At 40.0% G+C, this 284,156-nt stretch overlaps 23 protein-coding genes and 1 long non-coding RNA gene across 38 annotated transcripts in view; 12 read left to right on the top strand and 12 right to left on the bottom strand.

Annotated features, from left to right (window-relative positions):
- Nucleotides 1-12,269, top strand: part of atf6 (activating transcription factor 6) — a 31,144-nt gene extending 18,875 nt beyond the window's left edge. Inside the window, exons 15-16 of the mRNA XM_068318689.1 lie at nt 2,452-2,536; nt 10,036-12,269. Of these exons, the coding sequence (XP_068174790.1) occupies nt 2,452-2,536; nt 10,036-10,232 (282 nt within the window). The 3' untranslated portion in view covers nt 10,233-12,269. The remainder of the gene's footprint in view (nt 1-2,451; nt 2,537-10,035) is intronic.
- Nucleotides 12,270-12,395: 126 nt separating this feature from the next.
- olfml2ba (olfactomedin-like 2Ba) lies at nt 12,396-20,341 on the bottom strand. 2 transcript variants are annotated; one of them, XM_068318687.1, is made up of 8 exons: nt 19,838-20,341; nt 19,456-19,719; nt 19,039-19,146; nt 17,784-17,948; nt 16,063-16,291; nt 14,666-15,673; nt 13,519-13,695; nt 12,396-13,424 (listed from the first exon to the last, which is right to left on the bottom strand). In XM_068318687.1, the coding sequence occupies exons 1-8, from the start codon at nt 20,000-20,002 to the stop codon at nt 12,811-12,813; spliced, it is 2,730 nt and encodes a 909-aa protein (XP_068174788.1). In that variant the 5' UTR covers nt 20,003-20,341; the 3' UTR covers nt 12,396-12,810. The 2 variants fall into 2 exon arrangements, with proteins under 2 accessions (XP_068174788.1, XP_068174789.1); XM_068318688.1 differs by having other exon boundaries at nt 17,784-17,945; nt 19,838-20,340.
- Nucleotides 20,342-20,564: 223 nt separating this feature from the next.
- Nucleotides 20,565-24,840, bottom strand: LOC137598484 (torsin-1A-interacting protein 2-like). 2 transcript variants are annotated; one of them, XM_068318690.1, is made up of 9 exons: nt 24,773-24,840; nt 24,477-24,516; nt 24,161-24,237; nt 23,957-24,064; nt 23,708-23,761; nt 23,118-23,345; nt 22,560-22,706; nt 22,192-22,368; nt 20,565-21,986 (listed from the first exon to the last, which is right to left on the bottom strand). In XM_068318690.1, exons 3-9 carry the CDS (start codon nt 24,192-24,194, stop codon nt 21,217-21,219), a joined length of 1,518 nt encoding a protein of 505 aa, XP_068174791.1. In that variant the 5' UTR covers nt 24,195-24,237; nt 24,477-24,516; nt 24,773-24,840; the 3' UTR covers nt 20,565-21,216. The 2 variants fall into 2 exon arrangements, with proteins under 2 accessions (XP_068174791.1, XP_068174792.1); XM_068318691.1 differs by having other exon boundaries at nt 24,738-24,780.
- Nucleotides 24,841-25,192: 352 nt separating this feature from the next.
- On the top strand, nt 25,193-29,142 carry LOC137599028 (torsin-1A-interacting protein 2-like). 2 transcript variants are annotated; one of them, XM_068319667.1, is made up of 8 exons: nt 25,193-25,351; nt 25,553-25,684; nt 25,783-25,944; nt 26,536-26,622; nt 26,710-26,853; nt 26,974-27,105; nt 27,191-27,241; nt 27,322-29,142. In XM_068319667.1, exons 1-8 carry the CDS (start codon nt 25,285-25,287, stop codon nt 28,101-28,103), a joined length of 1,557 nt encoding a protein of 518 aa, XP_068175768.1. In that variant the 5' UTR covers nt 25,193-25,284; the 3' UTR covers nt 28,104-29,142. The 2 variants fall into 2 exon arrangements, with proteins under 2 accessions (XP_068175768.1, XP_068175767.1); XM_068319666.1 differs by having other exon boundaries at nt 25,193-25,357.
- A 1,800-nt stretch (nt 29,143-30,942) lies between these two features.
- On the top strand, nt 30,943-49,881 carry fyco1a (FYVE and coiled-coil domain autophagy adaptor 1a). Of its 3 annotated transcripts, none has more exons than XM_068319212.1 (18): nt 30,943-31,013; nt 32,957-33,070; nt 33,603-33,709; nt 34,000-34,125; nt 34,339-34,445; nt 35,012-35,155; nt 36,405-36,492; nt 36,605-39,109; nt 39,620-39,712; nt 40,577-40,695; nt 40,786-40,953; nt 42,112-42,264; nt 42,353-42,582; nt 44,005-44,158; nt 44,843-44,935; nt 45,033-45,243; nt 47,492-47,601; nt 48,172-49,881. In XM_068319212.1, exons 2-18 carry the CDS (start codon nt 33,010-33,012, stop codon nt 48,245-48,247), a joined length of 4,545 nt encoding a protein of 1,514 aa, XP_068175313.1. In that variant the 5' UTR covers nt 30,943-31,013; nt 32,957-33,009; the 3' UTR covers nt 48,248-49,881. The 3 variants fall into 3 exon arrangements, with proteins under 3 accessions (XP_068175313.1, XP_068175314.1, XP_068175315.1); XM_068319213.1 differs by having other exon boundaries at nt 30,961-31,023; XM_068319214.1 differs by having other exon boundaries at nt 30,994-31,013; nt 32,960-33,070.
- A 2,528-nt stretch (nt 49,882-52,409) lies between these two features.
- On the top strand, nt 52,410-72,293 carry ghrhrl (growth hormone releasing hormone receptor, like). Its single transcript, XM_068319596.1, is given in 13 exon segments — nt 52,410-52,463; nt 59,672-59,777; nt 60,269-60,376; nt 61,931-62,022; nt 62,648-62,751; nt 63,418-63,581; nt 63,688-63,870; nt 64,600-64,660; nt 66,111-66,180; nt 66,479-66,570; nt 67,295-67,424; nt 68,674-68,715; nt 71,586-72,293. Coding segments are annotated over 13 exon segments (1,308 nt in total). The 3' UTR covers nt 71,688-72,293.
- Nucleotides 72,294-73,774: 1,481 nt separating this feature from the next.
- si:ch211-221n20.8 (uncharacterized protein LOC100034409 homolog) lies at nt 73,775-88,100 on the top strand. Of its 4 annotated transcripts, none has more exons than XM_068319593.1 (22): nt 73,775-74,185; nt 74,830-74,970; nt 75,391-75,454; nt 75,549-75,722; nt 76,027-76,152; nt 76,277-76,417; nt 76,629-76,754; nt 77,443-77,565; nt 77,711-77,833; nt 77,977-78,099; nt 78,239-78,361; nt 78,549-78,671; nt 79,537-79,662; nt 80,459-80,587; nt 80,727-80,819; nt 82,407-82,502; nt 82,630-82,725; nt 82,960-83,055; nt 84,024-84,125; nt 84,205-84,310; nt 84,432-84,548; nt 84,886-88,100. In XM_068319593.1, exons 1-22 carry the CDS (start codon nt 73,922-73,924, stop codon nt 84,968-84,970), a joined length of 2,697 nt encoding a protein of 898 aa, XP_068175694.1. In that variant the 5' UTR covers nt 73,775-73,921; the 3' UTR covers nt 84,971-88,100. The 4 variants fall into 4 exon arrangements, with proteins under 4 accessions (XP_068175694.1, XP_068175693.1, XP_068175695.1 ...); XM_068319592.1 differs by having other exon boundaries at nt 75,546-75,722; XM_068319594.1 differs by having other exon boundaries at nt 74,045-74,181; nt 75,546-75,722; nt 84,886-85,765.
- A 996-nt stretch (nt 88,101-89,096) lies between these two features.
- On the bottom strand, nt 89,097-94,947 carry LOC137598880 (cytochrome P450 2J2-like). Its single transcript, XM_068319411.1, has 9 exons — nt 94,608-94,947; nt 94,337-94,499; nt 92,878-93,027; nt 92,645-92,805; nt 91,608-91,784; nt 91,153-91,294; nt 90,767-90,954; nt 90,542-90,683; nt 89,097-89,538 (listed from the first exon to the last, which is right to left on the bottom strand). The coding sequence occupies exons 1-9, from the start codon at nt 94,809-94,811 to the stop codon at nt 89,363-89,365; spliced, it is 1,503 nt and encodes a 500-aa protein (XP_068175512.1). The 5' UTR covers nt 94,812-94,947; the 3' UTR covers nt 89,097-89,362.
- A 5,404-nt stretch (nt 94,948-100,351) lies between these two features.
- Nucleotides 100,352-109,909, bottom strand: LOC137599035 (cytochrome P450 2J6-like). The gene is made up of 9 exons (XM_068319682.1): nt 109,650-109,909; nt 109,376-109,538; nt 108,799-108,948; nt 108,551-108,711; nt 107,694-107,870; nt 106,573-106,714; nt 103,140-103,327; nt 101,775-101,916; nt 100,352-100,745 (listed from the first exon to the last, which is right to left on the bottom strand). Exons 1-9 carry the CDS (start codon nt 109,851-109,853, stop codon nt 100,570-100,572), a joined length of 1,503 nt encoding a protein of 500 aa, XP_068175783.1. The 5' UTR covers nt 109,854-109,909; the 3' UTR covers nt 100,352-100,569.
- A 3,235-nt stretch (nt 109,910-113,144) lies between these two features.
- LOC137599039 (cytochrome P450 2J6-like) lies at nt 113,145-122,581 on the top strand. The gene is made up of 9 exons (XM_068319687.1): nt 113,145-113,348; nt 117,769-117,931; nt 118,322-118,471; nt 118,549-118,709; nt 118,956-119,132; nt 119,562-119,700; nt 121,256-121,443; nt 121,518-121,659; nt 121,984-122,581. Exons 1-9 carry the CDS (start codon nt 113,145-113,147, stop codon nt 122,157-122,159), a joined length of 1,500 nt encoding a protein of 499 aa, XP_068175788.1. The 3' UTR covers nt 122,160-122,581.
- A 5,779-nt stretch (nt 122,582-128,360) lies between these two features.
- On the top strand, nt 128,361-135,408 carry LOC137599038 (cytochrome P450 2J6-like). Of its 2 annotated transcripts, XM_068319684.1 has the most exons (9): nt 128,361-128,638; nt 129,710-129,872; nt 131,471-131,620; nt 131,698-131,858; nt 132,108-132,284; nt 132,808-132,946; nt 133,327-133,514; nt 133,591-133,732; nt 134,023-135,408. In XM_068319684.1, exons 1-9 carry the CDS (start codon nt 128,435-128,437, stop codon nt 134,196-134,198), a joined length of 1,500 nt encoding a protein of 499 aa, XP_068175785.1. In that variant the 5' UTR covers nt 128,361-128,434; the 3' UTR covers nt 134,199-135,408. The 2 variants fall into 2 exon arrangements, with proteins under 2 accessions (XP_068175785.1, XP_068175786.1); XM_068319685.1 differs by lacking the exon at nt 133,591-133,732.
- An 8,897-nt stretch (nt 135,409-144,305) lies between these two features.
- LOC137599037 (cytochrome P450 2J6-like) lies at nt 144,306-151,089 on the top strand. The gene is made up of 9 exons (XM_068319683.1): nt 144,306-144,592; nt 144,983-145,145; nt 145,662-145,811; nt 145,889-146,049; nt 146,314-146,490; nt 148,014-148,152; nt 149,883-150,070; nt 150,146-150,287; nt 150,617-151,089. The coding sequence occupies exons 1-9, from the start codon at nt 144,389-144,391 to the stop codon at nt 150,790-150,792; spliced, it is 1,500 nt and encodes a 499-aa protein (XP_068175784.1). The 5' UTR covers nt 144,306-144,388; the 3' UTR covers nt 150,793-151,089.
- A 5,503-nt stretch (nt 151,090-156,592) lies between these two features.
- On the top strand, nt 156,593-166,896 carry LOC137599040 (cytochrome P450 2J6-like). Its single transcript, XM_068319688.1, has 9 exons — nt 156,593-157,067; nt 161,321-161,483; nt 161,806-161,949; nt 162,039-162,199; nt 162,452-162,628; nt 163,074-163,212; nt 165,714-165,901; nt 165,978-166,119; nt 166,462-166,896. The coding sequence occupies exons 1-9, from the start codon at nt 156,864-156,866 to the stop codon at nt 166,635-166,637; spliced, it is 1,494 nt and encodes a 497-aa protein (XP_068175789.1). The 5' UTR covers nt 156,593-156,863; the 3' UTR covers nt 166,638-166,896.
- On the bottom strand, nt 156,898-158,578 carry LOC137599041 (uncharacterized). Its single transcript, XR_011036744.1, has 3 exons — nt 158,419-158,578; nt 157,839-157,941; nt 156,898-157,029 (listed from the first exon to the last, which is right to left on the bottom strand). It is a non-coding gene; the product is annotated as an uncharacterized lncRNA (long non-coding RNA).
- Nucleotides 166,897-169,335: 2,439 nt separating the features above from the next.
- On the top strand, nt 169,336-172,418 carry uqcrh (ubiquinol-cytochrome c reductase hinge protein). Its single transcript, XM_068319925.1, has 4 exons — nt 169,336-169,477; nt 169,820-169,855; nt 171,053-171,214; nt 172,196-172,418. Exons 1-4 carry the CDS (start codon nt 169,433-169,435, stop codon nt 172,226-172,228), a joined length of 276 nt encoding a protein of 91 aa, XP_068176026.1. The 5' UTR covers nt 169,336-169,432; the 3' UTR covers nt 172,229-172,418.
- A 2,610-nt stretch (nt 172,419-175,028) lies between these two features.
- faah (fatty acid amide hydrolase) lies at nt 175,029-184,398 on the top strand. Its single transcript, XM_068319408.1, has 15 exons — nt 175,029-176,625; nt 177,376-177,489; nt 177,918-178,058; nt 178,217-178,350; nt 178,454-178,660; nt 178,752-178,792; nt 178,888-179,012; nt 180,627-180,752; nt 180,868-180,965; nt 181,612-181,711; nt 181,848-181,891; nt 182,182-182,221; nt 182,293-182,401; nt 182,856-183,001; nt 184,070-184,398. Exons 1-15 carry the CDS (start codon nt 176,410-176,412, stop codon nt 184,193-184,195), a joined length of 1,767 nt encoding a protein of 588 aa, XP_068175509.1. The 5' UTR covers nt 175,029-176,409; the 3' UTR covers nt 184,196-184,398.
- An 8,525-nt stretch (nt 184,399-192,923) lies between these two features.
- On the bottom strand, nt 192,924-195,122 carry LOC137598879 (diencephalon/mesencephalon homeobox protein 1-A-like). Its single transcript, XM_068319409.1, has 4 exons — nt 194,969-195,122; nt 194,565-194,743; nt 193,481-193,928; nt 192,924-193,342 (listed from the first exon to the last, which is right to left on the bottom strand). Exons 1-4 carry the CDS (start codon nt 195,120-195,122, stop codon nt 192,924-192,926), a joined length of 1,200 nt encoding a protein of 399 aa, XP_068175510.1.
- Nucleotides 195,123-230,221: 35,099 nt separating this feature from the next.
- On the bottom strand, nt 230,222-233,023 carry LOC137599247 (transmembrane protein 275-like). The gene is made up of 2 exons (XM_068320057.1): nt 232,823-233,023; nt 230,222-231,732 (listed from the first exon to the last, which is right to left on the bottom strand). The coding sequence occupies exon 2, from the start codon at nt 231,661-231,663 to the stop codon at nt 231,148-231,150; it is 516 nt and encodes a 171-aa protein (XP_068176158.1). The 5' UTR covers nt 231,664-231,732; nt 232,823-233,023; the 3' UTR covers nt 230,222-231,147.
- Nucleotides 233,024-233,164: 141 nt separating this feature from the next.
- Nucleotides 233,165-239,273, bottom strand: mknk1 (MAPK interacting serine/threonine kinase 1). Its single transcript, XM_068320056.1, has 14 exons — nt 238,970-239,273; nt 238,448-238,547; nt 237,895-237,997; nt 237,684-237,782; nt 237,500-237,597; nt 236,640-236,719; nt 236,489-236,562; nt 236,281-236,385; nt 236,134-236,189; nt 235,667-235,762; nt 235,380-235,574; nt 235,104-235,268; nt 234,959-235,002; nt 233,165-234,881 (listed from the first exon to the last, which is right to left on the bottom strand). Exons 2-14 carry the CDS (start codon nt 238,517-238,519, stop codon nt 234,662-234,664), a joined length of 1,407 nt encoding a protein of 468 aa, XP_068176157.1. The 5' UTR covers nt 238,520-238,547; nt 238,970-239,273; the 3' UTR covers nt 233,165-234,661.
- A 708-nt stretch (nt 239,274-239,981) lies between these two features.
- mob3c (MOB kinase activator 3C) lies at nt 239,982-245,349 on the bottom strand. The gene is made up of 4 exons (XM_068319018.1): nt 245,042-245,349; nt 242,927-243,529; nt 241,597-241,799; nt 239,982-240,862 (listed from the first exon to the last, which is right to left on the bottom strand). Exons 2-4 carry the CDS (start codon nt 243,342-243,344, stop codon nt 240,833-240,835), a joined length of 651 nt encoding a protein of 216 aa, XP_068175119.1. The 5' UTR covers nt 243,345-243,529; nt 245,042-245,349; the 3' UTR covers nt 239,982-240,832.
- A 3,702-nt stretch (nt 245,350-249,051) lies between these two features.
- On the top strand, nt 249,052-261,417 carry elovl1b (ELOVL fatty acid elongase 1b). Of its 5 annotated transcripts, XM_068319015.1 has the most exons (10): nt 249,128-249,194; nt 256,202-256,270; nt 257,272-257,372; nt 258,590-258,692; nt 258,763-258,953; nt 259,715-259,795; nt 259,900-259,956; nt 260,051-260,156; nt 260,398-260,534; nt 260,719-261,417. In XM_068319015.1, exons 4-10 carry the CDS (start codon nt 258,614-258,616, stop codon nt 261,037-261,039), a joined length of 972 nt encoding a protein of 323 aa, XP_068175116.1. In that variant the 5' UTR covers nt 249,128-249,194; nt 256,202-256,270; nt 257,272-257,372; nt 258,590-258,613; the 3' UTR covers nt 261,040-261,417. The 5 variants fall into 5 exon arrangements, with proteins under 5 accessions (XP_068175113.1, XP_068175116.1, XP_068175117.1 ...); XM_068319016.1 differs by lacking the exon at nt 256,202-256,270 and having other exon boundaries at nt 249,137-249,194; XM_068319014.1 differs by lacking the exon at nt 249,128-249,194 and having other exon boundaries at nt 256,123-256,270.
- A 944-nt stretch (nt 261,418-262,361) lies between these two features.
- Nucleotides 262,362-272,101, bottom strand: zfyve9b (zinc finger, FYVE domain containing 9b). 2 transcript variants are annotated; one of them, XM_068319620.1, is made up of 16 exons: nt 271,934-272,097; nt 269,567-270,369; nt 269,385-269,484; nt 269,104-269,303; nt 268,879-268,990; nt 268,153-268,275; nt 267,704-267,859; nt 267,314-267,538; nt 267,154-267,236; nt 266,966-267,070; nt 266,729-266,879; nt 266,199-266,279; nt 265,784-265,946; nt 265,127-265,232; nt 264,873-265,052; nt 262,362-263,013 (listed from the first exon to the last, which is right to left on the bottom strand). In XM_068319620.1, the coding sequence occupies exons 1-16, from the start codon at nt 271,995-271,997 to the stop codon at nt 262,852-262,854; spliced, it is 2,814 nt and encodes a 937-aa protein (XP_068175721.1). In that variant the 5' UTR covers nt 271,998-272,097; the 3' UTR covers nt 262,362-262,851. The 2 variants fall into 2 exon arrangements, 1 of the variants encoding a protein (XP_068175721.1); XR_011036743.1 differs by lacking the exons at nt 262,362-263,013; nt 264,873-265,052 and having other exon boundaries at nt 265,128-265,232; nt 265,784-266,043; nt 271,934-272,101.
- Nucleotides 272,102-272,379: 278 nt separating this feature from the next.
- btf3l4 (basic transcription factor 3-like 4) lies at nt 272,380-275,932 on the bottom strand. Its single transcript, XM_068319244.1, has 6 exons — nt 275,833-275,932; nt 275,340-275,401; nt 273,962-274,075; nt 273,628-273,829; nt 272,945-273,004; nt 272,380-272,680 (listed from the first exon to the last, which is right to left on the bottom strand). The coding sequence occupies exons 1-6, from the start codon at nt 275,903-275,905 to the stop codon at nt 272,634-272,636; spliced, it is 558 nt and encodes a 185-aa protein (XP_068175345.1). The 5' UTR covers nt 275,906-275,932; the 3' UTR covers nt 272,380-272,633.
- A 2,162-nt stretch (nt 275,933-278,094) lies between these two features.
- ptgfr (prostaglandin F receptor (FP)) lies at nt 278,095-280,873 on the bottom strand. The gene is made up of 3 exons (XM_068319267.1): nt 280,743-280,873; nt 279,199-280,007; nt 278,095-278,409 (listed from the first exon to the last, which is right to left on the bottom strand). Exons 2-3 carry the CDS (start codon nt 279,991-279,993, stop codon nt 278,095-278,097), a joined length of 1,110 nt encoding a protein of 369 aa, XP_068175368.1. The 5' UTR covers nt 279,994-280,007; nt 280,743-280,873.
- Nucleotides 280,874-284,156: the final 3,283 nt, after the last annotated feature.

The raw sequence follows: 284,156 nt of genomic DNA, 5'->3' as shown, positions 1-284,156 counted from the left end.
GAACAATAGTTACAATGGTGTACCCAAGTTGGGGGGTGGAAGAGGTCCTCCACAGGTCAAGTGCTGTCCTTCAGTCTCTATTGGATTTGTGTTGTGTTAGTGCTTAGGGTGTTACGCAGTACACGTAAATGAATCACAGTTAAACAAAATATTTCAAAGTATTTTTCATAAATGTTTCTGCAGAGATAATTTAGATGTAAGCATGTCTGGCTGTAACCAACTATTAACTTCTTGTTTGCTTTGTAAATATCATGTCTTTTCCTTATAGCACAAGGTAATCACTCTCTCTCTCTCTGATTGTTTGTTTAGCCCACTAAAATATGCATTTTCACTTTACATCAAGACTTCGACAAGAGAATGTTTCCAGCAGAAAACATAAAACCAGATTTAAACTTGTTGATTGATTTCTAATAGTTCTGACTTTGTCTTTATTCTCATATTTCGCTCACATCAAACAAATGAAAATATCACAAATCCCTGCTTAGGCCTTACATACTGAAGTGAATTTGTCCTGGTTTTAATAAGTGGGAAAGATTAGATTAATCAAAGATTAATAATTAAGTATGGCAGAGGTTTGGAAGACATAATAGATAGTGGAAGAGCACAGATTACAGGCCTGCTACTCAGTGTGACCTTTTTAATTTCTCTAGACCTTTGTCAGCTTTTCTCAGTTTATTTGCATGTATTTTGTTTCCTGGGTTTCAGGGTGTGTGTGTGTGTGTGCGTTTGCGTGTGCACGCGCGTGTGTGAGAGAGAGACAGGAAAAGGGCGTGCTTTCATTATTTTGTTGCAGTCGGTATGATCTTATTACAAGACTGCCAAAGCTCTGGATTAAATTTGGAATTTGTTTAGAGTTTAAAACCAATCCCTACCAAATTGGACTTTTGTTCCTCTAGGCAAAAATGTTTCTCTTCTGCCCTATATCACCCTCGGCTGAGGTCACTGTCTGTCGTTATGGCCGACCCAGAGATGGGTGTGATTAGGTTGACGTTACTTTAAGCTCTCATTACAAACTTCACCTCCAATGACTTGGAGTATGAAACGAGGTGAGATAATGGAAAACATTACAAAGCCAAAATATGAAACTGCTGTTACTCTTGTCATTTTGCGGTCTTGCTACATTTGGTGTTTTAACACCTGTGGCTTTCTGTAAGTGTGCATTGGGGTTGAAGTGATGGAAACACTGGCTGCTTTCATTATGGACAGTACCCCATAAGGTCTGAGGAACGTTCACTTGTTGTCATGGCAGCTGCAGCTGTTTTGTTACCAACTTGCTTGTTAAGCTGACACAATTGGTGTTTTCCTGCCACACTCCAAACAGTCAGTCAGATTCTTTCTTAGCATTTAATGATTTACAGGTTATATCACATCAAATCCTTGATGACAGTAAATGTGGTTTCCTCTTAACTTGCGCAAAATTCAATTGAAGACAATTAGAAGACAGTGACACATAAACTTCCCCCCATATGTGCTCTGTTTTTTATAACATCACATTTACATATCATCTAGTTATCTCACAATCCTGTAATGGCAGCTGCATAATATCTGTAATTAGTTTAAAAAAACAAAATAACTCTGAATGTTTTAAAAAGGTTACCTCAAATTGGAAAGTCTAACTTTCAAAATGAAAGTGTGGGGCTTCAGATAAGTGGGTGTTTAGGAGGCCTGGCAGTTTGAATGAAAGACACTTTTGAGTTGCATTATGGGAAATATTGGTTCTAGGATCTTGACATTCTTGACCTCAGTGCCTCCATTAGCTACTTAGATTTCCAGTCTTCATCACAGCGTCTTTAGGCTGCATGTCATTTCAATATTGCATTCCGATGACATTTGAACATAAGCAATATCTTCTACTGATTCATTCCATTCATGAAAATTTTAATGCAAGTATTAGAACGGGTAAATGATTTAATCAGAACCGGAGAAGCTTTTTATTGCCAAGTAAGTTTCAACATACAAGAAATTTGACTTGGTTTTTGGTGCTGAACAATAAACAAGCATTAGAATAACTTAAATTTGGCTTTTGAACTGTAGCTTAACAACCATTGTCTGGGTGCCTGTGCGTCACACTTGTCTTTGCATGTTAGCATTCCTCTCTACCACATCCCATTTTAGATGCTGTGCTCACATAAAAACCTGAGTCAGTGTTGTTCCTGAATGATTTTGTTACTTAATGTCGTTTTGATTTTGTCTTCTAGGCTAACAACTGTAATTTGGACCAAAGCTAATAGTCATGAAATTTTGATATTAAGTAATAAAATAGTCAAAGAAAAATATTGTTGGGAGTAGAAAGGCTTTTGTTAAAACCGTTATTTTTTAAGCATTTATGACATCAAGTTACTAATACAAGTTCTTTGATAGATCTCAGCTCTAGTTCTTCATCAAAAATTCCATTCATCCAACCATTTTGTCTCTTTCCAATTTTTTATTTTGGTTTCTTTTTTGTTTCAGGATCATCTTTTACTTCCTGCCACCCGCCACAACAAGGGAAGTCGGCCGAAAATGTCTGTGGTTTTGCCAGCCATGAATATAAATGGTATGTATGGAAGCACAGACACAACACAGGGAGTTTGGTCACTCAACATGATTTAACAGATGAGTGCCTAGCTTGATGCTCATTCAGAAATATTTTTTCTTACACAATTAGATTACTCGTGATCAAAGGCACTAGAAAAACTTCAAGGACCTAAAATGAACCCTTGTTGTGATTGGAGTCCCTTTTTCATTTTTTTGTTGGTATTTTGTTTTGCATAATCTACATTCTTACAACAGGAGTTTCTCTTAAACAAAAAACATGTTTTATTTTGGGAACTAAATATTATAATATATATATATAATATAATAATATATATAATATAATAATATAATAATAATAATAATATTATAATATAATAAAAAACTTTAGTTTCTTGTTAGTTGAGTGTTTGACTACTTTCTCAATCTGAGGCCTTTCATGTCCTTTAGCATCTGATTATGTCTGTAGCCTCTGAATGAACCACAAGAGCGTTCAAGAAATATCTTCTTCAAATTGTTCTTTTCTTTCTGGTTGTAGATTCTTTCCAAGGTTTGTTTTGGTAGATGAACAAAAATTTTATTTAAATTATGTTGTTTATTATTATAAATATAATAATTAACACCAACACGCTATAACATCTTGTGTTTTTGGTATTACATTTGTCTGCGGAGAGCAACTGTTTTCGTAAATGAGAAAAAGTAGTGTTTTTGTGCAAAGCACCCAATAAAAGAAACTTACCATGCAGAACCACAGGCAAGGGAAGTGCAAGTGTGTGGAAGTTTGAAGTCTGAAGACAAGCTACTTTTGCAATTCTAGAGTGTATAAAACATGGGTGTAGTCTCTGAAGGTACCCATGGGGTTTCTGAAGAACCGTTGTGAAGCTCAGTGTCTGATTCCTAACTGAGTTAATGAAATTAGTTATCAAGATTAAGTTTTTGGGCCAGGCCATAATCATTGTCATTTCTGCTGCAAAGTTGGATATTTGGAAATGCGGATTGGCTCTGTTTTAGTAACTGTTGGAGGAACTTCAGTTTTAGCCTGCATTGACTTCATTTTTTACTTGTGGAGATTGCTACTTGGCTGCAATTGCTCTCTGGGTGTTAATGCACTGTAAACCTGTTTATCATGTTCAGCATAAGTGTGTTCATAAATTAGATATGAGGTAGGGGGACATCTATGAAAAACTCACTGGTATCAAATTATTAATCCAGGTGTATGGGTTTTATGGTCTTAAAATGCCTTTGAAAAAAAGTTCTTTAGTTTGAGCAGACCACACAAAACATCTGCTGTAATGGTCACATGATCCTTTTTCATATTATGTAGCAGGGTTGTAGTTCATCTCCACGTCTTCATTTCCACCTAGTCTTGGTGGAGTGCTCCTGATGTGCTGTTAGGGGATGGTGTTTCCACCAACCAATCTGAGAGGCAATCACCTGTTTATTTGACCATTCGCCCTGAGAAACAAAAAAAGATGATGTAGCTGAGATACTCCTCAGTATCTCAACATTTGTCCTTTGGACATTCTTCGGCAAATTTGTTCCCATGTTTCTTTTTTGACAAATACTTTAAGTATACATGTTTTAAATTTCTGTGAGCTCATCATATCATTTCTCCATGGTCCTTAAATCTGTCTTGGGGATCATTGGGGATTTCAGTGAAAATAGTTTTCTGCCAACTCAATTATCACGTGGCTTTATTGTTCAGAAAGCCTGCAGGATAGCGAAATGAAAAGAAGCCTACTCAAATGGGATTGCGTTATGCAGGGTGTTGGCAAATACTTAGACAGTTTGTTGTTGTTGGCTGTGAACGCAACATTTTTACCCAATATTTTCATGTGTGTCTGTTATCTTTCCCAGTATTGTCTGTGACTAAAGACCAGCAGCAGATCTGATTAGTGTTTGAACCAAGACTGAGACGAGTGAGTCAGTGGAATATGAACCTCCTACTCAGCAGGGAAGGCATGGCCATAGGGAAATCTTTTTTTTTCTTTTTCTAAAGGGCGGTTTCGGAGAGGAAGATTGATGAAGATAAACATTGTTCTTGGTTGGTCTTGTCAGTGAGGAATGTGAGGGGTTGTGCCGGTCGGATGGACAACTGAAATTGCAGTAAATAATGTAATCCAAAACCTCCTTTTCAGGTAATTGTTGAAATGAGCACACAAAGGTTGCATTCAGGGAAAGATATTAGGTGTAGTCTGTTTAATAGAGGGGTCTTCAATTTTCATGATCCACAATGGATGACTGTATCTGCTAAACACATTCTACCACAAGTCTTTTTGTGCTTCTCCCAGAGCTTTGTATGCTTTACTCTTATTTTGTTGGAATAATAGGTGTCTTTTATCTGAATGTGTTAACACCAGTTTTATTGAACCACAGCTCTATATACAGGAGCTTTAGCCTCAGATGCCATAACTTTGTTGACCAGACAGCAAGGACTGGAGTTCTAAACCAAGCCAGCAGATCAAAAAGTCATTGGTGATGCTTCAATGGCACAACACCCACGTGGTCCTCCATCCTTCTACTTAAATCCCTGCATCACACACAAATGACAGGTTTCAGATAGCCTTTCAAATGTTTACTGTTCTACTTCGAAATATTGAAGTGATTAAGTGCAAGCATACATATTTAGCTGAGTGATACCCCCAAGAAAAGCAGAAACACTGTCCCTTTTATGAGGCAGGATTGCTCCAGTGGGGAGGATAATTCTTTCCAGCTCCCTGCTGCTGCTGTCCTTTAGGAATGTCTTCCCTCTCTTTTCACTAAATGGTTTTCATCTGGAGGAGATAGATCAACTCTATCAATCTACAATGAGAGTTTGGTCTGTCTTGGTCAATAGCTAAACATCAAAGATAGAGACTTAAATGGAAGCTGTCTACTGTTTCTGTCCCACTGTATGGTCATGGTTCGGGGGTGCTGGGGAAGTTACTTGACCTTGACAGCCTTGACTCTCTGAAATTGTATCTGGCTGTGCAGCGGCCCCTCATAAGGACTGGATTCCCTGTTTATTTAATAATCCTCTGATTTTAAAGTAGCACAGTGATCTAGTGGAAGTGGCAGAATTGGATGAGAGTAATGTTTTGGATATGACATCATTGGTGCCGCGACTGTAGGTCAGTCTATTTTTACTATGAGATTGTACCGTACAAGTGTACTGTAACTAACAGGCAGCTTTTGCTGGGGGTTCAGAACACAGCTCCAGTGGAGGAGTTTAGGGCTAAATTGTCCTGCTTTTTTAATATACTGTAAACAAACATCCTCGGTAGGACTCTTAAGGGTGTTTACTCTTGCCGACCTGAAGGTTTAATCCCTGCATCAATGTATTTTCAGGCATAGTGGCAAGAGCTGATGAAGATGAGTTGTGCTCACCAAATGTTGTTTATAAAATATTTAGTATTTATGAGTAAAAAGATCACAAGAAGAGAATGACTCAATCAACTATATTTATTGCACACCACCACACTTCACTGATTTTGTTACAGCAAATTAAAGAAATTTGTTGGTTACCTAAGACTACTTGGAAAATAATCAAGTCCACATGAAATGAACAGTTGTGCAAAGAATACACTTTGCATTTCATGAATACAGTGTGCACGGCTGATTGGTCTTCGGCCACTTTGGGTCCCAGAGGGTTTTATATATTTGCCGCTATCAACTGTCTCCACCTGCCCCAGTGATGTTTGACTTACTGGTTGTTCTCCAGCGCTTGCTGCACCCTCCACCTTCTGTTCCTTTCAGTTTTCCCCCATGTCTGCCGCTCCTTGTTTTCCTCCTGTACTTTGGTTTGGCTCCATGTTAGTTAATAGTCCATCACAATCAGGATCCCCAGAGGATTAATCCCAAATGTTTTTGGGATTAAACAAATGTTCTTCCTCCTGCCCTAAACTACAGACATCACTGGATTGTAAAACTGTAGTACCTGTCTCCCTTCAGCATTTAAAGCTTGAGTGTACATCACATCACAATACCTACAAACATCATGATAATCCATCCTGTGTCAGCTGTACTACTGATAATGGATAGAGGAAAAACACTTGTAATATTATCATTACGAGCATATGAGTAGACTTTCTTCAGGGTTTGCACCACAGTAGAGCTCACAGTGGTGTTACAGTAGCATTGAGGCTGTCCCTTTCACTGGTGCCTGTGAGACTTGATTACTTTTTATGGTAAAACATTATTTCTTGGCCTGTATGTTCTACTGTAGACGACAATATTTGCAGGAAATTCTTACTTAAACAACCTCAAAAAACTGGCTAGATTGTCAGGATATGAATGCTCCAACCTTTTTTGCGCCACAGACCACTTAAACTTCAGACAATATTTTCACAGACCGGCTTTTAAGATGTGGTGGATAAATACAACAATATAAAATGATATGACCAGCATAAAAACTGGTATTTTGCAGCTTCTTTAAAGAAAAAGAAAGCTGCAAAAATGCCAGTCGTAGGTCCTTCTGTCTCCTAACTCACTCTTTTATCCTATGCAAAGAAACTTTCCAAAGATGTTTGTTTTTTGTTCTTTTTGCTAACTTAGAAGTTTCAGTTTAGCGGTAATATATTCTGTGTTAATGGTTGGAGTGGCTCCTTTGAGAAGATAGCCATGTGACCGAGAGAAGCATCTTGACAAGCGTCAAGAGTGAGTCATGGAAAGATGTGGAGGAGAGAATTTGGTAGTTTTCCGAAATAAACCATCGTTCAGATTCAGATAATTAAAAAAAATAAAATAAATAAAGTCAGTTATGTATTCTTACTGTGTACCCTGTACTAATTGACCCAGGGACCAGTATTGGTCCGTGGCCCGAGGGTTGGGGACCACTGAACTAATGGACATCCTGCTACACCCACATTTATTTTCAAAATTATGTCTTGGAATTTTGTGATTATACCGGGAATGAATTGCTGCCTTTGTGATATTCACAAAAGCTCCTGTCATGAATATATCCTCAGAGTTTGTGCCAGTCTGGCAGCGGCCATCCTCCTGACGTGCATTCTCAGGTTTCCTCAGATGTGTGTTGTAAGACATGGAGGTTTTATCGGCACACGCCGGCTCACGGTGTCACAGAAACTGTCTGGAGGATCTCCAGATGGCACCAGTAAAAGGAGGATGGAAACCACGTGGACCATCCACTTCAAAGAGTTGCTGTTTGAAGCAGGGCCTTGTGGTTTCACGTTTTCTCTTTCACAGCAACTCAAGCTGGTGAAATAGAATTAGATGCTTTTGTAATTTTAGGGAAGGTGGCTGTAATCATTGTGCCTTTAGTTTAAATAATGGTTTAGATTTTGGCTCAAAATTGTAGTGTTATTATTTTGTAATTGTTGGTAACTTTGAAAATAATTATGAGGTATAATAATCTCATTATGGGATAACAGATGACCAACTCAAAATAAATTACTAGTAACTTAAGCGTACGCAAATCAGTTAAAAGCCACCTTTTCAAGGTCTTACAAACTCCGGCACCCATTCACCCAGAGGGAGATTTCACCAGCCAAGACTGCTGCATATCTGCTCCACTCAGGAGTTTCAATTTAGTGGTAATGTTCTATTGTATTTTGTAAGCACGGAAAAAGTACTGTTGTTGAGTTTGCTGGCTAGCTTCCTTTTGTTTAGCTTTCTTTGTACTTTTCATGTTTTGTTTCATAATGCTGCTGCACATTAACATCACAGTGTATCATCGCAAATCAAACAGACACACTTCCCCTTGACTCCTATGAGAATTTTGTGCACTCACTTAATATCTTGCGTTTCTTTGATCCCAACATTTATGGTCATCTCTTGCAACATTTTTTATTCATAATGTTGGAAAGAGCGTTTCTTAACGGAGTTTGCATGTTTCCCTCTTGTTTATTGATATCCTCCGGCTACCTTCCATCACTCCAAAAATTCTCTGTAGGCGTGAGTGTGAATGGATGTGTCTGTCTTTGAGAACATAAACCCTGACCTTTAACCCGCATGCAGATCAGAAAATCTTTAGTCCACGGGCCATATTCCATGATGTTTGCCGTGGGCTATTAAAAATGGGCTGCGAGCTGCTGTTGGGCCGCATACCGTAGTTTGGATACCTGTAGTCTGAGTGATGGTGATGTAAGAGCAATTTAATTGAACAGATTCCACAGGCTTGACTGTGCATTAAGGACAGGACCTTGAATCAAGAGGGAGCTTTGGAGCTGTGACCTCACCCACTTCTTTGGAGATCCACAGTGAATAACTTTTCCAGTTCTGCATCAGGCAGAAGCACAATTTGAGGCAGACATAATGTGGCAAAGGGCAAACTCTTAACCTGTAGGATCATTTCCAGAGATCTCTATTCAAACTCTGAAGCCATTTGAAAAATTCCAGTTTCACTGCAGGTGCAAAAGAAGAGATTTCATCATCAGATGAAGTCATACTTTAAGCATTGCGTCTACAATTGATTTAATAATATGAGCATCTGTGCAATTTTTCCGTTACAGAAGGAGGTTTTTTTTAACTGTGACCTGCATTCTGATAAACTCTTAACTGCCATGTATGGAAATGCAGCTGAAGAAGCTGATGTCTTGCACAGGTGTCAGGAAAAAGACTACAGCTTTTAAACAACTTACAGCACCCTCAGGCATTTTTAAGACATGTACAGCTCCATTTCTGGGTCATATACGAGAGCACTAAAAGTGATTGAGGAGTGTTTGACTTGTGTGCTCCATATGGGGAATGTTATCTTGACTCCTTCAGCTGCATATATAGGAAGTCCTGAGTTTTAAAGGTGTCTGTTAATGTAAATACACAAAGGATCCGTCAGCATGATGTTAAAAAGCCTTTTTCTAGCATAGAAGTTTACATGCGTGTTCACTTTAGAGGATGTTCTTCCCCTAGGCTGAGCAAATTTAGGCAGGCAGAGGCCAGAAGCCACGAACCACACCATTTGTCTCGAGTCCAGCATCTTGATCCAAGCTTGAACAGCCAAGATAAAGCCGGATTAATGACTTTGTTGGTCAGAATGTTTCTGATATTGAACTTTGCCTTTCTGATAGCGTACACCATCTGCACTGAGTTCAGTCTCTGAGGTCTGTCCACACACAATAGCCTGACTCATCAGCATCAATCACTTCCTGTCTCTTAATGTTTCCAAACATTCTTCTTCTCTTTTCTGAACTCACTGAGAGGCTTAAAAGATCGCTGTATCACTCGCTTGTAAGTTTACTTTATCGTGTCAGATTTGCATGTCCTGCTTTTGTTTTGAGCTGTTTTGCTCATCTCTATGTAGGAGAAATACAGTTTGTGACTCTCATCCAGACTCCACCTGTTATCTGACCTGATCCTACTCCCCTGATTGTCTTAAACACTACTCCTTTATACTGCCAAAACATAGTTACCATTTTATTCTGAAACAAATCTGACAGTGGTGTGTATCAATGATCATAAATTTTGTTTTTTAAGACCCATATGTGATAAAGGTTTGACACACCGTTCATACCTTGGCATTATAACACTTCATTTATGAATGCATTGACAACTGAAAACCTTCTACTTCCCCTCTTGTCTCTACAGAAAGCATCATAAGGGACAAAGACTATGAGGTGATGATGCAGATTGACTGTGAGGTAACGGATACCAGGATCCTCCACATCAGGTCCTCCACCATTCCACCTTTGCTCCGAGTCAATGACACCGACCAGTTCTACCAGCACTCGCAGACAGACAACCAGGCCACACCCCCAGTTGGCGTGCTAATGGGCTCTGCTTAATTTCACATGAAACAGCTGTATTTAGAACTTTAGACAAACAGACCTCATTTTTTTATGTGAAAATGCTTATTTAAAATCTGGTGTTCGTTGACTTCATATCTATGATTAAATTTGAATAAAACTGAGTCATTGCAACACTAAGGTAGTTCAAACTATCAGCGCTGGAGCTGATATATTAAGTTAGTCTTTAGCTCCTTGTGTTGCAGTCCTGACTTCTCCCTGTATCCCCAAACACTCCACAAAAGGGGTAATTGCTTAGTGACCGGGCCAGAGCATCGAACCCTGAGTCACCCCGTCATTACACAAATCTTTTACTCTCTCCCCATAACAGCTCTTTTCTAGTCTGCTGTTTTAAATTTAAGGATGAGCAGCGAGATTCCAAACAAATCAGCTTACATTAGTGACAGTAAGAGATGCCAGACAGATTCAATGCAGCTACAGAGACGACTCAGGAGATCTGTGAAGAAAACCACTATGTTGTTGACTGGTGTTATGTTAATTTAAAAATTTTGAATGTTTTCAGCTTTTTTGTGTTCTGCTTTTTAGGTTCGGATTCATATTTGTGTTATGTAACAGTAATGCATATATCTGTGGTGTCAGATATATGCATTATATCTCCCGCTTCTATCAAGATTTATTTAGTTTTTATTTCCATATCTGTCTGATTTGCTTTGTTGGCACCTTTTATGCTAATTGAATTCAGAAATTATATCTGAATATACAATAATAAAGAGAATATGGAATATTGGAAGGAAATATTTCACAAATTTGAGTGGTTTCGAGATTTATTTAGTGTCAATATACTGGGTGGAGCTTCTATCCCAGAATCATGTCTTTATCAGATGTAAAACCTGAACTTTTAATTAACTGTTGAACTAACAAGAATGTAACTACTGGTGAAAAACAGTTTCAGTCCTGACTTTTTCTTCCATTGGCTAAATTGTACTTTTATTTGGTGCGCTTAAGCCTATATTAAACTTTCAAATGATGGGACTTTTTAATTTTGTGGAAATTATCTACAACTAATTTGTTTTAGTAATATTTTGCACTATGAATACAGAATCTGTTCAAATCAGTTCTGGGTTTGAATGCCTTATACAGTAATGTGTAACTTTTTTTGAACAATATTGGGTAAATTATTAGTAAATCAGATGTTATGCATCATCAAATTGGGGTTTACATACAATATGGAATATTTGTTGAAACAACATGTAATACTCCTGTGTTTTTTAGTTTTGCAGTTGTCCGGGTGATAAAAGTTCAACACATCCCCATAAATGTTGGTCAGTAGTTTGCTAGTATTTTCTTAGAGCAGGTCATTTTGGTGTTGTTTCTTTATGTGTTTTCAAGAATGATTCATTCATTGCAATTTTGTCACTGCATACCAACAATTTTGACTGTAGGGACAATGTAGAAGGAGAATAAAAGTTTTTAGGCTTTGTTTGTATTCTATTGTGCATAAACCACAATAAACACTGGCTTCTCTGTAATTTTAACCATTTGTGTGCATCATTTGGGCTGTTGGGGGAAACCTCGTATCTGCACTCTTTTATTTTGTTGCCCCCCCCACTCTCTCTCTCTCTCACACACACACACACAAAAACACAATAACAAAATGTACATCCAATAACAGTAAATTAGAGGCTTTGGTCTTCTCTGATTTTTTTTTTCCCCCACTTCAGACAAAGTGAGGAGGGCGGATGCAGAACTCTGAGCCATCCATCCGTTGGACTTTTTTCTTTTCTGGAGCAAAACACAATCTTTTGAAGCTCATTCTGGTGTTTGGCTTTGTTAATGGAGCATAACTAAAAAACTGCTTCATGTTTTTCAGTGAGACTCATTAAACACAACAGTAACACACTTAAGTGATACCCTAATGAATAAGGAGTTGAATAGTTAAAATTAAATTTTCAGTATATATTTTCCATAGTGTAGAGGTTTCTTTTGTATTTGTGGAACTATGCATTTTATTTTTTTGAATTTTTACTTTTTCTCAGCATTAAAACTAATGAAACTTGTGATCATCTGAAGCCATTTTAACTGCTGCTAGTGGTTTCAAAATTCCTATAGTCTCTTCGTAATAGTCTGCTATGAGTTGAAACAGTCTAATATGAGTGATGAAAATCAACAACACTTTTGATGTTACCATGAAGAAGACCTGTATTACATGATGCAAAGGCAATTTTAATACAAAATAGTTAAAAAAACAAAACAAAACAGTAAAGTGTAATTTGGGCACTGGTTCAAAAAGAATGCTTCCTTATTCTTTTTGGTGAATTAGTAAAATGCTTTGACCACACCATAAATGTATTGTTTGTGTATTACTTTTCTCTCTTTTTTTAAACAGTTTTTAAATGTATACAGTATAAGTTGATGTGTGGACTAAGAATTCAGGCTCAGTATTTCATTTATTTTAGGTAAATTATGAAAAAATAAAAACTAAACAAGTCACAACATTTTTGAAATACATTTGTACATTGGCCCCCATTTATCTCCACACTGAAAACGACATGGACTGATCTACAATCCACTCAAACCATAGAAATACATTTTTAAAACACCTACTGCCAACCTTTGCTTAAGGGTCTACGTAGGCAAACTTAATATTGTATGTGACTTGATGGCCGTTGTCCCACGCATACAACACACCCTCTTTAGGATTGTAGTCAATCTGTGTGGTGTAGGTGTAATTGTTGGTGAAGGGCATTCTGGGAATCATCTGTGTGTTAGTGTGCGTGTCAAAGGCGTAGTTCAGGCTAGCCTCCTTGTTGTTATAGCTGTCAACAGCATACAGGACGCCGCATATGATGAAGCAGTTTCCATAGTGATTTCTCTTGAGTCCGGTTCTCCAGGTCGTCTCGGGCTGCATGCTGAGGTCCGAGGGATTCAGTCGTCTCAGAATAATCACTTCCTGTGAGAACCCCTCATCATCCATGGCTGGATAAATGATCCACAGGCCACTCTCATCCACAGCAAAGTTGACGCCTGAGTGGCTGCGCCATTCCCAAGGTGATGATGACTCGTCAATCAGAGCGTCATGCAGAGTGGTCCAGGCAGCCACGTAACGCAGACGCAGGTCATACTTGATGATGTCTCTGGATAAGGCCCGACTGTAGAAGAAAGCCCCATCATAGACTACATGACCTGTTCCGATCCAGTCGTAGGGAAGCTTGTATGAGTTCGTAAAACGGCCTAGAAGGGATGAAGAGGAATTACCAAAAGTGAGACTAATCTTTAACATATAACAGAAGGAAATTTACTGGTTATAGCGACTGCTGGCTCTTACCTGTTTTGAAAACTGCCAGGTTACGGAACTCAAGGAGTCTGTTTCCATAGAAGGAATTTGTGACGTAAATCTTGTCATTCCCAGACTTGGGATCCTTCATCCATGCTCCTTCACTCCTACCGTAAGTGTTGTGAGTTACTGGCTCTGAGATTGTAGCCAAAGTATCCATGCAGTCCACTGTGGGAAAGTCAGACAATTAGTTTGGAGTTTGAAGCAACTCACCATCGCCCTAACCCACATTTGAAAGTGTGAAAAACATTCTTCATTTTTATTTGGATCGTCTTGAGTCACAGAAAGGGTGAAGGGTCGAAGAAAGCAGTAGTAGAACAAAAGAACACCATTGCACAGTGTTAGAAGCTAATATATCAACCCCTAACCCTAAGTTATTATTTATTACTTATTGATATATTATTATTGACTTCCTTTCTAAAAATATTTAATTTTGTCACAGTGCTGTCAGTCAATTCTATTTGACATCCCAAGCTATTTATGGCTATTGATGGGACATTTTCTTTTTCTGTAATATTTAGTGAAAACCTACTGTAAGTGCTGGCGAAGGTGTTTTTTTTTTCTTTTTGGTGGTCTGTCATTCTGTCTGTTAGTCACTCGGACATCCAATCCACCACTGGCTAAATTATTTCTAGAATTACTTGATGAATTGCCATAAAATTTGGGCTTAAAGACACAAAACCTATCTGCTTGTTTTTCATCTGCAGCTATTGTTGGGTCAAAAATAATTGTAATGAACATTTCTGCTCATGAATAAATTTGTACAAGAAAACTTATCAACAGCTTCAAATGTGCTTTGCGTTATATGCTAATTATACTAGCATGTACATGCAAAAAATGGTGAACATGGAAACTTTACACCTGCTTAACATCAGCAACTTAGCTTACTGACTGTCCGTACACTGTGGAGACGTGCCGTCACAGGTCTCACAAAAACTGGTAGTTTACACAGCAATGGTAACTGATGTTTTTACAGTATTAGCCTCTGGAACCTGCTTTTTTAGGTTTTCATCATCAAAACTATACTGTCCACTAAACAAAAGCCAAAATCACAGGTTGGTGCTTTATGGAAAAAAAAATGTTTACAGCCTCACTGAGCTGACAGGTCACCTCATCTGAATAAAAAAACCCAACTTACTGGCTTTTTTTGAAGGAGATTCCTCCTGCCTTTGCATTGGCTCGTCTAAATCCCGGTGTCCCTCATCCTTCATGTCTTCCTCCCAGGTAATTTTGTATTTCCGTTTGGTGTGAGGAGACTGCCTGGTGGTGGTGGTGGTAGTGGCGGTGGTAGTGGTGGTGGTGGTAGTAGTTGTGGTGCTGGTGGTTGTTGGAGAAGAGGTAGGTATAGGTGTTGTCAAAGGCAGAGAAGTGTGGAGAGGCAAAGTGGTCGGTCTCTCTGTCGTAGGAGCCAAAGTTGAGCCTGAAAAGGAGCTTGACTCAGTTTCTTCTCCTGCTGTTGTGGCAGCAGACTGGATGACAGGTGCTGCTGTAGAGAATGATGCAGATTGATGTGTTGCTGAGGTCAGGGCAGAGTGGGGCGTGATGGTCCAAGTGGAAACTGGGTCGGTAGTTAGATCCTGTGTTTGATTTAATGGAAGTGTGTTTAAAAGAGTTGCAGTATCACGTGTGATTTGTAGTTGATCCTTCATCTCTGGAGTAGAGGTCGCTATCAGGGGGGTCGGTGTGTTTCTTGTTGTGGATGCTGGTAAGATTTCCTCTGTGGTCGTATTTTCAGTGGGTTGAGTCGTGATATTTGTAGTTTCTGTAATTTTCCCATAGGTAACCCTGGAAGTGGTGCTGTTAGGTTCAACCTGTGGCCACTTGGTGATTCCAACAGTGACTCTTTGAGTCGTCAGAGGAGCAGTATTTCTAACTGATGTGTCACTCTGCACGTCTGTAGATAAATCCCCTGATGTGGTGCCAATGGTGCTGATGAACTCATTTTGAGTTCCTGAGTTGGGCTTGGTTACTTTTGGGGTTTGGTATTGGCTGGTCTTCTTGGAACTGTACAAAGGAAATGTTAGCTTTGGTCGAAGTGATTTCAGTCTCGTCTTCATGCTTGGGCGAGGAGCCCTATGTTGGAGAAGGTTCTCCTCAATGAAGAGGTTTATGGGTCCATCACCACTGAATTCATGATACTCAAAAACTGAAAAAGAAAATATCTGGTTAAATAAACTTTGAAAAACTACAATCCAATATTACCAAAACTGTAAAAAAAAAAAAAAGGTAATCTCAAAAATAAAATAAAAACGAAGATAGTAAACAACAATAATCAAACACTTGTAATGAATGAAAGAGTAACTCCTTTATGTTCATGACAATTAACAATCGTTATTTCTTGATGTCAAGAAAAATAATATAATAATATATATAATATAATATCTTCTATTAATAACCAATATTTCTGATTTATGCTGGTAGTGAAGGCATGTTTTTTAAGTGTAGCTGTTAATGATCTCACTGCTGCAATTTGCAGATGTCAGACTTAAACAGGTTCGTGTGCTGCTGTCCTTAAAGCTGACTGTTTGCACTTACAGTTTTCTCCAGGTTCCCCGTCGTCGGCCACCATCAGCTCTGGATCTGATTTATAAAAAGTCATGCCTCTGATGATCATTCCACTGGAGCCCGTCTTTGACACTTGAGAAGACTCCTTGTTAGCCACATGTGTGGGAGTCACCGGAGGTTTGACCTCAATGATCTGAGCAGAACCATCTGTATATAGGGATGATGGATTTTCCCCTAAAACTTTGTCCTCATACTGTTCCTGTTAGTGGACAGATAGACACACAAAAGTTCTGTGAGAAAAAGGTGTAAATCATGCAGTACGAGACCAGTACACCTCTTTATGACTACACATATTAGAACATTTCATTCTGTCGTACTGTATTGGATTAGCTCTGGTCCATTGAGACAGAGATTTTACTGCACAATTTTAGAATCGCATGTCCTCTGAATGGTGCATCTACTGAATGCATAGCCTGCAAAACAATATGCATTACCATTCTCAAAAATCTGATCCTGGAAGCCAGTCTGTAAACTCGTCAAATTAAGTTTGCTTAACCTGGAGTATGTTTAGACTGATGTGCTTTTACAGTTTTTTTTTTGTAATGTCACATCCTTCACAGATTTCTGAATCTTAAATGGTAAGTCCTGATTGACATGATAATCAAAGTTGCGAAGATCAATTGAAGTTGTAATTAATATAAATTATCTTTCTAATTTGTCCCTTATTTTTGTTTTGATTTCTTTTTTAGTTTTCTTGTCTTATTTTGTGAGTCAATCAAGTTTATCTTTGTGTACACTACATTTACTTTTGCTCTTATCTTTTATCCCTGCTGTTTCCACTTGTCTGCCTTCATCCTCTCTGCATCTCTTCATTCTCTCTTCCTTGTTTATTAAAATAACTTGTCTGTCTTCCCTTTATTGTGTTATTCCTTAGATGTCTTGTTGTTGGACTGTTTTCCTTCCTGTGTTGTTATTTCCATGTGTGAATATGTATTTTTGTGCTCTCCTTTTGTAGTTTGTGTTGTGTTCAGTGACTGTGGTTTCCCTCATCTGGCCATTTCTCTTCATCTACTTTCTTAAGAATTGTCTTCATGGATTTTTCCTCAGTGTTTATATTTGTTACATGAGACAGTTTGGACTAAGTGTGTTACAGTCTTCTCCTTCTGGATTTTGTCAGCCTATTTAGACTTCAATCTGTTGAATACTAAGTTATATAACTTACTATGGATGGTGGATGCATTCCATCCATATTACTTAAAGCTTAATTACTGCTTCCTCTACCAGGTTCACCTTTACAGAAAATTTCAATGACATCCTTTTGAAATTTTCTGTGTCCAATATGTGGCATTAAGTAATTTAAAGTTACTGTTATAAATACTGTAGCATTACAAATACTTCCTGTTTTCAAATGATGGAAATATCAGTAGCTCTGTTGCATGAAATAGACTTCTTGACTTTATTGGGTTTAGTTGAAGATTTTTTTTCTAGATTGTGATATCATCCAACACTCTGAACACAACAGAGGCTGCTTTTTTACTCTTCCTGATGTCGCTGTAGTATCGGACCTATTCCTGTAAAGTCAATTCAGATCATGATATTGACCAACACTAAGTGTGTCAACTCTTGTTGATGGAGGTAAAAATGCACAAATGCTATACATAAAAATTCCTAGCCTAGCCCTTCACTCAACTTGTACCATATGTTAGGGCCCAGTTATCTCAGTGAAAACACTGATAAGACGTCACATGTACCTCCAGCTCTGGGTATTCCTCCCCACTGCTGACCTCACCAAGGCTCTTCTTATCCTGATGCTGGTCTGAAGGAGATCTGGGCAGGATTTCAGTCACATCTGCCTGGATAAGCGGGATCTCCTGGGGCTTCTCCACATTCATTACGTTTTTTGGAGACACCAACTTCTTGCAGTCATGGATAAATCCAAATATTATGAATGTAATAAAAATTGGTTACAATGATCATCATCAACAGAGAAAAAAGTAGAAAGCACTTTGACTCGTAAATACTTCTTTTTCACATCAGAGATTCTGTCTTGTCATGGGAAGCAGATAAACATGTGCTAATAATGACGACATGATAAATCTGTTCTATTTACACATCCCAGCAAGGCAGTGATGCAGTATGCACAAAACCTGGACCTGGAACCTGAAGCAGCCGCATTTAAGAAATTTCACCTGTGCTTTCCTTATTGTTGTGTCCAGTGAGGAAAAGGGCCCAATTTTATTGCATGAGTGAGTTCATTTCAGCTGTGTTTTTCATGCAGAATTGGCCCTGAGATTGTAAATTTTGCCCTAAGTCACTGTAAACCAAGTCATTCATCAGTGTTTTAAGTCCAGTTCACCAATGATTCAGAACTCATAAGGAGTGAATCTAGTATTTTCTAGGTTTTGGGATTACTTCTTATTTATGGTGGTGAATTAAAGCCCATAATAGTGTGGCACCACTGAAGTTCATCTTACCAAGACAATTCTGAATTAGTATTCAAAATAACTAATGTCCCATGCTGCACATTCACATACATTGTTACATTTGATAAGTAGACTGTCTGGGCATGGAACTCTGCAGTCAGTCGTGTTGCACCGGTTTGGGTGGGACAACTGTGATTAACGGTGTTCATGCTCTTTCAAGTTCTCATAAGTTGTTATAACAAATTTGCTGTTGAAAGGTAAATTGTTAATTACAGATCATTTCCTGTTTGGGTGGAGAAATATTCAATTATGCTTGATTTTAGCTGACACATCTCAGTAAAATGCTTCCATATGTTCTAATGAATAATTGGTTCAGGGTTTCATACTTAATCAATCTGTATTTTTCTGAAATCCTTCACTAATACAGACAAAGAAAATAAAAGGCCAAAGAAGGCATGTTTTTGAGACTATTCTAATTTGGAGAGCAGCTTTCTGAGAAAAGTTCAAGGTTTAACCATTAATACATTAAAAATTTCACTGGAACCACTAAATCCATATGCAATTCTCACATCTGTTCCTGTACCTTTTCAATGTGGTCAATACGATCCAGGAGCTTATTGGTAACAGAGTGCAGCTTCAGCAGATCCATGCCATAGAAGGAGCCCTCCAGCAAGTCGAGGACGGTGGACAGCTAGAATGATCAAGTGGATTCCATCAAAGGTGTTTACCAACTCAAAACACGCCATGCATGAAACAGGCCTATCCACAGCCCATCCAAACCACGGCTCTCCAGCTGAGGATAAAATGTGGGGCTATTTTTTTCCCCCTGTAATTGACAAAACGTGGCATCCACCCCCCCCCCCCCCCAATTGATCCAGGCTTCTCTCTACATAACCAAATGTGCGTAACAGCCGCCTTTAACCAACGGGCTTTGACCCACGTGGACCCGTGTTTTTGGGGGCTTCTCTATGAATAGACATCGGACAGGATGACACTTCACCTTGACATTTTCTTTTCCGGCTTCTCTAAGTTTTTTCAGCCTGAACTCTCCCTCACACGGGTTGACTGCTGATGGAGGAGCGATGCAGGCGCATTTGCAGTGCGGTCCAGATGTGATCGTCTCCACAGTGTAGAAGTCTTGCGCAGTGGCGCTCCCTTCCTCTATCCGCCGACAGGCGCTCCTGCTCAGGGGTCTGACAACACATTTACACCGACAGTCAGAGCCTTCCGAGAGGGATTTCACTTTGTCATAATCACCCAGCAGCTACAAAGAGAAGAGGACGGTTGTATTTTCGACCACACTCCAAATTTGTCTGTATGATTGAATGCATTGAAAGATCATAAATATATACAGCATAGTTTCTAAATGGAATATTTCCTACCTTGGACAGGATGGACTCCTGCTCATCCGTCTCATGCAGCCAGTCGTTTTGCGCTTTGTCGCTCCCAAGTTTTGACCTGCTGTCTGCGCCCCAGGGTCTTGGAGCTGCAGAGCCTCTTTGAAAAAACGCACAGTACACCACGATGGCAACGCATACCTTCAACATGTTGTCTGTCACAGAGAGCCCAAAATAGAAATAAAGATTATTTCTATTTTTCTATTACTTCTATTTTTGGTAGACTGGCAGGCACAGCCTGTCACCAATTAGTTAAGCTGCCAAGAAAATATCATAACCTGCTCCTGGTTCCAAAATTGAAGTTGCCCGATGCAGATATTAACTTTTACAGCGCAATGTCGTATTTTACATTGTCACTGATCGCTGGATAATTTCGGGTGCAGGGAGCGCGCAGTCTGAGAGAGATCGGCCGGCGTCTGCAGCTGCAGCCGCGCACAGGAGGCGGATCTGACCCCACGAGCAAGGAGGGGTTGAACCGCTCCAGACTGTTCATCCACGACACAGATCAGTTGATATCAGACATGAGTTAAATACTCTTTCAAAGTTTGTTTAACCCTTAATTTTCTTGTAGGTTCAATTAGTAGTTTAAGGCGCATTTCTAATCCAGAGCAGCGGCCTATCGGATGCTATTGGAGTCCCTGGAGGTTCAGGTGAGAGCTTGACCTCTAGCGGCAGCACTGGGTACTAAAATGACAACAAGCAGAGCGTTGCAATTTATTTATTTACAATTTAAGGCACATTTAACTTTTAATTTCCATCGAAATTCTTCCTTATGTATATATATACACACACACGCACGCACGCACGCACACACACACACACACACACACACATACAAATTTATAAAGAAGAGGATATTAGGATCTCTTAAAGGCATGTTGTGCCATAGGGGTTTGAAAAACTGACATTTGAGCCTGTGATTGAATATCAAAATTATTCAGTATCCTTCTGTGATAATTCTCCACAGCAGAACAGCTTATTCATATAGAAAATAATTTACAGAATTTTCAGTAGTTGACATACAAATTGCACATACACTGAAAAAAGATTTCCAAATCTGAGCTGAATCATTTTTTTAATTTATCTGAAATATTTGATCACTGTAAAAACACAGTAGAGCACCACAGGCTTTATAATCAAACAATTTTTTCTTGACAAATATCCACATTTTCAATCTCCTAGAAGATAAGCTTTAGCTTTACTTCTACTTGATGCCACAAGTTGTAATTGGCTTCAATATATTCTGTGTCTGAAAAAAAGTAGTTAAAACCCCAACTCAAGACCTCTGAATGACCAGCCAACAACAGGTGAGAGGTGGATGGTGAAGTTTAGTGCACAGCCTAGAGGTTAGGGTAAAATGCCTATTAGTGTTCTTTGCATTCTTCATGTTTCATCCTCTCCTCTGAAGTCACAGGCAGGATGAGGTGAGAAATACGACTCCACAGTCCACCATATTTGTCAAGGTCCATCCTGTCAAAAGATACCGGACGCCCATCAGAGAGGAACTTCTTCTGTAGTTGGTCATCAACCATCTCCTCCACAGTACTTAAACGACTCTCAGCAGGTATCTCTTCTTCTTCCAGCAGTACTGTGAAGATCAGAAATGTCTTCTTGAAGGCGGCGTTCTCATGGTCGCAGTAGCGATAAAAAATGAGTGTAGATCCTGGAGGCAGCTCCTCGAAGCGGTGAATAACAGCAACAGGCTTGTCTCCTTCAAAAGCTCCCTGCAACTTGCTGTCAATATCTAGTTTGACCTGGTCGCTGTCCTGGCTGGCTACGGCAGCTCCATCAATGTGGAGAACAGAGGCATTGAGGGAGGAAGAGAAGGCGGAGGCAAGGCCCTGAGCAAGGCAGGACAACGTGGACTCTGCCATGACGCCTGAAGTCAGGATCAGACTGACCGGCTCTGTGGGCTGGGCTGTCTGGAGGTGTCTCAGCAGATGGATCCTGCTCCGAATCCAGAACTCAGGTCTCTGACTAGGAAACTGTGCCTTTAATTTTTCCATCTGCTTGAGGAAGATGTCTATTTGACAGGCATTTTCTTCCTGAGGTTGATACTCGGGTGTGGGGAGATGCTGCAGAAGAATGGCAACAACTATAACTACACCCACTGCCAGCAGGTACCCTCCGTTTCCTAGGGAGAAAAGTCACATGCTTTGTCTTGACCAACACTTTTAAAAGTATTTCAAATGTTATTTATAATTGTATGTCAAGTAATACACTACACAGAACATAAAGTACTGACTGTAAAGACTCATTAAGTGATGGACCTGACAATCACTGTGTCACTCAGAGAAAACAGGATGGAACAAAAAGAAACACAGTATTAACAACGCTACCTCCGATCTTCCCAATAAGCACCGAAACTGCAGGTTCAGGAGTCTCCTGACTGATAGGACCGATGGTTTCAACTTTCTTTCTTTCTTCATCTATGACCTCTTCATCTGACATTTTCTGTGGCGATCCAGTTTGCTGTGAGGTTGTGTCCTCCTGTATGTCATGTCTACTTTCATCATCTGATCAACGAAAGAGATAAAATAACATGTAAAACACACAAAACTCAGCAGTCAACTCAGACAATGAAAGCCAATAAGTCAACTATGCTGTACATTCACATTTATCCCCTGGCTTCCCACACTGAAGAATAGCAGAAAGCTTAAGGGCACAAAAATTTAGCAGTCACTACAATGTCTGAAAAGATATTCACCATCTGAATCATGAGGGTCTGTGTTGTCGATATCTGTGGGTTCCTTTTTATTCTTAGCACTGGTTCCATCTAGCTGGTCATTCCCTGGATTATTCAGGGAAACTGCGATACTTTTTGATGTTTTCTTCTCTCCAATGTGGTCATCTCCTGGTTATTTAAGATTAGATAGAGAACTGCTCAAAATGATGATACAGTTTAGCATCCACCTGGAAGCACCAAGATCTGACATAGATGTTCACATGGTGTCAGATGTTTACACAAGTTAAATAGATAGTACAGTATATATATATGCAAAAAATACAATCAATACAGTATATATATATATGCAAAAAATACAATCTTTAAGTGCCTAAGATGTCATCAGCTACTACATAAGACATCTTATCATAGTTGAATACATAAATTCAAAAAAACGTAGAATCTTTAAATGTTAAAAACATCTAAGAAATTACTAACACTAAAGGTCTGCTATAGGATGGTTGCAGGCATAGTATAGATAAACACACATAAAACACACACATGAAATTTGAAAAATATTAGTAAAAATTAAGAATCTACCTTGGCTTTGTAATATTTGTGGCATGTCTCCTGACAGCTGAACAGAGCCCTCATTGTAAATCTTATCCTTTGTGGTCAGCTTCACATCTCTCGCTGTCACATCTTTGTGATCACCATGACCATCGTAAGTTTGAGGTAAGGTGTTATCCTCTGTAATCAGTGGACTGGCCTCATTTGGAGAGGATAATGCTTCTTCAAAAGGTATTATCTTGTCAGCTGAATCAGCATCTATGGGAAAAAAAAAAAATCAAATTACTAATGAAACTATTTCTATTCGTGTTCCAGGTCAAAAAACTGGCCCTTAAATAAACACATTTTTTGGTAAAAATTTTTATTTTCAATATTTACAAAAATAATTGTAGATCAAGTAGTTCAATACAGCAAAGAAAACTGAAAGACTACAGGTGTAACAAAAATGTGAAATTTCCAGCAGAATTTAGAGACATGAGATCAAGTGCAGTTTAAAATTAAATCAAAACTTTTATGTGGGATTAACATCAGCATAAGAAAAGTGAATACTCAATGACTCCCCGTCATTTACTTTGGATTTGTCCTTTTGGAATTTAACAATCACATTACTCTTTACTTACTTCTAAACCCAACCTGCTCCCGGTCCTCACAATTTATATTGTAAGTGCTGTTGTCTGTGCATGCAGATGAAGAGGAAAGAAGAAGAAATCAAATTTACTAATGAAACTGATGATGATGCTGCTGAATACTTTAGGTGACACACAATCCATATCTGAATAGTGCAGTCAATGCAGATTTTGCACAATCTGAAGAAACAGATTTTAAATATTGTTCCGCTGGATTACAAACAGCTTTGGTTTTGCTTTTACCTTCAGAGTTGTTTACATTCAAAGCAACAGCAGTCCCTTGCAGCATGTTCTCGTCGCTAGAGGAGACATGATCCATATTTGGTAATGGTGTTTCCCCTTCCTTGACATCTAAAAAAAATTGTAAATAACATAATTGATAAATTGATGTGATTTATTGACAAATACTTTCTAATATTTCGTGTTTTGCTTGGGTGTTTCGTGTACCAGCCGTGTGGTGGTGGGTGTCTTTCTCTGCCATGTCCACGGAGGGGAGACTCCACTGAAGACGGTTCGTAAGGCGACTACATTACAAAAGCTTGAATCAGTTCCGTTTTACAAGCCTCCTCAGGTGGTCAAACAACTGATATAAAAGTGTTTCGCGTCATTTGGTGTTATCGGTAAACAGGGCCATGAAGGCTAAATTTTAAAATCTTTCATCACTGATCGAATGTCTTGCTTGTTTTCAGTAACAATAATTTGAAACCGATAACATGAACAGGTCTAGAGTTCGGGTGTTTATTAAATCGACAAGGAAACTTACCACTAAATTTGATTCGGACCCGCACACGCTGTCGCAGGACCTGCGAACAACATAAAATAAAGGTAACTAATTTTAAATGAGTAAAAAGGGCTGCTAGTCAGACTTGCTTTCCGTGAAAGAATCTAGCGGCACAGTGGACATTGGACTGATTGTTAGCTAACTAATATAGCTATCTCTGATGAATTAGCTGACATGACGAGACTAGACAGGCTTCATGTAAGGAAGTAAGTAGATAACTTTGATTTGAAACACCTGACTTACTGCTAAAGGTGTTCTTTTCAAAATGAAATTCTTACCGAACATACTTTCAATTTCCAGTTCATGGAATAAGAACTACACAAGATTTCCGGATTATTTGTCATACGTCACGTGTTTCCATATACTGACAGTTCATTGGGTGACACGTTCTTCTTCTTCCCGTACGAGATCTAAATGCTTTGTCAAATGGTCCTAACACTACACCACCACCACCTGCTGGACTGTTAGCGGAGCGAAGAAAGAGCGAGAAAACACAATAGTATAATTAGCAAAACATCATTTCCACACAATATTTACCCAATTTTTAGAATGTCGTCAATAGCTCACCACGTTCGGTAGTTCAATTCGCCAAGCCATCAGTTAATAATGTGGAACGTTTCAACACTGTCTGTTTCTCGTCGGACAACTGTAGGTGTAACTTAACTCCGGACATTGTCCCGTCGAATGTGTGTCCCCCGATGAGGAAGTAGGTGTTCGAGAGGATGTGATCACGATGCTTAGTCGTATTATTTAATTTTATTGGTGTATTTAAAATCATTAATTGTCTTAAATGGATTCTGAGACATCTGAAAATGCAGTTATTCGTCCCTTGAGACGATCGACGAGGCATTCATCAGGTAAAGGTGAGAAAATTAACTATAGACGATAGTTGGCCCTGCCGAAGAATGTTCTACTTTCGTTTTTACAGTTTAACAAACCGCTGAAATTCTTTCCTTCATGTTTACTGGTTTTATGTTGGCGATCCTCAGAGTTTCATACAAACGAGTGTCAACCTAACTACAAATACTTCACTCAGTTTCTCTCTGTTCCTCACGTAGTATTGCATTTCGAGGCAACCCCCAGGGGTCCACTGAAAAGGACCAAAAAGACTTTCGTGGACCGAGTTTCTGTTGCAGCCGCTAATGGCTCCAGAGATGCTGACAATGGCCCAGAGAAAGAGGAAGACGAAGGTAATGCTGTCCAGTTAGTAGTATTTGCCTGTTCACAAATACTCAGTTTGTTCTTACAGATTAGTGTGAAAATAACCTTTTATCCCCCTCCTCAACAGAGTCCCCTACCAAGAAGAGTAGACTGGAGGCTGGAGGACACAGCATCAGTGATGATGACAATAAGATGGATGTGCAGGAATCCTCTGAGGAGCTGGCAAAAAAGGAAGTCCAGGAAACGGATGTCATCCAGGATTCCTCTCATAAACAAACACCATGCCATGGTTTGGAAAATATTAAGATTGACATCATCTGTCAATTCATTCAGATTTTGTATTCATTCACAAGCTATCCCTCGTAATTTTTCTACTACCTTAGACTAATTTTTCTGCTTTGGCCTGAGTAAAATGATTGTTTTATGCAAATAAACAGACACTTGAGAATCTAGACTGAGTAAAAGCAAAGCATTTTTGTATATAGAGTACCTTAAAGTATTTTTAGAGTTCTTGATAAATTTTCTCATTCACAACTCATCAAATGATAATGTCAAACCTTAATAAAAAAACAAGTAAGAAAAGAAATAAATATAAGAACAATACCATCTTATGAATATCAAATTAATAGTGAAATTCATAAGATAATGTAGTGTGATTGTATTATCATCTTTCAGTTATGTACTGGCAGGAACATTTTGTTAGCATTAGTCCATCAAATGGATGTGGGTGTTATTTAAATCTTTAGGCATATGCTTTGCTGGTGTAGTTTTGATGTTTTACTTTGATATTAGTGATATTTGATTCATAAAAACATGATACCACTATCAGGTAGTTCAGCTGTTTCAGTATTTCATGAACCTTTCTCTTTGTTCCATTCAGGCCCCTTTGGAGACATGAATTTATTACCTTGTGTTGTGCTCGGTGAACGATGCAAATCCTTTCACGCTGTAAATGAAAACAAGAAAGGTACAGAAATTCTCTAGTTTCATTCCACATTATAAGATATTAAGGGAGAATGAAACATTTGCATTAATCTTGGTTATCTGTTCTCAGTAAAATCATCGACAACAGAACTTGCATCCTCCAAGTCTCTCATACAAAACAGGCCAGTAGTTACAAGACATGATGCAGTGATTCCAAAGATCTCCACCATGGACGAGTACAGGAAAACAATGGAGGCAAAAATCAAGAGCACTGGTATTGTATACATTTTTTTAAAACAGGTTGTGATCAAGAAAGTTGAGAAAAAAACACCTGCTCAATAAATCAGTTGTAAAATAATCAGATTGACATTCATAAATTTTGCTCATATATTAGCCAAACCCACAGTCAACCATCATGCTCCAAGCATGTGTCCCCCCTTGGAGAAATCTTACATAACAAGGCAACGGGTGAATAACATTCCAGCACAAAAAAAACCTGCAAAAGAACTTCAGGACAAAAAACAAGGTATTGTTGCTTCAACTAGGTATTACAATCCACAGTGGCATCCAATCCAAACATTTTATGTTAACAAAATTTTCTTTTTTAAAAGTCATAAAGAAAACTGCTGTGATCAAGAAAAGCTCTGCGCAATCCTCTAGAGGTAAATAATATTCATTTTAATAATAATATTTTTACACCTAAGAACGTTCTTGATATGAATATTCTCTTGTGTCTTTTCAGGATCTGTGTGGTGCTTCTGGGGTTTTTTTTTCTTGCTGCTCTGCTCTTTTATCTTCTTGGTAGCATACAAGATCATTCCTGTACAGATTATTGCACATGATGGAGAGTGGACCTCCAAACCTGTAAAAATCGAAAAGTTTGCAGATCAGTTGACTATTCTTAAGAGCCAGTTCCCCGGTCAGCGACCCGAGTTGTGGAAAAGGAGCAAGATCCACCTGGAGAAGCACCTCAAAACAAAGGCTCCCACAGAACCAGTTAGTCTGATCTTTACTGCAGGCCTCAGAGCTGAGAAGACGCTGCGTTGTCTGGCTCAGAGGATGGCCGCATCATTCTCTTTGGCCCGCAATGCTTCTGTTCTTTTAATCGACGGAGCCAGTAAAGCCAACCAGGACAGCGGTGAAGTGAAGCTCGAAATTGACACCCAGTTGCAAGCAGCTTTTGATGGAGACAAACCTGTAGCTGTCATTCATCGCTTCGAAGAGCTGCCTCCAAGCTCCACTCTAATTTTTTATCGCTACTGCGACCACGAGAATGCTGCATACAAGAACGTCTTCTTGTTGTTTACTGTTTTGCTGCCTCAAGATGAGGTGACTGTTGAGCAGAGTTTGAAGGAGGTGGAGGAGATGGTGCATGACTATGTCAAGGAAAGGCTGGTAGACTCAGATGATCTAACTGGTTTCAATAAGATGGACATTGACAAGTATGGTGGACTGTGGAGCCGTATCTCTCATCTTATCTTGCCTGTTGTGTCTGAGGTGGGAATAGAGCAGAAAGAATGCTGATAAAACAAGCAGGTATCAAAAATAGTCAGGATACCACTTGATCAGCCTGGTCATTGACAGCACTATATGAGGTTGCAACATAAAAATGTCAAGTATAATGTGTTTGTTGTTATATTTAAGATTTGAATCAGTACGTTTGGTTATATTAATCTTTCTCTGTCAGAAATTGGGCTTTTCTAAGCAAAGATTTAATGTTGATTTTGTTTAACTACTCTCCTGGATGACCAGCACTGAACTCTTACACATAAAGATGTAATTAATCTGTGTACAAAGTATGCCATAGAATCCACATCTAATGCATTTTTATTATATAAAATATTATTTGAGTCAAGTAATTTCTTGTATTCCCATACTGTTAATGAGAATCAAGACCACTGCTTTTCCCATTTATTAGGAGTCTGATGAGTGACCAGTATTTTTTTGTGGAAAGTTTTGCTTTAAGTGGAAATTCATATTTTTGTTGAGTATTAAATCTCCTGGACAGCTGCTGCCTTGCTGTTTATTTCCATTTCATGTGACATTTTTGTTGTTTTCTAATTAATCACCTTGTGTACACAGTTGGTTTATTGATTACTTTCCATCCCATCAAGAGTACTGGCTTTTATTGAGATATATATTTTATTATATTTTGTTTTTTTTTACTGCAAATTTATTGTCACTTTCCCAGATTGAACTATTTTTGATAACTTCATATATAAATATATATTGGATATGGAAAATATATGTGCATACTATGCTATCAGTTTATTAACAAGTTCTTGCAAATTGTGAATGTGTATTTGTAAAAACAGTTTGACTTAATTTTAGACAGCCATTCACAGAATGTGCCTAAACAGTCACATTGATGATAGAACATTAGAGGACTGAAATGTAGAAAAACACTCATCAGTATTTGAAACATCACAACTAATGAGTTGTTTAAAATGTAAATTTCAAATTACAGAAATTTTTTTTCAAACTGATTCCACTTTTCCTTTTATGTTATTCTAAGTAATTTTGCTTTGCTAATATTAACACTTGTGCATTTTCAATAAATAATATTTTGATAACTACATGTCTTCATTGTCTTCTGTAGTCCAGACTGATGTTTGAGTTTTGACACTACAGGAAAGCCATTTAGAATTTTTCTTCATGCAATATAAACAAGAGTACAAATACACAGTTGTACAACCATAAGCTGTGGAACCAGTTTATGAATAAGCATGAGCCTTTTTTTTAATTACTCATAGTCAGAGAATATAGGATGTAATTCCTCTTAACATCAAGGGGTGGTAGAGTTTGCCTTATTTGGTAAGATTTAAAATATTTTGTTTCTCATTTCGTATTGGCTCCGTAGCTTTAGGAAAACACATTTTGCAATCAAATGTAATAACCACAAGAACCATACGGTGACTGGTGGTGGAGACGATGGACAAAACTCCATGCACCAATCTCACTCCAGTCTTCTCTGGCAGACAAGAGGATACACTGCAAAGCAAAGCAAAGCTGCTACCAGTAGGGATACACATTCCCATACAAGTATTTGAACAATCTCTCACTAGTGTGAGTATTTGTGCACCATCCTACTTGCTGTGACTATTTGAATAGGATAATTTTAAACCAGCTTTACTGCATTAGAGTGGGCTGGTAGAAATAACAGGTTGGTGACTTGAATGATATATAATCTAGAGGTTAGAGAAGTGGACTATTAGCTTGAAAAGCACAATGGAATGAAAGCTCTCCCTAAAGCGAATATTTACAATTTGAGCATTCCCCAAAAATGTTTGTCCTTGAGAGGATTGAGACAAGAGAGCTGTGGAGCAGAGAGGGTAGAGCTGCTCCGATGCTGTCTGTCCACCATGTGATGGAAACACAAACCCCAGAGCTGGGTTACTGTGTGCCCGGACCAGAAAGCAGGTGGAACACAGCCATATATCTGCAGATGGTCATCGTGGTCAAGAAAAGAAAAGGGTGCTGCTGCAAAAGCCAGTGAAGGAGACAAAGGTCACGGCTTTGCAGAGGGACTTTGAGAGAAATCATCACCAGGTATGGTAAATTTCCCAGAAGGGAACGACTAGGTCAGAAATGGTCTGATTAACAATCAAAATGTTTGTTGAGAGACTTTAGATTGTCATACAAAGACAGGATGACAAAGATGAGGACGTTTCCTGAATGATGACAACAGAGAATAAAACAGTAACAGTAGTCACCCCAAAAATACCCCGTTTGCCCTTTTTACATCAGTGTCTTTTAGACTGTAACTACAAGAGATAGATATTTTTTGCTTTTCAGATGGATCCTACCAAAGAAAAATAGAATCAGTAAGAACATTGATGTTTTGCCTTTTCATCTCTGCATCATACAGGCCTCATCATTGGATGCAGTTTTCTTAGCTGTCATGGAGTTGAATAACATAACCTCCCATATCCTAATATGTATAAAGTCCGTATGGTTGAAAACAATTGTAACAGGGATTATTTCTCCAGAAGTAACCTCAGAAAATAACTCTAAAACAACAACTGGCCTGACTGTCAGTGACATGTTTCCAAAACAAAACACGCATGTGAAGTGGCACAAGGCAATTCAAAGTGCTTTACAAAGACAAGAAAACATAAGAACACTTCAAAGTTAATAGGGGATTAAAACAAGACAATACAATATCAATAAAAGAGCAATTAAAAGGAAAAAGTAAATTAAATAGGAGAATAATATATTTGTGTCGGCCAATAATCACATGACATCTGTTTACTCTGCTACGACAACCAAACCCCATTTTAAAAGTCCCGCCCACACACCTGGTTGTCATTGGTCGGATGGCGATACGTTGTTTTATCAGTGGCTGACACAATGTCAATCATTACATTTCTTCAATTTTACATGAACACTTCAGACGATCCGGATTATTATAAGACGTAAGCCGTATCTACCAAAGTATGTCAAAGTAATTATTCATCTTTGATTATTTCACCAATAACTATTTACAGTGCCAGAGATCAAAGTTTGCCGTTTGTTCGTGATGGCATGAGTGCTTTTCAGTCACAGTTTGCGTTAAATATGATATTCATAACATTCAACGCCTTAAAAACTCCAAAGTCTTGAAGACGACCTTCAAGTTGTGTTTTAGAATACAGTACTTACTTACGAGAAGAGTTACTTTTGTTACAAAAGCGATTTTGGTCCTCTTAAGATGACATTCAGGGATTTAAAGCTGTGTGTTTATCTGCTTCAGTAACTCCTCTCACGTTAACTCTGTTAGCTGTTAGCTTTCTGAGGTAACGCGAACTGAACGAATGGAAGGTTTAATGTTGTGATTTCTTAAACTCTCACCATGTGTTTGTGTGTTTACATGTAGACTGTGGCTGGTTCCAGAACGTGATTCACACCACCATCACCATCACTTTATTGCATTTTGTGCTTTGTTCCTTTAGTTTTCTAAGAAAGAAAGTGCAGGGGGTGGACAAAATAACTCTTTTACAACACACCCTTACAAATGAAACCTACAATAAATAGAATGTAAATGTGTAATAGTAATTTCTTCTTCAATTCAGAGTCCTTATTCAGCTTAATAGCCATAGTTGGTGTTTTATTCTTACGTTGCAGTTTATTGCGTTTTATAATGGCGTTCAAACATATTTCTCTCGACACGCACTAGATGTTGTGTACATTTTGTATTTAATGTGTCCTTACTGTGTTATTAGGGTGCAGGATTTATTCAAGATATTATAGATTCTATATAAAAATACAACACTATGTTGTATTTTTATGTCAGGTGCTTTGGAACAGTTTATTTCCACAACATCTCTACTGATAGCTTTGCAGGAAATACTCCAAATGACCCGTAAAGGGCAGGAATCGTGTGAATTCATTATTGTGCCTCCACTGCAGTGATATTCATACACATGATGTTGTCACATGTCCATCCGTCCTCAGCGTTTGAGGTCTCAGTGAAGCCCTGTGGGGATGTCTGCAGATTTGACAGATAACAACTTGGATGAAGTGGTTTGATTTTAGGCATCAGTGGTTGGTATGATCTCGTTACATGTGTTATAGCACATCTCAATAATATATTGGCTTATTATGACAACCTTTGATCCAGTTATCTAATAGAATTTTATGTCTAAAATGTCAAACACAAGTGCAGATGATCACTGTAATGCAAAAACACTTCAGTAGAAAACATTCAACACAATATCTCAGGAAATGAAAGTGAGATTCTGACTACATGTTACACTGGATCTAGCTGGTGAGAATAATCTTGGGTGCATATCTTGAAGCTGTGGTGGAAGTAAAATATTTTTGATGTTGACTATGAAATATCCATGTTCCAGAATTTCCATCGGTCGTCTACCACACACTCTTTGGTTTTGTTGCTGTTTACTGTCAGGTGATTGTTTTTTCACCACATGAAACTATCAGTTCAATATAGTTCTCTGTAAAATAGTCTTTAAGCAAAAGCAGTTTTCTTCCCACTGGAAATCATTCATTGGACTGATACATGTCATGTAGTGCTATTTTTTCAAACAGTAAAAGTTTTGCCTCATTCACTTCCAAATTCCCAAATCCGTTATTTTTACTATTTATATATCAGACTTGAACTATATATTGACAGGTCTATGGAAGCACACTGCCATGACAAGTATAGTTTGTGCATTTCACTGTAGAAATTATATATCAGATCAAATTTCATGTGTGATGAAATTACAAAACTTATAACCAATGTTTAGGATTGAGAGCCACACTTTGGGTGAAAAACAGGGCAATGTACTCACTTTAAGAATTGTGATCAATGTGGAGAACATTCGATAAGACAGTACATATATGGAAGCATTTAATTCAGTCTGTCATGTCTGGCTGCTTCTGATTGTCTGATGCAGCAGACTGGATGTGACCCTGTGACCCTGGTTGCCAGGGAGAGAGTGGTGAGACCATGGCTGCTGGGGCTACAGTTGGGGAGAGCCAGCTCCAGAGGATTATCAGAGATCTGCACGGTACGCCAGCTTTATGTTTGTTCTGTTGATTTGACTGTGTGTGGACAAATGAGCTGCAGCGGTTTTTGGCTGACATGGCATGACGAGGATGATGAGAAAATGAGACCGGGTTTACAGTGATGTCGTAAGAAACAGCTAAATCTAAGTGCAATCTGAAACAAGTGCAATCTTCCTACTAAGCCATTTGGGAAAGTATAGATCTGAACTCATGTCCTTTTACTGAGGGTGTGGTGGATGGTTCTGTCAGCATGCAACAGGAAAGTCACAGTGTACTACTGGTGCACCCAACACAAGTGTCTTTTCAGCTTTTGCGATGGATACGAGGCAAGTGGTTGGTTTTTAAACTTTGAAGGTCATTGAAGTGGAGATAGATTAGAAATGCTGTGTGTTTGTATGTGTGTGTGCGCTAGCATTTCTTTGATATACATTTTCTTCCCCTTTAAACAATTTTCAATGAAAATATGTGTTCTGTTTATGTAATGTAAATCTATTGGGTTAATCATGCTTGTCTTTTTAACTGCTTTGCTTTCAGAGGCTGTTGCAGAGATTGCAAAGGAGTACAGGGAACATGGGGAGCCAATCACTGATGACAGTACCAACCTGCACAAATTTTCCTACAAATTGGAATATCTCCTGCAGGTAGGCTTTTGCTTACCTTGTTGTACCTGAGCAAGGACACCTCAAGTACTTGGAGGAAATGATTGCAGGATTCTCAAAGAAGATACCCCTAGCTAGAGTTGGATGTCTGCTATTAAAAAGATTACAAAATAATCCTCAAAATGTAAATTTTGAATGTGTCATAATTAATTTACTATATACTGTAAATATCATCTTTTCCTTCCAATTTTACTTTTTAATACAGTGACACATGAGTCAAAATTAATGCGCTTTTGTAATTCCAATTTGATCTATAAATCTTTATTTTTCAGTTTGACCAGAAAGAAAAGACCACATTTCTTGGAACAAAGAAGGATTATTGGGATTTCTTCAGTGATTGTCTGGCCAAGATTAAAGGAGTCAATGATGGGATCCGCTTTGTGAAATCCATCACTGAGGTATGACGTTTGTTTTGCTGTTGCTTAGAGCGACAGCAATAATATAGCCTTGATTACACACACTGGTAATTAATTGTGGCAGATCCGGGGCAAATACATATCTGATTTATTTTCTTCCCACAATTATAATTAAAATTTTGATTGAGATTAATAATCATTTATGTGGTTCCTTAGAATGAACTCTGATTAAAAACTCTGTGAAACATTTCATAGTTGAAGACATCTCTGGGGAAAGGACGTGCTTTTATCCGTTATTGCCTAGTACATCAGCGACTAGCTGACACCCTGCAGCAGTGCCTTATGAACCAAAGAGTGACCAGGTAAACATATATATGTTATTATATATATGTTATTATATATATGTTATTATATATATATATATATATATATATATATATATATATAATTTTATATATATTTTTTGTGTATATTTTTGGGTTACAGTGGAGAACATGAAACACCTGTGTTAATGTCATTTCTATTTGTACTTTGAGAAACAGTGTAGATTTTCTGTTCTGATGTCCATTTGTGAAAAAATACATTTAGATAGTGATAATAATAGTCCAGCAATCTAAGAGTTAAATGACTATTGAATGACTTACCAAAGGTCAAAATGAGTGAATGCAGAGCCCTGTTTCTTACATAGATTTTATAAAGTTGAAGAATTTGTAACTACTAGCAAATGTGAATTTAAAGTGGAAAAAGCTGTTATTGTGGCTCTACACAGTCAATGATTTACTTTAGTTGTGGGACATGTTAACAGATCAGTTTCTTGTTGAGGATCAATTCATGAGACCAAACCTCCTTTGTAGCCACTTTTAATGCTTTGTATTTTTCAGCTACTTTATTTACTGCCATCACCTCTACCTCCTATTTCTTCCCATAGTGATTGGTATAATGCAAGAAGCCCCTTTTTGAAGCCACACCTGAGTGTTGACATAATCAATCACCTGTACGAACTTAATGAGGTCCAGTTTGATGTGGCTTCTAGAGGTCACGATCTTGATGCCTCCTGGCCTACATTTGCAAGGTAAGATATAAGACCATGAAAGAAACATTGAGCAAAGAAAATCAAGAGATTTTCACAGAAACTAGAAAGGCAAACAAGCATTTATAGGTGTTTTCGTTTATAGGTGTTTTCGTTTGCTTTTGCTCAGAACAAAACAGTATTTTCTCGCGGGTGCGAACTGACATACGCAAACTTTGTTGCATCGGAAGCTGTTGCAGCTTCTCCATCTTGCTCTGACTGGCTATCAGAGCAAGACCTGAAACCTTAGTTTTACTGACAAGCTCTGCCATACTGTCTCCCAGCTCTCCATGTTGAAAAATGTAATTGACGTCTATAGGTGTCATTGGCAGCCAGTGAGTTAATAAATATATATACTGTATATATATATATATGACATACAACTATCAGTTTAATCACCATATCACTGGATATATTTCCTAAATGATTGGTTATGTCAACTTATCGTTGTACAATGATTAAGTACTAGAATCACTTCAAAGTCATTGTCCATAAATAGTGAACAGAACTATGAAAACATTACAACATGATCACTATAATTTGTGTAAAAAGAAGGTGTTAGTTCGATCCATGGTCATGTCAACCACCCTTGTGATCACTGTTGCATATCTGTCACTCTGTTCTATCAGTGATGTGGATGTACAGTACAGCGCAAAGAGCTTTAGTTATATGTATTTGTTTGACACAGGGTTTGGGTTTTTGAATGCTGCACACTGTAAAGCTAGAACCAAGGCAGCCAGAGACTGCAACATCCTGTGACACCCCTGACCTGCTTTCATAGATCAAAGCACTAGCTTTGATCTATGGTCTTACTTACACTGGCTTTCTCCCTCGTCTTTCTATCTTATCTGGTTCCTCAGTGTACAAAAGTTGAAATTTGACCTTGACCTACATTTCTCAAAGTCAAGGTCATCATGTCATTTTCATCCCCCTGACGGTCTGAGTAATGTGCTTTTTGTTTCTTCTTTTTATCTGAAACGGTTGTGAAGATATTTGATGGACGAACACACAAACACTGACAATTACAGTACATCCCCTTCGCGGGTTGTAACAATTGGGAAATTTAGTTTTATTACGTGGGTCCGCTCTTTCTAAGCTTGATCATCACATTTTATTATTTTATTATTATATTATATTATTTTGACTACCTGTAGCACCTGAGCTCTCAGGAGGAAGGAGTTTTTGTATTTCTGTTGATTAAACAGGACACAGATTGTCCAAATATGAGTAATATGACTTTTCCTATCAACAGGAGAACTCTGGGAAACTCACCTGGCCACATGTGGAAACCACCTAGTCGCAGTTCTAGTATTAACAGTCTAGCCAGCACATACTCCCAGGTAACTGACATTTGCCTCAGATAGCATTTGTTTTTTCATTATAATTGTAATAAAGTTCTCTCTGTCTCTTCTCGGTTCTCTGCTTTGCCTAATATTACTTGCAACCAACCAGCAAGCACCTGAATTTCCATGTAGTCCTGACTGTAATCAGAGTCTATTGAATGACCTGAATGAGTCTCTGCCCGTCTGTAGAGAAAATTCCAGCACAGTTGAAGACCTTCAACTTGAGCTAGATCAGTCAGAGCTAAAGCAGCGAGAGCTCCTAGATAAGGTACAACAGCTGGCGGAGGAGACTGCTGAATATAGACAGGTAGTTGTGGAGCTCCAGAGGCAGTTGGATGTCTCACTTTCTGCTCAAGAGGAACAGCAAGGTTTGCAGGAACAACTCAAGGTTATGAAGGGGAGGGAAGAGGCCCTATCCAAGGAAATGGAAGAGCTCAGAAATTGGGAAAAAGCCAAGGGGGCTGAACAACAGCTCCTCAAGGAAAAGTTGGCAGCTGCTGAGGGTAAAAATACAGAGCTTCTAGCCAAGCTAGATGGGGTTCTGAATGAGAAGGGCCAACAAGCATCCAGTTACTTCGATTCAGCTCAAAAGATCCACGAGTTGTTGGATAGACTAAAAGAGGCAGAGAAAGAGAAGATGGAAGCTGTAGCTCTGGTAGAGGAGAAGAAAAGAGAGACAGGGAGGCTGCAGGAAGAGCTTCGACACAATGAGGCTGCTGCAAAGAATGATGATGCAAAATTAAGAGCATTAACTGCATCTGCATCTGAGGAGAAAAAAAAGTTGGAGGTGAAAGTGAAAGAGCAATGCAATGCCCTTGATAAGCTGCAAGGAGTCTTGACATTAAGAGAAAAGGAGACAAGTAACTTTCAAATGCAGCTGCAGGACCTCCAGAGACTTCTAGAAGAAAAGGAGGAAGAGTTAGAGGAAGTAAAGAGAACGGCGTACCAAGATGAAGAGGTAGTTCAGAAAAATGCTGGTGAGTTGAAAGAGTCTTTAGAGGCTGATATTACTGCCTTGATGGAACAACTAAAGAGGAAAGAGGCAGAGCTTACATCTACCTACAAAACACTACAAGAGCTAGAAGCCAAGAACAAAAGCCTAACCAAAGTAAAGGACAGTCTGACCACAAACATCATTGAGCTAGAGGGTAATGTCAAAGAACAAGCTTTGAAGATCAAAGACTACGAGGTACAGTGTGCAAAAGTCATGGAAATAAATGAAGAACTGCTGACCACAGAGAAGAGAAATGAAGAGTTGAAGAAGGAGATGGCAGAAAACAGAATGGTCCTTGAAACAGAATTAGCAGCTCTAAGGGCTTCTGAGAAACAGCTGCGAGGCCAGCTGGATGACAGCAGGGTGACAGTGGATGAAAAGGAGAAGCTGTTACGTGAGGAGAACCGCAAGCTAGAGGAGAATCTGCAGCTTGCCACTTTGGCAACAAAGCTATCTCATGCCACATCTCAGCGGCTGGAACAGGAGAACCAGACTCTGAGAGAGGAGCAAAACACAGTGAAAGCAGCTCTTAGTCGCATGCAAGCTGACCTGAAGAGTGTTCACGGGCAGATCGGTGATTTGGAAAAGAACTTAAGAGTTTCACGTAAGAGTGAACAAAGCCTCCAGGAACAGCTACAAGCCAAGGAGGAACTGTTAGATAGTCAAGAGAAGAACATTGTTGAGTTGCAGTCAAATTTGAAATCTCTGGAAGTAACAAAGAAGGAACTTGAGATGGCCAAAGCTGATGCAGAAGCAACCCATGCTAAACAGACAGAAATAATTGAAAGAGTTACTTCTGAGAGGCAAATGATAGAAAAATCTCAGCTGGAGAGGAGTCAGATCCAAGTGAAGAAAAGTCAGGAACTGGCAGGCAAACTAACTTTAGTTGAGAGCCAGTTTGACGTGAGCAGCAGAGATGTATCCAGGTTGCAGGCAGAGATTCTGGACCTCAGGGTCCTGGTAAAGAACTTTGAGGATGACAAATTAAGGTCACAAGCTCAGCTTGAGGTGACAGAGGCCCAAAGAAATGAGCTCAGGACTCTTACGGATCAGCTTAAAGACCAAATAGAGGCCCTCAATCAGAGACATATAACAGAGCTTGTGGAGTGTAAAAAGAAAGAAGAGACGTTGCTTGAACAGCATGACAGAGAAGTAGCTGCCTATGCAGAGTTGACTTTGTCTGTAGCTGCCATCCGAGAAGAGCTGTCTACCCTCAAGGCAGAAAATTCAAGACAAACCCAAGAGAACAATGACATACGTGACAGTCTACACAGGGCAAACACAGAAATGGCAGAGCTGGGGATGACAGTTTGTAAGCTAAGTGCTGAAAAAGAGGCGGTCACAGAGCGCTGGGAAGGGGACACTGCCAGGATCGAAGAGCTGGAGAAAGAAGTGGAGCGATTAGAACAGAGCATGGTAGAACTACAGTTTGAGAATACCAAACTAAGAGAGGAGCTGAAGCAGAAAGACAAACATGAAGAGACAATCTTAGACCTTCAGGAGCAGTTGGAAAAGGTCAAGAATCAAGTACAAAGTGCCACAGAATGTAGCAGAGAAGAGGCAGCAGCCATCAAGTTCCAGATGAGCTCAGAAAGCATGAATCATCAAGTCCATATTAAGGTGAGTTACTCAGAATTTGTGATTTTACTTGTTTAATTTCACTTTTACTTGTATGGCACTCAGCGTTTTTATTTTTGTCCTACTGATCATATGCTGTAGTTCTTTTATTAGTCCTATTTATGACTGGAATCAAAATTTGCTTAATATTTGGATCTTATTTCAAATCGAAATCCAACCATCTCTGGTGGTATGGCTCTGTTTCTGCAGCTGTTTCTGGAAGCTAGCAGTGAGCGTGTCAAATAACCCCAGTTAGTTAATTAATTGATCCCTTTATCTTTCCCATCGCACCACAAGTTGATTGTTTTTGACCTGCGGATTTAATGATTTCCCAGCAGCCTCAGGTGTGATTCATCAGTTTCAGCAAATGTTATATAAGTAGGTCATCATTCTAAATATTGTGATTTGATTTGCATCAGCACTTTAGTTTTGGCATGATAAGCATATTAACATTTAGCTCAAAGCATGGCTGCTGGCTTATTTCGTTTTTCATTCTTGTGTCTGACATTTCAGAGAATGAATGAGCAGCTGGACAAGATTAAAGCCCAGCTACAGGAGGAACTGAAAAATGTGGCCAACCTGCAGGCTGAAGTGTCTGAACTAAAGGTCTGTGTCATTTGAGCATCAAATAGTAATTCAGGACTTATTCACAGTAGGTCCGTTATCTTTGAAGAGTGCTTGCTTTATAGGAAACATGGCCATCATCGGAAAAAATGGACATTCTCACTTAACCAAGTTAAAACACATGATTCACAGAAAAGTGTAGGTACAGTATAATGAATTCACATTTCCAATAAAAGGCCCAAATCCTGTGTCATTAGTGGATTTGCAAAAGAGATGCAGAATACGATACTGTGTAACATGTAGGACACAATAATATGCAAATTTTTGAGATTGATTAGTTCTCATAAATGATGAGTGATTATATAGTACAACTGTGTGACTTTTCTAGACACATTGATTGCAAAACACTTTCCCTTGATTACAGAAGGTAGAAAAGATGTAAAACCTCAGCAATGCACAGATCCTCATCCAATCAGAGGCTTGCTAAAATTTTGTTGATATTTTTTTGTATGGAGTTTTTTGCATATAGATATTCATTATAGAATTGGGTTATGAGAAATGTTGTCACAATTTCAATGGAGCTCGGTAACACGAACATTGTAGTGTTTTCTAATGAGCTTTAGTCTGTGATGCAAAATATTTTCCTCATTAATAATATATTGTATTTATTCTTACTCTTTCTACTGTTACATTATTGCACTGTGAGGAATTGCCCAAATCTCATTATACCATGTATAGTGACAATAAAGGGTTTCTATTCTTTTCTAAATTCAACCATTTCTGTTAAACAGAACCAAGACCAATCTAATAGCAGAAAACAAGCAAACAATCATTTAGATTATTGGATGACAATGTTTGTACTGATGTGTCTGGGGTTTTTTTTTACATTTGTTTTTTTTGAAAAAGGCTATGAATGAACAGATTGGGCAGCTAAACTCAGAGAAAGATGCTCACATCATAAAGACCGAAACAACTCTCCACGAGAATGAGATTGCAATTCAGCAACTGAGGGATGCATCAGCCAGGTGTGTGTGTGTGTTTTTATGATTAATGAAAGGGAATGTCATCTTTTACTTGCAAAGAGAGCAACTCACTAATTTTCCAAGTTTCTTCAGTGCTGAAAAAGTTCATTTGACCACTCAAAAGGTCTGTGAGGAATTGAAGCAGAAGCTGAGTGCAACAGAAGCTGACCATCAAAACCAGTGGCTGAAGTTGACGTCAGAGATTGATGACCTCAACAGAACAAAGTTGAACCTGGAAGAGCGGCTAATTGAGCTCATAAGGTATGACCTGTTTCTGGAATGAGCCGTCATCACTGTCACAACATTGTCTTTTGCAACAGGTATAGGATTTTTTACTGATGAAAGGGTTACTTTAGTGTTGGGTAAGTTTATTTTCTCTTTGGATGTCTATAAACTTGTATATGTATGCATCCCACTGTTATCCAGTAAAAGCAGTCCTCTGATGTTTGACTTGATATTGATGTAGGAGCTCTGGGAGACTATTGAAAAGTCTCTCCACTTTTTTAGTGTTTTAGTGAATAGAGCTGCATATATTATATATAGGTCTTTGGTTGGTTGAGGAAGCAGCTTTGGCTCAAGAACATTCATGCACTTCAAGGGATTGAATTCAATTAGTATACTACCATGAGATAAGAGTTTAATTTCTTCTGTGACTGAGCTCATAAGTCAATTTTCTCACATCTCAAACAAATTTCCCCTATTTAAAAATGTTTCGTACCAGCCTTGTTGAAAAGCGACAGTTCCCCTAAATTATCAAAACAAAACAAAACATATTTTTATCAATTATGATGTGAACATTTTTTTCAGTGCAGAGTTAATAAGTTCCATAAAGAATGACAAGGTATGGAAAGAAACACAAAAGTCACAAGCACACACGAGTTACGTCTTTACGTCACGGACAACATGTCAAAAAAAAAGCGAGATGCGGTCTCAGCAAATGTTGTTTCCATCTGCCAAGTAGCGTTGGCGTCCCGAAGAACGACTTCCGTCTCCAGCAAAAATATGGACCGAGGAACAGCTCGTGTCTCAAAGTCATATGTGGAGTCACTCAAGGTACTGCTGTACGAAGATTCAGTAAACTTTTCAGTTTTGTGTCCGCTCGGTTTCAGCCTTTCATTCTTTTGTAAAACACTCACCCTTTACAGAAAGTTATTTCTGTTATCAGATTGATCCACCCAACATTTTACAATAAAAATGAGGTCAGTCTAAGAACATGACATGCCATATTGCTCAGTCTTCAAAGATCTTCAAGTTGGAATGAGATTATATAAACCATGAAGTTTGGGGAATTTATCTTGAACTATTGAACTATTAAGAGAACTAATTAGTTTTCAGTCCCAGGCATAGATTTGATGACAGTGTATTTCATGAATAACCATAACCAGTCATACATATGTCTTTTTTTGTGCATTCCATCAGGGACAAAGATGCTCTGTGGCAGAAGTCAGATGCTTTGGAATTCGAGCAGAAACTGCGAGCTGAGGAGCGATGGTGGTTAGTGGATAAGGAAGCTACACACTGTCTTGGTTGCCAGGGCCAGTTCACTTGGTGGCTGCGTAGACATCATTGCAGGTGGGCCTTTAGCAGGAACTGGATCTTTCTTAAAATATAAGATAAAAATGATCTGTTTGACACCTTTTTTTATTAATGAATTTGTTAGGCTTTGTGGTCGCATCTTCTGCTACTACTGCAGCAACAACTATGCGATGACGAAGCACAGTGGGAAGAAGGAGCGGTGCTGCAGGGACTGTTACTCACAACACAGTGGTGTGGTTGAGAGATTCACAGAAGCAGAGATAAGTCCTTCAGATTCTCAACCTCCTCCCCCCACAGCTGGACCTCAACCTCCTCCTGATCCAGCCCCATATCAACCTACTCCCAGGGTAACAGGTGAGAGGAAAAGCACAGGCTATCTTGGCAACTGCACATTTGACACAGAGGTTTAGTGACTTTAGTTCTCTGACCAGCGGACTTTGTTTAGCGTGAGGTACCTGGGAAACAAAACGAAAAAAAATCTTCATTTGTATGTAAGGGTTACAAGGACAGGAACCATTGCCACCTAATATTTATTTAATTTGAACAAAAGGAGAGAACATTTTATCTCAAGAGACAGGGTGTTAATATTCTTCATTGTACTTATATTTAATTAATGTACTGATGTATTGTAATTGTCAGTGTCCGTGTGTTTGTTCGTCCGTTAGACCACCAAATATCTTCGCAACCGTTGCAGACAGAAAAAAGAAACAAAAAGCACATTACTTGGGCGGCAAAAGGGATGAAATTGAGATGATGACCTTGAGCTGGAGAACTCGAGGTCAAGGTCAACTTTCAACTTTTGTATAATCAGGAACCACATAAGATAAAAAGACGAGGGAGTAGGCCAGTGTGAGTGAGACCGCAGATCAAAGCTACTACTTTGATCTATGAAAGTAGATTAGACCACTAGTTTTGATCTTTGACCTATGCAAGTAGGTCAGGGTAAAATTTTGAATTCAGGGGTGTTGCTGAATGTTGCAGTCAGTGACTGCCTTGGTTCTAGTTTATTTTTGTTATTGTATTTTTATTGTCAAGAAAATTAAGCTGTGTTAACTGACTGAATTGATTTTAGTGTTAAAATAAAGTTAAGGTCACTGTGAACGCACATTTCACAGTTTTTGTCACAACTCAAGAAAAAACACTCTATGACACAATGAGGCCCAAATATTCCATAGAAGGAAATCTCCAATTGTATATCCAGATGGTCAGAAGTCAACAACAATATGTTCTGTAAAAACACTTTTGGTTCCATTTTTCAATACATGACTCAAGAATAGAAGGGAAGCTGTAGTACTTTTATAGATCTTCATGTGTATCTGCCTTTTTTAAAACCCCTTTTATGTCTTTACTGTACAACCCCTGGCAAAAAGAATCACCAGTCTGAGAAGATGTTCATTCTGTTGTTTGATTTTGTAGAGAAAAAGCAAATCACAGATATGACACAAAGTTAGTCATTTGAAATGGCAAATTAGACCATAACTTTTTAGACCATTTTTTGCTAGGAATTGAATGATTCAATAATATTTTCCCTCTGCTTGGTCTATCACAGTAACTGCTTCTATCACAAGATTTATCTAATTTTCTTTTAGTGTTTCTTAAAGCCAGAAAGTGGCTATTTAAAAAAGACTTAAGTTTTGTGTCATGTCTGCGTTCTGCTTTTTTTCTACAAAATTAAGCAACTGAATGAACATCCTCTGAGACAGGGGGTCGTATACATTGGTTGATACAATTAAAAAAGGTATTGGTACAATGTTGTTGTGTTATTATTTCTTCAAGTTTCAGACCCCAGCGACAGATCTGAAGATGGAGCTTTTGACATCATCACAGAGGAGGAAGTGAATGGTGTCTATGACAGCGATACAACATCCCACACCCTAGAAGGCTCCATGGAGGGTGAACAAGACCAACAGCCTCCAGGACAACAGGAAATGTAAGCCCATGTTTTTGGGGCCAGCATACTGATGGGATTGAGACATGGTTTGGTTTGTAGTTTTCTGTGCAGCAGGTGCTTTGGTCACATTTCTCAAGTGAAGATCAAGCAGTGACTAGACAAGATACTACAGCACTGTAGTGCCAAACTTGTGAACTTGTGAGTTTAGACTCACACAACATCCTGGCCTTCAGTTGCTTCTCTCAGAAGTGTGGCAGCTCCATGTGGTCCATTTATGAACTGTACTAGTGGTGCACTGGCATGTTCTTCCTGTAGCACTAACCTACATCATCCAGTCTTATAAGTAGCATTGAGGTTTTAAAGGTATAATTACGCTCTGAATATATCATGGTATACAATATCGACGAGCACAGTCTTTCACTATTATAGTATTATAATTAGGAAGGAAAGGAAAAAGCTTTTTTAGTTATAGTAACTTTTTAATTGGTAATAAATTTATTGTTGTATTTGGTGTGTGTGTGATTAAAAAAATCTCCCTTTTGAAAATAAATCGTAAAGCATTTAACTATTTGAAGTGAAATTAGGAGAAAGAAAAGAACAGAATATTTGAAAACCATTGGAATGATGTAAAGCAAGTTTTAACTTGAGGCATTTGAGGAGTAGCAGAAATCTCTATTAGTCTTTTGTTTTAGAGTTGGCTGTCTGTCTGTGTGGATTTTGCAGAGGTACAGGAGATGTGAATCCTGATGACTCTGAAGAACATGTTCCCACTGTTCAGGATTCTGAAATCAACCTTCTCATATCTGGAGAAATCACGTGAGTCTTCCCCTAATGGGTGTTCATGTATTAGTGCTGAACTAATGAGTCACTGTGTATTAGTACCATTCTAAAAATGAGTCTGTTTTCATTGCAGGATGGCTGTTCCTTTCAGCATTGATGATGTTAGTCGGTTTGGCCATAGTTCAAGAGAACTCTTCATCAAGTCCAGCTGCTACAGTGTGATAACTATTGCTGTGGGCACCAGTGGGCCGACTATCAGCTGGATTTTTTCCTCAGAGCCTAAGAGCATCTCATTTAGTGTGGTTTACAGGGAGTCCGCTGATATTCAGGTGGAGCAGTCAAAGGTATGTGCTCTCTTGTGTGCACTTTGAATTAAGACAAACTCATATTAAAAATTTACGCCTTGATAATTTTTTACCTTGTGATTATATTTCAGAGATGGGTTTTTGCTTTATGTTTGAGAAAACAACTGTATAGAAATTGGAACATTTACAAAATTCAACTCAAAAGTTGTGGCAGACGACCGTACAGACTACTTTGGGATTGGGTTGTGACTCATTTAGCATTTTCTTTAAGACAAGCAAACAATATTTCACTTTGCTGTGGTAGGTGATTTCATAACACACATGAACAGCAACACACATGTTTTTGATGTGGTACAAATCAGGGGCAAGAAGAAATTATCCAGATAAGCAGCAATGATATTAAGCAGTGAGAAACAATCACATAAAATAATGTTTGGCCTCGCTGTATGCAGATCATGTTTACAGCAGCAGTGGCTCAGTCCACAGATACACCTCTTAGGGACCGGAGGGCAGATTATCAGCGTCGACCAAAGTATGGACTGTGTGAACTGCAAGCTAGAGAGGTGTCAGTTCATCTCCTAAGCAGTGTGGAGGTGCCCTTGAGCAAGGCATCGAACCAGATAAAATGCATCAAAAAGTACATGCATGCACAATACCATGAACTGAAATTGCATTTCTCTCTATAAACATAAAACTAAGAAAAAAAAATTACAATTAAACATGAGAGAAAAAACAGATGGACAACAGCAGCCCTAATCTACGTAGGGCAGATTATTGGCAGAATGTAGCTCATCGGGCATAGATCGAGTTATGTCTTAATTCGTAATAATCATCAACATGTTCAATCATCTTTTTTTAACAAATTTGTTTGAAAATCAATAAATATTAGGGCTGTCACTTTAACGCGTTAGTTAGATTAATTAATTACCCTGCAAAAAACACGCTATATAAATTAACGCAATTAATGGTGAGTGTCAAGTCAGTGCGCAAGCATTTTAAATTTGGCCCATTGAGGGACCCATAGGCTGCAGTGATGTCACTTCCTATCTGCGCCACTAGTCAAAAGCAGGGTGACTGACAACAGAGATGGACACGACACAGGAGAGCGAGGCAAGCCCACTCGGACCTATGGGCGGAAAGTTTATTTCTAAAAAGAACAAAGACGGGACTATCAACAAAAAGCAGTGATTCTGCGCTGCCAGCTGTAGACGCCTCCGTCAGTCTGCCCCAGGGCAGCTGTGGCTACACACGGAGCTTATCATCATGATGATAAGCTCAGTGTTCATCATGTGTTCATCCGTGTTCCTCATTCATACTTGGTGCACCAAGTATGAGGAGTGAATGAATAATGGATCCCATGTAAAGTGTCTTTGAGAAAGTGCTATATAAATCTAATACATTATTATTATTATTGTCATTATTATTGTCATTATTATTATTATTATTATTAATAATAATAATAATAATAATAATATCATTACTTGTACCTTTTGAAAAAGAGAATTTTCATATCACCGAAGCAGCTCCAGCCTAACGTATCATTTAAATGCGAAACATCTCAAGGACAGAGTTGAACCTTAGCTTACCCTTTTAAAGGAAAAGCCTGTTGGCATCTTGCTATTTTTTTTCCAATAGCATCTTGCTTTTGATGTTGCATGTCATACTATTCATTTTGAATTGCTGTATTGAGTCAGCTTTACTATTCATTTTGATTGAGAGTCTGCTTATGTGCCTATTTGAGACTCAGACTTTTTTTTATTTCTGAATTTTATTTATTTTATTTAACTGTATTCGTATTGCATTTTTGAGAAATGCACCTGGTCTAATTGGTTTGCTGATGTGCTTGGCTTTTTTTCTTTTGAATTTCATTTATAAAACACACTTAACCAATAAAAATGTGGATTTCAAATCTTCTCTTCTTGGTGTATTCTATTGATTAGTCATGCGCTACAATTTTGTAATGTCCTAGAATTCAAATTCTTTATTTGAGGGACTTTAGCAGGTATGAGATTAAAATGTGATTAATTAAATTAATTAATAACAAATCCTATCATTGATTAGATTATTTTTTTAAATTGCCTGACAGCACTAATAAATATATAAAATCAATTCAAGAACTGCACATGTGAGTGGGGAGATGGGGAGTCAGAGTGAGGAATTGACTGACTAAAATCTTATTGTACAAACGGGACTGGAACGTTATAGGCAGCCTGGGAGATTTAAAAGACTGCTTCTTCTACTTGTACGTCACATCTCACTTCAGACCATTGTTTCTGTGCTTCATCAGGTCCTGATTCCTCTGACTCGCTGCAATTCCCATCAAGAGACCATTCAGGGGCAGCTGAAGGTCCGTTTCCCTGGCCTCTATACACTCATCTTTGACAATTCCTTCTCACGGTATGGAGCTTCTAACATTCAGGTTCCTTTCATTTTTCTTCTTCTTCATTGGAGAAGCTTTTAATAATAGAAAAACATTACAGTATTTTTTATTGTTATGATCATTCTATTCCTGCTACACTTGAGTTTGTGTGAGATTTAATTAATTACAATAATTCCATTTGAGGGCGGCATGGTGGCACAGTGGGTAGCGCTGTCGCCGCACAGCAAGGCGGTTCCGGGTTCGAGTCCCACTCTGTGCAGAGTTTGCATGTTCTCCCCGGGTCTACGTGGGTTCTCTCCGAGTTCTCCAGCTTCCTCCCACCTCCACAAACATCAGGTTCAGCTTTAGGTTAATTGGCCGTTCCAAATTGCCAGTAGGTGTGAGTGTGTGCGTGTGTGTTTGTCTATGTCTCCGTGTGGCTCCACGGTGCACTTGCGTCGCTCCCAGAGTTTACCCCGCCTCACGCCCTAAGCCAGCTGGGATAGGCTCCAGCTCCCCGCGACCTGCGTAAGCGGATGGAGCGGTTAGAGAAAATGAATGATTTCTATTGGATTGCAATCCTTTGATCAGAAATCTTCTTCCGACAGATTTATTTCCAAGAAAGTATTCTACCATCTGACCATGGAGAAGGCCATCATTTATGATGGAAGCGACTTTCCCTGAAGCTGAACAAAGACCTCTGCACAGAAACATCGGCATGAAGTCACCCTGACAGCTCCAAGGAAGCTAAAGAGATTTCAATTAAACGGCTGTCTCACTTCAGTTCATAAGAGCTTTTTACTGTTTTTCCCAAAACCTGTTTTTACCCAAGTATTTTGTGTATTTTATAAATCATATTTAAAAAATTTTGTTTAAATGTGTTTGGGTACATGAAGTGGAGTCAACAAAATGAGTTAGATTTGACACAAGAAAGAAATGTTAGTGTTTTAGCCCGCCTTTTTTTTTTTCAAGTTCACACCTTTAGTCCAGAGGGTTTGAAATGATCGTTTTTTCTTACTGCAATTTTGATTTGTCTTATGTTTGTTTGACCCAGATATGCTGTTACATTAGGGATATCATTGCAAAACTATTTAACACTAGAAGCATATAATAAAATAAATGTATCTTGTCAGATTTCAAATAATCATCTGCTACAGTTGTCGTTAACACAAGAAATGTTTTTGATGCATAAAGTCATCGATGTGCAGCCATTTGGTTTACCTGTTGCCTGATTGTGAACTGATTTGCCTGAACTTGATATTTGCACTCTGTCTGTGAAGGAAGGGGGAAAAAAGCAAGAACAAGTATATGACCCTGAAAAATACAGTAACTGATAAAAGAAGCCTATGCACTTGGTGTTAATCTCAGGAAATTGACAAACTATTTTTTTTTAGTGCATATCACATATCTTCAAATTTTGCATATCTTAATGTTTTTGGAACACTACAGATAAAAGAAAAAATGCTATTTTATTTTCTCCCTAAGGAAAATTAGAGGGTTTTATGGAGTGTTTGAGGCTGACTGTGACATTACAGGGGCATTCAGTTAGCACACAGTATATCAATGTCACTGAGATGCTGTACTTTTAAAGTGCCTCTTTACTCTTAACTGCCAGGGATTCGTTTGCTTTTGTAACTGTATATTTTACTTTGTTTCTTTCACACAAAATAAGACTGTTAGTTTGGATTATAAATATTTTATAAAAACTTTTAATCATGACTTTTATATCACAATATGAAAAATATAATATACATGTAATATTTACTCCAGTTTTTCAGCCAAATTGATTTTTCCTTTTGGAAAACATTTGAATCATAACTGCACTACTCTCATTGATAAGACCGTTTGAAATACCATGTGTTGTATATTATTACTTTTTATTAATTAGAGAAAACCAATATAAAAAGGCAAGTATGGTCACCTTGGTATGCAACTATTCAGTACTTAATAAAACAATTAAGGGCAAATAAAAATGTCAAGATGCTTTTGCAATGATCTGTTTGCATTTCGCAATTACTTCTCTTATATTTTTGATGAGTATATTTTGGTGCAATTTGTATACAAAAACTCCTATTTTCTCTGCAGAGCTGCACTTTGTTAGGTATTTTATAGATTATTCCAAGCAACAGTCAAATCTGTTAGATTTACATGATATATGTCACAGAATTACAGCAGGGACTATTTTCCTTCTTTCTTGCTGTTTTATGAAAAGAATTTTGAAGCATTAAGTATGCCTGAGTCTGCTCCAATCACTGAGTTTCTCTAGAAATAGACCTGTTAGAGATCCTGCATGCATAAATAAAATGCCCTTGACGGTGCCTCTGTCATCTGTGTCTTTTGTTTTTTTTACAGTCAACAACAAAATCAACACAGACATGTATATTCAACACCTCGGCAGAACTGAAGATACCATCAGCACCAATCTTCTGCTTCTCCTAAATGTTTCCCCCCAAACATTAGCAACACTAGTTTGCTCACTAATGTCAACAAGAACTGCAACAATTGGCTGATTAATAAGTCGATTGACGCTGTTCTGTAGGAGAGAAAAGCTAAATAGTTCGTTTCTCTTGGTCAAATAACTAATTTGGACTGTCAATCACACAAAAGAGCTATTTGCAGATATTAGATTAATAGGTAGGGGGATGGATGGATAGATATATAGATAGCTAGATAGATAAATGTATCTAATATAGAAATAAAATAATAGTACTTGAAATGAAATCAGATTGAATGACAGTAACGGAAATAAATCCCTGAATCTTGTATGATCTGGTGATTTTTTAGTGTCACTGAAGAAAGTACTCTCAGTACTTCTCAGTACTCGAACAAAATTAGTGTTCAAATAATTCACAAGAAACTCAGAATACCAGTTGCATTAATGCTATACAGTCTACAATCTGAAATATAAGGAAATAAATACATAAAGGAAGCAGAAACAGCATTTCTCATGGTAAAATGGAGGTTCATTTTATGTAGAGGGAAAAGCTCTGATGTGTCAGCATACAGTCAAATAATATGGGACGCTTTCTTCTTGTTACTTACCATGTTTAGCAGGATGGTAAGTTCCAGAATTTTCTGTATCTCATTATTCAGTTATGCATTAGACTTACTTGTTTGCTCACTTATCTTTATGCAAATTTAAAAAAATCAGAGTGTATAGTTTACTGTCGAGTTTCCTCATGCAATATCTTCTGTGACGAAGTAGATACTGCATGTTGGTTTAATTGTGACTGTGGGTTTCACGAGACGACATCATCATTAGGTTGTGCAAGTCCATTACTGCTGTAGTCAATACTGATGAGGGACATGCTCATGACTGATTGTGTGAAATGTTAAATAGTTCAGTTGCGTATCTTGAGAAACGCATGGTACCTGTTATTGTTTGTCAATGACTAAAGTCAGGTCATCAAATGTTAATAATGTCAAAAATATTTACTATTATAACCAATATCATATTTGCTCGCAAATATAGATTTGCATTTTTTGTCCCCCGAGTGTACTATTGTTTAATCCACTGTAGGTTTACACACAACCTAAAATCATAGACTACTCCCTCCAAATTACATTCTGATAGTTCTATATGAAACCGAGTCGTAAAACAGTGTTATGTGCAAGATACACCTAACACTCTAGTAATTAGTTATAATTGAAATGAACTCATTCAAATCTTCTAGGAAAAACATTGTTACAGTAAATGGGCCAAATTCATAGAGGTCACATGGTTTTGATTTCAAACTTCCAAACTCAGACCGCAGAGCTGTTTGTGTATGCCATAGTCCACTCTCATCAATTAAATATTTTCTCTTGATAAATTAGTTCCTCAATCTAGATTCCAGCCCTCATCTGTGGTCATGAACTCTTGGTACTGACCAAAATAGATGTGATGAAGAGCTCAAGAATCCAGAGGGAAATCAGAGAAGACCTGCTTCAATGGATCAAAACAAGCCCGTTCAGGTGGTTCAAGCATCTGACAAGGTACATTCAAGTACATCCAAAAGGAAGGGGCCCCTGGGGTCAACCCAGACTGCAAGGGACTCACTTTTCATCCAGCCTGCTGGCATCCTCCCCTGGAGGAGTGAGACAGTGTTCCTGCTCCTGAGCCTGTTGACATAATGACACCACCCAGGATGGGATGGATGGATGGATGGATGGAATGGATGGATGGATGGATGGATGGATGGATGGATGGATGGATGGATGGAATGGATGGATGGATGGAATGGATGGATGGAGGAAATCAAATTAAATGAGATGTGTTATGGATATTACAAACTAACTTTTAATCTAAAAAAATAAAAAATAAAATAAGATATTGTCTTCTCTAATAACAAACCCAAAAACTCAAATCAAAATTAAGAAGATAAATCTGCGAGAGGATGAGGTTTTAGACGTTTGGCGGTCCATCCATGGACACCACAGGGTTGCAGTTTGTCTCCAGTTAAAAGAAGGAACTTCAGTCTCCCTTGAAAGGTTTGTCTTCCCCTTCAAAATAAAAACTGAAGGCAAGTCGATACCTGCTCTTCCTTGAGTAAAACAAAATTACATGTGTCAGGAGAAGTACATTCAATTCCATCGATAATATGTAAGCAACAACTATTATTTAATTGATCTTTAAGTGTGTTGTTGAAGGTAGATCTTCGCAAGGCTTTAAAAATATTTAACCTTTTTCTTATGGATATTTTATGAGTGATGCTTTTATTCTGAAAATAAATACAAGAAACGCTACATTGTATTTCTGTTGCTTGATAAATATTAAATCCAGTTCACACCTGGAGAAAAAGAGAGACGGACTGACACCCAGTGCTTCAGGAGTGTTGCGCGGAGGAAGATGAAAGATCCTGAAAACATGTCGCGTCTTCACCTCAGGGGGATTTTCCTCACTTTGTGTTTGGCTCCAGCTGTGAGTGATTTACTGTAATTATTCCCATTTAATAAGAAAAATAATTATTACTTTTGGGAGATAGATAACATTTCTCATCCAGATTAAGAGTTGTTTGAAACGCTAAACGATTATGACTATTCATGCGTAATTTACTACCTCAATGACAAGAAAGAAAAACTAGAAAAAAATGTTTCCAACTAAACCACTGCAACAGAAATCGTCACTTTGTACTACAGAGATTCTAAACTTAGTGAACTCATGAGTGGGTGGGCTGTGGAACTCTAACTACGACGCGGTAACGGATGTGCGCCAAATTGTAGAGCGCACTGCGTCTGTCCAGATGTTCCTGATGCGCAGTTGTTCTGTTATCCAGTCGTTCCAAAACCACTGTTTTGACATCATTACATCAAGACAGTCACAGTAGGAGTTTCTAAAACTGTTCTGGAAACACGATCTGTGTATTAAATTAATGTTTTGTATAGCTTGAACTTGAACTAGAATGTTGAACAGACACCTTAATGTTGTTCCGCGGACGTGTGCGTGTCTTCATAATCAATTCGTTGTACACTGACTGAGTGGAGGGTGTGTGTGCTGCATACATGGCATACAGTGTACAAATGAACAACTTAACACACTACCTTTCTACAAATAGTTGAAACTGACTGGTTCTTGCTTTTGCGTGCTGTGTTGACATTCTTGAAGGGTCCCGCTGCTTTTTAAGTCTCCTTCAGACCCTGGCTGAAGATCAAGTCCCCATAGTTGTTACCCAAGGTGAGCGGGTCTCTGAATCCTGGTGACTGACAGAGAACCAGCAGGCAGGACAACATCCCTCACTGACATGTCAGAATATGTGCTCTCCTTGAGATTTTTTCATTAAACGACTACAATGCATGTATGCACAAAAATATGCTACCTGTTTTGAATTTAAGAAAATAAACCTGACTGAATGACGACTCTTCATCTCCTATCTACAGTAAATGTAGTTCTTGCCCGTGTGAAGCAAGCCAAGCTGCAAACTATGTACATGCATGGGCATTCACACAACCCTCACAATAGGGGTTTATTTCAATCAACAGCTTTATATTATTTGCCGCCCCGCTAATTTTCACAATGTAATAGAGATGTGAGAAGCAGGCAAACAAGTTGTATGATGATCATCAAGACCGAGAGAAAATAGAAACAGGGCAGCCGCTCATCCCTGTGTACCACTTCATTCTTTTCTCTTTCACTGCTCTGGACTGCAGAGAATCATAATCAACAATTGGGTCTATAACACTCATGCTCACACACACACACACACACACACGCACGCACGCACGCACACACACACACACACACACACACACACACACACACACACACACATTTCAAACAGAATCACAGTCACAGAAACACGACTAACAGTAAATGTTCAAATATGAAATTTGTCAATTTGTGTTACCTGTGAGAAAAAGGAAAAGAAAGAATGGAATGATTTTACATTTCTTGGCTGCCTGTTTTCAAATGAGTCAGGAGAGCACAGGAGACCCATCCAGGGTGTAAAATTGGAATTGGAGACCCATCCAGGGTGTAAACCATCTTCAACCCAATGCCAAATGACATCTGAATCAGCAGTTTCAGCTACAGTTGGATGGTAGTCACAAGTCTGTGCTATCATAATTTATCTCACAGCATGGAACTTTCTGTGAACCTACAAATCTTTTGACTTTGATCAGAACGTTTTATGTAGCGTTCAGTTCCACAAATGATAAAGGAACAAGTGCTTCTGAAAAAACCTGGCATTTCGGCCATGTTTACTTAATATTGTTGTATACAAACTTACACATTCAGAACAATTTATGATTTAAAAAAAGTTGATAATGAAAGTACAGACCAGTCAGAACACTAAACAAATACTGCTGTCTACAATATAACAGAATCAGAATTGTTAAAAGTAAAGTAAAATTATGTAAGACCTGATGCGTTACTGGTTCATAAACTAAAAAAAAAGCAGCATGTTTAATTTGGAACACAGACCATTCTGTGACGGGTCCTGTTGCAAGATTAGTTTACATTCTATGTTACAATAGCACCCAACATGCTGGCAGCTTGGAAATGCAAATTCCCACCTGTGGAATAATTTTGTGAATTATTTGAAAAATAATATCATGAATACTACATTAATAAACTCTCATTTGAATTAATTATAACCTTATTTTGAAGTGTTGCTTAACCACATTAGAAAAAAAATCATCTTGATATTCGATGTTCACCAAATCGGCTGTACGTTACCCATGTATGAAGAAAGCATCACAAAACATGCCCTGGAAGCAGGGTTAGAAGGTTGCCATGGTTTTTCTTGATGAAACAACCAATCAAACCAAGGAAACCAAGGTCTAACGATAAATCCCATCCCAAAATGTTTCAGCCTTTGAGCATTTTCTTTTGTAAAGCTTTATCATCACACTACACACATGACTTGCCTTCATGGTCTCATCTAAATATGATAAGACACTACTATGTTAGGGTATGTTTAAATAGAGACAGGATCCACATGCAGAGCAAAATTAATCTGATTTTAGTACAAAAAAACCCCACACCATGTGGAGGAAAATACAAAAGTACAAAGTGAAAATCTCCACGAGGAGCAAAGTCTTGAAGAAACACAAAATCACCATGCAAAGAAAGAAACACACAATCGATTTCTCAATGAGTAAACTGGCGATGTAAGAGGTAGGAGATCAGCACCAGAGAATGGTAAAACACAAATCAAAAAAGGAACCATCTGGCGTTGGGGAAGCGTTGAGGCTGGATTAAGTAGCCATCTGATTGTTAATGAAGTGTAGGTGTGCCTCCTGATCCCGGCCGCTGTGGAGAGTTCCACGCCCACCTGGACTCGACCTGTAGATGAGGGAGAAAGAGAGAGAACAGCAAAATATACAAAAGCAGAACTATGACATGCTGAGGCTGTTTCACACGAATGTTGAACAACATACCCAATATCTGAACTGAAGAGGCTGTGTTGGTGCCTTATTTCTGATCTGGGATTCGCGTTATTTGCACAACAGCATTACTGCAGCTGCCACAAGTACGGCTCATTTCTTGTTGAAAACAGGAATCAGAAGCTACAAAGTGTGCCCAATCAAGTGGTCCTTTTAGTTGGTGGGTAATGCGCTTCACCTCTTAGAGGCCATTTATGCACCAAATCACATGTTAAATTTGCAGTGTGAAGAGGCCCGCAGCCGGACATTTAGCAAATATTATCTATGCTTATCTGAAGGATCTGTATTTCTGTCCCTTAAATGCAACATAATGTCTCACTTCCTGCTATTACGCAGTTGAAATGCATTAGCCCGACATGTCCCCTCATGCTCTACCATTGGTGCTCTCCTCTGGCTTTCAAAGCATCGTTCTTATTTAGAATAAAATGTCTCCACAGCCTCCTCTCGCATATATTCAGTGAAACAAGAGTTGTGGCAACTACAGAGGAATAAAGCTGATGAGCCATACAATGAAGTTATGGGAAAGAGTAGTGGAAGTTAGACTAAGGGCAGAAGTGAGCATTTGTGAGCAGCAGTATGGTTTCATGCCAAAAAAGAGTACTACAGATGCAGTATTCGCTTTGAGGATGCTGATAGAGAAGTACAGAGAAGGCCAGAGGGAACTGCATTGTGTTTTTGTAGATCTGGATAAAGCTTACGACAGGGTGCCCAGAGAGGAACTGTGGTGTTGTGTGAGGAAGTCTGGAGTGGCAGAGAAGTATGTTAGAGCGATGCAGGACATGTATGAGGACTGTAAGACGGTGGTGAGGTGTGCTGTAGGTGTGACAGAGGAGTTCAAGGTGGAGGTGGGACTGCATCAGGGATCAGCTCTGAGCCCCTTCTTGTTTGCTATGGTGATGGACAGGCTGACAGACGAGGTTAGACAGGAATCTCCATGGACTATGATGTTTGCAGATGACATTGTGATCTGCAGTGAGAGCAGGGAAGAGGTGGAGGAGAAGCTAGGGAGGTGGAGATTTGTCCTGGAAAGGAGACGAATGAAGGTTAGCCGCAGTAAGACAGAGTACATGTGTGTGAATGAGAGGGACCCAAGTGGAAGAGTGAGGTTACAGGGAGAAGAGATCAAGAAGGTGGAGGATTTTAAGTACTTAGGGTCAACAGTCCAGAGCAGCGGAGAGTGTGGAAAAGAGGTGAAGAAGCGTGTACAGGCAGGATGGAACGGGTGGAGAAAAGTGTCAGGTGTGATGTGTGATAGAAGAGTTTCAGCTAAAATGAAAGGAAAGGTGTACAAAACTGTGGTGAGACCAGTGATGTTTGGTCTAGAGACAGTGTCACTGAAGAAAAGACCGGAGACAGAGCTGGAGGTAGCAGAGATGAAGATGCTGAGGTTCTCTTTGGGAGTGACCAGGAAGGATAGGATCAGGAATGAGTACATCAGAGGGACAGCACATGTTAAAGGTTTTGGAGATAAAGTCAGAGAGGCCAGACTGAGATGGTTTGGACATGTCCAGAGGAGAGATAGTGAATATATTGGTAGAAGGATGCTGAGTTTTGAACTGCCAGGCAGGAGAACTAGAAGAAGACCAAAGAGGAGGTTTATGGATGTAGTGAAAGAGGACATGAAGATAGTTGGTGTGAGAGAAGAGGATGCAGAAGACAGGGTTAGATGGAGGCAATTCATTCGCTGTGGCGACCCCTGAAAGGAAAAGCTAAAGGGAAAAGAAGAAGAATAATGTTTGGTACACGTCTCCTCGTCTGACATGCAATGTACCATTTGTCCCATGTTTTTCTCTCTTCTTTGAATATAAATGCCTTAACTCGTTACATCATAACAAAATAACTAGACAACGAATTTCAACTACTATATGTGCATGCACACATCACCTTGAAACTGGCTGCACACTCCAGTTCTGTGAATTCAGTGTTTCTGCTGGATGTCGGTAAATCATTTTTTTCATGCATCCGTGTCTTGCCTTTGAACAGGAAGAGCTGTAATTGCTGACTAAATTGCACAACAGCACCTCTCATTAGATTATTAGCATTGCATTAGGAGCAAAGAGGACTGGTAACAATTTGCGCTGGCTTGAAACACATCTGTAGCTCACTGACAGAGCAGAGATAACACATCAGAGGTTTCTTATTGTACGGGAGGCATGTTACTTACGAGAAAGAGTCAAAGTCAATCTTGGACAAAGGGAAACAGGTTTCACCCATTAGTTTTTCTTAATATATCCTGATATATAGTATTTCTACTTGGACATGCATTAGTTTGGCTTTAAATTCTTAGTTGATCACCAGGCTTGAATTCCAGTAGTTTTCTAAGAATTTTTTCTCTCGTTTTTTGATAGTAAAAAGCTATATCTATTCAGAGCACACTCTGCCATGTAATTTCAAGAAATAACTCCAGGTGTTCTCCACTGGTGGTCCACAAGGTCTCTGTCACTCAACTCGAGTCAACTGTTTCTTCTGAAGTTTCTGCTGCTGAAGTATTTGGTTGTACTTGTTCCATTTGGATCTGTCAAAATGAAATGGATCTGTCCACCGCAAAGACAGAAGTCTGTATACTATGCCAATCAATTATAGAGATGATCTTCTGCAACCTGTCTCATTCAGTACCATCCAGATGAATCTTATAAAATCAGAGGACTCAGCTAAAACTTCAAAGCAATTCACCATCAGAAAATAAAGAGGGATGATGATTAATCATCTGTCAGTTGTGAACAACATGTTAGTGAATTTCATGTGTTCACTGGCCTATAAAGTAAAACCAAAACAAAAAAAATCAACTTATCAATTTATGGGTACTTTAAGAAAAACAGATAAATATTGTAATTCGGTAACATGGAAAACATTGTTTTGTATCAGGAAAAAGATGTGTGTTGCAATATTCAGATTTGAGTGTGCATGAGGTCATGGGGAGCATGACGGAAAAAATGACAAAGTACAACAAATTTTAACTGTATTTCTTCTGACTTAGGGAACTTCATTGTAATGTATATAAATATGAATCAAGACATTTTCACCATTATATTTTCACTGTGTACCCACCTTTATTGTTTTATAGTTTTAGAATCTTATTATTAGCTCCTTGCACATACTTGTGAATATTTGACATTTCTGTTTATTGTCTATTTTACTACTTTATATGCTTTCTATTGCTCCTTGGGGACAAATAAAGTTTTCCGAATTGAACTGAATTTTAAAAAGTTTAATATATCGATGCTGAACGCAGTCAGGCTGCACACCAGTGTCAAATGTTGTTGCTTTGACACAGTTCTGGCAGACAGTTTTCACACAAGCTGCGTTTATAACCTTAGTAGGGAATTCTTCCTTTTGATAATAATCAAAGCATTGAATGCCCATGTCTCTGCAGGTCTCACTGCCCACAGAAACATCTGGCTTGTTATATTCTGCCCTGGCACAATACAAGAATTCTTTCTAAGCTTGTTTTGATCGAATCTCTAACTTCTTTTGATAGGAAATCTTTACTTGCCCAGGCTGAGGAACAAGTTTATTATCACAGTGCCCTGACAGCCAAAGGAATAATTACCAGGAGTATGACAATCCCATACCTCCTATCCTTCCTCTATTACCCACCCTTCCACCTTCAACAGCAGTCCTTTCCTTGCTGAAAAACATGTCATGTGTTCAAATCTGAAATAAATGGCAGTCAAATGGAAAAATCCGGTAGTTCTGATTTTTTTTTTTTGACAGCAGGAAATGCATGAATGAGCAATGAAAAGAGACTCGAAGCAGCCATAGATGGAAGGAGTCCAGAACTGTCGGAAGCCAAAACAATCATCTGAGTCCTTATGGACTGACTTAGTCCATCAATATTCTAACCTTCCTGAGGGTGCATGGCAGTGTGGAAGATCAATTTATCCACTGCCACGGACAGAAATAGTTGGATTTTACCAAAGTATTACTTTTTGAGTTGGTAACCTGCAAAATAAGTTTATACTAACATGATTCTTTTTCAGACACAATATCGTAAATCATGTAAATATAAATGAGTTCCCTCTGTTTTATACAGTTGCATTATTTTACTGTACACTTATACTGTAACAGAGCATTCCTTCCTTCCTTCCTTCCTTCCTTCCTTCCTTCCTTCCTTCCTTCCTTCCTTCCTTCCTTCCTTCCTTCCTTCCTTCCTTCCTTCCTTCCTTCCTTCCTTCCTTCCTTCCTTCCTTCCTTCCTTCCTTCAATCCACTCGTCCTTCCATCCTTCTTTCCTTATCTATTCTAGGCTTTGTCAAGCCTGCACCCTGAATGTGAGTTGATATTTCAGCTGGAGGAAGAGGAGCGTGGCTGCCTTCAGTACATTTCAGAGCATGGGAACAGAAGCATGGAAGGTGTGTGAGTTCCGTTTTAATATCGCCAGCAGTAGCCCGGCTATAACTGTCAGATTAAATATATTGGTTATATGTACGGCAAGTATGGGTTTAAGTCAGAATGTTAGTCTCAATGGTGTCTCAACGGAACATCAGCTGGGTGGTCTACGATTGTGTTGAGCCTGTAGAAGAGAACATAAGTTAGGTTTTATGTATGGAATTGATAAAGAGGTTATTTGGGAATAGTAACTGCTTCCTAATTCCGATTATTTTCTATAACTGCTCATCCTTTGCTGTCCCAGTTCCCATATTTAAGAGACAGAGGTTACCAGCTCATTCGAGGGTTGTGCATGAGCTTAATACATCCCATTTACCTATAATGAACCTCCATGAGTACCCATTCATCTTACATTATGTGTACATGTTAGATGGCTATACGTACAAATACACTCTTTTGATTAACCACCTCAATAGACACATGCTTATTTTCATTTTACTTTCTACTAAAAAAGGTTGTCTGCCCTTCTGGGATGAGGTCACCTGCTGGCCTCACGGAGTCGTTGGAGAGACGATCCAGAGAGCTTGTCCTGCAATCTTCTCCATCTTCAAAAACAACACAGGTGATAAAAGAAGTGCCAAACGAAATACCAAGTGAAGTTATTGATCTGATGAAAGGAAATATTTTTGATCATGGTGGTTCGATATGATGGTGATTCTGTGCTTGTTTTTTATACTGATTCAGTCATTGGTTTCGAGATAGTCAAACCATGACTAACTTTTTTACAATAAAATTAGCAAACAGGAAATACTTTAGATAAGTTCTTTGTGAAGATTGACAGCATATCAATGATAAATGCATCTGAATCTGTAGTCATGGTGAAGCCATCCATCCATCCACCGCTTATCCGGGGCCAGGTCGCAGGGGCAACAGTCTCAGCAGGGATGCCTATACTTCCCTCTCCCCAGACACCTCCTCCAGCTCCTCGGGGGGGAGCCCGAGGCGTTCCCAGGCCAGCCGAGAGACATAGTCCCTCCAGCTTGTCCAAGGCCTTCCTCGAGGTGTCCTCCCGGTAGGACATGCCCGGAACAGCTCCCCAGAGGCGTCCAGGAGGCATCCGGAACAGATGCCCAAGCCACCTCAGCTGGCTCCACTCGAGGTGGAGGAGCAGCAGCTCTACTCCGAGCTCCTCCCTGGTGACTGAGCTCCTCACCCTATCTCTAAGGGTGCACCCAGCCACTCTACGGAGGAAACTCATTTCAGCCGCTTGTATCCGGGATCTTGTTCTTTCAGTCATGACCCAAAGCTCATGACCATAGGTGAGAGTAGGAACGTAGATTGGCTGGTAAAACGAGAGCTTCGTCTTGCGACTCAGCTCCTTATTCACCACGACAGATCTATACAGTGACTGCATTACTGCAGAACCTGCACCGATCGGTCTGTCAATCTCACGTTCCATCCTTCCCTCACTTGTGAACAAGACCCCAAGATACTTATACTCCTCCACTTGGGGCAAAGACTCTCCACCAACCAGAAGGGGGCACACCACCCTTTTCCAGTTGAGAACCATGGCCTCAGATTTAGAGGTGCTGATCCTCATCCCACTCGCGTCACACTCAGCTGCAAACCGTCTCAGTGCATGCTGAAGGTCCAGGTTTGATGAGGCCAACAGGACAACATCGTCTGCAAAAAGCAGAGATAAAATCCTTTGGGTGGTGAGTCCACCGGAGGTTGGTCTTTTCGGGCGGAGCCCGGCCGGGCCCCATTGGCAGAGGCCCAACCCTGGGTCTGGCTCCAGGGTGGGGCCCCGGTTGTGCCATACCAGGCGACATCACGGTCCTTTATTTTTTACTCGTCATAGGGTTTTTTATGCTGCCCTTCATTTGGCCCGTCACCCAGGACCTGTTTGCCAAGGGAGACCCTAGCAGGAGCATAAAGCCCCAGACAACTAGCTCGTGGGATCATTCGTGTACTCAAACTCCCCCACCACGATAAGGTGGCAGCTCTCGGATGGTGCATGGTGAAGCCATGTGACGCAAAGTGATGGTTTGCTCTGAATGTTAATTCTGTGTTTATGTTAAAATAGAATGGATGTGGGTGGGGTTGGGGGGCTGATAGATCACAGCTCCCTCTGTCACTCATAAGTCTTGCTTGACTTTTTGTTGTTTGATCTCAGGTTCAGTGAGCCGTAATTGCACCACCAGAGGATGGTCCAGACTGTCACTACCGTACCACGTTGCCTGTGGTGTAGATGATGATATTCCTGAGGTGAGAGTTGCTGAGTGTACAAAGTGACAAAAGGGAGAAGGACAAAGACAGCATGACAAATGAAGGAGATGGTTAGGGTAGAAATACCACATCACTAGCAGGTCAGATTTTAATGCAATTTCAACAGACTGTTTTGAAACAAAACTGTGACCCATACTTTCATTTTTAGATGTTTGAAATTATAATATAAATATAAATGTACCTCAGGTGAAAATCCGTTTGTAGTGTCATCACACAGGTAGTACATGTAATGTTCTCATCTCACAAAGAAAGAATGTTGCTACTGAACAATGTTTTTTGAGGGATCATTATCAGAAAATTACATTTTGGGCTAAAGAGAACATCTGCTGTCATGAGTTTAAAGCCAACCTTTAAGTCTTCAAACAGTAGGGATGGAAAGTCTTAATTAGAGGTTCTGCTAGAGCTGTACTTAAGCCTTTCTTTTTTTATACAAAACAGGAATTTGCTTGCGTCGTACTGCCATTGGACTCAACTTCAATATAAAGAAAAAGCTTTCCTGCTGTCAAGAATCAAGCTCTGCAGTTCGATTTCATTTTGAGACATTAAATTAGTATTGAACAATATCCTGAAAATCCTATACTCTTATCTCCCATATTGCTTTCAGATAGAGCAATCATACTTTGCCACAGTGAAGGTGATATACACCATCGGCTACAGCCTCTCTCTGGTGGTGCTGGCTGTTGCTGTGGTGATTCTGTTGCTCTTCAGGTAGGAACAATTTCAAAGTTTATTTGTCCAGCAAAATGACAGACATTTCATTTGGTAAACTCATTTCATTTGTCACATAAAGGCAAAATAAGAATGTTGATACATGCTAATTAAAAAAGGGAGCCCTGATCAGTTTTAGCATTCGTCAAAGTCCTTTGCTTGAAATGCAATACGAGTCACACCATATGAGATGTTTTACATTTACCTTATTAAAACCTCATTATATATGTGGTTTGGGAAATGTCCTTACATTTGTATTTAGTAGTTGAGTTAGACGATTGATTCCGCTCTCCATGTCTGTAAGCTGGTGATTAGCTCAGCAGTAACAGTATTAAAAAGAAAACAATTTTTTCATCTGTGATTCCTTAAGAGAGGGACGGCTACGTCCAGTTGGAGTGGAATGAACAGGTAAAATTGCCCATTGATCAACTGGTTCCTCATATATTCTCAGCCTCAGTTCACTAAGGATGAACAGATAGAAAAAAAAGATAATTCCTTCTTTTTACTCTGTCCAATGTGTCTGACATTAAATAATCACCTAGAAATAGACAGATCACAGGGTCAAAATCATTATTTTCTTTCTGTATGGTGTGATTTAAATGTTTAAATGTTTCATTAAAGACAGCAGTATATGAGTTGTGTTTATGTTTACTGATTTTTCAACAGGAGGCTGCATTGTGCCAGGAATTTTATTCATGTCCAGCTTTTCACCTCCTTTATCCTGAAAGCTGTTGCGGTATTCATAAAGGATGCTACTCTGTTCTCAAGTGACGACACCAACCACTGCACCCTCTCTACAGTAAGACGCCACTGAGATCACGAGGTTCCTAGTAATATCAAGAAAATTGTATGTGCAGAATTTCCTCTACCTATATTTATGCGATTCTCTCTTTGCATTCTCTTTCCTACTAATTTTGTCTTACTGATTCACTCTAGCTCCTTGTCTCACTTCCTGTTCTTTTCAGTTTGCTTGTAAGGCGTCTGTGGTCTTCTGCCACTACTGTGTAATGGCAAACTTTTTCTGGCTTCTGGTGGAGGCACTCTACCTCAATTCCCTACTTCTTTCATCCTTCTATCACAGTCGACGATGCCTCTGGGGCTTCAGCCTGCTGGGATGGGGTGAGAAATCTCTATGTGTAGCTTCCTCAAACTTCACAATGTTGAACAGCAGGATTTGTTTCCAATAAGAGATGTTCCAGTAGGAAAAAAAAAAGATTACAAAGAGTGGATCATTGATTAACATTATTAATCATATAAATATGATATATATATATATATATATATATATATATATATATATATATATATATATATATATATTTGCAAGCTGAGATGCTTAATTAGAGGAAAATAAAATAAAATGTAAAAATCTAAGGAACCTAAATCTAAAGGATGGAGCAGAAAAGCAATCAAAACTAATTGCCTGAAAATTTAAAAAGTGCACTCATACGTGTTAGCTTGTTTCTGCAGCCTGTACATCATGCACAGAATTGGTGTTTTTTTCTTTTCAGGAAGTGAACAATGGGCTTTATCACTGTCCATCTAATATAATGCATCAGAGACTGTTAGGATTCTTGGAGTTGATAAACACTCACACTGTGTGCCTTGCACTAATCAGTTCATCCAGCCCTGCTTGTGGTTTGGAAATCAAATTATATTGCAAACTACAATGAATATGGAAGATTCATAGCAGGAGCAGGAAGTCAAGATGTGTAGTGCATGAATCTTCAATTTCCTGCGTCTTTGTATTGAACAGATCAGTGCAGATATTAGAAATATAGATATTCAAATGTCAATTGTCTATTGTGTCCCACTGACAGTATAGTTTTTGTGTGGGTCTATCTACAGGTGTGCCTGTGCTCTTCATCATCCTATGGATTGCATCCAGGGTGTACTTTGAGGACACAGAGTATGCACATCCACTTCAATATTCATACGCACAATTACTATTGATATATTCAGTATTTACAGCACAAAGCAACTTGCTGACCAACATTGCAGTCAGATGTGCAGCAACGCAATAAATCCACAGTAGAGAACATAAAATTATTTCATAATATACAATGTAGAATATGTTTATAATTGCTTTTTAATGGGGAGTAGTTATGTAATTCTACCATGAGATTTATTTCACAGTTAAGAGTCATTTTACAACCCAAATCCAAAAATGTTTAGATGTGATATAAAATGGGTTAAAAGTATATTGTGATGATTTCGAAATCCTTTTTAACCTAAATCCAATATATTTCAGTAAAAGGCAAAAATATGTACGGTCAGACAAATAAACTTGATCATATTTATAAAAAAACAATCATTGTGCAATCTTTCATGTAGTTTGTATGGCTGATTTGATGCCTGCAACACATTTCAGTTTGGACAAGTTCATGTTAATGATAGTTTTATATTTCCTGTTTTTTTATACACATTTAAACATACACACATCAGGGAAGAGGGCACTGATTGATGAAGCTCTAAAAATGTTGTTCTTTCTTGAGTTGCTCAATACTCCAAGGTCTCTGTTGTTGCATTGATTCATAATGCTCCACACATTTTCAACCAGGGACAGGTCTGGTGTCCAAGCTGGCCGGTCTCAACTATTTCACTTTGAAAGAATTTTCTTTTATATTATGCAGAAAATGTTTTGGCATTTTCTTGCTAGAATCAGTATAGATTTCCCCGGAAAAGAGTTGCTTGAATGGCAGAAAATATTATTGCTAATCCTGTATGTCATAAATGAAAGCCATAAATGAAAACTGAGAAGATGTGCTGAATAATTTAATAATTTAATATGTCTGACAGAATCACACTGGTGATTCCTGGTCACAAGCTTTAATGTGTTGGTCTTCAACACATGAAAAGATTTCTCTTGATTCTAAAAGTTTCACTGCAGATGGTAAAAAAAAGTCAAATTATTTGCCCTTGAGCTTTGAGAAATGCTGTGGAGTTTTTTCCCATGCCATGGTAAATCTCATTCTATCTTGGCTGGTGAATGACTGAACCATTCAAAGATACTAATGAGCCTCTTCATTTGTGAAATGGTCCAATCAGGTGCATTTGAGCATCCCACATCTTTCCAAGTCTTTTGCTGTGACTATCTCAACTGCTTTTGAAATCTGATGCTTCAACTCAGAACAAGAATAACATATTAACAGAAATCAGTGAAGCTTATGAGGTATAACATATGAACTATGTACTTAAATTGAAGTCAGTGTCAAAAAGGATTACGAAATCACCACATTTGATTAAGTGGTGCTTTACAGAGCAGTCCTGGTTTTTTGGATTTGGTGTATTATATCATACACTAATAAAGCTTTTCCAGACTTATTAAAGTGCGTCTTTCTAAATATCCTCCTATACAGGTGCTGGGACATCAATGAGGACTCTCCCTATTGGTGGATCATCAAAGGACCAATTGTTGTGTCTATAGCAGTAAATATTCCCATGTGTTGAACACCACAAATGATGAGCTGTTAATTAAGCACAAACTGTTTTGACGAAAATTTGTTTGCCTTATTAATGATTCGGAGAAATCTTTTTTGTGCATCTCAGGATGGAAATGGAATGAAAATACAAAGATCCAAAGTACCAATTACACACTAGCCCATATCATTGTCATTGCATTCAAATATCACACAGTTGTGAGTGACCTTTGCTAGAGTAGCTGCAAAATTCTGTGTCATTAAAGTTCTTTTTTCTTCCCTACCTTTTTTGCTTTTTCTATCATCAGGTCAATTTTATGCTCTTCATGAACATCATCAGAATCCTGATACAGAAGCTCAATCCTCGGCTGATCCAGTTTAATAACTCTTCTCAGTACCGGTAATCCTTTAGCTGCAGGCGTAGTCTTGGACACAGTCTGAGTGACTGAGCTAATGCAGCATCTCCAACTTAAGCTGTTATTGCACTGAAAACCAGACACTCATACAGAAGAGCATTTTAAACAGAAGCTATGTCTAATCAAATTTTTACGTTTTTTTCCCCATCATTCACTGCAATGCTCTTTAACTGTCAATAGGATTCTTTTGAGTAAAATAATATGCCAGATGTGGAAACAGTTGATCCTCCATAATGAGCGATGCATAATTCATTGAGTCAATAAACAACCTCAAACTAGTTAGTCACATCTACTTAACCAAGAGGCTTTTCAGAATCAAAATTGAATTTCTGTTTTGCTTGAGGTCTTCAGGGACATGAAGGACATCTGAATTTTTATAGAACACATACCAAATGTAAATTAATAGATACCTGCTTCTATTGCATCACTTGATTAATATGAACTTCAACACACAAAAGAATAACCTCTACGCTCCTATTGTAATGCTGTCTTAATGAACGCTCCTGCTGCTATATTTCCCAAAAGCTGTGTACAAATAATTAATTTGTACACGTGTTTTGTGTTGGTGCATTAAAAAAAATATTACACCAACACAAGTGCACTTTTATTTGACCTGTGATGATTAGTGTGTCCTCATACAGGATGCTGTTAGGGGCATTATTCACTAAACCACCCCCTAAAGCCTTACCTCCTGCATCTTCTTTTCAGGCGCCTGACTAAGTCCACCCTCCTCCTTATCCCTTTGTTTGGTACTCACTACATGCTCTTCAATTTTCTTCCTGACTACTTCAGTGTTAACCTGCGTCTCTGTATCGAGCTCTGCATGGGATCCTTCCAGGTACGCACATTTAAATAATCAATAAATAAATAAATTGCTCCACTACCCTGAAAACTCTCTCTCTCTCTCTCTCTCTCTCTCTCTCTCTGACACACACACACACACACACACACACACACACACACACACACACACACACACACACACACACACACACACACACACACACACACACACACACACACACACACACACACACACACAGGCTGAATTCATTTTACCGTCTGTGCTTTAATATATTTGTAACCAGTTCTCAGTCATTTTAAGATGAAAGTCCCATTTCCCCCTTTAAGTTAAGTCTGTCATGTAAAGCTCTGTAGCCATTGGTTGAATAACTTGTGTCAGAACTATTCATTTAATTTAATTAGATGCTAAGGTGCATACCTTATGCCTGAGTATTCTAAATGTCACTAGTGGGAAATATATGACGGGATGGGGTGGGATCCTTTGCAGCCCAAATATGAGGTCCTCATTTGTGGAGCTTTTGAAAGCCAATAAATGTAATTGATCAATTAGATTTTTATGTATTATGATATTAACCAAAGGGATAATTGATAATTTTGTTAAAGGTTGATGATAAATGATAAAGTCAGAATCAGTAAAGTAAATAGGATTCGTCCTGAGGGACTGAACAAACAGCTGATAGCATGGTAAAAAAAAAAGTATATGTACTTACCAAGTAGTAATACAAATCCTATTTGTGTATGTGGTGATTTTGAATATACTGTATAATAATAATAATAATAATAATAATAATAATAATAATGGACTGTGGCGCACAGGCGTTGCTCCCGGAGTTTGCCCTGCCTTACGCCGTAAGATAGCTGGGATAGGCTCCAGCTCCCTGTGACCCGCTAAGGCGGACAAAGCAGTTCAGAAGATGAATGAATGAATAATAATGGATTAAATTTATATGTTGCTTTTTAGACACTTAAAGACTTTTTGTTTTTGTTTTTATACCCTGGATCCATTTTTCATTCACACCTCATTCATTCTTGGTAATGGTAAATTACATATGTATCCATAATATGTACATTATTCATGCTTTACAGCAGTGTATTTTTGAGATTCAATTTCAAACGAATAATTATTTTGTTCTTTTTGAGTGAATGTGTGAGTGGGACATACATTAGATTAAGATACCTTGAATTTTAATTTCTATGACAGTTCAACTATCTTCAAATGAATGACCTTTTTCATGAAGTGGGTTAATTCAAAATGTTAATGATGAAAACTGTGTCCCCTACAGGGGCTCATCGTTGCTGTTCTATATTGCTTCCTCAACCATGAGGTCAGTATAAACCCCAACACATTTAAATACTTGTCCAATGATATCACAGATATCAGAGATAAGACCCAGACACTTTGCAACTGTTTATTCTTTACTGTTATTTCTAAATCTTATGCAAATGTATAAAACTTATACTGTATTTCGAAATGTTCAGTATATATATTTTTTGTTGGTCCTTTACTCCAGGGTTGAAAAATTAGTTGGAGGGTTATGGTTCTTTTATATACTAACAAAATCAATGATGTGGGGATTCTTAAGGTCACTTGTAATATATACATATATATATATATATACACACATACATACATACACACACACACACACACATAATATTTATATATTTATATATTATAGATCTATAATAGTAATATATAAATATAATAGTTATTATACAGTATATGGACATATATATATACAGTATGTGTATATACTGAATATACATATATATACAAATGTATACACACACACACACGCACGCACACACACACACACACATACACACATACACACATGCATACCTATACATTCCCTGAATTCTTTTACAAGAAAGAGCATGAATCAAACTTGGATATCTCTTTTATTATTCTTTTAGGAGTCTTTGTTCACACTTTTTTTCCAGTCAGACCTATCACTCAAGCCCATAATAAAATCGGACACACTACCCTGAAGGAGAGCATGCAAAATGGAGGGGTCATACCCAGAGGGGCAATTGGGCCTTAAATTGTGTCCCAACTCCGGCTGCTTCCTTTGAAGGTTTATGATGGTCTTTCCTTTGTCAACCATCAACCATTAGCTAAGAAGAAGTGGGACACTGAGAGGACTGAGGAGAGTAGACTGGAGTACAGGGAGATGCAGCGTAAGGTGAAGGTAGAGGTAGCAAAGGCCAAACAAGAAGCTTATGATGACTTGTATGCTAGGTTGGACAGTAAGGAGGGAGAGACTGAACTATACAGGTTGGCAAGACAGAGAGATAGAGATGGGAAGGACGTGCAGCAGGTTAGGGCGATTAAGGATAGGGATGGAAGTCTATTGACAGGTGCCAGTAGTGTGATGGGAAGATGGAAAGAGTACTTTGAAAAGTTGATGAACGTGGAAAATGAGAGAGAACAAAGACTAGAAGAGGTGACTGTTGTGGACCAGGATGTAGCAAAGATTAGTCAGGATGAAGTGAGGAGGGCATTGAAGAGGATGAAGAGCGGAAAGGCAGTCGATCCTGATGATATACCTGTGGATGTATGAAAGTGTCTAGGAGAGGTGGCAGTAGAGTTTCTGACTGGGTTGTTCAACAGGATCTTAGATAGTGAGAAGATTCCCGAGGAATGGAGGGGAAGTGTGCTGGTGCCCATTTTTAAGAACAAGGGAGACGTGTAGAGTTGTGGTAAATACAGAAGAATAAAGCTGATGAGCCATACAATGAAGTTATGGGAAAGAGTAGTGGAAGCTAGACTAAGGGCAGAAGTGAGCATTTGTAAGCAGCAGTATGGTTTCATGCCAAAAAAGAGCACTACAGATGCAGTATTTGCTTTGAGGATGTTGATAGAGAAGTACAGAGAAGGCCAGAGGGATCTGCATTGTGTTTTTGTAGATCTGGAGAAAGCTTATGACAGGGTGCCCAGAGAGGAACTGTGGTATTGTGTGAGGAAGTCTGGAGTGGCAGAGAAGTATGTTAGAGCGGTGCAGGACATGTATGAGGACTGTAAGACAGTGGTGAGGTGTGCTGTAGGTGTGACAGAGGAGTTCAAGGTGGAGGTGGGACTGCATCAGGGATCAGCTCTGAGCCCCTTCTTGTTCGCTATGGTGATGGACAGGCTGACAGACGAGGTTAGACAGGAATCTTAATGGACTATGATGTTTGCAGATGACATTTTGATCTGCAGCGAGAGCAGGGAAGAGGTGGAGGAGAAGCTAGAGAGGTGGAGGCTTGTCCTGGAAAGGAGAGGAATGAAGGTTAGCCGCAGTAAGACAGAGTACATGTGTGTGAATGAGAGGGACCCAAGTGGAAGAGTGAGGTTACAGGGAGAAGAGATCAAGAAGGTGGAGGATTTTAAGTACTTAGGGTCAACAGTTCAGAGCAATGGAGAGTGTGGAAAAGAGGTGAAGAAGAGTGTACAGGCAGGATGGAATGGGTGGAGGAAAGTGTCAGGTGTGATGTGTGATAGAAGAGTTTCAGCTAAAATGAAAGGAAAGGTGTACAAAACTGTGGTGAGACCAGCGATGTTGTTTGGTCTAGAGACAGTGTCACTGAAGAAAAGACAGGAGACAGAGCTGGAGGTAGCAGAGATGAAGATGCTGAGGTTCTCTTTGGGAGTGACCAGGAAGGATAGGATCAGGAATGAGTACATCAGAGGGACAGCACATGTTAGAGGTTTTGGAGATAAAGTCAGAGAGGCCAGACTGAGATGGTTTGGACATGTCCAGAGGAGAGATAGTGAATATATTGGTAGAAGGATGCTGAGTTTTGAACTGCCAGGCAGGAGGCCTAGAGGAAGACCAAAGAGGAGGTTTATGGATGTAGTGAAAGAGGACATGAAGGTAGTTGGTCTGAGAGAAGAGGATGCAGAAGACAGGGTTAGATGGAGGCAATTGATTCGCTGTGGCGACCCCTGAAAGGAAAAGCCGAAAGGAAAAGAAGAAGACATTCAGGAACCGGATAAGATAGAAAGAAGGAGAATACCAGTGTGAGAAGGCCAGTGTGAGTAAGACCATAGATCAAAGCCAGTGCTTTGATTTGTAAAAGTAGGTTAGAGCACTAGCTTTGATCTTTGACCTATGCAAGTTGGTCAGGGTAAAATTTTGAATTCAGGGGTGTGGTGGGATGTTGCAGTCTGTGACTGCTTTGGTTTTAGTTTGCATTTGTGTGTGTTTGACAGGTCCAGAAAGAAGTGGGCCTTCATTGGTTCAGGTGGCAGGAGAGGAGTTACGGCGTGGGGACACCTGCTGCAAAGGGGAGCCAGATGGATACGCCACTCTAGTTGAGTCCTCATATACTTTTTCCCCTTCCTATAGGATTCCTGCTAAATGGTCTTTGTGCAGTGCTTGTCAGTCATGCCCTTTTGAGGTGAATGTCTATTAATGATTGACATGTTTAGGAGCTACAGTAGTCCAACCGAAATACCAGAGAACTTTCCACTGGAGAATATTTTTTCAATTCACTTTACTCACAGTCCAAGAAAGATTCTATCAGTTTCTGATGCATGGTACACTCAACCAGCTCACATTACTTGCAAATTAGTTTATTATGGCTTTCACATTATTATTATTAGATTATATAATTTAATCACATAATATTGGAAACACTGATCGACAAGGCATAATTCTGTAAGGTTTTTTTTTTTTTTCTGGGCCGATCCTGATTGAACTTCCTTGAACTGTTAGTCCTGAAATCATTAAGTTGTTTGCATAATGCATCAAGGCAAAAATTAAATGAACTGAGATGAGATTTCGTGGAGTGCAACATGATATCTTAATCCCATGCCAGTACTGACATTCGATTTGCCAGGATAGTTTACTAACAACTGTACCATATATTTTATAGGTTAGTACAGGCCTCCTTGTGACGTACGTCCTGCAGTAAAGATACAAATATATTGGGTGCAGTATATAACCAGAGAAAATCCTAACTGTTTCTGACTGTAAATGTTTTTTTGTCCATTTAGCAGTAGCAGTCAGTTTGTTCAGTAAGTTACACATGGACTGTTTTTGGCTCACAACCCCAATTGATGGGGCCATGAGGGACAGGTCTTAGGTTAACTGGGCTCGGTAACCTTCCACCAAAAACAGCTGGACACCACACTGGGAACAGTAACAGCTCCTGAGACCTGCAGACGCCAGATTAATGACAGCATGACAGTATGGAGGTGATTTACAGCATCTCTGATCCTGACTCCATCATTTAAGGAAGGACAAACTGGGATTAAGAGACTGAAAAGAGTTGGTGTTTTGGGCAGACATGAAATAAACCTCTGCATTTCACCAGAGGACTTAAAAACGTGGATTCAAATTCACATTCTGTGTTGTACCTGAGCAAACCATCAAACTACTACTTCAACATGGTAAAATATGAGAGACATTACTAGACTACCCAGTTCTGTGCCTCTCTTCTATGTAAATGAACCGCTTGCTTCAAACTGAATGTAAGACTTTTCAAGGTCAGAATGTTGTTTCTCCCTGTTGTTGCATTTGGATGTGTTTTTGTCTCTCTTGTGTCCTTTTTCTGTGATATTGTCATAGCTTTTGAAAAAGCTGGTATCTCCAAGTTAAAGTAGATCAACTTTCGCTCAGTGAACTTGTGTTTGTCTGTACTGTCTGTCATGTCTAAATCATCCTCATTGTTAGAGGTTGTTCCGGGTGTAGTGGTTGAACCACTGATGAAGAGAGTAGGTTAAAAAACCATCAGGAACACTGAAGCTGAGCTTTGTTTAGTTGTGTTTTCTTTCATTTATGCACTGGTTCATTTTACATAGCTTAAATGACACAGAACAATGTGTTACACCTATAGGAAACAATATTATTAGTTGTGCTATTGTTACAAATTTTAATATTCTTTTTTTGTTTTATGCACCTTATATCTTATACTGCAATAGGGTTGGCAAGTGTATTTTGTAGAGAGCGTGGTCCATGACCAGAAGCAACAGGCGTTGAGAAGAAAATAAACTTTAAGTGATGGGGTATGAGTCCTGATCAGATGTACAGTATATCTAGCAACATCTGTGCCTTAAACAACACTCAAATCCCTTGTCGTTCTTCCGGATTAACTGCTTATTCAGCTCGATGATAAACTGTGAAGGAGTGTTTGGCTTCCATTCCAATGGAGAGAATAACCATAACGTCAGAAGAAGAGTTTGAGAAAAGTTTGCAGTAACTTCATTTTAGAAATTGGCACAGACGACAAAAGATAATATGTTGATACATCTGAACATGAAGTGAGAATGGAATCACATCCCATGGCTGCTCATGAGTGGATTGCTGAGTAGTCTTGAGCAATTCAGTGGAATAGAATAGCAGTGAATTGAATTCTACACATAGCTCTGATCTAATCCTACAATTACTGACATCAAGGAGAAGCTGTTGCTATCATGTGGTCTGAGGAAACATTTCTTGATAAACTGTGAAGTTAAGTTTACTTCACCCCCCTCGTGGTGTTTCTCCAGCCATCCGTGTTTTCTGAGTGGTTTGTGACACCCGCGTCAGGGGTCGGTCCTGGGGCATGGTGACGCGTCCCGTCTGTTGTTCGTCTTTGTGGTGCTTTGGGATTTGTGGAATGGGAAGTGCAGACATCCCGTACAGGATGTGGAGAGACCCCCCCCCCCACATACACACACACCCTCGACCCCACACCGACACGGAGCTGGCTGGCTGGCGGCTGGATGAGTCTGCATCCGGAGAAGACAAGACGCTCATTCCGCCACCTGGATCCCTCTGCGTCTGCGTCTGCGTGCGTCTCCCGGTTCATCCAATCGATCCAAGGCAGGTAAATCGGCTGATGTCGTCACTTACTTCACTCTGACTTCACCACACGGAGGCTTTTCCCCATGTCAACCCGTGTGGTTTTTTAAGAATTGGTTTTCGTAAAGGTTTTCTTGAACTATTTGACCTTATCGAATCGCTTCAGCCAACATTCAGCGGACTTTATCTTTGAACAAGCAGGCGCGTCGCTGCTGCTTCAGGTCAGCAGGGTCTTTTGTTCTGTGCGTAATGGCAGAGTTTATAACTTAATAACAGGGTTCCTCCTCCGCCGGGTTGCCTGCTTGGACAGGACCGAATGGCTGCTGACACTACAGAGACAAGCCACATCAATATAATTCACTAACTATGAGCAGCAGCAGCAACAACAACAACAATAATTAAAATATTTGCATCCCATGTGCAATGCAGCTCAAATTACGAAAAGAAACTATTTGCTGAAGGGCTAAATAAGGGTATAGAACACAAAAACAGGAGTACAAAATTAATGTGAACTTGGTATCAATGGTGAAAGCAGGAATACATATAAACACAAGAAAAATCAGGGGGTGATGTAGGAACATGTTTTACAGTACTTTTCACATCTTATTAAAAACTTGGAACATAACTGATGTGTTGTTTGAGCAGTGAACACAACTCCTCTCCAAACAGGCTCTAGTGATGGGTCATTTCTGGACTCTCCTGGCAGCCCTGCTGTTTTCTGTTCTGTCTGTTGCTGAGCTTCTCAACAGACCTGAGAAAAATGAAAATGAAGTTCTGAAACACACCTACAGGCCACTCCTCAACAACCAGGCCAGTGACTTAGTGAATCCTCATATTATTTGACTAGTTTTTTGTGATCAGTCACAGGTGGTTGTTTGTCTGTTTACAAGATAGTCTTAACAGTTATTAAGAGATTTTAATTTAATTTTGTAAATGGCTACATGGTCATCTTGTCTACAAGAAAATGGATGGATAATAAATAAGTACCTGTAGTGGTCTTACCTTATGTGGCCCTAATGTACATGTATCTGAGTAAAACAGTCTCATAATGGTAATGCTTCTGACTTCACCAGAAGTCATACAGAACTTTGTCAAAAAGTGGAAACTATTTTTAAACTATTTTTTAACACACGTTAGAGAGAATAACGTTAGTAAAGACGTATACTTTCTCAATGCTGTTCAGTCGTTGGATGTGATGACTTGATCTGAACTCCTGGTTTTTCGTTTTAGACCCAGATCCCTGAGACCACTGAACATCTTGGAGAACCGACTCCTCATCACACACCTACTGCATGTGAATTTTATTTTGCTTTTTGTTTTCTTAACTTGTCTCTTGACTTTCTCTTCTGTTTCTCCTAAACCTGCCCTTTCCGTCCTTACGTCAGCAGCTTCCCCAACAACCCCAGTTACCCCAAGCTCTAGTCTTGCGCCTCCCTGTCCGGGGAATCAGGTGATGCTAGAGAATGGTACAGACTGTGGCTGTTCCTTTGGCATGGTGAAGGTTGGTGACAACTGTACCTGCCCTGTGGGCTTCACTCTGATAGACGCTGCACGATGTGAAGGTGAGAAGGGCCAGAATCAGAGAGTAGTGTCAGAATCAATGAGAGAACCAGTTTGTCTAAGATGCTTTGCAATATGCTGAACATCACTTCACCACTGCATTCAATCACATGTAATTATTTAATATTTTAAACTACTTTTTGCTTGTTTTCTTCAAATATACACCTTTTTGAAGAAAAAAAACTGCAAATAATGGGAATACTTGTCAGACCTATATTCTTATTCAAATTACACATCAACAAATCACATGTAGAACATTGTTATGTGTGATGTTACCTGTCAGCTTATCTTCTTTCTCTTTAACAGATGTTGATGAGTGTGATGGAGGTGGTCCCGGACCATGTGATGTCCACGCTAAATGCACTAATAGCCCTGGCTCATTCTCGTGTAGCTGTCTCCGTGGTTACCTAATGGGTGCTGGAGGGTGTCAGGGTTTGTCAGTATCTTTGTGTAACGGAGAGTGTGCAGTGTGTCTGAGGGCATGTGGGATTGAGAGTTTTCAAAAGTGACTGCATTTTAAATCTCGTGGTTATGATGCATGTGTGCCATTTTACAGATGTAGACGAGTGTGCTCTGGCTGCAGTGACTGGATTGCAGGCTTGTCAAGGTGGGGCTGAATGCCGCAACAGCCCTGGATCGTTCACCTGCTCCTGCCCTTCAGGATATAAAATGGCTTTAAATGAGCTTAGCTGTGTAGGTGAGGCGGATGTTGTGCTGCTTTGTTTGGCATGTGGACGCACGATTAAACAAGTTGAATGAAAAAAATGTTTTTAGAAGAATTTAATCTTGCATGTACACCTGATGCGGTATTGAGGGTTAAAACTCCTTCTCAAAGGACTCTGACACCGTGTGTTCTGCTGATTTAATGTACTTTTGTAACTATTGGCTCCCTTTTCTCTCCTATATAGATATAGATGAGTGCCGTTTTGAGGAGCTGTGTCGCCGTGAGCTGGGAAATGTGTGTGTCAACACTCCGGGCAGTTTTGTGTGTCAGTGCCAGCCTGGCTTCAGAACAGAGGCCCCCGCCTGTGTTGGTACGTCTGTCGATAAGATTTGCCCCTGCTGGATAACAATGTCCACATTTGTTTTGCTACTGATTGTTTCATATTTCCCTTGAGCTGCACCAAACTTAATTCCTGCTGATGGGAAGGATGACTTTGCAGGGAGAGAATTTAAATATGCTTTTCTCTGATTGTCTGTTTTCTCCTTCCTTCTGTTTATCACTCTCTCTCCTGTCTTTCTTTTACTTTAAAATCTAATTCCTTCTCTTGTATTCTTTCATAATCAGATGCTCTCTTGACCTTAGTTATTTTTCATCTCCGTTCTATTTTCGCTGTGAATCTTCTGCACGTCAGGCTCTAAGGTCCGGTGTGTCCACACTACCACATGTGTCCAGTTATGGATTAAACTTGTAGAGAGTAACCAAGTCAGATGTAAAGTTTGGAGAGTCTGGAAAAGGCCATCTTTAAGAGACTCCCATAATATATTGCTTACACAATTACTCCTGTTTCAGGAAAGAAATATGCTTGTGAATATTGTTGGAAATGTGAAGTGTTGGAGAATATTTATTTTGAGTAATTTGGCTTTCATTTTTGCAGATATTTATTATTGTTTAATCAATAATCACATGTTTTGTTTTATAAATTATGTCAGAGTGTAATTGAAATAGCATAAACTATTTATGGAGCCTTTTTTCCTGTCTGGTCCTCATATCTGTCCCAGATGTGGATGAATGTGCGGTGAATCCTGCCATATGTGATGGTCAGAGTGTGTGTGAGAACACCCTCGGGTCCTACAAGTGTGTTTGTCGACTGGGTTACCGGGGAAACGGCACACACTGTGAAGGTAAGCAATTAGTGCAGTAGGCAGTGACATCGTTCTTGTGTGCATGTTTTCATGATGTCCATTACAACTAGAGAGGCAGAATAAAGGTTACTGAATGGGAATGGACAGACTTTTTTTTTAATAAACTTATGTGCTCTCTTTCTAGATGAAAACGAGTGTCTGTCAGGTGGTCATGGGTGTGACCCTAACGCTCGATGTGGAAACATCATTGGCTCTTATTTTTGCCAGTGCTATCAGGGTTTCAATGGAGACGGTCACTCTTGTTTTGGTGGGTGTCTTTTCCACTAGTGGTGCTCAGTACAACTTATTGTCTGAGAGCGATACATGTCATCAATATGTGCTTGTGCCAACAGCACTTAGGCATACAGCACTCACTAGACACCAGTCCTTCAGGGTTGTTCATATTTGCAGATGTTGATGAGTGTGCTCTGAACAATGGCAACTGTGAACACAACTGCTCCAATGAGTTGGGAGGATACAGCTGTCTTTGTTCCTCAGGCTACCAGCTAGACAAGGACGGACACAACTGCACAGGTATGCAGTGGGAAAGTAGGGTGTGAATTCCCTGCAAGCAAAATTTGAAGCTGCAATTGGTGTTGGGATAGAATGAGAACGAGTTTTACATGTATGCACGTGTCCTCATGACAAGAGTCAAACGTCTCTGATCCCACAGATATAGATGAGTGCTCAGTACAGAATGGGAGCTGTGAGCACATCTGCGTCAACAGTGAGGGATCTTTCCACTGTTCCTGCAGCCCAGGCTACCAGCTACACATTGATGGTCTCACGTGTGTGGGTCAGTTACATTGACAGAGTCAACCTTCACTGTACCACCTGCTCGTATCAGTCTTTTAACAATCTGATTCAACCTCATACTGGAGTTAAAAACTGCTTTGTAGGTGTTATCTTACTGTGTGTGTGTGTGTGGTGTGTGTGTGTGTGTTTGTGTGTGTGTGTGTGTGTGTGTGTGTGTATTTATTTAGACATTGATGAATGCAAACTGCAGAATGGGGGCTGCTCTCACACCTGTAGCAACTCTCCAGGAGGACACACTTGCCACTGTCCACCTCCTCTGCTGCTCGACACAGACGACCTCACATGCAACTGTGAGTTTCTTTTTTACAGACTCACGCTGCGTTCCGTGAGTCTCGGAACGCAGGGCACAAACGGATGCTGTCAGCCAATAGCATGCATGTACGATATCATGTGACTAATTACTAAAAATCCAAGATTTAATGAAGCCGTGCAATATGTGAGGAATTACTGTATTACTTTTATTTAGACGTTTTTAAAAAGGGCATTTCACTGTAGTGCTGCTTAACCATCTAGATTGTGTTGGTGTAAGTTGCTGAGTTTTGAAGGTATCAGTTAGTGACGTTTGGCCTTTAGTTATTTTAATTGAACACCATTTTGACATTATTGAAGTGAACGATTTACAAATTTAGTCTACTTGAGCAGAGCTCTGCACATGTGTATGTTTGGAAATTGTCTGTTGGTAGCACCAGGTTGAATGAATGTTTACATTTCACTACACTTTTTAGTAAGTAAATTTCATACATGTGTGTGAGAAATGTATTCGTTTTTCATCTTCGTTCCCCCGCTGTTTAATCTCCAAAGCAACAAGACTGTCAAACTACATAGCATTTCTTTGCATCCATCGACTTCATTTTTTTCCCGACAACGTAACGATTCACGATCAGCATTGAGACATTCACCGCTTTAGTAATGTCCTGTCTTTTATGTCCAGTGTGTGTATTTAAAAGCTTAAGTATAATTGTTGCTGTAGCACTTTAATGGTAACCAATACAAACATGCATCACTACTAGTATGAAAATATAAATAGAAAATAGCTCTCATAAGTCAGACGAAAGACTTTGGCAGAAGTATTAATGAATCATCTCTGCTTTGCACACAGCATTGAGTTTGTAAGTACCGTAATAAATGTTGATATTCTTACTTTTTTCTCAACAGATGTGACATCTTGCAAGCTGAGAAATGGTGGCTGTGATCATATCTGCGCTGTGAATTCTGAAAGCCAGGTCCAGTGTAGATGCCAAGCAGGCTGGAGGTTAGATAAAGACCTGAGAAGCTGTGTGGGTGAGACTTGATTTTCATTCATTCCATTCCTTCAGTAAAGGTTTTTCACTGCTGCAGCCTGACGTATAAAAACAACAAAAAACAAACAGATTTAAATCTTTGATAGTTGTGCACACGGTTGATACCTGAAAAGAGGGGATGAACAGATAGTTTCACGCTGTATTGGAGATTACTTAGGGTACTTATACCCAGGAGTAGCAGCTCTAATTTTGCCAGGTGGTACAGCGGAATTCGTAGTGCACTAGTGTAGCTGGGAAAAGTGCAGTAGTTACAATAACAATTTATTAATATTAATATATTATTAATGTTATACATTTCCTTTTTGTAGCAACCATTAAAAATAGTGCATGGAAACTAGTTAGCAAATAACAAGAGGAGGTGAACTACACTGTAGTTACTGAAAAATAATTGATACATTATAAAAAAATAATAAATTAGGTAATGGATAAATGGTTCAAACTTTCATATTTGCGTCCATGTGGTAGTAGTAAGAGTAGAAACCTGACCTAACTGGACCTTACAGTAACAATTCAAATGTTTGAAAATTTTGTCACATCTATATCACATCCACTTTTACCTGGTTAATTTTACCATCCAGTTTGAAATGAATTGAAGTGGACGCATATGTAACAAATGGTGGTGTTGATGAAGCAGCACTTAAATTCATCAGACTGTGGGGCTAAATCTCATGTCTTATATCTCCTCCTGTTTTACAAAATAGAAGGCAAATGCTTCATGGCTACTACTGTTACATAGTCATGAAACATTTGCTTATAAAACTGTCTTCTATCTTAAGATGTAAATGAATGTGGGGACTTCACAAATGGAGGCTGTGAGCAGCTGTGTATGAACTATCCTGGTGGGTTCAACTGCACCTGCAGGGAAGGGTATAGAGTACGAACAGATGACCTCACCAAGTGCCACCGTGAGTCAGTTGTGAAACATCTAACCACGAGCATGATGAACATTACAGACAGCAGGATTAGCAAACACAGTTTCCATTTTGTGTTTCATATATGGGTTGAAGTATGAAACTATACTGAACAAGTTCCATTTCTTTCCAGCTGTCTGTGACCCACCCTGTTACAACTATGGAAAATGTGTGGCACCAAATAACTGTGAGTGTCCTCCTGGATACCCGGGACTTGGATGCTCAGGTACAAACATGAATTTTTTTTTTAATTATAAAAGTTTACAAATAGACTTTTTGTTATTAATTAGGTGCAAGAAGATATATAATGATAAACTTGTTTTTTTAATGGAAACTTATCATTAATGCAAAGTACATTATGTTAACATCAGTATTTGTGTCAACACGTCAGAGAAACTTCTGCCAAAACTCTCTTTAATGCCTGTAGATTTTGTTTTAGCATGTTGTCGGCTCAAAACCAGGTGTCATATCTTGAGAAACATTTGTCTAAAAATTGGTTATGTTATGTTTGGTTGTTTTAGTCTTTTAATTTTTATCAGTTTTTAGTTTTTTTGTAGAATTGTTTGCTATTTAACATTAACTACATCAGAGGGACAGCAAAAAGGTGTACAAAAAAAGGTGTACAAAAAAAGGTGTACAAAACTGTGGTGAGACCAGCGATATTTGGTCTAGAGACAGTGTCACTGAGGAAAAGACGGGAGACAGAGCTGGAGGTAGCAGAGATGAAGATGCTGAAGTTCTCTTTGGGAGTGACCAGGAAGGATAGGATCAGGAATGAGTACATCAGAGGGACAGCACATGTTAGAGGTTTTGGAGATAAAGTCAGAGAGGCCAGACTGAGATGGTTTGGACATGTCCAGAGGAGAGATAGTGAATATATTGGTAGAAGGATACTGAGTTTTGAACTGCCAGGCAGGAGGCCTAGAGGAAGACCAAAGAGGAGGTTTATGGATGTAGTGAGAGAGGACATGAAGGTAGTTGGTGTGAGAGAAGAGGATGCAGAAGACAGGGTTAGATGGAGGCAATTGATTCACCGTGGCGACCCCTGATGGGAAAAGCCGAAAGGAAAAGAAGAAGAGTGTGCTATTTAACTTTGGTTTTAGCATTGTCTGCTATTTATGTTCTTGATATACAGTATTTTTGCACTTTTTTCTGGTAAGAAATTTAATATCTGTTAATATCCATCCATCCATCCAGCTATTTATCTTCATTTAGTTCTCAACATAGGAACACAATTGGTTCCTAGATCTTGTTCATAAGTTGAATTGTTCGTAAATATAAATCTGTAATCACCATTTGAGGTCATTTAAATGCCATTACGTCTGTAAATACGAAAGTACTACTCCCTTACTTCGCTTAATAAAACATTTATAGGACATAAAAACAACACATAATAAATTAAAACACAAGTGCAGGCCGCTTTGAGTTAAGTCATTTCACTCCACATTACGTCTGTCTGCCACAAATATCAGAATCTTAAAATCACTAGAAAACCATAATAGCATGATAATGTGACATAATACACAATATTGTAATACCCTTGGTATTAATTATAACTGAAATAGAGACACAAACAGAGAACCAACTCCCGCTCACAGTGAACTCACAAACTCTTGTTCTATTTTCCCATGTCTTGCGAACTTGTCCACAGCACAACATGTGTGCAACCTACATTGCAGGGCAACATCACAGTGATAGGTTAACACAGGGTATTACAATATCATGTTACTGTACAATAAATAGGAATAAAAACATTTTTTTAGAATACATAACATCTATCTGTCTGACTATATGATTGATATTGGTGTTTCAGCCATGTGTTCCCCCCCTTGTGCCCATGGAGGGGTCTGTATGCGCTGGAATAAGTGTCTGTGTCCTCCTGGCTGGACCGGAGCAGGCTGCCACACAGGTACATCAACACATTGTGACAGAATAATTTGTATGAAAACTCAATTTTATTGAAACAACTCATCTGTATTTCACAACAAACCTTGCTTAAAATGAAATATCTTGATGTCCTTTCTGGGGTCTCTCAGCGGTGTGTGAGTGGCCCTGTGCTAATGGCGGTCGCTGCGTTGGACCCGATACCTGCCAGTGTTCGTCTGACTACAGTGGTCCCCAGTGCCTCTTGCGTGAGTAACAATACCACCCACAGGTCTGGATTCTGTTGAAAAAGGCATGGACACACATCTGGGGAGTAGCCCGATGACTTTATTCCTAATTCCCTGCTGTACTGCCTGGTAAAGTATGGGTCCTAACATTCTGTGAAACCTTGAGGCAAACACATCTTTAGATTATCCAATTCACTCTTATTTGTGGACTTGCCCCTATCAGTATGTGTTTGTGTGTGTGTGTGTGTTTTGCAGCCCTGTGCACTCCTGTCTGTCAAAACGGGGGACGATGTGTGGATGTCAACAAATGCACTTGTGTTAATGGATGGCAAGGAGCTCGTTGCCAGATAGGTGAGGTTAAACTTACTGTATTTGTGCATTGTTTACAAAACTGTAACCATCAGCATGCATTCCAGTTGATCCTTATCCTGTGCTTGTTGTAAGAGGGGGTGGGCTACACAGTGGAGAAGTCTCCAGTGCATCACAGAGCCACCACAGTTAAACACAAACAACCATTCACACTTATATTCACAACTGGGGACCATTTAAAGTCACCAGTTTACTCTATTGGGTGTTTTTGGACTGTTGGAGGAAGCAGGATTTAGAGATAACCGCAAGAACCTAGGATCTTCTTGATGTGAGGCAACAGTGCAAACTACGTATGCCGCCATGTTGTCCCAGTTTTCACATAAAGCAATGAAAAATCACAATTAAGTAAAGAATTATTTTACTATGATGAGTTGTTGAGTGTCCATTCACCATAGAAGGCATTAACTGATATGTAAGGTTGCACTCTTCCATTAACTATGGGGCATTTGATAACAATGACATTTTTCATTGTTAAAATCTTTTTATACACTGAGTCTTCCTGGTCCTCAGTGTCTTCCTTTCTTTGTTTTCTCTAGACCAGTTTAGTTAGCTACTTTCATTACTGGACATTTATGTACTGTACTTAACTGACTGAAGTTTGCAAGTGAAATTTTAGGTGGATATTATATACTTACATGAATAATAAATGTTCAATGCAACAGCAATTGTAAAGTCATACCCAAATAAATATGACCAGAAGTAACAATCAGTCGGTACCCTCTTTGGAGTCATTCCAATATAGTCCAATCTATAGTGCTGATGGTCTTCTTGACTAATTTTTAAGTAAAACTGATGTCAAATCCATTTTAGTTGCTGAAACAATAGAAAAGTAGTATTCATGAATGGTAAATGTTAACCTATCTATATATTATTTTGGGTTTACCAGATCTGTTGTATTAATTTCATTACTGTTGAATACATAACCTTTTTCTCTGTTCTACGTCCTTCAGAACCGGTTCAGTGTCAGAAATCCTGTGAGAATGGTGGCGTGTGTGTGGGCCTCAACAGGTGTCGCTGTTCCAAAGGATTTATCGGAAGTACATGTGAAACAGGTTAGCCTCTATTTGTGTGTTTGTGTGCACAAAGACTTTTTATGCATTGATTTTTCATTCACATGTCTTGTGTCTGCAGCGGTGATAACCCCCTGTGTACCGCCCTGCCAACATGGGGCCACCTGCAGTCCTCACAACACCTGTACCTGTCCAGAAGGCACTGCAGGCCTGCGCTGTGAGAAACTGTAAGTATGAAGCGTTTCAATGCTTCTCATCTGAAATCAGATGAAGCTATCTTACATGCTGCAGCTACACATCATGTGATCAAATCTGTTGTGATTGTTCATCCTCACGTGTTTGTCCTAGGACGTGTCCTGTGGTCACAACGGTGGTTAGCATGGCTCGATCCGTAAGGAAGGCGGTAAAGGAGAGTTATGTGGATCGCTGTGGACCCCTGGGTGTTCAGCTTTGCACCAAATACAGGTTACTACTCTCTTCTCACATTTAATACATTTGGAAGTATGATCTACCTAGAAGAGTAGATGGGTAGAATTTTATGACAGAACTGTGCAATGTCAGTCATATAAAAAATAGATTCACTGCCAATGACATTCCTGTCATGTACACTTATGTTTTGAATGATTTAATTGATTAAAAATGGCAAAGAAGAATAACTGTCTTTTTTAATCTGGTAGCATAAGGGGATATGTTATACTTTACGCAAATAAGATTCTGGACCATATATTTGACACATATAAAGTGTAAGTCAGATTTAGATTATTATAATAAGTTGTGTTTGCTTTTTTATGTGTGTTTCAAGGATAAACCAAGCACGTGTGTATCTGCAGGCCTACAGGGTGGGCTACAAAATCCATTGTCCAGAGAAGAAGGGCAGGATTGTATAAACGGTCCTGACTTAAGAAAACATCGTCAAGCAGACAGCACTTTTGGGACATTGACAAGAACTAAAAGAGATGAGCTGTAGAATGTAACAATAAATAAGGGAGTTGGTGAGAGGATCTGGTAACTTCTATAGGTGTGACTTAAACAAAATAAAAAGCGTCTTAATCAAAACCTCACTGTAAACATCAGAAGAGGACATGGCTATTTATTATGTATATTATGAAAGTATAATTAGAGACTCAATAACTTGTAAAATATGGAGCACTGTCATTATTTGTTATATTTCTGTGTGGCAGCTGGACATTGATAAATGTTATACTTTTTGTCTCTACAAAATTGTGTCCGATTGTGTGACAGACCTAATAATGACTGCGACTGTAAGGTTGCACTCAAAGACTTAATTTCAAGGACTATTACATACCTTAGAAATAAACAGTTACACATACACACTGAAATGTTTCTGAGCTTAATTCATTTCAAATTCTGATGATTTTAAACATGCACTATGCAGTTTCGGCCATTAGGGGGCTCACAAAACGCTCAAAGCAGTTGTTTAGTGTGGGATTACTGAACTGTTGTCTTAATCGTGAAACAACCCCATTAAATACGTCTGATGTGGCTCAGAATTGTCCACAGATTGTTTGTATTGTGACATTTTGTCTTCATTCACTCCTTTGTCTCTGACAGACAAACCAGTCACATGCACTGACAGCTTGATGGAAGTTCCACATTTCTCTCCTTAAACTCATTACTCATGTACAGTTCATAAAGAATAATTTGAACAGTCATAACAGAGCATAACTGTGTCACATTATTGTTTATTGATTTATTGTCCTGATAGCTGATTTCATTTTCAGGATACAGAGATTATATAATCTTATTTGTATTGCATTCTTGTTTAACTCCAGTCAGATAAAAGATTGACATGGTTTAGGTCACAGATTAATAAAAACTCCATGTGAATCGTAATTTGACTGGTCACCTCTAACAAATGTCTTGTCCATGTCAAACGTCCCAATGTCGGTCATAGTAATCTGACAAAATATTAATGTAACTTAAGACCAGAAGGAACCTAAAGGAAGATTGGACATTGGACTGACAGTTGTCAGGTGGCAAAAAAATTCAATTGAACCATGTGTGCCTGAAAATTATTTGAAACATCAGATATTATAGCATTTTATGACAGCTACTGATGGAAACTCCAATAAAAATCGATTTCCTTTCAGATCCAAGTACCCAAATAATTGGACTTTCCCTGTTCCCATAAACGGGGCGGAACAGTTCCCATCTTGCCCTATGAATTTCATTCAGTTCGTATATCCAGGCCAAACAAACCACAAATTGCAGTTAACAGTATTACTAACCACTGCTAACTATGTGTTAGCACAGGTGTGTCTTTTGTACCATTGTTTGAGTTGTAGAGCGTGTACCTGCACCAGATGTTGTGCAGTCTCACTTCACGTATGGAGTTGTGAACTCACCTCCACCTTTGTAAAGGGATACCTCTGTCTTAGGTCTATACACTATCTTCCTGTTCAGTTCTATCTTCACTAACCCTGTTTTAAAAACTGAATGCAAAGTTATTACTCAGTGGTAGGTATTGTAATTTCCAAAAGAAGAAAGAATGGGCGTTTTACTAAAACCTCAGCCAGTTAGTTTGTGTCTGGCATCACTAATCCTTTCTTCCCATGCTTTACAGTCTTTTGTGTCTTGTAGGGCCAGGGAGGCCCGGTGCCTCATTACAGAGCTGATGGTGTTAAGTCAAGTCATCTCTCTACCTCAAGGCTGCTCAGAACCCAGTGACAACCCATCAAAAGGCCTTAAATAAGCAATGCATGCAATCAAGTGCTGCTGTGTCTGTCATCTGTAAACTGGGGATGACCAATTTATATGGAATAAGTATGTGGCACAGAGAGATGATTTCCACACATTTAGAAATGACTTCCTTCCCTTCTCTCTTATACACCTGTGTCTTTTAACTCTTTCCTACCTGTAGATACCATGCAGTCAATTTGTATAATCTGATTATAATGTAGCCTATTTTCTTTCTCATGAGACTGAATATCATCTGGATACTCAAGAAAAAGAAAACGTCCAATTTTTATCTGAAGTCAACTCCTCACTGGAGTAAATATCGTGACTTACTGCGACATTGGTGCAGACTTTAATGGATATGTTGGTACAGGAAACAGGTGGTTAGGAGGTGATGGGCAGGTTTGTTATCCAGGAGAGGAATGCAGAAGGACAGATGGCGGTTGACTTGGCAAAAAGGATGGAAATGGCTATAGTGAATACTTTCTTCCAGTAGAGGTAGGAACATAAGGTGACCTATAAGAGTGTTGGTAGGAGCACACTGGTAGACTACATCTTGTGTAGACGATGTAATCTGAAGGAGATCAGTGACTGCAAAGTAGTGGTAAGCGACCGTGTAGCCAAACAGCATAGGATGGTGGTGTGTAGGACGACTGATGGTGAGGAAGATGAAGAGGGCAAAGGCAGAGCAGAAGATGAAATGGTGGAAGCTAAAAAAGGAAGAGTGTTGCATGACTTAGGTTGATTAAGGATAGGGATGGAAGTCTATTGACAGGTGCCAGTAGTGTGATGGGAAAAAAGTACTTTGAAGAGTTGATGAACAAGGAAAAAGAGAGAGAACAAAGATTAGAAGAGGTGGCTGTTGTGGACTAGGAAGTAGCAAAGGTTAGTCAGGATGAAGTGAGGAGGGCATTGAAGAGGATGACGAGTGGAAAAGCAGTCGGTCCTGATGATACACCTGTGGAGGTATGAAGGTGTCTAGGAGAGGTGGCAGTAGAGTTTCTGACTGGGTTGTTCAACAGGGTCTTAGATAGTGAGAAGATGCCTGAGAAATAGAGGTGAATTGTGCTGGTGCCCATTTTTAAGAACAAGGGAGATGTGCAGAGTTGTGGCAACTACAGAGGAATAAAGCTGATGAACCATACAATGAAGTTATGGGAAAGACTAGTTGAAGCTAGACTAAGGGCAGAAGTGAGCATCTGTGAGCAGTAGTATGGTTTCATGCGAAATTTAAAAAAAAAACAATACTACAGATGCAGCATTTGCTTTGAGGATGTTGATAGGGAACTAGAGAGAAGGCCAGAGGGAGCTGCATTGTGTTTTTGTAGATCTGGAGAAAGCTTATGACAGAGTGCCCAGAGAGGAACTGTGGTATTGTGTGAGGAAGTCTGGAGTGGCAGAGAAGTATGTTAGAGCAGTGCAGGACATGTATGAGGACTGTAAGACAGTGGTGAGGTGTGCTGTAGGTGTGACAGAGGAGTTCAAGGTGGAGGTGGGACTGCATCAGGGATCAGCTCTGAGCCCCTTCTTGTTCGCTACGGTGATGGACAGGCTGACAGACGAGGTTAGACAGGAATCTCCATGGACTATGATGTTTGCAGATGACATTGTGATCTGTAGTGAGAGCAGGGAACAGGTGGAGGAGGAGCTAGAGAGGTGGAGGTTTGTCCTGGAAAGGAGAGGAATGAAGGTTAGCCGCAGTAAGACAGAGTACATGTGTGTGAATGAGAGGGACCCAAGTGGAAGAGTGAGGTTACAGGGAGAAGAGATCAAGAAGGTGGAGGATTTTAAGTACTTAGGGTCAACAGTCCAGAGCAATGGAGAGTGTGGAAAAGAGGTGAAGAAGTGTGTACAGGCAGGATGGAACGGGTGGAGGAAAAGTGTCAGGTGTGATGTGTGATAGAAGAGTTTCAGCTAAAATGAAAGGAAAGGTGAAGAGACAGTGTCACTGAAGAAAAGACAGGAGACAGAGCTGGAGGTAGCAGAGAGGAAGATGCTGAGGTTCTCTCTGGGAGTGACCAGGAAGGATAGGATCAGGAATGAGTACATCAGAGGGACAGCACATGTTAGAGGTTTTGGAGATAAAGTCAGAGAGGCCAGACTGAGATGGTTTGGACATGTCCAGAGGAGAGACAGTGAATATATTGGTAGAAGGATGCTGAGTTTTGAACTGCAAGGCAAGAAGCCTAGAGGAAGACCAAAGAGGAGGTTTATGGATGTAGTGAAAGAGGACATGAAGGTAGTTGGTGTGAGAGAAGAGGATGCAGAAGACAGGGTTAGATGGAGGAAACTGATTCGCTGTGGCGATCCCTGAAGGGAAAAGTCGAAAGAAAAGAAGAAGACTGCGACATTTAACCATAAAAGAGCAAGAATTTTCTGTGGATATTGCATGGGACTGCTGATCACATTTGTCGTGCAGTGTTGGTATGTCTGACTTAGCCTCAACCCTCCAGTGTCTTGGTGTTGACACACTTAAGTTTTACTCATGAATTGGTCTGGGCTACACAAGTAAATATCTTTATTGTATAGTCTCTGAATCCTGGAACAGTGATCAAATAAGTGGGTAGAAGAGAAAAAAAACTCTAGCGGGACATCGCACAGATTTCATATGGTTGTGGTGCCAGAGTGACACCAAAGCGGTAGTCCATCACAGGCTTCACTCCAGCGGGCATTGAGAAAGTGAAGTTCTGTATGAAGGAGGAAAAGAAGAGGAAAAGCTCCATCCTGGCCAGATTCTCTCCGAGACAGAGCCGCTTACCTAAAACAAAAAAAAACAACCAAATATTTTTTTGGTTTTCAAGTAGCTTGTCAAATTAGTTTAAGAAAACAATAGTACTTCTGATTTTAGGCCCAGAGAAATGATCATAAGGTTCCAAAAAATTATAAGTCATCATCTTTGTTATGGCTTCCTGGTGCCTACAAGAAGGACCTAACTAATAAATATTAGCAAATTGTGATGTTTTAAATTTCCCACTTGGTCTATAGTGGACATAATCCAGAATTTTCCACTGATTCTCAAGTTATGTAGTTAGTTATGTTATGTAAATCTTTTTTTTTTTTTTTTGTGTATTTGAGTCTTGCTTTTGCTTTTTTTGCACTCTGCATTTGTATTCTTTATATATTTTGCACCAATCTTGTCCTTGTGATACTGCTACTCTAAATGCCTCTCAGTTGCCCCCAGGGGACAAATAAGGTTTTGGATTTGAATTGAAATTCCATGTCGCTAGAGCTATAGTCAGGGCCCCATTCTGACAACTACCACAAAAATCCACACAGTTTGCTTGGTGGGGTGGTGAGTCCACCGGAGGCTGCGCCCATGTCCTCCTTTCGGCCAGCCCGAAAGGAGCTCGGAGTAGAGCCACTGCTCCTCCACCTCAAGCGGAGCAAGCTGAGGTGGCTCGGGCATCTGGAACAGATGCCCGAGGAGGTGTTCCGGGCATGTCGTACCGGGAGGAGACCTCAGGGAAGACCTAGGACATGCTGGAGGAACTATGTCTCTCAGATAAACGGTTGAAGATGGATGGATGTATGGATGGATGAATTGAATTGAATCCAATTTACCTAAACAAAAACTAAATGTGTCGTCCTTGTATCATCCTTATAACCAGATGTTCTTCTGAAATCAGTGGTGTTGTTCCTTCATCAACATTAGAAAGAATTTAGATTGGTGGCTCATCAATATTAGCCTCACTTTTCAAACCAAAAATCATCATTATCCAATGCAATTAATTGTAGTTATAAAACACTACATAGATTCTCACCGGCAGAGAAAGGGATGAAAGCAGCTCGCTTCTCAAACTTTCCCTCTTTGTTCAGAAAGTGTCCTGGGTTGAAGGTAAAGGGTGTCTCCCACTCATTCTTGTCAAAGAGCACCGAGGTCAGATTAGGAATGATCATAACTCCCTGTTTATTTGAAACATAATTAAATTATTAAGGAACCGTCATTCTAGTGCATGCAAAATAAAAGTGACATATGTGAGAATGACCTTTGGGATTGTGTAGCCTCCCAGCTTGATGTCTTTGTTGGTAGCATGAGACAGACCAAGAGGAGCTATGTTGCCAATTCTCTGGATCTCATGGATGACAGCATTGGTGTAGGGCAGGTTTGCACGATCTTCCATTGTTGGCTTCCTGGACCGTCCAATCACTCTGTCTAATTCACTCTGGACTGTTTCTGTGCAACGTGGGGAAAAGACAGAGTAGATATGAGTGCACACTCATTAAAATTAGTAATGCGTCTTGATAAAAGATTGATAACCTGACAAAAGTGTGGTGATTCTGGCACCTACAAATTAGCATTAAGGAAATTGTTTCTTTGTCACTCATTATTGAATGGGATAAAAATCTTCATTAACTTGGTTAATGCTCTCACCCTGGATCTCAGGGTACTTTGCCATGTAGAGGAAAGCCCAGCGCAGAGTGTTGGATGTAGTCTCGGAGCCAGCCACAAACAGATCCATAACACAGGTGATCAGGTTTTCCTCATCAAAAGAACTGTTCGCCTGCCCTTCAGTCTAAAAATATATGCATAAAAATAAATGTCATTAGAAAGACACTTTCCGAAAAAATGAAACTTACTGTTTTCAACAGACAACCCACATTTCTGAGGTCAGTGGTAGTGATCCCACCTCACCTTGTCAGGAAGGGAAACTGCAACCATTATCATCATATAAAGAAAGTACATATGTACAGTTTAGTAATGGCAATTATGGTGTTATAATCAAAGACATTGCACATGTCATTGTGTACAATGATGTCTCATCTGTCTTGTGTAGAAAAAGGACACTGATCATTTTTTTTAACAGTTTCTTGAACAAATTCAGTCACCTTCTGAATCTCATTCAGATAGCAGTCAATGTAGTCTCTTGGGTCTGCAGGATCCAAGTTTTTTTTGTGCTTCTCAAGTTCTTCTTTTACGAAGTCTGTTATATCACTCCAGATACGCTTTACTGTCTGATGTGGTCCTGGTAAATGTCTCATCAACAGAGGGAATGAATTGTAAAGCTGTAGAGTGGAGCAGGTTGAAACAACAGGTTAATAAAATACCTCAAAATATTTTGTTTGATAGCATAAATCATTATTAATATCCAATTTCATATCAGCTCTAATAATTCTTTTTGCATTTCATGTTTGGAGCTTTAATAATAATAATAATCATAAATCTTTTTGTTCAATCTTCACTGGTTAAATGATTTCCACTGTGTGTTGAAGGCAGATTGAAAGGGATTTAAGTTCTACTGAGATCCAAGTGCTTGGATCGCGTATGAGACATACTGTATGAGACACGCTAACTAGCAAGTAGCATATGTTACCTTTTAGCTGAACTGATTAACACACGCAAGACTCTATTATCAACATACTCCCATGATGATGTTATTCCCAACTCTGGATCCTGGATTTCACTCATTTATTGAGGAATACAGTTGAGAGCTTGCAGAGATCTTTGTTTTTTGACAGGGTATGTGTCCAAACAAAACTTCAGAACAAGCTGACCTACATAACTAAGCAAGCCGTAGAGTCTCAATCATGGTGGATATATTGCTTGGATTAAAAAGTTAACAATATTTGAGCCACTAACCCTAGAAACCTGCAACATGTAAAACATTACCACAACATCACTGAAACATCACTTTTTTACTTGAACATTAACAGCCTCATGAGCATTTGCTCCCCAAACTCCTAAGTCTCTTTTGTCTTCCAGGTTGGTGCTGTGCATATTTAACACATCAAATATGAATTTGAGTATTTCACTGGTTCTATCTGGAGTAGAAATGTGTTGGTATCAATGGAGATGTAGTGTACTCTTTAGTTTTTCCCCCCAAAACAGATCAAAATCCACCTGTGAGTTGGACTAAAATGCATACCTGAGCCCAAATTGACGCATGAATCTGTACACTTTGCTCAAAAAGGGTTATCAGTCCTCCAAACTTCGCATCATTGTACTCAAATCGATGACCAAAAACCAGGGTGCAGATGATGTTGGAGACAACCTTGTTGATGATGAGGTGTGGAGCAAATGGTTTACCTACAACATTATAACAACATTGTATGTACATTTCTTATTTGTAATTATGCATCATTCTGCATAGCAATTTACCATTAAATCTTGCTAAGTATTTTGCACAATGTGAAAACTCATCCAAGATGACAGGTTCAAGAGATTTCTTGCCAAATCCCAAATATCTCAGGGATGAAAGCGTAAAACGCCTCTGCTGTCTCCACATGTTTCCATTACTGGAAATCAAACCTTAGAAAAGACATCAAAAGTAGAAAGAAAATGGAGGGCAGAAGTCAGACACTTAAAGAATAACCTTGCACTTTGAATATAAGTGACGATCCTAAACAAGCTGCAATGCAATGTCTATAAATATGGCAAGATGGAACCAATCAGATCCATTAAGTTTTGCATTAGTTAGGTAGTTACTTTTCTTTACTTCATTATTGCTTATCAGTTGATGTGGATTAATATTCAACAAAGTGATTCAGTTCGGCAATGAGGACTTTTTCTGCTCTGTTTTTGGAAAGCATATCTAAACTGAGAGGGAGGGTCGAATGCAGAAATTTATGAGTCATGGTAAGATATATTATGTTGGAAATCAAAAGGTGACTACAAACTGACTACTTTAATGTAAATTAAATTATGTAATGTAAGTAAAATTTTGAAATTGTGAATCCTAATGTCTATGCATGACACATCCTACTGCTTCTGTTTAGTTTGGTTAGACAATGACAATTACCATTAGCCCCATCTGTCTGTCTGTCTGTCTGTCTGTCTGTCTGTCTGTCTGTCTGTCTGTCTGTCTATCCATCAATCCATCCATCCATCCATCCATCCATCCATCCATCCATCCATCCATCCATCCATTTGCCTGTTTGTTGTCTGTCTGTCTATCTATCTATCATTAGGGGACATAATAATGCTGATTTTTTTTTTAACATGAACAGAATAAGTTTTTACATTAACACACAATCGAGGTTCTCATTTATTTGTGGGCGTTAAGTATCCTGTAATTTATCAATTCAAAATCAAACCATTAGTCCATCAAATTTATTTTAGTGTGACAGAAAGTACTTGGATAATAAAACGATAATCCCAATCCCTGTAATACACACACACACGCACACACACACACACACACACACACACACACACACACACACACACATACACACACACACACACACACACACACACACACACACACAGTACAGTACATAGTTCAATAGTCAGTATCTCAGTATAGATCAATGAAGCCAAGCCAGACTAAAAATTGAGGCCAAGAGTCAACGTTCCTGTCAAGGCTGTTTTAGCATTCACACTGCATCTCCACTATTTCTCCACCACTCACACTTTGAATCAAGTGAAACAGATAGTTCTATTTAATGACAAGACAGTTGTGATGCTGGACGAAGCAGGGTCTGTCTGGAAGAGAAAGGATCGCTTGGCATTATGCCTCTACTTCATACAGCCTGGGTAGTACCTGGACAACCAACCTTATGACCTAAACCAGTCAGAATCTATATCAGGTGTCTTTGTGTTTTTTTCATCCACTTACCAAGTCCATGGTCAATCTCCTTTAGCAGAGCTTGGGCTGGGCGGTCTGCCAGGCTGTCTCCCTGATTTACCAGAGCTTCTTTTATAACTTCAAACCTGTTTAAAACCACCATCCATTCCTGGCCCATACGCAGGCTGTAAACATCTCCATACGTTCCTGCTAACTGTTAGAAGATTCAACAGAGGAACAGCATGAAGCCTCACAGCGAGGTAAATCCTACTAGATGAATTATTACGGTAAATTTTTAATCGTCGAGCTAACATAGCTTTACCTGTGTCAAACTTTCATGGGCTCTGTTGTGGTCCACAGAGAACATGTTTCCCAAAATAGGAAGGGCCCAAGGTCCTGGAGGGAAGCTGGCTGTCCGACAGTTCTTAGTGTAATCTGCAATCAGGATAAAAATGACCACGAAGAGCATCAGGCTTCTGACATCCCAGTCCACGTAGGATCTAATTACAGAAAAGATTTGATCCATTCTGCAAATGAAGGCATATGCCTGTTTAACTGAAACCTTTAGGTGTTTCTTCTGTGCACAAAGAGCTGGCACTATATATTACCAATACCTTCAGCCCCTGTGAGGTAGAAACTTGTGTAACGTGACAGGTCTCCAACTCATTATCATCACATGTATTGCCCCCACCTGCTCCCTTCAGATAAAGACCCCCCCCCCCTTCTTTTGTCTCAAAATCTCTACAAACAAGAGAACGAGAGAACTACCATAAGTTGTTAACATGATAACCTACACTATTATGTTTGATAGTACAGTATTCACATCTTTCATGCTTTTATACTATTTTTTTATTTTCACAGGATTCTACAAAGAAAAAGAATCACAATCCTTTTACCATTCCAACCCTCCCTTTACAAATATGAACAATGGAATGGGTTCAACCACAAATGTGGCTTTCCACTTTGTATTATCAGCTCTGGCTATAAAGAACATGACTTTGACCCTCTTATGCAAATACACTACATAACCAGTGCTAATAAGTGACTTTAAATATTTACTAGCATTTCACTGTAGGTGTTTGAAGATACTGTGTGTTGCTTTACAGTCTAAAATACAGTTTGATTATTAAAACAAGTACACATCTAAATTTATACAACTGAATACCAAAAAACTGTTTCTATTTTTTCAATATAGAAAAATAACTAGGCATAGAAATATATAGCCGTGCAGGGCACAACACAAGAGGCTGAGCTGTTTCTGCAAGAAGTCAACAGTCCATCTACATTTAAAGGACAAGGGACACTACTGTGAAGACAACAGTTTACTCTGGGCAGAGAGGACAGACGTGTCATTGTTGTGTTCTTTTTGTATGCTCAGCAGGTCTGTTATTGTGTTTAGATCGTTTTCTCCTGACAGGTCTGGATGTGGCAAGGGGTGTAGCTGGCTCCTAGCAGCTGATGAGGCAAACCAGTTTTCAGTCCGCTCATCAGCTTCTTCTCAAAAGGCCTGGCCTTTCCCTAAGAGGGTGCCAGTCCCAGATAATTCCATTCTGTTTCAATGGTGCTAGTATTTGTAGTTGTTACAGTATGATTGTAGTTCCTGTGTGGGTTGTCCGGAGGACACATTTGAATGTAACACTGCTGAGAACAGAGATGCAGTATCCGTCCATTCTGTGTAGTTTAGCGTTCGGACAAACAACAGAATGAAACACTAGTAGTGATGTCTGAATGGCGCCTCATGGGACTTTGAACCGTTTGTGACAATTGTGCCACAAACTGTTTCATTACTCGGCACCCCATTCATTGTGAATGTGGATGCCCTCTTTTGCAGGGTGTCTGTGTTACAACCACACATTGGTCGACGACCCCAGAAAACAGCGATTTGACGTTTCCTGTATTTTTCCTCTATCTCTTCTATTTTCTGAATAAAACCGAATATAATCTAATTCAATGTGTTAATCCCTGCTTGCTTATTGTAGCCATATTTTATAGGAAATTATTTTATGATCATTGGTCCTTTCAGGGTTCAATAACGCAGTAAGGGATATAGATAACATGTTCATGTACGTATATTTAATATAAATATATAAATATGTGTTTGTGTGCGTGAGTTACACAGGATGATTAGTGTCACTGGCAAAAAACAAGGTCTATGTTGTGAGAGAAAAGTCGGAATTCTGAGCTGCCTTTCATTTTCTGTGTTTGTGGATTTTTGTCTTTTTTTTCTCTGCTGCCTTTTGGTTTTTGTTGCTCACTCATGTTTTCAGCGTAAGCAATAAAACTGTTGATTTTTGCATTTGTGTCAGTCTCTGTTCCTTTGGGTCCAGACTCAAACAATTCTTAACAAGATGTTTTGGCAGAAAAAAAACAATCTATGTCGAACTAAAATTGCCACCTTTTAACAAGGGTGGGGGCCTACACCCCTGATTGTTTTATTTATGACTTTGATTTCAGTACACTCTAAAATACACAGTACTGTACACTTAATTAAGCACACGATTAGAAAGGGTGTTTGTGCTTCAATTTTCACTTGATAAGTCTTGATGCCTTGATTATAGAAACAGGGCTCACTCTTGAAACATTGTGGCTCTAGAATGACCATGTTCACCCCACTGTGGGACATTCATTCATTCATTTTCATGTACCGCTGCTGTATCACCGTAGCGGGTCACGGGGAGCTGGAGCCTATCATAGGCATAGGGCGTGAGGCGGGGGATACTCCAGGCATGACGCCAGTGCACCGCGGAGCCACATACAAAGACATACAAACATGCACACACACTCACTCCTACGGGCAATTTGGGACCGGCCAATCACCTGAAGCACATGCTTCTGGAGGTGTGAGGAAGCCGGAGAACCCTGAGAGAACCCACGCAGACACGGGGAGAGCATGCAACCTCTGCACAGAGCGGGACTCGAACCCGAACTTGCCGTGTTGTGAGGCGACAGCGCTAACCACTGCGCTACCGTGCCGCCCTCACTGTGGGACAATAAAGGGTTATTATTATTATTTACGTAATTCATGTAAGTACAGTATTTTCTGCACTATAAGGCACACTGGATTATGAGTTGCGCCTTTAACGAATTGTTTATTTTATTATTTATTTTATATATAAGGCGCACTGGATTATTAGGCGCATATAATAAAAAAATTGAAATAGATTAAAAAAAACTAATGGCTGTTAACTGTCCACTAACTAAAGCATTCATGACTGTGAGTACCTTTAATCAGCTTTGAACGGTCCCCATTGTCATGTCAATGAGGCCATTCTGAGCCTCTTCAAGGAAACCTGATCACTTGATCACTTTGTCATCTTAGAAAGAAGTCAATACAAATGGGTTTTTTCCTTAGCTGCTGAAATTTACTAATAAAAGTACTACAAAACACTGTAGTACAAAATTATCTAAAAACATAGTCAAATTTGATTTTATTTCTATAGCTTTCAGTGACGTGTGGTGAGGTTCACGGAAGTGAGGCACCGACGTAAAAGTCAGTTCTATGAGCCAGACAAAGTGGTGTATTTGCCACTCTGTCTGGCAAAATACGCCATATTAAAAAACCCGACATTAAAAACTGGTTAAATTCATCAAGAATGGAGAACTCACTTCGAACAGGGCGGATTATTTCCTGATCTGAAATTCAAAGCCGATAATAAAGCTCCGACGTTCGTCTTCGTTTATTAATTAAATATTGTTTCGATCGATCGACTGTATTCGAGTGCAAATACAGTCAGTCAGTCATTTTCTAACCCGCTTAATCCGCTAACGCAGGTTGCGGAGGAGCCGGTGACTATCCCGGCAGTCTCAGGGCCTGAGGCAGGGGACACTCCGGGCACGACGCCAGTGTACCACGGAGCCAAAGAGAGACAAACAACCATTCACACACACACTCACTCCTACGGTCAATTTGGGACCGGCCAAACAACCTGAAGCTTCTGGAAGTGGGAGGAAGCCGGAGAACCCCGAGAGAACCCACGCAGACACGGGGAGAGCATGTGAACTCCGCACAGAGCAGGACTTGAAGCCGGGTCCGCCGTGTTGTGAGGCGGCAGCTTTAACCACTGTGCCACCGTGCCGCCTCATTTTATTCAGAAATAAAATAAGGCTGGGTCTCAAATGGGCTCATAAGCAGAGTCTCAATCAAAATGAATACTAAAGCTGAATCAATACAGCAATTCAAAATGAATAGTATAACATGCCTCTAAATAAGGAAACAACAATAGCAAGATGTCAACAGGCATTTCCTTTAAAAGGGTAACCTAACGTTACAGGAACTGACAACAGAACTCTGTGTCGTTGACATGTTTTGCATTTAAATGATGCGTTAGGCTGGAGCTGCTTCGGTGATATGAAAATTCTCTTTTACAAAAGGTACAAATCACTGCGTTTTTGTTGATAGTCCCGTCTTTGTTCTTTTTATAAATAAACTTTCCGCCCAAAGGTCCGAGTGGGCTTGCCTCGCTCTCCTGTGTCGCATCCATCTCTGTTGTCAGTCACCCTGCTTTTGACTAGTGGTGCAGGTAGGAAGTAACGTGCCACTGCAGCCTACGGGTCACTCAATGGGCCAAATTTAAAATGCTTGCGCATTGACTTGCCACTCATGATTTACTGCGTTAATCTTTATGGCGCATTATTTTGCAGCGTAATTAATTAATCTAATTAATGCGTAAAACTGACAGCCCTAGTTTTTAACCAATATAAATATGAATATTAATCCATATATAAGGCGCATCAGATTATTAGGCGCACCGCAATTTTATGATAAAATTATAGGCTTTCAGGTGCACCTTATAGTGCGGAAAATACTGTAATTATATGAAGAGTATGCATGCCTATTGGTTGATTAAAAAATGTGGGGTTTTTTTCAGAATTTATGGAATTTGTGATTTTTTAAAGGTTTTTTTACAAGGTTAGAATGAAATTATTGAATGAATGAAAATTATTTTAGTTATTTTAAATGAGGAAAACTTGTTTGAGATATGACTTGTTTGAGGTACGAGCTTACAGAACAAATTAAACTCGTATCTCAAGGTACTATTCCACCTAACTCATTATTGCTAGGACACAAAAACATGATTGTATACAAACATAAGGCTTTTTGTGTTCAGAATTTTGCACCTAGTCTTACTAAATAAAGTGGTGGACGAAGCATTCAAATCCTTTACTCAAACAAAAATCTAACAATACTCTGTCAAAGCCTGCGTTCAAAAACAAACAATTAGTTAAAATAAATACCATCAGTCAAAAGTGCAAATAAGTTGGGGTTATTTTACAAAATTGCAAAGCCAATCAGATTTTATGGAGTTGATTGATTAATTTGCCTTAATTCTTGTGATTGTGGTGGCACGTTGGAGTAGTAGGTATTGCTGTGCTTCACGGCGAGAAGGTTCCGAATCCAATTCCTTTCTGTGCTAAGTATGAATGTCCACTCTGTGTCAGTGTGGGTTCTGTCCAACTTCTCAGGCTTCCTCTCACTTCCAAAAACATGCACTTCAGCTGAATTGATTGTTCCAAATTGCCCGTGGGTGTGAGTGTGTGCGTGAGTGGTTGTTTGTCCTGTGTGTGGTCCCGCGATGTGCTGGCGATGTGTCCGGAGTATGCCCTGCCTCTCGTCCTTAGTCAGGTGGGATAGGCTCCAGCCACACCCGTGACCCCCAAGGCAGAAAAGTGGCTGAAAACAAGACGATCATGGTTGTCTTGTCTTAAAGAAAATAGATGAATGGATGGATGTTGTGATCATCCCTGCAATGAGATGGCATGTCATCTGGGGTGTACCCTGCCTCTTGCTCATAGCCAGCTAAGGCTGCTGCAGACCTGTGACCCCTAAAATCAGTGGCTGCAGAAGATGAATGAATAATGTGATTGTGACTTTCTACTTTGTGTATTTGGACTATGGAAGAAGTATTTAATTCTATAGTAATAACTATACAGTAGTACAATATATCTATTCTTTGCTAACAGTTACCGGCAGAGCACAAGCTATCCAGAGTGTGAAATAACAACCTTGGTTGATGGTTGAATGGCAGTATACTTTCTTCTGGAAAAAATATGAAATTGAATCATTAATTTACAATTTTAAGTTTTTATTTGTTTTTCCAGTTTATTTTTGAGTTATTCAGGCCTACATATTTAATACTTGCAGGTGAACTTGTAATTAATTGAATGAATTATAATGAACTATAATTTACTACATTATAAACATGTAAAATAATTGTAGCTGCTGCAGATTATGCTCTAATTGGCAAGTCTTCTTTCCAGAGGTAGACAAAGAAAACAAGGTACTCTTAGCGTGCAGTAGCACAGATGTCATATGGAAGCGGTGCCAGAGTGACACCAAAGCGGTAGTCCATCACAGGCTTCACCCCAGCAGGCATGGAGAAGGTGAAGTGCTGCATGAAGGAGGTGAAGAAGAGGAAAAGCTCCATCTTGGCCAGATTTTCCCCAAGACACAAACGCTTACCTGAGACAGGAAAACAACCAAGAACAAAAAATTAATAAACTGTGACACACATTTTATTTGTTCATTTATTGGTGTGGTTTTCAGAATGATTATATTAATTTATTTACGAGATTAGATTGGAGAACAGATTAAGCAAAGTCATTTGTAACATAGCCATTGTTAAGGCCTGTGGTAATCAAAACTTCAGATTAATAATTACTACCTCTGACCCAAAGAAAGTTCACCAGACTCTTTTTATCATTTTAGGAGTCTTCAATGAAGAATGGTGAGGCAACAAGTATTTCAAGTCAATTAATAATGACTTGATAATGGCAGTGCAGAGGTGAGTGGACAGCATTTATTACAAGAATAAAAGATTTATCATCCGTGACCTTTATCTGTGGCTCCAACACGATATCATTATATAAGATCAAAGATCAAATTTATTTATGTGACACATTTAAGAACAATCAACAGTTCACAGAATAATGTCTAGAAGAGGGAACATAAACAAAACAATGTTTGAACACAGGGTCTGAGATGAACTCAATAAAATGTGTTGTAGTTCTATTTAAAAGCAGCAGCATTTTGCACCAGTTTCAGTCAGCAAAGTGATGACTTGTTCAGATTAGGTTGCAATAGTCAAGGTGAGTTTCGTAAAAAGCAAGGATGATCCTGCCAAAATCTTTATGAGGCATGTGTGGCTTAACTTTGGCCGGTAGTCTAAGCAAGAAAAAGCTGGCTTTAGGAACTGAGCTCAGATTTTCAAGTGTTGTCAATAATTTGGCAGTGACTTTTCAAAAAACCATATGGAACTAAACATACGGCCGCTATCCAGCTGGTCAGTGTGACCAAACATTTGCATCTACATCTGCTGCATCAGAACGTTCAAATCTAATTTCTCATTATTATTTTATTATTATTTGTTTTATATTTTTTAAAAATGGAACCCAAGCATAGTATGCAACACAGTCCTGTTCCCAAAATAAAACTCTGGGGTAACTCTAAGAGAGGGGAAAATACAAGAAAAAGAAACTGTGTGGCTCTCACCAGCAGAGAAAGGGATGAAGGTATCTCTCTTCTCAAACTTCCCCTCTTCATTTAGAAAGTGTCCTGGGTTGAAGGTAAAGGGTGTCTCCCACTCGTTTTTGTCAAACAGCACTGAGGTCAAATTAGGAATTATCACAACTCCCTGTTGATTGGAATAATAATTCACATTAATAAGGTTAAGTTACAGCGTTTGTTTCTTTCATTCCTTCATCGTAAATAGCTGCTTTGCCCACAGCCACAGGTCGTGGGGTGTTGGAGCCAAACCCAGCGGACTGGGGACGTGAGGCCATTGCACCCGGAGCCACATTTAAACATGCAATCATGCACGCGCGCGCGCGCGCACACACGCATACACACACACAAACACACACCTAAGATCAATTTGGTATCAACGATCAACCTGAACTGCATGTTTTTGGAGGTGGGAGGAAGCCGGAAGGACTTGAACCGGGAACTGCCTTGCTGTGCAGCGACAGTGCCACCCACTGTGCCACCGTGTTGCCGGTTGTATGTATATGAAAAAATAAATAAAAATGTCCCTCTCACCCTTGTGGGGTGGTATCTGTGTGTCATCCTCAAGCTCGGGTTTTCTACCAGAGGCCTGGGAGTCTGAGGGTTCTGCGCAGTATCTTAGCTGTTCCTAGGACTGCGCTCTTCTGGACTGAGGCTTCAGATGTTGTTCCAGAAATCTGCTGGAGCCACTCTTCCAGTTTGGGGGGGTCACTGCCCCAAGTGCTCCTACTCCCACAGGGAACACATTAACTTTGATCTTCCACATCTGTTCCAGCTGTTCTTTCAACCCTTGATCTTTTCGGGTTCCTTCTTCCTGATGTTGGTGTCAGCTGGAATCACCACATCTATCACTCATGACTGATCTAGGCTAATATAAGGGTCTTGCCTAAGGACCCTCACTGGATAGTGTCCTCCATGACTGGGGTTCAAAACCACACCCTTCTGCATTCCAGACCACAACCCTCCTGCATTTGAGTAAGTTGACTGGATAGTGTTTGTCCCGACCGGGATTTGAACCCACGACCTCCAGCATTCAAGTCAGTTGACTTAACCACTGTACTACATACTAGGCATTATATCTCTGCATAAGTATTTAATTTTAATCATGCAATAAACTTTTCCATCACCCTGTCTCAGTAAATTTTCACACACTTGAACTCATCTAATTTGACACTACACACATAAATGTACACACACACACACACACACACACACACACACACACACACACACACACACACACACACACACACACACACACACACACACACAAACACACACACACACACACACACACACACACACACACAAACACACACACACACACACAAACACACACACACACACACAAACCTTTGGGATTGTGTAGCCTCCCAGCTGGATGTCTCTATTGGTAACATGGGGCAGACTGAGAGGAGCTATATTGCCCATCCTCTGGATCTCGTGGATGACAGCATCAGTGTAGGGTAGGTTTACACGATCTGCCATGGCTGGTTGTCTGAACTGTCCAATCACACTATCTAGCTCAGCTTGGACCTTTTCTGTATAAGAGTTGAAAAAATTATAAGCAGCATTTCATCATCAAGCTGAATCTTTGGAGGTAGGCAGTACAACATAGCACCAGTGTTCTTGTTTGCGTGCATCCTTGCGTTTTTGACGCACATTGTTTGATAGGGACGCAGGATCATCAGACAATGTGCATCCCTGGGGCGCAAGCTTTAAATACTTACATTAAAAAAAATAAATCGATGCTACCTTTTCCGCACTATAATATTGGGGAAAAATGCATTCCATTAAAAAACAAAACAAAAATATTCATACTTTCTCCACGTAATGGTCCCATATTATGCTTGTTTTAATTCATGTCATTCAACTGCCAGATGGCCAACTACACTGTATTGGAAACGTCTTGTCCCAAAGTGATCCGTGGTCCTCAATATCTTTGACTAAATATGGTTAAAATTACTTCCACTCTGACACGCTCAGTGTTAATCAGGGCTTTGAACCAGAATTTTTTGCCAGTCAGTTCGTTCCGAACAGAAACGGAATTATAACATTTCCGGTTCGTGTTCCACCCATAAACTGATGTTCCTGAACTGGTTAGAACAACTAAATAAAGTTCCTGAATCGATTAATAACGTTGTAAATATAAATATGTAGGTGCCGTATTTTGCGCACCATAAAAGCCTTAAAATTTCTCAAAAATCGCCACTGTGCCTTTTAACATTAAGCGTCTTATGTGTACACTGAGTTCCAAAATCTGTAAAAATGTTTTTGTGTGACTTTAGTCAACGCTCCGCCAGATCGGCCATTGTCCGCCGACATAGGACGTATTACGTCACTACGTACGCCGGCAGCGATAGACCAATTAGAGAACATGACACAAGGCTACGTCCGGCACACCTCCGGTAGGTACCGGTATAGGGTATGTGTTGGTACTGTACCGCAGGTATGCTGCATAACCACATTTGTTTGGCTAAAGACCCCCAACAATGGCGTCAGCGAAGAGACACGCTTACGACGCAACATGTATACTCCAGGCTATCAGTTCCGGTTGTTCCGGTTCACGTAAAGAGACTGGGTTGCTTTCTTCACGCTTCGCCATCTCTCTTGATCTGTGACTCCATGCACGCCCACACCACCGCTTCTGTCAAAAACCACGTCAAGCGGCTGAATTCGGAGCTTGTCATCATCCTGAAGGATTAACGAAAGAGCTCCAACCGATGGACATCGGTGTAAACAGAGCCTTTAAAGTTAAGCTGCGAGCGTCATGGAGTGATGGATGAGAGACGTGAACACACGTTTACCAGGACTGGAGGCAAGGCCGAGCGAGTTACACACCCACAATATGTGGTGGATTGCGGATGCCTGGACTAACGTCCGATGTTTCGCAAAAACCGGCATCATTACCGGACAGACACCCGGAAACCAGACGGTCAGCAATAGTGACATTGCCGAGCTATTCAATGCAGACCGAAGATGAGGACTTCGAAGGATTTAGCACAGATTTATCAAAAAATAAATAAATAAAAACATACTTAAAAAATAATGTCAGTGTATTTTTTTTACATTTAAATAGGTAGTACAACACAGTTCAACCACAGTCAGCTTTTTGCTTCTGTTAGCTAGCATGCACCGAGTCTCCGGTTAAGGTACAGAAATAAACTCCGTAACTTAGACTGCGCCTCTTTATACAATACGCTGAATGGTGCGCAAAATACGGTAACTTAAGGACTTTTAAATTGGCAACTAAAGCAATTAGTTTACACTATAGACTATAATTATAGATATGTCCCTACCCTACAGTAAACAGTACCACAGCACTACACCACTGCTTTATGACAGTTATATCACTGTAGTTAAGGCTTATGCCTCCTACTTAGACACTACATGAAACAAGACAAGAATAACTTCCACCATGTCATTTATTGCTGAACAACAGATTTTCATTGTGCTTCTCCCATAGCTCAATATTGCTACAAAGCGCTGACAGTACGGGGACACACTGCTCTGAAAATGACTGCAGCCGATGAGTTAATGTCTAAATCATACGTTTTTAAGATTGACATACTGCAGTGTTTATCTGTTATGATTAAATTGTGACTGGGAGACTTCCCTTTTCTTAACTGCTACTGATAGCCGCTACTTCTCTCTGCTCTCATCCCGCGTCGAGTGAATGACAGGAAGTGACACATGAGGTCAAATATTTTTTTCAAGGATGAAAAAGAACCCCGGTATTAATTGTTTTAAAAATATTTTCTGTTCTGATTCTGTTCCGTCAACACCCCCTCCTCCCTCCGATCTGCCTCTTTCATCAGAAAAAATTACTCTAGCTGACTTGTTCTCTCGAATGGACAAACACTTGTCAGAAATCATGGTCTTAGCATGGTTATATGGGGTTACTTAACAGAAGAATGGAGTCGGGTTCTCTTTAAATTTTGAATGATAAATATCATTTGCGGAGTAGTCTTTGCAGTCTCATTTAGTTGTAACTTAATGCTAAGTAGCTAAACCCTATACCTACAGACAGCATTCTCCATGGAGCTGTCAGAAAAAAGGAATGTTGGTTTCTGTCATGTTTCCCCTGTTCTCACCGTTTATTCATGTCTATCTTTCAGCTGTATGTGTGACGGTTTGTTTGTATCTCCAGGCCATTGCTTGCTGGTCCTTTCTCCACGGGATTTATTTTTCTTTCTCTGCTGCTTACCTGCATTCTTTTTCTTGCCACTGATAAGCCCTAGTCCTGCATTCAATATTTTTGAGATTGTTGGTTATTCCTTGTGGTAAATTGTTGATTCTTAACCTGTAATTTTTGTGAGTTTGTTGACCCTGTTTGTTAGTTGGTCTCCCTGCTTCTTTTTTTCTTTCCTAGTACATTTTGTCAGGTTGTGAGTCGGCTGCTTCATGGAGAACAGTCGAGTCTGCCATTCATCACTTTCCATTTTTTGAGATGCTCTTTTGTTTTCTTAAAATAAATCTTGTTTGAACTTTTGACTTTTTCATTTTGGGTGCCGTTTATCTCTAAGATACAGTACATAAAAGGATCACCTCTTGTTTACAGAAGTCATCAACTATGATTTTTAATTTATTGAGCCAGGTATATATGAGAGACACTGATAGATGGCAAGTCACAATTTACAATCTCGCATCATGATCAAGTAATGATACATTGCAAATAAGTGTATTGTATCGTAGTCCATTGTAACTTACATTTCTACAACCCACTAATAAATATATTTTGGTTTCTATTGTTGTGTACATGAAAATATTTACTTGGTTTACTCACTCTGAATCTCAGGGTACTTTGCCATGTAGAGGAAAGCCCATCGTAATGTGGTAGATGTGGTCTCAGAACCAGCCACAAACAGATCCCAGACAGAAATGATCAGGGTTTCCTCATCAAAAGTGCTGCCAGCCTTTCCTTTACTCTGAGAAAATAGGTCAGAACACATGAACATCATGGGGTCTATGAAAAAAAAGATGGATAAATGGATATATTTAAGTTTTAAACAAACTAGTTTTTGAACTAACTAGTTTTTGAACTAACTAAGAATCGAACGAACAAACTAACGGATTAACTACACAATTAACTAGGATTTGAACTAACTAGGTTTTAAATGAATTAAATAGTCTTTAAGCTAACTAGTTTTTAAACTATGTTTTAAACCAACTAGGTTTTGAACTAACTAGTTTTTGAACTAACTCACTAACTAACTAATTAAGTTTTTTTTTAAGTTTAAGTAATTAACCCATTAGGTTTTTGAACAACTAAGTTCAAAACTAAGTAGGTTTTGAACCAACTAAGTTTTGAACTAAATCACTTGATTTTAAACTAACTAGTTTCTGAATTTTTTGTAACATAAACAGCGTAGTATTTATGTTATTTTTTTATGGTAATTGTTTATGTTCACGCTGTTTATTTTTATACTATTTATGTTAAATTAATATTATTATGAACTAGGATTTCAACTAACTAGGTTTTCAACGAACTGCGTTTTCACCTAACTAACTAGATTTAAAGTATTTTTTGAAATAACTAACTAACTTGGTTTTAAACTAACTACTTTTTGAACTAAATAGGTTTTGAACTAACTAACTAACTAACTAACTAACTAACTAACTAACTAACTAACTAACTAACTAACTAACTAACTAACTAACTAACTAACTAACTAACTAACTAGGAAATGCTTCACGCACATGGAAACAGGGATTGAACCACTGACTTCAAATGCTGACGAATCCGTATTCATTAAATAGGCATACTGTACTCTGCTACCATAGACATAGGCCATGATTAAAGTCCAAACCGGATGTCTGACCATTTCAACACATAACAGTTTTACAATACAATGGCATCAGTACAGCACATCATTAGTTCAGAGAAATGCATCTAATGTCAGATACCTTCTGAATCTCATTCAGATAGCAGTCAATGTAGTCTCTTGGATCTTCAGGGTCCCACTTTTGTTTATGCAGCTTCAGCTCTTCACGTATGAAGTCCAGTACATTCCACCAGATTTTCTTTAATGTCTGATGTGGCCCTGGCAAATGCCTCATCAGCCAAGGGAATGAGTTGTAAAGCTTTCAAGTGGAGCAAGTTGAAGAAGTGGGTTAACAAATCAACTCAGCAAAATATCTTTTGATATAATTTATTATTAAAATCCAATTACTCATCACTTCAGATACATTTTTCTGTTCTGTGCGTAAAAAGAGTTCCTGAAGTAATTGTAGTTCCCGAATAAGGAATGCACAGCATCACACAACCACTGTCCATTGAAATTAGAATTTCCAGCTTGGCGGAAAATCATACTTTTTTATGCTTTCTTCCTTCATCACTTCATTGTTTGTGAATTCTCCCCAATGGTTCTTATGTGTCCTCCTGTCCTGTACATTTTATTTTTTCATTGCAGTAAGTCCTACATTCTTTCTGTGTTAACATTGTGGTTTTACAGTGTTTTCTCCCATAAATCTGTGGTACTATTCCTCTTATGTCAAAGATGATTGATTTGATGGAATTAACCTCTGTTAATGACTTTATCAGTTTTCCTTTTTCCTTTCTTCCTATGTTGACTGTGTGGGTTAAATGAAACCCTGATAGAAAATTCACAAAACAGAGAGGTGAAAACATGGTTTCCGTGGCTGGAGATATATTGCAATCCTATTTTCAAAGAAGCTGCATGATTCCATGGGATAATTTTACCATTAATGATTTACAACAATGATACACGGAATTAAGATTATTTATCAATAGTTTACTGTACCTGTGCAGAAATGGAAGACTCAATCTGGAGAGCTGTCTCAAATTCTTTGGTCATTTTACCAAACTTCTCATCGTTATACTCAAAGCGATGACCAAAAACCAGAAAACAGATGATGTTGGAGACAACCTTGTTCATAATGAGGTGGGGGGCAAATGGTTTACCTACATAATTTAACCAAAGAAGTTAATTCTTTATTTGTGATTGCACGATACTATACTGTAGATGTGTCACTGTACATTAACATTTACCTTTGAAGCTACCCAAGTATTTTGCACAATGTGAAAACTCCTCTATGATGAGGGGTTCAAGAGATTTCTTGCCAAGTCCAAAATATCTGAGGGTTGAAAGTGCAAAACGCCTCTCCTGCTTCCACAGATTCCCATTACTAAAAATCAAACCTGGTGGAAAATCAAATCAATGATAAAAACGAAAAGTACAAATTTTTGACACTCAATAATTTATCAATTTTTCAAAAAACATTTAAGTTTTAAATGCAGGTTTCATTTTCCAAAGAGAACAGTGCTGTTATTAATTTATGTATGCCAATAATATTTGATTTATGTTTGCTTAAAACCTACATTTCATCACATAGGAGGAAATACAGGGCAAACAAAGCAGACAAGAACAATCAGAAACACTTTCACATACAAAGTGTAAATGAGTTTCAATTGGATCCATAGATATTTTTATTTTGTCCCTACAAAAGTGGGAATGAACAATTACACATAAAAAAAAACAAATAGCAATTTGGAATAACAGGAATTTAACAATATGCTTTCCTTTACGAACATGGGACATGGGAATCATGTAGTTACGGACTCTTACCTTTTACATTGCTTACATCATTTAGCAAAGGCAAGTCTGGGCGTTCTAACACACTGTCTCCCTGATTTACCAGAGCTTCTTTTATCACTTCAAACCTGTTTAACACCACCATCCAATCCTTGCCCATTCGCAGGCTGTAAACATCTCCATATGTTCCTGCTAACTGTTAGTAGATTCAACAGAGAAGGAACAGTATGAAGCTTCATAAACATATCAGCAAGGTAGATACTGTGGCCTGTATCTTCTGTTATACAATTTACTTGTTTAGATCTACCTGTGTCAAACTTTCATGAGCCCTTTGGTGGTCCAACGACAGAATGCTGCCCAAAATAGGAAATGCCCAAGGTCCTGGAGGGAAGTTAGATGGCCGAAGATTCTTAATGTAATCTGCAGTCAGGATGAAAACTACCACGAAAAGCAGCAGGCTTTTGACATCCCAGTCCACATAGGATCCAATTAAAGAAAAGATTTGATCCATTGTGCAAAAAATGCCTTCAGATTGCCCACCTGAAGCCTGTGTTTTGTTGTTTCTGTTGTGACAGAAACAGACTGGCACCTAGTTCAACTTGGTATCAAGTTTCAAACACATCGTCATTGCCACTCCCCCACCATTATAGACCTTGTCCCCTTCAGAGGAAAAGGTCTATAATGGTCAAGGTGTATTCACCTACTTTCCCTCAGAGACATTTCACATATAACAAAAATAAACTTTATGACAACATTTAACTTCATGATGTTTCCAGATTTTTTTCCTTTTTCTTTTAATTTAGAAATTCTTTTGACAGTTTTGAAAAGAACATGTTGATACCTGTTGATAGCAAAGCAAACTGTTTTTTAACAGTTGTGATATAAAAATGGATAACACAGTGATAAGACAGAAATTGTCATCAAAAGACTCAGTCCCCTCTCTGTGTTGTTGAAATAATCATACATTTTATTTGATATGTGTCATTGTCTAAAAATAAATTGTTCCACTACTGCACATTACAGCTTAATAATATGACCAAAAATATATGGACAACAAATATTTTATACACATTAACAGTTATTGAACATCAATTCAGTGGGTTGTGTCATTTTCCATATTTCATTATTATTGTGTGCACTTTCCTGCTTTGCCCAGTTAGTTTAAGCAATGTCAGTAGTTGCTGATTTTCTGGCCAACCTCACCAGACATTGTTGTGAATTTATGAGAGTAGAGTGGAACTTTATTGGTCCCTTAAGGAGGTTCCGTCAGGGAAATTAATTTCTATGTCGCACTACACACAGCACAGTGAGTAGACAAAAACACAGAAAAAGCATCACAGAAAGCACCAGCACATAGAAAGTAGTACCGACAACAAATAGAAAGAGTAATAAATAACCCAGAGTGACACCAAAGTGGTAGTCCATCACAGGCTTCACTTCAGCAGGCATTGAGAAAGTGACGTTCTGCATGAAGGAGGAAAAGAAGAGGAAAAGCTCCATCCTGGCCAGATTCTCTCCGAGACAGCCGTTTATGAAACAAGGAAAACAAACTAAAAAGTTCTTTAGTTTTCAAGTACCTGTCAAATTAAGAAAATAGTACTTCTGATTTTAGGCCACGACAAAAGATCAGATGGTGCTAAAAATTATAAGTCATCGTCTTTGTTATGGATTCCTGGTGCCTACAAGAAAGACCCAACTAATAAGTATTAGCAAATTGTGATGTTTTAAATTTCCCCCTTGGTCTATAGTGGATATAATCCAGAGTTTTCCACTGATTCGCAAATGGGTGTCATGTCAAGTAAACCTTTTTTTGTGTTTTGTGTATTTGAGTCTTGACACTCCGGGCACGACACCAGTGCACCGCGGAGCCACACACAAAGACATACAACCATGCACACACACACTCACTCCTACGGGTAATTTGGGACCGGCCAATCAACCTGAAGCGCATGCTTTTGGAGGTGGGAGGAAGCCGGAGAACCCGGAGAGAACCCACGCGGACACGGGGAGAGTATGCGAACTCCGCACAGAGCGGGACTCGAACCTGGACCCGCCTTGTTGTGAGGCGACAGCGCTAACCACCGTCAAAGTCAAATACAGTGCGCCCTCGTTCTTTGCGGTTAATGCGTTCCAGGAACCACACGCGATTAATGAATTCCGCAACACAGCTACAATCTATTTTTCTTATTATTTATGATAATTTAAATATTCATCACCCTTCTCATACTGATATTAAACCACCTTTTATCTGTATTCATTTTCCCACACTCTTATCGACTGTTTAAAGCACTTCTGTGTCTTACGTAAGTCCGAGACATGACATGAACATTACATGAATTTTTTTTGTCAGCAGTGCTCATGGAACGGAGTGCACTTCTGGATGTCATCAGCCAATTGAATGCGCGTACGGTATCATGTGGCTGCCCACCAAAACTCCGCGATGAGGTGAAGTCGTAAGCTTTGATTCATGCATGCGCGAGGTCGCACTGTATACAGAGGGCCAAAAAAACAAATTTGCTTCAAGCCAAGGGCCGAACTGGTTCGATGTTTATTAAAACATATTGAAATGATTGCACATAGCCTATTTAAGTGTATATTTTTTCATAACTAAAAGAATAAAGAAATATTTTCTTATTACTCTCAGTTATTTCAAGTGAAAACATTTTTCACATGCACACAGAAAAAATGAACTTCCTTCAAAGATCAAATCTTTGTGTGTTTCTGAGATGTCTGATGGTGCCTTCTTATATTCTGTCATTACTGCCAAACCTTCTCCAAACAGAAGACACACAGGTTTGTCTTTTACCTCCGTGAACATTTACTGACTCCCATCTATCCTGAAACCTCCTGCTCTCAGTGTCCACCTTCCGTTTAACCATTTTTGAGGTGGGGGGTAGCTGAAAGTTTACTTCTGCTCTGACAACTGATGAATAATGAGGCTGAGGCCCGCTTGCTGCAGTGACTTTGCAGGCTGCCATTGCAGCCGCTGGTATTCCAGCGGCGGAATACCAGCAGCTGTGGCCTGCGGGCTGGTTCTAATTAAACATTATCCAAGGTGTCATATATAATCCACATGCGGGCTGGATCCGGCTCCCGGGCCTGGACTTTGGTGCATGTGCGTTAGAGTTTCTGGGTGGTTGGAGACAATATTTGGCCAACTTGTAAGTGTGGCATTTCACTATTAAAAAAACTGAACTTTGAAACATGAAATGTCTCAAATAAACATATTGGAGAAATGTGAAGACATTTTGGTTCTTATTCAGGAATTTTCTTCAGTTCTGTTCCCCTCACACTACTTTCAACACTCTGCTCAAAAGTTAGACCCTGCTTCCTACCACACCCCAGCACAGCAGAGCAACATGACACAAATACTGAACCATGACAGTTCACCCTCCTCAGGGACGGCTCCCGACGTCTGATCGCTTTATATCGCTGTCCTCAATCAGTCACATGGTATGAGCCAAGCAGCGAGGCTTCGGACGTCATTACTTTCAGCTCCTCCCCGAGATGAAGCAAGCCTCAATACGCGCTTCGTGGGAATGCCCCCTCCCCAACTCGACACACACTTCGAAGCCTTGATATGGAATGTCACATTACTACCATGACACTGTCACTGATTGACAGTGTTCTTTAGCAGGTCAGAGTCCAGTAATTTCACAATTTACTTCAAATAAATTCATCAAGCTTCCTACAGACAGACAGTGAAGGGGACCCTGGTCACCAACACCATCTTACTTTTCTTCTAGGAGAAACAGCTAAAACATAACTTTCTTTTAGACAGGCTTGAGTTTTTGTTTGCAGAATGGATCTGTACACATCTTTGATTGGATCCTTTGCAGACTGGGATGTTAAATGTCTGCTTCTTTTTGTGGTACTTTTCATCCTGATTGCAGATTATGTCAAGAACCACCAGCCGGCCAACTTCCCTCCAGGTCCATGGGCGTTGCCTATTGTGGGCAACATGTTCTCTGTGGACCACAAAAGGACCCATGAGAGTTTGACTCAGGTAGATCTACACATCACAATATACCATTATAACTAAAAATAGATCAAAAGGACTCTGCTGTTAAATAACATGCATTTTAATTTATTTGAAAAGACTAAGTCATACTTTTGAAAGATTTGTGGTTTACATGCAATCACATCTAAAGATAATTAGACATGATTATATGACAAACTAATTACATAACACTAATTACATGACTAAAAGTAGATTGCTTTTGAAATTATTTTCCATCATGATGTTAGTCGAAAATTTAGATAGAGAAACATTTTTTGTTAACCCTTGTGGAGTCAAGTGCACATGTGGAGTCAAGCATGACCCCATGGGTTGTTTTTCCTTCAGTATATTCATATTCCAGGTATTCCTCCAAAAATATGTTTGTGACATGAGGCCATTTGCATTTTTAAAACATAATAAATAATTTTATATAAATTGTAGTTTATGTATCACTATCCCACTCTTCCATGAGTGGGGTCACATATGACCCCCAAATAGTTTCTATGGATTCTTGTATGAACCTTTAATTGTTAGTCACTTTTACTGTCCCACTCACACATTTGATGTCATCATTCACTTCTGATGCAACACACCTGTTGGCAGTAATGTCAGGAGCTCATTGCTACAGAGCAACACACACGTACGTAATTTTTTTATTGATATCTTATAATGTGTGATCACATTACTGGTAAAATGTGTGTTTTTATTTTATCTATAGTAAAATGTCTGATAGCAGGCCAGCTAGAATCCCTTTGGACCGTGTCCTGCAAATGATCCAGGACAGAGGAGATGAAGAGCCAGTTGCAGGCATTGACTCAGATTCTGACATCTCAGATATGGAAGACCCAGCCTATTGTTCCCCCACTGAACAAGGGCAGACAGACACACAGGAGTCCGCTGATAAGTTCTCTGAAGAGGAAGTGGATATTATGCCAAACTGAATGAGCCACAAGGGCTCTTACTGGGCAGAGTTTCCTGCCAAACAGGCTACAACACCAAGTCAGTTTGATATGTATTCGGCCAGGACCTGTACCTCTGTTTGGGACTGTCTCCCCAATAGATGCATTAATGTCTGATGATATAATAAAAGAGGTGCTGGCATGCACAAACAAGGAAGAAGAAAGAGTAGCCTCAGACATGGGGAGAAAGTGGAAAAATGTAACCAAAGATGTGTTTGGGGCCTTCATTGGATTTACCATTCTTGCAGGAAGTGAGAAGTACTTGGATGTGCCAGTTCGTACGCTCTTTGGGAGTCCTCTGGACAACCCATTGTACAAGGCCACTATATCAATTTGAAAATTTGAAGACATTCGCCGGTTCTTACGCTTTGGTGATAAAAAAAGTAACGCTCAAGCATTCTGTACCGCCCGGTACCTAATGGCCCACAGTCCGGTACCGGGTCACGACCCGGCGGTTGGGGACCGGTGCTCTAAGGGACACTGGAGCTCAGGCAAGCTTCATCAACAATGTCAGAAACAACACCTCCCATGTAGCACTGTCAATCTCCTTTTTGAACTTTCGTGGTCGGAACCACTGGAAGCATGAGCTGCTAATGGGAGTGAAATTCCCACAAGTGAAGGAGTTTAAGTACCTTGGGGTCCTGTTCATGAGTGAAGGAACAATGGAACATGAGATTAGACGGAGAATTGGGGCAGCAGGTGTGGTATTGCATTCACTTTACCGCATTGTTGCCACATAGAGGGAGCTAAGCCGAGATGCAAAGCTCTCCATCTACCGTTAAATCTTCATTGCTACCCTGACCTATGCCCATGAGCAATGGATCATGACCGATCGCAGATACAAGTGGTGAAAATGGGCTTTCTCAGGCGGATAGTTGATAGGGTGAGAAACACTGCTATTTGCGAGGGGCTCAGAGTAGAGTCGCTGCTTCTTTGTGTGGAAAGGAGTCTGTTGAGGTGGTTTGGGCATGATGCCTCCAGGACACCTCCCTAGGGAGGTGTTCCTGGCACGTCCAGGTGGGAGGAGACTCAGGGCAGACCCAGGACCAGGTGGAGGGATTATTTCTCAACACTGGCTTGAGAATGCCTTGGGATCCTTCAGTCAGAACTGGTGGGGAAGGGGAAGTTTGGGACTCCCTGAAATTGCTGCCCCCGCAACCCGACTACGGATAAGCAGTAGAAGATGGATGGATGGATTGATGGGAGTGAAATTCCATATCATGAATGAGTTAAAACCGAGTTTTATCCAGACTGTGACACATGCCCTGAAAATATACTTTGTCGTCATTCTAGTGTTCAGTGGCCTCTATGTTTCAGAACAACCCATCACTGGATTCAATGGGATTGAGGAAATACTGGGAAATTGTTGCAAACGACAGTATAAAACACACAACATTCAGAAAATGAGCAGAATATTCTGTGTCTATGAAAACAGCTAAGTCAATGTTAAAGTTATTACAGACACCAGACCCAAACTACAGTACATTGTGGGGACAGAGCAGGCAGTAAAGAAGGGAGTATGCCTGGTTGCTGAACAGATAACTGGCATTTGTTTGTGTCCCTGTCAGACCCCAGTTTAGCGGAGAAAGCCTGCGGTATGTTTCTAATAACCCGTGACAGCTGCTGGAGGGTCTTGTCAAACAAGAGGGACAGGTCACCATCACAGAGGGAAGATCCATGTATATCCCAGTCTCAGTCGCTAATCCTACAAAGGTCTTTATGTCACACTATAATCTGGCCCTAATCTGGGACACTTGGAAGATATCAAGACAGTGTAACCCATCACAGCAGAGTCCCCTCATGAGGCAGCAGAGGCAGAGGCAGCTGAGCAAAACACTGCAGCATCCTATCCAGCTAAATGAGGTACTGTACATTCATAAACTGTAATGCCTCGCGAGATGACCGGGAGCTGTGTTATATCAGAAAAAAGAGGGCAAGATGACGATTATTGCATGGCACACAACATAAACATTCCCTGAGAAAAATTGTCATGTGCGTATGAAGCCGGAATGCTTGGGCCCTAAAATGGTCAATTTATGAATGCTTCAGAGATTGCTTTTACTATGCTCCACATTATATTTACACAGACAACAGCTCCCTAACATGTGCCCTGACAAGTGCAAAACCGGCTGTCATTGGGTGGGTGAAGTGGCTGACTTCAACTTCACAATCAGGCATGTCCAGGTTACCCCTTACAACTCACTAAAAAGATAGTGCACACGTACAACTGCAGTTAAGTAGTTCAGATTACGTTCAGAATAGTGTTTGTGTTAGTTCTTTCAAATAAAATGTCTGTGTAGGTTTTCAGTTATCCAGGTCATGGTTATCCAAAACTGTTTAAATCAATCCATTGGACTTTAAGAAAGTTTCTTGAAGACATTTTACCTTCCATCCAAGAGGCGTCTTCAGTACCTGACCAGTACCTTCTTTGTGACTCTCACCATCCACTGGATGGTGATGGTGAAGCTTGAAGTCATAAGGACCCAACAAAACAGGGCTGACAAGTTACCAAACATTACCCAAGACCAGGTAAAGAAAACAAACACCTGGAAATGAAAGCTTGTGGCAATCCTGACTGGATCTTTGTGAAGGCTCACACAAGATCCAGAAAGGAGAACAACCCAGAGAGGACGGAATAGAAGGAGAGCAGACGTAACAATATTGTGATCCCATATATGTCTGGAGTGTCTGAAAAACTGAGGAGGATTTTTAACAAACACCAGATTCCTGTGTATTTTAACTGTGCAACACTCTTAAACAAAGACTGGTCCATGCAAAAGACCCCACAGCACACAGTCTTAAGAGCAACCTAGAAGAGTAATTCCTCGCATATTCAAGATGACTGGCTTCACTACATTGCAGATTTTTTAGTAGGTAGTCACGTGATACCGTACGCACATGCTATTGGCTAACAGCTTGAAGACATTTTCGATTAAAATGTGTGCTGTGTTCCGAGACTCACTGAATGCAGCACACTTCAGTGTTTTACAAAAACACTAGCGCCTTAAACAGTCTATAAGAGTGTGGGAAAAGGTAATACAGATAGAAGGTGGTTTAATATCAGTATGGGGAGGGTTCATAAACAATTAAACTAATGTAAATGATAAAATAAATAACTGTTGCTAAATTGCAGAATTTTGTTTTTTGTGGGTTGTCTTGGAAGGCATTAACCGCGAGTAACGAGTGATTACTCTATATGCAGTTAAATCAGCTGCAAATGCCAAAATGTCTACATGGGGGAACCTAAACAACCTCTCCACAAGCTCATGACTCGACATGATGTTGTGAAGAAGGTCCGTATTGGGAAATTTCAAAGAGAAATTTGACACTGAGGTTGTTCGACAGAAGTTGTTGCTGTCAATAAAGTCACTGTTGGATGAACATTGTCATTATTTCACAAATGTTACATAGGCTGCAGTATTATGAACTTTTATTGCTGTCCTTCCTCTGTCTTAATCTACTCACAGCTATCACACATATATGGAGATGTTTACAGCCTGCGTATGGGCCAGGAGTGGATGGTGGTGTTAAACAGACTTGAAATCATTAAAGAAGCTCTGGTAAATCAGGGAGACAGTACAGCAGATCGTCCGTGCCGTCCAATTCGTAAGGAATTGGTCCATGGAAGAGGTGAGAAGACCTGCATTTTTACTCCTGTGATGCTCGTACAGGGAAGCACTACAAAGTATGACCCTTTGGCCTTTTTCATATTGTGTTTCTTTAGCATAAAAATTAGTTCAAAGGTTATACTTCACTCACTTCATGAGCTCGTTGCATGTTTAAGACATACACTATCTAACATAAACACTCCCAATTTATTTATTTATTATACAAAAATTATCTGTTATTAATACAGTAGACAGGAGCAGGGATACTTGCTGAACTTGCATTGATCGCAAAATATAAATTATCAAAGTTTATCAAACGTTAATTTATCAAACATTAATTATCAAAGTTTAATATTTAGTGAGCTAAGTATTATTTATTCCTTATTTTTTTCAAATGTATTTGTTTTATTAGGTTTAATTTCCAGTAACGGGAACATGTGGAAGCAGCAGAGGCGTTTTGCACTTTCAACCCTAAAATATTTTGGATTTGGCAAAAAGTCACTTGAACCTGTCATCGTGGACGAATTTTTACATTGTGCAAAATACATCGCAAACTTCACAGGTAGATTTGATTTCACTGACTCATTTAGTATGCTCAATCAGAAATACAGAATTGATATATTGTGTTAAATTATGTAGGTAAACCATTTGGTCCACATCTCATCATCAACAAAGTTGTCTCCAACATCATCTGCACCCTGGTTTTTGGTCATCGCTTTGAGTACAATGATGAGAAGTTCGAGGGACTGATCAGGAGTTTTGAGTTAAGTATCCAGACTGACGCCTCACTTTGGAATAAGGTACAGCTTTTAGAATTACTGATATATTAAATGCTGCATACAATTGTTCAATTGTACATTTCCTCATTATGATGAACCTGATGAAGCGAGTGACTGAGAAGAGTCATCTATGAATGGGGAATCAATATAGGAACTGAATTATTCATATTTAACATAAAATACTTTTCTGAGTGACCTTAAAATGATAAAAATGTAATGTGCAATATTTAAACATTAGTAATCGTTTCACCATGCTCTACTCTGCAGTTTTACAATTCATTCCCTCTGCTGATGAGACATTTGCCAGGGCCACATCAGACAACAAAGACTCTCTGGAACAATGTCAAAGACTTTGTAATGGCAGAGATCAATGAGCACAAGAAAAACTTTGACCCTACAGACCCAAGAGACTACATCGACTGCTATCTGAATGAGATTCAGAAGGTGACTGATGTTTGATGCGGTTTTGTATTGCCTACACATGTGTTACAAGTGAAGGTGCTCTACATCAGAACTATTATCTGTTAATATGTTTTACTCGTGTGGAATTTCACTGAAGCGCTAGAATGTGAGAAAAAGTCAAAATCTCAGATGTAGTCTGGAGTTTGAGCAGTCTTCCTCCTCCTTATCTCCGATATCAATATCTTACACTCAATTTACTCTAGCAATGACAGGTTGATTTAAAATGTGAAAATGCATGATTCAATACACATTATTTGACTTTCTGATTATTATTTTCTAGAATATGTAAACCAAAATGTGTCCCCAAAATATTTTTTGCCTGTTGCTGAAATAACATTTGTATGTACTTGTCTATTGATATTGTGAAGCATCGATTAACATTCTAGTTCTATATGCTGTATACTTTTTTAGGGGGGGCAGGTTAACAGTACTTTCGAGGAGGAAAACCTGATTGTCTGTGTCATGGATCTGTTTGTGGCTGGTTCTGAGACCACGTCCACCACTCTGCGCTGGGCTTTCCTCTACATGGCAAAGTACCCTGAGGTCCAGGGTAAGAGCATTAACCAAGTTAACAAATCTTTTTGTCCACATTCAATAATGTGTGGAAATATGTAACAATCAAATTTATTGGTGGTAATGCTGTAGATCTACTCTCTGACTCCCACTCATCAGTCTGTCATTAAATGTTCAGATTAGGGCCAGAATGTAAACTCAATACTTTTCAGTGGTAATTAAGTCATTATTGGAGTCTTAAATGCAATCAAAAATATACTGGAGAATATCAAATGAATGTAGGAGATTCTTCAAGAATGAAGCACAGCCATTTTAATCTTTTTATTTATTCACTAACTATTTCACTGCCTACTTTCAAGAAATGGCAAACTTTAAAACTCAGTTGAAAATAATGTCAGTGTCAGATGTAAACAACAATTTATATAAGGTACACAGTATACACATCCACATCCATGTGTAAATTGAGTGTGATCAGAAGCCTATGTCACGGCATGGTCTTAACTCAGTTGAACCTTTGAAATCACAGCTCTCAAAATTTACAGAGATGGTGAACATTGGGTACATAAGTCTTCAGAAGCATAAATTTATGAGGTCATAGCCCTGCTTTTGAACTTCTGTTCTTGAGGTCAAACATCCAAGCTGGTGGCACGACTAAAGCAGTTGAAGATTCAATACAAATTATTTGCAATGTTGTAGTTCCAGGTTTGGCCGTTGTTTGAAGACAAATGCAACAGTGGATGGCATTAACGTTCAAAAAGTTGAGCCATGTAAATTTATAGTTGGAATACTTTTTAGTTTCTAAACATTTTTTGTGACGTGACATGAGGCCGTCCCTGCACTAAAATAATAATAAAATTACACAGATTCATCCTTTTAGTATTCATTTACAGCACTCCGTCACTTATTCGCGCTTCAAGATGCACAGATATTTATATACAATGTATATATTGTCCTCGATGAGATGTAAGTTTCATCTCATTGAGGACAACGGAGAGAGCGAGAGGCAAAGTGTGTCCCACGAGCTGAAGTCACGTGATACCGTACACGCATGCTATTACTGACAGCATCAGTGTGTGCACTGCATTCTGAGACTCACGGCTCCTCCTGCAAGTTTATTTTTGTCTTATGAAGTGGAATTTTTTCTTTGTGAAACCATTGCAATGGCTCCCATACATGCGGCTGGCTTTATATCAGTTTGAGGAGGATTCATAAACGTTTAAATTATACGTAAATAATAAATTAATGTTTGGTCGCTAAATCATGGATTTTCACGGGTGGTCCTGGAACACATTAACCATGAGTAACGGGGGATTACTGTATTCCAAAATCTAAAGGTTTGGAAACATTTCCACCATTCATTCTGTCTCTGAGTTTTGCTATTTGGATTCCAGCTATTTTGGAAAATTACTGTGACTCATTTATACTTGCAGTTAAGATTTTATGATTTTTGTAGTACTTTTTTACAGTGTGATTGAAAATCAACAATTACACGACTGTAGCTGTTGTTTAAGGTGACTATTTTTCATAGTTATTTCATTTTTTTTGGTGGATGAAATCACGTTTATACTCTTGCTTGTACCTCTGTCGCATAGAAAAAGTCCAGAGTGAATTAGACAGAGTGATTGGACGGTCCAGACAGCCAACAATGGAAGATCGTGCAAACCTGCCCTACACCAATGCTGTCATCCATGAGATCCAGAGGATTGGAAACATAGTTCCTCTTAGTCTTTTTCATTATACCAACAGAGACGTCCAACTGGGAGGCTACACAATCCCAAAGGTCATTTCAAATATGTAATTTTTACTCAACATACACCACCATGATGTCTTCTTACTTATTTTTCCAATCATCAGGGAGTTATACTAGTTCCTAATTTGACCTCGGTGCTGTTGGACAAGAATGAGTGGGAGACACCCTTTACCTTCAACCCAGGACACTTTCTGAGCAAAGAGGGAAGGTTTGAGAAACCAGAGGCTTTCATCCCTTTCTCTGCTGGTGAGGACCAACACAACTTGACATTTTAGCTTTAGTCCCATCTTTACAGAAAAAATGTGCTGATTACTTTTGACCAGGAACAAAAAAATGGAATTTCACCATTAAAAATGCCTGATTTATGCAAAATTCTTTTGGTTCACTGACCTGCCTTCAGGTTCTAAAATTGAGACAAAACTTCCACTGGCTATCAAAAAAATTAGCTGGTCTTTCCATTTGAATGATTTCGTAAACTAACTGACTTTCAAGGCAAGCCCTCATGTCTAAAAAACATTCAGGTAATTTCAATTTGCTTTGCTTGTTGTCTCTGTTGTTTTTTTTCTTCAGGTAAGCGGCTGTGCCTTGGTGAGACCTTGGCCAGGATGGAGATTTTCCTCTTCTTCACCTCCTTCATGCAGCACTTTACCTTCTCCATGCCTGCTGGAGTGAAACCTGTGATGGACTACCGCTTTGGTGTCACTCTGGCACCGCTTCCTTATGATATCTGTGCTACTGCACGTTAAGAGTAGCTAATTTTGTCAGTGTCCAATGTTCAGACAGTAAGACATCCTTAATTTGAACTTTAATTGTAAATCACATTGAATCGTCATCTGATAATATATCATTCACCACAAAAACTATGAAAACTAATTTCAGGTTTTGTTTTCTGTTCTGATCTTTTGTTCAGTTCAAATTTCATGTCTTGTATTTCTAATGCAGAGTGGCCAATCATAGCATGACATTTTCCAACAAAATTTCCAATAACTAGCCCCTCTAGTGGACTGTGTGTAATGCATGATAGGTTACAGAATAATAAACTAAATATTTTTACCATATATTCCACAAGTAGTAATCAGTATACTACATGTATAAAAGACAAACTGGCAGGTAGGCCAGATAGAGTAGCTGTCTGAAGTTTAGATCCAGCCACTGAAGTGGGGAGGGGATTTTAGGCTGCATTCACTGACTACTGGGTTCTTGTCTATACTTACATCATTGTCTATACAATATTTCATTAAAATGTATCAATATATTTTTTTAGTATTCATATATTTGTTATGTAAATTAGGGGAAAAATCATATGGAGCAGAAAGACATTAGATTGGTAGTCCACTTCTCTCCTTGAGTAGAGACAAAGAAGATTTAATACAGGTCGCAGTACCACCTGCTGGTACAGTGGTACCACTACTAACGAAATTAATTGGTTCTGGAAGAAATTTCATAAGTAGAAAATTTCGTAAGTAGAGACGCGTTTTTCATGCAAATGCCCTAATCCGTTCCAAGCCCCCCAAAATTCAGACATAAATGTTTTATAAAGCATAAAAATACATCAAAACATGTAACAAATACATGTTACGATTAGATTATTACACAATAAATGAGAGTTGTGCATAATGTAAAAAACAAAGAATAGAGTAAAGAATACAAACGATGGTCATTTACCTTTTAACTGCTGTCCTCATTGTTTTTTGCCCTCTTTGGTTCATGCGCTCTTGCCTCACCATGCCGAACAACAGAGTGAATTCCCGTTCTCCTTCTGAACTTCTCCAACCACCCACTCGATGCCTTAAACTCCTTAAACTTCCTTTTGTTTTAATAATGTGGCGATTGTAGATGCATTACGGCCATATTCTTTGGGGAGATCAACCAAACGCATCCCTTTTTTATGCTTTTCTATTAACTCTTGCTTTGTTTGTATGGACAAAAAAAACTCTTTTCTTCATCTTTTCTTTTCCTCTTTTCTCTATCACTTTCTTGAGGTCCATAGCGAATACTCAAAAACTTAATATATTTGCGTAAAACTATCAGAACACGTCATGGGTCGAGGGCCGAATGACGAGGACGCTGCATAGACACCTATCTAGCTACACACAGTGGTCCCTCTTAGCCAATGGGATGCCAGGAAGATGCGAGGTAAGAGCCAATGGCAGAGCAGCTATAAGAATTTTGCATTCAGGGACCTTTGGTAGCTGCGAGCAGCAGCCCATACTGTATTTTTGCCTTTTGTAACTCAAAATTTCTTTAGTAACTAGAGTTGAGGCGTTTCATAAGTAGAAAATTTCGTATGTAGAGACATTCGTAAGTAGAGGTATCACTGGAATAGGAAATTGGATATTTTATACGTTTGTATTGCCAGGGAACAACCGAACAACATTTTAAAACTGCCAGCTGCCTTCAACATCTTGTGAGGAACTTTCAGTGTGTAGCTCTGAGTCAGGTGATGACCACACATTGCTACCTTGGCCTGAACAAGAACTCCACCTCGGGGATGACCACACCCTTAGTGGACGTGTCAAGTGGCTTAATGGCTTTTACCCTGTGGATTTTACATGCTTTTCATATATTTATTGATGCCGAAAACATTTGTCTTCCAGAATCGAGGATTTGGTAGGGTTAGGGAGTACCACTATGTATACAGTATTCACTCGTTACTTGTGGTCTATGCATAAAACAAAATTCTGTGATATAGCGACAAACTATTTATTATTTACGGTAATTTGAACATTTATGAACCCTCCCCATACTGACATTAAACCACCTTATTATCTGCATTACCTTTTCCCATACTCTTATAGACTATTTAAAGCCCTTTTTTATTAAAGAAAAGTGTTCCTTTACTACACGGAAGTTCGCTGCGTTCCGTGAGACTCAGAACGCAGTGCACACACGGATGTTGTCGGCCAATAGCATTCGCATACGGTATCACGTGCCTACCTATAATGTAGTGAAGCTGTGAATCTTGAAGCACAAATAAGGGAGAGATTACTGTATGTTGAAACCTGAAAAAATGTGTTTTTTGTAATAGGACCACTTTAAATGATCATATGATTGATTAAGCATTTGCCTGAAACATCTCAATTATTCAACTAGGTTGATAGTATGATTCACCATGTCTTAACAATAGAGAAATTAGATGATTGAGTAACTACCCTAACAATATCATTATATTAGTCTGTTCACCATTATGGCCTCAGACTAAGTGAGAAGAGCTTGAGACCTTCATGATGTCTTAATGTGAAAATGATCACCTGATGGTGTGTGGTGAAGATGCAGATAATGGTTTGTCAACTTCACCTACCCTTCTTTCTATGTGAGTTTAGCCCTTGTTTCCCCTTGTCTGCGCCAGTTTTTGAAATGAGTAATGTTGTGGCTCATCGCTAGAGCGGGCGGTAGAGTGGGTTGTCCAATGTTCCCAAGATCCGCAGTCCGATTCCCGCTCCCACCCAGTCATTTTGGAGCATGAGCTGCTACAGGGAGGCTTCAGCTCACCTCCCGAGCACTGCCGAGGCGCCCTTGAGCGAGGCGCCCTTGAACGAGTTGCCCTTGATCGAGGCGCCCTTGAGCGAGTCGCCATTGAGCGAGGCGCCCTTGAGCGAGGCGCCCTTGAGCGAGGCGCCCTTGAGCGAGGCGCCCTTGAGCGAGGCGCCCTTGAGCGAGGCGCCCTTGAGCGAGGCGCCCTTGAGCGAGGCGCCCTTGAGCGAGGCGCCCTTGAGCGAGGCGCCCTTGAGCGAGGTGCCGTCCGCTTTACAAGTTGCTCATAATCAGTTGACTTTGTCATAATCAGATGAAGATGTTTACAAACGTATGAACCTACAGTGTAGCTTGTTCACCATTTAATAAGCAACAGCGAGTGTGTTATTTTTAAAGTCTCATAGCTGAATTATTCATACAAAAAAACTGTCACACACAAATAAGCACATTTGATTAAAAATGTTGTTATGTTGTTACCTACACTTTTTTTTTATATCTTATGTTTACTTGTAAATGAAGTCCATGTGCAGCTCCAGAAGAAAAGCATTGAAAAAATTTTGAGTCGAGATATGTAATCCTCCACTTTTATAATAAGGCAAAGCGAGCGGAAAACAAATGAATGGCTTCACTTGATGTGCTGACTATAGATTGTAGTTCACTGTCACTTTTTCTACGGCCGAAGAAGAGGAAATCCCTGGGATCACCAGCACCCCCTACCACGAGGCACAAGAACTGCATTGCCCACTTTGTGCCTTTTCCCAGCAGTTTCAGGTCTGCTCAACTCAAGAAAGTTGACAGTTGTTGACAAAAGACACTGTACATTATACACATTAAATTATGGAAATTTAGTTAATAGAGTCTAAACATTTAATGGCACGGCCTCACCTGCCGTGTGTGTGTGTGTGTGTGTGTGTGTGTGTGTGTGTGTGTGTGTTATGGGCCTGTACACACTAATATATAGATGCATGCAACTACTAACCTGTGTGTAGAGTGGACTTCTAATTTCCCTTCGGGGATTAATAGGGTTAATAAAAAATTTTAAAATTAAAGTATGTGCCGAATGTTTTTGACACAATACTGTTGTGCATTTTTTGGCTGCCCTGGTTCTGTCATGGCAGGCAGAATTGTTTTTTATTGACATGCATGCAACATTCAGCATCATTGTAAATCCTGAAAATAAATTAAAATGTCAAGGGTTACAGAGATAGAATCTCGCTAACATCAAGTTGAAAGTATCCATCCATCCATCCATCTTCTTTCAGATCAGACAGAACAGAGAGTGGGAGTGGGAGATGTTCATGGAACAATGGAAAGACCAGAACCATACCAGCATTTAATCAAATTCATATACTCTAACTATAGGACAGTTCAAAATGATTTTGTCTGTGCTTCTAGTTAAACAATGCAGTCAAAATGTGAACTTATTTCCACGTATTGCCTGTGTATAATTATCTGACCCTACATCGGAGAAGAAGAAACAGAAGAAGTCGTTTGAGATGGGGGAGCATTGAAGCCAGTGGGAAACTTTGCCTTCTGGACAGCATGCTGACTCAACTTCATAAAGGTTTTGTCTGTCTAGTGTTTGTTGTTAGCGCCACCTGGTGGTTCTTTAGGCACATTGTGACTGTTACTGAATCACATCACTGTTTTTGACACTTGAATAATGAACACTGTCTTATTACCTAATATTACGTAGTGTGTGTGTGTGTGTGTGTGTGTGGTGTGTCTTCAGTGTCAGAGGGAACACAAGCGCTTGTGTTTTGAATCTACATCTAGATGGTGTGTTACAAAGGTTTTTGTACAAAGCTGCAACCTCGGCTTTTAAGTTAATGGGAACCTCTGATAAACCATCAGCAGATGTTCCTGAAGGCTATTACTTAATAAGAGAGTTGTAGTTGTAGCTTAGTGCTAGCCTGCTAAGAGATTTATATGAATGGACGAAGCACTTGAAGTAGATTCCGCAAGTAACAAGTAGGGCATTTCGGTTCTGTTTAAAAAGATCGGTTGCATTTTAGAAAACCTTTTTTTAATAAGGTGTGCTCTGACAAGCTCAGATCAGTCAGCCACTGTTGAATAAGTATTGCAGAATAACTACAGAGGGTTTTTTTGTCAGGTTGTAGTTGACAAAAGCAACCTCTGTTTCCTTTAAGAATGGAGAACCTCTGATAAACCGGCATCAGAATATGTGACCAGTTTTAATATTGGATCTAATAACAAATACGTATTTTCGGGACGGTTGGAGGCCAAACTATGTGCGGCATTTCACTCTTTAAAAAAAAGCTACTTTGAAACATGAAATGTCTTAATCATATTGGAGAACCTTGGAATACATTTTGGTTCTCATTCAGGAGTCTTGTTCAGTTCTGTTCGCCTCAGACTGAGATTTTCCATGAACTGGTGAATGAAAATCTACGTAGACATCCTGCTGTAACTCATGCCAATTCTTTTTACTTCTAAACAGTAATAGAGGGGAAAGCAGTCTCAAATGTGTATGGATCATTTATATCAATTTAAGGGAGTGCCATGTGAAGAGTAGCAGTGTGTGCCATGATGATAGATTAGATCATCTTTCTACACAACATCTATTTTCTTATTTTTTTACATGAGAATGTTAAAAATAGGCCTCCGTTTAGTCAGTTTTAGTTAGAGTACATAATTTCCTGTCACTGGTTGACAGTGTTCTTGAGCAAATCAGAGTCCAGTAATTTCATAGTTTACTACAACTGAAATTCATCAAGCTTCGTGCAGACACAGTGAAGACCCTACACCAACACCTACTTTTCTTCTAGGAGAAACTGAAACGGGTGTTTGGACCCAAATGCAGTACACAGGCGCACAGAAACAGTCGGTAATGACCTTTATTATCACCACAGCAAACAGGGTAGGCAGCATGCAGAATTATCGCAGAAGAAAGTTCGTTCTTCGGGCTGAGAGCCCTCGCACGGTCTCAGGGGCTCAGAGGATGGAAAGGGAGGCGACTGGGATCAGCCGCGGAACTGAGGGGAGGCTTCAGAGCCCCCGGTTCCAAACAGTTCAATTCTCTTTAGTAGAGAGGGGAAGAGATGTAGCTTACTTCAGCCGAAGAAGACGAGCAGGACGCTAGCCAGGTGAGCAGTCAGCGAAGAGAGGCACCGTTGGGGAGCAGGCAGATACCAGAGACGCTGAGGCAGAGCACGAGGTCAGGGACAGAAGGCAGGTGAGACTACCGGGAGGCAGACGAGGATGGCAGGTCAGGGACAGGCAGAGTCGACACCGGGAGTTCAGACACGGAATGAACGCTGGAAAGTCTCGCATGACACTGAAGAGCAATCTGGCAAGGAGTGAAGGTGCTGGAGAGACTATATGCAGGCTTGATTGCAGTGATCTGCAGCAGGTGATCAGAGTGGGCTGATGCAGTAGGTGTGGCCGGCAGGTAGAGTGGAGCAGAGGGAGGGAGAGTGGAAAAATACTGCAGCAGTGTGACAGGAGGGGAATGAGGGGTAGGGACTGTGACAGAAACAGCTGTAGCACAACTTCATTTTAGACGGGCTTGATTTTGGTTTGCAGAATGGATCTGTCCACATCTGTAATTGGATCATTTGCGGACTGGGATGTTAAATGTCTGCTTCTTTTTGTGGTAGTTTTCATTCTGGTTGCAGATTATATGAAGAACCGCCAGCTGGCTACCTTTCCTCCAGGTCCATGGGCGTTGCCTATAGTGGGCAACATGTTCTCTGTGGACCACAAACGGACCCATGAGAGTTTGACTCAGGTAAATCTACACATCACAATATACCAGTATGAGTAAAAACAGATCAAAAGGACTCTGTTGTTAAATAACAGGCATTAACATTAATACATGTTAAACTAAAGGTGTTAAGAAGAAGATTTTTGATTTTTGCAAAAACATTTTAATCACATTCAAACATTTTACAATTTTACATTAGATGAAAGCACTAAAGTGCTTCAGAAGAAGATTTTTTGCAAATAAAATTCAATCACATTCAGAACATTTAGAACATTTAGAACATTTTTCAATTTATTTTGTTGTAAACTTCAAAAACACTAAACACTCAAAAACACAAAACACTAATAAACAAAAGGAAATACAATGTAAAAATTAGTACATTATAACAGGAAGTTTGCAAAAGTGAGGCGGTCATCAACTAAAGTGCATAGGACATTTTTGTAACACCAGTTGTTCCTAAAGTTATTCAGGTCTTTTGTTAATATATAGAAACCAAATTCTAGTTTTAAGCGACATCTGATGTTACAGCAATAAACAGTAGCTGCTTCTTGAACAATATTGTTTTCAATCTCTTTTTCTTGGTCATATAAATTGTGAGTTTTGCCTCTCCAGAAATAATAATAATAATAAGATACACTTTATTGATCCCCTCGGGGAAATTACATTTGTCACTCAGGTGACAAATGGTATACTGTACACGTCACCTTAATGGTATAATGTGATGTGTATGACTGTATAACTATAAAGAGATCAAAAAGATTCTGCTGTTAAATAACATGCATTTTAATTAAATTAGTACAGAAGTACTCCCGTAACGACCAGTATTTCCTGTACTCTGGTCATGACAGGAAGTTATGAGGAGTTAACTTGGCAATATATAATTTGTGTTGGATGGATCGAGTGATATGGAACAAGAGGGTCTCTCTTGGGGAAATTAAAGGAATAATGTGAGCCTGAGGATGTTCAATGGAGGTTGTGGCTCTCAATAATGTAACTGGCACCTGTAGGAACGTTGTCATTATTGCACAAGTGTTCTATACGCTGCAGTATTATGATCCTTCATTGCTGTCCTCCCTTTGTCATATCTACTCACAGCTATCACACATATATGGAGATGTTTACAGCCTGCGTATGGGTCAAGAGTGGATGGTGGTGTTAAACAGACTTGAAGTCATGAAAGAAGCTCTGATAAACCAAGGAGACAGTACAGCAGACCGCCCGTCCCGTCCAATGCGTGATGATTTGGTCCATGGACGAGGTGAGAAGACATATGTTTTTACTCCTGTGATGCTGATACAGTAGGGGTGTCAAACTCATTTTCACTGAGGGGCATATCAGCACACTGGCTGTCCTCAGAGGGCCAGATGTAATTTATAAATGTAACTAAATGTAAGTCAATGCAATGTAAAATAAATGTAACTAATCTTTAATGTTAAATAACTCTGAATTTATTACTTATTCAAATTACAAACATTACATTTGCACAGAAAAAATGTTTGATTGTTGCTTTGTTATATTTGTCAGGTTATAGAACCCACATAACTCCATCAATCAAGGATAAAAACAATCCAAGCGAATAAATAAAAATAACATCAAACACAAGACATTAGAACAAAACATTAACTTTGTTCAAAACGTTTTTTTCAGAGTTAAAATGGGCTTAGTTACTGCTGAACTTTCATACTCTCGCAGGCCACATAAAATGATATGGTGGGCCACATTTGGTCCCCGGGCCTTGAGTTTGACACATGTGTAATACTGGGAAGCGTTACAAAGAGTTACCCCCATTGCCATTTTATCTCCATCTTCTTCTTCTTCTTCTTCTTCTTCTCCTTTCAGCTTTTCCCTTCAGGGGTCGCCACAGTAAATCAGTTGCCTCATCTAACCCTGTCTTCTGCATCCTCTTCTCTCACACCAACTACCTTCATGTCCTCTTTCACTACATCCATAAACCTCCTCTTTGGTCTTCCTCTAGGCCTCCTGCCTGGCGGTTCAAAACTCAGCATCCTTCTACCAATATATTCACTATCTCTCCTCTGGACATGTCCAAACCATCTTAGTCTGGCCTCTCTGACTGAGATGGCCTCTCTAACTAGCATGTGCTGTCCCTCTGATGTACTCATCCCTGATCCTATCCATCCTGGTCACTCCCAAGGAGTGCGTCAACATCTTCCTCTCTGCTACCTCCAGCTCTGTCTCCTGTCTTTTCCTCAGTGACACTGTCTCTTCACCTTTCCTTTCATTTTAGCTGAAACTCTTCTATCACACATCACACCTGACACTTTCCTCCACCCGTTCCATCCTGCCTGTACACGCTTCTTCACCTCTTTTCCACACTCTTCATTGTTCTGGACTGTTGACCCTAAGTACTTAAATTCCTCCACCTTCTTGATCTCTTCTCCCTGTAACCTCACTCTTCCACTTGGGTCCTTCTCATTCACACACATGTACTCTGTCTTACTGCGGCTAACCTTCATTCCTCTCCTTTCCAGGACAAACCTCCACCTCTCTAGCTTCTCCTCCACCTGTTCCCTGCTCTAACTACCAATCACAATGTCATCTGCAAACATCATAACTATTGGCCTAAAAATGATTTCAAAGGTTGTACTGTACTTACTGTTGTTGCACATTTAAGACACACACTAATATGAAAGTTTATCATACAATTCCTTATTTATTAAATTATTCATTACACACAACTCATCTGTTAAGACATTAGACAACAGTAGATATGTTTTTGCATTTTCATCTGAACGCTTCATTAAGTTGCATTGAAAGAAAAATATAACATTGTATACAACATTGATTATTTAGTACCGTGAATACATATTTTTTCTAATTTATTTATTTTATTAGGTTTAATTTCCAGTAACGGGAACATGTGGAAGCAGCAGAGGCGTTTTGCACTTTCAACCCTAAAATATTTTGGATTTGGCAAAAAGTCGCTTGAACCTGTCATCTTGGAGGAATTTTTACATTGTGTAAAAGACATCAGAAACTTCAAAGGTAGATCTGAGTGCACTGACTCGTTTACAATGCCCAATCAGAAATACAGAATTGATATATTCAGTTAAATTATGTAGGTAAACCATTTGCACCACATCTCGTCGTCAACAAGGTTGTCTCCAACATCATCTGCACCCTGGTTTTCGGTCATCGCTTTGAGTACAATGATGAGAAGTTTGAGGAACTGATCAGGAGTTTTGAGTTAACTCTCCAGATTGACGCCTCAGTTTGGAGAGAGGTACAGCACTTTAAAGCCATCTGTTAAACATTTACTTAATAAATGCTGCATATGTTCAATTGTACATTTCGTTAATATGATGAACCTGAAGAGACAAGTGACTGAGAAAGCTCATCTGTAAATGAGGAATCAATATAGGAATTGAATCACTCTTATAATATACAAAATCTTTTTTCTGAAAGAACCATAAGAAATAAACCATGCTCTATTTAGACATTAGTAATTGTTTCAACATGCTCTACTCTGCAGCTTTACAATTTATTTCCTCTGCTGATGAGACATTTGCCAGGGCCACATCAGAAAGGAATAAATCTCTGGAACAATGTCGTAGACTTTGTAAAAGCAGAGATCAAGCAGCACAAGAAAAGCTTGAACCCTGCAGACCCAAGAGACTACATCGACTACTATCTGAATGAGATTCAGAAGGTAACTGATATTCGATGCATTTTTGTATTGCTTACACATGTTACTAGTGAGGGAGCTCAGGTTTCAGTTCCTCCAAACATTATCTGTTTGTTTTTTCTACATCAGAACTATTTTCTGTTAAAATGTGAAAATGCTTGATTCAATACAGATTATTTGCCTTTCAGATTATTACAGTCTAATTCTTATCGACTGTTAAAAGCACTTTTCTGTCTCACGTAAGTCTCAGACTCACGGAACCAAACGCAATTCCGAATGCCGTCAGCCAATAGATTGCGCTTTCGATTTTGATTTACTCTGTCCTATGAAAGTAGGTTAGGGTAAAATTTTGAATTCAGAGACTGCAACATCCTGCGACACCCCTGAATTCAAAATTTTACCCTGACCTACTTTCATGGTAGGTCAGGGTAAAATTTTGAATTCAGGGGTCTCGCAGGATGTTGCAGTCTCCGACTGCCTTGGTTCTAGTTCATATTGTGAAACATGGATGAACAAATCAATTTCTATATGCTGTACTTTTTTTTAGGGGGGGGAGGCAAACAGTACTTTTGACGAGAAAAACCTGATTTATTGTGTCATGGATCTGTTTGTGGCTGGCTCTGAGACCACGTCCACCACTCTGCACTGGGCTTTCCTCTACATGGCAAAGTACCCTGAGATCCAAGGTGAGAGCATTATAGCAAAACAAAATGGAGAAACGATGGAATCATTACCAGTTGCCAAAAGTACATCTGATGTGTGATCAATGTTTGCAGTGAATGTGTGAATGTGAGAGACGGCAAGGATCTCACATTTGCTTAGAACAGGACTAGTAGATTAGATGTCATTATCAAGCTCAGTTTTAATGGTTTCGGATTTTTTGTACTGTTTTACCATGTTTTTTCTCAGCAAACCAGTTAAGAATTGTGATGTTTGCAGTACTTTTTTTACAGTGTGGTTGAAAATCAGCAATTACATGACTTTTGACAGTAGCTCCATGATGTTTTGAAGTTGCATCCAGTGATGAAATCATGTTTATAATTTTGCTTGTTCCTCTGTCACATAGAAAAAGTCCAGAGTGAATTAGACAGAGTGATTGGACGGTCCAGACAGCCAACAATGGAAGATCGTGCAAACCTGCCCTACACCAATGCTGTCATCCATGAGATCCAGAGGATTGGAAACATAGTTCCTCTTAGTCTTTTTCATTATACCAACAGAGACGTCCAACTGGGAGGCTACACAATCCCAAAGGTCTTTTCAAATATATAGAACTTTTACTTAACATACACCACTTTGATGTGTTCTTACTTAATTCTCCAATCATCAGGGAGTTATATTAGTTCCTAATTTGACCTCGGTGCTGTTGGACAAGAATGAGTGGGAGACACCCTTTACCTTCAACCCAGGACACTTTCTAAGTAAAGAGGGAAAGTTTGAGAGACCAGAGGCTTTTATCCCTTTCTCTGTTGGTGAGGACCAACACAACTTGACATTTTAGCTTTTGTCACAATAAAAAAATCATGCTCATTGCTTTTGACCAGGAACAAAAAGACAGAATTTCACCATTAGAGGTGCCTGATTTACACCAGAAATTCTTTTGGTTCACTGACCTGCTGTCAGGTTCTAAAATTGGCTATGAAGAAAACCAGCAGTTCTTTCTATTTCAATGATGTCTTAAACTAATTAACTTCAAGAGCAAAGCCTCATATCTAAAAAACATTCAGCTTTGCTTGTTGTCTCTGTTGTTTTGTTGCTTCAGGTAAGCGACTGTGCCTCGGGGAGAATCTGGCCAGGATGGAGATTTTCCTCTTCTTTACTTCCTTTATGCAGCACTTCACCTTCTCCATGCCTGCTGGGGTGAAACCTGTGATGGACTACCGCTTTGGTGTCACTCTGGCACCGCTTCCGTATGACATCTGTGCTACTGCACGTTAAGAGTGGCTAATTTTGTCAGTCTTTCAATGTTTAGACAATAAGACATCCTTAATTTGAGCTTGAATTGTAAATCACATTGATGGACAAAGTACATAAGTACAAAATATTTTTTTGTCAATTCAAATCATACACAGGTTAGGTATTATTGATAATGCAGACAGACAATGTCAACAGATACTTATCTAATATAGCGAGATCTCTGGTATTCACATTCCAGGAGTCAAGCTGGCACTCAACTCGAACTCAACTGAAGTGTCTGCTGAATTGTTATCACCAAGCTGTGCTGTGTGTGTGTGTGTGTGTGTGTGTGTGTGTGTGTGTGTGTGTGTGTGTGTGTGTATGTGATGGGCGGTTACTGGACTTTCTGGCAACTGACCGTATGTCGAGCTGACCTTAGATGTCGAATTGACCTTTAGGGTCATCTTTGCAAAACATGTTTTATTCCACCACATCTTCATCTGATAATATATCATTCACCACAAAAACTAAAACTATGAAAACTAATTTCATATTTTGTTTTGTGTTCTGTTCTTTTGTTTAGTTCAATTTTCATGTCCTGTTCTAATGCAGAGTGGCCAATCATAGCATGACATTTTACAACACATTTTCCTATAACTAGCCACTCTAATGGACTGCTTGTAATGCATGCTAAGTTACAGAATAATGAAAGAAAAATATTGACTCAAATTGTCAATCAGGAGGAGTTGCTTTAACCATATATTCTGGGCATACAGTATACAGTCATCAGTATACCCAAACATACTGCAACCATTTGCAAGTATGCTAATTGGACAAGATCGAGAAATTCACCAAGAATCCTTTGCTGTTTGAACCAGGGGTATCTCTTTATACAATAGTCAGAGTTGTTCATCACTTCCGTCCCTAAACGCTTTGTGTTAATGGGCATGCCTCTGAGCTCCCTCAGAGGCATGCAACACCTCCCCCTTCGGGTTCACGTGCGTTTTATTTACATGCACCACATGAACGTGTGTGTGCCACCGTCGGGTCCACCATAGTCTGGAACTTTTTTAACTTCCAATAACTTGGTTATATCGTATTTCGGTCCTATTTTTCTTGTGTTTTTCACTCTTGTTTTCCATGATATAACTGTTAATTTTTCTATGCTAAGGGTGGAGCTGCTTTCCAAGTCATGTAACACAATTTTCTATAACTAACCCCTTTAATGGACTGTGTGTAATGCATGATAAGTTACAGGATAATAAAAAAAATATTTACTCAAAACGTCAATCAGGGTTGTTTTTTTTCACCATAGAGTCAAGAAATATGTAGTCATCAGTAATACCCATATATACCCAAACATAGTGCAACTATGTGCTAGTATGTAAGTGGACAAGATCATGAAATCTACCAACAATCCTTTGCTAATTGGACCAGGGGTATCTCTTCATACAATAGCCAGAACCGTTCCCTGCAAATCAATCAATCAACAACAACAGACATTTCAAAACGCTTCTACAGACAGAGATATCCAACAGAAAGCTCCAGAGCAAGCATAAGCAAGGGTTCTGCTCAGGACAAATATATATATATATATATATATATATATATATATATATATATAGGACACTCCCCTCCTCCCCTGCACATCGGAGGAGCAGCTGTGGAAGTGGTCCCCAGCTACAGGTACTTCTCACTGAGGACCTCACCTGGAGCTGTAAGCACATAAAAAAAATAAACCATGCTCTATTTAGACATTAGTAATTGTTTCAACATGACGCCTCAATTTGGAGAGAGGTACAGCACTTTAAAGCCATCTGTTAAAACATTTACTTAATAAATGCTGCATACAATTGTTCAATTGTACATTTCATTAGTATGTTGAACCTGATGAGGCAAGTGACTGAGAAAGCTCATCTGTAAATGGGGAATCAATATAGGAATTGAATCATTCATGTAAAGTGCAAATCTTTTTCTGAGAGACCTTAAAAAAATAAATAGACCATGCTCTATTTAGACATTAGTAATTGTTTCAACATGCTCTACTCTGCAGCGTTACAATTTATTTCCTCTGCTGATGAGACATTTGCCAGGGCCACATCAGAAAGGAATGAATCTCTGGAACAATGTCGTAGACTTTGTAAAAGCAGAGATCAAGGAGCACAAGAAAAGCTTGAACCCTGCAGACCCAAGAGACTACATCGACTGCTATCTGAATGAGATTCAGAAGGTAACTGATATTTGATGCAGTTTCGTATTGCTTACACAATTTACTAGTGAGGGTGCTCAGGCGTCAGCTCCTCCAAATATTATCTGTTCGCTTTTTCTACATCAGAACTATTTTCTGTTAAAGTTAGAAAGTCAGAGAGGCCAGCCTGAGATGGTTTGGACATGTCCAGAGGAGAGATAGTGAATATATTGGTAGAATGATGCTGAGTTTTGAACTGTCAGGCAGGAGGCCTAGAGGAAGACCAAAGAGGAGGTTTATGGATGTAGTGAAAGAGGACATGAAGGTAGTTGGTGTGAGAGAAGAGGATGCAGAAGACAGGGTTAGATGGAGGCAATTAATTCGCTGTGGCAACCACTGAAGGGAAAAGCCGAAAGGAAAAGAAGAAGAAAGGTGCCTGATTTATGCACAATTTCTTTTGGTTTACTGACCTTCTGTCAGGTTCTAAAATTGAGACAAACCTTCCATTTGGCTATCAAAAAAATCACCAGTTCTATTTAAAAGATGTCTAAAACTACTTATCTTCCAGAGCAAAGCCTCATATCTAAAAAAGCAGCTACTTTCATTTTACTTTGCTTGTTGTCTCTGTTGTTATTCCACTTCAGGTAAGCGGCTGTGCCTCGGGGAGAATCTGGCAAGAATGGAGATTTTCCTCTTCTTTACCTCCTTCATGCAGCAATTTACCTTCTCCAAGCCTGCTGGGGTGAAACCTGTGATGGACTACCGCTTTGGTGTCACTTTGGCACCGCTTCCATATGACATCTGTGCTACTGCACGTTAAGAATGGCTAATTTTGTCAGTGTTCCAATGTTAAGACAATAAGACATCCTTAATATGAGCTTGAATTGTAAGTCACATTAGATCTTCTATGTGTATAGAAGATAGATTGGATCCATCATTAACCACAAAAACTATGAAAACTAATGTTATATTTTTCTATTTCTTTTTGTTTAGCTAAATTTTTCATGTCCTGTCCTTCTAATGCAGCGTGTGTAATGCATTGACTGTGTGTAATGCATGATAAATTACAGAATAATAACCCAATATTCACTCAAAACCCTCAATCAGGAGGGTTGTTTTTTAACCATATAATCAAGACATACAGTATATAGTCATCAGTATACTACATGTATACCCAAACATACTGCAAGCATTTGCTAGTATGCTAAGTGGACAAGATTGAGAAATTCATCAAGAATCCTTTGCTGATTGAACCAGTCAGAGCCCTTTGCACCTTGAGTGCATTAGGAACAGAACACGAGTGTTAATCACATATGAGAATATGTTGAACCATAAGTTTAAGTTTCCTGACTCTATTATACCAGCTTAACAGTAAATACATTAAGCATAGTTTTGGTGTATATTAAAGGTACCATATTATGATTTTTTTTATTCATGTCATTCAGCTGGCAGATGTCCAACTGCAGTGTACTCAAAATGTCCTGCGCCACACTGATCCGTGGTATTCTACATCTTTGACTGAATGTTGACAAAATCATTTCTGTCCCTAAACGCTTTGTTTTGTGGGAGTGTCTCTGAGCTCCCTCTATCAACACTCCGCTCCCTCATCGAGCTCATGTAAGTTCTGTTTACATGCTCCATGTCAACGTGTGTGTGCCACCGTCAGGTCCACCATAGTCTGGAACTTTTTTAACTATCAACTTTGTAGCAACTTTGTTGCAGCTTTGTTGAAAAGAGTCCAGTTTTGTTAATCTGGTTATTGTTCACCGTCTCAGTTGCTGCTCTAAGGTTACAGTGACATTTTTTCACAGGCATGACACATGTAGTTTAACTAGCCATAACAATGTAAGACTTTAACCATCATTTGCGTCAGAGATATAACCGTGCAAAGTCACGTTTTTAAAACCTTTTTTAAAGGCAGATAGAGTTCCTAGACTCCTAACTTCGTTGTCCAGTTTGTTCCAGAGTTTAACGCCAGTAAAAGATAATAAAAATGTTTTTAGAGCAGTTCTTGCTTTCTTTTGTAAAAATTCTGTGTTTCCCCTCAGTTGGTAGTTGGATTCATTGATCTGTATTTGTGTTTGTATATTTTGTGTTAGACAGTTATTGGCTGCTTTATACATAGGTTGTCCAGTTTTATAGAGTATGATGTCATGCTTTTGATGTATTTTCAGTAGTTTAGATTTAATAAATAACAATAATAAATAATAATTCTTATGGCTCTTTTTTGGATAAAAAAATAAGTTTGTAAGCCACTTTTATATGTGTTTCCGCATACTTTAGCACAATAATTAAGATAGGGCAGGACTAATTCACAATAAATTAAATCGAGTGCCTTCTGATTTCATAGTTTTTGAGTTTACCAGAGTACAGTATGGATAAACTTCTGGCTAACTTTTTTTGCAATTGTTTTACATGACATTTCCAATTTAGCATCTCATCAATGATCACTCCTAGCATTTTAAATTTAGCAACCCACTCAATATTTACTTCATTCACCTTGATATTAATTTTGTGTTTGCAGCTTTTCTTCCCAAATAACATATATTTAGTTTTTGTTAGGTTCAAGAATAATTTCTTTATATTAAACCATAATTGCAGCTTGGCTAATTCTGTCTGGGCTAATTTCTGTATGCCATTTCCTTTGCAAAGGATTGTTGTATCATCCGCGAAAAGTATCATTTTAAAGACATTTGAAACATTACATAAATAAAGTATTAACAATTTTGGACCCGACACTGACCATGTGGTACCCCAGGCACAATGTCTAATGTTTTTGATGTCCTCCCTCCCAGTGTGACATCTTGTGATCTATTATGTAAGTAGCTCTTAACTAGTGCTGTCAGGCGATTAAAAAAAATAATCTAATTAATTACAGGAGTTGTAATTAATTTATCTAATTAATCACATTTTAATCTCATACCTGCTAAAGGCCCCCAAATAAAGAATTTTAATTCTAAGACATTACAAAATTGTGGTACATGACTAATCAATAGAATGCACCAAGAAGAGAAGATTTTAAATCCACATTCTTATTGGTTAAGTGTGCTTTATAAATGAAATTCAAAAGAAAAAAGTCCAAGCACATCAGCAAACCAATTAGGCCAGGTGAATTTCTCAAAAATGCAATACAAATACAGTTAAATAAAATAGATGAAATTCAGAAATAAAATAAGGCTGAGTCTCAAATGGGCACACAAGCAGACTCAATCAAAATGAATACTAAAGCTGACTCAATACAGCAATTCAAAATGAATAGTATAACATGCCTCTAAATAAGGCAACATCAACAGCAAGATGTCAACAGGCCAGTGGTTCTTAACCTTGTTGGAGGTGCCGAACCTTTCCGGTTTCATATGGTCACTCACCGAACCCTTCTTTAGTAAAAAAAATTTTTTTTTTCAAATTTAAGACATAAGTACCGTATTTTCCGCACTATAAGGAGCACCTAAAAGACTAAAATTTTCTCATAAACCCATAGTGCGCCTTATAATCCGGTGCATTTTATATATGGATTAATATTCATATTAATATTGGTTAAAAACATGATCGCTGAAAAAAGCCGGCAGTCTGGCCGCCAGTCATGCCGCACTCCCCCACCAGAGGAGCCCCCTCACAAAGCACTCGGGCCCACGCCCCCTAACAACGGTAGTCAAGGGGCGTCACCGAAGTCCCGGCTCTGACTGAGCTGCTCTTAGACGGTAGAGCAGACTGTAGGAATACCGGTGATTACGTAGAGAAACATAAGGAACTTTCTATTAATAAAGTTTGACTGACTGACTGATCTCAGTATTTCCTAAGTATTTGGCATCGGAAATAACCCACTTTAAACTTAATTGGTCTTAAAAATTCCATTGTGCTGTCATCTGGAATCTAGTGACGGTCCATTCTATTAGTCTGTGGAAACACACGGAGAAACTGGCATAAAGGTGAATGAAAGACCCTCAAAGCTGAACTTCCAGCCTTTTCTGACATTTCAAGAGCAGAGTCACTGCTAGACAAAGGTGCCAACGGGTGTGCTGCACTTGATTTACAAATGTAGTTGATATCTCTGGGCGGGCGGCAGAGGGGCGCATTCAGGTTTGTGTATCCTGTCTGCAGCGACGTGCGGTGAGATTCACGGCGGTGAGACATCGACGTTAAAGTCAGTTCTAGGAGTAAAACAGCGTCATATTTGCCAGTAAATTAGCAGCCTGACATTAAAAACTAGTTTAAAAATTGTTTAGGACACACAGCAGCAAATAGCTGCACCTCACCTCCGACTGGACTACCGATCGATCGAAACAATATTTAATTAATAAACGAAGACGAACGTCGGAGCTTAAATATCTGCTTCGAACTTCAGATCAGGAAATAATCCGCTCTGTTCGCACTGACTGCACTCGTAATGAATTTAACCAGTTTTTAATGTCAAGTTTTTTAATATGCGTGTTGACTTCTTTCTAAGATGGCAAAGTGATCAAGTGATCAGGTTTCCGTGATGAGGCTCAGAATGGCTTATTGACATAACAATAGGGGCCATTCAAAGGTAGTCAGGAAGTCATGAATGCAATCATGACTGCCTGAGCAGTGCGGCTCTATCTAGTGGACGGATTGCGCAACTACAGCCGCTGCAGTTTATCAAATAAATTTTATTTATTTTTTATTGTGTGCGCCTTATAATCCGGTGCGCCTTATATATGAAAAAATATAAAACAAACAAATTATTGAGGGTGTGCCTTATAGTCCAGTGTGCCTTATAGTGCGGAAAATACTGTATATGTTTTACTGGTGTATTTAATGAATTGTGCATTACTGTCACCTTTTTCAAGAACAAAACCAAGACAGTGTATGAACTCACAGAAATGACCTACCTGCAAATCAGTGTAACTTCTGCTGTTGTTATTGAGAGACCAGTTCAGATATACGTGGCTTCACCTCGGCAAGTGCTACTCTTATGTCATTTTCACAGCAAAGTCTGTTTCTTTTGTTTTCCATGCAGCTTAAGGAAGTGTTCCTTTATTTTTGCCAGTGCGAGACTAGAGTTGCTCAACTTGACATTGCAAATGCTGACTCCCATCACGTTCTGTTATACAGTACATGTAAATTCACGTTGCACATATTCGTCCGACAACTTTCTTTTTTTGCTCAACATAGTTACTATGAATTAAAATATTAAGAAAGCAATCAGACGATGTACCATCATGACAGGCATAAATCGACTACCGAGTGCGCAAAATCCCATGTAGCACAGGTAGGCTAATTGATGTAGCGTCACGTGATCACCTGCAGCCAGTGATGTCTAAGGGGGGGGGGGTGTCATCACGAATTGACACGATGTGTCAAACGTACACAGTGATTCGTGTGTGTTCGGTAAAAACACCCGAGTGGGCTTCCCTCGCTCTCCTGTGTCGCGTCCATCTCTGTTGTCAGTCACTCTGCTTTTGACTAGTGGCGCAGGTACGAAGTGACATCACTGCAGCCTACGGGTCCCTCAATGGGCCAAATTTAAAATGCTTGTGCATTGAGTTGCCACTCATGATTAATTGTGTTAATTTTTATAGCGCGTTAATTTGCAGCGTAATTAATTAATCTAATTAACGCGTTAAACTGACAGCCCTACTCTTAATCCATTCTAGTACTGTTCCCCTAAATCCAAATCGTTCCAGTTTCTCAGTTAGATTTTCATGATCAATTGTGTCAAAAAGTTTTTTAAGGTAAATAAAGATTCCTATGGAGTACACCTTTTGATCTATGGCATCAGTAATGGCTTCTATTGTTTCTGTCAGCTCTGTAATAGCTGAGGAAACCTAAGTCTTCTGAGATCTCCCACTGTCTGTGGAGTATTCTCTGCTGAGGCGCCCTTGTGGGAGGCGCCATTGAGCAAGGCGCCATCCCATTTATAAGTTGCTCATTTGGGCGCACCATGAAGGAGCTAACCCCCCCCCCCGTCCCCCCTCTGCATGCCTACAGGTCCCTTGTGTGTGTGTGGTACGGGCCTACACTATACACTACACACTATGTATATATGCACAATATTTAACTAACAGTGTCCTAGAGTGTGTTGACAATACCTTTGGGGATTAATAAAATATATTACATTTACACCACTGCTTTTGGTGGACAGAGGTGGGAGGAAGAAAGCGAGAGAATGTGAAAGAAAGAAAAAGAAAGATAAAAATTGAGCTGTACTGTGAAGTGACGAAGTGAAATTATTTATGCTGACACTATAGAAATTTTAATATGCGAACAATGCTTGGTTTGTATCTCAGTACAAACACTGTTGGTACTCACTCAGTTCAGTTATTTTACTTTTCTTTTCTCCTGTAATTGCTTCTTCACGACAGTTCACAATTAAATGGAGCATACTACCATGTTGGCTTCGGATAAAAGCCAATGGTTCATGTACTACAGTTAACATTTTAGTAATATTTGTGTGGATAAACCAAAAAGATAATGGAGTCATTTATTTTGAGGTCCCCTGATCTTCCATAGGACAACATAGGACCAGTTTTAATATTGGATCTAATAATACCAGATACGTATTTTCGGGTCCGTTGGAGGCAACATTTGACCAACCTGTAAGTGTGGCATTTCACTCTTAAAAAGAATGGACTTTGAAACATGAAATGTCTTAAATAAACATATTGGAGAACCTTGAAGACATTTTGGTCCTCATTCAAGAGTCTTGTTCAGTTCCATTCCTCTCAGACTACTTTCAAACACCGATATTTTCCATGAACTGGTTAAATGAAAATATCCACAGACATCCTGCTGTAACTTACGGAAGCGTAGAGCTGCCAGACCAAGAAAATAAAAACCGGGACGTATCACGTTATTTCGTGATACGTATCTCGTAATTTCGTGATAGTATCACGTTATTTCGTGATACGTATCTCGTTATTTCGTGATAGTATCACGTTATTTCGTGATACGTATCTCGTTATTTCGTGATAGTATCACGTTATTTCGTGATAAAATGTTATGTTGACCCGCGACCTGCGTTTGCGGATTAAGCGGTTTAGAAGATGAATGAATGAATGAATGTTATGTTGAGATGATGGAGCTTGTATCCATGCAGCCGGCCGTGTCCCTCCAGCTCATCAATGAGGAACGAGTCTACCTCAAGAGGGTCCGACTCGTTTTTCCTCCGGTATAGTCCCATATTTTTCAAATGTCGTCTTATATAAATATCATCCACGGAGCCCAATAACTGCAAAATCTCACCATGTCTCAAGCCAAGCATGAAATATAATTCAATGGCATCATGTAAAGGAGCCATGATTTACTGATGGCCAGCAGACAGTAAATGAAACCACTTTAAAAAGTCGTATCACGTTATTTCGTGATACGTATCACAAAATAACGTGATACGTATCACAAAATAACGAGATACATATCACAAAATAATGTGATACTATCACAAAATAACGTGATACTATCACAAAATAACGAGATACGTATCACAAAATAACGTGATACTATCACAAAATAACGTGATACTATCACAAAATAACGAGATACGTATCACAAAATAACGTGATACGTATCACGAAATAACGTGATACGTCCCGGTTTTTATTTTCTTGGTGTGGCAGCTCTACGCTGCCGTAGTAACTCATGCCAATTCTATCTTTTTTTGTCTAAAAGGTAATAGAGCGAAAAGGGCAGTCTCAAACGTTTATTCAGCATTTATATCATTTTAAGGGAGTGCCATGTCAAGAGTAGCAGTGTGTGCCATGATGATGATAGATAATATAGATCATTCTGTTACACAACATCCATTTTATAAACTTTTTTACATGAGAAAGAAAGTTAAAAATATGCTGCAGTTAGTTTAGTTAGTCTTCGTTAGAGTAAAAAGTTATTTCCCGTAACTAATTGACAATGTTCTTGAGCAGGTCAGAGTCCAGTAATTTCATAGTTTACTACAAATGAAATTCATCAAGCTTCACACATACAGAGAGTGAACGGGTCCTTGCACCAACACCTACTTACTTTTCTTCTAGGAGAAACAGCTAAAGCACAACTTTATTTTAGACAGACTCAAGTTTTTGTTTGCAGAATGGATCTGTCCATTTCTGTAATCGGATCATTTGCGAACTGGGATGTTAAATATCTGCTTCTTTTTGTGGTAGTTTTCATTCTGGTTGCAGATTATATGAAGAACCGCCAGCCAGCCAACTTCCCTCCAGGTCCATGGGCGTTGCCTATAGTGGGCAACATGTTCTCTGTGGACCTCAAAAGGACCCATGAGAGTTTGACTCGGGTAAATTTACACATCACATTATAGCATTATAACTAAAAAGAAATCAAAAGGATTCTGCTGTTAAATAACATGCATTTTAATTCAATTAGAACAAACGCGCTCCCGTCAAGACCAGAGTATTTCCTGTACTGTAGTCATGACAGGAAGTTATAAGGAGTTAGCTTGGCAATATATAATTTGTGTTGGCTGGATCGAGTAATATGGAACAAGAGGGTCTCTCTTGGGGGAATTAAAGGAATAATGTGAGCCTGAGGATGTTCAATGGAGGTTGTGGCTCTCAATAATGTAACTGGCACCTGGATGAACGTTGTCGTGATTGCACAAGTGTTCTATACGCTGCAGTATTATGAACCTTCATTGCTGTCCTCCCTTTGTCATATCTACTCACAGCTATCACACATATATGGAGATGTTTACAGCCTGCGTATGGGTCAAGAGTGGATGGTGGTGTTAAACAGACTTGAAGTCATGAAAGAAGCTCTGATAAACCAAGGAGACAGTACAGCAGACCGCCCGTCCCGTCCAATGCGTAATGATTTGGTCCATGGACGAGGTGAGAAGACATATGTTTTTACTCCTGTGATGCTGATACAGTAGGGGTGTCAAACTCATTTTCACTGAGGGGCATATCAGCACACTGGCTGTCCTCAGAGGGCCAGATGTAATTTATAAATGTAACTAAATGTAAGTCAAGGCAATGTAAAAAAATATAACTACCTCTTAATGTTAAATAACTGTTAATAACATTGCCCCGTTATCTGTTGACCCTTCAATTAGTTCATAGGTTGTACTTTACTGACTTCATAAGTTTATTGTATATTTAAGACATACACTATATAATATGAAAGTTTATCATACAATTCCTTATTTATTTCTTTATTATAGACAAATTATCTGTTATTACGACATTAGACAACAGTAAAGATGCTTTTGCATTCTCATCTGAACTCTTTATTAAGTTGCATTGAAAGCAAAATATAGAATTTTATAAAACATTGATTATTTAGTGCCATAAATACATTTATTTATTTATTTATTTATTTATTTATTTATTTATTTATTCTGATAGGTTTATTTGTCAGTAATGGGGACACGTGGAAGCAGCAGAGGCGATTTGCACTTTCAACCCTAAAATATTTTGGATTTGGCAAAAAGTCTCTTGAACCTGTCATCTTGGAGGAATTTTTACATTGTGTAAAAGACATCACAAACTTCAAAGGTAAATTTGAGTGTGCTGACTCTTTTACTATGTCCAATCAGAAATACAGAATTGATATATTCAGTTAAATTATGTAGGTAAACCATTTGCACCACATCTCATCGTCAACAAGGTTGTCTCCAACATCATCTGCACCCTGGTTTTTGGTCATCGCTTTGAGTACAAGGATGAGAAGTTTGGGGAACTGATCAGGAGTTTTGAAATAATTCTCCAGATTGAGGCCTCAATTTGGAGAGAGGTACAGCACTTTAAAGCCATCTGTTAAAAGAGTCACTTAATAAATGCTGCATATAATTGTTCAATTGTACATTTCATTAGTATGTTGAACCTGATGAGGCAAGTGACTGAGAAAGCTCATCTGTAAATGGGGAATCAATATAGGAATTTAATCATTCATCTAAAATGCAAAATCTTTTTCTGAGAGACCTTAAAAATTTTTAAAAAAAATAAACCATGCTCTATTTAGACATTAGTAATTGTTTCAACATGCTCTACTCTGCAGCTTTACAATTTATTTCCTCTGCTGATGAGACATTTGCCAGGGCCACATCAGAAAGGAATAAATCTCTGGAACAATGCCGTAGACTTTGTAAAAGCAGAGATCAAGGAGCACAAGAAAAGCTTGAACCCTGCAGACCCAAGAGACTACATCGACTGCTATCTGAATGAGATTCAGAAGGTAACTGATATTTGATGCAGTTTCGTATTGCTTACACAATTTACTAGTGAGGGTGCTCAGGTGTCAGCTCCTCCAAACATTATCTGTTCGCTTTTTCTACATCAGAACTATTATCTGTTGAAGTGATTAAGTCAGAGAGGCCAGACTGAGATGGTTTGGACATGTCCAGAGGAGAGATAGTGAATATATTGGTAGAAGGATGCTGAGTTTTGAACTGCCAGGCAGGAGGCCTAGAGGAAGACCAAAGAGGAGGTTTATGGATGTAGTGAAAGAGGACATGAAGGTAGTTGGTTTTGAAGCGGAGTCTGACCTACTAGCTCCGCAGCGCGTTTGTTAAATGACCAGGGCATACAGATGACTCTTGAGACGATGGTTGGAAGTTCACAGTACTTTACTTACAGAGCTCTGGGTCATTCTCCAATACTACAGAACAATGATGAATGCGGTACGAGAAGGACAAATTCTTATCTCAAGACAGTGGTATTTATACTGTTGAATACAGACACGATGTCACATGACTCTTTTACAGGGATGCAATTAAATTCAAAAGGGACAGTCTGAGAAAGAAATGGTGAAGGGACAGTGCTCGAGACAAATGATAAATGCATGATAACCTCAAGGTCCATAAACTACATCTTCAAAGGCTGGGAAACTGAGGTTATTTAGCAAGTGTTGATTTTATCCTGTAAGACAGGGATATTCAATTAAAAGTCATGGATGTTCGGTTCTCTATGTCCACGTTATCATTTATTATCAATTTTCAATGCAGGATATGGTTAACTGAGTTCACAGCTAGCTCTTTTACCTCACCATAAATTAAAGTAGACCCAGGCAAATAAAGTTTAAGACATCCCAGCCTAAAGAACTGAAGGCCTACACTTCAAGTAAAAAAACATTAACATCTTCAGAAAGCATGAATAAAAACTGGCTCTTTCAGGGGAAAAATGCAAACAGAACTTTCTTCATACCAGAAAAGGGCATTTGGCCTGCCAGTAATTTACTTGCACACAAGTAACTTTAAACCCAAGGTGTGCCTGTGCACAAGGTGTGTGCGGCATGGTGGCACAGTGGATAGTGGTGTCGCCGCACAGCAAGAGGTTCGGGGTTCGAGCCCCGCACTGTGCGGAGTTTGCATGTTCTCCCCGTGTATGCGTAGATTCTTTCCGGGTCCTCCGGCATCTTCCCACCTCCAAAAACAAGCCCTTTTGGTAAACTGACCAGTTTCAAATTGCCCGTAAGTGTGAATGTGTGCGAGCCTGTCTGCATGTGGCTCAGCGGTGCACTGGCGTCGCGCTTGGAGCGTACTCTGACTGGGACAGGCTGCAGCACCCCATGACCCACAACAGAGGAAGAAGCAGGTTTGGAAAATGAATGAATGAAAGAATATTGTAATATAAAATAAAGATCAAAATGTGTCCCTATAAAAAATTTTGCCCACTGCATAACATTTGTATGTACTTGTTTATTGATATTGTTAAGCATTGATGAGCAAATTTATTTCTATATGTCGTGTATATTTTTAGGGGCTGAAGGAAAACAGTATTTTTGAGGAGGAAAACCTGGTTGTCTGTGTCATGGATCTGTTTGTGGCTGGCTCTGAGACCACGTCCACCACCCTGCGCTGGGCTTTCCTCTACATGGCAAAGTATCCTGAGGTCCAGGGTGAGAGCATTTATCAAGTTAATGAAGATCTTTGTCCACGTTTAATAATGTGTGGAAATGAGTGACAGAATCAAATTTATTGGTGGTAATGTAGTAGATCTACTCTCTGACTCCCACTCATTAGTCTGTCAGTATTTAGATGTTCAGATTAGGGCCAGAATGTAAACTCAAAACTCTGCAGCGGTAATTAAGTCATTTTTGGAGTCTTAAATACAATCAAAAACACACTGGAGAATATCAAATGAATGTAGGACATCCTTCATTAATAAAGCACAGCTATTTTGTTCTTTATTTTACTGTATTCTCCAACTACTTCACTGCCTACTTTCATAAAATGGAAATCTTTAAAACTTAATTGGAAAAAAAATGTCAGTGTCAACAAATAATATAAGGTATCCAGTACTGTAATACCTCGTCAATCGCGGTTAATGTGTTCCAGCACCACCTGCAAAGAATAAAATTCTGCAATACAGCAACAAACGATTTTATCATCTACATTAATTTAAACGTTTATGAACCCTCCCCATACTGATATTAAACCCTTATATCTGAATTACCTTTGCCCACACTCTTATAGACTGTTTAAAGCACTTTTGTGTCTCACAGATACTGTCAGCCAACACCATATGCGTATGGTATCACGTGACTACCTACTAAAAATCTGCAGCGTAGTGAAGCCATGCATCTTGAACCGCGAACAAGTGAGGGATTACTGTATACACATTCACATCCATGTATAAATTGAATGTGTTCAGGAGCCTTTGTCACGGTATGATCTCAACTCAAATTTTTTCCAGGTCAAAGGGCACGAGGGATATTGTTACTGCTCTACCATTTGAACAGCCCTCAAATTTACACAGATCATGAACATTGATACATAAGTCTTCAGAAGCATCAATGCTCAAGGTCATAGCCCCGATATTGACCGTTTGTTCTTGAGGTCAAACGTGAAAGCTGGAGAGACAACTGAAGCAGCTGAAGCTTCAATATAGATTGTTTGTAATGTTGTACGTAGTTCCAGGTTTGGCTGTTGCTTTAAGACAAATGCAAGAGTGGATGGCATTAACATCCAAGGAGTTGAGCCATACAAATTTATAGCTAGAATACTTTTGAGTTTGTAAACATTTTTTGTGACGTGACATGAGGTCATCCCTGAACTAAAATAGTAAAACAAAATGGAAAAATGATGGAATCATTGCCAGTTGCCAAAAGTAAATATGATGTGTGATCAATGATTTATAACGAATATGTGAATGTGACAGAGGGCAAAGATGTCACACTTGCACAGAGTAGGACTAGTAGATAAGACGTCATGATCAAGCTCAGTTTAATGGTTTCAAATTTTTCTTTACTGTTTTACCGAGTTTCTACTCAGCTAACCATAGTGGTAAATAATTTATCCCAGCCTCCTGCACAAGCTTGCACAGCTTCACCCTTTTAAGATTCAGTTATTCCAAAAAATAAACTTTTGGAAACATTTCTACCACTCATTCTGTCTCTGAGTTTTGCTATTTGGAGTCCAGCTATTTTGGAAAATTACTGGTGACTCATTTTACAGTACCTTACTTGTCGCTCGTTACCAGTTAAGAACTGTCATCTTTGCAGTACTGTTTTACAGTGTTGTTGAAAATCAAGAATTACATGATTGTAGCTGTTGTCTAAGGTGGCAATTTTTCTTTTTTCCACAATCTGTTGAATATGTTGCTTTTGCTTGTTCCTCTGTCACATAGAAAAAGTCCAGAGTGAATTAGACAGAGTGATTGGACAGTCCAGACAGCCAACAATGGAAGATCGTGCAAACCTGCCCTACACCAATGCTGTCATCCATGAAATCCAGAGGATTGGAAACATAGTTCCGCTTAGTGGATATCATTATACCAGCAGAGACGTCCAACTGGGAGGCTATACAATTCCAAAGGTCATTTCAAATATATATAACTTTTACTTAACATACACCACTATGATGTGTTCTTACTTATTTTCCAATCATCAGGGAGTTATACTAGTTCCTAATTTGACATCGGTGCTGTTGGACAAGAATGAGTGGGAGACACCCTTTACCTTCAACCCAGGACACTTTCTGAGCAAAGAGGGAAAGTTTGAGAGACCAGAGGCTTTCATCCCTTTCTCTGTTGGTGAGGACCAACACAACTTGGCATTTTAGCTTTTGTACCATCTTCACAGAAAAAAAATCATGCTGATTAATTTTGACCAAGAACAAAAAGATGGAATTTCACCATTAAAGGTGCCTGATTTAAGCACAATTTCTTTTGGTTTACTGACCTGCTGTCATGTTCTAAAATTGAGACAAACCTTGCACTGGCTATCAGAAAAATCTGCAGTTCTTTCTATTTGAATGATGTTTTAAACTAACTGACTTCCAAAGCAAAGCCTCATGTCTAAAAAAACATTCAGCAAATTTCAATTTGCTTTGCTTATTGTCTCTGTTCTTATGCTGCTTCAGGTAAGCGGCTGTGCCTCGGGGAGAATCTGGCCAGGATGGAGATTTTCCTCTTCTTCACCTCCTTCATGCAGCACTTCACCTTCTCCATGCCTGCTGGAGTGAAACCTGTGATGGACTACCGCTTTGGCATCACTCTGGCACCGCTTCCTTATGATATCTGTGCTATTGCACGCTAAGAGTGGCTAATTTTGTCAGTCTTCCAATACCCAGACAATAAGACATCCTTTGTTTGAGCTTTAATTGTAAATCACATTGAATCTTCATATGATAATATATCATTCACCACAAAAACTCTGAAAAATAACTTCATATTTTGTTTTCTATTCTGTTTTTGTGTTTAGTTAAATTTTCATGTCCTGTCCTAATGCAGAGTGGCCAATCATAGCATGACATTTTCCATTGCATTTTTCTGTAACTAGCCCTTTTAATGGACTGTGTGTAATCCATAAAGTTACAGAATAATAAAAGAAAAATATTCACTCAAAACGTCAATTAGGACATTTTTTTTTTTTTACCATATAGTCAAGAAATATATAGTTGTCAGTATACTACATGTATGTCCAAACATACTGTAACCATTTGCTAGTATGGTCAGTGGACAAGATCGTGAAATCCGCCAAAAATCTTTTGCTGATTGAACCAGGAGTATCTCTTTATATAATAGCCAGAACTGTTTCATGCAAATCAATCACTCAATCAATCAATCAATAAACTTTTATTTTTTACAGCCATTTATCACAACAGCAGACTTTAAAAAAACGCTTTTACAGGCAACAGAATTCTCCATAGCAAGCATAAGCGACTGTTAATGCTTGCTCTGGACAGTTTTGTTGAGGAGGAATCTCCAGGCAGGACCCAGACTCTGGACAGCTGCCATCCGCCCTGACAGGCTGGTTGGAAAGGAAATACAATGGAGATCGGGACAGGGTAAAGGAAAGAGAGAAAGACCAAGTAGAAAATAGGTCAGATAGATTAGCTGTCTAAAGTTCAGATCCAACCACTGAAGTGGGGATAGGATTTTAAGATGCATTCACTGACTCCTAGGCTCTTGTGTTCTTGTTCCCCACCTGTCAAGTAAAAGCGCATGGACAGCAGCAGTATCTTGCATACGGTGGTTTACTGTTTTCAAAATTTTATTAAAACGTATCAATATTTTTTCAGTATTCATACATTTCTGAAGTAAATTAAGGTAAAAAATCTAAAGCCTTATGGAGCAGAATGACATTAGATTGATGGTCCACTTCTCTCCTTGAGCAGAGACAATGAAACTTATTACAAGTTACAGTACCACCTGCTGCCAGTAGGAAATTGGATATTTTATATTGTCAGGGAACAACAGCTTAGTCGTTTATTCCAGAAATGATTGAATAAATTACCTAACAATTATATTGGCCTGTTTGCCATTCTGGCCTTAGATTGAGTGAAAAGAGTTTGAAGACCTTCCTGGTGCATTAATGTGAAAAAGACCATCTGGTGGTGAATAGTGAATATGCAGATAATGCTTTGTCAACTTCACCTACCCTACTTTCCTTGTGAGTTTAGCCCTTGTTGCCCTTTGTCTGCACCAGAAATAAGTAATGTTTTATGTGCCAGAATGTTGCCGACACAATACTGCTGCCAATGCATTTTTTGGCAGCCCTGGCACTGTCATGGCAACAACAACAACACATCTGCATGTATAAACATTTTTGCTACCTCTGGGGGCTGAGCTGGAGAACATCTAAAAGAAATAATTTTAATTCATATAGCTTTTCTAACTTTCTTGAATGATTGGTTTGCTGTGGCCAGATTTAGTGATGCAGACCCCGATTGGTCATTATTCATTGCTATGGTGGATCATTACACCTTTGCCTCTAGGTGTCACCATTGTCATCGTCTCATCACTGAATTTAGTCTGTCGTATTCTTCCTTTTCATTGACAGTTCAATACAGCATGCTGAATATTACTTCATGCTCTACCCTGTTTTCCCTCATACTCCATTTGTTTTTTTCTGTGGTAGATTGTCTTTGAGGTGTTCTGGTGGGAGTCTTTTGATGTGGCCGTACGAACACATCAGACTCTACCCAACAGTATTCTGGGTTTTGATGGTTGCCTTCTCACAATGTGACATTGGGAACTTTGTCATGCTACTTTCCCTCAAAAACCCAGTAATGAACCCGGTCCATCAGATGGTCAGTTATGCAGTTGAATAGGTCTGGTGCAGCTATCCATCCCTGTATCACTCCACTGTTTATGGAGAACCAGGCAGAATTGTTTTTATCGACATTCACGCAACATTCAGCATCACTGTAAAGCCTAAAAATAATTTCAGATGTCATAAGTTACGAATACAAGATCTGCTAACATCAAGTTAAAAATTTCCATCCATCTTCAGATCAGACAGGACAGAGAGTGGGAGTGAGAGATGTTCACAGACCAATGGAAAGACCAGAAGCATACCAGCAAACATATAATCAAATATATATACTGTAACTACAGAACAGTTAAAAATCTGCACTTCTAGTTAAGGAATACAGTTAAAATGTCAGTTCATTTCCACTTTGTTAATTTTCATATGTATAATTATCTGACCCTACATCAGAGAAAGAGAAAAAGAAACAGAAGAAGCCAGGAACACAAGTGCTTGTGTTTTGAATCTACATCTAGATGGTGTGTTACAAAGCTTTTTGTCTGTAGTTGACAAAGGCTGCAACCTCTTTCTTTCTGAAGTTAATGGGAACCTCTGATAAACCATCAGCAAATGATAGTTGTGTTTTTGAAGGCCGTTACCTAATAAGAGAGTTGTAGATGTAGCTTGGTGCTAACCTGCTAAAAGAATTGTATGTATGGAAGAAGCACTTAAAGTCCACATGTAACATAGAGGTCATTTAGGTTCTGTTTAAAAAGATTGGTTGCATATTTACAGAGACCAGTACAAAGTGCATTATATTGAATTACAACATCTTTTTTTAAAAAGGTGTGCTCTGACTTTTCCTTATTCATTCATCTTCTTACCCGCTTCAACCGCTTGTGCGGGTCACGGGGAGCTGATGCCTTTCCTAGCTGGTATAGAGCGTGAGGCAAGGGAAACTCGGAGTGCACCACGGAGCTACACAGAGACATACAACACACACACACACACACACACACACACACACACACACACACACACACACACACACACACACTCCTACGGGCAATTTGGAACCGCCAATTTACCTGAAGTGCATGTTTATGGAGGTGGGAGGAAGCCAGAGAACCCGGAGAGAACCCACGCAGACACGGGGAGAACATGCAAACTCTGCACAGAGTGGGACTTGAATCCGGACCCGCCTTGTTGTGCGGCGACAGAACTACCCACTGCGCCACCGTGCCACCCTCAGATCAGTCAGTCACTGCCAAATAAGTGTATTGTAGAACAACTACGAAAGGGCTCAGGTGAAGTGGCTCAGGTGAAGTCTGAGGAAGAATATAATTCAGCAATTTCCGCAACATATTTCAGTGGCAACAAGTCTAATTTGTTGTTCTACATACTGTATAAACATAATGTAGAAGCGTGAAGAGATTTTGGTTCTCATTTAAAGGGGCCATATTCTGAAAATCACACTTTTTCAGGTCTCTACATATACATAGTGGTCCTCCCTAACCCGACCAACTCCTAGAATCTGGTAAACAAACGCTCCCTGCATCAATAGATCTTCGGAGTTTTAGGAAGTCATGGCTCTGAACGACTCAATTCGACCATAAAGCGCTAGAATAGGTACTTTTGACGTCAGACTTTGCACTTTGTGCTATTGGACAGAGTATTGGACGATATGGATTGGTGGACATGCTCAAGGGCGTGGCCATCCCCAAGACGGAGTTCTTTGTGTCGGACGTGAGGCAGTAGTCTGTTGAAATGGCGTCCGTGAGAAGGAGACAGGGTAGTTGCGCAGTTGTTGATTGTACAAATCAACACCAGTGTTTATTTTTCATCCCATCCAATGAAGAACAGAAGAGACCCTGGTTACATTTCATTTTTAATGGCTATCTGCAGCTACATTGCCTGCACGTTTGTTTGCGTGTGAACCACTTCACTCCAGCCTGTTTTAGCAATGAGGGTCAGTCCAGTCGGGGCTTTGCCTGAGACTGATCCTCATTCAAGGATCACTCCCAACCATATGGGACCAAGGAGCTGCACCCTGGTTACAGGTAAGTCTAATCACATTGTGCTATTTGGCTAATCAGGTAGTACTGCTTTGCTTCGCGTTTGCATGTGCGCACTCCAACGTGTGTGTGCGTGCTAAAACTACACTATCTAGGTACAACGCACATGAGTTGGGCTCACATTTTACCTTTTTTCTTTTTGTCGGTTAGCATGAATGATGTTATGCTAAGCTATGTAGGGAGGTCTCCTTTGTTTCGCGTTTGCGTATTGCGTATTGCGTGTGTACATATAAAACATTTTGACACAGATTCATGTATTGATTCATATATTGTTTTGGCTCCTTATCTCGTTACGTTTGGTGTACCCCTCTACAAGATCCACTTTCCAAAGGCTTTTGAAAAGACAATGCAGAGTCAAACCTCACAAGACAGAGCCAACATTCTGTTAGTGTTGCAATATTTTAATATTTCAAACAAACATGTTTTGAAATTCTGTTGGTAATTGCTCACAACAAAACACAGTAAAAAGTAACCATACAAATAAATTAGTAGCAAGTACCAGGATGTATTTTGAACACAATTTTTTTTTAAAGAAATGAATCAAACAATATCAATAACAGTAAAGATCTATCTTTGTGTTTTATTGAACAGGTTTTGTAGCTGACATGTTGGACCTCATATGTGACAAAGTCTTGGTGGACCCCATGCCATATACAAATGAGATGTTGTCCATTCCTCTCCCCGAGAATCTGTTTGCCCAGTATGAGTGTCCAGACAAGGAGGAGGTCATTGCCAGCTACATGACCAGGTTCAACCAAGACTCGGTCTAAATCCAGGGTAGTGGCCTTTGTCGTCAGGAAACTCTCGGCGTATGTGAAGGAGCACACAGGCTGGAATGACTACCCAGATTCTGCACCCTAAGTAGCCCCAGCACCAGCCAACAAAGGTGCGATAGGCCAGATGTCTGCACCATCTACAGAAAAAGGCCACAAAATTATTTATTTCACCATGTTTTCAATCCTGAGTATTACAACTGTTGTTGACTTCCTGATAGGATGGCCCTGTGTTCTCATTATTGTTATTGGATGTATTGTTTTATGTAAATAAATGCTTGTATATGTCAACAGAAATGGATTGTGAATACCAAAAAATGTTCAACATGTCTATTAATAAGATAAAAATCAAGGTGTCGCAAATACAATATATTAGATTTTGTTGTACCTATACAGTATATGTCATGTTACTGCATTAATGAAGGAATGCCTAATGAAGCAAAATAAGACAAAACTAACGCCGGTCAGTGTCCCGTTAGCCTAACGCTCTACTTCAGAGGGGCATGGCCCAGGTGAAGGAGGCGTGGACCAGCGGAGCTCATTAACATACTACAGCCGGAGGCCTGAAAAGCGTTTTGTGAGTAGCTCAGATGAGCGATTTTGAAAAGCTGATATTTAGGACCACAGATCACTTTAGGTCAAAATATTTGGAATACAGTCTAGTTGGACATCTGGCAGCTGAATGACATTAAGTTAAAAATACATAATATGGGACCTTTAAGAGTCTTCCTCAGTTCTGTTACCCTCAGACTAATTTCAAACACAGAGATTTTAAATCCATGAACTGAAAATCTCCAGACATCCTGCTGTTACTCATGCCAATTCTATTTTTTTAATGTCTAAAAGGTAAGAGGAGTCTTAAACATTTATGGAGCACTTACAGTATATAATCTTAAGTGCCATGACAAGAGAAGTAGTGTGTACCATGATGATGATGGGGTGGAAACTGAATGCCACGTCATTCCCATAAAGAGATAAGATAGATCATCCTAGGACACAACATCAATTTTATTATTTTCTTACATGAGAAAGGATGTAAAAAAAATTGGCTGCAGTTAGTTTAGTTGCGGTTTTAGTTATAGAAAATAATTATTTTCTGTCACTGATTTACAGTGTTCTTGAGCAGGTCAGAGTCCAGTTCATGATCACCTAAAGTCAAATTCATTAAGCTTCACACATACAGTATATACAGTGAAGTGGACCCTGGTCATGAGCACTCTCTTATCTTCTGGGACAAACAGCTAAAGCATAACATCATTTTAGACAGTCTTAAGTTTTTGGTTGCAGAATGGATCTGTCCACATCTGTGATTGGATCATTTGCGGATTGGGATGTTAAATGTCTTCTTTTCTTTGTGATAGTTTTCATCCTGGTGGCAGATTATGTCAAGAACCGCCGGCCGGCCAGCTTCCCTCCAGGTCCATGGGCTTTGCCTATTGTGGGCAATATGTTCTCTGTGGACCACAAAAGGACCCATGAGAGTTTTACTCAGGTACAGTACATCTACACATCATAATATACCAGTAAAAACAGATCAAAAGGACTCTACTGTAAAATAACAGGCATTTAAATTTATACATGTTAAACTAAAGGTGTTCTGAATAAAATCAAAATTTTCACCACAAATATGGTTAAAATCTATTTCATGAAAGTTTAGAAAGATATGAACTGTGTTATGTGACAATAATACTCTGACTGACTGACATAGTTGTTTGACTGAAGAGCATTTTATAATCTGAAAAGCCATAATTGGAAATATTCGTGTTTCACACACAATCACATCTAAAGGCAGTTAGACATGATTGTATGACGAATTAATAACTACATGACTACATGTAGATTTATTTTGAGATTGTCTCCGTCATACAAAATTTATATATAGAAAAAAATACAGGTAGATGCAGCTATTGTCCGCAGCTGATGCTTGTGTGTGTAATTCTCAACAATCCTAGCATAACAGGACTTAAAAACAGTAAAAAAACAAAATCATGTTCTTTGATGTTCTTTGCATTATTGCAATGTACAAATTATTCATCTGTTGTTTATGTGGCAGCTCGAGGGCGGTTTTGGGATCGAGTTTACTTAATTGTAATCGCCGACAACGCCACCTTGGGAATTTCGCTCAAAGAGATAGATTTATCGACCCAAACAGTTTGAGACACACAGGTTCGTTCTATTGAATTAAGGCATGAGACGTGGTTCCAAGATCAAACAATTACTTTTGTTTTCAACAAGTTTTAAAATAAATTTTTTAATAATTTACCACACACACGGGGGAGGGACAACCTTCTTCAGGCTCAATGACGGTGCAGTAAGAGGAAACCACCACCAGGGCACCAGGGACCACCACCGTCAGTTCTCAGCAACTGAAAAGGTGAAAACAAAAAATGGAATTAGTGGGTCACGCACACCAAAAGGTAACCAAAATACAACAAAATAACTCAATAATTCAACCCAAACCAATATTCAGTTACACGAAAAAAACAAAAGTATCAAACACAAGGAAAATAATTAAGTACTTAGAAAAATAAAGGAATAAACTAATGAGAAATTATTTAAGCCAACTCGCAGCTCGACTGCACGGAGCACCTGAGAGCCTTGTAGCTGCAGCAGGCCAAGGCCACCTATCCTGACTAGGAGCTTCCTAGTCAGGATAGGTGCCACGGACAAATAAAGCCAAGAGAAAGCAGCAAAGCGAGGCCAGCAACACAGCCAAGAGGACACTGTCAAGACAGCGAAAACTAGCAAAGCTGAGCAGAGCAGCAGCGAAGCAGGGCAAAGCGGCATCCACGCAGCAACAAGCTATGGTGTGCTTATGGTAACCTAGCGCTGCTGAAACTAACTTAGCGCCGCTGGAACTCCCCAGCAACACACCCGGTCCTCACAGCCCCAGTCAGGCCCCCGTGGGAGATCACCCCGAGGGAGAGGGAGAGGAGGTAGGCGAGCGCGTCAAAGGTACTGCACGATGGCGATCTCTAGAGCCGCAGGCTATAACGGTGTCTGCACCGGTAACAACGAGAAGGAGGGAACGACAGGACCCGGAAGCGACAAGGACGGCCAAAGCAAGAAGGAGGGGAGACCGCCAACACTCCTTTTTATGGAGTGCCACCATGAGGTCATTGGCTGACAGTGACTCTACACAGCAGCTCGTAATTAAACGCAGATGAGACACATCATCCTGCCACATTTACAATATTTTCATTTGGGTAAAATGGTTTAAAAGCCAAGTAAGGTTGTGTTGCAGTCTATCGGAAATTAGTATATAAAGGCAGAACAATAAAAAATCAGAACACTTTAACGAAAGGCATGATAATGGTCATTTAGGTTTTGTGAGCCACATCTGACATCTCTTTGGAATGCTGGCATTCTTCTCTTTGCACAATAAATCATTGGAGCTGTTATTAAGGCTGTAAGTCCTGATGTCTGTGTAGGTTCTGAGTCATCCAGGTCATGGTTACCCAAAAGCTGTTTAAGTCAATCCACTGGTCGTTAAGAAAGTTCTTGAAGACGTTTCATCTCTCTTCCAAGAGACTTCTTTAGTTCAGACGGTGGCTGTTGAAAGCGGAGGAGCGAATCCCGTAGTTGTAGGGATCCTCGTTGTCCTCCTGCGCGTCCGTTGTTTCTTGGTTGTTGACAATTTCTGTACGAAGTTAAATAAATAGAACACCACTGTGAAATTGCAAGAAGCTTCAACGTTTATTGAATTAACAGACATTTCCGGGCACTTTGTCTAACAGAAGATTACTTCCAGCAGAGGGCAAAGAAATACTAAAACATACAAGCTTTTATACACATCAGAAGGCGTGGTTGACACAGTCGCACATCAGATGTTTAATCATAGAGAATTCCATTCTGTTACAAGTTCTTCTTTTGACTGCAAATGCTGTTCGGACAGTTTGACTGCATTCTTTATCAGCAGTCTTCCTGTTGTCCTTGACATGAACTGCTCAGCTCCTCCCGTAACAGATAATCATACAGTGTACCTTTGTCAGCAGAATAATAATACAGTAAAACATCTAATACACTAAACACTGTTCATGTCACATTCCAACGACCATCGTTAAAACCCGTCTGGCTCCTCAACGATTGTTGGGGGTTGTCAAAGGTGGTCGCTGAGATGTGACTTTCACTACCCCATGAACCGATTGAAAAAGCTCTTTAGTTCATTCGCTTGTTCACTATTCCCCTCCACAGTGCTGTGTCCGGTGATGGTGCTCATCCATTTCAGACCTCCTGCACCTGGTTGCGCCCCAGCTGCTTCTCCAGCTTCCTCCCATATGCCTCCTAGGCTTTTCTCAGGCAGAGTCTCACTTCCTGCTGGGCCTTCCTCATCTCCTCCTTGTTCTTGCTCCTGAACGTCCACTTCTTCCTGTTCAGGACAGCCTTGACTTCCTTTGTTACCCAGGGTTTGTTGTAGGGTAACACCTGACTGTCCTGAGAGGTGCCACAGTGTCCACACAGAAGTTCATGTAGCCTGTAAAACACTGAGCTGCCCCTTCAATGTCCTCCCCATGTGAGCCCACAATGACATCCCAGTTGGTGGTCTGGAAGCAGTCCCTCAGCGTCTCCTCTACTTCCGGGGACCACCTCCTGACCTGCTGGGTTGTTGATGGCAGCCGTATCACCAGTGGAATGTAGTTGGGCTGTAGGTGCACTAGGTTATGGTCTGATTTACCTAGTGGGGGAGGGGAGTGGCGGTATATGCCTCCTTGGCATTATTGTAGAACAGATCGATGGTTCTGTTCTTCCGTGTGGGACAGTCTACACACTGGACCATTGTGGGGAGAGATGAGTCCAAGGTGACATGATTGAAGTCACCGGTGATAATGACGAGCGCCTCCGGGTGCCGGGTCCGAAGAGCAGAGCTGGTCCCACAGATGGTCTCACGCACAGTCTGTGGGTCCGCACGTGGAGGGATGTAGACGGCGAGGACAATGACGTGTGAAAATTGCGCCAGGTACTAGAGTCTGATGCTAACAGCTGTTAGCTCCTGATCGCGGTTACACAGCATCAATTTCACCGTCACATGTCCCGGATGGCACCATCTATCGTTGGTATAGATATTAATCCACCTCCTTTCTTCTTACCGGCGGTGTTCGTGTCCCGGTCCACGTTAGTCGGACGTTAGCGTCTGGCACGTCACCAGTTAGCCACGTCCAACTTGTTCGGTAGCGAGTTCACGTTCTCCATGACGACGGAGGGGACGGAGGGCTTGACTCTCCTCCGGTTAGCGGCTCTAGCAGTTAGTCTAGCCCTTTCAACACGACCCGCTCGGCATCCGCGATATCTCTGTCGGAGCTCGGCGGGGATGAGATCGCGTGTTGCTGGGTCTCCTTTGACCCTCAGAGACATCAACTCCTCCCTGGAGTACACTAGCATATTACTATACATTATCTAAATTTATGTTAAAATAATAAACACAAACATAGAAAAAACGCAAAATTAAGCCCAACAAAACTCGCTCTGAGCAGAGGAATCTGCAGCCTGCTCACGCATGTGCACGATGATTAGCGCGCCGTTATGTAATTGCTGTGGAGCTATACAGACCAAGAAGGTCTTTCTCCGGGAAATTAAAAGAATAATTTCCCTGAGAATAATGTGGCACTGAGGATTCCCAGTGGAAGTTGTGGCTATCAATAAAATCACTGGTACCTGGATGAACGTTGTCAGTATTGCACAAGTGTAACAAGCTGCAGCATTACGAACCTTCATTGCTGTCCTTCCTCTGTCTTAATCTACTCACAGCTATCACACATATATGGAGATGTTTACAGCCTGCGTATGGGCCAGGAGTGGATGGTGGTGTTAAACAGACTTGAAATTATTAAAGAAGCTCTGGTAAACCAAGGAGAGAGTACAGCAGATCGCCCGTCCCGTCCAATGCGTAAAGAATTTGTCCATGGACGAGGTGAGAATATATACATTTTTACTCCTGTGATGCTCGTACAGGGAAGCATTACAAAGTGTGTCCCATTGCCATTTTGCATAAAAATTATTTCAAAGGTTGTACTTTACTCCCTTCAAGAGCTTGTTGCATATTTAAGACACACACCATGTAACATAAAAGTTTATCAAACAATTTCCCATTTATTTCTTTATTATACACAAATTATTTGTTATTAATTCAGTAGACAACAACAAAGATGCTTTTGCTTTCGCATTATCAAAGTATATTATAAAGTGAGCTAAGTGTTATTCCTTATTTTTTTCTGATTTATTTATTTTATTAGGTTTAATTTCCAGTAACGGGAACATGTGGAAGCAGCAGAGGCGATTTGCACTTTCAACCCTAAAATATTTTGGATTTGGCAAAAAGTCACTTGAACCTGTCATCTTGGAGGAATTTTTACATTGCGCAAAAAACATCGCAAAAGGTAACTTCAAAGGTAGATTTGAATGCGCTGACTCATTTAAAACGCTCAGTTAGGAATATAGAATTTATAAATTCTGTTAAATTGCATAGGTAAACCATTTGCCCCGCATCTCATCATCAACAAGGTTGTCTCCAACATCATCTGCACCCTGGTTTTCGGTCATCGCTTTGAGTACAATGATGAGAAGTTCGGGGAACTGATCCAGGGTTTTGAGTTAAGTCTCCAGATTGACGTCTCGATTTGGACTAAGGTACAGCACTTTAAAGTCATCTGTTAATTCTCGCATATAATAAACGCTGTCTACAATTGTTCTGTATTTCTTCATTATGATGAACCTGATGAGGCAAGTGACTGATAAAGCTCTTCAGTAAATGGGGATCAATATAGGAACTGAAACATTCATATTTAATATAAATTCTTTTTCTTAGACTTCAATAATAACAAAAATAAAAAGTGCTTTATTTAGACATTAGTAATTGTTTCAACATTCTCTATTCTGCAGCTTTACAATTCATTCCCTCTGCTGATGAGACATTTGCCAGGGCCACATCAGACAACAAAGACTCTCTGGAACAATGTCAAAGACTTTGTAAAAGCAGAGATCAAGGAGCACAAGACAAGCTTGGACCCTGCAGACCCAAGAGACTACATCGACTGCTATCTGAATGAGATTCAGAAGGTAACTGATATTCGATGTAGTTTTGTATTGCTTATACTGCGTTGCTAGTTTCTGCAATCATCTCCTTGCTTTTTTTTTACATGTGAACTATTATCTGTTAAAATTTTTGTGGTTTTAATGGTGTAAAATTTCACTAATTCATGAAGAAAAGTCAAACTCTCAAATGTGTAGTCTTGAGTTTGAGCAGTATTTTCCTCCTCATTTTCTGATATCAATATTTCACACCCATTTTATTCCAACACCAAAAAGTCGATTTAAAATACGAAAATACTTGATTCAGTACAGATTATTTCATTCTCACATTCTATTCTAATATAAATGTAAATGTAAAATGTGTCCCCATAAATGTTTTTGTTTGCTGCTAAAATAACATTCTTATGTACTTATTTTAATATTGTGCAGCATGGATGAACAAATCTATTTCTATATGCTGTGTATATTTTAGGGGAGGCAGGATAACAGTACTTTTGAGGAGGAAAACCTGATTGTCTGTGTCATGGATCTGTTTGTGGCTGGCTCTGAGACCACGTCCACCACTCTGCGCTGGGCTTTCCTCTACATGGCAAAGTACCCTGAGGTCCAGGGTAAGAGCATTAACCAAGTTAATGAAGATCTTTGTCCGCATTCAATAATTTGTGGAAATAAGTGTCAAAATCATATTTATAGGTGATAATATAGTACATCTACTCTCTGACTCCCACTCATCAGTCTGTCAGTAGTCTTTCTTCTGTCTCCTGTTGTCGCTATCTCTCTAACTCATACCCAGACTGACTCTCACTTATTCTCTACAAAATGACGAAACCAAAAGGAAAATTGGAGGATACTAAAGACCAGATGGTCTCTATGAAAGAATTAAAGAGTGAGTTAAAGAGCACCTTTGATAAGTTAGGGAGTGAATTTGATAAGTTAAGGACTGACTTTGATAAAAAGTTAAAACCAGTGCTAGACGCCTTGGAAGAAATGAATGACAAAATGAAGAAAATGCAGAAAGACATGGATGAAAAAGACCGAAGAATTGTTGTCTTGGAACAGCGTCAACAAAGAATGGCTGATCTGGAACAAAGAATTCATATAAATGATGTGATCATCACTGGAATAAAAATCAAGCTGAGGAATTATAGAAATGCTGTGGCTAGCGCTGACATCGAATCTCTGGAGCAACAAGTGAGTTCTCAACTGAGGGAGCTGGAAATAACTATAGATCCGGACCAGATTGAGACATGTTACCCATTACCATCTGGAGGTAGGAGACCACCTGCAGTGCTGATAAAATTCAGCAATCGTAAACACAAGATAGCTCTTCTGAAACAAGGCTTCAAACTGAAGGGAAAAAATGTTTACATTAATGAGAATCTCACTACAAAGAATGCTGATATCGCTAAAAAAGCTCGACAACTGAAGAAGAATGGGCTGATCGACAACACCTAGACAAAATAACATGTCTGGAAAGAAGAAAAATGAACTAAATAAATAAATATAAATAAATGAATAAAATCAAATGTTCAGATTAGGGCCAGAATGTAAACTCAACGCTCTGCAGCAGTAGAGTTTTGAGTTATTGGAGTCTCAAATACAATCAAAAATATACTGGAGAGTATACTGGATATACTGTATACTGGAGAGTATCATTACTATTGAGTATTGGTCACTCAACTCGGACTGTGTGTACAAGAAGGGGCAGAGCAGGATGTACTTCCTGAGGAGGCTGGCCTCCTTCAACATCTATCCTAAGCTCTTTCTCATGTTCTATCAGTCCGTAGTCTCCAGTGTGCTGTCATACGCCATTGTGTGTTGGGGTGGGGGGGCCAGGAAAAGAGATATGGACCGTCTGAACAGACTCATCTGCAGAGCGGGCTCAGTGGTCTGGCTGAGCCTGGACTCTGTGGAAACAGTTCTGGGGAGCAGGACCATGTCTAAATTCAGGGCCATCATGAACAACACCAGGCACCCCCTGCACACCACCTTCTCCCAGCAGAGAAGCACCTTCAGCGACAAACTGCTGTCACACAGCGCCTCCACAGAGAGGCTGAGGTCCTCCTTCGTGCCCCGTGCCATCAGGGGGTACAATGACTCTCTCAGGAGGAGCGGGGGGGGGGTGGCGAGGTCAGCACGGGGTTGAATGGATTTGGATTTAATTTAGTTTAATTTATACTGTTAATATTTTAATGTTATACTGTTTATATTTTAATTTTATACTGTTTATATTTTCATTTTTTTAGTATATGTACTGTCAATGCTACATGTGTCTGTTAGTGTAGTGTATGTCTTGTGGTATGTCCTGTTTTGTTTGTTTTTGTTATTTTTGTTTTTTCTTGGTGTTTGCCTGAGCAGTGGATATGTGCAATTTCCTCCGGGATTATTAAAGTATCTATCTATCTATCTATCTATCTATCTATCTATCTATCTATCTATCTATCTATCTATCTATCTATCTATCTATCTATCTATCTATCTATCTATCTATCTATCTATCTATCTATCTATCTATCTATCTATCTATCTATCTATCTATCACATGAATATAGGAGATTCTTCATTAATGAAGCACAACTATTTTATTCTTTCTGTTATTCTAATCAGACTAATCATCAGAAAGCCAGTGGGATATGGTTCTATGTAATAAACAAATTGCTCACAATTGCTTAGAGTAGGACTAGAAGATCAGTCATCATTAGATTCTGTGTAATGGCTTCAGATCTTTTTTTTTTTTTTTACTGTTTTACAGTGTTTCTACTCTGCAAACATTTATCCCAGGTTACTCCAGAAAACTGCACAGCTTCAACATTTTAGGATTATTAATTCCAAAAACTAACATTTCTACCATTCAATCTGTCTCTGAGTTTTGCAATGTAGATTCCAGCTATTTTGAAACATTACTGTGACTCATTTTACAGGGCCTTACTAGTCACTTGCTACCAGTTAAGAACTGTGATTTTTATAGTACTGTTTTACAGTGTGGTTGAAAATCAACAATTACATAACTGTAACTGGTGTCGAAGGGGACTATTTTTCATTTTCCATGATGTTTTGAAGATGCTGGTTGATGAAACCATGTTTTTCATTTGCTTGTTCCTCTGTCACATAGAAAAAGTCCAGAGTGAATTAGACAGAGTGATTGGACAGTCCAGACAGCCAACAATGGAAGATTGTGCAAAGCTGCCCTACACCAATGCTGTCATCCATGAGATCCAGAGGATTGGAAACATAGTTCCTCTTAGTTTAATTCATTATACCAACAGAGACGTCCAACTGGGAGGCTACACAATCCCAAAGGTCATTTCAAATATATATAACTTTAACTTAACATACACCACTATGATGTATTCTTATTTATTTTTCCAATCATCAGGGAGTTGCAATTGTTCCTAATTTGACCTCGGTGCTGCTGGACAAGAATGAGTGGGAGACACCCTTTACCTTCAACCCAGGACACTTTCTGAGCAAAGAGGGAAAATTTGAGAGACGAGCTGCTTTCATCCCTTTCTCTGTTGGTGAGGACCAACACAATTTCACATTAGAATGATTTCATTTTAATTTTAGTTTTTGTCCCATTTTCAAAAAACCCCAAAAAAAACATGCTGATTATTTCTGACCAGGAACAAAAAGGTGGAAATTTCCCGGTAAAGATGCCTGATTTACACCAAAAATTTCTTTTGGTTTACTGACCTCCTGTCACATTCTAAAATTTAGACAGAACCTGAAAAATCAACAGTTCTTTGTATTTGATTGATGTCTTAAACTAATTGACCTCCAGGGCAAAGCCTCATGTCAAAGAAATATTCAGCTAATTTCAATTTGCTTTGCTTGTTGTCTCTGTTGTTTTGTTTTTTCAGGTAAGCGGTTGTGCCTCGGGGAAACTCTGGCAAGAATGGAGATTTTCCTCTTCTTCACCTCCTTCATGCAGCACTTTACTTTCTCCATGCCTGCTGGGGTGAAACCTGTGATGGACTCCTGCTTTGGTGTCACTCTGGCACCGCTTCCGTATGACATCTGTGCTACTGCACGTTAAGAGTAGCTAATGTTGTCAGTGTTCCAATGTTCAGACAATAAGACATCCTTAATTGGAGCTTTAATTGTAAATCACATTGGATCTTCTATGTGTATAGAAGATAGATTGGATCCATCATTCACCACAAAAACTATGAAAACTAATGTCATATCTTTCTGTTTCTTTTTATTTAGCTAAATTTTTCATGTCCTGTCCTTCTAATGCAGCGTGTGTAATGCATTGACTGTGTGTAATGCATGATAAATTACAGAATAATAAACCAATATTCACTCAAAACATAAATCAGGAGGGGTGTTTTTTAACCATATAGTCAAGACATATATAGTCATCAGTATACTACATGTATACCCAAACATACTTCAACCAATTGCTAGCATGCTAAGTGGAAAAGATCCTGAAATCCATCAAAAATCCTTTGCTGATTGAACCAGGGGTATCTCTTCATACAATAGCCAGAACATTTCCTGAGGATCAATTAATTAATCAAGCAAGCAAACTTCAATGATACAGCCTATAAACACATCCCTCCAGAGCAAGCATAAGCGGCAGCAACAGGTAGTGATGTCTGAATGGCACCGCAAGGGGCTTTGAACCATTTGCGAAAATTGTGCCAAAAACTTTCATTACTTGGCACCCCATTCATTGGGAACGTGGGCACTCTCTTTGGCAGGGTGTCGATAACCCCCAGGTCGATTACAGTGCTTTAACGTTTCCTATATTTGCATATATTTTCTGTATAAAACAGAATATAATGTAATTCAATGTGTTAATCCTTGCTTGCTATATTGTAGCCATATATTCTAGGAAATTGTTTAATGGTCATTGGTCCTTGCAGGATTCAATAAAGCAATAAGATATATAGGTTACATATTCATGCTTGTATATTGGATATATATATTTAAAAAATGTCCCTCTCACCCTTGTGGGGTGGTATCTGTGTGTCATCCTCAAGCTCGGGTCCTCTACCAGAGGCCTGGGAGTCTGAGGGTTCTGCGCAGTATCTTAGCTGTTCCTAGGACTGCGCTCTTCTGGACTGAGGCTTCAGAGCTACTCTTCCAGTTTGGGGGTCACTGCCCCAAGTGACCAGTCAACCATTCTGGGTGCGTCCCATCCCTTAGCAGCTGGTTCATCTGTGCTGCTAGACGCTCATGGAGTGCTGTCAGCTTCTTTAGCCAGTATTTATGGATCATATCCGGGCCCTGTGCTGACCAACTCTTCATCTTCGACACTCTTTCTTGTATGTCTGCCATCTGGGAGGCAGCTGTGGTCAGTCCTCAGGTCCACTAGCCACTGGGCATCAGTGTTGTGTGATGCTGCAGATATGCTAGCCACCATATATTTTGACTTTGGACTGGAAGGTCAGCATTGATGATCCTTGCTGCAAACCTACTGTCATTGATCAAAGCACTAGCTTTATCTATGGTCTTAGTCACACTGGCCTTCTTCCTCGTCCCCAACACACACACACACACACACACACACACACACACACACACACACACACACACACACACACACACACACACACACACACACACACACACACACACACACCTGACTGAAGCAGAGCACACTAGTTAGCCAAATACTAGCTGACTTCAATAGCTTGTGAACAAATTCAAATTCAACAAGGCAGTCAGAGACTGCAACATCCTGCGACTTACTCTGACCTACTTCCAGGGTAGGATACCCTGAAAGTAGTACCTGACAAGTGCAGTTTTGACCTTTCAGGGTAGATCAAAGCTATGCACCAGCTTTCACCATAGATCAAAGCTAGTGCATAGGTAGATCAAAACACCAGCTTTGATCTATTGTCTTACTTACACTGGCTTCCTCCCTTGTCTTTCTAATCCGGTTCCTGAGTATACAAAAGTTGAGATTTGACCTTGACTTAGTTCTCTCAAGGTCAAGGTCATCATGTCATTTTCATCCCCTTTGCTGCCTGAGTAATCTGCTTTTTGTTTCATCTTTCTATCTGCAACGGTTGCGAAGATATTTAGTGGACAAACGAACCAACGAATGAACGAACCAACGCACGACTACACAAACACTGACAATTACAGTACATCACCACTTTGAGGAAGAGTTGCAACAAGGTAGTCAGAGACTGCAACATCCCACGACACCCCTGAATTCAAAATTTTAACCTGACCTACTTGCGTAGGTCAGAGACTCAGGATATATCAATCACTCTGTCAATCACTACCGTTGTTACGTCAAGACGGGAGCTGTGACCAAACAGATCGTTATGATGCTGTCCAGCCACAAATTCCAAAAGATTCCAAATATTTATTGATTTGTTTTTCAGATTCTGGGAGTTGGTAGGGTTAGGGAGGGCCACTGAGTATATGTAGAGACCTGGAAAAAAATGTGTCATAATAGGATACATAGGAAAACATAATAGTTTTCATAATAGGACCCCTTTTTAATACATTCTACTCAGTAATTAGAATAACTCTAACAGCTAATGGTATCAGTAAACAGCATTGATCTTCCATGGGTTTTGTGCCTCTTTACGGCCAATGTAGTATTTAGAAGTGATACATTTGTCGAGTTATATCACTAATTACAGATGTTTCTTCAAGTGCAGTTTCATATTTTCCAGATTGGCAACCATTTTCATGTTTTATGAAACATCATAATGAAGTCGATTAACCGGACGTTTATTTTGAAAGGTCACATAGCGGAAACAGTGAGCCCTGTTGGAGCTCGATGCCTCCTAGCCGTCCGCTGCTGTGACCTGCTGCTGTCCTCCAACTGTCGAGCCGCTCATCCACGGACGAGAAGATCCAAATATGGTTTTCGAAGAGAAGATGATCACAAACGGAGAGCCAGAGGATGTCAGTAGATTTCACTGGTTTGACGCCCTGATAAACGTTCGTTTAATTTAGCCAGCTTGTTGTCACTGAAGTGGACGTAGCTTTAGCTCACGATGTAGCTTCAGCTAATGTCAACACCGACATGTTGGAGATTACTCATGCAGTATAATCACATTCAAACTTATCGCCCTTCATTGTTTTATGTGAGATCTTTCAGCGGTGAAACGTAGGAACAATCACACCATTTCTTTGTTTGTTACTTAGTTTAAGGCTCAATACATCCATTTATCACCGCTAATGGTTCTAAATGAATGACGTCGGTTAGCCTTCAATGAATGATAATGTTCGATGATATATTTTCAGGAGGAGGAGGAAGAAGAAGAGGAAGAAGAAATGGTGGTAAGTTAATTTGAGAGGCATATTATAATCACATTTTGTTCGATTCCTTTTGTATTGCTATGAGATTTTAATTTTACAAGCATGCCCATCCTTTTTTGTTTATAATTAGGACCATTTATAGAGCTCATAATTTGGTGCAGTCCTTCCATATTCCTGTTGTTTCTGTTCAACAGCACACCTCCTGAAACAATCTAAATAATGAGCCATTGCTCAACATGTTTATCAATTTCAATTATATAATTTAGTCATAATTCAATATTTACTTAAATGCATGGGATTAATGCAAGAAAAATTGAACATTAAAAATAGTGTGAAATCAGGCTAACAAAGACAATTTGCACCATTCAGATCAGTCAGTCATCTTCAGATTACCACCGCTGTATCCCGCCGCAGCGGGTACAGGGAGGCGGAGCCTATCTCGGCGGCATAGGGCGTGAGGCGGGGGACACTCCGGGCACGATGCCAGTGCACCGTAGCCATTCAGATCATTACTGATTACAACATCAAAAATGCACGAGTATTTAAAGTAGGTATGTAAAAATCAGGCTGTCAGCAGATAACAAATTAGAACAATTTAAAGTAATCTAATATTTAGAGATTAAAAATAATTTCATTTAGCAGTTGCGTTGCATTTTAAGATATTGAATCGAACATTACTTAAACTAAACCTTACAACTATTCTCTGCATTTGTGCAAGAGAGAATATGTGGGTCAGTTTATTCATATTCAGTTTATTGTGGGACTCAGGAGTCATCCTCATCACTGTCTTGGGAAAATAAAGAGACACAGATTTAATACACTTAATGCAATATTGACATTACTCATTGTTTTCATCCTTAAATCTATTTTTCCTCTACAAACCTTTTTCACTGTACAATTTTAAAGAAAATACTGGACTTCTAACCCTACACACCTTTGATTCATTCATTCATTCATTAAAACAGTAAGTTTGTTGGTTTCTGTGAGTGTATTTATAATTACTTGTGGGAGAAGGAGGTGATCCCCTCAAAATCCCCCTATACATTCACACACTTGTTCTCCAGATTTTCAGATACCTGATTTATAGCCACTGTTAAAGTTGTTGTCTGTGATGGGTGATGCAGAATTCATTTTGGCTTGTTGAGACTGCTAAAAATTTAAAGTTTTGAATGTATGAGTGCATAAATAATGATCTCAATACTGCATATTCTTTCACAGGATCCTTTAGAATTGGTGCGACAGAAGTGTGAAGAAGCAGAGAACTGTGTTAACACTCGGGAGCGTTTGGAGGAGTGTGAAACAAGAGTTGGTTCTCGGTCTTCAACAATGGAGGATTGTACTGAGGAGCTGTTTGACTTCCTTCACGCTCGGGACCACTGTGTAAGTAAGACACTAACAACTGTACCATGCAGAAAGCAGTGGTGGTGGTGTTAATTATGTAATATTTATATTATAAGGAGTGGTCTATCCACATCTCCTTTACAAAGAATGGACAGAATTCAGTGGCATGTATGTTTCATATCAAATTACACACTAAATGTGCTTTAAAGAAGTGGTCCCCAGGGCTGCAGACCGGTACCGGTCCATGGGTCAATCTTCAGCAGACCACACAGACAATACATTACACATTATTTCTGTTTTATTAGAAGGTAGCCAGAAGATTATCTTCAAATTAAATTTCCTATTTATACTAAAAGTTTTACCCATCTCTATTTGTTTGGGTGGTTCCATGAGTGCTTTAATCTTTTTTGTGATGTGAGAATCAAGAAGAGAAAAAGGGTCAGAGATACAGTACCTGAGTACCTTGAGCCGTATTACAAAGATGGACGTTAAAAGATCTCACAATACACTTGCATCAAACAGCTCACAAATGAGTCAATAATTGTGTTTGGACTGTAGTTATCTGAATTACTGGAAGACATCGAAACAGAAAGTGGGAGGAACATTGCAGGTATAAAAATCTATTGCCTAATTACAGCGAAGGACAATGCAACCACTGTTCACCGATGTAATTACGTTTATGCTCCCTTCCTTGCTTTGTCTATGGCTCTTCGGCACATTGTTACTAACAGTAAAGAGTTAGTAGGGTGTGATTAGAGACTTGTAGAGTGAGATCGGAGAGGAGGAGGAGGAGTAACAGAGATGGTTGGAGAGAAGGAGGAGGAGAGAGGAACTCAGTGAGTCTGGATTTTGAGACTCCAGCAGTGTAGGTCTATAAGAAAAAACGTTGTAGCCTAAGTTGCCTTAATTGTAAAATTTGTGAAAAAGAAAAGTTTTAAGTCTAGTCTTAAATAGTGACAGGGTGTCTGCCTCCTGAACTATATGACTGTATTCATGAATGTCCTTGTGTCTCCGTTCTAGGTGGCGCACAAACTGTTCCACACAGTCAAATGAGTCTTGGATCACTGACTGATGACATTCTTCAAATCTGATATGAGAAGAACATTGTTTTAAATGTATTCATATGTGGATCAACTGTATGATAAAAGTTTAAAGTGCTCTGTGCTGTATCACGTGAAAACACGTATTTAACAAGGTCATTGCATTTAAACATGGCATTAAAGTGGATGACTTGAAAACCTTATCTTGTGGAGCAAGGTTGTTTTATGACACACCTGTAAAGGTCTGTTAAATATTCTTGTGAAAGTAACTCTGTGACTCCTTTAAGGCTCATTGGAGCCGCACCAGGAAGGAGCTGCCTGCTGCTCTACCTCCCCCTCACCCACATGCCTACAGGCCCCTTGTGTGTGTGTGTGTGTGTGTGTGCGCGCGCGCGCGCGCTATGGACCTGTTCACACTATATACAGTATATTCATCCAGCTACCAACCAGTGTGCTAGAGTGTATAAATTCCCTACAGGAATCATTACAGTAAATTAAAAGACATTCGCATCATATGCAGGTAATGATACAGAAAACATGGGAATTTCCATACATGAAATTATAGCCATCTAATATGTCATGTTTCATCTGCAGGGGCTTCACAATTGATCACCAATGCAAAACTACTGTATACAAAACTATCAAAATGCAATGGGATGCTCTAGATCAGTGTGGACTGTAGCATGCTCCAACTCCTGTAAACAACTAACACAGACACTGAAGAAGGGTAGACTGACAGGCCACATTCAACAACCTGACCGCCTCCGCATGAAGGAGTTTGTCGGTCATCTGACTAGTCTTCGTAATATAGCAAATGCAATATTAAGTGTACGGTATGACAGTACCGTACACTTAACCCAATAGTTTGTCTTTAGGTCAAATTAAATTATAGAGTAACCCAACACACAATGATGCTGTTCAGTCCAAACTCTGCTTCCCAAATGAGATCGCATCCACCAACCTGTGCCCAGACCTTGTTTTGTGGTCACTGTAATGGAAATTTGTATTGTGTGTGTCCTGATTTGACTCTTATCATGTCATTACTGAGAACTGGCTTCAAAACCTCTCCATGCAACCGCTGGGCTAAGTCACATCTTAGTTTGTTTGGACAAAGAGGTCACAGCAGGTCACAGCCCATTAAACCAGATGCAGCAGACCCAGTACCTGTCTCAAAGGAGAACCGATGGAGAGGAGATGGAGACCTGTTTTCAGTCAAAGTGTAAGATGTTTTATGGGTGCATGAAAGCCTTTAAATTGCATTCCAAGGTGTAATAAAGATTTCTTAGGTTTCTTAGTTTTGGTGTGATAGGTTTGGTGCATTCCAACGGTGTAAGGTCTCCTGATAAAGATTGTTTACTAGTGCGTGAAAGCCTCCTACACTGCATTCTCGAGGGTGGTGATGTTTATTCCTCAGCTGGGGGTACCACCAAAAGGAGGGCTGCCTGAGAGCTGGAACTGGCCATTCCTGCTCGCACCTATTCCTGCTCGCACCTACGAACCTATTTATTAAAGTTTTTCACAAAACAGTCACCTTCGCTCAAGCTCATTTACATCATAGAGCTCACGGTGCCCTGGGAGGGTACAGCGGAGGAGGCCTACGAACGGAAGAAGCTGAGGTATGCTGACCTCGCTGCAGATGCTCAACAACAAGGCTGGAAAGCGATGGCACGCCCAGTGGAAGTAGGCTGCAGAGGGTTCGTAGCCACCTCAATATCCAGGTTACTCAGAGAGATGGGAGTACAAGGGAAGGCCCACAGGCAGGCAGTCAAGGACCTCTCTCGGGCTGCTGAGAAGGGGAGCCAGTGGCTGTGGGTAAAGAGAAAGGATCCAACCTGGGCCTTCAAGTGAGCTGATGGCGTCTAGGGAGTGAACCTGGGACGCTGGGACTCACTGCTGTACCCTCTGGAGGTGTCGTGGGCCAATCAGCGAAACATCAGTGAAAGAGGGCGCCCACTTGACAACCCGAAGGACGCCATCACTCACTTCTAAGAGTCATGTGACATCATGCCTGTCTTCAACAGTATAAATACCACTGTCTTGAGATAAGAATTTGTCCTTCTCGCACCGCATTCACCATTGTTCTGTAGTATTGGAGAACGATCCGGAGCTCTGTAAGTAAAGTACCGTGAACTTCCAACCATCGTCTCAAGAGTCATCTGTATACCCTGAGCATCGAACGCGCTGCGGAGCTAGTTGGTCGGACTCCGCTTCAAACTCCACAGAGTCTCATCGGTGCCTTAAGTATGAATCTATTGTGGGATATCAACACCTAGTCCTATACAACAGATCTGTATGTCAGGTGGATCACAAATTGCCCTTCTTCAGTTTTTGTCAGTCGCTAACAAGCTCTTACCCATACTTCAAATACTTTTTTAAACTCTTAACACAGATTCACACCTAGAAAGCACAAGTGACCAAATGGTTAATTTTGTTCTCAAAAACACATTTTGTAAAATAAACACTAACTCTTCATTTCAAAATAGAATACATCTTTTTCTGTACACACAATTTACCAAAACACTGGATATTTGACTCAAAATTAAATTATGTCAAATAATAATGCTTGTTTTCACTTCATAAGGTACAGTACATGCAGTCAATCAAAGTACACCAGGTTTTAAAATACTGTGTATTGTTGACATTATAAAAATTGCATAGACTTCTATGTTTCAGTTTTACTGGTATTTGCATGCAAAATGTACACAAAATGTCTTGGTTGGGAACTGTATGTCCACATGTAATGTTCATATTCAAAAGCATTCCAGTAAAGAGCAAATCAGTTTTTTTCCTTTACAGTTTATTGCACCCGCTCCCACCCAAAAATACCTGGAGTGTGAGCTGACAGTGGGTCTCAGCTCACCTCCGGAGCACTGCCGAGGCACCCTTGAGCAAGGTGCCGTCACCCTTACAAGTCGCTCATTTGGGTGCGCCATAAAGGGGCTGCCCACTCACACAAGGCGTACAGACGTACAGGCCTTGTGTGTGTGAGTGTGAACACCAGCACTGTTGTGTTGACCACTGTGCCTTTCCTGCTGAATCGGGTGACCAACACGCTCACGATGAGAGAGCCCAGAAGACCACCTATGGCATAGACGGACACGGCCTGTTCACACTAAAATATGCCCGTATGAAGTAGTAACACTAGAGTGTGCCACTAATTTCCCTTTCGGGATTGAGTAAATAAAATTAAAAAAACAAACAACAACAATTATTCAATTGTTTGTTTATATTCAATATTCAATTGTTTATCAGCTGCGATATATTGTTTTTGAACTGATCATTGCAGAAGCAGAGGTTTTTATACTGTAAGGTTTGGAATATTGTTGTTGCTATTGTGGGATGTTGTGTGTTAACATTCGTAAATAATCAAAAAAACAATCCGTAATTTTGCTGGGAGGTATAGCTTGCCTGCTAAGACAATGAAAGCATTGTGGTAATCCACTGTGTGTTCACTGACTGAATATTGAGTGAAAGCAACATGAAATACGTGAATGGTATGGCCACAAAAGAGCGATGCCATGCTAATTGTGTTTAGAGTTTTGAAAATGTGACTGTTGTTTGGACCAACAGTGGATTTTTATTACGATCACCATGCATGCATGCAAGTTTACCGTTAGTGTGTGTTCTCATAATGATTTCCTCTACTTGTGTTCTACACAATGGCCTTTCAGGCAGACCATATTGTTCACATGTGAACGGCAGCAATAGAGGTAAAAATTAAGACCTAAGATCCAACCACATGAATCTGACAGGAGGTTGTTAGATCAATGTAGCCCAGAACAGATGAATGTCCATTAAATGGCTACACCTTACTTTTATAATTGGATTCATTCATTCACCCAGGTAATTCTAAAAGTAAAGAGTGTGTGCACTTTTTCCAGCTCACTCAGTCAACACAGATGCTGTGACCTCACACCCTCCTGGTCGGAGGCAGTAAATGACTCTCTCCTTAGAGGCCTCTCCTCTCCACACCGAGTCTCCCGAGAACTGCTCGCTAAAACCTGCCGTTCCTTTGTTTGTTCCCCGGCGGCTCATTACGGTCGCTGCGCACCGGTTCGTCCGGTCGAGGGTGTGTCGCCGCCGGATTCTAATCCCGAACCCGCCCACCGGGGTCTGGACCGGTCGAGTAGCTAGCAGCGCTGCAGCCGCTAGCAGCAGGCCGGCCTGTGATCACACACGCCTGGAAGGGCAGCAATGGAGAATGTCAGGCAGTTTCTGCGGGGAGTGGAGCTCGATAGGACGGCGCTGGTGATCGGGGCAGCCTGTGCTGGAGGAGCCGTGGTGGCGGTGGCGCTGGGACGGACGATCCAAAGTCATTTCAGCTCGAAGGACAAGATCCAGAGAGCCAGACGCCAGAGGCTGGAGAGTCTGCAGCGGGCTGAGCATCTCGTCCAGCGGCACAGGACGGCGGTGAGAGCCGGGTGGTGACGGAGACGCGTGGAGGGGTTTGGTAGCGACATGTTCGGGCCGTGGGTCTGTGTGCAGGGGGACCGGGCTGTCAGATCGGGATGTACAGACAGGGAAACGCAAGAGTCAAAACAAGACAGAGAAGTCATGTTTTGTTAAGGTTTTTAACTTTTATTTTGGGAAAAATCAAATCAGATGCAAAACTTCATAAACCAGAGTCAGATTATATTGTTATGTTTTCAAATGCAATTCATAAAATATGTATAAAATATGTTTTAAACTGTAATGATTATCGAATAATAAATTAGTGGGAGTGAACGCGTCACTACTGTTGACGACGTGCAGCTGTTCAACTACTGTTGATGTATTAGTAGAAACTTTATTTTTTCATCCTGTGTTAAATAGTTTCAGGCAGTTTGTAGATTCAAATTCTCAAATTTTATTTAAGCTGCTTGGATGATCATTTTCTTCTTCTTTGTTTTTGTTGTAAAAGTTTACATCATATGATTGAGAAGTCATTCAGACCATAATACTAGGAGTCCTCGGGTCGTGACTATTAATTATTAATTCTGTGCTTTTGAAAAGACAATGTGGACAAAATGTAGACAATAATAAGAAGTTTAGAGCTGTTAAACTAAAGTTGGGTTTGTGTGACATCTTTCAAATGTCTCTGTGTGTGTGTGTGTGTGTGTGTGTGTGTGTGTGTGTGTGTGTGTGTGTGTGTGTGTGTGTGTGTGTGTGTGTGTCCTCTAGTATCCAATGATGGACTCTGCTCTCATCTCCACGCTGTCCTTGTCTGAGTTAATCAAACAGCTGAAGGAAGGCTCGCTCAGCCCAGAGGACGTGTTTTACTTCTACATGGAAAAGGTTTAGTGACGCAACGTCCAGCTCAGAAACACAACCATAAAAACAGACAGACAGACCACTGACTGACTAAATTAAATTAAAATAAATTCAAATGTGAATGAACATGGTCCTAACTTGTAAACTTTTTTAGTATGTAAGTGTAGATTGTTTGATATTTCTGTCATGTGATGAAAAATCATCTTCAACTTTGCATTGAAACGTTTACGTGTTTTAAGATAAAGGTTATTCCTCAAAGCAAGAAATTGGATGTGCTTAAGTGAATATTCATTTGTTGAAGGTGTTTCCCTCACAGTAACATTCAATGAATTGTTATTCAGTCAATGTTTATCTACTTGTACATTGTCAATTTCTAACCTAATGAACATATTGTACAAAACCAGCCTGTTGGAATTAAACCTTGTGGGTGTTTACTTTTTTATTTTCCATAGACTCTGGATGTACATAAAAAGCTCAACTGTTGCACTGGGATTTTATTGGACAGTTTTGACCAGCTGAAAGGTCTCTCCTCCAAAAGGGAAGGTCTCTTGTATGGAGTTCCTGTTAGCATAAAAGAAAACACTTCCTACAAGGTACTTGAGTAGAATCAGCTACAGCCCTACAGGGTGGCAGTTGATGGTCAGGGTATCCTGATATATGCTGTATATTTTTGTGGTATTGCTCGTGGTTACTCAATGTTTATTGTGCTGTTGTCCATGTGCTGTTTGTGTGTTTTTCATTACAACACAAGAATACTGACTCGTCCTGCGGGGTGGTGGTTAATCTGGACCAGCCTGCACAGGAGGACAGCGTCGTCGTTCAGGTTTTGAAGAAACAAGGAGCAATTCCCTTTGTTAAAACTAACCTGCCCCAAGGCTTGATAAAGTAAATAATTTATCAGTTATATCAAAGCTAAGTAGTTATCACACACAGGTCGATGGTGGGTTTTTTTATTTAACTGTTTCTCACTTTATTGCCTCCTGTCCAGTTTTGACTGCGGTAACCCCATCTATGGGCAGACCCTTAACCCTCACAACCTCCAGAAGACCTCTGGAGGTTCGTCTGGTGGAGAAGCGGCTCTCATTGGAGGAGGGGGCTCCTTGCTCGGAATTGGAAGTGACATAGGGGGTAGTGTCCGTATTCCTGCATCATTCTGTGGAATTTGTGGCTTCAAACCAACGAGTGGCCGGATCAGGTGACTTTCCCCATCCTTGATCTTTGTACAGTCATGACACTTAGCATCTTTGTTTTGTTGAGATGTTTGGATTTCTTTCTGTTTCTGCTAGCTCACACGGTCAAATTCCTATATATCGAGGGCAAAAATCAGGTGTGTTACACTTAAACGTTTGCGTCAGACACATTGAACCATATTTGTTGTCGAAGCTACGAGGTCACATTTTCTTGTGCTTTTCATTGAATTAGTCCTGTTGACTGTTGGACCCCTGGCGAAGGATGTGGACAGTCTGGCTCTGTGCATGGAGGCTCTGCTCTGTGACCACATGTTTTACTTGGACCCCATGGTTCCACCCATACCTTTTAATACACAGGTTTGTCCCATACAAAATAAACAAGTCAATACTTCTATGTGCAAACGTACACATTCCAAGGAGTTTAGGCTTTCCAAAACAAACAAACAACTGGATTATAACAGGACTGCAAACCCATCAGAACAATAAATAAATGCTATTATCTGCAACGTACACGTCCCATTAAGTATGTATAAAGAAACCCTTCACAAAACATGTCATGGTGCTGGGTTGGAAGGTTGGCAGTGTTTTTCTTGACAAAACAAGCAACCAAAGTAGCTACTGAACCAAGGATAGATGCCGTCTCAAAGCATTTTGGTCAAAGTCCGAAATGGAAAAACAAATACTATCCAGAAATAGTGCACATAGCACGGACGTTGTACAGAGAAACAGATTAGATATAAAATCAACAATTAAAGACCTTCAGTGTATATTAAGATAGGTTTGGAGTAGAGCCAATATCCAGTATTTATTCTAAGCTAAGCCAAAGGGCTTTGCTAATGCTTTTGTTGTAGAACAGAAACTTATCTATGTAAGCCAGTCTTCAAGGAACTTTTGTACAAGTCCAGTTGATTTAATGCCTTTGAATAACCAGGACCTGGATGAATGAAAACCTTTACAGACATCTTTCTGTTGGCAAGCATATATGATAATTTCTCCAAAGTTCAACTTTCAGAGCTGTGAGGAAAATCAGTGTTTGTGATTCAAAATGTTGTCTTCCCTTGTAAATGAAAAAGAGAAAGCCTATAATTAATGGTTATTTGAGATAATAATGTACTTTTCTGTTGAAACATCATTGTTACTAAAGAATTCCTGCCCCAGGCTTTTGTCAGTGCGATAATAATTTGGTGCCTTATCTTGAGCAAACAAAATGGAAGTAAGCCAAGCTTGAAGATAAAAAGAGAAGGGGCCTCAAGGGCTGCTATTCAATATAAGTAAACATTTCTCAAGTGTAACAAATGAATTATACAATTATAAAATTGTGTAAATGAATTATACAACATTTTACACACACAGTCATTGGTGCGTTGATTAATCATGTGACGTAGCAGCTGGATGGAGCCTGTTTCTAGGGGGAACAAGGTCAGGATGTTGCTCCTGATCCTAGGTGGGAGGTTCACATTGTCATTTATTGTCCCCAAGTATTGATGCCTTTATTTGGGGTCGCATCAGTACTTACATTTAGTACTGATCTGAGTACCTGATAGAAGCATCAGCATGCCATTAAATTTGCTGCCATTGCTTGACTAGTAGTATGTAAACTAAGAAACTGGACCACAAGGAGGATGGTTCTCTATGGAGTATAATATTCATCTGTCTCTTGTCTTACATGGATGAGAAACACAAGGTTAACAGTCCAGTAAAAATGTAAAAGGCAAAGCTGAGGTCCAAAATGCAGCACAACAGATACCTGATGTTCTTTTAATGGAGTCATCATCAGGGATCCTTCAAGTTTACTAACTGAAGTCTAACTAACTGTCCGACTGTCCGTCTGTCCATCCATCTGTGATAGATATTTTTAAATTGGGCCAAAAATTGAATGATGAATTTTTAAATGAACCTGTTTGTTACTCTGAATTGTCTCCCTACCAATTTGAAAAGATGAAAACAGTTTAGAACATATTTTATTCTCAGATTTACCGCAGCACCAAACCTCTGAGGATCGGTTATTTCGAGAACGATGGCTACACACAACCATCTCCAAGCATGGCCCGAGGGGTCCGAGAAGTGAAGGTTCTCTTGGAGCAAGCGGGGCACACTGTAAGACCACACCAGTGGTCACTCAAAATCATCTACAGTCACATAAAATACATTGTGTGAGCTACATTTTTATTAATCACTTATTTTTTCATCTTTTTGTCATTTGTTCCTGCAGTTGGTGCCGTACACCCCTGTGAATCTCCCTCAAGTTGTCATTGAGTTGATACTTAAAGGTCTCTTTGCAGATGGAACTGCCTCCCTGCTTCAAAAACTGTAAGCCCAAGTTCCCTCATAGAATCCAAAAACTTAATCAGTGTTTTAATTGTTAGTCACTGATGTCATTTAATAGTTTCTAGTAATTGATGTGACTGAGGTTTCGGCATATTTAACACATTAACTTGACATAACAGCCTTAATGTAATTCATGATTTTTTTTCTATGCTTCTTTGTGTGATGACTAGAGTTGTGTAGTCAGGTTGTCCTTCAATCTGTGGGTCATCTCTGTCTCAGTCTCCAAGGGAGAAGAGGACATCTTCAAATTTTGTACAAATACTTATTTGGACTTAAGGATAAATTATTAAGCGTGTGGTGGTAAAAGATCACTGTACCGTCATGAATCATTCCTCTAGCCATAGTTAGAATGCATCTGCTGATTAGGACAAACTTTCACACAAATGTCCAGTAAGTCCATGGCTGATTTTGGTTGATTAAAACATTCTGGGGGAAGAGATAATTGGGATTTGGTCGGGATCCTCTGGTTACTACTTTCTATTTGGTTCACTGGCTTCCCCAGTTTATAAATGCCATTCCAGCGATGAACACAACTAACTTAACTTTCTCATCATTAAAATAGACCATGCCACAATCTATTTTAACAGATTAGTCTGTTTTGCCCTAATGATCCCTCTTTCTCTTTTAGAGAGGGGGGGCCAGTGGACCCGTGTCTCAGATCACAGGTCACTGTTTACAAAATTCCAAAGTGGTTGAAGAAAGTCTTTTCTTTCATCCTCAAGCCCCTGGTGAGTTCTCTCCTCCTGTGACTCACATTCCTAAGTTTAAAAAAACCCCACAAAATGCAAGTCTTCCTCTGGGATGATGAATATGATGTCAATTTCATAAATGCTTTGATAAATAGTTTGTACTTGTCTTTTGCAGTCTCCTCGGTCCTCTCTCATCTTCAAGGGTCTCTGTGGAGTTGGGTAAGAAAGTACAGTTGTACCACGAGATACGAGTTTAATCCATTCCATCACTGAGCTCGTAAGTCAAACTAATCATCAAAGTCAAACAAATAAATGTCAATAACATTTTACAATTTAAAATAACTAAAATCATTTTAATCCGATCCGTCATAAAAATGGATATGGCTCGTAATTCAAGGTACTATTGAAATTTAGTGTTAATGAGTTAATGTTTCATGTTTTGGTACTAACATTTCATGTCATGGACAAACTGCTAAAATGTTCTCATTCTTTCTTCACCTTATTTTTAGCTCAGTTCGAGATCTGTGGAATCAGCATGCTGCTGTCGAGGTACTGTTTGTTGTCAACTTGTGATATTTGTGCATATTTGAATTGTTTTAAACTCTTTGTGTTTCCTTTAGGACTACATTTATGAAACCACCGCAGAATGGAGAAGATGTAACATCGATGTCCTTCTGTGCCCCGTTATCGGACCAGCCTACAACTTTTTCTATTGCAGCAAGACTTCCCGTAAGTGTTCCCATACAGTTTTATTATACAGGTATACCTCGGCTTATGTCATTAATGGGTTATTTATTGTACGTTCATTCATTCATTTTCCGAACCAGTTCCGTTTCATGGCTCACTGGGGTTTTTGGAACCTATCCCAGCGGACTTACTAGTGCTCTGGACGCACCGCCAGTGCATGATAGAGCCTATTTATTCTACAGTAACATAATATTATGGGCTTTTAATGGATCACTAGTGATTTTACGATGACAAAATTGTGTCAGACAGACGTAAGGTCAAGTAAAATGATGTAATCTTGATCTTAATTTTTTCATGCATGTTTTTCTGAAAACCGACGTATAATCGAGAACAACATAACTCAAAACGACGTTAACCGAGGCATACCTGTATACAGTATTACTGCAAAATTATGAAAATCAAGGTCAACAACCAGATTATCATTTTCTCTTTCCAGACTCTGTGTCTTATACAATGCTTTACAATCTCCTCAACTTTCCTGCCGGGGTTGTGCCAGTTTCCACGGTGACAGCTGATGATGAGGAGGAACTCAGGAACTACACTGGTGTTTATCGAGACGTCTCTGACAAGTTGTTCAAAAGGGTAAGAAATGTACCAATGGCAATGCTGTTTGGACGCTACGGTACATTCTTCAGGAAAACGTAGACTTTTGCCTTCAACTTAATAACTGATTGTGTCACAACTGTTGTCATTTTGATGTACAGGAAGCAAAACACTCTTCTAAGCAAAACGCTCAGTAGACATTAGTCTACATTAATGGTTATAGTAAGGAATTATTGACCACTCGAAGACAAAAAGCATGAAGTATTCCTTGAAGCAGCTTGTAAATTACATCATTGAACGTCTGTTTGTTAAATTGAATCATTTAACAACACACACACACACACACACACACACACACACACACACATCAGTTTTTGAAGATTGCACTTCTGTCCTTAGTCCTAGAAAGCAAATTTAAATTTCTTGTTGTGTTGTACTTTATATTATTATTATATTATTAGTATTATTATTATTGTTACCATAGTTACATAGAAGAATGTTACCATAGAATGTTGTAAAAAATGTTACATTAAAGGCATTCATCTCACAAAGTTGAATAAATTTAGTAAAAGAATACAAAATTTGGATCAAAATTGAATCAGCTCTTCCTTTGCCCATGCCCCTCGCCTAAACACGGAATCAGAATCTGCTTTCAACTTGATGAAATATCAGTTAAATAAACAAATAAACTAGGGTGGTCACATGACTGTCAGTGACAGGGATGTATGCATCAATAAAGAATGTTGTGAAGTCTCAAAGGTGAGGTCTGGCCCAAGTAATGTATCCCAGGAACAGAACACCCAGAGATGGTTGCGAAAAGGTTGTGGCTTGAATTTTGTTTGGTTTATTTGTGGTTTTTTGTCTCACTTTTAAATCAATCATTCATTTTCTTGAAGAGTAGACCATTCTCATTTTCAGCTGTTTATCCGAATGTGGGTCACGGGTTTATGCAGGAGACGATCTCAGCTGATGAAGAAGATTCCAGGGTCCTACCCTGCTTGTGTGTCATTAAACCGTAGTCCCACAGTTGTTCAATAGGTGGAGGCAGAAGACTGGAAGTTGTGTTTCCAATGGGTGACGAATAAAATCCTGTGTTTTTGTGTCCAGGCTGTCACTGGAGGTGAGGGTCTGCCTGTGGCGGTCCAGTGTGTTGCTCTACCCTGGCAGGATGAGCTCTGCCTGCGCTTCATGAAGGAAGTGGAACAACTGGTGCAGCAGAGCAAGAAGGTCTGAGGCTGATGGGAGAATGCTAGCATCCAGGATTTAGCAAAAAATGGCAAATAATAAATAAAAAAAATTTGTTGGTGAGATGATGAAGAGTGAGATTTTATCTATAAATAATTGATGATGAATGTATTTGGACTTTCAGGTATTAATAACAGCACAATATACTGTTTACCTTTTAGGGGCATGACAAAGACTTAATAAAAGTGACTCGTAATGGTTTCATGGCTTAATCGAATGGAATTAGTTTAGTTTTTCATTTATACAATGAAAATAAGAGTCAACAAACCAATCAAACATCTACAGTATGTGAGTGATGCTCTCATCGGCTCAGGAGAAAAACCTTTTGTGTTTTTGAACTTTGATTTTCCATCATGCATCACCTTCATTAAACATCTCTGCGTAAGATGTCATCTGTCTTATGAGACCTTCAGTGTGTTGGTTCTTTTGAGCCAACACACTGAAGTGTTGTTTCTGAAGTTTAAATTACTTTTCAGTCATAAAAAAACCCGACTGAGGCATGATCATACGTTCCTTATGCAGTATGTAGTACATCCATTTTGTTTTTTTCTGGCACCCTCTTCGTCCTCCACCTCAACCTCTCCATCACTGTGTCACAGATGAGTGCAGATCATTTTCATTTATTCGTGAGTGATTGTTGCACTGATGCCATTGAAAACAGAAAAGAGATAAAGGGGACTAATGACACATGGCCCCTCCATCTACAAGGCCAGTGCACCATGTCTTCATATTGTGATTACGCAGTGCGATTGTAAATATGTGTTTCTGTTAGGTTTACATAAATTTACATATGCTTTAAAACTCTCCTGGGATGAAAGCCATTATGAACCATGTTAGCGTTTTCCATTACAATCACCCACATTTGCACTGCTGTCTCTTTCAATGGAAATGGCCATGTCTGTGCGGTAGAGGAAGGAGGGCACATTAGGCGACGAGGAGAGCTGGAATTGAGAGGTTGTTCTTAGCATTATCTGTGGCACATAGAGAGAGAGTGTGTGGCTCTCGCTGTGCCACTCAGTCAGGGAGCATTAAGCTTTAAGAGGCAGTGAAGAGACTCAGGTCGTCAGGGGGAACTTGACATTATTCATAAATCCTTCAGGATCTGAGACAGAAGCAGTGACAAATAGACACACATCTACACAGTTCCTTCAGTTTGTCCCATTAAATACATTTAGGCTACCCATTACCATGTGGCAGTTGTTTTATGTGCTGTACATCGAAATCAATTTAGATATTATTTATAATGTACTTTTTTTAACATCAAAAAGTACAGGTAGTACAGGCAAATGGAATTGTGTAAATTTTATCTTACAAATTATTACATTTTAGTGGATAATACTTCATGAAAATGCGTCCTGATAAATCTAAATAGTTAAATATAAGTCATTTGGATATGGCATACATTACAGAAACTTGTATAACTAGTTTACCGCTGTATGTGGAGTAGTGTGTATGGATATGTGCTTTGGAGAAACTAAAAACCACAGTCACCTTAAATAAGGTTTCTATGGAAACTCATGAATAAAATTTATACAAAATATATTTATCACAGCCACTCATCATGGTCAAAGTACTGTATATGCATAGTAAAGATTTTGGTCTGGTAAACATACTGAAGTCTGCATCGTTTCATGGTCAGAGGGATAAAAATAAGGAGGGAAGCCTTATTAAATCTTAAAGTAGCACAAAACATCTCCCCATTAAACACTTACTGCTAGTGTATTAGTAAAAACATGAACCTAGACTAACATACTGGAACTCATTTGTTTTTACTTTAATATAAGCCTTTTTTCAGGATAAGACGATCAAAGTCCTGGTAATGTCATTTTTCTCACTGTTCCATAAATCACTGACAATGAAATAGTCCTTTTTTTACAAGCAATGGGAAGAATAAGAGACAATAATATAGACATACTAATCCAATCCAATCCACTTTATTTATAAAGCACAATTTAAGAAAACACAAGGTTTCCAAAGTGCTGCATGGTAACTAGATAACAGAACAGACCATGAACATAATGCAGTAAAATAAAATAAAATAAAAAACCCACCTCAGTCATTAAAAAAAAAGGAGAAATATAGTGATCTGAATTTGTTTCTGTATTAATATACTGCTTAATTGGTAATGTTTACAAAAGAGTACATATTTTTATATTATTTGTAACCAACTTAAGTTAATAATAGTAAAAATGCAATTAATCTACAGTATGTACCTACTTCTTAAGTAAATCATATTGATTACACATATTAAATATTTTGTAACATTTAGACATAAAAGCTTTATAGAAAGTTATGTGGCTACATTGAGTCAAATTTTTAACATCATGAGTTCAGACACGAAAGTTTTCTAAGTTCAGTCATGACTCATGTCACTTGAGACGTGCAAGTTAACGTAGACATACATGGTACACAAATGTTCGTGTCTGTTGTGAATATCATTCGTATGACCCATTCAGCTTCTGAATCCCATCTAAACTCTCTTACTTTTCATATGACTGCATAATTGTGCTGCCTCAAGGATAACCACATGTCTGACCAGGCTGATATATTTAACTCCCTGGCAGAGAGAAGGTGCTTGTAAAAGTATAAATAATTACACCAATTCAACTGACTGGTGGCAGGACATCCAGCAAGATGTGGCGTGTAAATATCAAAAACAAAAGTCAAATTTATCATGTAGTCACTACAAAGTCCATAATTCTAAACTTCTAAATGATTTTAGGTGCCATTGTGACCTTAATTTAGTCGTCAAGTCTATATAAGATTCAAAGAAACAGATTCAGGCAGCACCACCTCATCACCTACTATGGACTAACGTTATGACGCAAAACTTCAGTACCATATTCAGTACTGTGAATTAAAAGTTTTTAAATGTCATCACTTGTTTGTGATGCTGTGAATAATATAGATGCAAAAGAAAGTACAAAAAAGTGAGACAGTAAAATGAAAGACTTTGAAAAGTTGGATGAGGACATCTGGCCGGAGCTCAGCCTGTTGTAATCATACAGCAGAACCATCCAACAACCCTGGCACAAAAAGGTACTCCTCTCATGTAACGTCTCATTGGTAAGAGCAGCAAACACCTCATTTACAGGAACCTTAGACTATAAGATCAGGTACTTTAAAAGCCATCCAGACACATTCAGACCCTGCCTGTGCGCCAGAAAATAAAGCACCTTGATATCACCCCAACTAAACTGGATGATTCTCTCTTAATGTCCCATTTCAGGGACCAAGGAGCCCATAGTCTTTATGGCTCCACAGAATTGCAGGTAGTAATGTTTGAAACAGCAGGGCTCCTGCCTTTCAGATGATCAAAGTGACAAGTTCAGGCTGCAACCAGAGCCACTTACTGGAGACATCAAGAAGAAGCAAGATTGGCAGCTTTTACGTCTTTGGTCCATTTCATCAGCCATTACTACCAGCCGAGGCGAGGTGCTGTGGAGGACTTGTGGGAGGAGGGGAAGGCAGATTAACAGACAGCTGATACAGGTGTACAGGAGGTATCAAACAGCAGCTCTGTCAATACAGCCAGCTCCGAATTTCTTCAGAGGGGGCTGGGATCTGCAAAGTAGGCCCAACGATTTAACTATGACAGGATTAACTAGAAGCCCAGTATGATTTTCCCAGATTCTGTGACTCAACAATTCAGTGATCCACATTGTATCGGCTTTAAAGGCCCCTATCCCAAGTTTCAAAAGCTTACCCTTCGGACTAGGGACACTCTTTTTCTCTCATACGGGTCTACTTTCCCTTTTTGCTGCATTCAGTTGTTCATCAACCCCCTCGTTCTCGCCAGCTCTGCCGTCCTCCTTTCTCTGCACATCTGCTAGGTTTGAGTTTTCCTTTCTTCCCTCCAGCGCCTTGCTTGGCCCAAGGCCCTTATAGCCAAATTGGTTTACATTGGAGAGATAAATGCTTTGCAAATGCGCTTAAATACGTACAGTAAAAAATGCAGACAGTGCGTGTCAGGATTATCACCCAAGTCATGGGGGAAAAGGAGAGCGTCTCTGCAGCACAAAGCTGGGGAGCCAGAGTGAAGCCTGCAGATAGAGTCCGTCTCATCCACTTCTCAGGAGAAAGAGAGGAGGATTTAGCATTTGCATGCTAGTCTGTAATTCCTAGAATTATATAACTTGTCGGCAACAATCAAACTACTGTGGCATTGTGAAAGTATTGTTTCACATAGGTGAGCAATGTGTGGAGTTACACTCTTGGGGGAAGGGTTTGTGAGACAGCTGGTCCAAGATGCCTGGCAGAGACCACCCCATAAGCCTGGTCAAAAACTGTAAGGCAGCACAACCTGAAAACCATTCGCAGAAGGTGGGCCTGAAAATCCTCACAGAATATTCAGCTTTCAGCATAAATGATTTACCTGAACCCCGAAGGTGATGTGTAAAATGAGTTTGATTCCAGACGCTGTAGCTAGAGAATGAAAAGTAGTTTTAAATGCAGTGTCAGAGATCAGGTTCACACAGGGATGGCGATTAAAAATTCTTACTTTTTTTATGTATGCTATTCATATTTTTACTTTTACAATAATATGAATAACTTCATGAAACGTCAGTAATAAGTTATTATGTATAAATTCCTCATTACAGTAATGTGAAATTTAAAAAAAGAAAATATTTCATGTGATGCCAGATTAGAGCTCTAATCTAAATTCACATTCAAATTTGATGACATTACATCTGCATTTTGTGACTGCATTATTTCTGACAACACACAGATATTAACTCTTGCATCTGATTTAAAAAGTATTAGCATATGCTCTCATGATTTCTCATTATATTCACACTTGATTGTTGTGTTAACCTGTTCATGATCTGCAAATGGGAAATATTCTGCTGATTAATGTTGTACAAAAGTTCTTGTTTTGTGTAAAACGCATATTGCTGTAGATGTTCCTGGACATATGCATGGAAAGTATGAGCAATGATCTATACTGTTAAATTATCCCAGTCCCATTGTGAAAATAAAAAATTGATAAAGTTGTAAAAATTATCAGATTTCTCTTTTTTATCTAATTGCTAACTATCTTCTACAGGCAGAGTAAACAAGTAATGTTGAGTTGTCCATAACTGTTACTCTTTATTGACTTCATGTAAAACCTGCATGTTTTTTGGACTCTGATCGAAAGACATGCAGTAAAACCCGTGTTAGGGTTAAGGTTTGAGTTAGGGTTAAAGTAAGTGTTCGTGCTAGGGTTAGAGTGGTTAGTCCTAGTGTGAGGGTTATAGTGTTTTGTGTTAGAGTTAGGGATTAGGTTTAAAATTAGGGGTTAGGGTTAAATTTTGGGGTTTGGATTTGTGGCTAGGCTTAAGGTAGACTCAAGCAGTCTTTTTACTATGAGGTCACGGTGTTAAACACCACCACGAAGTGATCGGATAACACTTCATTTTTGTGAAATATCATTCTTGTATTTAATTATAGAAAATTAACATAGACTGTGATAAATTGTTTTTAGTTCATGAGTTTGTAGCAAATTAAGGTTACAGTTGAAAAGTAAAAATTGTCAGTGACTTCAAAGCTAGAAGGTTGTGGATTTGACTCCCAGTGTGAGGCCTTTCCACTTTGGTTGCTTTCATCTGCCTCCTTCCATCGTCCAAAAACATGCAGGTGAGGCTGAACAGATTAAAATTAATGCAACACACATGACTATTTCACAAAGTGTAGGATTCCTTGAAATATTTGCTATTTCCTGTGCTCTTCCTTCGTAAAATATTTTGCATGCGGTTAAGTAATACAGGTTTAACATAATAGAATATTTTTCTGATCGATTGTTTCATTTTTATTTTTTTGTTTTTTCAATGTGTCTTCAACTGTAACAATGCAGAGAGGCACAACTTCACTGTTCCCCCTCTCTCCACCTGCTGCAGCTCCCGCTGCTGTCCTACCCTGAGGCTGCCACCCCCCCGTCCTTCAACATGTGCAAAACCCTCCACATGCTCCGCCATCAGGATTCTGGTGTTCAATCTTTCAATAAAGACCACAGTTGCCCTCCCCCATTCCAAAAAGCCCCATTTTTTTTCTCATCCCCACAACTCACCCCTCCCTCCAAATCAACACCGTCCTCCTCAGACCTCGCAACACAAAGCCCTCGGAGTAAACCAGAACAGAAATCATAGCACGCCATTCAATCATTGTTTTTTCCCCTCTCTCACCCCTTTTATGGTTCCACTAAAGGTTTTAGCTGGGCAGAGAAGGAGGGCTGTCACTGAGGAAACCTTAGCCCATTGATGAAGTGACAGGACCTGCCAGAATATGATCCTAATCCTGTTTCCAGCATTCTTTTAGCCCGCTGGCATCGCAATTCCTCCACACATTCTCTGAGCTGTCAACTACGAAAATCCCTCTAATAGCGCATTGCCCAGATACACATCAAAGAGCTCCTGGAAACCTTCAGCAGCTTAGCTGCCATAGGCACTCTCTCTCTCTCACACACACACACACACACACACACACACAGACAAACACAATATTCCCATTAATTTACACCCATATGAATGTTACAAACACAGAAATCCTGGACATTCGTGACAAATTGACCAGATATTTAACAAGCATGGCTCAAAGGTGTTTGTACAACCTGTCTTTGCAGCCCCAATATTATTTTCTTGCACTGTAACCTGCCCCATCATAAAACACCCTACCTTCTCAACACCCTTTCTTCAGTGAGATAGGGATATAATGTTTACAGTAATGGAGCAAATAATAAGGAAATGACTTGGAAAAAACAGGTGTCTGAACTTTGCTGACTCTAGGGACCTTTTCAGGCCTATTTTATCTCATTCTATTCTTACTTAATCCATCGATATCCCAACTGAAGGTAATCTTCTTATGGCAAAGCATTCTGTTTCGGTGCAGCCAAACCTCGGGTGACAGGGTGGGGGAAGAGGGGAGAAGGGAGAGTGAAGGGTAGGTGGGCGGGTGGTGGATTGGAGGCTTTTTAGAGGCTGACACTGCTTCAGTCATTTTATACAGGATTAGTTAATCTGCACCCGGTGAACAAGTGGCAGGCTCCCCCATGTGTGATGTAAAAACGCTGCCACTGATGAATGCAGACCTCCTGTGTCTAAATTATTTATGGTTCAATAAATGAAATATATCAACTTTATTTTTACTGTACTGGGTTGAAGGTGTGTGGAAATCAAAGATTCAGTGTTCTGTCATTCAGTCTCAGCTCCGTCAGCCAACCAGAGAGGAGCTGGATTCAGCACAGTTTAACTAATCCCTCTCTTTTCAGCGACTTCTTCTCATTTTGAGACTTTAAGAAAATGTTTCTGCCTCTTTTAACTTGAAAAGTGAATGTGATATTATAACAAAACTGAAAAATCAGAAGTGACATGTAAAAACAAAAGAAAAAAAAATCTTCAAGAAATTCACATTTCTCAAATTCATATTTTCTCAATTCAACGACGAATATTTTAAAGTAGTGCTTTCATGCAGAACGGGTTTGTAAGACATTGCCAGTCTCGTTTTCATTTTATATTTACAACTGACGACACTGAGAACATGAGTCATTCTTATAGGTGTGATTTATTCTCTTGCATTGAACAGATAAATTACTCACATTTTAGACAATTGAGAAACATATGTCTTCAATCTACAGTTATAATACACAATATGTCCGTCTGTCTGTTTGCTCAGAAAAAGTGGAGAATAAATTTGGCACTCAAGGCAACCAAAATATTGAATGGGTTCATTTTTTATTTGCACATTGCCTTCTATGAATTTCCTTCTGCTTTTTAAGTCCTATGCTAATAGCCACGACTGAAAAATAAAGTGAATGCTTTCTCTCAAATCCTGAACACAAAAGGAGACAGGGAGTTTATGTTCAGTGAGGCAGATAGAGTCAAACATTGACGGAAATTTACAAAGTTCAGTGGATTCTTGCAGGCTGAGCTCCGCTGCAACAAGGAGACTCATATGTCATCGACAAAAAACACAGTCGAGGGGGATTATATTGAGTGATTCGGACTTTATTTCTGATATCAAATCTGAAGTTATTTTGTGCCTTATGCCTGTAAGCCATGCTTCAGAGGGGTGCGTGCATGCATAGTTCACGTTCAGCTGTTGAATCATAGAATACTTTAATATCTTATATCAGTCCTGGAAGGAGACTTCCTGCTTTGATTTTACAGACGGTGGTGAAATCATAGTGAGCAACGTCTTTAATAGAGTTGACCTATGTTGTTCACCAGGAATGTCAAATACAACATAAAATCCAAACGTAAAAAGCACTGTTTTTTCACATTGCGATCCACATGGGAATTTCTTTTATTACATCCACTGAGTCCTTGTTAAATATTCTGTTTAAAGTCTGTCCAGCCCAGATGTAATTGCTTTCTGGGGTTTCTCTATGACGAGGATGTGCAGGCAACCGAAGGAACTCTGACTTCAGTGCTTGCTCGAGGACACAGAATGTGTCTTCAATGACCAAAACATTTGTTGATTCTATTGCTCTAGATTTCATTTTTAATAATTTCGTCTTCATTTGTAACCCTTAAATTGCATGAAACAATTTGGATGCATTCTGAGGAGTATGACATCAGATAGGGTCCAAATAAAGCTTTTGAAATCTGATGCCATTGTGGACTTTTGAAGACGAGTCTGAGTTTTGGGTGAGATACATATGATACATATGACGTGAGCCCACCTCCTGTTGACAGGGGTCGTAATTCGTTTGGCCCCGGGAGAGCACGCATACACCGCCTTAGTTGGGGAGTGTGTCCAGTCCCAGCGATGCTGCATGCTGCTTGGCCCTCAGTCGGAGGTTCTCGATGCTGGTGGTTTTGCTGCTGAGGCTTCCAGGGAGGCTGCCTGGTGCTGCCTGCAGTAAAGGGCTGTTCCATACCTGCTGAGCCTGCGACAGGGTCTGGTAGTATGACTGGCAGGGCAGGGAACCAAGCGGGGACGGCATGTTAACATTCATGCCCAGGTAGGGCAAAGAGGACGGTGTGCTCATGTCGAAGGAAGGGTAGTGCACCAGGTTGTTGGTGGCGGCCATGTGCTGCCGAAACTGCTCCTGCAGCCGGAAGAGGCTGAGCGGGGATGAAGCGTAGGAGTTGCTCTGAGTCAAGCCGCTGGTCACGCTGCTGGAGGACGGCATGGTGGGGGAGCCCAGGGGTGAGTCTGAGACGGGAACAAGGAAGGAGTACTTTATATAAGTTTGAACACAAAATGTTTTCTGTGTGTGTTTTGTGACATGAATGTTTTTGTGAAGATACACACTCAGGAAAGTAATGGCACATATAGAACAAAAATGTTTACCTGATGTGGGGTTTAATCGTTTGCACGATGGGGAGCTGCTCCCAGACTGTGCCACCCCTTCCCCCTGTGTCTCCTCCCTGATTTTCACCCTTGTCTCTCCTCTCATTTCATCCTCCCCCCTGTCTGCATTGTCTTCTGCTGCTGACTCGCTGTCCGACGCCTCAGGAGAAGTGACATTGACTTCCACGCTCATCTCTCCAGGCTGGGGCCGTGAGGCCGACTCTGAGTGACAGGAAGAGGAAGAGGAGGAGGAGGGAGGGGGAGGAGTGTGGGCCTCAGGATGCAGGGTGGTAGTGGCGGAGGTATTGTTGGTCTTTGTGATATCAGTCTTGGAGGTCTCCGTAGTTCCCTCTGAATCTCCAGACACTTCCTTCTGTTTCTGGAGTTGCTCCTTTTGAAGACTGCGCTGCTTCTTACGAAACTTGGCTCGCCGATTCTTGAACCAGACCTGGTGGATGGATGGATGGATGGATGGATGGATGGATGGATGGATGGATGGATGGATGGATGGATGGATGGATGGATGGATGGATGGATGGATGGAGAGGAAGATCAGTGGTCAAGTCAAAGGTCAAAAGGAACACCCACTTAGCATTATCTTTGATAATTCTTATGATTTAGTGGCATCCAGTGGTGAGAATGGAAGTTGCTTCCACCCTTCATCTCACACTACCCTACACTGGCCCTCTGTAAAGTCTGTATTTGTCCAATACAGGCCACCGTAGAAACATATCAATACAACATGTTGGTCTCTGAAGGGACACCTGGTCTGTGCTTCAAACTGTTTTTTGACACTTTCTTTTTATTAAAATTCTGAAGTAGCAACACAACAACAACACATGACAGAATAAAAAAATCCCCAAAAGGGAGACAAACACAAACTTTAAAGAAATAAGAAAAATAAACTTCAAACTCATCAGAAACACATTCCCACTTTCATGTCATTGCAGACAAAGGCAAACGTGATGATGGACATTGTATGGTATTCCTGAATCCTACAAAGTTTACTTTATAGCCTTCAAGTGAGCATCAGCAACACAAACTAAACACACTCTAAGATTTTTTTTCTTTCTTTTTATTTCACCTGAACCCGTGCTTCAGGAAGGTTGGTGCACATGGCTAGACGTTCACGCATTACCACGTCTGGGTAGTGGGTCTTCTGAAAGGTTTTCTCCAGGGCCTCCAGCTGCTGGGCAGTGAAGGCCGTCCGGCTGCGCCGCTGCTTTCGGTGCTGTGAGCCGTACCGGGCCTCAAGGATAATGTCTTGAAATGTGCAGCCGTTAAGAAACAAGAAACATGACCAATTTAATTGAAGGACGGGTCAAAGAACCTCTCAGCGACTAGAGATTGAGACATGTTGACTTTGTTTTAATACTAAGCAGGGTTATAATTAGTTCACACCCAGTTGAGATAATTGTGAAAGAAAATTTGGGATTTTATTGTGTGGAAGTGAAACTTTGAACATCAAAATGAGCAACTGATCCCTACCTGCTAGTCTCTCTGCAAGAGTGAGAGCATGCACCGAGGGCCTGTAGTCAGGTGCATGCTGAGCCTGTTGCGCCGCCTGCTGGTGAAGATTGTACATGGCGCTCAGAGAATTCATGGCGTGGAGAGAGTAGCCGTTCACCCCGTAGTGCTGCATGACAGCTGAGCTGCAGATACAAAAATAGGCAGTTCTCAACAAAACAGTCTGTTTCCTACAGTCACAGCAATATCAGACTGTTAAATACGTTTTATTAAAATCTGTGTTTCCAGAATAACTGGAATGACAACAGGTGGTTTTAAGCTTTAAATATTACGCAGAAGGGAAATAAACACGTTAGAGTGGCCTCAAGTGAGGTTGATTATTTGTGGTACATCCAGTGTAATTTAATTTAGTTAAAGGCAAAACGAAAGGAAATATTTTAGGAAAGTATTTCTTCTTGTTAGTTTGCTCATATCAGAGGCTTTTAAACCGCTGATATTTAAAAAAAAAACAAAAAAACACTAGGTTGTTTTTTTGTTTTGTTTTTTCATTATAGCCAAGATTTCAGAAAATAAATGCATGTCAGTAATTTACGTCTTGTCAGTCCTTTATGACGGTTCGGTTTTATTGATAATGATCAGAGGTGCAGAACGGCTTCAGTTTCATTCCACATGTACAAAGCACAAAACACGTTTAGCACTGCAGTCACTCAAATGACATATTGTAAACTACAACAACTATAATTACAAATATTTTATAATGCACTTTTTTCTTTTTTATGTTCGTTTATTGATCTTCTTCTTCTTCTTGTTGTTCATATCAGAGGCTTTTAAACCGCTGATATTAATAAATACATTGATGTTGTAACTATTTTTAATACAATGTAATGTAATTTAAACACGGCCTTGTTGAAACTTGACGTCCTGCGGTTTCATTCAGGCAACGTTGTGTTATGTCATCGTTATTTACAATAGTGGTAACATTTCTCTACCTGTCATTTACCTGTATTGTACCTGTAAGTCTATAATAAAAAGGCTAATAATAATAACAACAAAAATAATACTACTAATAATAGTGATAATAATAATAATAATAATAATAATAATAATAATAATAATAATAATAATAATAATAATAATAATAATAATATGTTTGGTTATAATAATTGTAAAATCCATACATGACACTAAAAAAAACGAAATTAATTTTGATAATGTTGCCTTTTAATGGGAATATTTCCAGTCCACTCAAGTGTTCACTGTAAAGAGGATTTAATTCATTCCACTGCACTGAAACGCTCCTCAGGCTCCGACAGCAGGTGAGATAAATATTTACTTTGTTCCCTGTTTCACTCTAGTCGGGGTCGTTTATTTCCATGTGTGGCGGGTCCCAGGTCAGTGTCAGACGCCTGGAGGCTAACGGAGATGTGTGACAGCTATTCAGCAAAAACACGCACATTGACTCCAGTCTGATATGGGCGCAAAAGGCTACAACTGTTCATATTGAATTTAAATAGAACTCTGTGTGTGTGTGTGTGTGTGTGTGTGTGTGTGTGTGTGTGTGTGTGTGTGTGTGTGTGTGTGTGTGTGTGTGTGTGTGTGTGTGTGTGTGTGTGTGTGTGTGTGTGTGTGTGTGTGTGTGTGTGTGAGTGTGTGTGTGTGTGTGTGTGAGAGAGAGAGAGAGAGAGAGGGAGAGAGAGGGAGAGAGAGAGCTGTGTGCTACCTTGTGTGTTGTGAATAATTTTCACGTGTGATTATTTAATTGAATTGTTTTATCAGATGTGATTCTAGTCGTGTAATCTGTTCCATTATTTTCAAAAAATGCTTGCTTAAAATTTTAACATGACGCTCCTTCTTCATGTCAGTGTCACGAAGCCTCGGGCCGTGGTTTAAACCTACTTAAGTCAATTGGTGTGGATTTACGCATCAGACAGCATTCACCAAAAACAGCCGTGGGGCCAGAGCTCTGCGCGTAGCGCCAGTTCAGCGCATTCACAGCCTGAAACTACTTCACATCTGAATGGCGACATTCATACATTTAAAAAAAATCTTAAAAATTGTCAAATGGTTTCCTTTAAACTATAATATAATTGGACTTCAACGCGTTTGTGTTTTAGTTGATGCGTGTGATTTCAAATCAGCAAAACACGTTTCACGTTTTTCACCCTTTCAACTCACTTATTTTTACTACATTTTGACAAAACACCCCACATAAAATTTCTGTGATTCCAGTTAAACCCGGAAAGGCTACTGTTTAAAGCAGATTCAAACAACTCAAATCGTCCGACTTGGAGTCAACAAACTTCTTACCTCCTGTTTTCCTCTCTTTAAGTTTTTTTTTTTTGGAAGCGAAATATCTCCACTGGTAGATGAATATTTTCCTTTTACATCTCCATCTCTAAAGTCCGCGGGCTGCTGTTCAAGTCTTTCTTCTTATAAGTTTGAATTAATTCTATATATCCTGTTAAAATCCCGGCGTCTCGTCGCGTCCTGCCTCTCGTCTCTCCGTGAACGTGGGAGGATGCTGAGCTGCCATCTATCGGCCTTTAAAGAGCTCTGGGTGGGGTCACCGGCCGCTCAGACGCACCCTCTCTGTGCCAATCACGTCGCTTTCCCTCCTCCGCCTCCTCTCCCTCCTCCATCACCTCCACCTCCTCCGCGGCACTTCCCCGCGCAGATTTCTCCTCCCAAGGTGCCAATTTAAATGGCGAAATAAATAAAACATATTTTGTGATTTCCAATTTTTGTCTCGAAGGTCTTTTTTAAATTTATTTATTATTCCTTTTATTTTCCTAACCAAAACTATATTATTACAGCCTATTTCGTTATCAAACTCTCTGCTGTTAATTCTAGGTGATAATATTCGCTTTTATACGAGAATGCAAAGTTAACCTGCACACTTTTTTGTGTTACATTCATTAACAGAATGCAGTTTGAACTACTTCCAGGTCTATATTTATGTATATTTTGTACCTGTAAATCAGTAGAATCAAGCTCAAAGGGCTGACTACCCCTTAAACAGTTCAGAGCCTAATGAATGTCTCGATAGCCTAAACAACCATAACAAATATCAGGTGACAAATATCAGGTGAAATCGTCAAGTATATTGAAAATAAAGTGAAATTGAGAGAATCAAATATTTATTCCTAAAGTAAATATTTGTTTCAAATAGAAGAAAACTTAAAACACATTCAGATGAAACAGTTAATATACAGTACACAGCTCCGAACTGGATGATGTGTATTAATATAAGGGCCTTTTCCGAGGTGTTGTGTGCTCAGTGTGTTCCAGGTTAATGCGCTGTTTGCGGTCTATTTCGCGCCTGCTCCGGTGAGTTGCGCGTCTGAACGCAGCTGAGATGGAGAGACTCCGGCTGGGCTCCTGCCTCCGGCGCCTCCCCGGCCCCGAGGGATTTAGGTTGGGATTGGGAGACAAGACGCCATTTCACCCTCCAAAAATGTCTTAAAATGACTGCTGGTAAGAGGATTAAAACAATAATGCCCCCTCTCTTCTTCAAGGTTTTTAGAAAAGATTTCTTCTCCCAAAGAAAAACCGTTTAGGCTGGAATTAAGGGCAGCGAAAAGTAGCCTTTTAATGTAAAGCTTGCATATTTTTGTTGAATTTTCTGAGAGGGAGAGAGAAAGAGGAAGGTGGAGCTGAGAGGGTAGGGGTCAAATCCCAAACTCGATCTGATCTTTGGCCACCCTCATTTGTAGAACAGCCTGCGTGAGAAGAAAAACTGGGGTTCTAGAAAGCCACCTCGACGCGTTCACCAAAGTTCACTTCATGTGTCACACGAACACATCGGCTTAAACGCGCCAGTCACGCAAAATAAACGAACTCAAATAAATTATATTAATTTATGTTTGATTTAATTAAGTTTTACATGATTCAATACAATTAAATTATTTATATTGTTTATTTGCAAATATTAACAACAAATTAATACAGTAATTATGAAAGTAGAGATTATATTCAAATATTTTATTTTCACATCCTACTTTATTTATGTATTTATTTTGTGTCTGCAAAGAATTTTTGGCCTAGAGGATAAAAAAAAAAAAATCGGATTAACTTGTGAACCGATGGAAATAAGAACTTAAACTGGAGGTAAATCTGGCCAGTGTCTCTTTGTGGGAACCGTTTCTAAAGTAATTAAAGCGAGGAGGAATTCTTCTCAGCTGCTCTTCCCCAAATCAGCTTTTTCACGGAACTTAATGGGGGCTAATGTCCAGCGTGGAAGAGGGCTTTCAGCGAGTGTCAGGAAGGCCTTAGAGTGATATTAGGCCTGTGGAGCAGCAGACCATAGAGGGAGGAGGGTCTAAACTCTTACTGAAACCTAAAATATAACATGAGGACTTCTAATCAAAGGGCTTAATTTTCAGCTCTGATTAGTTTGGTTTATGAGGACAAACTTGTCATCTGATACAGACTTTCTTAAGTCTACAGACTTTCTAAATCAAAATATTGGTTTTATAAGATACTACAAGGTCATTTGAGAGAATAAAAGATTTTTTAAAATCAAAATGTAAAGTTTCACTCATTTATGTTCAGGTTTAAAGCAGCAGAGAAGGGAATGAGATATTTAAGCAGTGTGTGTGGATAGTATGATGTTCAATTTCTGTAGTATTGAGAAATAACCACCTACAATTTTGGAGCTCATGGTGATTTTGCAAATATTATATAAGATGAACTGATGATCAGATGATTTATTTGCAATGATCGATTAAAACACAGAAAAGCACCAAATTCTCATATTTAACCCTTAGAGAAATATGTAGAGTTTCAACCTAAAATGTAAAGTTTGCATGAGTGAACAGAAGTTCCAGATGTTTCATTTTGCAGGACATTACCAACTGCTATCATGATCACTATCCTGAATGCAGGACCCATCCCTTTACTTACCATCCTCACACAGCTTCTGATCCTTATTACCTTCAGAATTGCAGCACTACTCGCTACAGGCTAACTTTCTAAACCTCAAATTCATCTCAGATTTCTGTGGATTTCATTGTTCTCTGTATCCTAACTGTATTCAAGATTTATCATGTTAAAGCCTCTCCTCAGCTCTGCGTTATCGTCTTTACTCTCCATCATCCTCCTGCATGCTTGAATACCAGAACTTTATCCCTTGCATCAGGACTTTGGCTGCCTGAATCAAAGCTTAGCTGAAGAAGCTGCGGCAATTTATAAATCATATTCACAATTTTATCGGGCTTAAAATGCTTGAACATTTGTAATTTTACCCCTCTAGCTCAAAATAGCATTTTACATTAGACTCAGGAGAAAGTTGATGCCTTCAGCCTTCAGAGTCCATGAACTTTTTAACATAAGATTTTCTTTAAATTCATGAAGCGTCACGCTTTGTTGGAGGTTCTCTGGTCCTCACAGGTTCTGTATCAAGGTTACCTTCTAGTCATTTGGGTGAAATTCATCATTTTGATGTATGGTTTAGAATCCACTCAATCTCTATAGGACTCGTGTGACTAGAGTAACAAAGCAACAAGCCATTAACAATCTTCTGGTTGCATAGCTGGACATTCATCTTCAGGAATTCCCTCATGGATGCTGGATGCTGGACCGACTCTCCACAGTCTCTTTCAACATTTAGCTGACGGACAAGATCACAGCTTCCCCTGCACATCTGATTTGTCTCAATGGCATATAGCTGACATTTCAATGTTCGTTTAACATCAAAGATATAATTATTAAGCAACAGCACTTACTGTGAATAAATATATATTGTGACTGGGCAAATATTTAAATGTATAATTTTTGCCATATAAATATTAAAATGTCTATAAATAACTACCTTTGCTTCGTAATTGAGTTATGTCAGTATAGGAAGGTGGTGAGGAAGACTTTGTTTAAAGAGAATGAAATTGAACATTTCCTCCTGGTGAACATTTCCTCCTGGTGAACATTTCCTCCTGGTGAACATTTCCTCCTGGTGAACATTTCCTCCTACTCTATTGAACATTCCTGAATTTCAGAACACACCACAAACTCAGAGACAGACATTAAATATTGTGTATGTAATGTGTAAACATCAGTCTTCTATAAGATATGAAGCTCCCCAAGTCAGTAAGGCAGTGACAAATTAAAATGACACGTTTTAATTATGAATTATGTAATATGCAGGGAAGGAACAATTAAAATATTCATAATGAACAATTTTGTCTCACCTTTTTAATGTTGTTACTTTGAAAGGAATTTGCAGACATGAAGAAACATTTATCAGATGAAGTGTTCTGGTGCTACTGCTGGTGTGCAGTGAATTTATGGGAACAGTGGGAGTGAACAACAAGTGGAGAACCCAAACACTGAGCGGAAAGATGCTGAAGCGCTTTGAAGAGATGGACGAATGGCAAAGTTCTGACAACAGGTCATTGAGTACACTATACATAATACCATTGGTAGTAGAAATATAAAGGTTGGTGGAGCTTTTTAACCATTTATGCGTTGTTTTACTAAAACACTACAGAACGTAGCACACAGCTGATGGCTGGTGTACTTTGGGTTGGGCTTCAGCTTGGCTTGGTTTGTCCATTTTTGTAGCGGGAAACAGGAAAGTGTAGCATTGCAGTTAAATAGGTCACCTACGTACTGTATGTGTCTGAAAATGTGAAATAAACCATCAACAGCATCAAAGTTCATAACACTTTCTTCTTTTTCAACCATTTTAATATTATTTACATTATTTCTCCATAGGGCGCCGGAGCCTATCTCGGCTAATATAGCCTAACTGTACCATGAAACATCTTTCTGGTAACTGTGGTGGGAAACAGAACCCTTGTTCTTGTTTGGTAACACTGATTCATAGTTTGATCTCTCATTCAGCTGTTCTACCAACAGCCCCAGTAAAATCTCCTCCAGATGACACACTGTCCATATCATTGCAATGCTGGTTGAAAATTAGCACATTTTTCCTTGAAGTGATGTCACTAGAGGTAGATTAACAGATATTTTACAGCATGTAGGATTTTTTTTCACATAGTGCAGTCGAACATAGTAACACCTGTAAACAGATTTGAATGTGTAAGACAATCGCCTCAAAGAATACATCTGAAACTTAACAAAAAACTGGTGTCAAAAGAACAGAATGGGAGAAACCAAGTGTTTGTATGTGAAACTGAGCAGAAGTTTCTCGTTTGATCACCGCTGTTCATCCTTGTATGAAGCTCATCTCATCATGCTGCAGCCAGGGCTTTTCCTCTGAACGGTTTCTCTGGCAGACTTGACATATCGAGGTTGGCAGGTTTGTTTCCTCGCTCTTTCTCAGAGCCGGTCTTTGGTTGTGCCCCTTAGGCTGCGGCCCAGCACAAGGGTTCCTATTGTCAAGGCCTAATCCAGGGGCTACACAGCTTTAGCAACATGGTGGGATAAAAGCCCATCAAACCACTACTTTATGGGGGCAAATCTTTTCTAATCCCTCGCTTTATCTAAACAAAAGGAGAGAAACAAGAGGATAGAAAGAAACTGTGCAGACACAGGGCAAGACTGAGAGCTAAGATGCAAAGAAGTAGTTTCACTGGAGAAGCTAACCATTTCTGACAGGCTTTCACTAACGGATTGACAAAAAAACGGACACCGGGATTCCAAAACGGGCCGTAAAGGGTCTTTTTTTTTTTTTTTTTCCTAAAGTTAAGCTCAAGATCCTTAGAGGGATCTGCTGAAATTAGTGAGATTAATTCAAAAACCTTGGGTATTAAGAGGACTTGGCAGGAGGCACCTGTCAGTTTTGGATGCTATAAAAATTGCTCCTGGTTTGCGCCGTTGATGTAAACAAGCAACGACTGTGTGATCTTGAGCTCATTCTTTTCTCTGATCTCGGACTGTGAAAAGGGAGTATGGGCATTTCTCTTTCACTTACTCACACACTGCTTAGATAATCTTTTCTATCACACCCGACCCCATCCTGTGTCCAACAACAAGAACCCACGAGGCGTAAAGAAACAGCTGAATTTCACGACTGGGATTTTCTCAACAAACACAGAATGACACTTACAAATGAGGCTCTCTATTTTAAGTCTGTTTAGATACAGGTCACCTTTCACTGTATTGTCCCCTCTCCCTCTGAATTTGTGGCTCAAAAGTCACATGGAGTGTGGACAAATACCCTGACACTGTTTTGTGTCTGCTTTCTATTCCAGTTCATATTTTAGCTCCACAACTCCCTTCAGTTCACAAGTGTTGCTTCTACAAACGACTCCATGAGTTATAGGGGCTCCATTTTCCAAATGCTTCACAAGGGGACCATTTGGAGCCAGACACCTGAGCAGAGGCTGGGAAACAGGTAGTTCACTCCGCCTCCATGTAAATAAACCTCCACAGCCGAGGGGCTTTTACACTAACAGAAATATGGTGACATAAATAATTTACAACATGAAAGCAAATACATTGCCTTCATCCACACAAAACAAATTAGAGGCTTTTGAAATGCAGATACATTATTTCATTCATCATTTTTAATTTTTGCCTGACAGCATGCCCCCTACTGGCTTGTGTTGATACCCTCTGATGGGGGTAATTAAGAGATAATAGGCGAGGGCTGCTCATCAGGGACTGAGTGATTAGTGATTCATTACATGAGATTAGAATGAGGAGGAAGAGAGGAGGAAAGTGGTTGGATTTTGGTGTGGGGGGAGGGGGGGGGGGCACTGGAAGAGCCTGACAAATTGCCAATGGATTTATCCGGGGTAATTAACTGTCACCCAGGGAAAAAGCTGGGGCTGTTACGGTGCAACAATCAGACAGGCTGACTCTGGATTTCCTCTATGTTCATCACAGTGGATCTTTTATTGTTGGTTTATGTGTTCAGACAAAAATAATTTGGCTGTGAATACAAAGAGGAGCATTAATTATTTAAAATAAAAAAGCACATCACAATAGTATGAAAGAAGGAGATTAACTTAACAGTACAAACTTGTATGATGCTAATTTGAACTCTGATTGCCACAGGGTCTTTGTACACTATCAGTCGGCTTCACTGATGTTTTAGAAATACACACTGCAACAGAAGGTTTTATATTTTGAAAGGGAACATACTAGGTGAAAAGCTGCTGGAGAACAATGTGAGTTGCCAAACTAAACACTTACTGTAATTACGTACAAGAGTCTAAGAAAAGCAGTATTAAGAATTAAACTGTGAAATTCAGCTGTACTCTCGTTAAAGAATCTTTTTGCATCCCATACGAATGGCTTCCATCCACGTTTTGATTGTCATGATCCTATAAAGTTGGAAAGTCTATATTCCCATCATCATAGCCCTTTCAAAGCCAGCCTCCCATCCAGGAGTAATCCTCTCTGGTCCTTATCAGCCTCACAAAGCAGTGCACACTTACATGGAGATGTTGCTTTTCTCCGTCTGTTTTATCTGATTTGAAAGCACTTAGAAACAGCTTTTAGTCTTTTCTCGATTATAAGGATGGGGAAAAACTCGGTGTGATAACTGCACCCTCCTCCATTGGCTCCCTCTCAACATCCAACATCTGGCTATTGTTAAATCTGCTTTAAAGCATCTAAGGGTCATCTGGATTCATACAGACAGGCTCAGCTGTTGAGCTTAAGTCACTGCTGTGTTGCACCTCTCGCCTCTTTAGTCCCTTAATATCAGAATAAAAGCTTTTTAAGTGGAGCTCTGCTTTACTCATCTACTTTTAACACCCCCTGAACGTGTCTTTACTTCTGAATATCTGATACATGAGCAGCCAGTCAAACGCAACCGTGGCTCCAAAGCAAGAAAAGAAATTCAAGATAATTCTCTATAAACACCAATAACACTTTATCATTGATGATTCATTATTTATAGACTCTTCAAAGTGGTGAGGATGAATATTAGAAACAGCTCACAGGGCCCGTTACATTGAGCTCTTCCCCCATAATCTCTCTTATAGTCTTTTATGAAATGAGTGTAAGGGGTTGATTTTAATGTTGTTTTGTAATCTGGGTTTATGCCTTGTTCTGCAAAAAGACCTTTTTAAGAAGGCTTTGGCTTGCTGTCAGTGTAGAGCCATATCCAGCTTTAACCCACGGACTGACCGCTGGGACATCAGCCTAACAAGATCATTTAAACACAAACAGTTTTGTAAGAGAGTTTTGGCAATAGTTTTGATTTTGTGGAATGCTGATGGGAAACAATCTAACTGGGGGAAGAAAAAAAAAAGCATTCAAGAACCATGTAAAGAGACAAGAAATCTTACGCAAAGCTGTGCCTACCAAGAGGCCATGTTGTACTTTGATGAATCTACTTTATAGATAGTATAGAATAAAATCTACAGTCTGATCTGATTAATAAACTTCAGAGGAACTGCAAGACATGGTTGGTCTCCTTCAAACAAAGCTAGGATAGCTGTTTCGTACCGCTTTCATTTATGTTAACTTAGTTAAAGGTCCCATATTATATTCTTTTTAATTAATTTCACACAGCTGCCACATGCCACTGTATTCAAAATGTACTGCCCCAAACTGATCCTTGATCCTGAATTTCAGCAGTCTAAAAGTTCCTCTAATCATCTCTACTCATAAAAGGCTGGTTCTCTGGTCTGTCCATTAAATGTTAATGAGCTTATTAAAATGTTTGAACACGTTTGTGCTATGAACTAAATATCCATTTTAGCTAATGTATATAATGTAGTGTTTTTTTGTCAACAACTGTATGTGTGTAACGTCTTTCTTGAGTTGAGCGGTCCTGAAACCGCTGGAAAAAGGCACTAGGTGAGGCACGATGCTGTCGTGCCTCATTGGTAGGGGGCGCTGGATCTCCCAGGGATTCGGCCGAGGAATAATTTGTTTTCCACTCATCTTGCCTTACTATATAATTTTTTTCGCTGCTTTTGCTCAGAAGGAGCGGCGCATGGACTTCATTTATAAGTAAACGTAACAACACAACTTTTTTTTTAATCAAGTCTGTATATTTGTGTGTTACAGTTTGCTCGTGTAAATAATTCTGCTCTGAGACCTTAAAAATAACCCACTCTACACTGTAAGCTCATATGTTCATTCATTCATTCCTCTTCATGTACCGCCGCTTTATCCGCTGTAGCGGGTCACGGGGGGCTGGAGCCTATCCCAGCTTGCATAGGGCGTGAGGCTGGGGACACTCCGGGCACGACACCAGTGTACCGTGGAGCCACATACAAAGACATACATACACGCTCCTACGGGCAATTTGAGATCGGCCAATCAACCTGATGCACATGCTTTTGGAGGTGAGAGGAAGCCGGAGGACCCGGAGAGAACCCACGCAGACACGGGGAGAGCATGCGAACTCCGCACAGAGCGGGACTCGAACCCGGACCCCTCGTGTTGTGAGGCGACAGCGCTAACCACTGCGCCACATAATTGTAAACCTAATTATGATGAGATCAGTGCCTTACTGGTTACTACTTATTTCTCTCTTACTTTTCTCTCTTCTTTTTCATTATATCACTGTTGATTTTTCCTTGGCGATCATGGAGGTAGTTTCACTCTCATTCAGCCGACCGTAACAACAAAGGGTGCTGGTCATTTTTGGCTGTTTCACGACTTTGCGGGTACAGTACAGTCGATACTGTCCTGTTCTAGGACTTTGTAGGGTTAAGGAGGACCACCATAGATAGATAGACCTGAAAAAATGTGTTTTTCCATAATAGGACCCCTTTTGTCCTATTAAAGAATTCAAGCTTCCATAGCTTAAACTCTTACATTTTCCCAATAGTTAAAGTTAAAGTTAAAATAAATTTCTTCCATTTTTAAAAGTTCATTTTATGGAAGACATTTGTCCTTCCTTATCTTGTGCTGAAATGTTCAGTCTCTGCTTTTGCTGCAGAAAGATGTTATTTAGAAATTAAACTTCAATTAGTCCTGTGTGAAAACAGTGGGTGGTAAACTTGATATTTTATTGAGTTAGATCTGGCGTTAGTTCTGCTGCCAGCAATGTGGCTCTAATTACAGTGCGATGACAGTCTCTTTAGAGGGTACCAACCAGTGTGGAAGTAAGTGCTAAAGAAATGACTGTGTGAGCTGGCCTGAAAGAACTCCACAGGGACATGGTGGCTGGTTGCTCAGTCTGGATACCTGGTCTTACAGATCCCTCCAATCAGGAGCAAACGGGTGACACTTCTTATAATGTGAAGAACATTTCAGATGAGCAGTTTGCCTGCAGTAACATTTGTTCCAGCGATGAATTGAGATAGCGTCCATAACTGAGCAGATATGGGGAAAGAGAAGTAGAGAGACCTGAAGGATAAAAAGGAGTCTTGCTGGGCCCAACTGGCCATGTAAAGCGCCAGGCTGTCCTGCCTGTCAGGTGGCGGCAGAATGGAGGAACCCAGGAGTGAGAGCTGCTGTCTTCTCGTCAGATAATCCCTTCAGCACACAGAAGCAGCAGGGGGGGCAGCAATGGCCTGTTAAAGAGAGCTGGAGTGGATGGATATCTGCATGTATTTATCTGTTCTTAATGTGCGCTGATTAGCTGTCTGAGGAGGTGTGGGTGTTAGACCTGATTCTCCGAAATGTGAAATATTCCATGCAATTGTATTGAAATGATACTTCTTTAAATTAATGCTCCCCAAAGTCACATCTATTACACAGGTTCTCTATAATAATACAAGTAGAGCGTGCTTCAAGATGAGATAGACTGCAATGGTTTGTGTGCTTTCATGTGTTTGTCCTGCCTCCAGGGCCTTATGTACACCCCCCACCCTGTAGAAGAGCCCTTTGGCAGTGATCTGACTCTACATGAATATAAATGAAGAGGTAACACCCTGGGAGGAGGAGGGGGGGGCAGAGAATCTGATGACAGTGCAGGAAAACACTGGAGCATCTACGAGGATGTATGACTTCTCAGCCCTGCCACTGATATGATTAAGTGACTGGATTTGAATATATGTGTGCGCTAGTGTCCTGTCAGATGGATATGAATAATGTATTGATAGCCAGCCCCCTGTGGTAGTCTATATAATCTCGCCTGTGTGTGTGTTGTGTTTAGCCTGTCCAGCTGGCAGGGTCAGGGGGGGGGGGGGGATGCACAACACATTATGTAACAGTCCCATGAGATGTGTGGGTGCATGTTCCCTTTCCATCATAAATCAACACAGTGAACTGTTTAACAACAACAATGAGGCAGTTAAGAGGCCCTTCAGCTCGTGCCAGAAGTGGTGATAATAACCTCGACACGAATTTGTCAGTCTCCTTCCTCCTCAGTCTCTCACAGCATCTGCCTCTTTTGATTTTGCACGGAGTCGAGCGTGGCTCACTTACAAGAGAGAGATGGACAGTAATTGGTGAGATTGATTTTTAAAGGCTTATTTATTTGACCTGCACCTTGTCCATATGGAGCATTTTCATTAAGCTTGATAAATGCCTCTGACGCTCTCCAATTTCTTTTCCTTGGAGGCTCCTCTCCTACTTTTTGTGAAATTAATTTTTAAAATTTGTCTTATTTGTTTGTTTATTTGTTTTTTACATTCACCACTTTCTGTTGAAATGAAAGAAAACTGTTTCTGTCCAATTACCAGATGTTTTTGATGTCAAATAAATGGCTGTCTCCTTCTTTTTTGTTATTTACAATGTATGTAAGTAAGCAGTTAGTCAATGAAAAGCAGGCAACAAAATCAGCATTCCGTTAAGGGATTCAATAAAACCGTTATGTAGGTTTGAGAGTCAATGCTGATCACCGTTTATCCTGTAAAACAGAGAGGCTAAAAGACAAGAAATACACATTGAAACTTGAGAGAAAATTACTGAATACATTCAAATTGAAATGATCTTTATATCCAGCAGGATAAATTTACCATCAATAAGTCTTAAGAAATTTTCAGATAAAAATAACTTTAAATACTATATTAACATTACATATCAATATTAACATAATTTCCAATCCCATTTTTCAAGATTTTAAGTCTTGATATGCAGAACAATTTGAAATGTATTCTTGCCTCAAGTGTGAAAAAAGGCTTAAACAATTCTGATGCATTTATAGAAGCACAAAGAAAATCACTCATCATCCTTAATACAAGTTAATACATGTATTTCAGATAGTTCCCTCTCTAGATGTTAAACATGCAGTCACAGTCCTGCCGTGTTCAAATAGAGCCATCATGAAACGTTTAATCTGCTGTGCACCCGAATGACAAAAATCGTCACTCTAAATCTTAACCATGTGTTTTTCTCTGCTAGTGGGAGCTGAACAAGCTGTAAACAAGTTGTCCACAAATCATTGACATCGTTTTCATGAAGCAGCTGCTTATTCACAATTCAAGCAGATACAAAGACACATAATTATTTATTGGAGTTGTGGTGACTGCTGTGAGATTACAAATCGTTTTTTAGTCTATTTTAGTCTGTATAATGTTTTCCTGGGCTGTCCTAGTATTTGGCTGTTTATCTGCTAAATACTCCACTGTGTAGCGGAAGAGGTTGCAGGTTCACCACTATTAAGAAGCAGATTCACACCACTTTTCAACTTTTTGAATTCACCAGTCATCATTATTGCTTTAACAAAAGTAGTGCAGTAAGTAAACCCCAAAGGCTACGTGTTTCTTTGAAATCTAAGACCTCTGTCCTCTTGGACAGCCACGCCAGCATTCATTCACATTCTCTCCTCTGCTTAATGAAATTAATTCTTTCTCAGATTAGGTGCCTGTTACAATAAATAAGAGTGTCCCTGGATGGACACATTGGGAGCACTAAAGAGACGAGGGGAGTAGTATCAAAAAGCTAAATTTAAATGTTTCTTCATAACTGCAAAATAGATATGGAAGTACGCTGAGTTAAAATGTCTCTGTTTTGTTTGTTTTTTTGTTTTTTTGTATCTGCACTGAGCAGGCTTGCAAAAGCAGACTTCCTCTCACAGAGCTGCATAGCCTTGAAACATAAAAACTAATCCATGGTATTGATCAGTGTGTTTCATACTGTTCCCTGCAATCCATCAAGCTAACAGTGCGGGATAGGACTAATTTATATCATCTGAAAGGTGTAATCAAAGATGAATGAACCCCAGCATGATAGAAATGTGCACTGAGTTATAATTTCTACCACGGTGAGTAATGGTTGGATAAAAACAAAAGCTGCTGTTGAAAAAAGAACTAAATACATGATTTGTACAACAGAGAAGAGCAGCCGTGCTTTCCACATATTTAAATGTAAACTTTTAAATAACATATCTGTGCAGTATGAGACCAAATAAAAGCATAACACTTAGTTAAACCCCCAAAATTTCATGTGTTTGGCACTCATTTACCTGTTTTGGACCTGAAGCAGCAACAAAATACAGAATTTGACTTCATGTAAAACTTGAAGTAACCACAGGGAGCCACAATAAAAGGAACCTCAGCCAAACTAATAAGTCACAGCACACAATAACAGTGTTAGCAAACATTTATGTCATGACTGTATAATCATCCTTGGCTTTGATGAGTCATTAAAATGTGCTGTAAGCAAAAAAATTAACAACATCTTTATCCACTGTACAATGTGAAGACCGTGCGTGTGTGACAGGCTGACCTGGAGCGTAGAGGATAGTGGTGAGGCATTTCAGGAGTAATTGTGTGGAGGGACAGCGAGTGGCTGTAAATATATGTGTAAATATATATAACTATTTCCTTTTAAAAAGCCACTTAAGAACTCCAACCCTTTAAATAAGGGCATGAATAATCTGTTTCCTCCGTTGCGGTAGATCCAGCAGGGATTTGCAGAAACATTCGGCAGTGACACAGATCTACATAATCATTTTAAGTTTCTACCCGCTCCTTCCAATGATTCTCCTGCTGTCACTTTAGATACCGCTAAAACTGATTTGGGCTCCCTAATCTCCCAGTATTTCTTAGACTTTAAAAATCTCTAATATTATAAGGAGATTATTTCATTTATAATTGATTGAGTGCATTTGCCGGAGTGCCACTTCAAAGTTGCTGAATTAAAGATGCATTTAAGAAGCCTGGTGCCGGGCGCGGCGAGTCGTAGGCTGGGGTGGGAGGTTGAGATGGGGGAGGATGGTTGAGGGGGGTTTGGGAATGGCGGTGGGGTTGGCTTGCGTCGTCTCTGTGCAGCGAGCAGAGCTGATCCATGGAGATTGCTTGAAATGGGCTCTTGCAAAGTGCCTCAGTTGGAGAAGGCAAAGGAGGACACCCGCCAACGGCAGCAGGCCAGCAGCATTGGGAAACTGTCTTTTGGCAGGACTGTGCAGTACAGAGACTGCTCTCATTACATTTACTTGCTCAGAGATACACCATCAGGCTTTGTCCATCCTCAAAGTTCTAAAAACTCTGAGAAAACATCAAGAGGAGGATTGACAGGTGAGTCTGTTCTACCTGTGAGAGACTTTACTCAAATATCTTCCTCTCCACTCAAGGGAATCCATTCTGAACTGCCCAAAGTGTACAGTTTTCTAAAGCCTTTTTAAGCTCAATCTTGGTATCTTGGATTTCCAGCAGACAGGACCCTAAAATCTTCACAGTCTGGGGCTAAAAGAAGAGACTCCTTGATTCCCCATCTTTTCCCAATTCCAAATTGAGTCCAAAACTCCATTCAGGCCCAAATCCCCCACCTACTCACTGGCTTAATGTTACCTGCAACTCCTCTCATTGGACCACTGTCAGGGTCTTCATTAACACGGAGAGTGAGAGATAGACGGAAAATCTGCCCCAGCCCAAAAGAACAGGAAGAAGATATGGGCTATTGTAGAGCTTTCCCACTGCTTAGTTCTGACTAAATGAATCTTGACAGTGAGCAGGATGCTCTCCTCCTGCCCAGTATTGTACCAGCTCACTCTGTGCACCCCCAGCATCTCAACTATATGCCCCCCACACCCTCCCCCAAACCCCGACCACCACCGCTACCATGGCCCAACCAGATCATAATCCTCTTAACGCTTTGCCTTATTAACCACTCATCTAAATGACATGAAAGCAACCAGCTGGAAAGAGGAGAGAAAGTAAATTATTTCCCCTGGAATAAAGTCCTGGACTCTTTACCATACAGTACTTTGTATTTCACATTTGATTATGTGACAAGTGTGTCTAAGTCTGCTCGAGGCTCAAGAGAAATGTACTTCAGAGCCCATCACGCAAAGCAAATTTAAAAAGACGGTCCGGCTGACTCTATGATTGTACATATACACTTTAGGCCTCTCTCTCTCTCTCTCCCTCTTTCACACACACACACACACACACACACACACACACACATACACACACACACACACACACACACACACACACACACACACACACACACACACACACACACACACACACACACACACACACGCACACAGTTAAATTGAATAACAAGATATTTCCATAATTGGTGACTAAATGGAAGATCCATGTGACTCTTTTTTCTTCTTCAATAGAATAAACTCTGATCCCTCCCAGAGGAATCCACTCATTAGGCTCCATGTTTGAACTTACATTTACCCACATTTGCCCTCATCTCCATCATCATCACCCTGCCTGTACAACCCAGTGAACCTTCAGAATTCTCCACACCACCACTTGTAAATTATTTCTGGCTACGACCATTTGACCCAGTTCTTGCTCCACAGGTAATGGATGTCGGTCTCCTGGGTGTTCAGACCGAGCAGACGTACCACCAACAAAGAGGAAACTATCGGTATTTGTATTCAGGGCGTTAATAATACACAAACGTGGTAAACAAGTGTGAACGAGTTATGTTGAAGACATGACATGACAGCAGGAGCCAAGAGTTGGAAAGTCATTGCATGAAAACATAACCTTTCCAGATTTGTTCCCCTACATTGGTCAACAATGTTAGAAATTAAAGCTCCTTTAGTTAGCTGCTGTTTTTTAAATATACCAATGAAAACCATGCTATTTCGCTATGAATGGTTTAGCTTATTTCTACCATTTGTTTTAAATTAATGCCTAAACTTTTTGGTTCATTCTCATCATTCTGACCAGTTCTGATAAATGAAAGCTTCACTCACTCACATTTTCCACAGCAAAATGTCCTGCATCCATCTTCTACCGCTGCATCCACTTCATCCATTGGATCCTTTGGATCCCACATTTTTTTGGTCACAAATCGCTCATTGGTTTTAATTTTAATTTTATGAATGTGAACTCTTAAGATAACTGAATTGGTATGAACTAGTTTTCAGAAAAGAACTGGTCTATGAAAGAATCTGGTGAAACCTAAAACTCCCAGTCGTCTCAACTCTTTCCTTTAGTGCCACATGGAGGACAGAAAAAATGCACATACACACTCAAACCTACCGCAATTTGGGTCTGGCCAATTAACCTGACGTGCATGTTTTTTGAGGTGGGAGGAAGCCGGAGAACCCGGAGAGAACCCACGCAGACATAGGGAGAACATGCACACTCAACACAGTGCAGGACTCAAACCTGGAACTGCCTTGTCATGCGACAGCAGGGCTACCCACTGCGCCACCGTGCCACCAACATGGAAAATTAGTCAAGTAAAAATCATTCAACATTTACCAAAACATTTTTATCCTCTTATCAGATGCTCAGCACTCATATATTGCAAGTTAAAAGAAGCATCTCATTAGGAAATTATGGTTGATGTGTTCCAGTCGCTGTCCAGGTTTAAATTCCTCATATGCTTCTTGCAGCTCTTAAGCCAGTGTGTGGACTGTATTATCGAGGCTGTGACAGAATCTCACACCTGAACAATAAATGACTTTGCTGGGTCCAAGTCTGGTTCATAATGCTGTTCTCAAGGCTGCCTGATCTAAACAAGCCTCCCCATCAGTAATCAATTACTGATAGATCTGACCTATATTAAGTGGAATAAACTTCACGATGAGATAATAAATATGCTCAGAATAAAATCAAGGATGGAAGTAAAGGTGCAGAACACAAATATTACTGAATGCTCTATTACTATGCAGAATTAAAGAGAATAAGCTAATATTTTGGATAAATAGACCAGACAGAAAACAGGTTTAACAGGCAGTTCTCTTCAGATTTTCTGGGTGACACTTAGACACTTTTCAGCATGAAATACAGCACTAGTATGTGTCTGGACCTGCTGAGATAAAATGAAGCTGAAATTTGCCTCTGCTTTTACCCCCGTAAGCGAACACTATACTCCTGTTAAGTTGACTGAAGAAACCATGTCCAGGGCTTTGTAAGGTCTGTTTGGTTTCCACACATCTTGTTTTCTTGTGGCTCCTCAGCACTCTAAGTCCTTTTCAAGGAGTTTATGAGGGTCTGCCTTGGGGAGAGAAAGCCGTGGCTGTATTTGCTTTGGGAATAGTGTCTTGACAGGGTGCTAAAGGAGCATGTCAGAGCACAGGTCCCAAAGTGTTTGGGTAAAGAGGACCGCTACCTCTTGCCACTAAGGAATCCGCCCTTCTTCGGTAATCTGTCACACCTACTTCCAAATAAAATGGCTCAGAGATTTTCACACAAGTCTGTCAGAGTTAATATTTACCCCTGTCTGTTGGTCAAGACTGGGAGATGCAGACAGTAAGGACAATTTTGAAGCAGAGTATCATCTGCATATCTTTACCTAATTAGGTGAGAAAATACTGACAACACATCTTATATGGACTTTTCTTCACTTGACATCATGTTTTAATAAGTTATGATGAAGTCATTTTGGTTATAGAAAAAACTGAGAGAAATTGTTCTTCAAAGAACCATTTTACATTTTGTAAAAAAATGCTTATATGCCTCCCAAACAAATTTTTGGTGGAAGATTGATGCAACTTTTACATCATGCAACCAAACAGGGATACACATGGACTCAAAGTGGGAAAAAAACCCAGCAAACTTGACTGTGTTCATAACAAAATAGCACCATCAGAACTTGATAATTAATAGTTTGTTTTTGAAGAATGAATTAAGTCCTTGGTGTAAATATAATGGGTTGTTTGGCCAAGGGCTGCGAGCTCATGGTGTCTCTTCTAGTTGCATTCAATCTGATTAGGTTAGCTTGGTCCCGCTGCTCTCAGTGTGTATGCTAAGCTACATTAACTACCTCCTGGCTCAAGCATCCTGTTCCATCGTCTTAATGAACTCTCTGCAAAAGAACCACAACAGTACATTCCCAAAATGCCAAACAACTCCTGCAATAGTCCTAAAACATGAACTAACAGTTTATTGTCATGCTCAAAGTGAATGTCCTTTTCATAAAGATGTACATAGAACTCATGTGTATCACTTCCTGTGTCTGTCTATCACAGCCTGTCAAACACGTGCGACGTTGGATGAAATTGGGGAGTCACCGCGGGAGAGTAAAAGCGGAATGAGCAAGTGGGGCAGAGGGGAGGAGGCAGAGGATTTAGCATGGCCTGTCGGAGGGCTAATTCCTGTGCTGGCGTTGGAGCTCTTAGCTCCGCCGTGGCTCAGATATTCAGATTTGGGCTGGGCTGCCATGTGGGCTTGGAGATATTATGCAGCCGGCTCCTCCCCCCCTCTATTCAGGGCCTGCGAAGAGCCTAGGTATGGCGTTAAAAAAGGAGATTAAGTTTCCTCCAGAGAGCAAAGCTTCTTAAGGGGGTATCTGTGCGCCTCTCACTGGCTTGGTCAGTGAGGGATGCACGACGGGGGCCTTGCCATGAACTCTAGTGGGAGAGTGATGGGTGGGAGACAGAGGGACACATAAGAAATGGGGATGAGGCATGCAGCGAGGCTGACCTGACTCCCACCTCTTGTCTAACTCCACTGTGACCATTTTTACTGAATCAGATATTGATATCCAATCAGATTCACTGCTTTGGCTGCTGGCAAAGAGGAATCCCCTGACAGGCTCTATGGTGGGAATGGATGATGCGTCCCTAGAGGATTTTATTTGTCTGCATTGTACTGCCATATAATTCCATTTCAGAGCATCACTTGTTTTGTTGACATGACCATTAATGTACTCTTTAGACTATGTGAACAACACATCGTATCTTGATCTCAAAAGAGATGCTATCCATGTGTGCAAAGATACATGGATTTTAAGAATTGTCTGATCCAACTGACAAGATGTGTGAATACAATCGATCACTGGTTTAGGTAGAAGACGAACATCTGTAACACTTCTGATATGAGATCAAAATGTCACCTTTCAGATGGCAATTATTGCAAATTGTTATCTATGAGTTGAATCTCTCAATCAGGACACTTTGATTTTATTTTGTTCACATCACAGTCAGCTGGAATTTAGAAGCAGAAAAAGAAAAGCCCTAACAAATACTTTTATTTGATCAGCAATACTGATGACAGGGTTGAATGGGGGGGAAGGGGTGACATGACTTCTGCTTTGTAGCAGGGCTAAAAAAGCCTTATCTGCTCTATTCAGCAGTGTCTCTCCTGGGAAGTGAGGATCACTGTAGTGAGGGACTGTCAGGTCCTGCCAATAGCCGTAATGGGTTCTAATTCCACATTAATGCAGTCTAAATGAAGTGTCACAGGAAGATTGATCTGTAGAGGGCGTTGCCTTGATGAAGGTTGTTCTAGTGAGTGGGCGCCTCAGTGGACACCCTGTTACCCTCAGCAGTGCCTCGGGGCCTCTGCTGAAGCCTACAGGGGGCAGGCTGCAGGCTCTGCATGTAAAAGTCTGAATGCACATAAATGAATACATTTAAAATCTGTTATGGAGTCAAAACAATCATAATATTATTTGATTTCTGTGAATAAATGCTAACAACTGGAGAAACGTCCTGTCGCTAACATTTCACAAATGTCTAATATGTGTTATGCATCTTTTGATGAAGCTACATTTTTTTTGTCATGTTGTGTTGTCTGACAGGTGCATAGACCGGATAATGCTGCTAGTGGGAGATTTTGCAGGGAGCTTAAAAACAACCAGTCCTCCTTCTGTACATATCTAAAACCCTAGTTTACTCCTTTTCATGAGTAATTCTTGTCTACAAAAATGGTTTTTACTCACTGTCATTTCTAAACTGCTACTTTTTCCTGTATTATGGTATTAGGTGAATCGTGTAGTAATGCCACCATCTGTATGGTGTATGGTGTGTGTGTATGTGAATGTGTGTGTGTGTGTGTGTGTGTGTGTGTGTGTGTGTGTGTGTGTGTGTGTGTGTGTGTGTGTGTGTGTGTGTGTGTGTGTGTGTGTGTGTGTGTGTGTGTGTGTGTGTGTGTGTTTCTGAGTCAATTAAACGCAGCGACAGTAAACTGGTCCCAGTAGTGACCAGTGCAACAGGGGCTGTAACCCTCAAACTGGACCAGTGCCTCCAAGCGATTCAAGGCAGTCTGACTCAATAAATAACAGAGGGTGAAAGTGTCGTCGATAAAACACCAGGGTTGAGGGTTGGGTTGAGTTATCCTTGTCTTATTGGACTGGTATGACAAGACAACCCAACCTGAGAGCCACCTCGTCCTCTGGCTAGTTCATTCCACAGATCTCCAGTGAACGAGACATGAACTGAGAAATCTCTGCATAGATTTGTCTCTGACAGCAGGGATACACTACCAAACAAGATGGAAATGGTGGCAGGTAAGGCATGGCATCATCTGCCATCATGAAAGAAAAAATGCAAGAAATAAATGAATTGGTTATATTTATCCAGTGATGTGTATTAAAAAATGTGTCTAAGCCCTTAACCTGGACACCCTAAAGGTCATCAGGTACCCTGGTGGAATAGTACAACAACCTCAGGAAAAGAAAGGTCATGAAAATGACCATAAAAAAGAAGCTCAAATAAGGGCATGGAGTACAGGAACATCTACCAAGACAGCAAAGATGATGACGGGTTTCAAGTTCCAGGTTGGCAAGAAAGACGCTGGCAGAAAGGACCTAATGGTGGTTTCCAAGGAGCAGACAACAGACAACAAGAAGGTGCATGAAAAGACTTCATTTATATTTTAATTTGTTTACTGTAGTGTTTTTGATGGTATCATATTAAAACCTGAGAAATATATGTCACTTTCCAGTAGTGACAGAAGATGTGATCTGAATTCACACGTGCCTGTAATGGTTTAAAGTATGGCATTGTCAAGGTTTGAGTCCATGTTTAAATCATGTTCATGCAATCACAAAACTCGTACAATTTAGCCATGAGGCTTAAAGCACTGGACACATTTCCCTCACAACAAACGGCCCTTCACAGTTGATCAGAATCATATGAATTACATTCAGTGTAGTTATGGTGGCAGAGGAGCATTGCAGCAAAGTTTGAATGCTAGTGTGTGTGTGTGTGTGTGTGTGTGTGTGTGTGTGTGTGTGTGTGTGTGTGTGTGTGTGTGTGTGTGTGTGTGTGTGTGTGTGTGTGTGTGTGTGTGTGTGTGTGTTATTGCACACAAGCAAACATCTGCATATGTGTTCCCACCATCACAAGCAGCAGGCCTCTGGATGAGCTTCCCAGGTGACCTAGACGACTGCAGCCAGAGTATCAGTGCCAGTTTGATTAACTCTAATACCCAGGCTTTTGGCACATGTGGTCAGGTTAATGAAACTCAGTGAGAAGTCACTTTTTCCTGGTTCCATCCCTACCAGGAAGCTGCAGGTGATGGGATGAGGTTCAGCAACACTCCCTCTCTCCCTTTTTTACCCCCCGTCTCCACCAATGGGACTGTCTGATACCTTCGTTAAGCGCTAAAGCTGTTGAGAAGTATTACTCTTTCACCTCCTTTCCCCTTCTTCTCCGTCACAACCTGATGATTTTCATCAAATCATTTCATTTTTGTCCCTTTGCTAATGGAAATTGGGGGGGAAGGGGAGTAAATTTGGGAAATGCTCTTTTAATACGAACACTAGTAGAATTAATTTATTTAATAGGATTTAATGACGTCTCCCTTGAGAACAAAAAGGAAAATCCTTTATATTGATGTTCTTTTTAATGGGTCGAATGTTGGAATCTTGCAGGAAAACAAATCCACCCAAATTGATTTTTTTTAAGCAGACAACATTTAGATAATTTTTTCCAAGGATTGTCAAGGTTGTAGGTGATATCAGCTGAAAACCTGAAAATGTCCATGCTTGCACTCTCTTTCTTTGCTGACACAGAAGTAGGACACACCAAAGAATGAACAACATAGTAAGGGCATCCTGTCGCTTTAGGAAGAGTCCCATCTAATCTCTCACTATCCACTCAGGCCCTGGATATAAAAATTTCCTGCAACTCTCAAAGCTGTCTTGATTTTGAGGGTGTGTGTGTGTGTCTGCATGTGAGGGAGGAAGTGTAGGACTGGCAAGAGGTACTATTGGGGGTTGTGGTTTGTTTGTGCTGTCCTTTAGAAAAAGAGCTTACGGGTTCAGTAGAAGAAACGCGGGGAGCTAATGTGAAGATTTAGGACTTTCTCCGAGGCTTGGCCTCGTCTAAGCTCTGTTTGCTTGAGCCGTTTGTGAGGTCCTGCTCACACTAAACCCAGATTAATATTCCCCCCATATCCAACCAGCCCAGACACCGTTTCCCATCCGCGCATCCGCACTGAACCCACCCCCTTTCTTCCCTGCCTATTCTGGCCGTGATCGTCTCCCTTCCCTAATCCAAGTCCGCTGCCTCTCATCTCGCTCTTTATCTCGTCTAAGTAAGCACCTTTCTCATGGCTTCTTTCCATGAGGGGGAAGCAGCAGGAGGAGAGTAAATGTGTTTTCCCAAAGCCCTCCTTGCTGCTCAATGACCTCTGTGAGGTGTTACTATCAGAGCGACTGCTAAACCCAGAGATTGCTCTTCGCCAGGTTCACCAGGGGAGAGCTGGGCTGGCTTTAATGGTTCTGGATTGGTTTACACACCAACCAGCGGACACCTATAAGGATGACTTCTTATTGTATTAGGGAAATAGTTCAATTATTTACACTATAATGAACATAAACCTAGATATAACCTGAAAGTTAGAGAAAACTTCCTGACTTCCAACTGTTTTGTGATTCGGAGCTTCCCTCAGTTTACAGGTGGAACATTTTGTGTGGGCCCTTTCTATGCAATGCAACCTTATTTATTTACCTAGCTGAACATGACATGGTAAAATTATTTTAATATAACTTACAAGAACACTGCCATTTTATTTGTAATTCATTTTGAGGTAATTCGATCAGATTGTGTTGGTCGTTCACGTTGTTTTGTTCACACCTGTAGGCTGCCGGTCCATCTGCACAATGTACAAATATGTGGTACGTTGAAATTGAATTTAGATAATTTTACACTAATAAGCAATTAAGTATATTGTTTCTTATGATTTTAACAGCAATTTCTAAGCCACAGAAACATGTTATTGAGAGCAGGCCAATGGGAGCAGCTTCGTGTTGCTGGTTTCTCAGACTGTCACCACTAAAAGCCTCTTCTTGTTTGACTGCTTCTCATTCTTTTTTGTTTGCTTTTCCTCCGTGTCTTGCTCTTTTTCCCCCATCTGGATCAAGACTAGGAAAAGAATAACAAATGCATTTTGATCTGAGAGAAACGGGGACGAATTTGGCGTGCTAAACAGGCAGACTAAACCCATTACCTAAGTGTTCTTTATCTTCCCATATGCTTTTGTTGCTTAATCAGCTTTGTATCTCTCCAAATCCTGGATTGAGATAACAAACAAATGGATGAGCTCAACACGCAGAGTAAAAAAGCCTTTCTGCTGGCACCCTAAATGCTAGAAAGTATCCTCCTGCTGCACAGTGGTCGGAGCAGAAAATGCAACTAGGTCAGATTCCTCTTTTTCTTTTTTTTTTACCAGGTCATAGCACAGATCCACCTGAAATGACCTCTTACTTGTCCTTCCTGTCATATGGGAACTGACCCAAGGAAGGTGAGTGGGGGGGGGGGCAGAGGTGGTGGTTTATGGTAGTGGGGGGTGTAAAGCTGGAGCTCACAGATTTGCAATATTTTGCCACAATTTTTCTCTGCTTCTTCTACATAAGAAAAGGAGGATTCTAGATTTTCTCAAAGCCAGGGAGAGCTAAGGATTCCAGCTGATGGGGTTTGTACAATAGTCACAATCCTTATCAGATTGTCTTCAGGGTTTTTAAAAGTGTGTGTTTTTGTGTCAGTTGTTGCTATATATTGTGACTGACTGCAAAGACTAATATTAAGTTTGAGAAGAATAATCAACAGAGTTTTTAAAAAAAAGGAAGGAAGGAAGGAAGGAAGGAAGGAAGGAAGGAAGGAAGGAAGGGAGGGAGGGAGGGAGGGAGGAAGGAAGGAAGGAAGGAAGGAAGGAAGGAAGGAAGGAAGGAAGGAAGGAAGGAAGGAAGGAAGGAAGGAAGGAAGGAAGGAATTACCTGACTGACTGACTGTTTTTTTTAATTTCCTTCATTTACATCTCTGTATTTGCAGTCAATAAACTTATTTCTGTCTGGAATGATTGTCACACTTTCTGTCTTCAGGTAGAGTTCTGCTTGAAATCCACAGAACGTACTCCACAAAAAACCTTCAAGCAGGAATTAATCATTACTTGTAAAGATGGATCACAAATATCTGAAGTCATCTGGCTCTTTAGCTGCTAAATACTCTTGATATTTTTTGTTACACTGAGGTTTGGTTTTTACATACCATTGTTTAAATGACCCTCCTCCTGTTGTCAAAAACAATGCGAGCTAAACATTTTAGTGATGTTAAGGTCAAAATTATATTTATTATTTAATATAATCACTCCTGCAGTCATTGATTTTTTTTTAATTTTTTAATTTTTTAAATTTTATATACTGGTTTGATCCCCGAAGGGAAATTCGAGACTGTTTAATCTCTTATGTTTGTCTCAAATACAAAATACAATTTAATGTCTTTGAAACCAGTTCATACTTGTTATACATACACATTTTTCATCAATCTCCACGCTGCTGAAGTGCAGTATGACAAATACTACATCATGCCTACATTCTGGCGCCTCACAACTTCCTCTGACTCACATCTCAACTCATTTCTGTCAGAGAAAAGACACAAAAACAATTCTGTTCCGACCAGAGAAAGTGATGGTATGAGAGGATGTCGACGACCTCAATGTGCATCTCACAGCTGAATTCCCCTCGGGGTAGAGGGGCTCATCGCCCCTCTGTGTTCCCCCCCCCATCAGCTACACACCCTCTCACCCACCCCCGCTATATCCACACTGACGCACACAGACACACAATCTGGGAATCGCTCTCATTTATTATTGCCATGCTCCCTCGTCTCGTCCCTTCAGTTCAATGGTTGCGCTACGAAAGCATGACTTCCACCGCCAATGTCACACAATTACCTCTTAACTGTTCAAACAAATAGAGCGACCCAGAGAGTGACATCAAATCAAAACTGTCACAGGTGATTGAGTCTAGTCATCAAGGCAGCCGGCCCGCTGTACCTGTCAGGAGAGTGAGGGAATGAAAGGAAGGAGAGACGAGGGAGAATGTGATAGCGGCTTTATGATAGACCCCTAATAATGTATAAACACCCCCTCACTCTCTTTTTTTTTTTTTTTTGCTGCAGTCATATTAAAGTTGGGCACAGAGTGCACAATGTCCTCCTTCTTGCTCCCTCCATTCCCTCTCGAGACTCAGGATGGAGAGAAATGGCTGTGAATGGAGTAATGATAGGGAAAATGATAGAAAGGAGATTGAATTTTCCATCCTCTGTGAACCATGCCAGCTCTGCTCCTGAGAAGACATTGGCTGCTAATGGGGTTAGATCACTTGCATGAGCATTTGAGGCCTGAGTGATGTTAGCAAGTGATGCTCCAGACACAGATTGGAAAAAAAAACCCAACAACAACAACTTTTAAAAGGTGAAAACTCTCCAAAGGCTTGGGCAGGAAGTGATCGTCCCCAGACGACAGCTCAGGGTTTCACTCTGCTAGAAAATCACATGTGGGTCCAAACAACTGACGGTGCTTGTGTCTGTGATACCAGGGATGCAGATTTGGTGAATGCCGCGCCGGAGAGGAAGAAACAGAGGAGAGCGCGAGCAGAGGGTTGAACAAGAGCAAACCGAGGGGACATTAGGGACATGATGATGTTGTCAGTGTCTGATGTAAATTGGAGAATGACACAGTCAACAGACACGGCTGGCTGCTCGCCGTGGCAACACGCCGGGGCCGTGACACTGACAAATGGAATATTTCTAAGGACTTAATCAGAGGAAATGGAGTTTGGTCTGCAGGTGACACGAGTCCCGCTTCAGCGCTCACAAAAAGAAAACTGATTGCCGGCTTTGACACCCCCACCATCTCTCTATTTCTGTGTGTCTGTCTGTATCACTGCTGCCTGTCTGTCTCTGTCCTCACTCGCCTCTGTCATCCAAATACAAGTGGGGGCGCTACCCAGAGCATGTAGTACAATTAGATTCAATCACAGATAGCCTCTGGAAGCTGCATCAATAAAGTCAATGCAGAAGTACAGTAAAAACTGTGTGTGTGTGTGTGTGTGTGTGTGTGTGTGTGTGTGTGTATGTGTGTGTGTGTGTGTGTGTGTGCGTGCGCGCGTGTGCGTGCGTGTGTGCGTGTGTGTGTCTCAACAAAATAGAGCCAAATTTGCTGCGTTTGTAGCTTTTTTTTTTCAACTTTGATATTTGGACAAGCCCTGACCTGGTGTCTCATCCAGGGTGTACCCCACCCATAGTTAAAGAGGTCAAAATTATGATTGCCTCATTCAAGAAGATGAATGAATGAATGAATGAATGAATGAATGAATGAATGAATGAATGAATGAATGAATGAATGAATGAATGAATGAATGAATGAATGGTATTTCTTCTTCCTTGTCCAAAAAGAATGGAGTTCACACATACACTTGTATTTTCTGATCAGCCAAGACCGCCACCCAGAAAGTTGCAGCAAGAACTTAAAGAAGCTGAACTCCGTCTCCTGAGTACTGTGTTTCCAGGATTGTGCGTGGCAGTGCCACCAGAAGCTACATGGGCCTGAGAGATTGGTGACGCGGTGCCGCAAGTTCAGCAGCCCCTCGCCAGGTATGCATCATAGCAAAGGGCTGATACCCTGTCACAGTGGCTACAGATCAATGATAATTACCACCTTGACATGAGTACGCTTATTACTGAACAGGATCAGGGACAGGGGCCTGAGCTGCGGTGGCCGTAGGGCCCGATCGATACTGCAGGAATAATGGCTCTCTGGGGCCTCAGATTGGACTTTGCCACTAAACAAGCCATTACAGTCGCCCATGACAGCTTAGGTCTAGATATGCGTCCTAACTCTCCCTTTCCTGAAGGCGTCTCTCTTCCAGCCCGCCTCACTATGGCTCCCACAGGCCTCACTACTCAATCTTGTCATAGACTGTTACGGGCAGCCAAGACACATGCCTCTGGCTTTGAGACGTGTTAACCAGAAGTGAGTGATTAGGGGAAGCATGCTGCTACACAATGCACTCCTGTGCAGCACACTGGCAAACGGGGGCCTTGCAATGTGACCTGATGATTGCCACTGAGCATAGAGATCAAACACAGCTGCAGCGGTGTGTGAGCGTACTGGTACGCGCAAACAAAACACACAAAATAGCAAGCGCATCAGCGCGTATAAGCGATGCTGATCCGTCTATGGCAGCCCTCATCTTCTTTTCTCTTTGATTTTTACCATTTCCCTCCTCCAGATCCCTTGTTTTTTTCCCCTCTCCTTTTTTAATCCGGTCATACCTGTAATCGTGCTCTGCGACAGGAAACTTCAGAGAATCAATTAGTCTTCGCCTCATCCGGGAGCCAAGACGATTCCTCTCGACTTGAGCCGCAAACTCCTTCTATCAGGAGTCATTCTGCCTGCCTAACACCCAGACTCCTCTCTCCTGAGCCCGGATAGGTTTGACTCTAAGCCTCTAAAACGTTGACAACCCAAAGCGCCTTTCTCTCAGCAAGCCCTAACCGCCTGCCTCACCCCGGCCCCCTTTTCCTCTTTCCAACCGTCGTTGCTGCTGAATAAAGAATGATTTGTTTTTCTTCCACAGGGGAAGGGTGATAATGATGCTGCATTGTGGCATCACATCCACAGTCAAATAAACAGCTTCTAGTCGAATCCAAACTACACCCTAAAGCTTGATAAAAGTGGGTATGATAGGAGATTCTGGTGACTCCAGGCCTTCCTTTGTCCGGGGGTAGTTAGCCACTAAAGAGGCAGCATTGTGGATGGTGCTGTTTTTAAATACCACCACACGGCACAAAAGGAAATGCAAACCTGGGACTCTTCTGCTGGCTACAGCAGGCCCTGGAGTGGAGTCTGGAACAAACAGAACATTGAGGGGTCAAATTTAATCCCCCCGCCCCTGCCTTTTGTATTCAGATTAAAGACTAAGGAGGATTTGCAGGAGCCCGGAGTCTCTTGTTAAAAGACTGTGTTCTCCACTTAACCTGCAATTTACCTGTCACTTAAGCCTGCTGCAGCGATCATCCACACCTCTGCTGGTGAAAGGGGCTGTTTTGTTTTTTTCCTCCACAACTCTGGAAAGGTTTTATGTTCACTTAAGCATAATGAATTTTCTGACAGATGCTGATTGAAGCAGCAGAAGTTTGTGAATGATAAGAATAAACAAAATCAAATTCACACACACACACACACACACACACACACAAACACACACACGTCTGCTTTACACAAACCAGAAATCACTTCTTGACCAGTCAGAGTGTGTTGACGGGGATCCAATTTGGTGTGTATTCTCTACAGTGCTGTAAACGCCACGCCCGCGAGGCGCGGAGGCGAAACACACGTCATTGAGCTTCTTGACTTGTCATCGCCAACCCTCTTCATCTGCCCTCTGGTGCCATAGAAACCTGACCCTCTTTTTCTTTCCCCCAACCCGTCTCATGGAGGCCGAGCGTGATTCGTCTCCCTCCAACTAATTCAAGGGGATGAATAAATCTGCCGCCATCATTCTGCCCCACTTCGTCCATTTCATCCCCTCGTGTGAGTTGCCCTGCTCTCCGCTGGACCGCCTCTAAATCTTCCTCCTGAACAGATGTCGCTACGTCCGCGCTACTACTAAAGTGGACCATTCGTTTTCAGAGCCAAGGGGAGTAATGACAGTGATACCGAGACGCCAACAGTCCCTCGCCTCCTTCCTCATGCCCCCTCTTTCTAGAAGTACGCGCCGATGCCGACCAAACAACTGCACAGCTCTTGATGGAGCTTTACACAAGTCTTTGATACGTTCCTTAATCTCCACTAAACTATCCCGCTGGTTTTAACATCCTTGAGTATTAGCCAGAGTTTATCGTTACACGCTAAATTTAGACGCCCTTTCTTAAGACTCAAGGCAGCTTGGAAGCCGTGTGCAGTACAACAAATTCCAAATGCTCAACAACAAAGCAAAATACGTGAAAAATGTTCATTGTTTTAAGAATCAAACCTCTCCGCACTTGAGTCATTTGGAGGAACAAACTGTCTGCGTGGAGGAGATAATGTTTCCCTTTCTCTGTGTGGATATTCAGATCAGAAGGAACTGACAGTCAGAAAGTTGAATGGAGGGCAGGATCCCAAACCAAAGTCAGTCATATGCTGAAAACCTCTGTTGGGTTTCTTTGTGAAAGAGGATCACTCTCTGATGTGCTTTCATTTCAGAATACTTCCCCGTCTTCTTTCCGCTCATCTCTCCATCTTTTTCTTTACTTCTTTTCCTCCTATATAACCAAACCTATCCTCTCTGCTTCCACCTTTATTCTGAAGGAGGCCACCTGTCCTCCTGCACGTCAAACCCATCCCTTGTGGGCTTCTGTGTTAACTTTCAAACTTAAAACCCATTACCGAGCTATCAGCCCACTCATAATGCTGTCTAACGACCTAATTTCCCTAAGTGTCAGCCCTGTCAGTCACAGGAGGCCCCGTCGGCTCGGCCCCCCGTGTCCGAGGGGTCCCAGGTGCTCCGAGGCATCATCGCTGCCGCCAGCGAACACCTCGTCTCAGCCTGTCCTCATCAGGAACAGGATGAAACCCTCAATCTCTGAAAATATGTCAAGGCAAAGTGACTGGGGACACAGGGGGTAAGAGACTTTGGAATGAAAGCACAGGCTTTTTCATTTACCATATCCACCCTATTAGTCAGAGCGGTCCCATTTTGATTTGAGCGTAGTCGGGGTGGAGTGGGGAACTGGGACGCAGCAAAATGGTTGACGGTCACACCGTACCTATTCCAGCTCAGGTGAAATCAGTGTGAGGAGTTTGAGAGTGTAAAACGTATTATTACTGTATGGATCTGAAATGACACCTGTCCTTGTTAGTGGAGCAGCAGCGGCGCGAACTGAGCATGTGCAGGGGGGGGGGGCGTGACGAGGAGGGGAAGAGGTTCACCTGGAAGAGGGCCGAAACACATTGTGTGTGCTCATGCATGTGTGTGTGTGTGTGTGTGACCCCCTCCCCAGGTCTCCCAGCATACCTTTCTGTGAAATGATTTCGTAAATATGGAAAGGGGCCCCTAGGCCACACAGGCCCGACCCTCTTTAGAAGTGGATAATTGACTCCTTTTCCTCCACGATAATTCATTGCTTGCATATGCCAGTTAATACATCAGCTGAAAACTGCCCTGACCCTCATCTCCCTTGATACACACACATACACACACACACACACACACACGCCACCACGACCCAGAGGACTGAGCGCCTGGCAAGAGACTGAGCATAAAAAATGGGGATGACAAATGGCAGCACTTCTAGATCTATGAATGAATTATGTCCTCTAAATACCTTGAGCAGAGGCAACTGTCAGGTGGCGTCTATACTAATCTGGGACAAAATATGACCAGCTCTGCATTCAAAAGGAGGGAGCTTCTATAGGATGAGGTGAAAAATGAATGAGCAATCAGGCCATTAAAGCGTAATGTATGACTGAGCTTTGGTGGACATTTATGCATTTATCACAAGATGGAAATATCCTCTGCCTTTTTGTCATTTTCATACGCCCCCCTCTTATTGAAATAGATTAGGATTATTCCAACAGGGCAGAGATATCATTTGTTTTACAATAGCTGAGTCAGCACATATAACTGTCTTTGGGAATTAGATCAGAAAAGCTAGCATTTTAAGAAACACTCAGAAAACTGAGTGGAGGCGCCAAATTAAATGTATTTGGGACTGTTTAACTCAACAACAGAGGTGGGACAGGAAGACAAATGGTTTATACAAGATGCTGAGCCTGTGTGTAGGATGTTCAGCATGCATGAACACACTGGGGCAGTCACCCACACGCGGAGGGAGGTCAAAGACATTATAACCTTGTTATTGTTCTATCTTATGTTTATCTTTATTTCCCACAGGTACTTTTCAGGCGGCGTTTCAGAGATGAAGTGACTGTTCAGGGCCACAGGAGGATCACTGCAATCCTCTGAAGCACAGAGAGCTTCTGGCAGGAGGAGGCCCAAGGACGGCGTGGCTGGGAGGCTCTGATGCATTCAGGGTCCACTCTCACTGTGGGAAAGGACGGACTGAGATAAGTGATCCTACCAGACAAAGATAAGGAAATGAGTTTAATTTGTCATAATAGTTGGGATATTAAAGCAGCTCATGACCAAAGATCTATTAGAGTGTATTAGTCAGTGGTCACTAGTATTTAATTTCATAGATTATTATTATTGTTACTATCATGATTATGATTATGATTAGCATCATCATCATCATCATCATCATCATTATTATCTACTGTATTCTTCTTAACCTCTTAACCAGCAACCCCCGGGTCACAGGAGTTCCTGGGGCCTATCCCAGCTGACTTGTGTGCAAGAGACGGGCTACACTCCGGGCACAATGCCAGTGCACCGCAAAATTATTATTATTAGATTAGATTAGATAGATTGGATTAGATGTACTTTAATGATCCAAAACTGGGAAATTCACTATTATTATTATTATTATTATTATTATTATTATTATTTAACAAAATGTCAATTTATAAGTATTTTTTTCTTTAATCACAGTGTATTACTGGGTATTTTATATTTACTGCCATGGATGCTGAAAGTGCACTGATTGCAACTACTTTAGCAAATTTAATATTTTGTAATGATTAAAAACAAATACATGGTTTGATAGGGGGTATTCTGGTGTGAACCTGTGATTTGCAATTATTTGAACAATCTTGAAAGAAAGAGATGGTGCTGCTTTTATTTATTTGTCTGTAACCCTAACTTAACCGCAGAAATTACATTCTGTATTATGCATCATTATATTACTCATGTTATTCAGATATTATTTATATGTGTATTTATTGAAATGTGTACTTAAAATACAATTCAAATTCACAAATATGATATTTTCATTTGTGTCCTCTGAAATGTAAGTGTAATTTTAATATGAAGTAGAGTTTAAATGAACAAGCTAGAGGAAAACCGCATGGATGGAGATTTTAATCTGCATTTTCTTCTCGTTATCCAGTGTCTCTTACAACTAATGGCAATGTAATGATATTTTACATCTATTTCATGTATATAACATTTAAATCTCGAAAGGCAGTCAACAGCAGCGCACTCCGTGTTCTCAGACAAATACCAAGGTGGAAAAACACTGACCTCAAAACAGTTTGAATAAAAACAAGGCACAAAGATTCTAAAAAGCCTTTACTGTATTTATTTTATCATAAGTAACCCTTATACTTGTAATCAGTGCGGCCGCCACGCTCCTGACGTAACGTGGTGTGAATGACGACACCGCCATCTAGTGGTTGAATTTAACAATGATGACTGAAAGAAAATTCTCTTAAACATCAATCCTTCCATCCACTGAGAGGAAGCTGCAGATGTGGCTCAGAGATAAATGAAGTCTGGTGTTTACTTGAAAGGTTCAATTCACCACAGTCGTATTTCTGTAAAATTGCACTGGCTCTCTCTTGAAATGGTAACAATAATTAGTTTGTTTCTAAAAATATTATTGGTTACACTTAGTCATTCAAAAATTGAAAGACTCCCTTATGGACTACACTTAAAGCTTTCATTGCTCATCATTTTATCAATATTCCAGACTGTATATCAGATATTTAAATGTGCAGAATGTGAATATTTTACTTCCCAACAGATTACCATGGGTGTTCTGTAGAAGTTGTTGGTTCCACATTGGACTTAGTCTCAAAACACAATAAGGTTAGATTGACAAACAAACTTCACTTTCAATTTTTTGCAGTTGTTTAAGGAAACTAGAGGGTGATTCCAGACTCGTCCTTCATGACGGGTCGTCTGTTATTTCACACCTGGGTGTCCACAGACCAGGAGATTTCCTGTGGAATCTTTTCTCTTTGACTGAACTGGTGTAAACCTGATGTAGATAAAAGTTTCTGGTCTTGCCTCGTGTCCTAGTCCACCTCAACAAGACATCGAATAATAATCTATGATACATCAGAGACGATGCTAGACCAGGGCTTAGAAGCATTTTTTTATTTGTATTGCAAATCAACCACGACAGCCTGACCAAAATATCATTTGTATGAAAATATGATAAAATGGAACTCTATATAACTGCTTGATCCTTTGATAACGACATCATTACTTGATCAGTAACTCAGATTGCCAAGACATTTTATTATGAACACACTAGATAGCTACAGACATCCTCACCACCAGCCTCATAAAGCTCGTTCCACACACACACACACACACACACACACCAGAGATTACAGCAGCAGCAGGCGCCGACTGTTCTCTTATCTTCTCCAGGGGTTGAGTTGTGTGCAGGGATCACACTGTGTGTTTTGCTGTGTTTGTGGACAGCAGATGAATAATGTTGAATAAACAGAGCTTTTCCCCTTAACAGCAGCTGTTGGGTCATGATGCCAAAAGATGGGCAACATGTTGGGAAGGAGTTGTTTGCACTTCTGCACTTTTTTTTCTTCTTTCCATATAACAGATGAATTGTCTTCATGTTTACTTTTTTAATGTAGCGTGACACGTGTCAGGTGTTTTTAATGGTTTTATTGTTCATTTTTAATTTTCTCAACAAAAAAACCCAAGTTATGTGTTTGATCGCCACGTAACTGGCGATCAAACAAAGTCACCTTCATTTAAAAATGCCTCCGCCTTTAAATGAAGAAGCACAAAATTAATAATGGTGCTACATCTTTCTAATTTGCTCATGAATATCCAGCTTCAGTTACATTTTGACTCACTCTCAGCAAGAAGCAAGAATCCAATATATAAAAGTATGGCCAAAGCGTGGGAAAAACTATTACTGGGATTAACCGGATTACACAGGAATAATTTAATAGGGCACATACATGACAAGCGCTAACCACAGTCCATCCAAAGCAAAGTAATCATTAACAATGTTAAGGGAAGAAAAAATTAAATAGGCACACAATCAGCTTGTAAACAACAAAACAAATAAACAGTGAACTAGAAAGGTTGCAGAATACATGCTATTTACAGGAAACGCCATGAATGGTTTTCCTTGGGCTCAGAGGTCAGGGTTGGGTTATCTGAGCGGTTCCCACAGCAGACATCTCTGATCTGTGCAGCTCGCCGGCTCCATCCTGACATCCTGTGGCTCCATGGCTGGAGCTGGACTTGTGGGAGGAGGTGGGTGAGTCGGTGGGGCTTAACTGCACAGCTGTGGTGTCCTGAGGTGTGTGCTCGCTCATCTCCATATCAAACAGCACCGTCCCCATCCGCATCAGCCCCCACTTCTCACCTCCTTTCGCCTTTCGGAGCCTGTGGACCGAGGGCCTTCGGCTGACTAAGCAGCAGGCTGTGAAGAAGACCATGGCTATGAACAGAAGAACCGGCCCAATGATGATGGGGAGGTTGCTGGTTGGGACGTAGGAGCCAAAGGTGAACACACCCACTAGGGTGATGTTGACGCCAGCCAACATGACGCACACTCCACAGGCACAGCACAGGGCCGGGGACGGCAGGCTCCGGTCAGGGAGGGCCCCCAGTCTGGAGACGGAGGGTTTGGAGGGTTTTTCAAGCAGCACCATGTCTGATGGGGAACTCAATGAAACCCAGAGAAGCAGTCGATCAAATGATCGATCAGTGAACGCATCACTCTGGTCAGAGAGAGAGAGAGAGGGACAGAGAAAAGGAGGTGTTGGTGATGACGATGAGGAAGAGCAGTGACGTGTTGTTGGTTACTCATCTGTATTGTTTACATGCGGTGAAACTAGATCAGGAGTGTCAATCTCATTTTCGACGCGGGCCATTTGAGCATAACGGATGTCCTCAAAGAGCCAGATGTAACTTATAAATGTAACTAAATGTAACTCAATGTTACATAACAAATGAAACTCCTTAATGTTAAATAACGCTGAATTGATTATTTATTCAAGTTACAAAAAATTACAGTTGCACAGAAAAAAAATGTTTGTCTCTCTGTTATAACATGAATCCTTTTGTCAGGTTATCAAACCCACAGAACTCCATCAATCAAGGATCAAACTATCCAAGTGAAACAAGAAAATAACATCAAACACAAGTCAAGATGTTGACTTTGTTCAAAATCGTTTTGTCAACGTTAAAATAGGTTTAATTACTGCATTCTGGAAAATGTAGTTTTGGTCGAAGCACACTTTTGATGTATTTATTTTTAGACACTCTGACCTTTTATGCTCACATTTGGCCCCCGGGTTTGGAGTTTGACGCATGTGAACTAGATAGACATTATTTGTGTTTGACGACGTTCAACAAATCAGGAATTGATCCGTTCATTTCTGTATCTTTTTGACTTTTTAACTCGGATTTCAGACTGTTGGTAAAGAGAACCGCATCAGCTGCTCCCTGCTCTCCAGTTTGGGTCTGACATCTGATCTATTCTAAATCCCGCTGAGGTGGTCATGATGCGTCCCAGGCTCATCGGCCGTCAAGTTCAAATGAAAAATATCGTCTATCTAAAGATGATTGAAGTCATCTTAAGTAATCAGAAAAATAAAACTTAACATTTGATTTAAAATTATGTTAAGGGTCCTATTTGGCATTACATCCCTTCATGAATACGAATCAGCCGCTGAATAGGAACAAAAAAAAAATAATTCCTGAAATTAACTAAAATTAACTAATTAATTAAGCAATCATAAGCGGTAAAACTACATTTATCTCTGCTAATCACACAAGACACGACAAGAACCGCGCAGCCAGACTGACCTCCGTCCTCAGATGAGAGCCGGGATGCGGCTGAGTCCTGGGCCGTCAAAGGGGGGTGGGGGGTCTGGAGCTGAACTGGTGAGGAAGTCCAGAATCCACCTGAACACGGTGAGGTGTCGGATTGTTTGCACCTTTGTGTGTTTTCTAAAGATTCCGATCATTAAAATCCACGTGTGACATCCTTCCCCCTCTCCTGAAGCGTTAACAAGCTCGACTTCCTCATGTGTGGACGGATTCACTGCAACACCTCCATCCAGAGGGGCCCTCACGCTGAATGAGATCCAGTGATCACGAATACGGTTTTATTATGTAAATAAAAAACAACAAAAAGAAAATCAGGTCAGACAGGAGGTTAAGGATCTTTTATTGAGAACACAGCAAACCAATAACCAGATGGTCTACTAAGAGCTGTATGCTCGGGATCCACATGAGCATCGATGAATTTCAATGGGATTCCAAAAATTTGCATAATACTGTACACAATAGTCACTGACACAGTTACATGCTGAAGGGGGAAGCAAACATGTCATTGAGTGATTCCTAAAGCAGTAAGGGATGCATTCATGTCAGCAGTCGACCGATGGTAGTTACTATGGGGATGGTGGGGCAAGACTGAGTTAGTGGGACAAAAATGTAAAATGATAAATTAACAGTGGTGACCTCATTCAAACATATTTGGAATCCTCAATGAGTGAAACAAAAAAAAAAGAAAGTAAAAATATTCCTTTAAAAAATAAGAATCAAAAGTAAATATCGGGAGGTTACTCCAGTATCCTTTTCCTTGGCACACGTAGAACCAAAAACACAAAATAACATACACATACTTAAAAAAATAAATCAACTATAGCATCTTATTACAAACAAGTCCCAAATTCCCTTTCAGTGTAATCGATAAACTAAAATCATTCAGACAACCTGACATTAGATCAGGCAGACAAGCCAAACTTGTTGGGACAGATTTGTTCGGTACAAAACGTGCAAAACATGGTGCAAAAAATCAAAGCCTGAGGTAATGTTGTTCAAAATGCCTTAAAAGATAGACGTTACTGTAGATGATAATCACATTACGGATTTAAGGGAGAACACTCTTCTTTTAAGAAAAAAATAAGTGACTTAAAGTAAATCTGTGCTACAACCAACATCTGCTAAAGTTAAAAGCCCACATTAAAAAGGGCCTATTCCACTTCAACATGCATTCACAATCCTGCACTTTCTAAGTGGCCGCCACTATGATGACTGAAAATGGAGAACGCTCTCCATTTTTATCATTTACACTGCAAACGTCCACACGTCAAATCACAGACACTGACATGTTTAAAAAATTACAAAAAAAAATTCAGAACTCATCCCTTTTCTCCAATGACTGAGAAGCCACGAGGAGGATTTAAATAAATTATAATTCAAAAGTCGGACAAACCAACATGATATGAAAATGAGATCATATTTCACAAGGACAGAAACGGCTGATAAACTGTGCTGAGTAAAATGTCGTTTTTAGATTAAAAACAGCTGGTGTCGAGTCGCTTCTGCTGCGTTGAGTCGTCACATATTTTATTATTGATGACTCAAATGATAAATCTGTGAACTGTAAAAATATAGCAAATCTATTCTTAAATGAAAGTTATTGTTTAAACTCTTAAAACAAATCCTGGGTAAGTCTCAAAATCTTGGTGCTCAAACTCAGTGAAGGTGATAAAATTACCCGCCTCAGGAAAAAGAGCTCCAACAACAGACGGCCACTTCAGGGCAATCCTCCGAGACTCCAAACATGCAAACAGAGGAGGCCAAAGCTAAAATCAAGCAGGAAACAATGACAAGAGGGAAACGGGCTCTGATCCTTCACACTGCAATGTTGTCTGATGAAGGTGCAAAGTCGCCGGCGCGCAGAGCGTTGGACTTGGCCCGTCTGCGGGCCAGTCTGGAGTTGGAAGGAGGAGAGAGGCTCATGGTGCAAACAACGGCTCCCACATCCTCCTGCTGCTCGTCGTGCTGGGAGAGCTGCCGGTTGAATGCGATAGCTTCTGCTGCAAACTGGGTCAGTTCTTTGGTGCTGCTGTTCCTGGTAGAAAAGAAGAAGAGGATTTGAAACGTCACTGCAGAAACATCAGATGTCACCGTTCAAGGTGTCTGTCATACCTCTGCAGAACACGAGGAGTTGGAAGACCTCTTTCTGGAGCGTCCTGTAAGAAAAGATCGCAGCTTTGAACTACGTAAAAACAAATTGCTGAATGATCAACAAGAACGAACCATCTATCTGGTGCACAGATGTAATGACACTCACCCCCTGCACCCACGGGTGCTTGAGGACCTGAGCAGCACTGAGGCGCCGGGTTGCGTCCCGAACCAAAAGCTTGGATATGAGATCTTTGGCCCCCTCCGTGATGTGAGCCCAGTCCTTTTCTGGAAACTCATACTTCCCCTGTTGGATGCTCTCAAACAGGTTCCTCTGAGGATGAGATGTTACATAAAAATCCATAAAATGGAAGCACAGACACAACATTTACCAAGTTAATTGAGTCGTGTGCTCTTTCCCATACTGAAGCAGGACATATTGTACCTGGCAGGTTCTACAGATTTCTCCCCGGTCCCAACCACAGTCGGTGCCGCAGTGGCCAGTGAACGGGGGGCTGCCGCTCAGGAGGATGTAGAGGATGACCCCAAGACTCCAAAGGTCACAGCGCTTGTCGTAGAAGGAGGCTTCATCAGTGAACACCTCGACTACCTCTGGAGCCATGTACTCTGCTGAGCCACACTGAGAGACAGCAAAGACAACAACAAAAAGTAGTGATGATTGAAGTAACTAGTAGCTGCTGATAGATCAGTTGTGTGTCTGCAGGTTGTTACTGGTGTGGTGAGCTCTGGAGTCGTTATGGGAGTACAGGCGCTGCTGAGCTTCACTCCGCTTCCCAAGTCAAAATCGCAGATCTTGACCGGGGACACCTGGGAGACAAAACGAAGAATATATATTAACAGGAAAATACCCTTCTGAAAACTTTCTTCATTCTTCTGTCCATTAACTCCTTTGCTACCAGCGCATTGTAGCATTTGATCTCCTTCGGCTGACTTTCTCCAAAGTTTTGGGCATTTATTGATGTTTTCTTTCTATTCTTGACCAATCACAAGATGCTTCACTCAGTGCGACACCGTGTTCACTCAAGGGTGCTCAAACTATGTTGCATCGTAAGCCGTCTTCCTCTGATTCGCCCTCCTCTATTCCGTAACTGAACAGTTGTCATTACGCGAAATCCCATGACAAGTAGACTGATTTTCTGTAGATGTCATTGACGACCAGTGAGTTAAAAGTGACTTACCCGATCAGTGTATTCACAAAGGATGTTCTCCAACTTCAGATCTCTGTGGGCAATGCCTGCAGGAAAGCACATCTTCAACATGATGGAAGGAAAACAAATCACAGCTACTCTCTTTGGGCTTTGGCAGCTGTTTGGACGCTGACCTACCTTTTGTGTGCAGGAAGTCAAGAGCTTGGGCAATGTCTGTGACCACCTTACTGGCCTCCAGTTCATCAAAGTGCTTTCGGTTCTGGATGTGTGTAAGAATAGAGCCTAAAGACGGATAAGACACACTTACGACTGTGTAATTTTGATTTGTAAACTGTAATAGCTCTGTATATGGTGATTAGTTGTTGAATTATTAATTTAATCTTACCTCCATGCAGCTTTTCAAATACCAAATAAAAGCAGGTGCTGTCTTCAAAGAACTGGATCAATTCCAAAATGTTCCTGCATTGAGTCCAGTGATTAGAATCTGCTTCATTCTACATTGATTTGATATCTGATCTCAGTCTAAATGTATTCACCCGTTCCCCTGACACTGATAGAGTGTCTCCACTTCTCGGAAGACTCGACTGCGACTGTGTCCTGCACTCTTTTCAATTATCTGTGTAAAAACAAAACAGAACACTGATAGTTGCTTAAATAATAAACTTAAAATATTTGAATGCACAATCTACTTTTAAATTGTGTATTGCTTGTGTTTGGGACTGTCTAGACCACCTTATATTTAATAATTATAAGACAGGGTGCTAGAGACTGGTTCTTGATTAAGTTTAAAAACCTTTTTATAAGTATACATACAGACTCAGACCTCTGGCTCCTGCTACAAAACCCTCCATCCAAACTCTCAAATCCAAACACTCCCTCTGCCTCTCAGCTTGTTCACGACTAAACCCCACCAACAGAAAAAAAAAATCCAACCTGATCAACCAACCATAAATAATGTGTGATAACTAACTTTCTACTCTTTTCATTTTTGTCTGTTGTAATTGTCGTTGTATGTACTGTTATATTTTTGTGTTTTGTACGTATGTGATCATGTGTTATTTTCCTTGCTGATGCGAACCCAGTTGCCCCTTTAGGGGCAAACATATTCTACTGGACTAACCTGACACACTGGATTTTGCTAGAGGTTGTGTTAATGTAGTACAGTCATACAACATTTGACATTCAGGAAGTTTGCATGAAATAGCAGGTCAAAGGTAGAAGTTCGCACTGTGTGCAAACTGTTTCCAGCCATCAACCTGTGATAAACTTTTGAACATGTTTAACTTAATCCTTGACGTTGTTATTTTAAACTTTACATTAGCTTTAAAAATTTAATGCAACAAAGCCGCTTTCTTAGTTAAACTCCGAAAAAAAAGTGTGAACTGTCGTTACTCACCTTCACAGCAAACTCCTGTCCGTTCTGGAGACTTATACATCCTTGAACTTTTGCATAAGCCCCCTGACCAAGAACCTCATCTGTCAGCTTGTAGAGATCTGAAGAAAATGTGAGACATGTAGTTAAAGTTTCTGTCATTTCTACATTCATATCCTTGACCAATGAAAACCATCAGCTTCAGTACCCTCAAACGTGCCAGTGGAGCTGCCTGTTCCCCTCGTTCTTTTCTTCTTCTTTCTTCTAGCTGCCTCTGGGATGTTCACTGGCTGGCTTTTCTCCATTTCTGTATCAAAACAGACAATTAACATGAGACATATGCAAGCAAGTTAGACAGGCAGTACATATTGTGCCAGTGTGTTACTATATACAGCATAAGATTCAGCAGCTTGTTGTACCTGCTGGGCCTTGGGAAAGATGCTGCCTGTCCTCTATAGTGATCCCATTCTCATGAATTCCACCACAGCTCTGCTCCACTTGGCCCACAGAGAGAGAGTTGCTCTGAAACAGAGAGCAGGAGGCCACATGGAGGGGGAGAGAGCCAGAAAATATGAGCCTAGCCAAAGAGATCAGACGCTGATACAGGGGTGAAAGCACGAGAGAGAATACTCCCCGTTAAATTGTGAAAGAGTTCAAATGTCATGACTTTAAAATTCTCTATTGAGGTAACATTTACTAAACAAAGACCGACCATTAATTTTGTAGTAGTATAACAACTAACTCTGCGGTAGTGGTGTGTTGTGACTACAGGAAACCTGACAGGACTGATCTCCTTCCTGGATATTACCAGAAGCACTTGCACAACCAGTGTTTGACTCATCCAGAGTGACAAAACTTGAACATCCAACCTTGAAATTATGTAAACTTGTATCCTGACAGTTTGAATGTTTCAGGAAACCGGAATTATTGAAATCATCCACATTATGTCCTGACTTAGCGTTCATGTCATACCTGCATAGAGTGCTGGAACGCTTGTAACTCCATCATGTTGTGCCTCACCATGTCTGCCAGCTGGGTGCACATCACTGATGTGAAGTGTGTCTGGAACAACCTGCAGATGCATGAATATAAGGTCAGATAATCATTGCTCCAACACATGCCCTACTGTTCCTTTCACTCAGGCAAACCAGGAGTTTCTGCTTGTGCGGGCATGAACAGCCTGACATGTTCCAGGATGGTTTAGAATCAAGTTAGCTCGATGCTTCTAACAATAAATATACAGCTTCTTAGTAAGACTAATTATTGGAAGCTAGCAATTAGCCGTACAACAGTTAACCACAGCTAAGTCGATGCTAAGTGTTACACAAATGGGGACAGACTATCAGGTGAACAGCTGATGGTGAAGGCTACAGATAGCTTCTAGCTACAACACCAACCATTAGCTAGCTTGCTCTCAGGCGTCCATTCACTCTTCAGTGTTTCGGTAAGGACTTGTTAAAACAAATAATACACGTGAAAAACGGTGTGACGAACCTGGAGGTTGACTCCAAAGAAGTTTAACTCCTCTGTCAAAGCTTCTGACAGCCGATGTAGGAATCTACTGCTAGCTGGAGTCCATCAGTCAAATAATAACCAGACCTGGCAACCCGGGGGGGGGGGAGCCCCACAGCGGAGTGAACGAGTTCACATTCTGTCACTTCACTTTAAAAAAACACCGACAAAACATTAATATCACTAAATATAAAATCTAGTTAGGAGCCAATTATATCTTCTTGATGTGAACTCTTTAAAAGAAAAGACATTTGCGAACACACGACACTGTCGGTGGACGTGTGTGTCTGACGTCACTATGGAGGGGGCGGAGCCTCTCTAGATAACAGAGAACCAAATATATGAGAAGTGTGTGTAGGTTCTCAGTCATCCTGGTCATGGTTTTATTCTTCAGTTGAAGAAGTCTGAAGAAGTCTCTTGGATGAGAGACGAAACGTCTTCAATAACTTTCTAAACGTCCAGTGGATCGACTCAAACAGCTTTTGGACAAAATATGAGACTCACAAATTTTGACTTTGTCATAATATATTGGCGTAAAATACGTATACATAATTTTATGGCTGTGGGAAAAAAAACTTTATTTAAATAATTGTCAAAATCAAGATTATCCTAGTGTTCTTGGCTTGTTTTGTTGTTTTTTTGAAAAATTTACGGTGACCAATTCTCTAAACAACACTTACATGTGTCACTGCTTCGTAAATTGCATAGTGCTCCATAGATCACAGTGACGCACACAGCAGGAAAACCCTTCCTGCGTGGCCTCTTATCTCATTGGTTAAGGATAAGGGCATGATTTCCGCATCACGTGGCTCATTTCCCCGCCACATCTCCAATACACGTTTACAGTACAGTGAGTTTTGTTTTTTTTTGTATGAATGAAACTTTATTTCTGAATTCACAACAAACAGAGCAACGAGTTGAAAGGAAACAAACCACTGAAGAATAAAAAGTGCACTGGAAAGGTATTATATGTCTCTAACAAAATAAGAAAGAGTTTGATTTTTAAAAGCACGTTTATTCACAAAAAAAATTACAAAATAATCACACTCACACAAAATCCAAAAAGAGATTCACGCAAAAGGAATTCACATTCAAAAAGAAAGAAAGAAAAAACAACGTGCATGAAATCTGTGAGGACACTACAAACATTTCATCTGCACTTTCAAGAGAACACGACTCACCTACTATTGAATATATTTTAGTTTGTGGTTTATCACCATCTATATCCTGTTATCTGAAAAGTCTTTGTATTGTATGTGTATTTAAAAATGTAGACTTTAAAAAAGTGAAATAAAAGTGTTCACTCCTATCACAAAACAGTGTTGTTTTTTAATAAAAATAATAAAATTGAATAAATGGTATACTTGACACAGTGCAGGAAATACATAAAGACCACATGCACAGAAGACTACTCGTTTTTAGATTGCATTTTTGTGTTCAAACCATAAAAAATGACACCACATAATAACAAATAGATTAAAGAAACTTAATTCAACAAAATAAGACTCAACACTGTAGCACTATAATACAGTCAAACAAAATGTACATGCACAGGGGGGAAATAAGCATTAGGACACAGGAGTTGCAGGTTATGAAACAGCACGCATGTCCTATATCGATGACTGTAATTACATAAGTAAAAACGGACTGCAGCAACAGAAACCCATTTAAAGAAGTGTGGCAAGATAGTGAATCTTTTCAGATATATTAAGGAAACCACTCATACAACTTTCTGTGAAATTGTTCTTTGTTTTGAGTGATTTGAAGTTTGAAGATTTGAGTTTTCTCATGAGGCTCAGACTACATAGCATAAACATGTCAGCTCCTTCGTCCACGTGGTCTTGCTTAATTGCATATCCTCTCTGTCATCTCTCTCTGTTGGTAAAAAAAAAAAAAAAGAAGACATTTGTAAGACTTCTAATTTGGAAATGAATGGTTGCTCAAACTCAAACTTAGAATACTGTTTATTAACTTTTGTTTCAATCAAACCAACCAAAATTATGTAGTTGACTATGATGTGACAAAGAAATAGGATTATTTGATCTTTTCTTTGCTCTGTATTGCATCATTCCTGTTTCTTTTTTGCAAGGGAAATTATTCAGCCTGGGGTTTATAATCATGATAACTGAAGTCGCACAATTTGAAACACGGTTCTCTCTCTGCTTGTTTGGATGGCAAACTGCTTTTCCCTTTGTTGAGGAAAAAGGAAACAACCGCAGAATGTTTGATTCATTACATAACTGGCCAAAAAGTTGCTTTTCTTATTAAAATTCTTCCTTCAGACCCATCCATTTTCTGAAAGCGTTCTTTCATGACAGAAATTTGGGGAGGTGGTTCTGTTCATGTTGTCAAATTGATATACACAGTAATGTGACTTTTTACAGAATGTGTCTGGATAGATTCTTACTTACAATAAAGTGGCATGTTTGTGTGCATCAAGAGACCAAATTCATTTTCTTTGCAATGTGCACTGGCTAAGAAAATACATTAGAATGTCACATTTTTTTAACATGCCGCACAGCCACTGACCACTGCTAGTATTCTGCCAGATTGCCACTTAATATAACATGAAGCATCCATCTGATCCTCTAACTCTCTTTTTGTCTTACCAGAGGCTCCAGTTCAGAGTTATCAATGAGCCCAAACTCCGAGATGAAGTAGTAGTAGTGCTTGTAGCAGGTATTAATGTGGGCTTCTGCACCCATACTGCAGATGCTGTCAAAGTGATGGATGTAAACATGCACAAACACCCTGAAGAGACGGCTCAGGATCTTCCTGCACACCTGCTGGAAGTTCTTGGGGAAAGGAACTCCTAGTGTGAAAAAAGGAGAAAAATAATGCAGATAGGAAGGGACTTTTACCTAAACTATTATCATGAAAAGATAATTTAGCCATGATTTTGAAAGTAACATTAATGACATAAAAAACATTAATGAAATAAAATAGTTACGTATTTTGTGGCACTCAGTCATGTGTACATCTACCATCTAATGCAAATTTGTGTTTGGGAGGAGCGGAACTGAACTAAACTAAACTAAACTAAACTAAACTAAACTAAACTAAACTAAACTAAACTAAACTAAACTAAACTAAACTAAACTAAACTAAATTAAAGACAGAAATGTCATTAAAGAACAGTTTAAGTCTCGTCATTTGAACAGTAACACACATAGTAACAAACAGCAAAGATCAATACAAAACACATAAGCAGAGATCTATGAGAATAATAGCTGAACTATATTTGAATCCTAGTAATATATGTATGCATTCAAAAATATCCTAGAGAAACCAGGCAGAACTATCACCATCTACATGGCACTGATACTCTATGCCAGAAAAACCACCAAAGTGACTTATTTAGTCAGTTGCAAAAAAACAATGAGACAGTTCTGTGGGGATGGTGGATGTACACTTGATGAAAAAGGTATCCCACCACTGTGCGAGAACACAACATTCCTGCTTATGATTACTGTATCTCATTCCTATTAACACCGCTCATAGCCCTGAGATATTGTTGACAGATTAGGGGAATAGGAGAATAAAGGCAGGGTAACACCTTCAACAAATATACAAATAGTCAAATTCAGGAAAATTCAGGAAAGAAAAACATGCATAACTTCACATAGAGGCCCATTATTCATTCAAACATAAAGCCAACCAGTGATCTCACTCCTCTTGTATGATGAAATTCAAAACTGTAATAAATGTTGCTTGTCAAGTCTAAATGACAGCCTAGTTACCTGCTCATTATTCTCTAAATGTCAAATAACTGTTTGATTAACCTCCACTGAACTTTGTCATCCCATATGAGATGTTGATAAAGGGGACCAGCGCTGCACCCCAGACTCACTGCAGCACCCATGAAGCACAACAAGAAGCAGTCGATCATAGATAAAGTAACAAACTCAAGGCTCTTTCATTTCTTGGCTTCTCACAGACCTACTCTGGTGGGGAAGATGTCTTCATCGTTGATGAGCGACTCTATCCAGTCCATCAGCAGGTTCATGTACTTGAGGGCGGGCAGCTTCGTAGGTTTCTTGTAGTCGTCACCGTCCTGCCACCGGTATTCGTACCTCAGCCCCCCTGACATAATGGGACATGAACGCTCTGTGCAAAACTCGCTCATTGTGCCGTAGATCAAGTTGATCCTGTTAAAGAAGTCAACCACATGAACAGCAGTCCAGTCATTTATGTTCTCTCCCTCTGGCAGCTGAACCACTTTCCTCAGATCCAAACCAGACTTGAGCGAGGCTTGTGCCTTTTTGTAGAGTTCAAAGCGTTGGGTGCCCGGTTCAAACCGTTTCCTTGGTCTGAATGTTTTGTCTTTGCTGAACACTTGTCCAAGACACAACGCCATCAACGCAGTTGTTTCCCCTGAGGTGAGAAGGAGCGCTCCAATATAAGAATTAGTTTAGGTTGAATAAAATGTGATGTTCCTGAGATGTAGACCTGGGCGTTCAGCTTGGAAATCAGGTCACAGGGGGTCAGCGCCTCTCTTGTTAAGATTGTAGGGAGCTCTTGTTCTCATGTGGTGGGACGTTTCTGTGAGGCAGAACAACAACAAAAAAGTCAGAGGATTATTTGTTTCCTGTCCATCCACTTCTTTTAACCAGTATGACCAAAATTGCACATGAGCAAAATGTCAAAGGTATAACTATAAAACCATACATATTATTGTCTAAAGGGTTTTTGCAACAAAGAAGTAGGCAGGCATGGTATTATATTTCAAAAGTGAAATATTTTTAAAGCCAAAGTATGTATTGCACTGAAAACGACGTGTTTTCTCCTGCTATAAAAAACAGTGAGCTCAGCCTAAATGTGCCTTCACTGTTCTGTGTGACCGACATGACCCCATCACAAGACTTTCAACAGCACACACTGAATGACAGTCTGGCATGATGAGGGAAATGAATGGTATGTAGCATGAATGAACAACAAGGCTGATAGAGAAAATGTGTAAGATAAGGCACTACGCATTCGTAAATGCTATGACAGTATGATCTTTGCCAAGTGATGAAGAACAGAGAAGCAGCTCCTCTACTGGGAAATAAGAAGTTCTGATATATGACTGACAAATCTTTGTTTTTGTCCTGATATCTGTTTCGCTATCTGGAAGATGGGAGCGTGACCTCACAGAAAGGTTATGACAATATGACCTATTTTTTAGCATTTGAATGTTTAATGAGTAAATACAGAGAAGGTGCACATATTTTAAAAAAAAAAGAACATTATAGCTGGAGGAGTTACAATGAATTGTATTACACTTAAAAAACTCTCCTGACTTGAGTTTTTCCATTGAGTTCTTTAGAAGACTATAACATATTCTACTTCCACTGCAGTCACATTCAAGTGACTGTGGTTGCAACGTGATATCCGTATTTTGAACTGCCGGTCTCTTTATTTCCTGTGGTTGTTTAAAAAAAAAATGCAGAAGTGTCTCTGCATAATAATCTGTGACATGGACCTGGGTGACTGCTGTAAGAAACTACAGTTCTGTTGACTTTTATGAATTTGAGAAAACTGGGATGGTTTAAAAGTAGTTTTTTTTTTCTCCCCCACTATAAAAGGCATGTCTCTTTCTCTCACCACAGGGACAATTAATTTGCAGTCATGAGATAATCTGAATGACACCAAAACAAAAACGACTTCTGAGATAGACTCATGGTTACAATGTGTTATTCAACACTCAGGAAGACTGTCGCAGTTAAACGTTAAGTATATAAACTAGTTACTGAAGAACGGAAAAGGGACATATGTGACAGAGTGACTTCGATTTTGAACACTTTTTTGTCTCCTTGCATGCCTCAACAGCTTGAAACTGAAGCATGTCCCATCACGCACTAGTGACATACTTTCACCATTGTGGAGTTTACCTCTGACTTACCAGATCTACAACAATCCCTACAAGACCTGACATAAACTATAAAGAAAAAGAGACAGTACTGAAGGCTGCAGTAAAAAAAAAACACAAAAGAAGAGTCAGAGGGAGATAAAAAACGACAACAACACAAAAACAACAACATTACAAAATGGAAAAAGCTGTCTGTGGTGTACCTGGCTGAAATCCTGCAGCAGCTGGTCTGACGTGTGATGGAAAGTATAGTGGGAAGTTCAGGGAAGAATTAGGCTCTGGAATCCTCAATGTTATAGTCACCGTGGAGTACGAATCCAACGGCTCTGCCTTTTCTATATCTTCTGGATCTTTTCCTCGTTTGCCGTTCACCAGCAGACCGACAGACTCCAACTTCACTCAGCAGCACAGACGGCACAGTTAAAGAGAGAAAAAGTTGTTTGGCTTCTCCTCCTGTGGATGATGTCATATCCTGACTTTGTCTGCGGGCCTCTGCTGTCTTTGCGTGTGTGTCTGCCTGTGTGTGGGCGTGTGTACAGAGGGCCTATAAATTGTAAGAACAGTAGGGCTGGGAAAGGCCTTTCCAAGCCCCCAGTCAGCCCTCCCTCCCTCCTCCATGTTTTTTTTTTCTTCTAGTCCTGCAGGCAGAGAAGCCACTTGTCCCACTAAAGCCCAGGCCTCTGGTAAAGATCCTGAGAAAACAGCCCTTCCTCTTCAGCTGCATTTATGACAGAAGGAGCAGAACGCTCCTACAAACATTCTGGATGTTTGGCAGTGTGTAATACAACTATTTTGTGAAGTTTTCGCAACATATCATTTAAATTCTTGTCCTTTTTATGTTTTTGTCATTGACCTCAGCGCTTACCCTAAATAGAGAAAATGCTACTTTCCAAAAAAATGCTCGTTTGCCCTTCTGTGCACACTCTATAAATGTCCCTCCAAACACTGACAAAAGAATTCCATCAAATCATATCAATTTCCTGGTGGCCTCCAGGCTGAGTGTTCTCATGATAGCTGTCCCAACTTTCTCCTTTGTTTCAAAAAAGAATGAGAGTCACTGAAATGATGAGGTATCAGTTTCTCTGACACCCAACGTGACAAAAACTACCTTGCTGTGACATGATCCTTCCCCCTGTATGGTAGTGATAATAGAAACCAGGATGAGAAACAGAATCACTTTACAAAAATAAACTTAGAGTTCTAGTGTTTGCTTGCTGCACCATCCCATATATTCAGCTTCATTGTATGAGTTTGTCTTCCTTCCCAGTATTAAACATCATCTGATGTTTCATTTTGTATAACAGTGAACATTTCCTGCTGAGATAGTGAGTTTCTAAATTAATTGTCCTCCTCTTTTTATATCTTTTATTTGTCACTTCTTAGCTTTAGTGGATTAGGGCATATTTATCCTTCCCTTTTTACAAGCAGCTAATGTTTTGGTTACAAGATAATTTGCTACTCCTCTGTGAACAGCCTCATTCAGAATCCAAAAGCAAGTTTAAACGATTAGAATGTAGTTACTGTCTTCACTCCTCTGGGCCTTGTAGGATTGATGGGTACATACAGCATATAAAATTTTATTAGTCAGATCATATTTCTTTATATCACTCATTTTTGAGAACACAGTTTTATTTCCACTGTTTTATCTACCTTTTAAGTCAATTCAAATCATGTCGGTTTTATTTATGTATTACAATAAAGTCTGCATAAGAGAAATTATGTTTCAAAAAGGATCCTAAGAAAAGTAAATCTATCTATCTCTCTCTCTGTCCGTCCGTCCGTCTGTCTTGAACAACTACATATGTAGGTTGGATATGATTTAATCAGGTTCCGTTGAAAGATTTGATTCTTATATGACTACAAACACAAGTAGTAGTTAATAAAGTAAAAACATGACAGCACACCAGAGAATCAATAGTAAAATCATCTCTGTCAGACCAATTGGAAAAAAGTTCATTTAATAAACTTACTTTATGGAACAAACATAAAGTACAGATTCAATTGTTCCCCCATGAATAAGCAGCGACAGCACCAACATTCAGAGCTCGACTCTCGGTGGAAATAAAACAAACCCACCAGTTGTTCCTTCTTATTCTGAGACATGCGATCGATTTCCACACTGTGAGACCAGATCGGGCACGTCTTGACTGGTGGGTTTTTTTATTATCTTGGTAGTACAGTACTGTACAATATTTGATTGTAATGATTTTCACTAATCAAAAATGTCCACTAGAGGTCACCATAACTGCAGACTACACTGACATTTTTGATTCAAGGTTACAGGTGAGTTCACAACAAGGTTAAACGAGGCCTTTCCTTCGAATATCCAGAGGATTTTCTATTAAACATTTTCTGGATTATTATTATTGTGGTGGTTTTGAATTAAATGGCATTAGAATATTATTTTATACTCATAATTTCCTGTCACAGATTTACACTAAACTCTGCGAAAGAGCAATTATGTTTCAAAATGGATCCTTTGGGTGGAACACCTATATCATTATCTATGCACGGAGAAACAAACAAAATGACAGCAACAGTATCTGACCTTCAGACAGTATTGTTCAAATTTTATGACATGCAGTGAAGACAACAGGAATCAATGTGACGCACATACACTGGAGAGAACGCATGCTGCTGAACGCTCTAGTTTTACTTGTGTTATTATCATGATCCAAAAATGTGACACACAAGGAAGTACAAATAATGGTCCTTCAGCTTTGATCTTTACTAACAGGCTAATCTCGACTCACAGGATCTTTTAACAGGCTGCGATAAGGGATAGTAGTAACTAACCTTACACATTTATTCATAAATAAAATGTGTTGGATAAACTGACATATAACTGAGCAGAGCACTGGTTAATATCGTGTTGAAAGACAGCTCTGCACTGTTATCTGACATGCACATGGCATTGAACAAATTAAAATGGTAGCATCGTTTCTGAGTAGTGTTCATGTGATTTTTTTCTATACTGATTTGATCCCCGGAGGGAAATCAAGAAAATAAAATAATAATTCAAATTTTAAGTACTAAAATTCATTTAGAGCTTATAGACCAAGACCATCGTCACCGAGGCCTCAACAGCTTAAAAAATTAAATCTTGTAACCTAGATATATTATTGACATTTTGGTCTGATATCACTTTAATGTCATCTGCCCTCTGCCAAAATAAAACCAACCACTAAATACAACCTTTATCTGTGAGTCAATAAAAACTTGTTTATGAAAAATTACATGCAGTTTGATCTTGCATAAGATAAGCGTTGTTTGTCAGAGTGCATGCATGTGACCTACACCAGCCCTCTTTATCATTTTATGTCGAGTGGAACTAATCATTAAATTGTGCAATGCTCTGTCAGAAATAGAGATGACAAGATAAACAAGGATCCCAAAACAGGCAGCAATGATAAAAAAAGAGAAACACAGACTATTGAACTGCGCCGTGGTCTACAGTATGTTCAAGGCACACACAGTCAGCACAGAAACCAATCAAACAGCAGTAATGAGAGACATCAACCCCGGCTCAGCAGCCACAGATGGGCTCAAATCAACCTGAAGATTGGCTTTAGTGGTTGAAAATGAACTGTATATGTCTGGATATTTTAATTTCAATTATTATTACACCAATCAAAAAAGTTATTTTTTTTTACATTGGCGTTCATTTGTTTGTTTACAGGTTGGGTTGTCACCAGGATAGTGCAAATACTTCTGTAAAATAATTTCTGTGGAACTAGTTCAAAAGACTGGTCAATTAAATTTGGAACCCTGGATTAAGACTATAATTCCTCAGAGAATATAACACGGTTCTCAATGTAACAACTCAAACATTTTTAGGCAGCAGGCATCTTAATGTGTGTGCGATTTAGTGTGGATTGAAAATGAAATAGATAATCCAGATGATCTCCTTCTCTTGTTTGCTACACATGGAGATAAAGTAAACCCTACAAACAGGTTTGAGTGACCTGAGGTCCGCTACACGGACTCCTGCCTGTCATGAGAGGAGCTCACCGATGAAACAACAGTATAGTAGAGCTACTAATCCTTCTCATCATCCTCTACGCGCTTCACCTGCTCCACGGCTGAGTTCGGTCCGTTCCAGCCCGTCAGAGCCAACAGAACCAATGCGTCATTGCGCACCGACTGATTTGGGGTTTGATCATTAGAATACTTGATTACGTCCACATGGGCCGACAGATCCGTCGTTTAGAGATAACTCCACCTTGTTCCTGATTCATCGAAGGGCTGGGTCACACGGAAGATTTAAACCGAAAGGAAGAGGAAGAGCACACAGCCAGCCGATTTCCACCACAGTCGCTCGACGCCCGCCATCCCGCCCTGAGACCCTCTTCAAAGGTTGGTTTTAAAAATGCACTTTTATTGTCCGCGCACACTGTTTGCGTGCCTGTGAAAACCGTTACCAAGGTGAGCTTTTACTGTCAACCACGTGCCGCCCTTTTTCTTTTTTTTTCTTTTTAAAAAAAAATAAAAAATCTATTTAATGTTTTTTGGAGACGGGCTCGCTGCTCATCTCTGCGTCCCGGTAGGGTTTCATTCATCTGGGTTGAATAGCTGCTTCACTAACTAGACTGGGTATTGAGAAACTTTTTTTTTTTTTTTTTTTTTGTCGTCCTTTTATGAGTAATGACTAGGAATGGGTAGCCTCAGGCCGGCCTCATGTACGGGAATGTGTTCTATGGTCGACGCGCCGAACTCAGGCCGCCGGTCAGCAGCTGTTCCTGTAACGCACCTGTGTGCAGAGGCCTGCTGGTTCCCACCGCAGGAGGGACATCCTGTCGGTGGATTAAAGCTTAAACCACCTATGAACCAAATGTTATAGGTGTGGTTTATATCTTAACAGACGGCTGCTGAGTTAGTGTTCTTGTATTCTACTATACTGACTGTAAAATCCAGCTGGAGTCTGTGGTATGTCACTTTCAACTTGACTCACTCAGTCATTTGGAATCAACTGGAAGAGAGGGAACAGATAGAAATCAAGTGATTTACTGGTCCTTTGACGTGGATCTTCATTGAAAAGATGGGGGGGTGGGGTGGTACTGGAGAGCTAGGTGATCTCACCGGGGTTCCAAAGGCAGAATTATTCACTTGTTTTAATGGGATCATTTAATGTTGACACGCTTGACGCTTGGTTCAAAACACTTTCCACATGCAGCTGTACACTGAGCAGATTTGCTCAAACGGCCAGAGGTGATGGGAACTAAATGTGTGAGCAGCTTCATGTACTATACTAGACTGTTCTCGAGAAATGACTGCTGGAAAATGTATGGACTTGATTTGAATGTGCACATAGCTGCTTATCTTCAGCGTATAGAAGCTTCATGTTGATTTGGCCCTCTAGACTGAAATGACCACAATAACATTTTACTCGTCGTTTGTTCACATCATTTATTAATTTCCTTCCTTTTTCTCCAAAATATCCAAATTGGCACAATATTAACTTAGTGGCCTGCTGATCAATTGATACACACACACACAGGGTGATAGCTGTCACTAATAAAGCCAGTGGGAACATATGTCTTCAGTTATCACCTGCCAGATCATGAGCTTTTGCTCATTCAAATTTTTAAATGTCAAACCTGCTCCCAAAACTAACCACTGACTTGACCTGCAGGTCAGCCTCCTGCTGGTGTGTGTTTGACTTGTGAGCTGGTGGTTTCACCGGGGAGAGTTGATGATGTTCCACAACCGACTTAAACTGCTAACATGCTTCTTCTGCCTGTCTTGATTGTAGGAAACATCCTGTAGGTATCCTACCACCATCTGGTGGAGGTACAACTGCATTACTAGGAGGCACTGAGAAAATAACTAAAATTTGTACTTTTTGTTCCATTAAATCAGTCTTTACCTACTTTTAAAATAGGAGTAAATAGTCTTTGTGCTACAATGTTAATATCTTGAAAGTAACCTGACAGTTGTCACCTTTTTAAGAAACGACTGGCTGCAACATTACTTGTCCCAAACAGTTCAGTTTGATTTCGTCAGACTTGGCTGTGACACAATGTCAAATGGGGAAATGAGACTAGTGGGGTAAAAACCAACATCCTACAAGTTTTCTTGACATGTGATCCAGTGTCAAATCGCCTACACATGGACAAATATTGATGGGAAAATTGTTAAGTACGTTTCCCCGCGAGGCCCTGGGAAACAATTTGTAGAAAATACTTTGTTCTAACATGACATGACTTACTGAGTTCTACACATCCACTCGGTGATGTCTTATTTGTCAAGTGACTGTCGCCTAAGGTACAGCATGCATGACTAACTCGGTAGACATGTAAACATTAGCCGTAACCAATGCCTGTGGGTTTGAGACATAGGACTCCAAGGTCAACCACCCTGGTGTACTTGTGATAGAAGTATAAACACTTCAGCAGTGTCACACCGTTAACCTTCCAGCATTATTACTTGTGTGTAATGTAAACACTCAAAGTGACTCAAAAAGCAAGAGTGGTACTGACAATACATGTAGAAACCCGATGTAGGAGTCCAATTCTTAAACCAGTTTTTTTTTTTTTTTTAATGTGAAGATGCCCGAAGGCTGTACTGTTTTCAAGTATCAATCATTTAACCCTTTAAAGCCAAGTGTGTAATGTTTGATACACTTGGCCTTTCAGGAGTTTGAGGCTTCTAGGTGAAAATTTTACCAAAAATCTCATACGATCTACATTTTGCATGTGAAAAAATTCTGGATTAAGCAAAAATTACACAAAATAAAGGTCATATAGTACAAATTGGTTTGACAAATTTTATTGAAGTTCCATTAAGATTTTGTTTTCCAAATTAGGTTTTCCGTCAATTATTTCATGAAAAGCTGTAGTAACAGGGCTTTGGGGGGGGGGGGGGAGTCATGCCCTTCCACTAAATGCCTGACCTTCAGCTATTTGGAACTGTATCAAGTTATGGAGCTATTTAAAGCCCTTAACAGGTATTTATTTTGGCTAGTGTTTTTTTCATATATTTTTTGTCGCTGTCAAACACTCCTTACACTCCACACCCCTGTCTTACAATGAAAAATGTCATCAGGAAGAAGTTTGTGCTTGAGGTTAATCTGGTTAAAAACAAAAGGGACATTATGTGTCAGGAATCTGTATACCTCAGATTAACTTGTATGAACCAGAGTTGTATTTTACACGTGGTGAATATACTTCAGTTGATCTTATCGGTTTCGGTATGCTGCTTGTAAGTTACTGCACTAGTTCCAGTTATGTATGAACGGCCTTCCTAAAGAGACTATGCAAACATCACATTTTCTAAATTAGGAACCAGAAGTTTGTATTTGTTTAAATGTTTTTAGTGTTTATATATGGTTTGCTGCTGCACTAAGCTATATGTGTTTAAAATTTCTTCTTGCCTTACAGTGCAAGGACAAGTGGTGAGGTGACTAATAGCCAGGGAAAGTATTAAACTTTTTTTATTTTTTTTATTCAAATGTCATGATGACCTCGCATGACGAGGAATATTGACCATTATCTCCCTCAGACCTGGCAGTACCATGGCTCTCGAATGATCTCTGCTCTATATTCAATGAGCATGTGCATTACTGGAAAAACTATTTAACATTTAATTAACTTGTATGTATTTTTTGGATTTGCAAAGGCCCAAATGAGTTTCAGCTAATTTAACCTAACAAATCAGATGTGTTCTATATTTGAAAACTGAATCAATAAGGAGACGTTAATGGATTAAAATTTGCTCTTACCGGAATTTTTTTGTTTTCACTCAAACTGTCAAGTTCAGACCATTTTAGGAAGCTTGAATTTTTTTAAATTTGATTTTGTGGTGTTGAACTTCTCCTTACCTTTGCAGGTAAGGGAGCGCTTCCACTTGATGTGCGTTACATTTAATGGAAGTTGGGAATAGAGGCTCATTTTGTAGCTGCTTTACAAAGTGAGGGTAAAACCGCAAACCAAATAATTGGATTGTTTACACGAAACGGCCAAATTGTCAATTTATGAGTATGCAAATTCCTTGCCTCTAACAGTTCACCAAGGTTTGCCCTAGGTTTCAATGGCATGGTCTTGATCTGAGTTGTAGCATCATATTTTGGAAAATATTCACAGGTTTTACTAGTCTAAGGTTTTCCTTGCTGGTATTGGTTTAATACTAGGTGAATGATCCTGTGTCACAGATGAAAATTGTTTTCCATGTACCTAGCTTCTTCCAAGCCCAAGCAGTTGCATGCTTTTCACTATTATGCAGAGACTGTCATCGTAGCACGTTGGGTATTCTTGGCACTCATAGTGTTGCATTCCAGTCACGGTTAAGTCTTGCATAATCTGAGCCGGTCTCCCTGGGCCATTTTTACACCTGCCTTCATTGATAATTCTGGAGCGCTTTTATTTTTTCGTGAGATCTTTTAGGCGACTGCATTGGGACACCTTTGCAGGTGACGTATTTGTTCCCCACATTCAGGTGTCGCTTGAAGGACCTGTATGAAAGAAAATCCTTATCTTCCTTGTGATTTGAACTGGCAGGGTAGTTGGGTTCTAGTCATAATCTGAGTCTGTCATTTTCACTGTACCGTAACATTTATCAACTTGAATGTTTTGCTATTGGTATCTCCACCTTTTCACTTGATTGTACAAATATTGTATCACTTTTCATTGATGGGGATCTCATCTTGGCTGCATCTTCGGATGCTTGAGATTGTGGCTATTCTGCTCATTCAGGTTTTAAAGAAGCTGTTTTTTTTTTTTCTACCTACCTAACTTTTGTTCAGTTTTACAGAATATTTTTCTGGTTCAACTTTGACCCACATCATTTTCCATAGTTGAAATATCCTATGCATGAATTATCGATAAGATAATTAGTGTAATCATTGATTAATGCAAGCAGAGTATGAACTAAAATGACTTTTAAATGTTACCAAACGTCACTCAATGTGATGCTCATCCTGACTTTTTCATCTTTGAGTTTCTTTAAGCTATACATCAACTTCCCCTTGTGTCTCTTGAACCATCTTTGAGTCAACTATTGCCTTTGGAAACTTCTAGAAAGCTGAGTTAGTGATGACAGCTGTAGAGGAAGGAACAAAGTGACATCAGTAAATGGCTAGTCTTTACTGATACTGCCCCCCCCCCCCCCAGTGGAAACATGTCAGTCTCCAGTCAAGCCCTGCCACATTCCTGCACATGCTGTGTACCTATTAGCTACCACAAATCAAGCCTGTTGTGCTTGTACCACTGAAAGAATTGGTTTTTTTGTGACAGTCTACCCAATCATGTGGAAATGGGAGCAATAACTAAGTTTCTGCATAAAACTTCATGGATGTTGACACTGGTTGCATCATAACATGTCAATAAGACCAGCACATCAAAAATTAATTTGATAAATGACTGCGACATGCAACAGAGTTCTAATATTTGTTGTTAGTGTAGGTGTCGGATTTTAAGACGTTTACCTAGATCCTGAGAAATCATAGGATGTTAATGATCACAATTTGACTCCAAATTTTGGTCACTTTTTCTGGGATTTGCTTTTTAATTTGATGGATTAACTGAGATGTGGTGACACAGGTTTACAATGCACAAGTTCAAGACGTGAATGTTAAGTGTGCCCAAATCAGTGTTCATTCATATTCATTGTCTAAACATCTGGATTTCTTAAGCATAAGTGGATTTTTTTGGAAACTGCTTTGGATTATTCAGCCAGTGTTTATCTGGAGACATTTTCTCTTAGGGGTTTAAAAGACTGAAAGGCCAGAGTGAGTTTGTTTGAAATGTCTACAGTCAGTTTTCAAGGTCTTTTGCTAGACTGCTAATCAGACTGTTTATAAGTTGACAAGATGAGTTTACATTAACCACTGAGGCAGTGTCTCAATTCTTTAGGCCTCAGGCTTTTCAGAGCAGAAGTCGTTGTTCACATTACTTGACGACCTAACAAGACCTTGGCAGCACATTTGAACTCTTCGCACCAGGGTGTGAAATTCAGGAAGACTTCTGCTCACCGCTGTGTATGCTCGGATCAGAGTCCTGCACTGGTGATCTGGTTATGTCCACTAGATGTCAATAGATCTGACAATGAACATTTCAAAATGTATTTATTCATTAACCGGATTGATTTTAAAATGTCCAGTTTCATACTGTCCCAGGGTTAAAGAGGTATCTCTTAACTCAGGAGCTTATGAATTTTGAGCTCAAGTCCGACTGACAATAGATGTAGTTGTAAACCAGTTTTATTTGAAAGATTGAACAGAAGTAGTTATTCTGTATTAAAGCCAAAGAGGAGCAAAGTAATTGGAGGTGACATAAGGTGCTCATGGAGCAAGATGAACAAGATTGCTTTCATATCTAAAACTGTCTTGTCGACAGCTACAGCAGAGGAGAGCGGCTTGACGGGTATGTTTATTTGGAGCAGAGGCCGAAAGAGTGCTTCCTCCACCCCCCCCCCCATATGTAAAACTAGTAAAATCCGATGCAGCACATCACTGAATTATGCTTTTGCACAAGTGATCTGTTCAAGACTCCCCCCCCCCCCCCCCCCCAAAACTCACTAGAACTCTGACAAGTAGACTACATACTGTAAATCTCACAAATGAGGGGGGGGGGGTTTCTTCATGTCTTATTTGCCTACTATTGCAGCCACAGGAGAGAAAGCTCTCGAAGTAGAAAATGTAATGATTTTAGTACTTCTGCTGTTAAAATAAGTTTGCTTTGTATGGCTGGGTGTGGCAGATCAAAGTGATAAGAGCCAAACCTCAAGAACACACTAGAAATCTATCGAATTGTGAATAGTACTGAGTTCTATCTCGTATTGGATTGAGGATCTTGGACGTGAAAGTAACGGGGACATTCTTTTCAAAGATGTGTAATTTTATACATTGCATTGTCTCAGCACAGGGCGAATTCAGTGCTAGCTTTGCTCAATGGGTGTTGGTCGGGTAGAGAGCCATTAAAGGCGTAACAATAGCCCCCTTCATGATAACAGAGTCTCTACTGATTTCTCACCCGCTGCCTGTGAATATTATCAGCCCACCCCTGATGGAAAATGTACAGGGCAACGGTGCTGGCTGGAGGGTAAAGGGTCTTCTTGGGGAGGGGAGGTGGGGGCAGCTGAAAAGCAGCAAGTCTTTCCTAGGTTTTATGATGTGGGTTTGAATGTGTTGCCTCACCTCAGTTATACTGTTTCAGGTCACTTGCTCGCACAGTGCTCTCCCCTCTCCCCCCCCTCTCCGTCTGGGTGAGCCTCACCCCCTCCCTCCCTCTCCTTCTGTGAGTGACTTATTCATCCACTGTATGAGTCAGGGAGGGTGGGGATTGGGAAAACTGCTGTACCAGTCACACTGTCAGCTCACTTTCCCGTTCATTGCTCCATGTTTCGTTCTGTCTTTGCTACTATATCAGACTGCCTGCCTTTTGCTGTGCTGCAAAAAAGTCCACATTTGACTCTGATCTGAAGAAAAACTCAACAAGGTAGGTTGCTTAGTGTTGGGTATGGTAAACGGTGGTTTAACCAGTGTGAAGTTGGCAAATGGAGTGTGAAGGTTCTGGGTTTTTTATTTACAGGAAAGCTTTCTATTTTTTAACTTTCCCTTTTTATCACTAATGGTGGGTTTAATGGTGTCACTGCCTCGCTCTTCCCTCAAGTTTGTTCATTAACTTCAACCTCATGAGTGAGCGCTCCTCTTTTTCCATCCCTATGATTCATTGACAGTTGCACGAGGACATGTTGGCCTTCTATTTCCACTGTGCTATATCTCCCTGGTATATGTAAACCAGGCACCTCCTTGTCAATGATTCCAGTGGCTGTGGTGGATTACAGTAGGGATTACACTGCATTTGTGCTAGGTTGATTTTTCACACAAATGGACTGATCTATTAGTGGGTTGTCTATGGTGAAATTTTTTTTAAAAAATGAATGGGCGCATCATCTTTGCTCTGTACATTTCAGTTGAGGAAAGTCCTGCTTTATGAGGAATTACTAAGAAAATACCAATTGGAATTCTGAGGTCAGAACTGTATTAGTGGAGCTTGATGGTGCTATCGTGACTTTGACAAGATTCATTAAGGGTATAGACGGGAGGTGCTGTTAATAATGTTGGTTGCAAAATGGTCTGTGCTAGTTGTCTGGAATGTCCCTTTTCTAAAAAAATAAATGTCTGAACATCTGTCTTATGGGATTTAGTTAGGAGATATCCTCGGTGTTGTAAGACTAACCCCCTGACTCGAATGACTGTTGGCATTTATAATCTGAACTGTTGTGTTTCCAAACCTTCAACCGTTGAAATTAAACCTCACCAAAAAGTCTGCTTTAAAGAACAACTTTTGAATTCCAAGCAATTGAAGTCAAATTTTAAGTCATGTGAAATGGTCTGAGGACTACTCGACAGTTCGCAAAAGCTGTAAAAATAACTTTCATTGAACACTCTAAACTGGATGATCGTATCAATTTAACGTTCAGAATTTTTCCTCAGAAAACGACACTCTACACCAAAGGCATGATGGTACTCTTGTTGAAATGTGAAGTGACTGACCAAATGCCCCATCAGCAGTCCAAAAACAACCAACTTTTTATGTAAGAGTTTTCTGAAATATGAATTATCTGATCTATAATATAATTCCACCTTTTTTTTTGTACTGTTGACACTGAAACAACTCAAGTCACCCGGATCTTTACAAGATTAACCAGTAAGTCCACACATCATTTGTGTGTAACAGTTTCACCTGATCAGGCTGCTTGCAGGCTCTACCATTGGAGGAAAGTCTTGATCAATTTTTACTGCTACCTTGTGCCAAGTTTCAGCTTTGAATATGCTCACTCCAGTGGGTCCCAGAGCAAAAGTTTTCATCAAATTGATCTGGGTTATGCAAAAAGGCCAATTTGTATTTCTTTGCATTTTTTTATTGGAGTTTAAGTTACTCTTGCAAGTAGTTTCCCTCATCATTCTTGCGATGTCCTTTGCAGTGATCCTGAACACCACCTGTCTGATCTCTTCTCCCTGATTTTTCACAAAGTAAAATTATTTTTATTTGTATTTGCTCAATTTTGTTCTTTGGCAATGAAGTCTAGGCTGTATATTATACAGCAATTACTTGCTCCGTGGTCATGGTGAGGCCACACCCTGCATGTACTTTAATATTTTACAGTTTACACTTGATATGAGAAGCTTGTGTCAACAGAAAATATGCAGAGCAGAACATTGGCAGCATTCCTGTGTGCATGTTGCACTACCCTCTGCCGGCGGAATACTGCTTCCCATATATGTAGTTCATCTCATTCAGTTTATTTTGTTCATTTTCCATTAGATGTGTTTGGACTACATTTTGGTTTAGGGAACTAGATAAATGTTCTGCCTTTTTTAAGTGCACTGATATTTAAATGTTCCCATTTTCTGCTTTCATTTAAATTTTTTAGGGGACTATTTACTGCAGGACTTATAGCAGAAGTTAATGCACATTACCCAGTCGATCATCTGTTCAGTGTAGAGTAGGATTCCCTCACAGTTGTCTGTAGCGTAGACCCACTAATATCATGCCCTGTACCTGGGTGGTTGGGACCAGTGCTAAGCATCCGGGGATTTTTGATGGTCAAAGATGAGCTGCCCTGTCCCAGTAATCTCATTCGGGTCCTACTGAATAGTTCAATGTCACCATATGCTCCTCTTTTAAGGCATTCGTTGGTCATGGGTGTTGACCAGTGAGACCCGGGCAATGAATGAGACGTGTCATCATTCGTGGGAGTGGTGGATCACTGTTCCAACAAGTTAAAACTTTTCTTGTTGTATTCTGCAGATAATTTGGCAACTGTATTACACAATGGCAAAAATGCTCCAAGGAATGCAGGAGATTGGCTCACATGCTGTGGATATCTACGACTACCTCTTGGCTGGAGTTGGTAGGTAATTAGCCCAGCTGAATACATAATGGTTCCTGTGTGTTTCTAATGTAGTGGTGTGTGTCTGTAGATCCACGGTTGAAGGGTTATCCACTCATGCAGAGTCCTGTCCCCATGTCACTCATATTGCTGTGCTACCTGTTCTTCATACTCTACCTTGGACCTCGACTAATGGCACACCGCAAGCCCTTCCAGCTAAAAGAAGCCATGATTGTCTACAACTTCATGCTTGTGGGACTGTCTGTGTTCATTGTCTGGGAAGTAAGACACTTTAAGTTTCTAACATGTGGAGTCTTGTAATTTGTTTTATTACGGCTGTGCACAAGATATATATTTTTACCATGGTAAAGTGGTTGGGAGTAAATTACACTTGTCACTTATGAACTATAATACAATCGAGAGATTCTGGACAGGTATCTTAAATGCTAATCAGATAATAGTCTGAACTCATTGGCTGCCAGAGATTTGTAAACATTGATCTCCTTCAGCGGACTTTATTGGTGTTTTCTTTTTGTTCTTGACCGATTGCAAGATGCTTCGCTCAGTAACGCCGTGTTCACTCGGGGGTGAGCTCTAACATGTGCAAACTGTCGCATCATTAGTTACCCATAACTCCTACATCTTTGATTCTATACCCGGATCAGTCGTCATGACACTAAATTGCATGAATTGGAAGCTCTATTTTCACTCCCTGTGGAAAAGCTGATTTGATGACTGTAGATGTCAATGGCAGCCAGTGAGTTGGTAAGTAAGGGTGCTCGCCACAGGATGCTGACAAGTGAGCTCACCTTGTAGGCAAAAGGACACCCATTGTGGCTACAGCTGTAATACACCAATTCTAACGCTCTGCCAACTTTTTATTTCAAGAAGTCTCTACTGCTGTAGCTCTAGACATTGTGCACACTAACATTTCATCAGTGTTTATTTGGATCCAGTATGAATTTAAGGATAAACTGTCTAATTTTGAACTATGGGGAAAAGGGCCATCTTCAATCAAGTAACAATCTGTTGTTTTTTTTTAGTTCATGTTATCTGGGTGGGTCACAACATATACCTGGCGGTGTGATGCAATTGATACATCTGACAGTCCTCAAGCACTACGAGTAAGCGCACTCTAAATATTCAAATTTCTTGATCAACATAAAATGAAACTAGTGTTTGTCTGTGCACTTGTTTCCTGTCATTTCAAGTTTTTTCTTTTCACTAGATGGTGAGGGTGGCCTGGTTGTTCTGGTTCTCAAAGATAATTGAGCTCATGGACACGGTAACTTCAGTCATTTGTCTGAAACTTGCAGCTTTTTTTTTTTTCTCCTACCCCCACTGTCTTGGCATAATCTAATTGTTAACCTGTCTTTCAGGTCTTTTTTGTGTTGAGGAAAAAAGAGGGTCAGATAACCTTCCTTCACATCTTCCATCACTCTTTCATGCCCTGGACTTGGTGGTGGGGAGTTGCTTACGCTCCTGGTGAGTACACATTAACTAAATGGACTGAAAAATTAAACACAAACTATTGCAGGAAGGGTTGGGAGCATTATTCTGAAAATCAATCTTGTACCTGCTGACCTCTGCAAAAACATTCTCCCTTTTCATTCCTGCATTTGTCTTTTCATACACTCGTACATTTTTGTCTAGTTCTAAAATGATTAACCAAGAATCAATTTCTAATAGTTTTGCCACACTAACCGTATTGTCACTGTTACCCCAGGTGGAATGGGATCTTTTCATGCTATGGTGAACTCTTCTGTCCATGTCATCATGTACTTCTACTATGGTCTGGCTGCTGCTGGGCCACGCTTCCAGAAGTTTTTGTGGTGGAAGAAATACATGACTGCCATTCAGCTGGTACACACACACACACCCCACATATCCTATACTTGATGCATACTGGTTGTTCAATCAACTATTTTAATCAAATGCAAGGGCAATGTCACTTTAATGCATTTAAAATGTTTCAGTGTCTCTGCTATAAAGGTAAAGGTATTTGTATACATCAAGTGTGTGGCTAACCCCGGATTTCTTCCAATAGATCCAGTTTGTCCTGGTATCTCTCCACGCTACCCAGTATTACTTCATGGACAGCTGTGACTACCAGTTCCCTATGATCATCCACCTTGTCTGGATGTATGGAACCTTCTTCTTTGTGCTCTTTTCCAATTTCTGGATCCATGCTTATGTGAAAGGAAAGCGTTTGCCAAAACAGGACATTAAGCATCTTCAGAATGGCACCATTCCTCATGCCAACAGCAAATGCAGCGAGAAGGAGAGCAGCCTCAACCATGAAGCCAGAAATGGCTTCAGTCACCTGGAGAATGGTGGCTATTCAAGTGAAAAGTTAAAGAGATCTTAGGAAATCAAGATTTTGTTGTTTTTACGTTTTATAATGCTTTTTTTTTTTTTTAGAAATTACTGTCAATGACTTCCACAGTTGGGCTTCCATTAATGGTTGGTTTTGTCTGAGTTGGATAACCAATTATGAAACACGCTAAATGAAGAGAAGATGCCATAACTTGTCTTCACTGATTGTAACCACCTATTTTATTTTTTGCACCCCACTTTCCTTTATCCCAATCTACTGTGGACAGATGACTGTACAGTTTCTATCAAACACGAACGTTTTTGTAAATACTTTTATAATTCCAAAATAACATTGTTTTGGTATGCTTTAAAATTTGTTACATTACGTATTTAAAACTTAGAGTCCCAATAAATTCGTTTTGAATTCTTACATCTCTTTGGATCTGTTGTTTTTTAAGAAGAAAACTGTATAATGTGGTGGAAAGTTTCTCAATTATTCTTTAAGACTGTCACTGACATTATGCTGTGTTGCAACAAAACACTTGCTTGGGCCTCTTGTCTTAACAATCCTGAGTATGTGGAGTTAGTAGGAGGTAGACAAGAGCCCCATTCTACTTTTGTTTAGGATTCAGATGGGAGAATCCATCCTGCTGATCTACACCCACGTGCTTCAGTTGCCAGCAGGATTGTGCCAGCGTGTTACAACTGTAAATCAACTTTTACATTAAATGGTTAGAGGACTGTTTGAAAAAGCACACTTGGCCTAATAAGCCAGATGTATTCAGTTTAGTCAATTTTCGCTTGATTCTTTCACAAAGCCAAAGTTTAAAATCTCAGCAAAATTAAAGAATTGAGAATCATTAAATATGAAATTGCTCTATCTAAACTGTTTTATAGTATGGTATGTGAACTTTTAGGCATCTAAACTTGCGAAACTGATATAAAGGCTAAACAATGTTTACCCAAATCAAGAGTAGCACCGCGCCATACACCCATCTCTCTCATCTTACCCAGTTCATTCTTGCAATTGTAGATTTAAATTTAAAATGACTAACTTTCCGTGGTCTCTAGATGCAAAACATTCTTTTTAGAGGTTGTATCACTATTACCCTTCAATTGCACCTGTTCGCAGTTTCATTTGCACCAAAGCAGAAGAAATTGGTTCAGTCACATGTGTTTGTATTGACAAATCGATATCCCTGCAAGTTTATCTGAATGTGTTAAACTGATTAAGTTTTCCCATTTTTTTACTTGAGTGCATATTGCAGAACATTTCCTGAACTGATGACTCATAACGAAAGGACTGTACTTGGGTCAAGTACACGCCCTCAGTGCTGAGTAAAGTGAGTTTGATACAGGGCAGTAACTCCATTGTTGAGTTTTATTCCAAGCTGGCATTACATTTTATTTTAAAACATTTGAGCATTCATTCAGTGCACATCTGACTGCTACAGATCTACTACATTCAATATTTCAAGGCCTTTTTCTTTTTGCCTAAAGGATGTGGGCTGACCCCAGCTTCCACTTTGAAGGTATTCTCCATACGGCAAATGGTATCACACATTGTGACATGGATATCAAGCTATGAGGGTGCTATAACTGAGCAGTGCAGTACGCTAATCCTTACAGTCCACCCTAGGTTTCATGCATACCCAGATTGTCTGCTGCAGGGTGGGGTTAGATCAGACAATCACTCGGAGCCAGACCACTTCTTTACTTGAGTGGAGGAGATGGATGCAGATCATGATGCGGTGTGGTTTTCCCTTTGAATGCTTTTATTGCCCAGAAACCAATGGTTAGAATAAGTAGAGGAGACAGACTTGTTGTCAGGGTCAAAATTGATGAAAGAGTGTTGTGCATGCTGTTAAGTAGTGATCTCCAGAATGTAAAAGATAAGCTCCATTACAATGGGCTCATTGCCCCTCCTTTGGCCTCTGCTGTACATGACGGGAGTCATCACGCTGTTCAGAGCGTCAAGGTACTGAGCAGGGAGGGGCTGTCCATTACTTCCTGCCACAAATCCCTCCTGAAATTGCAAAACAAACCTAAATTACTTTTAATGCATTCACACTCAATAGTTGGTATCTTTACTGCCTTGTTTTTCTGAGTCACATGTTACCTGCTCTCAGCTTCAAAGTGTGACCAATTATGTTTTCACCCTGGAAAGATTTTTAATATAGAGTTGTCTTCTAAATAATAGCAGTACAACATGACTAGTAAGATAAAATCATTGTTCTTGTTAGAATTTCAACATCTACACTGCATGTAAGCTTCTAGAAGGTATAGCAAAGATATACTGTAGAAATGAAACTGAGTTATTAACTGAAAGGAGTGTGTTCAAATAGCAGCAGTGCAGAGTTCAATTATTGACGTCACTGATAATGTGGAAAAAATAGGTTGGCCCATATTAAAGGATCAAGGCATATTTAAGGATGCTGTAAATGCTGGCTGGGCATTTATCCTTGAAAACAAGAGTACAATGGGTTGTTCAGGAGAAGAGCGTTCATTGGTTAAGAAGTTAATAAAAGAGGGGAAAACAAAGTGTAGAAAAGGATAGGCTGTTTATCTAATATTTTATCAAGCCCTTAGTAAAATGGCAGCCAAAACCAGAAAGGCGAGGAAGAAAAAAAGACTAAATAGATCATAGTGTTGATCCTCTTTATGGCATACCAGGGATCATGGATCAGTTTGAGTTCATCAAATACTAGAAGTAGTCATGTTGTCACAGGCTGAAGAGGAAATGCCTTTGAAATGTGTGTGTCAATAACAAAGCAACCGCAAGCACCAGTGAGCACAATCATGGTTCCAGACAAACATAATTCAAGTAATAGAGTAGCCAGAAAATCCCAGGACTTTAATCCCATAGATTAAACCTTGTGGAGTGACATAAAAATGCTGTTCATGAGACAAAACACGTAATGTGGGAATTGTGGAACGTAGTACAATTGTCATGTGCTGGAGTTCCTGCTGCCAGAAGCTGGTTGACTCCATGCACCACAGACGTGAAGGAGTTATCAGAAACTGTGGTTATGCAACAAACATATTAGTTTATGATTCTCAGGGAAGTTGAATCTTCAAGCATTTCTTACTTCATACAGTACATGTTTGATTTTGTAAAGAACGATGTCAACACTGCTATTTTGTGAACATCATATTTCTTGACTTTGTGTAAAATATCAAATTCCATGACTTTTTCCACTTTTATTGCTTTGGAATAGAATGTGCAGTATCCCCAAAGCATTTGGGAACACTAAAATTATTTAAAGATTTTTTTTATCTTTACTCACAATGCTCTTATTATGAAAATAACTGTATATATTTGATGAATTTAACCTTTTTGGAATCATTGTATGGCATAATAACACCTATAGCAAAGACTATAAAATAGTATAATTTACTGTGAAAATTATAAATATGAAGGACTACTGTTAAAAATGTTTTTTTTACTATGGTGGCTGATAGACTGCAGTACATGAAAAGGTTTGAATGTTTTTTTTTCATGTCTTTACCAAAAAAAAAGGCATTTACAAAGCTAAACTTTAATTATTAACAGGTCATTGATTTTTTTAGCCTTTATTAACCAGCTATTGAATGACCCATTGAGATCAAATGTCACTTTCACAGAAAGTTTCAGTGTTATCTATGTCGTGAAATTCTGCCTACAAGGATGTTATTTTACCATTTCATAGAGTTAAGTATGCAGTGTAAGTCAAAGGAACCTCTTGGCTTGACCTAGCTTTCGTTTTGCAGCTCCTGCAAATGCTTGCTGTTCTTCTTTCTAAAAATGTCTATAGTGTAGAATGGAGACCTCTACAGGTTGTATGTCATTCTTATTGTTATTTGTTGTTGTGACTTAGATCAACAATGCCAAACATCCTTTCTGACCTTTTGAGAGTCAAATGAGACCCGCAGCCCCAGTTTGGCCATCCCATCTTCTTTTAATAGTTTGAGGTGAGGACACAGTGCCAGGCAGAAGGCTCGGGCGATCCGCTCTGTGAGCCGGTTGTGTTCAGCTGTGTCGCTGGCTCCTCCTTTGAGATGATCGCCTTTCTGCAGGAAGAACACCTGGACAAAACATGCACAGAAATGTAAAAGCAGTTTCAAACAGGACTGCAGATCAAGTAGGTCAGTAGGCATACTTCTGTCCAGCGAATGATCTTCCCATTTTCTTTGTATTCTGACTTCTGGAACATCTTTGTACTGCTGATGGATTCCATGGATTTCCCGTCGATGGGACTTATAACTCTGAAGGGAAGGAGCACATACAGTTCAGTTTTTTTTAAATCCCAAAGGCTAAAGCAATACAGTTACACAAAACAAACTCTGGACTGTCCATCCTACTATCATAGTTCAAATACCACATCATACATGTCTGTACACTGCAGTGTGTATGTTGAAGCTAGTGCACTTGCTAAGAAATCCAGAAATATAAAAACCAGTGAAATATTTTTTTTTTTAGAATTCAGCTAAAATATATGAAATAGTGTAATTTTACCTTCTTGGTTGAGTTAAAAAATGTGGTTTTAATAATGAAGCCCTGTCTGTGTCAGCTACTGCTATGTGTACTTACGTATTATTCTTGTGAGCAGATGTTACACTGAATTTCCTTCAGGATTAATAAAATATATATATCTACCTGTGTCAATATAAAGATTTTTGTTACACACTGCTTACAGGGATCTCTCTGATGTGTCAGAGTATATTAAACTTATTTTATTTGTTATCTAAAATGATTCTGTCTGAACACAAAGGCTTCATTTCAGAGGCCGGTCCATGAACATCAAACACACACTCACCCTTTATTCACAATGCACTTCTGCTCCACCCACTGTACACACACAAGCTCTTGGCTCTCTGAATGGTCAAGCTGTCCACAGGTAACTGTGTAATCTTTCATCTCCCGTAGTGACCGACGGATTTCCGCCATTGTTTCCATGGTGATCTGCACCATTAGCCCATCTGGAGAGAGGGGACAGCAATACAGGAGAAACACACAACCAGACAAAAAGGTGGGACACACAGACATACACACACATACATCTGCACATACCCACGCCTAGACAAACAGTATTTTAAAATGTACACAGACACACACACAAAGATCAACACATTCTGAATAAACCAGTTTTGAAACAGGGATGTTATCATGCACTTGTTAAAACAAATAAAAATCTTGAGGGAGACTCAACCCTCTCTGAGCGAACACCCTACCTTCTACAATGCTGGATTTGGCAAGGCATCCCGCAGACGCTTTCAGTGCACTACTGAAAATGAAAAAGCAGGATCCTGTGACTGCAAAAAGAGAGAGAGAAAGAAGTCACTATTAGAAACAAACACTGAATTCATACCTAGTCTTACTTTTCCAATCTGTCCAGTGACAGTAAAAAAAACAATCTCATGCCATCTAGTGTTTAATAAAGGAAAATGAAATCATTAGTGTAAGGCTTCAGCCACTGTTATAAGTGTCTCTGTGATGGGCTTCAGAACAGATTTAGATCATCCAGATCATGAATTTACACAATACTGGCTGCCCATTTACTTGCAGCGGTACTGTACAAAATGAAAACAAGTACAATTTATTGTAGTTGTGTTTGTATATTAAATTATGCCTTGTCTTATGGATTTTGACTTCCTTTCCTTGTTGCAATCCAGACTCTGTGATCGTCCATAACTATTTCATTACATAACACAAAGTCCAGACTGTTGATATTTGATCCTTGCAGCGTCCCGTTGCGACCCACCTTTGCGTGGCTGATTGTGGATACTGATGGCCTGGGTCTGGTACTGGCCATCATCTCCTTGCACGCAGATGAGGTGGGAGTCTGCAGCCTCATTGAAGCACGCCCCAATGGCTAGCACATGCTCATTGGACTTATTCAGAGCCTTTATTATCTGATATGAGACACATGAGCCGAGAAGGATTAGAATACATAAATATTAGAATCATCTCTGTGAGGTACTTAAAGTCTTTGCAATACCTCATTGTACCCAGTGATTGGTATCTTTATGCAGGTCCTCTGAGCCTCAAGATCCACAGTGAGCCCTGGTACCGTTGGTAGGCTGTAGCGGTAATTCCTAAAGTCCTGGAACAGGATGGGAGCAAAAGGTCAACATCAAAATATGGGAATTTTGTTTAAAATTACAAACCAGCAAATGTCATAATTACAACGAGCAGTCTCATGATGGTGTGACCGATTTCTCCAAACAGAGGCTTCCTAAGGCGCACGCTGTACAGGGGGCACGGGTAAACTAGAAGAAAGAAAAACAAAAAATTAAAAGAGAAATTTAAGTATTGATGCAGAATTTCAGAAGGGAGGCTTTCCTACATCTATATTCGGCTCCGAGTCGCAGCATGAGACGCAAGGGAAAGGCTTTAGCCCACGCCACTTCTGCTCTAAGGACCAGGAGGCCAAAGAGGTAGGGCTGGTTTGGCAAAGGTAGGCCCTGCAGGGACTGGTGAGTAGGGCGAACGTACAAGAAGCCTGCATGCTCCTCACTGCCCAAGAAACTACCACCAAACAAGGAAAGCGACAGATGTTTCACAACCTTTCCTACAGAAACACACAAGAAACGACATTTTTAGAACTTTGTTTCCATAACAGATCCTAGGGGTGAGGATAGTTTCATATGACGCATCTCTACCACCACTGCAGGGAGCTTTCTTACTGTGTGTGTGTGTGTGTGTGTGTGTGTGTGTGTGTGTGTGGACCGCTAACCTGTGAGGGAGTCCCTGTACAACTGGATGAAGTGGATAAAAATGTCTTTCGGAAAGCTTTTCTCTTCAGGCAGGCACTGCAGCAGCACCACCACCTCCACCTGACCCACAGCGTGCATCCCCTTTGACGTCACACACCAGCACTTCCTGTTAACATCTGTCACAATCACAACACAAACTCAGCAAAAATGCACTAATGAGTTTTTTTTTACATGCGTTGTTCATAGTTTTAATGAATAGGGAAAGAAATTGAGAAAATGTCAGATATCAAACATCATATCCTGCTTTTCTTGATAACTGGAAAACAAAAGACCAGATAAAGAAGCCCGTCTATAGACCACCAAAAACAAGGACTAATAATAATAATAGATTTCATTGGAACACAAATTTCTTTTCTTTGGTTTGGTTAGATCTGTACACAACGTGCTGAACATTACGAAATAAACGTACAGTTGACCAGCTTGACGATAGCGAGTAGGTTAGCATTGAGGACAAACACCAGAGGTTTGGGCCTGCCATTCTCCAACTCTTGAATCAGCAGGATCTCAGAGGACTGCTCCTCCACAGTGTAATCTGGAAAAACATCACACACATAGAACACATAGGAATGTTAGACTTCAGCTGCAGCTGCACCGTGTGTTTTCTGTTCTATTGTTCACTTATATCAGCTGTAACCAAATAAATAAAATTGTCTCATATAAATATCAAATTTAACTCATTGCTGTGTGAAAGAACCATTATCTGACTCAGTACCAAATAATAGATAGAGAGAGACAGATTGTATTGATGTTACCATTTTGAAATTCCCATGTTTAACATGTTAATACCACCAACATCATCATTTAAAGCAGCAGCACTAGGGAGTAGACATACAAATATAACTATAGTCCTGTACCTGCACAGCTGCCTGGCTTCACCACAAGTCTTAAGACAGATACTGTAGGTTAAATAGCACTTTGATTTTTTTTTAACTGATTCTCTCACAATTACTAGGAAAATGAGGGAGTATCAGAGCACTTTTATTTACTGTTCAGTGATGTTCAATACTGTATCTATATATATATATACAATACCAAAAAACTGGCAGATGGACCAAGAAAACTAAAGGGCAAGGAAATTATAGTAATTTAGCTAAACCTCTCGCTCTGATTCCCTATTAAGGTGAAACCGTCTTACCTCCTTTGACTCCAGTGGAGGTGAGGATAGGCGGCAGGCCATCCAGGGGGATGAGGTTAGCAGAGCTGCTTGCTAAAGCTGTGGTGCCCCAGCCATAAGGACCACAGGCTTCCTAGAAGAAAGAAGCAGATGATTTTTTGTTAATTAATCACACTGATATTTTAGCTTTATTCTCCTTTTAAATTACAGAAAAACATATTTGTGTTTAGTTTTCAGTGAACCTACATTGATATTTGTCCCATGTGGACGCAGAGCTCTCCTGATCTGTGGTGAACACACAGGGCTTTTAACCTGCCCAATGTGAGTTCTTCTCACCAGCGGTGAAAGAACAGGGCCCCTGACTGGTGTAGTTGGAGCAGATTCCGACTGTTTATTAAGGAATTCATCGGCAAACCACACCCTCCTTTTCACCTTTGGAGGTGTCCCTGAGGAGAACAATAAAGGTGTTTCATTCCAAAGATGAAAAATAAAAATTGTGACTTTAACAAGGACAAACCTCTGCTTACTTTTTATGAGGGTTGAATGACAGGAAATACAAACTCGTCCTTCCTTGCCATCCATATGTGCCAGTCTGAACTTCAGATTGGAGCAAAGTGCACAGAAAACCTGATGGACACAACACAAAGACAGACGTGGATCATCAGAAATGCTACTCACTATACAACCTAACTTTAATATTTCTACTCACTTTTCCACAAGCACGGCAATGGTGCCTCCTCTTAGTAAATGTAAACTTCACCCCACACTTCATGCAGACCTGTGCTTGACAATCAGGAACCCACACTGGAGCCACTTCACCAAGGACAGCGCCTCTATCCTTGGACAGGATCCCAACTGGGCTTGATTCAGACTCATTGTCGGGATCCACAGAAGAAGCTTCACTATCCCCCATTGCTCTCTCTTCACTCACTGCCTGAGTACTGCTGCTGTCTGTCACATGTCCCCCATTTGACCTGACCACCTTATGACTCTGGAGCTCTCTGCCATGCGTCTCTTCGGGTGAGAGAGCAGAGGTAGCCGCAGCAGCCTCAGAGCTACTCAACTGCTCTTGCTGCTCCAATCTACTTTCCTCCAGCTCCTTCTCCTCAACCACAGAGTCCTCCTTTGATGGGAGAGTGTCGGGCTTCTTATCCCCTGGCAGTTCCTCCTCCTCTGGCCATGCAGTCTCGGCTGGACTCAGCACCAAGGGGCTGGAAGACTCCCTGAAACAACTTTCACCCCATGTGGAGATGTTTGTCACAGTGCAGTTTCCCTCCTCCAGCTGGGAGGGTGGGGTGGTTTTGGCAGGATTCTCAGAGGCAGGATTCTGGTCACATTTCTCAAAGCTGCTTCTGATGGACATATCTGAAGAGACCTTGGACAGAGTTTCTGGTTGGATTTGGCTGCAACTGAGTCCTGGTTTTGGCATATCTCCATCTTTTAGCACCAGCAGGCAGGGTCTGTTCAGCCAGTGGTTCTTTGTGTCCTGAAAGGATGAATGGTCTCCCTCATCTGTTGAGATACATATCATGAGCACATGATGTCTCTGTCTCTACTTCTATCTCATTGAGTGGAAACAGACATGCATCATAGTAAGACAGAAAAATGCTACTCATTTTTCCTCATTATGCAGTGACAACTAGAAACTTGCACTACACATAGCCCTCCTTAGATGGACGTCTTTTCCCTGCTGCATGACAGCCGTACACTGTTGGTCATACACCAACACAACGCAACAGTCAGATTATGAGAAACTGCAGAAAAAGACGCGAGGAAACGCCACCAGGATGTGGTAAGCAAATATGTATGCTCATGACGAATAGATACACCGTGGACGGATTTAGTTTGCTTTATATGCTCTACACAGTGATGGTGAACTCCTTGAGGGACTCCTCCTGACACTACTGGGTAGCTGTTGCGTAGCCATTTAGCAACATGTTATATTTTATTTCCTATAACCTCATAGTTTTTAATCATCATTAAAGGCAGCTTTGACATTCAGGTACCCTTGAGAGATGAAGCTGAACTGATCACAGAACAGACCATCTTAAGCAGAAGAGGTTTTATTATTGTGGATAAAGTATTGATGTTAAACCCTCCAGTTGGTGGTCTCCCATATTGGTTCCACAGAGATGAAACAGTTCAATAGTGGCTTTAGTTTAATTGACTCCCAAGATGAGGAGCTCTAACAGATGAAGGCCAGTGTTTTGGCTTCTCCTGATGCATACCAAAGACATAAGCATTACCCCATGTCGTCTAATAAAATGCTTTGTGCAGGGAGTTTTTCATCCAAGTTTCCTTTTGAACATCGGAATGCGCACATATTTACCGGATCCTGCTACTGCAAATATATGTCAGTAAACCACGTGCTTCTGAAATGACTAATCAGAATCTCTACATGGAGCTATAAAATGGACTCATTCTTGACGTAATTCCTACGTGTTAGTTATGTAATAACCAGTCATGTAAATGACCTGCACGGAATCTAACTTCATGCGTATAGGGGAGCTGCAGTGATTGATGGATACCCATGACTCAGACATCCTCCGATCGGGGCTGCGCCAGTCCAGGCTGATTTATGTGCCAAACCACATATAAGCATTTAATGGACGGGGGTTCAGCCAGGTTAAAACTGTACTGCAGCTTCCTCACACCGTGTAAAGAAAGGCGTGTCGTTTGTTCTTGTTGAAGCGACAGAAATTTCGAGGAATCGGCGACGCGTAAGCAGGAGGATCCAGTCGACCGGAGCGATCGCGTTCCGGGACGGTGACGCATGTCGTCACACGTGTGTAAATGTTGAATTCTCTCCGAAACTGGCGGCAATGCGACACTCAGTCCTCATCCCGTCAGATCCGACGGGATATGCTTCACTGAGGTGGGGGTATTTACTGCTACTGCGGGCATCACAGCCTGTCTCCATTAAAATGTACGGAACGCACTGGCGCACGGATGATGCGCACACAGCACCATAACAAATGCTGTATCAGCTGTTTTCTACACAGTCCTATCATCATTCAAGTAACGGGCAGCGATAGAAGACAAGTTCCCCATTCCACTGGAATCCAAGTGGTCTTACCTTCAGTTAAAGCTCCCAAAAGGCTTTCGTTCTCTTCATCCCGCGCAGAGAAGAACTTCAGCATTTTTACAAAAAAAAATTTTTCACATTTGCATCCCAAGATAAGCGGATCCAAGCGGCTGTGTGTTGCTCATAAGCGGAGGGACGGGATGATTTTCCCCTTCTCTGCTCCCCACTCAGTGATCTCCCCCCCCCCCGTGTCTCTGCAGCTCTTTCAAGAAACTCAAGAGGTATGCAGAAATGTCCCTCCCCAGTTTGCTGTACACAACCCACTGGACAGTGTGCAGGCCAATACAAAAGGGCTGTGTGCACACCCTGTCCGTCTGTCACACTGAAGGATAAATCCCAGGTTTGAGCAAGACAGCACCGCTGAAGCAGCAGAACAGCAAGCTCCAAAACTGCATGTTGAAAATCTTCAATATGAACATTAACCACAGCACATCTAAAAATGTTGACCATCTTTATTTTGTTTCATAAACAAAAAGTCTTAAGACTTGTGTTAATGACCACCATGATCCTGACTGGTATGTGTTGAAGGGATTTAACCATTAACCAGACGTGAGTACATTTTTATAACTGCACGGACATCAGTGGGCATCATTGTAAAATTAAAAAGTCTCTGGTTACTGGGGTAGTGTCCGATATGTCTGGTTGAAACGTAGAAGAACTTCACTCAGTGAGAATGTGATCTTCTGTTGTGTCAATTTGCCTCGTTCTTTGACGCCTCGTCGAAGTTCTCCACCAGATCTGTAGAGGAACATGCGAAAAATTAGACCTAATCAATACAATTCTACAATGTACTTAGTGTTATTGTCAAAAAACATTATTTTCAAGAAAAAATACCACTTGTAGTTGCCTGAATAATTTTTATGAAGTCTCCTTTTATGCAAAACGTAGTTAATTTGCTAGAATTAATACGGATTAGAATGAGAGTCGACTTAAATGTTCGTAAGAACAAAGATGGGCAAAAATTTAACCGGTTGACTGATTTTTTCATCCAAAGGTCAATACCTGGAACATCATCGTCCTCCTCCTCAATGTCCTCTGCCTTCGGAGCCTTGCTGTCGAGAGCTGAGAAGTAATGCACAAATAAAAAGATGCTGTCATCGGATGTGATATATAAACATGTGAAATATTTTCTGAAAGTTATGTCTGGTGGTAAATTTTATATATATATATATATATATATATATATATATAATCTCACAAAACTTCACTGAGCGCCACACACTTACACTCGCTGATACACCCATTAAAATATAATCCCCTTTGAGTGGTCGGTACTTTGCCCTCAGTGTTGACCTGTTTTTAAATCCACACCTCCTACCTTTCGGGGGGAACAGATGGGACCGAGGCAGAGAGCCACACACAGGCTGGGGATTTTGGACAGTAGTGGGAGATGGACTAATTGCTGTTTTTTCTCTATTCATGTATTTTGTGGGCAGTTAGCACAATAAAGAATAATACTATCCCCTTCTTTATGAGTTGCATCTGGTCTGCTGCACTACTGGATGCAAAAATAATTTTTAAGTGTAAAACATTTTTTCCTGGTCACCTCTCACCATTTCAAGTCATCAAACTGCAAATATAATGGGTGCAGCTTTAAATCAAGAGTCACTACACAACTACAACAGTATGTTAGGACGTCAGAACATTATAAATATCCGTAGTCCAAGAGCTCAAGGAGCGCCCACCTTGCCGAGGGAACTGTTCAGCCAGTTTGCGTAAGCTGCTGAGGCTGTCTGCTCCCAGCTGGCTGAGGATGCCAGGCAGCATTTCTGTCAGCTGCTTGGTCTCAGCGTGGCCCGTGATGGCGAAAGTGTTGGCAGACAGAGAGGCCTGAACTTTGGGGTTGTTGAAGTGGATCACAGTCCCGTCATCTTTGATCATATTCACCTGAGAGGAGAGGACCACTCAGTGCTTACAGTTGCGCTTGTGTCATAACCATCTACATGAGCGTGAAACACCCAACAGCAGGTTGGTCTATTAAGTTAAAATTGAGTCTACTTGCATTTCAGAACAATTTACCTCCTCAATTCCTGCAATATTGTTGACAGCCAACTTCTTTAATGAACTCTGAAGCTTCTTGTCGTCAGCTGTGGCAGTTCTATGTACCACCTTCTTCTTCCTGCGTGCAGATCCCTACAACAAAGGAGATACAAGATCGTGACATGACAGCAATCTGAAGCTTACTATGACTTACAAGAATAACAGCATTGGAGGAATAACAAAGCAGCAGCAGAAACATTATTGCAGTCCTGATTCATTGCAGGTCACTCCTCTTCCTGTATTAAAGTTAATGCATGTAAAGATCATTAATTTCAATTCTAACTATAAAGACATTCACTCTATGTGGCATATCTGTCATTCGGTCTCGCTGTCTCTCTTTCTCTTTCTCTTGCCCTGTCCCTCTCTCAATTGTATTTATTTCCCACCCAACCGGTCAAGTTGGATGGCTGCCATCCAGACTCTGGGTCCTGCCTGGAGTTTCTTCCTCAATGAAGGAGTTTTTTTTCCCACCGCTGTCGCTTAAGTTTGCTCTGGAGGGTTGTAAAAGCGCTTTGAAATTTCTGTTGATGTGATTAACAGCTTTACAAATAAAAGCTGATTGATTGACAATCCTTGTTGTCTTTGACATGATGCAATCCAGTGATGTGATTCTGTTCTGCTCAGTTCTGAAGCCAGGCAGATTTTCTAGAAAGTTAAATAAAGAAAGTTAAAATCAACTATATTCAGGATGCGATTTGTCAATAAAACAGGTGGGGATGTTTGTTTTATCAAAAATAATAGAAGTAATCCACAGGGCTAATTCTTTTTATGTTAATGGTGAGCCTTTGAGCCTAAATTACAAACAGTTGAAAACTCCTATTTAATCTAAACTTAAAAAGACACAAAACATTAAATTTTCTGTGCCGGTCACGATGTGGCAGATGGTCTACGTAGGCTTCAGGACCATGGTCACACATGTGAAACTGAAGGTGGATGGTGGACAAAGGGATTTGTTTAGCTATTAGAAAAAGAACATAGTACATCCAAATTTTGAGAACTATAACACGCTGCAGGAATCTAGTGATATTTCTGGTATTATAATTTTCACTAATATCAGCTATAATTTTATCCACAATAGAGTGCAGTCCTCATGTGTTTGGGTATGAGCTGTTATCAGAACATTTTTCATCACATGTATTATATAATGAATCATAATGACACCAAACAAATTTATAATTTGAATTATTATTATTATTTATGTTCAGTTTATCATTATTTTCTCACGTAATGAAGGTAAAATAAATTAACAAAGATTACAGGGCCATGCTTCACGGATGTGTTCACACAACACGGACACATCCCGGTGCCGACTGCTCTGGGTTTACCTCGGCTGCTCACTTCCTGGATGGACACTTACCTTTCCTCCTATCCGGACCTGGGCTTGAAGTTTGGCCAGTTTCTCCTGATTCATGTTGTCACCTAGAATATCAGAGGAATGTCGATAAAGAATAATCTGATGGGGTTGTTTTTTTTGTGGCTTGTTTTTCTGCCTTCTCTCTCGACTGTGAGCTACACTATTAGCCAGAACGATGTGAGCTAACAGGGAACAGACTGGGTCCAGTTCGCGGACACCGATAACATACAGACTGATGAGGGTTTTTTTTAGCTCAGGTAGATCGATAAAAGAATAAAGATTTGAAGCCCTGCTAACGGAGACTAGCTCCAGCTGGTCACAGCTGTGCTGTGTGACTGTTTTGGAGCTGAAAACACAACACAGGGCCTGCAGACTGAATAAACAGCCTGTCACTGCTCGGCTCGGTCCGACAGCTCTGCTCCGAAAACACACCAACACCCACCAACCCCTCCAGCCCTAACAAACCTTATACAAATCAAATATTCGCCTTACAAACCTGCTGAAACGTCCACAGAGTCATGCGGTACTGAAAACTGGAGGTTTGAGGAAGGGATTACGTCACACACCATGCGGACTTTTCTTCTTCTACGTTTGAAGCCAGATGTATGGATTTAAGGTTTGGTCCGCCACCTACAGGACACTTTAGATATTACACCACTAGCGCCACAAAATGATGCTCTGAGCATGAAGAGTGTAGTTGTCCTCCTGCAGACTTGAACCAACCAACATCAGCAGTTTGCCATTTTATTAACAATATGACAATAATAAAATATTTGACAGTGAAAAAATATGGAAAGATCAAAAAAAGAATCATCTCCATTTCTGTAGAATTTTATTAAAAAGAACATTTAAAAGAACATTTCAGTTACGACTGATTGCATGATAAGTCAAAAATCATTTGACGATTTTAAAAGAGACTGAGAGGGAAGGGAAGAATCCATTACATTTTGAAGTGGATAAAGACAAAGGAGCAGCTACATGATTTTTTTTCGAATTGTTTTCAGTTTTCACTAATTACACACGGAATATAGACAATATATTATGTATGCATTAAATATGATAAGTTACAAAAACATCAACCAAAAATATGACACAATCATGATTTGAGGATTTTCCTCTGTGGTCCCCAAGGATCAATGAAAGTATTTGTCTATCAATCATATCTATCAATCTATTTTTATGTTGCTGTGTCTGAACAATTTTCGACTTGGCCCTAGTTTTTCCTTTTTTGTCTGTTTTTTTCAAAACCATACATAAAAATACCTTTAATAAATAATTTTCAATGCTAATAGTCATGGATATTTAAAAAGAATACAGTGTAATACAAGTAATAGAAAATGTTTCTCTCAGAATTTAGATATGAATTAATCATTCAAGTGTGCAAGTGCATTTTGGTTTTAAAGGTGCATTAAGCATTACTCCTTTCATTAACTATGGAGAAAATGTATTGAAATTTCCATTGGACATAGGCAGGGTTAGTCTGGATTACAACTCATTTAGGGATTCATTATCCATAGATGTGAGTGTGTGAGTGGTTGCTTCTCTTTCATGTGGCCCCACGATGCACAAGCGATCCATCAGGGGTGTACCCCACGTCTCGCCTGTAGTCAGCTGGGATAGACTCCAATAACAAGTGGGACCACAAAGCAGAAAAGCAGTGGAGATGATTATGGTCATTTACCTACAAGAAATGGACGGATGAATGGATGGTTAATGGCTGCTTTTGGTGTTTCTCAGACGACGTTCCAAATCAAAAGCCTCAGAGAGACCTTTTTAGAATTTAGACCAACACATGATCGAGTGGATGATGATGGGGAGTTTGCCAAGTCATGCCAGACATGTTAGGAAGTGTAATTGTTTCATCGCTACTTTACATAAAGTTTCAAAAGTGGATTTGTGGTAATGTCTTGTTTCTTAATTGGCTTTCTCACATTTGTTACTTGAATGTAAAAGATGATATTTACCTTTATCTTATTTTCATCTTATTTTTTGACAGCATGAGTGAAAACTATTAAGAGACAACATCTATAAAGCACCTTCAAAGAACACCACACAATTACTCACTGAAATTACTTTTAAGTAGACCATTGACAGGTTCTGTCACTGATGTACAAATATTCCTGTAAATCAAGGAGGTCTATTGAGACACAGCATAATGAGCCTGAATGAAATAAAACCTACCTATATTATCTTACATTATTTTTCACATTTTTCTACAGAGCTGTGGTCTTTCAACCAACAATAATCCATGTTGGGTTCTCACTTGTAACCTACATCTGATTGATTTAACCATAAAGACAACTAAATGAAAAATGCCATTAAGATTCACATCAGGTAAAAAACACAGATTATATTCTGCTTTTCCGGTCAGGGCTCAGCCAGGAATAAGACAAGCAGTCAAAGAGAATCCATCATCATCATCAAACCAGAGTCCGTGGATGAGGTAATGCGCTAAAATTGTAAGGACAGCAGCATTCAGAACAAAGGCAGTAAATTGTCCAATAGTTAAATCCCGACAGATGAGTGGAACAACCTGATACTGGCTCAAACATTTTCTGAGTACCATGATAATAAAATAATTGTAAAGAAGACATTATTCTGGCAGTATACAACTGACTTCACTGCTGCAAATTTGTGGTGTTCATTTTACACCTTAAACTTTATGACAATAGCTTGTTCTGAATAACCATACTGTAATTGTGCAGTAACTGTGCTCATCTGTATTCCATTTAAGTGCTCAATTCACTGTACCCAGGGTTCATGTGATGGATTTGATTGCAGTGTCTTGCAGAGGGAATCTACGAAGATAGTGGCAATCAGATGGGCCTACGCCTGACCTGCTGTTCTCCACGGAACTGTGGAGCATAATACATTGCCAGCAGTGATGGTAATGAGACTCTGGGTACCAGTATCTGTGGGCCAGCATGAAAAGCTTCCTAAGAACAGCCTTTCTCAGCAAAATGTAGACCCAGGGGTCCAGGATCTGGTTCCATGTGGCCATACGTACCACCATCAGGAGACTGACCGAAGCAGGCTTGTTCTTGGCTCTGGTGCTCATCATGATGATGTGGATCTGGTGGAGGGGTCACAAAATAAATGATAACTGACAGACATTTACTGGCTCAATAATGTGATTAGTAGTGAGGAACAGGGGAGTTGTTTTGATGTATTTTATGGATTTTAGGTCAAGCTTTTGCTTCAAATTTCTTTTGATTAGAGATCAACTTTATTGGCAAAAGCATTAGCTCTTGCTATATTTTTCTGTCTTCCTATGTGATCAGGCTCTTTGTTTTTGGAATGTTCTTGATAACATTTGACCTAAAATTTGGAGAATATCAAGGACCTGACCCCAGGATCTCCACCCACAACTTCCTGCAAAGACATAAGTAAGCTTAAGTAAGACACAGGTTCTGTGTCTTGAATCACAGGTTCTGTCAGAATCACGCCAAAGTTTGTTTAAATAGACTTTTACCTGCAGCTTCAGAGGGAGTTTAAAAGTCTTTTTCAACCAACAGGAAAAAAATAGGATAAGATTATGTGTTGTTGCAATCCAGACTTCTGGACATACTACAGTCTTTTAGGACATTAGATAAAAAGTCATACAGGACAGCTGTTGATGTATTTGAGTCTTGATGTAGATGAATGGTCAAGAATATCAGCAGTAAACCATGTAAGAAATTAGAAAATTAAAAAACAGATAACGACATAATCCAGATTCCTATAAGAAATCTTTCTACTTTCTTAACAGCCAATTTTATACTATTAATGTTTGAACTCCTAGATTGACACCTGCTGCTCTGATTCAATGTTTAGAGATTACCACAAAAGCACAAATAGAACAATACAGAGGAGAATACCTCACCAGTAATGGACCCCAGCAGATGCAGGACACCAACATGATCGCCAGAAGCTGGCAGATCATCTCTATGTGGTAGGACGAGCCTCTACAGTGATGATTGCGACACAACCTGGCCTGCAGCAGAGCGCAGCTCGTCAGCGTATTGCACACGATGGACAGCATCAGGGCCAGCAGCCCCAGCAAAGAGAAAAGCAGAGGTAGGAGCACATCCAGTTTGTCTTTGGGTCCCTCCATGTGAAAGAAGCACCAGCTCCTGGAGCTCTGGACCTTGTAGGGCCTCTGCAGTACCACAGGCATTATGGCAACTAGGGCCGCAAGCAACCACGTCAGCCCCAGCAGTCTTTTTACGTGGTGGGAAGCCAATGCAGTGGAGTGGAAGATAGGTCTGGTGACTCCAATGCAGCGCTCCACAGCCATGACACTCCCCAGAAGCAAAGGATTCAAGCCAAAGAACACCATGCACACCCCAAAAATGCTACACATGATAAGATGAGGGTCAAACTCTTCCCATCTCTTGTGAGAACTGTACACGAAAAGCACCAGAGAGCCATTGATGAGGTGACCCAGCAGGTCTGTGATCACCAGGCTGCTGGCAAACAGCAGGAAGTATGCCTTGGACTTGATCCTTATACGTGTATAAGATTTGACGAGGATGAAGAGGGCGAGGCCATTGGAGAAGACACCGACAGTCATGGAGACAGCTGAAGCAGTGACAGATACTTCCTCCTGGCTACAGGTGTCGTTGCTCAGTCTGACCTCTGACCTGCAGTGTGTGTCTGAACTCCCATTGGCTGACATGATGAAAATAAAACCTAAAGGGGAAGGCAGATGGTGGGTGGGATGTGTGATTAATTTGGCTGAAAACAGATTTTTAAATCCCAGTATGACAAATTTAATCAGAACCTACAATATAGTTTGACTGACTTAGAACAGGACATTATAATTAGAAAACAATAATTAGAAAACAGGGTTAAGGCCTGTAGTTCAGAACACTTTATCTATTGGGAAACTTTCTTTTAATGAACTCAATGCACGTGACGCACTAGTTGAGAGACAAACATGATAAATTTACCCACCGACTAATTTCCTACAAGGCAAAATAGAATTCTGTGCCTGTCGGGGTGGCATTAAAATGGAATAATTCATTTGTGATTCTGGACCTTCTATGGTGGCCGTCAGTAAAATCAATCATGATGCTGTGGCCCCACAGAAGCTGACCTCTAATAGTTCCCTCTGTGTTTTTGTTACAGAATTGAAGTTTAAGTACTGTATAACACCTGAGTCACACAATAAAAATATCGTCTTTTGTCTGTTTTACCATCACAAAAAACATGAAACATACTTTTCAGGACGGTAAATATCCTCTATGACAGTTGTGATGTTTAGTCTCCATTCACAACTCAAATAATTATTATTTACACTTTCAGTATAAAACTGAAGAGCAGTGATCGGTAAAAGTAAAGTAAAATGATGATCAAAAATGAAGCTATATATTTAGAAAATGTCTCACATTCGAATGAGGCAAAAAAAAAACCTCAATTTTTTACCTCAGGGTTGGTCTCTTCGTGCACAACTCGCCATACATCACTCTCTGTCTTCAGTGATCATAAAATCGACTTCTCTTAAACCCAAGTAGTAAATATCATTTAATTCCCAGAAAGTGCTCTCTTCGATTTCCCCGTCGAGGCTCAGGTTCGCGCTCCGCTGGTGTCGCGTCAGTGACGGGGGGACGGGCTCCAGTCTGAGATGTCAGCTCTGCTCAGTCCCACCGTGGAGGCTGTACACCCGTGTCCCCATCTGGGAAAGAAAAAAAAATCAATACGTCTTCTCTTTCTGTGGAAGTCAAACCAATAGTTTCGAGTTTAAACTAAATAATACTTAACTCTCGCCAGATTGCGCATGGCAAATAGTTCCTTGAATTACGCTACACGGAAACATGAGTTTATGTGTGTGGACTGTCCACGTGTCTGCATCTTGGTTACTCTTACCAGACGCACAGAAATCCTGCGTGTGCTTTTATTCTCCCCCTCATATGGTCGGATTGGCTATTCCTATCAGCGCCGCAGAAACAGGTTGACTTCATGAATCACCTACTGGTGACACAGGTCACTGACTGAATTTTATTTTATTTTATTTTATTTTATTTTATTTTATGTGTTGTTTTTTTGTTTTTTTGAGATGCTTGATAGAGCAGAAATCTTCTAACACAACATACAAAAATGGAATTAATAATTTGAATGGTTTTTTTTAAAGATTTATGTCCATTTTTTGTGCAAAATAATTAAAAACAAAATATTTACAAACCAAGGGATGACCTGTTACACACTCATAACAGGTCATCCAGTTATGAGTGCGAAAGGATATTATGCTATCAAGACTGAGTGTTGCAGTGTTACAAATTCAGGCGCAGCTAGCTCCTAAATGCGACCTTCACTCTTAACAAAAAGAGCAACACAGTCCGTCGCTGATGGATTTTATCCTGTTTATTAATCCTGAATGTATCCTGAATTTATAACATTTTACCAAATTAAACATGATCTCAACATTCCTGAAAGCAGAAGGAGTATAGACTGGTTACAGAAGAAAAAACATATACCATATAAATATTTTAATATATATGATCTTGGGCTGTGGCAGTTTAGTTAGGACACATCTTTGACAATTTTAACCCATTGTTTAACCTCTTCATGCATACCTCTCCAAAAACATTTCTGCTTTAGAAGCCCTAGTGTCCATTCTATCCCTTGGTGGCCCATCTGATTGTGTACACTGGTGACTACTTTTTCCCTGAGACGAGCAGATAACAACAGCTGATAACATTTTCCAGGGCTCACATCCTCAGTATCTCTATACAAAAGTCCATCTTTTTCTGTCAGTCTGGGCCATTGTTTCAATAGGGATCACACTGGAGCAGGCAGAGCTTGTCTCTCCTGAAAAGAGGGTTTGGTTTCCTATCGCGGAACTCTTTCAAAACCTTAAGTGTTGGGTCTAAGGCTTGCAATTTCTGGGGTTCAGTTTTCATATAACCAGGGAGTGTGGGCGTGTTACTATGGAACAAACCATTCTCTCCAAAATCGGGCTCAGAAACCTTTAATTGTCCCACCTGGTGGTGTTCGACCCCTGCGGTCCCTAACTATAGCCCTATATCAGTGTCTGTTCTAAGACTGTCACAAACAGCAACACAACCATCAAACTCTGCATCCTCCGACTCAGGATCAGACTCATTTAACACTGGCTGTCTGGAAAGAGGCATCAGCTGCTGAATTACAATGACCGGGCCTGTACTTGACATCAAAATCGAACACGGCCAACTGTGCAACCCGCTCTGAATCTGATACAATACTGCACCTAAGCCAAGGTTACTGGCATGTGTCTCTAGGATAAACGGTATGATAAAGTCTGCATAACCAAGGGAAAAAAAGCATTGGTTAATTTTTCCTTGAACAGTCCAAAAGCATCTGCACAGGTAAGTGTCAACTCTGCCTCAAACAATTTGCTGACCTTAGTCGCATGTAGCCGCAAGAGGACACAAGCCAGTGTCTTATTGTGCCGGTCCCAAGCCCGGATAAATACAGAGGGTTGCGTCAGGAAGGGCATCCGGCGTAAAACTTTTGCCAAATCAAAGATGCGAATCAAACCTATGACTTCCATACCGGATCGGTCGAGGCCCGGGTTAACAATGACCGCCATCGGCGCTGTTGACCTACAGGGCGCCGGTGGAAATTGGATTACTGTTGGTCGAAGAAGGAGAGGAGGAAAGTGCGTTCGCTCGAAGAAAGAGAAGAGGAACACCAAGAGTATAGGACTAAGAGTAGGGACGTTGAATGTTGGAACTATGACAGGAAAGGGTAGAGAGTTGGTTGACATGATGCAGAGGAGGAAGGTAGACATACTGTGTGTCCAGGAGACCAGGTGGAAAGGTAGCAAGGCTAGAAGTTTAGGAGCAGAGTTCAAGTTGTTCTATCATGGTATAGATGGGAAGAGAAATGGAGTAGGAGTTATCTTGAAGGAGGAGTTTGTTAGGAATGTCCTGGAGGTAAAAAGAGTGTCGGATAGAGTGATGAGTCTGAAGCTAGAAATAGAAGGTGTGATGTTCAATGTTGTTAGTGGGTATGCTCCACAGGTAGGATGTGAGCTGGAGGAGAAGGAGAAATTCTGGTTGGACTTTGATGAAGTGATGCAGAGCTTGCCTAGAAGTGAGAGCGTTGTCATTGGAGCAGACTTCAATGGACATGTTGGTGCAGGAAACAGAGGGGATGAGGATGTGATGGGCAGGTTTGGTATCCAGGAGAGGAACGCAGAAGGACAGATGGTAGTTGACTTTGCAAAAAGGATGGAAATGGCTGTAGTGAATACTTTCTTCTAGAGGCAGGAACATAGAGTGACCTATAAGAGTGGTGGTAGGAGCACACAGGTAGACTACATCTTGTGTAGACGGTGTAACCTGAAGGAGATCAGTGACTGTAAAGTAGTGGTAGGTGAGAGTGTAGCCAAACAGCATAGGATGGTGGTGTGTAGGATGACTCTGGTGGTGAGGAAGATCAAGAGGGCAAAGGCAGAGCAGAAGACGAAATGGTGGAAGCTGAAAAAGGAAGAGTGTTGCATGACTTTTAGGAGGGAGTTAAGACAGGCTCTGGGTGGTCAGGAGGTGCTTCCAGATGACTGGACAACTACAGCTAATGTGATCAGGGAGACAGGTATGAGAGTACTTGGTGTGTCATCTGGAAAGAAAGTAGATAAGGAGACTTGGTGGTGGAATGAGGAGGTACAGGAGTGCATACAGAGAAAGAGGTTAGCTAAGAAGAAGTGGGACACTGAGAGGACCGAGGAGAGTAGACAGGAGTACAGGGAGATGCAGCGTAAGGGGAAGGTAGAGGTAGCAAAGGCCAAACAAGAAGCTTATGGTGACTTGTATGCTAGGTTGGACAGTAAGGAGGGAGAGACTGATCTATACCGGTTGG

The sequence above is a fragment of the Antennarius striatus genome, chromosome 7, assembly GCF_040054535.1.
Source record: "Antennarius striatus isolate MH-2024 chromosome 7, ASM4005453v1, whole genome shotgun sequence".
NCBI lineage: Eukaryota > Metazoa > Chordata > Actinopteri > Lophiiformes > Antennariidae > Antennarius > Antennarius striatus.
Note: the sequence above shows the minus strand (reverse complement) of the source record. Positions and strands in the feature narration are given on the sequence as shown.

Coding starts and splice junctions, on each gene's coding strand:
- ptgfr (XM_068319267.1), bottom strand. CDS start 279,993: ATGTCAGCCAATGGGAGTTCAGACACACACTGCAGGTCAGAGGTCAGA. Junction 278,410..279,198: donor TCTGCTGGGGTCCATTACTG/GTGAGGTATTCT, acceptor CCCCTCCACCAG/ATCCACATCATCATGATGAG.
- elovl1b (XM_068319012.1), top strand. CDS start 258,614: ATGGCAAAAATGCTCCAAGGAATGCAGGAGATTGGCTCACATGCTGTG. Junction 259,796..259,899: donor ACAGTCCTCAAGCACTACGA/GTAAGCGCACTC, acceptor TCTTTTCACTAG/ATGGTGAGGGTGGCCTGGTT. Junction 260,535..260,718: donor ACATGACTGCCATTCAGCTG/GTACACACACAC, acceptor TTCTTCCAATAG/ATCCAGTTTGTCCTGGTATC.
- faah (XM_068319408.1), top strand. CDS start 176,410: ATGGAGAATGTCAGGCAGTTTCTGCGGGGAGTGGAGCTCGATAGGACG. Junction 178,351..178,453: donor CTGCCCCAAGGCTTGATAAA/GTAAATAATTTA, acceptor CCTCCTGTCCAG/TTTTGACTGCGGTAACCCCA. Junction 179,013..180,626: donor CCATACCTTTTAATACACAG/GTTTGTCCCATA, acceptor TTTTATTCTCAG/ATTTACCGCAGCACCAAACC.
- mknk1 (XM_068320056.1), bottom strand. CDS start 238,519: ATGTGCACCCAGCTGGCAGACATGGTGAGGCACAACATGATGGAGTTA. Junction 236,563..236,639: donor TATCAGTGTCAGGGGAACGG/GTGAATACATTT, acceptor GACTCAATGCAG/GAACATTTTGGAATTGATCC. Junction 235,575..235,666: donor CTCCAGAGCTCACCACACCA/GTAACAACCTGC, acceptor GCTGTCTCTCAG/TGTGGCTCAGCAGAGTACAT.
- LOC137599035 (XM_068319682.1), bottom strand. CDS start 109,853: ATGGATCAAATCTTTTCTTTAATTGGATCCTATGTGGACTGGGATGTC. Junction 108,949..109,375: donor TGATGTAAGCAATGTAAAAG/GTAAGAGTCCGT, acceptor ATTTTCCACCAG/GTTTGATTTTTAGTAATGGG. Junction 100,746..101,774: donor CTTCATCCCTTTCTCTGCTG/GTGAGAGCCACA, acceptor TTCCTGTCTCAG/GTAAGCGTTTGTGTCTTGGG.
- olfml2ba (XM_068318687.1), bottom strand. CDS start 20,002: ATGTTGAAGGTATGCGTTGCCATCGTGGTGTACTGTGCGTTTTTTCAA. Junction 16,292..17,783: donor AGGAATACCCAGAGCTGGAG/GTACATGTGACG, acceptor GTCCACTAACAG/GAACAGTATGAGGACAAAGT. Junction 15,674..16,062: donor CGGGGAACCTGGAGAAAACT/GTAAGTGCAAAC, acceptor TTTCTTTTTCAG/TTTTTGAGTATCATGAATTC.
- mob3c (XM_068319018.1), bottom strand. CDS start 243,344: ATGGCGTTGTGTCTTGGACAAGTGTTCAGCAAAGACAAAACATTCAGA. Junction 241,800..242,926: donor CATCTTCCCCACCAGAGTAG/GTCTGTGAGAAG, acceptor TTTTCACACTAG/GAGTTCCTTTCCCCAAGAAC. Junction 240,863..241,596: donor ACTCTGAACTGGAGCCTCTG/GTAAGACAAAAA, acceptor TTTTACCAACAG/AGAGAGATGACAGAGAGGAT.
- LOC137599037 (XM_068319683.1), top strand. CDS start 144,389: ATGGATCTGTCCATTTCTGTAATCGGATCATTTGCGAACTGGGATGTT. Junction 144,593..144,982: donor CCCATGAGAGTTTGACTCGG/GTAAATTTACAC, acceptor ATCTACTCACAG/CTATCACACATATATGGAGA. Junction 145,812..145,888: donor AGACATCACAAACTTCAAAG/GTAAATTTGAGT, acceptor TAAATTATGTAG/GTAAACCATTTGCACCACAT.
- LOC137599040 (XM_068319688.1), top strand. CDS start 156,864: ATGGATCTGTCCACATCTGTGATTGGATCATTTGCGGATTGGGATGTT. Junction 157,068..161,320: donor CCCATGAGAGTTTTACTCAG/GTACAGTACATC, acceptor ATCTACTCACAG/CTATCACACATATATGGAGA. Junction 166,120..166,461: donor TTTCATCCCTTTCTCTGTTG/GTGAGGACCAAC, acceptor TTGTTTTTTCAG/GTAAGCGGTTGTGCCTCGGG.
- LOC137599247 (XM_068320057.1), bottom strand. CDS start 231,663: ATGGTGCTGCTTGAAAAACCCTCCAAACCCTCCGTCTCCAGACTGGGG.
- LOC137598880 (XM_068319411.1), bottom strand. CDS start 94,811: ATGGATCAAATCTTTTCTGTAATTAGATCCTACGTGGACTGGGATGTC. Junction 91,785..92,644: donor ATGCGTCAATTTGGGCTCAG/GTATGCATTTTA, acceptor TCCACTCTACAG/CTTTACAATTCATTCCCTCT. Junction 91,295..91,607: donor ATCTGAATGAGATTCAGAAG/GTGACTGAATTT, acceptor ATATATTTTTAG/ACTGAAGGGCAGGCGAACAG.
- btf3l4 (XM_068319244.1), bottom strand. CDS start 275,905: ATGGTGTGTGACGTAATCCCTTCCTCAAACCTCCAGTTTTCAGTACCG. Junction 273,830..273,961: donor ATATTGCAGGAATTGAGGAG/GTAAATTGTTCT, acceptor CTCTCCTCTCAG/GTGAATATGATCAAAGATGA. Junction 273,005..273,627: donor TGAACAGTTCCCTCGGCAAG/GTGGGCGCTCCT, acceptor ATTACTTCTCAG/CTCTCGACAGCAAGGCTCCG.
- si:ch211-221n20.8 (XM_068319592.1), top strand. CDS start 73,922: ATGGTGACGCGTCCCGTCTGTTGTTCGTCTTTGTGGTGCTTTGGGATT. Junction 78,100..78,238: donor GGACGGACACAACTGCACAG/GTATGCAGTGGG, acceptor CTGATCCCACAG/ATATAGATGAGTGCTCAGTA. Junction 82,503..82,629: donor CGGAGCAGGCTGCCACACAG/GTACATCAACAC, acceptor GGGGTCTCTCAG/CGGTGTGTGAGTGGCCCTGT.
- zfyve9b (XM_068319620.1), bottom strand. CDS start 271,997: ATGCTGAAGTTCTTCTCTGCGCGGGATGAAGAGAACGAAAGCCTTTTG. Junction 270,370..271,933: donor TTTGGGAGCTTTAACTGAAG/GTAAGACCACTT, acceptor GTATCTCAACAG/ATGAGGGAGACCATTCATCC. Junction 269,485..269,566: donor ATTGCCGTGCTTGTGGAAAA/GTGAGTAGAAAT, acceptor TGTGTCCATCAG/GTTTTCTGTGCACTTTGCTC.
- LOC137599028 (XM_068319666.1), top strand. CDS start 25,285: ATGGATTCTGAGACATCTGAAAATGCAGTTATTCGTCCCTTGAGACGA. Junction 25,685..25,782: donor AGAGAAAGAGGAAGACGAAG/GTAATGCTGTCC, acceptor CCTCCTCAACAG/AGTCCCCTACCAAGAAGAGT. Junction 26,854..26,973: donor GGCAAAAATCAAGAGCACTG/GTATTGTATACA, acceptor CTCATATATTAG/CCAAACCCACAGTCAACCAT.
- LOC137598879 (XM_068319409.1), bottom strand. CDS start 195,122: ATGCAGCACTACGGGGTGAACGGCTACTCTCTCCACGCCATGAATTCT. Junction 194,744..194,968: donor TCTTGCAGAGAGACTAGCAG/GTAGGGATCAGT, acceptor GCACATTTCAAG/ACATTATCCTTGAGGCCCGG. Junction 193,929..194,564: donor TTCCTGAAGCACGGGTTCAG/GTGAAATAAAAA, acceptor TCCATCCACCAG/GTCTGGTTCAAGAATCGGCG.
- LOC137599038 (XM_068319684.1), top strand. CDS start 128,435: ATGGATCTGTCCACATCTGTAATTGGATCATTTGCGGACTGGGATGTT. Junction 132,947..133,326: donor AAAGTACCCTGAGATCCAAG/GTGAGAGCATTA, acceptor TCTGTCACATAG/AAAAAGTCCAGAGTGAATTA. Junction 133,733..134,022: donor TTTTATCCCTTTCTCTGTTG/GTGAGGACCAAC, acceptor TTGTTGCTTCAG/GTAAGCGACTGTGCCTCGGG.
- LOC137598484 (XM_068318690.1), bottom strand. CDS start 24,194: ATGGCAGAGAAAGACACCCACCACCACACGGCTG. Junction 23,762..23,956: donor GAATGTAAACAACTCTGAAG/GTAAAAGCAAAA, acceptor CTGCATGCACAG/ACAACAGCACTTACAATATA. Junction 22,369..22,559: donor AGACCCTCATGATTCAGATG/GTGAATATCTTT, acceptor TTCGTTGATCAG/ATGATGAAAGTAGACATGAC.
- fyco1a (XM_068319212.1), top strand. CDS start 33,010: ATGGCTGCTGGGGCTACAGTTGGGGAGAGCCAGCTCCAGAGGATTATC. Junction 42,265..42,352: donor CTGCGTAGACATCATTGCAG/GTGGGCCTTTAG, acceptor TGAATTTGTTAG/GCTTTGTGGTCGCATCTTCT. Junction 47,602..48,171: donor TTTGACAATTCCTTCTCACG/GTATGGAGCTTC, acceptor TTCTTCCGACAG/ATTTATTTCCAAGAAAGTAT.
- LOC137599039 (XM_068319687.1), top strand. CDS start 113,145: ATGGATCTGTACACATCTTTGATTGGATCCTTTGCAGACTGGGATGTT. Junction 118,472..118,548: donor ATACATCGCAAACTTCACAG/GTAGATTTGATT, acceptor TAAATTATGTAG/GTAAACCATTTGGTCCACAT. Junction 118,710..118,955: donor ACGCCTCACTTTGGAATAAG/GTACAGCTTTTA, acceptor TCTACTCTGCAG/TTTTACAATTCATTCCCTCT.
- uqcrh (XM_068319925.1), top strand. CDS start 169,433: ATGGTTTTCGAAGAGAAGATGATCACAAACGGAGAGCCAGAGGAT. Junction 169,478..169,819: donor CAAACGGAGAGCCAGAGGAT/GTCAGTAGATTT, acceptor ATATATTTTCAG/GAGGAGGAGGAAGAAGAAGA. Junction 169,856..171,052: donor AAGAGGAAGAAGAAATGGTG/GTAAGTTAATTT, acceptor ATTCTTTCACAG/GATCCTTTAGAATTGGTGCG.